General features: G+C 44.5%; 6 protein-coding genes and 1 long non-coding RNA gene across 14 annotated transcripts; 6 read left to right on the top strand and 1 right to left on the bottom strand.

The window, feature by feature from the left end:
• Positions 1–95435: 95435 nt before the first annotated feature.
• Atp2b4 (ATPase plasma membrane Ca2+ transporting 4) lies at positions 95436–187998 on the top strand. 2 transcript variants are annotated; one of them, XM_071600161.1, is made up of 22 exons: positions 95436–95843; positions 139621–140281; positions 152409–152606; positions 153309–153566; positions 154122–154247; positions 154703–154828; positions 155946–155981; positions 157545–157706; positions 160170–160384; positions 160683–160925; positions 161540–161781; positions 163237–163468; positions 164629–164808; positions 165514–165601; positions 166432–166538; positions 170167–170358; positions 170887–171100; positions 171506–171717; positions 172745–172852; positions 174817–174993; positions 178507–178611; positions 183516–187998. In XM_071600161.1, the coding sequence occupies exons 2-22, from the start codon at positions 140089–140091 to the stop codon at positions 183822–183824; spliced, it is 3723 nt and encodes a 1240-aa protein (XP_071456262.1). In that variant the 5' UTR covers positions 95436–95843; positions 139621–140088; the 3' UTR covers positions 183825–187998. The 2 variants fall into 2 exon arrangements, with proteins under 2 accessions (XP_071456262.1, XP_071456261.1); XM_071600160.1 differs by lacking the exon at positions 178507–178611.
• Positions 187999–200039: 12041 nt separating this feature from the next.
• Positions 200040–203947, bottom strand: LOC114100781 (uncharacterized). Of its 2 annotated transcripts, none has more exons than XR_011703991.1 (3): positions 203570–203947; positions 202522–202903; positions 200040–200198 (listed from the first exon to the last, which is right to left on the bottom strand). It is a non-coding gene; the product is annotated as an uncharacterized lncRNA (long non-coding RNA). The 2 variants fall into 2 exon arrangements; XR_003584139.3 differs by having other exon boundaries at positions 202774–202903.
• An 86-nt stretch (positions 203948–204033) lies between these two features.
• Lax1 (lymphocyte transmembrane adaptor 1) lies at positions 204034–214512 on the top strand. 6 transcript variants are annotated; one of them, XM_027945587.3, is made up of 6 exons: positions 204034–204201; positions 204524–204705; positions 208068–208177; positions 208565–208675; positions 209201–209280; positions 212372–214512. In XM_027945587.3, the coding sequence occupies exons 2-6, from the start codon at positions 204563–204565 to the stop codon at positions 213164–213166; spliced, it is 1239 nt and encodes a 412-aa protein (XP_027801388.2). In that variant the 5' UTR covers positions 204034–204201; positions 204524–204562; the 3' UTR covers positions 213167–214512. The 6 variants fall into 6 exon arrangements, with proteins under 6 accessions (XP_027801388.2, XP_027801389.1, XP_027801391.1 ...); XM_027945588.2 differs by having other exon boundaries at positions 204034–204705; positions 208034–208177; XM_027945590.3 differs by lacking the exon at positions 204524–204705 and having other exon boundaries at positions 208068–208675.
• A 21310-nt stretch (positions 214513–235822) lies between these two features.
• On the top strand, positions 235823–240861 carry Zbed6 (zinc finger BED-type containing 6). Its single transcript, XM_071600157.1, has one exon. The coding sequence runs from the start codon at positions 237513–237515 to the stop codon at positions 240450–240452; it is 2940 nt and encodes a 979-aa protein (XP_071456258.1). The 5' UTR covers positions 235823–237512; the 3' UTR covers positions 240453–240861.
• Positions 240862–241801: 940 nt separating this feature from the next.
• LOC139701414 (uncharacterized) lies at positions 241802–242338 on the top strand. The gene has a single exon (XM_071600158.1). It carries the CDS (start codon positions 242233–242235, stop codon positions 242329–242331), a length of 99 nt encoding a protein of 32 aa, XP_071456259.1. The 5' UTR covers positions 241802–242232; the 3' UTR covers positions 242332–242338.
• A 7471-nt stretch (positions 242339–249809) lies between these two features.
• On the top strand, positions 249810–273762 carry Zc3h11a (zinc finger CCCH-type containing 11A). The gene is made up of 16 exons (XM_027945572.2): positions 249810–249893; positions 251664–251783; positions 256503–256626; positions 257961–258164; positions 258294–258410; positions 258624–258704; positions 259843–259953; positions 260958–261020; positions 262080–262178; positions 263027–263095; positions 267658–268161; positions 268484–268563; positions 269863–270193; positions 270496–270662; positions 271321–271388; positions 271760–273762. Exons 1-16 carry the CDS (start codon positions 249840–249842, stop codon positions 272016–272018), a joined length of 2451 nt encoding a protein of 816 aa, XP_027801373.2. The 5' UTR covers positions 249810–249839; the 3' UTR covers positions 272019–273762.
• Positions 273763–279799: 6037 nt separating this feature from the next.
• Positions 279800–285341, top strand: Snrpe (small nuclear ribonucleoprotein polypeptide E). The gene is made up of 5 exons (XM_027945638.2): positions 279800–279936; positions 280423–280449; positions 281447–281509; positions 282374–282452; positions 285094–285341. The coding sequence occupies exons 1-5, from the start codon at positions 279883–279885 to the stop codon at positions 285147–285149; spliced, it is 279 nt and encodes a 92-aa protein (XP_027801439.1). The 5' UTR covers positions 279800–279882; the 3' UTR covers positions 285150–285341.
• Positions 285342–287653: the final 2312 nt, after the last annotated feature.

Genomic DNA, 287653 nt, shown 5'->3' with positions numbered 1-287653 from the left:
TCCACACACGATGCTTCTTTCCTACCATGGGGTCCGGGAACTGCCCACTCATGTCTTCACTGGAACGTGGAAGGAGAGGCACAAGTACCGTCACCACCAAGAAAGTCCACACCACCCTACTCCCAGGGCGAGGGCTGGGGCCTGATGGTGTTTTCCCAGTAACTTCTCTGAGGGCCTGCGAACACGCAGGGAAGGAGGAGGTTGCTGAGAAGCAGGAGCAACCCAAACGCAGCAGGCAGCCTCAGTACCCATGTCTCGGAGGTTACAGGGGATCTGCTAATGCTCCGCCAAGGAGATCCTCTACTTCACATGGAGCCTGAGTCTCAGTTTTCTGAGGAGAAATCCATCCAACAAGAGATTTCCAGCGATTCAGACCCTCCAGAGACCTTCCTTGATTCTTTGAACAGTTCTAAGTGTCAAGCACAGGGATGTCATAAATGCAAGCAAGTTCTCCTCCCAGCACAACAGAGTAAACAAACAATAACAGATAAACAATATATTTCAGATAAGGACCCATGCTAGAAGGGACCGTGGCAGAGACGTGCAACCTTCCCAATGGGAAAGGAGCAACCAGCAAAATGTGATCTCCAGGCAACGGGAACAGAAGGTGCAAAGCCCGAGCAGAAACAAGTGCTGCAAGTTTGAGAAAGCAAAAGGAGCCCCCCGCCCCCGCCTCCCGTGAGTAGCCAGAATGGGGTTGGGGTGGGTCAGCGAGGCAGGGGGGCCCTGAATCTGAAGGTCCCGTAGGATTTTATGGTAAGTGCAGTGGATCCTTCTTGGGAAAACTCAAATGATCTCAGCCCCCTCTCTCCCAGTTAGTCATGCTAAAAACACAGGCAAGAGGGATGGGAGCATGATTCACAAACCGGAGGGTGACAGTGACCAGAGCGAATATAACCTAAATTTAAGGAGGAAGAATCTGTTGCTTGGCTACCAGGCCTGGGGATGGTAATGGGTAGAAATGGGAAGCTGACGTGGAGAAGGGAGAGACCCCAGGGTGTGGGGAAGGCGAGACCAGGAAGCCCTCCTGGGTTCCTGGACGGAGAGTTTCGGCAGCTTCCAGGAGGCGCAGGACTTTGACAGGAGGGTGGCAGGAGTGTTTTTAAGGGAGTCCAGTCTGGTCATTTGCCCTGGGTCACAGTCTCAAAAAGATTCCGGCAGGGGCTTGGCTGCATCTCGGAGCTTCAGAGTCATGTCAGTCCCCTTCGGACAGGTACAAGCAGGAAGGCTTTGCCTAAAAATGAGGGCTACAGGGGAAGCAGAGGAGGCCCCGACGGCTCTACTCTGTGGGGTCTGGACCTCCTTGGACGGGTCACGGCCCTGCTCCAACAGGAACCTGCTGAGTGGTCTCAGGCAAATCCTTCCTCCTCTTTCTGTCCTGTGGCCAGAGTGGATTGGATTCCATCATCTGGAAGGGTCAGGCCCAGGAGTCCTCATGTGCTTTGGCTTTCTTAATGGGGAGAATATTCAGGAACCCGGGGAGATGGGCTTAGAGATCAGCTCTTGACCCCAGAAGTGGGCCCCAGAAGCCAGCCCCCCCCTAGACCACCTCCCAGAGATCAGGGCTGCAGGGCCTAACCACCAGCAGCCAGCCCTACTCTCCTTAGCAGTGAGGGAGAAAGGAAGGCCCCCCTCCTGCTTCCCGTGCACCAAAAAAATAAAAAGCTTCCCAGCAGAACAGCAGATCCACCAAGCAGCCAAGCTTTGCTTCCGCCACATTAGAAATCAGCAAGCAGCGGAGTCTGCTCTCCTCCCCCACCGCCTCTCTCTCCTCTCTCTTTTCTTCCCCCTCCTCTCCTCGCTTACTCTGGCCTCCCGCCACCTATCAGAGTCAAGGCCACCTCCTGGGAAGCCCAGAGGGTTTCTCATCAAATCAGCATTTGTCATAAGGAAAACAGGTTTATTTTCCTCATTTTGAGAAGGTGTCAGCGGTGGCGGTGGCTGTGGCGTGTGGCAACAGCAGCAATGCAAAGGGTGCTTTGTAGATTCAAAGCTTCCCCCCTGCGGCGGAATCTGACACTCTCTTCCTTTTACCTCTCAAGCTGCTCCTCTGGCCTCTCTCTCCCACCATCCTCTTAACCCTGACCTATGAGCCTTTGCTTACAGACCTGTCCACTCCTAGTTCTTCCTTCCTTCACTTCATTACCCTCATTCAGTAATTGAGAGTCCTTCCTTTTGTGTGCCAGGAACAAGAGGTGCTGAGGATATGAGACGCAGGGGGAGAGGGGTGTGCATGGATACATGAATAAACCATTAAAATACAAAGCAGTCACCGTGGCGACAGAGGTGTGCACACACACACACAGCCTTGCTGTGACACCAAAGGGAACAGTCAGTCCACGTGGGTGTAGAGATCAAGGTAAATGTCCCAAAGGCAGGGATGCTGGAGCAGGGATCCCAGGCCATTAGGAGCTGCTGGGATCCAGGGTTGGTGGGTGGGTGTCACTCCAGGCCAGGGGCTGCAGAATCAAAGGACCTTAGCACAGAGGAGTAAGAGCGGGTGGCAGGAGCAAAGGCAGAGCCCCTGCAGTTTTCCTGATGTTGGGGATTGGGATGGGAAGAATCAAGTGGGCATTTGGGAAGTTCCGGGAAAGCTGGTTTTAATGAAGACAAGCCTGCAGTCATTGGTTAGAAGGTTGATGCAATGGAATTTGAAGACATAAGATATGAGTTCTGGGTGAGGAAAACGGTAGCAAGGTTGGATGAGAGAAAGTGTAGGAGGCACAGAAAGAACCATTAGGGGAAGAACTTGCAATGGTTTCACAGATGTGGGACTCTTCAGCAGAGGAACCAGCTGGCTCCCAGGGAGGGTGTGAGAGGGCTTCCTGAGCACCCCCTGCATAGAGGCCAGGCAGAGGGCACTGCTTGGGAGGAACAGGGACAGGCCTAGGGGAAGCCACAGGGGCATGCAAGCAGAAGAGAAACTGAAGAGAGAGCCGCAGCAGAAGAGACCAGCCTGGCACCATAGGAAATGCCTGTAATCTCAGCAACCTGGGAGGGAGACTGAGGCAGGAGGATCACATGTTTGAGGCCAGCTTTGGCAACTTAGCAAGACCCTATCCAAAAAGAAAAAAAAAAAGGCTGGGGACATAACTTAGTGGTAGAGCTTCCCTGGGTTCAATTCCTAGTACCAAAGAGAGAGAGAGACAGACAGACAGACACACAGACTAGTCACCCACAAAGAAGGAAGGAGTTGGGGCAACCCTCACTCAGAGGAGGATTTTGCAAACTGTCTTTTGAAGTGGAATGACGCTCCTCTTGGTGACTGTGCGTGTGCAGTCTGGGCTCACTGCTGCCTTCATAGACTGAGGACGGCCTCACTCGCTCACCTCCTGGATCTTCCTGGATGTGAACTGCTCTTCATTTTGCCACTCGTCATCAACACAGAGACCTTTCTATCCTGGTACCCACTAGGTATAAGTGGCCATCCAACCCTCTAGCTGGGCTGTAGCCCACGGAAAAAGCCTTTGTGCTCAGAAGATTCCCAATCTAACGCAGAGGGTGTGTGCAAAATCCCCACCCATTGAAAAGCAACAAACAAGTAACACCGACACAGGAACACACCTGCCATGAAGCAAGCACAGGCTAAAGGAGAGAAGGGAAGCCTGGGAAAGGGAGCAGAGACACCCTCTCAGGCATCCGCTCTGGCTCCCGAGTGCCAAGACCCATTGGGATGCGATGCCCGTAATTCAGAGCCCATCAATCCTGCAGGGCCTGGTGCTCTGACCCCTTTGAAAACCTCTCTCTTCTCTGACAGCTGAGCCCTTCTCCTTGGAGGCCCGGGGCGGGGAGGTTTCTCTGTAGATGTGCTCTGGGGCTCTGCAGCCAGCATGATGGATGAGAAGGCAAGAGCAGCTCAGGGCAGCTAAGGCCAGAGGGGCCGAGAAGGGAGAGAAATACGATGGCAAAGCAATTCAGAACAAGAGGGACACTGGGGGCCGGCTGGGGGCAGGGGAGCTGGATCCCTCTCTGTCATTTCCGTTTGCCTGTCTCTCTCTCTCTCTCTAACTAGGAACTCAGTTCTGTGACTCAAGTGACACAGAGAGGTTGAGGCAGCAGAGAGGGGAAGGTGAACCAGATGTTCACAGGATCGTCTCTTCCTTCTCTTCAGGGCCATGGGTTTGGGGTGAAGTGAAGAGTTGCTTACCCGCAGCCACCCCTCTTCTCTGCCCCAGTGCCCCAATGCCCCAGAAACAGGCTGCGGCCTGGCTGTCTTGGCATAGATACAGGATCCATTCAACCTGGTTCTCACGGGTATAGGACACAGACACCGAGGACAGCAGCTAGCAGAGGGAAAGGGACATTTCCCGGGATGCAATCCAATCCAGACTCCAAACCAGGGACCGAGGTAGAACAGAACTGCAGCCGCTCTCCCCAGGAGCCGAGCTCTGCAATTTCGACTGCTTGGCAGGCTTGGCAGTCCGGAGGTGTGACGGGCAAGCCTCAGCCTACTCTGCCCCAGCCCCTGAATTCCATTTGTCCAGACCTTCCATGTGCTCACAAGACAACAGGGAAGCTGACAGAGTATTACTGTCCTCCCACTCACTCCCCGTCAGCTGCTGGGGTGGGGGAAGAAAGAAAGAGAAAGCCATGGCAGCCCCCCCCCACCTTGCTAAGCTGCTAATGTGACAGGATGCTGGGCATAGGGGAGGGGCGCCGGGGCTGGGGAAGCTGGTGTTGTTGGTCTCTCCTACCTAAAATATTGAGAATGGCTTCCTTATTGGTTGGGTCTCCAAACTGTCTCTCTTTCTGGAAGTGAATATGGAACCGTCAGGATTACAAAGCGTCTCAGGGCTGGTTTTGTGTACACCCTTTCTTTCATGCTGGACCTCGGTTAATACACATCTTACACCTTCTCTCCCCCTATGTAGAAAAGCTGGGTCTTGGTTGGGTCTCCGAACTGCCTCTCTTTCTGGAAGTGAATATGGATACAAAGCATCTCAGGGCTGGGAACCCCACTTCCTGTGGTTCCCTTACTCCTAGATATGGGGGTTATATTGACAAATCAAACATGTGATCCATGTTGATACTCTGGAGCCAGAGTTGTGGGTAATTACATTGCAATCCTTCCCAAAATATGGCCTGGGTTGTTAACTCCTGCAGATGAAGCCGGGTTTGAATCTTAATCCTGCCACTAGGTAGGTTATTCTTGTTTTTTACCTTCATCTGGAAAATGGGGGTACTACCCTGTCTCAGGCTGATTAACTTCAGTAATGTGCATACACATGGTGCTCATTATTTTGCACACAGAGCCCAACAAACAGAAGCTGTTGTTGTGCTATAAGAGAAGTGCGACATGCCTTAAGCTCTCCCTCTTGGAACCCTTTTGGGACCCAGCCAGCAGTCATGGTTATCAAGATGTGGGACTACTCCAGGACCCTGGTATTCTTTGGACAGTTCCTGGAATGTGGGTCCCAGTCCTTCTCCTGGAGTCGCCCTCCTTCCTGAGAGTTCCTTCTCAGGAGACCTCTACCCTCCCTTGGGTGCCATCAGAACAGCCCAATGGTGCAGGTGGGGGAAGGGCAATGGACAAAGATCCTTTGTACTGAAATCCCAATGGGCAAGGGCAGGGACCTAGGCAGCCCGCCTCTCTGATGCATTTCCAAGTTTCACTTAATGCTCATTATCATAACCAAGATCACAATGCTGGCTCCCTTCACATCTGTGGTATCAGCTTGCAGTGACTCATTGCCAAGTCTCAGGGCGTATTAGGAACCACCACGTGGATCCAGATGCGTCACTCCTTGGGGCTGGGAAGCAAGGACTGAAGCCTGAGGCCTTCAGAGAGCTGCAGCCCCAGCAACATCAGACCCCCCAGGTGCCCAACAACTCCCAGTCCTGTTCCATCCCTAACCCCCAGATGCCACAACTAGATAGGTCAAAAATTTGCTGGGAAAAGGAAAGAAAACAAAGGAGAGGGGTTATGGAATGGCCACTGGGTGCCACCCAGGAAGTGGGTGCTGGACCCCAATGTCTGGGACCATGCACCCAGAGATTTGATCACACCTTCACTCAGGTACCATCTCCACTGCACAGAGGAGACACATCTGCAGCTCAGAAGGGTGCAATTCTCTTCATGATAACATCCCACTCATCCTCAGGGTTCCAGTCCTACCCACTAATCTGCTGCTCCCAGACAGGAGTGTGTCCTCACCATGAGGGGTATTGCAAGGGAGTGGGGGACAGAGGACAGGGGCAAACCCAGGATGAAACAAGGCTGGTCAGAGGGGCAGAGACAGTCACCACACACAGGATGGGGGTGGGGTCAGGGTGCCTGGGCTGGGAACAGTAGGCACCAGAGGCCCTGGAGTATCAGCTGGGCCCAGAGTATGTTTGTTCTTCTCTGAAAGGTCACAGAGGAGCTGGTGTTTTGAGGGGAAAAGGGGCAGAGAAAGAGGCACAGACTGATGGGGGGTTTTTTTTGTTTGTTTTTTTTGTTTTCTTTACAAAGCGTCAGTTCCAATGCCAAAGACCCAGCCCTAGGGATGAGACCCAGTGGGGAAGACCAGACAGAGGCTGGGGCGGCTGCCCTGACAGAAGCCACAGGGGTTGCGGGTCATTCTGTTGGAGGCTCAGGAGCCAGTCTGCCAACAGAATTTCAGGAATGTGAGCAATGCCCACCAATGCATGAAGAGGGAGGCCAGGGAGATGAGGAGGAGAGCCAGGAGCCCTCTGCAAACCATGGGGAGAAAGGGACCCACTGCCAGGGTGTGCTAATGTGTAGGGTCCCCAGGGAGCACTTATATCTACTTCTTCCATCCAATCTCCTCTTGGAAAGTAGAGGCCCCGGTGTCTAGAGAGCACTAGAGCACCAGCTACGAGATGTCCAAGACGTTTGCTTGTACAGATACTTGGCCACAAGATAATAATATCCTGTACCCAGGATATTATGTCCTGGCCCCTCTGGCACCAAAAAGCAGGTGGGGCCCCAGCTGGACCTAGAATTTACCAGTTTCAACCACAAAGGCCTGCAGTCATTTTTAACTTCTAAAATGTGACCCGTTTCTTATTTTCAGTAGAACTGAAAAATATTCATATTATATGCCCATTTATTTGTGGCTCTATGAAATCCATTTTCATAATATTTAATATTTTTGATTTATTGAATCGTCACTTGAATTTTATTGGCTGCTCTTCCCCACTCTGCACTAGCTGCAAAGGCTTCATGTGGCCGTGGCTTGCACAAACTCAGCCAGGAGTGACCACAGCATCCTGGGCAGTGAGTGGGAGGAGGCTCAGCACCAACCAGGACTGAGAGTGCCTCTTGGGCAGCAATGGACAAGGGCTCCAGCCAGCTAGAGTGGCCTTACCCTCCGCACACCAATGGGAAGGACATCTAGAGGGCATACGGGAAGCCAGAGCTGGGGCCACAGGACTTTCACCCAGTTCTAGAGCCCATGCAGGCGGCTTTCCAGGCTCATGTGTGATGAGTCTTGAGTTCATCCAGGGTCCCCAAAGCTGGTCCCCAGAACAGAGTTAAGCATTGCAGTCCGGACATTCCCATACCTCTGGAAGATTCTCCCCAAACAATCTATGAAATGGAGTTTATCTCACCTGTGAAAGTGTGAAGACCCAGGCGAACCCCAGCTGTGCTCTATCCTAGCCAAGTGACCTTGGGCAAATCACCTCGATTCTCTGAGTTTCTGTTTCTATAAGACAGGCTTCCTGACGTGCCTTTGGAAAGGTTAACATGAGGACTCAAGACGATGACATAGGTAAAGCTCCTAAGGCAATGCCTGAACCCTAGGAAGGGTTCAACAGACATGAATTCACTCTCCTCCTCACGCCAAGCCCCAGGAAAATGGCCAGGGTGTCGTGGCCACAACCCAGCCAGGTAATCCCACCTCACTTTCCACTGCCCCTGGCCCGGCTCCACAGAGACTCAAGCATGCTCAGTTCACACCAGCTGGCAGAGCCTGGGGTGAGGACACTGGGTGAGTGAGGAAGAGAAGCCTCCCTGGTGGGGGGAGTAGTGTTCACAGTAAGAGCCAGCCCCAGCCACACCCCAGCCAGAAACAGCTGCCTGGGGCAGAGGGAAGCCCTGGGGAGGCCATCCCCTCTCCATGCCCACTTCCCTGCCCCCAGACAGAGGCAGGATGTTGTCTGGATTAAGTGCTCCATATGACTCTGGGACCCTGGGGACCCCGCCTGCTTGCCTGCAAAGGTCCCCAATGGCCTGCTCTGCACCTGTCCTGGGGCCCTCTGAGGCTTGTGTTACCAACAATAGTTTCAAATCCCTGATTAAAATGCTGCAGCAGGGAGAATCAATAACCATTGGCAGCTGAGCCTCTAATAAGTATAATAATCGCCATTAATGGAAAGAGTGGGGGAGTGAGTGGGGCTGGTAATATAGTGATTATATTAATCTGCCCCATCGAGAGCTCTGTCTGCCTGCTCTTGGCACGCCGTGGCCTGGAGCCCATCAGGAGGCACAGGGGCTGCCAGCCAAAGCAGCCAGCAGGGCTTCACCCGGCTCCAGACTCTGCACCTCCGCAGCCCCCACGCTCCCTTCTCCAACCAGCATGGATGGGAGGAGGCGAGGGAAATCTTAGCAGGGAAGAGGGGGAAAGCCAGAGGAGGGGAGCGCTCCAGGCTCCAGGCGCCTGAGGAGCTGGAGTCTGGTATTCAGGCTTCAAGGGTTTCTCGCTTATTGAATGTCACTGAGTAGCAGCTTGCATAGGTTTAGGTGTGCGAGGAGTGACATCCAGGCATTTTGCAGCTGGAAACTCATTAAGCTGTCATAGCAACCCACAAGGTAGATGTTATTATTATTATCCTCACTTCACAGGTAAGAAACTGAGTCACAGTTGGTTAAATGATTCACCCAAGGTATCTATGCCTTAAGTTCAAGATTTTGGACTTGAACTAGGTGGCCCATCTTTACTGTCTGTGCACTGATCTCCTCTGTTTTGCTCCTCTCCTAAGCTGCTTCTGTAACCCCTAAACCTGGACACGGTAGATACTCAATAAACAGGATTGTCTGGAGCCATGAACTATCTCTGGTTTTGACTTTTTTAAAAAGTTTTCAGCACTAAGGACTGAACCCAGGGCAGCTCTGCCACTGAGCTGCATCCCCTGCCCTTTTTATTTTTAATTTTGAGACAGGGTCTTGTTAATCTGCCCAGGCTGCCTTCAAATTTGCAATCCTTCTGCCTCAGCCTCCCAAGTCACTGGGATTATAGGCATGTGCCACCATGCCCAGATGGTCCCACTTGCATTTATGACAAGCACAACTCCCACTTCTTGTATTTGAGCCCCATCCCAGTCTGAGTATACTTTAAAACATCTTTCTAGCAAGAATTAGTAAGCATGGAAGTGGTCCAGGCCTGCAGAAGAACACTCCTTTTCCCTTTCCCCCCAATTTGACTTGGTCTTGAACACAGACCATGCCTTTTTTGTGGCTACAGGGATGGGACACCAGCTGAGAACATCCCCCGCCCCCCTGCCAGGGCTTCTCTGGTGCTGCACTTGGCTGACCATTCCATAGGTCTTATCCCCTCTCAAAAGCCTAAAAGCAAGAGAGCTGGTTTGCTCTGCCACCACCTTCCAGAAAGTTTTCTTGGAGATGGGGACAATCCTGAGAGAGGAGTTCATTAGAAGTGGCCATGCCCACACCATCCTCCTGGGACCCAACCATCTCTCCATTAGAGAAACCCAACCTCAACCCACAAAATCATAGCACATGAGGTATCAGTCTGTTATCTCAGAGGGTTAATGGATTCCCCAAGAACTGTAAGCCTCTAGCTCAGGTCAATATTGAGAGCAATTCTGTCCAGGGCTCTCTTTTTTGTCCCACCTTGTATTCTATACCTAGCACAGTGTCCAATGCATATATATTGTTTCATTGTACAAATAAACAAACTAATGTATGTTCCTCTTGGTCTCATTCACCATCTCATATTCCAGACTCCAGACAAGTTCTATTAAAGTAAATTGGTTTTTAGAAAAAGGGACATTTTAGTGTCTTTTTAGTGTCTTTAGTACTTTTCTTTCTTTCTTTCTTTTTTGCAGTGCTGGAGACTCAAGGCCTTAGGGTTTGCTAGGCAAGCATACTACTACCTAGCTACACTAGCTCAATGAATAATTTTTAAAATTATATAAAATATACATAATATAAAATTTACCATTTTAACAAAATTGGGTATAGTTTAGTAGCATTAAGTACCTTTATGTGATTTTATAACCATCTCCACAACTCACTTCTAGAACTCTTCTTATCTTGCAAAACTGGAACTCTATACCCATTAACTCTGTACCCAGATAACTATCCATTCTCCTGACTCTGACAAACACTGTTCTACTTTATGTCTCTTCTCTAGCTTACCTCAAAAGTTTGGGGAGGTGGCTCTCTCATAATTCAGTTAACTATCATTTTAGGTTTTATTATAGATTGTTTCCAATCTTTCCTTATTATCAGTAATGCACCAATTTTTTTTTTTTGCTTTGAACTCCTAAACTCAAGTGATCCTCCTGCCTCAGCCTCCTGAAGAGCTGGGCCTACAGCTGCCTGTCACCACCCCCAGTTTATCAAATGCATTTATGCAAAAGTTTTTGTGTATGTAGGATTAGTTCCTTGGGATTGATTGTCAGAATCAAGAATCACTGGACTAGGAATGTGGATCAAGGTAGAGTGCTTGCCTGAATTCAGTGCCCAAAGCCCTGAATTCAAACCCTAGCACCTCAAAAAAAATTTACTAGGGAAAAAATAACTTAAGCATTTTTAGGCTTGTGATACATATTGTCAGTTAGCCAAATGATGTTAGCAATTTGTATATTATGTCTAAAACATTATGTTGGGAATGTATAAAGATGTCCATATCACTGTGTACTTACCCCACAAAATTTTTAAAGTGCATCATTAATTGTGAAGCATAAATCTATATGTTAGACTAAAAATATGTTGTAGCAACTGGAGTTTGGTGGAAAGAGTGCTAAACTTGGAGTTGGGTATATTTTCAGAAGGTGAGTATAGGGCAGAATGTGCCCTGAACTGGAAGGAGAACATATAGCTGCTACCCAGCACCTACCACTCCCCAGAACCTCTTTCTTATTCTTTTTCTTTTTTTTTTAAAGCAATTTTTTTGTGTGTGTGTGGATTTTTATTTTTATTTTCTTTCCTTTTGATTTTGGTAGCAGGGATTGAACTCAGGGGCACTCCAACCACTGAGCCACATACACAGTCCTTTTTTGTATTTTAAATTTTATTTAGAAACAGGGTCTCACTGAGTTGCCTAGTGCCTCGCTTTTGCTGAAACTGGCTTTGACCTCCTCATCCTCCTGCCTCAGCCTCCCAAGCTTCTGGGATTACAGGCGTGCATCACTACACATAGCTTAAAGCATTTTTTGAAACAGTGATTTATTTTTTATTTCTTGCAGTACTGGGGATCAAACCCAGGGCTTCATGCATGCTAGGCAAGTGCTTGAGCACTGAGCTACATCTTTAGCCCTTTTTAAATTTTTGAGACAAGATTTCTTTTAAGTTGCTCAAGTTGGCCTTCAATTTATGATCCTCCTGCCTTGACTTCAAGAATAGAGATTATAGGCCTGTGCCACTATGCACCCAGCTGGAAGTGATTTTTAAAATGTTCGGCCAATAAAAAATACCATGGCAGTTTCTATTGTGTAGGTATATTATACCAGGACATACCATATTTTCTTTTCTTTCTTTCTTTCTTCTTTTTTTTTTTTTTTTTTTTTTGTGTGTGTGTGTGGTACTGGGGATTGAACCCAGGGGCTATCCTGAACTACAGCCTCAGCCTTCCTTTGTTTGTTTTGAGACAGGGTCTCAAAGTTGCCCAGGCTGACTTTGAACTTTGTGATCCTCCTGCTTCAGGCTCCAAGTCACTGGGATTGCGGGTATGTGCCATCACACTTGGTTATGCCATGTTTTATTTATTGATTCATCTGCTGATGAGCATCTGGGCTGTTTCTATAATTTAGCTATTGTGAAGCACCACGATAAACGTGGGTACACAGGTATCTCCAAAGCATGCTGACTCTGATTGCTTCAGATTTATGCCCAATAGTGGCACATACCATGTGGCACAGGACCATATGGTAGTTTTATTTTTTATTTTTGTTTCTCTGGTTTTGGAGATGGGAATCAGGGGTGGTTTACCACTGAGCTACATCCCCAGCCTTTTAGATTGTTTTGAGACAGGGTCTCAGTAAGTTGGGGGGTGGGCATTGAACTCAGGGGGACTCAACCGCAGAGCCACATCCCCAGCCCTATTTTGTATTTTATTTAGAGACAGGGTCTCACTGAGTTGCTTAGTGCTTCACTTTTGCTGAGACTGGCTTTGAACTCTCAATCCTCTTGCCTCACCCTCCCTAGCTGCTGGGATTACAGGTATGTGCCATTGTGCCCAGCCCTTAGCTTTTTTATTTTGAGAAAAAGTCTTGCTAAGTTGCCCAGACTAGCCTCAAACTTGCAATCCTCCTGCCTCAGCCTTCCAAGTTATTGGGATTGCAGGTGTGGCCCACCACGATCAGCCTATTTTTAGTTTTTTGGAGCAGCTTCCATAGTTTTCCACAGTAGCTGTACTAATTAACATTCCTTCCAACAGTATATAAAGGTTCCCCTGCCCCTTACCTTGACCAGCATTTGTTATTTTTTTTGTTTTGTTTTGTTTTCTTAGCAATAGCCTTTCTACATGGGATGAGATGGAATGTCAATCTAGTTTTTTAATTCCATATTTTTAATTGGTGCATTACAATTACACATAATGGGATTTATTATTACATATTTGTATATGCACATGCTATAGTAATAATATAATTTGGTCAATATCATTTCACATTAATGCAGTTTTGATTTGCATTGCTCTGATGGCTAAAGATATTCTCATATTTATTGGCCATTTGTATTTCTTTTGAGATTTGGCTGTTCAACTCATTTGCCTATTTATTGTTTGGATTACTTGTTCTTTTAATATCAAATTTTTGAGTTCTTTATGTATTCTGGATATTAACCCTCTGTCCAATGAGTAGCTGGCAAAGATTTTTCTCCCGATCTGTAGGCTGTCTCTTCATTCTCTTGATGGTTTTCTTTGCTGTGCAGAAACTTTTTAAGTTGTGGTAATCCCATTTGTTAATTCCTGCTATTGTTTTCTGAACCATTTGAATTCCTGTTCAGGAAATCATTGCCTATACCTATATCTTGAAGCAACCCTCCCCCGTGTTTTCCTCTAGTAGTTTCAAAGTGTCGGGTCCTCTAGGTGTCCCTCTTACGTGCTTTAGTGGACTCACCTGCCACAGCCCTTCTCACACCATATTGTAATTATTCGGTTTCCTGGCAGGTGTCTGAAGATCACAGACTGTGTTTTTATCTCTGCATACACTTACTGTCCCACCCCTGGCACACAATAGGTCTCAGTGTCTTGTGAATGAACGCATTCTCTGCCATCCACCCTGGAATCCATGCCCAGGAATTTCCAGCACAGGTGATAGAGGCTGTGTGGGAAGCAGCAAGCGAGGTCAGAGCCCTGGATCCTCCTTTTAGGGCTAACTCTGTAACCCCCGGGGCCAATCTACGGTTTTCCACTTTATACCTTCACCTTGAGACCCATGGACCTTCCATAAGGCACAGAGAGCGCCCAGGAGGGAGGCTCTGTGGAGGCAGGAGCTTCAGGCTGGTGAGAGGGCAGTAATTAAATTTCTCTGCTAACAAGCTCATCCCGGAACAGCCTCCCCTCCAGACTGGTCTTCTGGGAACACAGACCTGGCTGTTTTCTTTCTCTGCTGCTGGAGCCAGTGCCTGACTTGCTGATGGAAAGTTCAGGAGGCCCAGGAAGCTGCCGGCAGTTGGGAGGAAAGAGAGCAGTTGTTGGGGTGATTACAGCCCAGGACAGGTGGTTCTTAGGAGACACTGGGGAAGCCTCTGGACAAGGGTGGAGGATTCCAGCCTCCCCTTAGAAATGGGCCATTCTCCTGCCACACCCAGTACGCTGAACACTGCCAGGAACCCTAGCAGAGCAGGCACCCTCAAACAGGTGTACAGGGACTTACTGCTTGATACTCTAGTTGGCATATATGGGAAAATCAGAACTCCTTGGGCATTCCTCACTATCACGCTGTCTCATATTCAATTCCAGGTTATACGGGGATGTGGGGCAGTAGAGGAAGGCACTGCAATCTTTTGAAGGCTGGGGACCTCCTGAATATCTTACTCCAGCCCTGGCAAATTCCAAGGAGACTCTGAGGAGGGCACCCTGGCTTTTGGGGAACCCATCAAGGAAGACTTCCTAAAGAGTGAAGAATGCAGCCGAGGTGGGTCCCTAGAGGTCAGGTGCCTGGTGAGGCTTAGTTTACATCTCTCACTTGGCCTGGATGGTGTCTTTTGAACTCCCTCATGGAACTCGATGTCCAGGCCCAGGGGCAGCTGGGGGCAGGGCGGTTGCCCTTTGGCCAGCCACAGCCTTGTGGGCTGATGGCGACAGTCCTGTTCTTGTGAGGCACTTCTCCCACTTGCCGACATTTCATCTTTGGAGAGGGAAGTGACCAGAGTGGGTGAGGGAGGAGGCCCTGGGGGAAGTGGGTGCTGGGAGGACCTTGCCGGCCCCCCGCTGCCCTGGCAGGATCAGTCTTTCACAACAGAGTATTTAAGGATAAGGATGAAAAATTAAAAAGCAAAAAAACAAAACCAGCAGGCCAATTCCTCTTAAGAAACTTCTTTGAAAGGAAAAAGAGAAAATCAATATTTAATTCAGGCCGCATTGATTTGCAATTTAGGTACCACACTCAGCAGTAGATCTCATCCAGATCGCTCCCTGAGAGACTATGGAGTCCCGGGCATTGGGTACCAAGAGCCTCAGGGGCAGCGGTGATGGGGAAGGGAACTGGGGGAGGCTGCCTCAGGCCAGCCTTCCCCTCTGTGCCCTTCCCAGACCCAGGACCTCCCCTCCCTGGGGACTTGGGGAGACTTCAGCAGGGTCGGGAAGGATGTGAGGAGAACCTAAGTGGGCCCTTCCTGGCCTCTGAGTGGGACAGCGTCTAGATCCTCCCAGAAAGAGCTGTCTGTACTTCACACACACACACACACACACACACACACACCCCATAGCTTACATACACCACACACACACACACCACACTTACCACATGCACATAACTCTCATATACCACTCACATACACACCAAATGTCTCACACTCACACACATACCACACACATTCACAACATACACATCACTTCCACCACACCACACGTACACCCTTCATCAAAACAAACCAAAAAAAAAAAAAAACCACTTTAATTTTTCAGAGAAACTAAATGAAGTATCTAGGGATTAAAAAAAATCATAATATCTATAATTCAGTCTAAAATACTTCAGGGAAAAACAAAGAAGACAAGAAGAAGAAAACCAAAAAACCCTAGAAGAGAAACCTCAAAACTTCACTGACATTCCTTCCTCTTTTTATTCCTCAGGCCTTCTAGCTAATTTAATCTTCTAAAGTCTAGCCTAAATCCATGTTACTGCAAACAAAGAATGTTCCGTTCCATTCCAACATTTCCTAGCATGGACATTGGCTGCTCATCCCCGACCCCCTCCTCAATCCCCCCAACACAAGAGCAAGGCAGGGACTCTAGGCTCACAGGAAACTTGCACAAACAGTACGGGTGGTGGTGTGATCACTGTCAGCCACTCAGCAAATGCAGCCGCACAGCTGCCCTGCTGAGCTGTGCAGGGAGGAGGGACTGGAAAAGGAGAATATCTGAAAATATGGATTCAGCTCCTCAGCCTTCCCTGCCAGCATGCAGACTAGGTGGGGCAATGAACCTACAGCACCCAGGATCAGGGCGCTCCAAGGCAGCTGTGAGTGACATAAGTCCAACGATCGGGTCAATGATTTTTAAAAACCTATTAATTAATCAAAATTTCAAAAACACACAAAATTCTCTTCTAGCCCTTCAGAGCTTATGACAATTTTCAGTGCTCTTTTGCATTTATTACCTTCCATGGTTCTTGTTTGACATCTCTATCTTGAAATGGTTATGGGTGGAATAATTTGTCCCCGTTTTACAGATGAGGACGTTGAGGGAAGCTGTATCAATGGGCAGCATAAAGAACCTCGTGGCAGTGCTGGGACCAAGACCCAAGCCAGTCCCTATACCACTGCTCTTTCAGAGGGCGTGCCAGTTGAGAGGACCGGAGCATATACCACAGTGCCCGATTCCTCACCCTCTGGGCCACCCACTCCAGCCTCCCTCCTCTTGGAGGAAGCCAATGCCCACCTGGTCTACCCTTCTCAGGACTGCTCTGGAAGGCCCCAGAGATCTTTGCCTCTGAGCTCCTCCTTCATGCAAAGATAGGGTAGGTGCTTTTGTATGGGGATATATGGATTCCGAAGGCTAGCTTCCCAGTCTGGCTTCAGGGAAGGGACATTCAGGTGGCACTTCTACTGTGAAGTCCCAGGACCCCTCTTAGTCCCCTAGATTTTTCTCAGCCCTCCTTTCTGGCCTCTGGAATGTGCAGGAGACTCAGTCGGCCTGCTCGCTCCCTGAAAAGCTGCCACCACTGGTACATCCCTTAGGATCCTCCTCTTTCTGTGTGGTAGGAGGCTGTCTCCCCAGTTCCTGTCTCCTCGCTGCCCCAAACTATGCAGACAATTTTCCTTATTGAAAATTTACTGCTTGTCACTCGGGAGTGGATGGGAGATGGCAAATTATCAAGCACATGGAAAGGACAAAGCTTCCCAAGTTTGCAAGCGTTAGTCTAATCCTGGCCTAGTCTCCGCCTCGCCTACCTAATGCTCTTTTCTGAGATGGTGAGAAAATATAGGGTGGTCCATTGGCTTCCACCCTCTCATTGGATTCACCCAAGTGGGCTCCAGGACCCCTCTCACCTTTGACCATTCCCACGTGAACCTCGGTCACATGGATGTCTTCCCTCCTCCTGTCCCCACTTCTAAGGCAGAAGGGTTTCTGTCCTCTGGGTGACATCAGTTCATGAGCTCTCTGTCCTAACCCCAAACAATGCTTTCTCAGCATTTCCATACTGGCTGTGTGAGTTTGGCCAAGTTCCTCACCTCTCTAAACCCCAAGTTCTTTATGAGTAAAAGGAGACCCAAAATACTTCCTTCCCAGGGTTGAGAGGATGCATTTGAAAGTGCCTTACACATTACAGAGGCCAATAATATTGTGAGCTACTTATTGTAGCTAAAGTTTAAATAAAGATCAATACCTCTCATTAATAGCTAAAATTTATTAAGTGCCAACTAAGTGCTGGTCACTATATTTAGTACTTTAAATGCATTATTTCCAATACTTGCAAAAAATCAGTAAGGAAGCCATTGACCCCATTTGTAAATAAGTTGTCTAAAGCATTCAGCTAAGTGGTAGAACTTTGATCTAGATCTATCTGCTTGCACAGTTTATATATTTTTTCCTACCCCAATTTATTTTATAAATAAACCCCTCTACCATGCACATGCTTCTGCGGCTCAATTTATCACATTGTATTTGTAATTTACTTGTTTATAGGTTTTCTCCTCAGAGACCATAGGTTTTCTCCTCGGAGAATGACAGAGACTGTACATCTTGGTCATTTTGTGTGTGTGTATGTGGCCTCAGCTCCTGCCTCCATTTACTGACCATGTAAACATGGCCGCTCACCTGGTCACATTTCCTCCCCACCTCTTCAGAGGCCCGGTGTGGGCATGGGGAACAAAGCTCCAAGCCCTCTGCAGTTCTCCACCTCTGGGCTCTAAATCCAGGAGCTGTCCCCGGAAGCCTGCCTCTTTCCAATGTTCCCAGAGCTCATTCATATTTATAATGGGAGAAACTGCTGAGAAGAGATATTTATTTTGTTCATTAAACTGGCGTCTTGGTAAATTTATAGCAGAAAATGAATAGTTTGTTTCCTCCCGTGCATTCACAGTCTGAGAGTTGTATCGATGGTGCCTTCTAGACTGGCAGAGGAGAGAGCAAAGAGATGTGGGTCGTCACCAGCCAGAGTTACCCCACAGAGATGGGGATGCACAGCAGTCCCCCGTGCAAAGGAAGCTGATGCCCACAGGGATTTGGGAGGCTCAATAAATGATGACGCTCCTCTTTCTCCTCTTTTCTCTATCCATAGCTGGAAAAGAAAAAGTGAGTCCTAGGGATTACAGAGATGGAAATCTTCAACAAAATATTTAGTGTGCTTATTAATATCTCCTTCCTCTGGTATCAAGTTTATCTCTTTTGAAGAATCACCCCAAATTATCAAAAACTTGGACATGCACGAAAAAGATTGGTTCTTGTTTCCTCCATGTTTTTTAATGAAAAACTACGTAACAGGCCACCAGGGTGTCTTTCCTTCTCTAGGAGAGAGGAGTATATGCTTCACTTCACATTGCCCACGTATTAGGGCCCAGAACATTCGTTGATATTACATGTTAATTTGCACTTTCTTGTCTGATAGAAATGCAAATGATTTCTGTATGGTAGAAAAGATAATTGCAAATGCTACAGTTTTATTGCACTGTAGGATATTAACTGGATGTTGCATCTAATTTAATAAAATTATTTCTGCATTCCTTTCTTGGTTAGCTATATAAATCTCTGTTTATTAAATGCTCTTAAGAACCAGCTTTAACATACTGCTGGTTCCTTTGTTAATGAGTTCAACACATCTTTGACACATGTTCACTCTATAGTTTTATGAAAGCAATTTTGTTGTTGTAGTTTTGTTTGTTGTTTGTGCTACTGGGGATTGACTCTTGGCACATGTTAGGCAAGTGCTTTACCATTGCGCTTGAAGTAATGTTTTCAACTTCTTTGAAAAGTATGGTTTGAGCCAGGCATTGTGGCCCATGCCTGTAATCCTAGCTACTTGGGAGGCTGAGACAGGAGGTTCACAGAGTTGAAGTCCTGGACAATTTTGTGAGATCCTGTCTAAAAATTAAAATCAAAAGGGCGAGGTGTGTATCTCAGTGGTAGAATGTTTGCCTAGCATGTTCAAGGCCTTGGATTTAATCGCCAGAACCACTAAAAAAAAGTCATGAAGCTGGGCAGAGTGGCATACACCTGTAATTCATATTGCCCTAATACATGGGCAATATGAAGTGAAGCGTATACTCCTCTCTCCTAGAACAGAAGAGACATCTTGGCATCCTGATACATAGTTGTTCATTAAAAAACATGGAGGAGACAAGCAGCCATCTTTTTTGTACCTGTCCAAGTTTTTGATAATTTGGGGTGATTCTTCAAAAGGGATAAACTTGATACCAGAGGAAGGAGATATTAATAAGCACAATGAGGCAGGAAGATTGAAACTTGGAGACCAGCCTCAGCAACTTAGCAAGACCCTGTGTCAAAAAAAAAAAAGGGGGGGCTGTGGATGTGTTCAATCCCCAATGCTGGGGGAAAAAAGAAAGAAAGAAAGGAGGGAGGGAAGGAAGGAAGGAAAAGAAAAGAAAAAAAGAGAGAGAATTGTAATTTGACCCACCTCCATCCCCAAACTCTGCTAAGCTGACCAACCACAGCAGGAGCAGCCGAGCCTGCAGATGGCAAGGTGAGACCCAGCAGGGGCTCACCACAAATACTCAGCTCCTTCTTGCACATCACTAATCAATGAAGTCACTCATTCCTTCCTCCTCAGGTAGAGAGAGAGGGGGCCCAGGCAAGACACCAGAAGTGTTACCCTAGACAAGTCTTTTCTCGTGGAAACAGAATGAGTAGAGAATGTATCCCCACCTATCACAGCTCAGCAGGAGAAGCAATGACAAGCTCAGAGGGCACCGGTCACTTGACTAGTGGCCAATGGAGGAAGATGGGCCATGTACCTTTTCTGGAGAGGTCACTAGGACCACAACTCCAAGGATACAGCCAATGTCCACCAGGGCTTCAATAGCTTAGAAGGTGAGCCTTCTGTAACCCAGGGCTGGGCAGGCCCGGGGCACTAGGAGCACCTGGAGGTTCGGGAAGGGAAATGGATTCTCTGTGCATCCTTGATCCTGACCATCCTAACTGCATCCTTCCCTGTGGCCTTGATTGGGTTATTCTTGGGTCCTGGAAACTCTAAACATGATCTGGATTGCTGGAGAATTAGCACAGCCGCATCTCAGATGACTGTGATCTTTAATTCAGGACAAGAAGGCGGCTGCATCTCAGCATTAATCAGGGAAGGGGAAGAAAAGAACATTAATTTAGGTTCTTTCATGCGCTAGATACTGGGTAGATGCTTTTGTATATTTTATATGCTGCAATCCTCATGACAACCCCACGAGTAAGAATTTATTATCTGCTAGATGACATGAAACTAAAGTCTAGAAAAGCTAAGTGACTTATGCAAAGACACAGAGCTAATTGATAGAGAGATGGGTTCAGAATTTCTATAAGCACCACCAAAGCCTGTGTTTCTAACACCACACTACTTCACTCCAGTGAGGAATGTATTACCTCTCCCCCCAGAGGACTGATGGTGCAGCCCCAGGCCTATCCATGGGGTAACTTCAGCAAGCCTGACCTTGTTTCTCTCGCCTCAGGATTCCTACCTCTGATATCTCCTGCCACTTTCACGATGAACATGGAAAAAGTCAAATGTGGTCCCAGGAGCCCGATCAATTCCCCATTACTGTTTCTGATCAAGTTGACTTTGCTTCTTGTCCTAAAAGTTCCTCTTAAAAGCTTGCTTCAGTCACAGATTTAATGATTGGGAGCAGGCAGATGTCAGATTACCATTTGAGAAACTGCAAATGAGGCTGTATCACCTCTTTGATGGCCAAAGGGTCTTAGGTGATAACTCCCTACTCTCTCTTCTCTTGGCTCACTGGACCAAACCTGATGAAAAACCTCTTCTAGACCATTCTATCCACCAAGGCCCAGCAAATGTTATCATTCCTACACAAGAGCCTGAGAATCCTGTTCCAGTCATGGCAATGATATACAAGAAGAGTCTCCCCCCACCTCTTTCAACCCTTATCCAGGAAGAACAAGCAATAGGGGCTGAGACAGGGAGACTGAGCAGAGGGAGGTTAGCATAGAAAGACCATGCAGCCAGCTGAGTGGCTGTCACTCAAGCTGGAACCTTCCGTTATTGCTGGGACTCAATAGTTGAATTGCTACATGGCCACAGAGTTTGTCAGCGTAACATGATCCAAAAAGATTTATTACTTAAGAGTGATCAGAAAGTCCCAAGAGTGAGTGAATATTTGTGCTGGAGCAGAGGAAAAAAGTTTCCCAAGTGAATAAATTTCAGAGGCAAGTGGGAGGCAAAATAAAGGCATTTCGTGATGACAGTCCTGGAGTCCCATGACGACGACATCCAAGTCCTGCTTCACATGCGCTAAATGCGATCTGTGTTCTGTTCCCTATAAAGACTCTCGCAGCCCACTCTCTCTCCATCGCAGGGTTCCAGCCCTCCTGCAGAGACAGCCCTTTCCTTCTGCACAGAGGTTTGGCAGCCAGGTGGGTCCTTTTCGTTCCTGTGCTCCAAGCCCCCAGCATGGTCCCTGGTACAGAATGAGCCTGTCTGGGTTGACCTCCCACGCAATTCATGTGTTGAACTTCTAAACCAGAGCACCTACGAATGGGTCTATATTTGGAAATTGGGTCTTTCAAGAGAAAATTAGTTAAATGAAGTCATTAGAGTAGGTCCTAAGCCAAAATGAATGGTGTCCTTACCAGAAGAAGAGACACACACACGCAGAGGGATGGCCACCTGAAGACACAGGAAGCAGATGGTCATCGACAAGCCAATGAGACAACCCTTAGAAGGAATCGGCCCTGCCAACAACTTGATTTTGAACTTCAGCATCCAGAACTATGACAAAATGAATGTCTATTGTTTCAGCCACCCAAACTTTTATGATACTTTTTTATAGCAACCCTAACAAACTAATATAGAGCCCTCTATTAATATTTGGTCTGTTACTTTTGAGTAATACAAACCTTAAATACTGTCTTTTAATGTCTTCCTAATATGTCATCATATGGCTATTTCATATTTTATTAAACCATCTCCTTTTGTTAAACTTAAGATTGCTTTCAGATTTTCCCTACTATAAAGAATGCTTCTGTGAACATCATCTAGAGATTTGGGTGCTCTGTTGAATTATTTCCTCAGCATAAATTTTCATAAGCAGAATTACTTATCAAAGGGAGCTGGTGGGTAGCTCAGCAGTAGAATGCCTGCTTAGCATGCGTAGGGTCCCCAGCACCAAAAGAAAAGAAAGAAAGAAGTACTTGTCAAAGGCATGAACATGAGCTGGGCATGGTGGTGCAGGTCTTTAATCCCAGATATGTGGGCTGAGGCAGGAGGACTGCAAGTTTGAGGCCAGCCTCAGCAACTTAGTGAGATTCAGTCTCAAAATAAATAGAAAGGGCTGGGGACGTAGCTCAGTGGTAGAGCACTTACTTAGCATATGCAAGACCTCGGGTTCATTCCCCAATATTTAAAAAAAAAATTATGAACATGTTTCAGGCTCTCCAGGACCTTACCCATCTGGAACATTATCCACACTGAGCGAGTCTCCCCATTTCCTGAAAGCCTTCCCACCCTGGGACTTACCAACTTTACATCACTGAATTCTGAGCCAGGGATGCTGCTTCTTTCCACCCCATAGCTTTCCATCCCTATGGCTTCTCTGCTTCAGGGATCCTCCCATCCCTATGACCAACACCAACTGCCTGCTGAGGTTCTCCTGCGTGCACTTCTAAATTCTGATGAAATCCTCTTTCTCCAGGAAACTCGCCCCCGTTTGTCTTGTGTGGCTCCCATCTTTCCTATCCTTTGTCTTTTCCTCACCCACTAATCTCTAGAATGAGTAAATCCTCTAGTTGTTAAGCAATTGTGTGCTTTAGAACTGTAATGGAGGACGAGAGGCCTGAAGAGGAAGATTCTGGAATTCCTGCCGCTAAGAGCACCTTAGGCTCAAATGCTGACAAAAGGAAGAGTTGTGTCTAAGCTGGTCACTGCAGAGGGAGATAGCATGCTAAGGTGCCCAGGGTGCAGGGGGAAGAGGCAGGTCCTTACGACCAGAGTCCAGGGTGCCACTAAAGACCAATCTCCCTGGGAGCCCTGCCAGTCAAGCAGGGGCCAGACAGCTAAGGGTTGGTGCTGCACTAAAGGTTGGTGCTGTACTGTCTTTCTCACTAGAAAGACAGAACAACAGAAGGATTTCAAGCAAGTGAGTGAGCTGATCAGATTTGGATTTTTGTAGAACATTAGCCATGTGGGGGATGAATTAGCAAGGGAAGATAATAGGAGCAAAAATGTCTATTAGGAGGCCATTTGTATTTCCCCAGTGGAGAGATGTCAAGGGTCTGAACTGGGATCCTCAGCCTTGTGTATATTTGTGTTGTCTCCTCAATGAGCCTGGCTAGCAGGACTCCTGGGGCCTGGGACTGTTTTCTCTCTCCTACGTTTTCTTACTGTGCAATTAAAAGCTGTGAGCACCAGGCACAGTGGTACACACCTATAATCCTAGTGACTCAGGAGGCTGAGCTGGGAGGCTGAGCCAGAAGGATTGCAAGTTCAAAGCCAGCCTCAGCAACTTAGTGAGACCCAAAGCAACTCATTGAGTTGCTTTGGCTGGGGATGTGGCTCAATGGTTAAACCCCTGGGTTCAATCCCTGCCCACCACCTGCCACACACACCCACAAAGCTTGTGAGTGTGCAGATGCCTTTCCAAAGCATTGGGTTGAGGGCAAGGAATGCCTACCTAAGAACAAGAGTCCTCTGCCTTCAGGAAGCTTCCAGTCTTATGCATGAGGTCTAGAAACCATCATTCAGAGGGAACCTTCAAGATTATCTAATCAAACTTTCTCATTTTACAAGTGGGAAAATTGAGTGTTGGAAGAGAAAGTGATGAAAGACCAGAATCCAGATCCCCTGGCTCCTGGGCAAGAGCAGGAGTCACCTCTCAGCGTTTTCCTCATAGCAGGACTTGTGGTCCCTACTCTTGGGAAGCTTCTAGCCAGGCAGTCAAGGTCCCTCATACAACTAGTTGCAAGGGCAGAGTGTGAGGCACAGGTGCAGACCAAGTTTCAGTCCCCAGGTGCAGACAAACAGCACCAACTGAAGAGAGCGTGTGAACGTGATTGAACACCTGCTATGAGCCAAGCTTTGCAGTTGTGACTTCACCAAAGATGTCCATGATCTTCACCATTCATGAATGGGTCCATAGAGTCATTCACTCCCACATAAAAAACTGCAGCTCAGGCAGTAAGAGTCAGAGCCCTGACTTGAACCAGTCATGGCTGCCTCTGCTAAGGGAGCACAGGGTCTGGAGTGAAGGCGCTTGGGGTGGTGACAGGAGATATGCACATGATGTGGCAGTAGGAAGATGGAACTGGGGATTCATATCATGTCTCTATCCCTACTACATTGTAGCCAGGGGACTCTTGCAAATTCCTGACTTCGTCTCAGCTTCAACTTTCTGTAAGATGAGGTTAAATCCACCATGCCTTACAGGGTAGTTAAGAGAAGCTCAAATAAGAGAACTGTGGGAAATCTGTGAACCAGAAAGTTCTACATCAGTCTTACGGTTGGGTCTAGAATGTGCCGAAGGATTGGTCCCCAATGCAGTGATGTTCAAAGGTGGGATTTTAGGAAGTGATTGAATCGTGAGGGCTCTGACCACATCAGTGGATTAATCCATTGAGGGACTCAAAATTTAAATGGACTATTCAATCCCCAACACCAAAGGAAAAAAAAAAATAGATGAACGTGCATGGATAGGCCAATCTTTTGATTCAAGGTAAGGCTTTTGGGGTTTGCTGATTGAATTCCAAGGTGATTTTCTTGCATGAACCATGCTAGCTTAAAGATTATCAAACAGATACATACATAGAAATTCTTTGAGATATTTATGACTTTGCTTCCTGTATTTCACCGTTGTCTCCCCCTCACTTAATTTCATGGAAAATTTTGAAGGACTCGCTTTCCAAAGATTTCAACCCAGTTATATTAGTTAAGGAAACAGTATCTGCTCTAACAATCAAACCTAAAAACATGTAATGGTTCAAGAACAACAGAAATTTCTAATTCAAAAAGTAACAATAAATGTTGGTGAGGATGCGGGGGGTCGGGGAAGGTTCACTCATACATTGCTGGTGAGACTGTAAATTGGCATAACCACTCTGGAAAGCAGTATGGAGATTCCTCAGGAAAACTGAAATAGAACCATCATTTGACCCAGCTATCTCACTCCTTGGTTTATACCCAAAGGACTTAAAATCAGCATACTACAGTGATGCAGCCACATCAATTCTTATAGCAGCACAATTCACAATAGCCAAGCTATGGAACCAACATAGATGCCCTTCAACAGATGAATGGATAAAGAAAATGTGGTATATATACACACACATGTTATATATTACTCAGCCATAAAGAAGAATGAAATTATGGTATTTGCTAGTAAATGAATGGAACTGGAGGCTATCATACTAAGTGAATAAACCAATCCCCCCAAAACAAAGAATGTTCTCTCTGATATGCAGATGGTGACTCACAATGGCGGGCAGGGAATGGAGGTTCACCAGATTGGACAGGGGGAAATGGGGGGAAGAGGGAGGATGGGAATAGGAAAGACAATAGAATGAATCAGACATTACTTTCCTATGTTCATATATGAATACATGACCAGTGTAACTCCACATCATGTACAACCACATGGGAAGTTACACTCAGTGTATGTATGATATGTCAAAATTCATTCTATTGTCATGTATATCTAAAAAAGACCAAAAAAACCCTCTCAACATAATTATAACAACAACAAAAGAAGCTTCTTGTTCATTAAAGGCCAAAACAGTTGCTCCTAACTGGTGAGTGGCTCTTCTCCAAGAGTGATTCGAGGGTGCAGGTCCGTCATTGTTGGGTCTACAGTCTTCCACGTGTGGATTCTGGGGTCCAGCTTTTGGATCCATCAAGTGAGAAGTGCAGACGAAGGGAGGATGAAGGCACACCATTACTTAACCTGGAAATGAGGCATACTGCTTCTGCTCACACTCCCTTGGTGAGAAGTAGAAGCAAGGGCCCATCCAATGCAAAGCATTCTGGGAACTGTAGTCCAGCTTTACACCCCCAACCTAGAGATGGATTTGTGAGGACAGACCCTGTCTCTCCCATGTTCACTCTCATAGAAAACAACTCCCTTTGTCTACGCACTCATATTTCATTGGTTTATTGTGATATTGAGCAACTCTGATTCATACGATGTGTGACTAAGTTATATGACTGTAATAATAAGAATATTTGCCAGTAAATGGTTGGAGTTGGAGAGTATCATGCTAAGTGAAATAAGCCAATCCCACAAAACCAAAGGCCGAATGTTTTCTCTAATATTCAGATGCAAATTCACAATAAGGTGGGGGGCCCTAGGGAAGAATAGCATTACCTTAGATTAGGTAGGTAGAGGGAAGTGATGGGAGGGGAGGGGAGGGGATGTGGAGATAGGAAAGATAGTAGAATGAAACAGATATTATTACTGTATGTATTTATGTGACTACATGACCAATATGATTCTGCAACATGTACACTCAGAAAAATGAGAAATTATATCCCATCTATGTATGATATATCAAAGTGCATAAATGCGTTCTAATGTCATGTATAACTAATTAAAACAAATTCAAAACTTTTTTAAAAAAGAATATTTTATCAGGTGTGGTGGCGCATGCCTATAATCCCAGCTACTCAGGATGCTGAGACAGGAGGATGGCAAGTAGGAGGCCAGCCTGGGCAATTTAGCAGACTATGTCTCAAAAAAAAAAAAAAGAGGATTGGGATATAAATCAGTGTAGAGACCCCCTGGGCCCAATGCCCTTTACCCCCCCACCCACACAAAAAAAGGAACATTCCAAGGTCCAGTAACAAAAGCAGCTCGGTAACCACAGCAGTCAATGAGGCAGAAGTGTGCAGGCATCCTCAAGAGTGGGCAGCCTTGAGCGTTTTGTGTGCCACAGACATCACTCTGGCATTCTGTACAGGATATCAGTTAATTGGATGAGTGAGTTGATTTAGTCAAGGTCTATTAAGAGACTTTCCCCCTCATAGAGTTGTTAAGGCTATTAACAAGGAAATCCATAGAAGGTGTTTCTGATCACTTGTATTAGTATCAATAGTCAACCTTGGCCAGGTGTGGTGAGGCATATCTGCAATCCTGTGGCTTAGGAGGCTGAGGCAGGAGGATCATGAGTTCAAAGCCAGCTTTAGCAACTCAGCAACTCAGCAAGACCCTATCTCTAAATATAATGCAAAAAGGGCTGAGGATGTGGCTTGGTGGTTAAGCAACCCTGGGTTCAATCTCTGGTACCAAAAAAATAAAGTCAACCTCAGGACTATGGACAGTCCTCTTTGAATAATTCTTTGTTGTGGCGAGTGTCTTGTATATATTAGGGTGTTCAGCAGCATCCCTTGTCCAAAACCTGCTGAATGTCAGCAATGTGTCCTTAGCTGTGACAACCCAAATAATCCCAGACAGGACCAGATGTGTCCTGGAATAAAACCATCCAGGGTTGTGATCCACTGCTTTGTATTGTCCCAGACACTTACTGGAAATTTATATCTGGGGTCTCTTTCCTCTGCACCCACCACCTCCGTACCTTCTATCTTGGTAATTTGACCATGACTCCATAACATCAATAACATGTGGACTCAAAAGCAGGAATGGAAAGTTAATAGTATATTGAATTCTCAAGCCATTTTAATTTTAGTTTAATTTTAGTTTTTTTTAATTTTTAATTTTCTAATTGCTCATATATAGGTGCTAAAAAATAAGATTGCCCTCTGGAGTTAAAATAGTCAAACTCAGACACAGTAAATGTGGAAATAAACTGAGATGTTTTCTGGGAAGTGTGACTGAAGAGTTTGGAAATGCCCTAGACTCCTGTAAAAGTAAACTGGGTACAATTTCAGAAAGATATCATTGTGATTTGGTGAAAGTAAATGTAATCAATTGCACCTTGTTTAAAGAAAGACTGTTGAACAGAAACAAGAAATGACCAAGCTTTGTTTTGGTTTTTCGTTTCTATAAACTGCTAAAGGAAATACCTGGACACCAGTAACAGAGCCCTCACTGTGACAACAAAAACTATATGTTGTACCCATACATTACTTTATGGTTGTACATCTGTAAGTTTTTCTGTAAGACGAATTCCTAGAAATGGAAATAAAAGACAATACATACTACATACACATTGCCTTCCAAAAACTTGGTGCTAATTTGTATTTCCATTCCCATCAAGGGTATATGCATGTGCCCACTGTGTATGCACCACATTTTCTTTATTGCTTCATCAGTTAATGGATACGTAGGTTGATTCCATATTGTGGCTATTGTGAAAAGTACTGCAACAAATATGGGCATTTCTTCGGCCTACAGATTTCTTTTCCTTTGGATCTATATCCAGTAGTAGGATTACTGGATCCTAATTCCATACTGTTTTTTTTTTTTTTACCATCTTAATCTGCATTTTATTTTATTTTATTTTTTATTGGTTGTTCAAAACATTACAAAGCTCTTGACATATCATATTTCATACCATACTGTTTTAATTTGGAACTTTATAGTATATTTTGAGATCTTCAGTCAATAGTCTTCTCTTTAACTATTTCTTAGTTATTCTTGTACATTTTCTCCTCCAAACTCTTGAGCCTGACATTGCCTTTCACATTGTAAATAAATAATTTGATGCTCTGCTTCCAGAGTGTAGCAGTTCACTTCTGCCTGGTGTCTAGAACCTGTTGGAGAAGTAATGCCATGTTCGTCTGAGCTGAACACAGAGGCATGTTCTTCCAGGTGGGCTGCCTGTCAATTCTGTTCTAAGGAATTCTATTGGTTAGCAGAAATAACCTGCTAGTTGTTTAGAAGTGGTAGCTGATTAGTCTGGGGTGATCACTTCTGCAAGTTACCTGTTGCTTAGCAGCAACCAAAGTTACACCCAATTTACTTTTTTTTTTTTTATTTCTACTTTGGGAGCAAAGAAAATGTGCTGAGCTTCCTCTCCTGTGTTTGCTTTTAAGTTTGACACCCAAAATTCTCTACATACTTGTTTTAGTCAAAAAGGATGCATTTTACAATGGCATGCATTTGACATTTGTTTTCGGGTGTGTGATAGGGAGCTCTCTGGGGGATTCAGGTTCCCCATTTCTCAGTTATGAACATTACCTTGAGCCACAAAAAGGGCATGGCAAAGCATTCAACAGTTGCAATTTGGCAGGATAAATTAATAATGTATTGATATGGCTCTGCACAGTTCAGAGCTGGCAGAGCAGAAAGGATGTTCCAAAAAAGAATTAACTGCATAATTGCCCTATGTGCTTTCAACCGGGCAACCTAGACAGGAGCCTGTCCCTTCCTTGCTATCCTCTATGCAAGGCTGCAGAACAGAACCTGGGCTTTTGAAGCCATATGTCACCTCAAAGAATGGACCTCAGTGAACCAGAACATATCTAGATTATAACAGGCTTAGGGGGACTCAGTACTAAAGACTATTGGCTACCTGTTACCTTAGTCAACTTTCTATCACTGTGACAAGATACCTGAATCAAAAGCAAACACAACTTGAAGAAAGACAAATTTATTTTGGTTCACAGTTTCAGAGGTTTCAGTTTGTGGGTGGTTGACACCATTGTTTTGGGTTTGAGATAAAGTAGAATATCATGGAGGTAGGAGCATGTTGTGGAGGAGCTTCTAACCTTAAGACAGTCAGGAAGCAGAAGAGAGAGAGGAGAAGATGTCAGGGACAAGAAATACCTTTCCAGGGTATGCCCCCCATGACCTACTTCCTCCAGCCAGGCCCACCTCCTACTCTTTCCACCATGACTTCCCAACAATGCTATCAAATTATGAATTCCTTAGTGGATTAATCCATAGCTGATGTCAGAGCCCTCAAGATCCAATTGCTGCCTGAAGGCCCCACCTCTGAACACTGTTGCACTGGGGACCAAGCCATTAACACATGTGCCTTTGGGGGACATTCCAGATCTAAACCATAACATCTGTCCTGGAAGGAGGGACTCTACACCCCCATTCCACCTCAGCATGAATCCGTATGCTACCTCATCTCCACAGCCCTTTCCATATGTTGTGCCAGTCTACCGAGTTCAAACTCTCTTCGTTGTACTATTTGATATCTCAGGACAATGAAACACTCTAAATGTGGCCCAATGAATGACACAGGTGTGCTGTGTCTCGTGCTTGTATGGCATCGTACTATGCAGGTATTAGGGTTTCAAATTTGCAGTGGAAGCATTTGGGAAGTGCTGTAGTAAGGAATCATCTGATTGCAAGAAATAAAATTCATTTGAGCATGCTTTAGCAAAAGAGAGGGATATATTGAAAGATTATAGAGGTGTTTGTGCAAAGTCAAGAAGAGGAAATACACCTGCGCTCAGGAAAAAATGGGAATTTGGCAACTTTTTCTGCCTCTTTCCCAGTCCTACTTCCCAACAGAACTTTGCTATTTTATGGCTGCCTCAGACCAGAATTTACATCATTTCCTGGTTCCAAACAGTTTAGGGGCTGTGAGCTTCCCCATTTCACAGTCCTGAAAGGGAGACAATTTAATCAACCCAGCATGAGTCCATGTGTGGTCCTCAATGAAATGCAGAGGGTCATGGAGTTCACAGCCCACCGGTGTCTGATTAGAGCTAGTAAAAGACACAAAAGGGGTTGAGTCAGCCTGGGCAGGGCGTAAAAATGGCCACACATCTGCCATGAAGTTCCAGAACATGCAAGGCTGAGGGCCCCCTCTTGCTCCTCAGTGGACTCAAGGTCAAAGACCCCCTTATGGAACCTGTTTGGAGAGCCACTTGTCTTCCTGAGGGACTCCTCCATGAATGTCCAAGAGACGCATCTGGTTTTTAATACTCCAGTCCTTCTAGTTGTCTCAGTGATGAGTGGGAAGGAGACAGTGACAGTCATCTTAGAAGCCCAATGCTGGAGACAGGGTAAGGATTGATTTTGGCTGTGGTGACTTGATGGCATCAGCACAGGAGTATTAACAAGTTGAATATTTCCATTTGGGAGACTTTGTGGTGATTCCTTTGGGTCTCTCCCATTTCTCCTCTTTCTGTGGAATGTTCCCTAACACAGTCAATATTCATTGTGGGAGGGGCGGAAAAATGCCTGGATCCTTTGCAAAAGAATCTCTGCAGTAAAGGGGGTAGGTAACTCCAGGGTCCAAGTTCACCGGAAAATAGAGTAGGAACTACAGAGTCATTCATCATGGAGAAGAATCCATTCCCCCAGGGAGGTGTGTGGTCCCAGATCCTGGCACCACAATCAGCTGAGGAGCTTATCAAAATGCATTTTCCTAGGAGGGCATGGTGGTGCACACCTGTAATCCAGGGACTCAGGAGGCTGAGGCAGGAGGTTCACAAGTTCAAGGCCAGCCTGGGTGATTTAGAGAGAACCTGTATATATATATATATATATATATATATATATATATATATATATATGCATATTTCATCTATTTGTTTGTTTACCTGATTGTTTGTTTATTCCGGGTTTGGTTGCAGATCTACACAATGAGTCACTGGGATGGGGAGAGTGTTTGCATGCTAACTATCCGCCCTTCCTCCCGGCCCATTGAGACTGTTACACACTAATGTTTGGGAACCACTGTCCTAAAATATGAAACTTAAGGTCCTTGTAATGTGCCCCCTCACACCTTTTCAGGTGTGTCATAACCATCTGAGAATGTATGAAAGCAATGTACCTCTTGTGGCCACAAATGTCCCCTTGGAGGCGGCGCATACAACCTCAGGGGCTTTATTGATGCCCTAAAGATCTTCTTCAAAACCAGACTAAGACCTCTGTGCCAGACTCCAAAATGACTTGTGGGAAGTGACAAGGGTGATATGAGCAGTGTAGGGAAGTGGGTCAGGGAAGGGAGCCCCTCATTTGGATTCTGAAGTCAGAAGGTTTTGATTTCCACCCTGATTCAGCCACTTACCAGTCAGGTGACATCAGTCAAGTTACTTATCTCACTAGGATTCAGTTGCTTCATCTTTCAAATGAAAATAATAACATCTAATAGGATTGAAAAGAATTTTAAATGAGATAATGTATTTGAAGCACTTAGCATAACAATTTTCATACAGTTCATGATAAAGAAGTGATATTGGAGGGTTGTGGATGTGGCTCAGTGGTGGAGCACCTGCCTAGCGTGAAGGAGGCCCTGGGCTCAATCTCCAGCACTGCAAAAAAAAAAAAAAAAAAAGTGATATTGATTTTATTTTGTAGGTCAATAAGTCACAGGGGCTAGGGATATAGCTCAGTTGGTAGAGTGCTTGCTTACCATGCACAAGGCCCTGGGCCCAATCCCCAGTGCGAGCACACACACACACACACACACCCAAAAAAGTTAGAAAATCATTGGATTGTCCTCCCAGGGAACAAAAATAAGAAAACATACTTAACTCCCTAGGTGTTCCCAGAAAGAATATGCTCATGGAAATGAGATAGCATTTCCGCAAGCCACACTGTTGGGTCCATCCATTATATGAACAAATTTTTCATTCACTCTAGAGAGAGGCTGTCTCACCATTGTTACAAAAATCAACATGCAAATGTGATGAGCATAAAAGAAACAAAGCCAGTGGACTAAGAAATGTGAGAACAGGACCAAAAACCAGAGCACATACAGGAAAGAACCTAAAGCCTCCGAAATTGTAGAGCAGAAGGGTCCTGCGTACATTCCACAAGCCCATTATTAACAGAACCCCTCAGCCGCCTTCTTTTCTGCATCTCTTTACATTTGCCCAAGATAATATTCACTTTGATGTTGCAAAGCCTTAGTTTGCTTTTTGTGTTTCCTCTCTCCATAATTGAATGTTAGGCCGTCCTTTTGTGCTGGCAAATTGGTCTGACAAAAAGAGCATTATAAATTGTGAAAATACAAACAAATTCTCCAGGCTCCAAAATTCTCCTTCGATTCAAATGAGTTGACATGAATAATTTCGGGGTGATGCAGCTCCTCCAATGCGGAGGGACATAGGAGTTCATTCTTGCACTGGCAGAACTGGCTCCCTGCACAGTTCGGGATACAGGGCCACTGCTCTCCAGGGACTGAAGGCCCTTGCTGGCCCCCTTCCCTCCAGACTGGCGGGCACTCTAGCTGAAAGCTGAGTCCTCTTTCCCCCTTTCCTAAAAGTTCATGGGAGGGAAGAGCTGTCATGCTTCCACGTGCCCCACCTCTGGTGTAACCCAAGACTTGAACCTCTGGCAGTTATAGTCCAGGCCCTTCTTAGTCCTCAATCAGGATAATTGGAGGTTCGCTGCTCAGAGCCCAGGCAGGACATGCAGATAACAACATGGATGCCTGAGCCTTGACTTCCCAGATGTCCAAGGTACTTCCCAGCTGCCCCCGGAGTCCAGCCTTGCCAGGACCCTTCCCTGCGCTCCCCTGCTGCGGTCAGGAGCTCTCCTGTCCTGGGCTAGGAGACCCAACTGCACCTGTTCCTGATGCATTTTCCTCTGTCTAGGAAGGAATCAAAGCAACTGCAGCAGGCAAGGAGGCTACCTTCCAAAGTCAAGTTGTTTCAGCAACCATAATCTTTATCATGACGTCTCTGTTGCCCTCCACCCTGGGCAAATGCACACAATCCAGGTACAACATTACCCCCCTTTCAAGCCAGCTGTGGGTGGGAAATGTTCTAGGTTGCAGGATTTTTCAGTGAGCTGGTGAAAAATATTCCTAATGTTTGTTGAGTTTCTGTCAAGAAATGAAATCAGAGCTAGAGGTTGGGGCTCCATGGCAGAGTACTTGCCTAGTATGTGTGAGGCACTGTGTTCAGTTCTCAGCACCACATAGAAATAAGTAAAATAAAGGTGCATTGACAACTAAAAAAAATATTTTTAAAGAAATGAAATCATTTGAATGTGTTTTACATGACTGATCTCCAATCCTACAGAGCCATTTATTATTATTTTTTAATACATGATTGAGCTCCTACTCTATGCCAGTGGCTTGGTTAGTTGCTGGGGAGACCAAAATCATTAAGACACTACTCCTGCTCACAGCTTGGGAAGAAAGGAATGTATCAGCTGTGCTAATACGATGGAGTAAAGGTTGCAATTTGTATTGATTTGATTTCAACCCTTGAGCAAAAAAGAACTTAATAGTTCATGGAATCTATGAACACATAATAAAAAACATGGCAAAGCCAGACAGGCCTCAAGAATAACTAGAATTGGAAAGGAGGGGAAGGGGCCTGGGGGTAGGAAAGACAGTAGAATGAATAGGATATTAGTACCCTATGTGCATATATGATTACATGACCAGTGCGATTTTCCATCATGTACAACTAGAAGAGTGAGAAATTGTACTCCATTTACACATGATGTATCAGAATGCATTCCATTGTCATGTATAACTAATTAAACTAATTAGAACAAATTAAAATTATATAAAATTAAAATTATAACAACAAAATATATATATGTATATATATGTATCAAGCAGTGTTTAGAAGATTAGCACTCATATTGAAATAAATTAAAGCAATTCTCAATATAATAAAATATTTCCTCAAAAAAAAGGGATAAATAGAATTGGGGATTTGAACTCTATCATAATGGTCTCCCTCTCTTCTCTCTGCTTCTGCATTTGACTCATTCTCCTTTCACTAAAGACTTGTCCTGTCCATGTATTGGAAATCCAGGCTGCCCCCAGTTCCCCAGGCTCAGTGTTTCAAACTCCAAACCTGCAAGCACTTAATTCTTCACTGCCTGTTTGAAAAAGACCCTAGGGAGCTGCCCTGGTTGGCGCACCTTTCATCAGGTACCTACTCGTGGGCTAATCATCTAGTAAATAATTTACCTCTTTCAAAAAAGCCATTTATTTAGGTTGGGGTAAAGGGATAGCAGAATAAGGAGGGTGAGTGCCTTAGGTCACCTCCAAGAGAAGGGACAACATTTCCTTCCCTGGATAGGGTTACCAGACACAATGCAGGACGTGCTATGATTCTATGGGACACACTCACCAAAAATGATTCATTCGTGTTTATCTGGAAATCAAATGTAAATGGGGTGTTCTGCATATTTTTTTCCAAACTAAATCTGACAACCCCATTCCTGAGGCACTAGGGAGAAGGCAAACAGGGCTGGTTCCTGGATAGATGGAGAGTGGTGCTGCTCTGTGGCGGGAGAGGGGCTACATCTTCCGGTTAGGTTCTATTACCAGTTAGATCTGAAATGTGCTCCAAAGACCCATGTGTTGATGGTTTGATCTCCAAGGCCAATGTTGAAGAGGTGGCTTTGGGAAATTATTGGATCATGAGGTTCTGACCTCATCGGTGAATTGATCCATTGGTAGATTAATAATTTGATGACATTAGTGGGAGGGGCCTAGTTGAAGGAAGTAGTAGGTCACTGAGGGGCAGGCCCTGGGAAGGTATTTCTTGTGCCCCACCTTTCCTCTCCCGCTCCCACTCCCTCCCTCCCTCCCTCCCTCTCTCCTGGCTGCCATGAGCTGAGCAACTTCCCTCCACCATGCCCTTCTGCCATGATGGTCTGCTGTTCTACCTCACCTCAGGCCCAAAGCAACGGAGCCTGTGACCATGGAACTGAAACTTCTAAAACTACGAGCCAAAAGAAATCTTTTCCTCCTTTAAGTTGTTTTTCGCAGGTGTTTTGGTCAGAGCAATGGCAAACTGACTAGATTCTTTAGGCTAACTTAAGCAACAATGGAGACTTTACTAGAAGGCCACCCCTGTACATAACCCCAGGGACAACATGCAAATGGTACCCTTGATGATGGGCATTGTGGCTGCTCTGATTCTTGGGACCATCCCAAAGTGAAAAGAAGATTCAGTTAACTATGCCAGGGGAGGACTGGACTCGCGTCACACCCTTCCCACAAGTGACATGCAGTTTCTTGTCTCATTGCTTCCAGAATGTACTGAGAAACTGATGTGACTCCATTTTTTGAAAATAAATAAATAACAGCAGCGTCTACCTCAAGGCCTTGTCCTGGGAAAAACCCACAGAGCACTCCTAAGCACGTACCCACCCTGCTGAGTTGTTTGTCTGTAAATAACAGGAGAGGTCTGAGGCGCCAGGTGTCCCTGACTCAGTTAGACTAGGTGAGGACCCATAGCAACCCCCTAGCAACCTCCAATCAGCATGAAACAGGGAAGATACCTGGGATGCCAGATGATCCCCAAGTAGTTTATGGTGGTTGATAACATGTTGGGAAACCATGTAGTTTAGCACGTACACCCCTCGTGGCCTAAACCAATCAGTTCAAACAAATCCTTCTCTTGTACTAACCAATCACCCCTGCCCAACTTGTTCCCGCCAGTGAATGTGCTAATCAATGTTAAGAGTTGTTGTTTGATTTTCCTGTGGTATGGAATGATTTGCTGTGTGATGTTGTGACGCATGGAGTATCCCCCCAAAACCTATAAAATCTCACTGAACGAAGGACCAGGACTCACTCCCTAGGACCGCTACGTTGGGAACGGTTGTGAGTCCAGGCTCGAGCTTGCAATAAAGACTCTTGTGTGATTGCCTTGGATTTGGTTCCTGGAGGTCTATTGGGGTCCCACAAATCTGGTATAACAGTACATTGATGGGAAGCTGAGGCAGGAGGATCACAGGTTCAAAGTTAGCCTGGCAAACTTAGCAAGATTGTCTCAAAATTAAAATTTAATAAGGGCTGGGGATGTAGTTCAGTGGTAGAGAACTTGCCTAGCATGTATGAGGCCCTGGGATCAATGTCCTTTACAGAAAAAAAAAAAATGTATATTGAAATACAAGATAGAGTGATAGCATTTGAGGGATAACCTGGAACTTGCCTCTATTTTGTTAATTCAAAATCCAGACTTGTGATAACTCATATGTCAAGATAGGTCAATCCCAGTTGCTAGCTAGCATGTGGCCACCATATTCCCTTCCCTGAAAGGAAAGAAAGATGTCACGAGGAGGAAAAGGCAGAAGGGTGTTCACGGAGGCAAGACCAGCAGATGTCTGTCCTGATGGCATCTGTGCCTTCTGTCCACAGGAGGAGTTGGCACTCGGTTACCCTTGCCCGGTGTTGCTGCAGATCACGGAGGAGAGCTGCCCAGCTGGTGGCTGACCAATCACCAAGCACTTCCCCGGGCTGGTGGTTCTCCATGGTGATGTCATGACAACGGGGCCAACCACCGCTAGGTGCGAGGGGGAAGAAAGAGACTTGTTGCTAATAATGCTCAAAACACTTTCGGAGAAATCCACCTTTCAAAGAGGAGGTCAGAGCAAATCCAAGACTATGTTTGTCCTCAGCAATGTCACCGTGACTTCCTGGCACTGCTGCACATCCCTGTGTGGGAAGGGAGGGCAGGGGTCGAGCTGATGCACAGACGGTTGCCAACAACCCACCACCTCAGCCACCAGGGCACAGTTGCCACTCTTACCCTGCAGGAATTATCGTACCCCTTTCCCGTCCTGTGGACTCGAGGCAGAGAGGGCTCTGTCCTAATCTGAGGAGGGCCATTGGTGTGAGTCCTTCATGTGTGCACCTGTCACCTGGGATGTAGCAGAGACAAAGAGAGTCTTGAGGGCAGGCACATGACCTTGGCCCCAACACCAGACCTGGCCTTGTTTGAGGTAGGCAAGGAGTGGTGCTTGGAGGGCCAGGGCAGCTGTGCTGCTCACCCACACCTGGGATTATGGCAAAGATCAAATTCAATGACACAGATAAACCATTCAGAATAGTAACTGGCGCAGGGTAAGATCTCTGTGACTGTTGGTTGGGTCATTTGTTCAGTTAAGATACGCATTTGGGTTCTAGGAGGGGTGGTGCACACCTGTAATCCCAGCTACTCAGGAGGCTGAGGCAGGAGGATCACAAGTTGAAGGCCAGCCAGGGCAATTTAGTGACAACCTGTTTCACAACTTTAAAAAAATGCTGGGGATGTAGCTCAGTGGTAGAGCACTTGCTTAGCATGTGTGAGGCCCTGGGTTTAATCCCCAGTACCACATTTTGTTGTTGTACCAAAGGTCATCATAATAATGGCTTAACTAAGAGACAGGTGTATTATCTCTCAGTAATGGTCCTAATATAAGCAGCAATCAGATTCATCCTATATATCTTGGTCACTTTGCCACCTTCAATATGTGGCTTCCATCTTAAGGTCTAAGATGATTGCTCCAGCTCCTGCCATCACATCCACTGTCTAGTCAGTGAGAAGGAGGAGAGGGGAAGTGGAGTGTATGCCTTTCCCCTTCGAGTACTCCCCAGAAGTGGTACACGGTACACATGCCTTCCACTCATCAACTTCCAATTCCATTGGCTAAAACGTCATCACAAGGCCACAGCTAGTTGTACAGGAAATTGAAAACTATAGTCCTAAACTGAGGAGTCTGGTGTCTCCCTGAGATTCTGAGGTTTGGGGTCAGTGACTAAAGGAAGAAGACATGCATGGAGTTGGGGGCTGTAGCCATCTGTGTTGTTTTCCCGCATGCAGTGCCCGGGGCAGAGGAGCTCGGGAACACCCACGCTCTTCCTGGCTGGAGGGTCAACCTGCCCTTCTTCCCTCCAGCCTCCTCCTCTGGTCCCCAGTTCAGCTGACTGCCTGCCGTCCAGTCCCCTTTCTGTCCACCCACACCCCACGGGCACCTTCTAGGCCAGTCCCTCGGCCCTGCCACACCTCTAGGGAACCCGCGTTCTCAAAATGGGAGCCCAGACTTTGCTCTGGTGGTGTGGCAACCGCGCTCTGGAAAAGGTCAGCCTCTTCCAGTTCCTGGAAGGCCAGACCCCAGAGCTAGCCCCGCAGGCCCCTCGGAGACACCGGATCCTCTTCAGAGCTGCACAGCCTCTTCCCTCCCTCAACCCAGGGGGCAGGACAGACAGAGAAGGGGGAGCCGCGGGCTTGGCCCCAGCATCTTCCATGAGGCAGTGGACCCGACAGAACAAGTTGCTTCCCTCCGCCCTTCTTTCCTGGCCTGGCCCGACTGGGACAGTGGCCGTGTCACCTCCACACAGTCCCTTCCATAACCACGCCCCCTCCCTGCCCTCTCTCACCACCCTCTAATAAAGCTCCCCATTCCCTGGCAGGCCCACACGGGCTGAAGAAGACTGCCTCCCACATTTCTGGCCAGGGCCGGCCAGGACCGGGTGACCCCCTCCCCGGCCATGCCTTCCTAATAACCCTCAGATAAAGGAAGGCTAACGAATAACCCTGTTCTGCTCCGATGAGCCGCCCCTTCTTTTTCCAGTCACAAGGGCAGGCTGAGGCCAAATTTTCCATCTGGGGAGAAAGGCAGGGGGGAGGAAATGGGGATGGGGGTAGGGAGGTGGCCCCACAGGCCAGAATGTCTCCCGCCTTCTTTGGTTTGAATTAGTGGGTGCCTTAAGCAAGAGCAGATGCATCCGGGTTCCCTGAGCAGGGCTCACCGAAGCCGGGCAGGAAGACAGGCAGCAAGGAGAACCCATGGCTTCTTAATGGGAAGCAGAGCTGAGAGGGGGAAAAATGAGGATTGCAGAGGAATGAAACCCCAGCAAGGCAGCAGACCAGCTGGAGGCTGCCCTGGGGACCTCCCATGTGGTTCCCGCCCACCCCCGCCTAGGTCCCCGTCCTGTTGGTCCCAGGGTTGCACATTCATGCACACACACAGCCCTCTTGCTGCCCAGCTGCCCACTGGATTAGTGAGAGTCCTGAAGGCCAAGGTCAGCAGCAGGAGACCAGACAGGATGGGGTCAACTCAGCTCCAACCAACTCGGGGACGGAATAGGGATCCCCCAGCCTGCAAAGGCTCTGCATGTATTTGTGTAAGTTATGCATCGACACAGACTCGTTGCCTATATTTAGTTGTAATGAAATAACTTTATCCTCCTTAAAACCGAGACGGGGACTATTTTAAGGTAGCCAAAGGTTGCTTCTTCATGTATCATGCATGCAAAGCTGCATGGAGAATTACACAGGCACACAGGATCTTCCAACCACATGGCATCCCGGAGAAGATCCCCTTTCCCTGGGCCACCACTGGTGGAGTTTCTTACTTCCTAAAGTGGGGAAGTGGGACCTTTCCCCACTCTACAAAGTGAGGCACTAGGGCTCAGCCCCTAGTCATTAATTAGTCTATTTGCCATTACGAGGAGCACCGCCCCCAGTCTAGGGAGGAAGAAAAGCAATCAGGGAAATGAATGAGCATCAAGTTTAGTCCGTAAGAAATGGAGTCTGTCCTCTTCTCTGTTGGTTCCTTTGTGTGGAGCCTTCCTGACGTCTGCAGGTGGGGGCTACTGGGCACCAGGCACTGTGCTGGGGGCAAGGGTGGGCAACATGAGGGACACCTCACTCTGGGTCTCAAAGTTCTTAAACCAGATGCTTAAAGTGAACGTGTGGGTGCTGTGGGAAGACAGAGGAGGAGCCCTTGGCCCAAGGAGTCGGGGTGGGAGCGCCAGTGAATGTTTCCAGAAAAAAAGAAGCCAACACGCAGTCTTAAAGGATGAGTAAGAGTTGGGGGGTGGGGGAGGCAGCCCAGGCAGAGGGAACCACATGAGCTCCCCCCAGCACCCCCCTGCGGAGGCTTGAAATAGCAGAGCAGAAAGAAGCCATGGCCCATCCGGGCAGGGCCGGCAGCCAGGAGAGCCTTGGGTGTCAGCCAAGGGCTCGCCTGTTACCCGGTAGGCAGTTTTAAGGTGGAGAGAGGTTTGGTCACCTTGAACATGAGGGTTCCTGGCTGTTCTGGGTGGGGCTGGCAGGCTGGAGGGAGGCTAGTGAAGAGGCTGTTGCCAACACCCAGAAAGGCAGCGAGGGTCCGCGCAAGGGTCCCATCAGTGAGGGTAAGGAGGAAGGGGCGAGTCTCAGAAAAATCTAGAAGTTGCCAGGCGCCGAGGTGCACACCTGTAATCCCAGTGACTAGGGAGGCCGAGGCAGACACAAGTTTGAGGTCAGTCTAGGCAATTTAGTGAGATCCTGTTTCAAGATAAAAAATGAAAGGGTTGTGGGTGTCGCTCCGTGGTAGAGCACTTGCCTAACACGTGTGAGGCCCTGGATTCAAGTCCCAGAAACTAATAAAAAAAAAAAAAATCTAGAAGGTGAGTTGTAGGACTTGGTGAGTGGGTGGATAGGGATGGAAACCCTAATAGAGGAGGAAAGAGGGACAAGGAGGAGTCCAGGCCACCTGGGACAGACACTGTTTTACTTTTGGAAAGATCTGAAAGCCAGGGACGTTGGGGGCGGCAGGGTAAGAGAAAGACAAAATCAATCTTGTTTTCTTCCTTTCTTCCTTCCTTCTTTCTTTCCTCCCTCCCTCTCTTTCTTGTCTTAATGGCCAAACAGAGCAGTTAGGTGACCCCCCTGGCTGAGAAGCTCTCCAGACTGGAGACTTGTAGCTCCAACTGCTTTCAAACTCAGGCAACATCCCGCAGCCTCTTGAGAGTTTAATTCAATTCAACAAATGCTTATTGAACAGCTACTGCACACGGGAAAAGGGAAGAGAGGCGCTCTAACAATTACTGAGTACTTAAATTGTATTAGCAAAGTGTTAAGTGCATTTACATGTAATCTCATCTCCAGTCACAGTCGCCTGGGCCCTGAGAGGACAAGTCATTTACCTCCAGGCACCTCAGAGTTCAAGTAATTTGTCCAAGTTTAGGTGCTAAGTAAAGGGTAAGACCAGAATGCAAACCCAGAAGTAGTAGAGCTCTCTCTCCAAGACACATTATTTTGCAATGAACCCAGGAGGTTGTGACTGATACACAAACTATTTTAAGTAAAAAAAAAAAGGAATGCATTGGCGTATTTAACTAAAAAGTCCATGAGTCAGCCGGCTCCCAGCACAGTCAGATTCAAGAACTCAAATGATGCTGTCAATTCTCACACTTGCTCATGCATGAGTAAACCCATCTCTCTCCCCTCCGTGTTATCTTCACTCCTATATAAGGCAGCACAGCTTGGTAGTTTGGGAGTCCCATAGCCTGGGTTCAAATCCTGGCTCCACCACACATTTAGGTGGGTGATTTTAGATGAATTGCTTAACTTCTCAGAGCCCCTGTCTCCTTACCTGTAAAATGACTATAATAACTCAAGTAAGTGAGATCATCTACACAACCTTGTTGGAACAGAATCTGGCACCAAGTCAGCACCCCAACATGTCCACTGTGATTCTCTCCCTCTCTGCTTCTTTTGAGTTGGATCTCAACTATTGAGTTGAGCTTCTTCCATGTGACCCAGAGACACGGCCACGAGCAACTCTGATTTGCATCCTTCTTACAGCTTCCAGTCTCAGAGGAAGAAGCCTTCCTTGGCTGGTAGACATGGCAAACCCGAAGCAGCCTCTGCTTGTTCTGCTTAGGTTGTGTCCCATCCCTGCAGCCATCGCTGAGGCCAACGGATGACGTAGCCTCCTTAGCCAGCCTCATCCACTGCCCCACTCGGTGGAGGTGGAAGCGGGCCACCATGATTCATAGCCACACTTGGATCATGCAGAAGTAAAAGAAGGAGGATTCCTTAGAAGATGAGAAGACGGGATGCTGCGAAGATGGAATAACATATGTCCACTGTTCTGAGCTTGCTGTTATGAAAGGCTGTGATAGGAAGTGAGGGCAGCACAGCCTCCCAGGAAAACTTCCATCGAAGTAGGGAAAATGAGGCAGGGTCCGCCATGACACCCATAGAAGTCAGACTACAACAAATACCCAAAAAGAAGGAATAGTTAGAATCTCTGGTTTTCAAAAAAAAAAAAAGAAGAAGAAGAAGAAGAAGGGATCACATCGGGCTGGCGAATCAGTACAAGTTCTATGAAGGAGGTGGTGTTGGAGCTGGACTGTGAAGGACGGGTGGAGATCCCGGTGCTGACTCATGGAGATGATGCCCATTCACACCAGCACGCAGGTTGGGGAAGGGGAACCCCGAGTTTGACATCACGGGGTACAAGAAGTCATCTTGTGAATGTGTGTCAGGAAGCCAAGCCACAGCCACAGAGAAAAGCAGGCTGAGGTCAAGAACTGTTAGATCAGCAGACTAGAGAAGAAACAGCTCTACACAGATATTGAATTACCAAGATTGAGAGCAGGGTGTGCACCGTGTGGAAGAGGACCGTGAGTCAGACGCTGAGGTCACTTTGAACTCTAGAGTTGTGAGCATCATCATCCAGGATGGAAGAAGCAGGATAAGCAGGTGGCCAGATGGCAAAGATTTTTAAGAAGAGTCTTAATTCTTGATTCCCCAAAACCGTCCAGAAACTTTGACATGACTCATGGGAACTCCAGTTCATCTAAACTAGGAGAAATTGGCTTTCTGGAAGTAGTTTTATGTCTGTGACAAATATGCAACCATTAATTAATTTATGCACTCATGCATTGAACATTTGTTCAGTATTATCCTGAGCTCTGAGGATACAAATAATAATAAGATTTGGTCCCCCACTCAAGGAACTCATTGTCTGGTATGAGCTAATTCTCTGTTCAGATCCGATAGTTATGAGCTGTGTCAATCAGCTTTCTGTTACTATGATAAAGTACCTGAGATAATTAACTTTTGCAGAAAAAAGATTTATTTTGTCCCCTTCAAGGTCACACACACCCAGTGACTCAACTTCCTTCCCTACCTCCTAAAAATTTCACAGTTCCCTATAGCTCCACAGCCTGGGAACCAAGCCTTCCACACATGCATGGTCTTTTGAGGGATATTGGAGATCCAAGCGGCAGCAGTTTCACACTGTATCCCAATTGTCTGTCACAGGCCTGGCTCCTCCTGGTCATTCCAAACAATAAACATGAGTTGCCTGATTAATGGTATCTCTATCTCTATTTTCAGCCTCCACTTGGATTGAGAGACTTTAATAAAATAATTCAATTTCAATTTTAAGTTCTATTTTGAGAAAACTCTGGATTGTCATGGCAGGAAGCAAGGAGGAAGCCGAGCTTTCTTCCTGACAGAAGCAGCAACGGCCATTGGAAAAGTGCCTATAAAGAGCTGGTTCTGTCAGAAGAAAGGTGGAGAGAGGAAAGGAAAGGTCTATCCGAGATAAAGGTCATACAAGGAGGGAGTCCAGAGGCCCTGTGGGGTGGGGGAGCAGAGAAGGGGGCGTGGCCCTGGAAGGGGACTAGAGGAGGGTTGGTGCCTAAGGTGGGATGAGAGGTACGTGGGGGCTGCAGGTCAGCAGCAGATGTGGGGGAGCGGGAAAGGGAAAGGCTGGCCAGACCTCTACAGCAGCACACGTGGGAGGCTGAAGACCACCAAGAGGTCTTGGACCCTCTGTCCATCTAGTGCCGCTCCCTGGGAATTGGGATGGCCTGTAGCTATGTTGGCCAATAGGATGAGGCAGAAGTGATGCCCAGCCAGTTCCAGACCTGTCCCTTCAGGGGACCGCAGCTTCCTCCGGGATCTCCTGGCGTTCTGAGCATCTATCGTCAATCCTGATCACCTGTAATCCTACCCAGCCCCTCAGCATGGAGCTCCCAGCATCCCTCAGAGCCCAAACAGGTTAGCACAGACCCCGTCATGGGTGTCCTCTGCCCCTGCCTCTTTCTCACTTCCTGGAGCTGATGACCTTTGCTGCCAGGGCAGGTTCTACTTCCCAAACCTCTCCCAGCAGGGGTTATTTTGCATCCTGATTGGAAACCCAGCCAGTCTGCACTTGTTCTGTATCCCATTTAATTGTCTCGGGGTAATCTGAGTCCTCTACCACTAACCCCTGACTAGGTATCTCCAGGCAGGAAACGTCAGTCCCCTGGGTAGGTCCATGTTTCTGAGGTGACCACGGGCCATGGGCTTGCCCTATCCTCTGTTGTCCAACCTGGATGTTCAGATGAGTCGTGCATTCTGGAATTCCCGTGGTTGCTCCCATTGCTCCTGAAGACCCTTGATCTTCCTTTGGCCATTCTCTTCTCTTCCTCCTTTTGACTGACATTCTGGATTGCCCCCACCACCATAAAAAGCCCTGATTCCCCTGTGGGGCCCTGTGTCTTCAATACTGAACCTTCTGGATATGGGTCAAGCCAAATGGAGTTCAGGGGAGAATAAAAGAGGGAGTCAAAGGGAAAGAATGGAGGCTCACCCAGCTGTGTGCCCAGCCTTGTCTCCCCTTCCATCTTTCTTTCTTCTCCTGGAAGGCCAGGCTGACCCAGAAGGCCTCTCAAATGGAGGATGGAGGTATAACATTGGCTCATCACCCTCCTGAGTTCAGGCTAGGAGTAAGAGGACACCAAACCCTCCCATTGTGCCTAGAGGGGAACTGAGGCTCAAGAGAACTTCACTCTAAGATCATAGAAGTAGTTTACATGGCATCAGATCTCCCATCTCCTGATCCAACTTATCCCTGCCCCCCATGGTACTGGGGAAGGAACCCATGCTAGGGGTTCATACCATACCACTGAGCTACACCTCAGCTCCTTATTTTATTTTGAGCCAGGGTCTCTCTAAGTTACCCAAACTTAGAGAGACTTTGATCCCCCTGCCTCAGTTTTCCAAGTAGCTGTGCCCACCCCCATGCTGGCTATGCACAGACCTTAAACAACTATCATTGAGTAAGCAAAGAAACAGTGAGACTTAGAGCACAGGAACAATAATGTAAAATAAGAACACACACACACACACTCATGAAATGACATCATGAATCTTTTTCCAAGAATACACATGCATCTCCATCCACATAGGAAAGACAGACTAGAAGAAAGTGAGTAGCTTCGATGAAGAACCAACCTGGGTACAAGTGGAGGATGGGATGAACCTCATCACATAAACAAAACACAGACCTCAGCAGACCAGTGACAAGGAATGGACATGTCTCTGTACATCCAAGGGGTAGAAATAAAGTCTTTAAGAGAAGAAAGGGGTCCTTCCCTCTTTGGACAGGGTGGGGCAGGGAGCTCTGGAGATGGCCCCACCCCACCTGATGACCACCACATTACTCCTCACCAACCCTACATCTCCAGCATCTATCAGTTCCCCATTCCAGTGACTCAGCCTGACTCCCACCCCACCACATGGGTGCCCAGCACAGTCGCTGGGTACCCCCTCTTCTTCATCAGCAAACCTACTCACTGCCCCAACACAAGGGGTCCTGCTCCCCACCTTCTCGTTTCTCCTATTTTCACCTTACAACTCCAGGGTTCCTCAGCTAGCTCTTCGCCAAGGGAGCTTCCTGCAGGGAATGTATGTATGTATGTATGTAATGATTTTAAGATGAAGCAAATCCGAGTTCAGATCCAGCCTCCAGCAACTTGCTGTGTGACCTTGAGCATAGGACCTTTCTGAGCTCCATTTTCCCAGTGAAATTAATCATTTCCGTTACTTCCCAATGTGTGGTAAGGAGTAAATAATGCATAAAATTCATAGTACAGAGCCTTGCAGCAAACAACGGTAGTTTGTTGTGGTGTTGGTTTGGATGTGAGGTATTCCCCAAAAGCTCACATGTGAGACAATGCAAGGTTTGGAGGAGAAGTGATTGGGTCATAGCCATAACTTAATCAGTGAGCTAATCCCTGACAGGATTAACTGAGCCTTAACTGGAGACAGGTGGGTGTGGCTGGAGGAAGCATTCATTGGAGGCATGGCTAAGGGGTATATATTTTGTATCTGGAGAGTGGAGTCTTTCTCTCTGCTTTCTGAGCATCTTGTGAGCTGCTTCCCTCAGCCACACACTCTTCCTCCATGATGTTCAGCCTCACCTTGAGCCGCGAGGAATGGGGTCTTCTGTCTATGGATTAAGACCTCTGAAATCATAAACCCCCAAATAAACTTTTCTTCCTCTACAATTGTTCTGGTTGGGTCCTTTTAATTGCAGCAGCAAAAAAAGGCTGACTAAAACAATTGTGTTAAGGTGAAATTCCTAATTTTTTTTTTTTAGAGGTACTGAGAGTAAAGCCCAGAGCCTCATGCATCCTAGGCAAGCACTCTACCACTGAGCGACAGGCCCAGCCCCTAGATGAGATTCATGGCTCTGGAAAGGACACAGAGGATCTGGGGCCTGGATCCTTATTCCAGTGAAGGTACTGGTCTGTGGCAACCCCACAACCCCTCACTCTTGGCTCTCTGTTCCTCAGGACTTACACACCCTGGGGCTCTGCCTGGGCAGAACCAGCTTTTACCACCAGACTCCTAAACTCTATATCCTAGTTCTATAAATTAAGACAGGAATGAGAGCAGCTCAACCCTCAAACTATGGTATCTCCTGCCCCTTCCACTGCTTGCTGCCCTCATGTTTGAAAGAAGAAAACCTGGCCCCTTTCCCCCTGAACCTGCCAAAAGGAGACGGACTCAGCGGGGATCCTTACTCTGTCTTCTCCCCTCTGCAGCCCATTCGTGGTGGGAGTTGGAGGTGATTTATCAAGGTGATTGCTGGCTCCCGCATGTTAGGGTGACTGATGGCCCTGCCACCTGAAGCTTGTCTTGCCCGTATCCTCTTTCACTAAAGAGTAATTGTGCAGAGTTGGTGGTGGATGGGGATGGCTAAGAGCTGTGAGGCAAGGAAAAGAGAGTCACAGCTCAGCTTGTCACCAGCCCTGGGGCAGGAGGGGCAGAGGGAGAGACCCAAACTGAGAGCTGAGATGGCTTATAGGGAAAATGCCAAATCTGTGCATCTTGGTGGGTCACTTCATCCCCGACTTTCTGAACGCCCCTGACATGCCTTCTCTGGGCAAAAACGCCCCCTCCCAAATCAGGGCGGGATGATGAATGCGAGCTGAGTGGTGGGAGAACAGCAGATAGGAAGAGCTGTTACACACAACCTCAAGGACACACCAAGAGGAAGGACGGGAGCCGCTGCAAGATGGATTAAGGTAGGCTCAACGGAGGCACCACTCCAACTAACAGAGAGTAGTTTGGGGTGTGATTTATTTCCCAAGGAAATATTTCAGCCATCTGCCTCTCTCTGGGGTAGAGGACCATCCCCGCTCATCCCTGGGGAATGGGGTTCAATCATATTTTGTTTTGCAACTTTCTAGGAAACTCAGGATAGGCAGGAGGTGGAAGAAGTGGGTCAGAACATCAGGTTCTGATGTGTCCTCTGAACATCCTGCCCCTGTGTGACTAGTGGTCCAACTTGAGGAGGTCTTCTTGTCCCCTCTGGAACTCCAGTGTGAGGATGGAATGAAGGAATATAGTGGGTTAAACAGTGTCTCCCCAAATATCCATTCCCAACAAGAACCTCAGGCTGGGACTTTATTTGAAATAAGGCCTTTGCAGGTATCATCCAATCTCTCAAGAAGAAATCATCCTGTATTTGGGAGCAGGGCCTAAGTCCAATGACTGCTATACTTTTAAGAAGAGGAGATGACACCTGGAGATGTCATTTGAAGATGGAAAGAGTGGGAATAGGTGTGTCTACAAGTCAAGGTATTCCATGGGTTGTGAGCAGCCACCAGAAGCTGGGAGAAAAGTGTGGAACTGATTCTCCCTCTGAGCCTCCAGAAGGAACCCAACCTGCCAACATCTTGATTTCTGACTTCTGTTCTTCAGAACTGCAAGAGAACACATTTCTGTTATTGTAAACTCCATATTTGTGGTAAATTGTTACATCTGCCCTAGGAAAATAGTAAAAATGGGAGCTGGGCAGAAAGGCTCCAGAGATACCCAGTCTCCTTGGCTTCAAAATGCCCTAACAGTGTCACCTAGTTTAATGGCCCACACTTGTCTCCAGAGCCTCCAGCAAAGTCTTCAGAAATTAGAGATCCCATTACTTCACATCCCCACCCACGGCTCCCTCAGGCTCAGCCCAGGCAACGCAAACCCCAACGTGGACTGCCCCTCCGCCCACCCAGTGGGACTGGCACCTCCTCTCTTACCACCGAATCTAATCATAGCTTCTCCTCCTCCTCCTTCCCCTCTTCCTCCTTCTTCTTCTTCCCCTCCTCCAGCTGCTCCTCTTTCTCCTGCTCCTCCTCCTCTTTCTCCTCCTGCTCCTCCTGCACCTCCTGCTCCTCCTGCTCCTCCTTCTTCCTCCTCCTCCCTCTGCCGACATCTTCTGCCCTCACTTTTCTGGGCCTTCCCAGGTGGCCTTCTCAGAGGCTCCCCTACCTGATGAAGCCCAGACAGTGGGGGTTCACCATGGACCCCCTCGCCTGCTCACTTCCCGCCAGGGCTGCCAGACACAGAAAACACCCAGGGGCCTCCTTGGCCTAGGGAAGCAGGCAACTGATGAGTGCCACAGTGAGGAGGTCAAACCAGTGGAAACCAAGGTGTTGGCTCTCCAAATAAGGACCTCAGCGAATCCCCCCAAAACATGGCACCCCGATTGAGAAGTTACCCTTGTATCCATTGTCCCCATTTCCTCTTAACTTATCTGAGGAAAGTCCCCTTTCTTTAAATGGGAAATATACGCTTATGTAATATTTGGGGGAAAAATTCCAGAGTCGACAAAGGGAACATAGGTAGAACAAATCAAGAATTAAACAAGAGAAACAAGCCTGGGTACCCTGGTCCTTCTCCCTCCCTCCTGGCTCTTCCCTCTGGCTGGATATTTTACCTTCTCCGTAATCAGTTCTTAGCATCTTACGTTTATCACATTCTCAAAGCTGCCTAGTCCCCCCTTGGAGTTGGCTGGGGGTGGGGCAACTTCAGGACTCAGTGGTCTCTGTTCCCTCGGGTAGGCTGCCTGGGGAGCTCAGAGCCAGAAGGTAGGGGTGGACAGCTGCCCCCCTTCCCCAGGAGTGGGCTGGGGCAGGAGATGGTGAGTCGGTGATGGACCTTTGGAGGGAGCTGAGGGTGACAGAGCCTCTTGGGGAGGTGGAGGTGGGGGTCATGGCCAGGTAGAAGAAGAGCTCTCAGGCAGACTTGCTGATGGAGAGGAGATAGACGAAGACTCCCCTGAGTCGTTCTCTGCACCTCCAGGCAGTCGATGGGGTGGAGACAGGGGGACCATTCCCTGGACCCTCCAGAAGCAAAAAGCCAATGGATCTGGAGAAACATCCTGGGGGGTACGGGCCGGGCAGGACTGGAGAGAGAGAGGGTTGGACTCGGAAAGCTAAGAGATCATGATCATGGCTACCATCGGTTACTCTGCAAATTTCCCGCTCCATTGTCCCTTTCCACACCCCATCGCTTGTCAGACTGTGTCCCAGTATTTGAGAATGTGGCCACCAGAAGCGTGACTGTCTCCCTCCCGCCCACAGCTGGTCAGAGCCTAAGCCAGACAAGAAAATCTGGCCTTTTCACTCCCAGCCTGCGCCCCTTCCTCCACCCGAGCCTCCAGACTGGCTCCTCAGGGGAGCCTGGGAAAGTGTATGGCCCAGGGGACCTGCAGTGCCTCTGGCTCCTCTCCTGTCTTCAGGCTGCTCCCTAAATACATCCAACTTCCGGTCAAGGACGGGCCTCTGTGAGAACTCAGCGGGGTCCCTTCCTTGGTGTCTGGTTCATGCCAAGAACAGGCCCTGTGGCCGCCACTGAAGTGTAACGGCAGCACCAGGGCAGCATCAGGGTGGCTTTGTTTTTAAAATGTCCACAGAACGTCTCCAGAACCCCCCTGATGCTCAGGTAAAGGAATCCTGGCGACAGGTGAGAGGGGCCAGGGGACAGGACCAATGAACTCCCCCAGGCCGACGTTCAGGAAAGGGCCCAGGCTCTCCAGAACGGAGCCCTGAGAGCAGGCGCTGTGAGCACTTCCCCTGAGGAGGGGATCTTGCAGTGGGGGCGGCAGTTTCACTAATTACTAATAAATGTCTTTTGTTCTTAATGAACAGTCTGTCTTCCGCCTCCAAATCAGTTCAGACTCCAGCTTTCTAGGAATGGAAATGTCCCAAGGTTCAGTGACTGGGGGGAAGGGGAGGCACCCACCCCTCGATTCCCTGCCAGCCCAGGCACAGAACCTGGGAGCCTCTGGTTTTCCTTGGGGGATGCTGTGGGGAGAGGGGTCCTTAAAGCTCCAGGATAAGGAAGTAAGGGAGATGAGGGGTGGAGGGAGACAAGTCACCCCAGTTAGAAAGGAGAGCAAGGGGAGCCAGATTCCTGTGGGAAGCAGGTTCTAGAGCCGATCTCTTCCCCTCTGCCGGGTGTCCCACGTCCTTCCCGGTGGGCCAGGGAAGAGAGCGCTAGGACTGGATCAACACTGTATCCAGAGCTATTTTGAGGGGTAGAGAGGGGGACGGATGGAGCTGGGTGGTGGAGACCAATCACTCCCTCTCTCTGGTTCCCACCCTTCCCTCCCCCACCAGTGTTTTGAGGTTGCCAAGGAAACGGCACAGCCTATCTGCATCTTCTGTTTCTGTTCCTGTCAACACCAGAAAACTTCGTAAGGCCAAATCAGTGGGAGCGCTGTCAGAGCCCAAGTCAGCGGGCAAGGAGAGGCCACTCAGTCTTGAAGCCTCCTGCATGGACGCCTTCCCACACAGCTGTACACGCACACGTGTGTGCACACGCAAGCTCTTACCACCCCCCACACACCCACGGCGCCAATTACCCAGCCCAGCCAAGCAGGAGGAGAGAAAATGAAAAACAAATAAGGGGAAAATCCACCCTTCCCCCCAACACATCCACACCACACCGCCCTGTCCTCTGAGCCCTGCCTGCCTGGCTGGGGAGCCCACAGGGGCCACCACGCCCTGTATCTCAGAGAAGGGAGCACTAACGAGGCAGGCTGTCCTGGGGTGAGTCCTAGGGAGCCGGAGGAGAACATCAAGAGAGAATGTGGAGCAATGATCAGAAGCTCCGAGGCGGAGTCACAGGGTGTATGAGACCTTGAGCAGGTCACCAAATACCCTGCTCAGTGTCACCAAGAGCAAGCTGCTCCGTGGCGTAGTGAGTTCAAGCAGACGCTGGTGCCCATCGGAGGGGGCTCTTGTAAAGGAGACTCCATCTCTGAGTGGGAGCTTAGGCCAAACAACCTTGTGGTTCCACTGGCAAGAAGATTCCAGAGTCTGTGGTCCACAGTCTTGTATCCAATGAGTCCTGAGCACATGGTGGCCTAGGCTTGGGACAGAGGCCACTCCTTCTTTCCATACACTGACATCATCCATGCAGCCAACCCTTCCACTGTTCAGCCACGCAACCCTTAAGGACGTTGAAGAGTACATGTCTCAGGAAGCACCCAAGGGAAGATGTCTGGATGGAAGCGGACAACCAACATGAGAGGGATCCTGTCGAGAAGGCCAATTTCTGGTTGAAATGAGGAGTTGATGGGCAGTAGCTCTCCCAGTCAGGGACAAGGGAAGCTGGATACAGGGAACTCCCCCAGTCACATGGCAGAGAACTCCCCCAGTCATATCCACAATACCCACCCACCCTGGCCCCCAGAGCAGACACTTGGTGCTCAAGGACTCTAGACCAGGCCACATTGCCATGAATGATCACCTACTGTCTCTTCCTTTTCCGTTAGCCTCTGGAGCTTCCAAGCCCCAATGACCTTATGGAGACATCAGATTGGCTGAGCTCATGTTCCAGGACCTACCCTCACTCTGTGCATGGTGCCTTGGGTACGGAGAGCAGGGAGACAAAGACCCTGGCCTTGTGTGTGCAGCAAATGTAGAAGGTAGGATCCTCCCTCCACCAGGACTCCTGGGATCAGGTGCACCCCGAGATAGGAAGGCTGATTCTATACTGGGCAATCAAAAACATGACAGATGGCTGGGCATAGTGGCACACACCTGTAATCCAAGCAGCTTGGGAGACCAAGGCAGGAGGATCACAAGTTTGAGGCCAGCCTGGACAACTTTGCAAGATCCTGTCTCAAAATAAAATTAAAAAGGCTAGGAATGTAGCTCAGTGATAGAACTCTTTCCTAGCACGTGTGAGGCCCTGGGTTCAATCCCCAGCACCATAAAAATCATGACAGATGTCCTCTCATCTGCTTCATCAATTTCCATTCATTCCTCAAATGTCACCTCTGTAAAACCTTCTCCCTACCTAGTTATGCTGTGTTCCTGCGGCAATTGATATGTTTTGGCCTCTGCCAAGGACTTATTTTATTAAAACTGCTTTCAGATTTGTCTTCCTCACTACACCGTGAGATTCCCTGGGTCTTAGAGTGAGTACACTCATCTGTGACCCCTTGTCTGGATCCTCAGTCCCCACTCCAGTGAGTGACATCAGGAGGAGATTCAGAAGAGTGTGAGTGAATGATGGAGTGACTATGTCTATACCCGAGATTCCTTGTATGATATAAGCTCAGCTATAAAATGTCAAATGTGGGCTGGGTGTACTGCGGGGTGTCCTTTCTACGGGGAAGGGGTAGTACTGAGAATTAAAAAGTGACACTTAGTGGGTTCTGATGTTTACAAGTAGTAGAAAGAAAAGCTGTTAGCCTAAGTGACCCCCTTCTGTAAAGGGCTGGGAAGGTACATCTTCCAAAAGACTCTCCAGAGAGGCGAGTGGGGTGTGTACCCCGCTAGCACTGTGAGGCCTGAGTAGCTGTAAATCTGAAATTGTGTGGGTTGAGATGAAAACGCTTTACAGTCATTAGGCCCCATTGTGAAGGTAATTATGCAAAGTCCTGCTGCAGACACCTGGGCCAGGAGTGGGCTGGAACTGCCCTGAGTGCCCCCCACTCTCCAGGGGAGAAGAGTGGGAGAGAAGCATCTGGAAGGGAACGGGAGGAGGGTAAGGGCTGCTTAAAATAAAAGGGAAGAAGCAGAAGAATTAAGGGGAAAACAGGGGGCCAGGCTGGCGATGGGGACAGAGCAGAGGAAGGTGGAGCAGGGGCTGGACCCAAGGAGCCAAGGGCTGGAACGGAAATCCTGATGGAGAAGTAGAAAGTGTGAGACGAAGCTTGCTGCCACCAGAGGATGAAGGCAGGCAGGGGCAGATGAACAGATGTGACTCATCAAACATTTATTACACACCTACTATATGCCAGGCACTGTGCAAAGGCACACGGACATAAAAGTATATGACGATATAAAGACATGTAAACCCCTGCCTTCTCGGGCATATGGAAGGGCAGACATACACAAAAAACTGAGCAGGTAGAAATTGTTTAGTAGATGTATAAATAAACATAAGAAAAACAATGCAATGAGAACATAATGAAGGGGCCCCTCTCCTAGTCTGGAGGAAGTGTCCACTGGGTTGAAGGAGGGGTTGGCTTTGGGAAGAAAGAGGAAAGGGGTCCTAGCCGAGCAAACAGCATGCGCCAACACGTAGAGGCCTGGACCTTTTCACCTCCTTTCCTCGGGATCATCTCTCCAGCTGGATGAATCCCCCACTCCATGCTTCTGCCCACCACCATTGCACCTGGAATTAATTGTGGAATGGGACATAGGCAGACATGGACATGAGGTGAGCTGGAGAGGCAGGGAGCCACCTGTCCCAAACTAAGAAGTCTGGACTTCAATGGCCAAGTGACGGGGAGTCATTGACTGGTTCTCGGGGAATGATGTGATAAGATTCACATTTGAGGATTGTCACGTTGACTATTGTGTGAGAGATAAATGTATGTGGAGGAAGGCTGTCGTCAGGGAGACCAATTAGGAGTGGATTGTCATTGTCAAAGTGAAAGATGTGTGTCATTACCCGAGATGCAGGACCCAGAAAGAAGACAACAGTCAGCACGAGGGAGGAAAGTTGATGACATGTTTGACATCCTTCGAGTGCAGAATGTAGACTACTTGAGGGCACGTGTCTCGCAGGCATTGGAATCCAGGCATCTGACACTAAGGGAAGAGACCGACAGCTGAAGTCGCGGATCTGGGCTTCATCAACATTTGGATCATAGTTTCAGTAAAGGAAAGTGGACTAGCCCGCCCCAGAATAAAGAGTACAAAACCAAGCAGTGGCCCTGGGCTGGAACTCCGGGGAACTCCAGGGCTTCAGGGGTGCTAAAAAGCAGGGCACTAGCCAAGTCTGTGGCACAACCAGTAATCCCAGCGACTCCAGAGGCTGAAGCAGGAGGATCACAAGTTCAAGGCTGGCCTGGGCAATTTAGTGAAACCCTGTCTCAAAGTAAAAATTTAATAAGGGCTGGAGCCGTAGTTCAGTGGTAGAGCACTTGCTTCGCGTGCACCTCTGTATGGAACTGTGTTGTTGTTTTTTTTCCTTAATAATATGAGTTGTTAATATTCACTGAGTAGGCGCCTCCTCCAGGCTAGGAGAGGGGCCCCTGTATTGTGTTCTCATTGCATTATTTGTCTTATGTATATTTATACATCTGCCAAATAATTTCTACCTTCTCAGTTTTTTGTGTATGTCTGCCCCTCTGTGTGCCCTGGAAGGCAGGGGTTCGCATGTCTTTATATAGCTCTACAATTCTAACAGGCATACACTAGAAAATGAAAATGCCCCCTTCTTTCTATCCATTTCCAAAGTCCACCTCTCAACAATACCTGTACCATTTTAGTGGTCTCGTTTGTTTTCTTTCAGATTCATTTTTACTTATTTTTGTTGTTAATATAAACAGAATTATGCCAGATGCAGTGATACACACCTGTAATCCTAGCTATTTGAGAGGCTGAGGCAGGAGGATTGCAAGTTTGAGACCAGCCTGAGCAACATGACTTTGCCTCAAAATAAAAAATAAAAGAAGGACTGGGGATGTAGCTCAGTGGTAAAGCTCTGCTGAATTCAATCCCCAGTGTATCTCTCTCTCTCTCTCTCTCTCTCTCTCACACACACACACACACACACACAGACACACACACACATACCACACACACACACTTACATGCTGTTCTGCAACTTAAAAATAAATCACAGGCATTTTGTCATGACAATATTTATTTCACCTTCATTTTTCAACATTGCCTGATACTGTATCATATGGATACAAGAGAACTAATTGTTAATTATGAAGTTTAAAAATTTAAAGCACAGAGAATAAAATAGCGTACAGCCATTTATCCATTTCCCTTTTAAAATAAAAGCTAACAATTTGACATACATGTTTCATATTCTTTTTTAGACTTCAGTGGATTGCCTTTCTTTACTTATTTTTTTGGTGATGCTGGAGATTGAACCCAGGGCCTTGTGCATGCTAGGCAAGCACTCTACCAACTGAGCTATGTCCCCAGCCCCCTACTGCCTTGTATGACATATTAAAAAGCCCCACAGTGGCTCCAAGTTTCTTAAAAATGCAAACCAACAGCATCACATCCTTTCTTTAACCCTTTCAGGCGCTCCTTTTGCCTCCTGAGTCACTACAAGATCTTTAGCATGGCATTCCCAGGTTCCCTGGACCTGGCCTGTCCCCTCTCGTTTTCCCTCCTACTTTGCCAGGCCATTCAGATTCCAGCCTTTTCACATCCTTTCCTAGAGATCATCTCTCAGCTGGATTAATCCCCCCACTCCACGCTTCTGCCCACCACCATTGCACCTGGAAAAGACTCAGTCATCTTTAGGACCCCAGGCAAGAGTCAGTTGGATGCCTTCCTGACCCGCCCCTCCCTCCCCAAGCAAGGTTGGCCTCTCCCCATCTCGGGGCACCCGTTGTGGCCCCTACCCATCTCTATCACGGACCTCTTGTGTCTCCTCTGTTGATCTGCCAACCACCCAACCCTGCATGTCAGTCCCTTGAGGACAAGATCCAGGCCTTATTCTTTACCAGCTCCCCAGTGTCCAGCACCATGGCTGGTACACTCAACAAATGCTCTTTAAATCACCTTGTGGCTTCTAGAATCCCTGGTGGCAGAGCAAAGTGTTAAGTGACCTCAGCCCAGTGGTTTTCTAGAGGTCTCCATTAACAAGGGTGCCCAGGACCACTCCAGATCTCCAGGGTCGCTGCCTACAGGAGCCCTGCCCTGCTTTTCCCTGTGTCCTAACAGAGCTGAGCAGCCTGGGTCTCCTGCCCCTTCCCTGGTTCTCCGCCCACATCGCCAGCCAGATCCTCGTCCGCCGAGTCAGCAGGGAGCACTCAGAGGAGCTCATTACTTAATGGTCAAGGGCCCAGACTCTGTCTCCCCAAAGAGCCCCTGCAGGCTGTCTGGAGCCCAGCCCCTACTCCTGTAAATGGAAAGCGCTTCGCACTCATTCCCAAGATGAATCATTTTGTTTTAATCGCCCGTCCTTTTGCTGGCACCGCACTGCCACGGCTGCCGCTCTGCCTTCTGGCCGTCTGTTGGCAGGATGCCCTCCCAGGCCCTGTTAATTACCAAGAAGGGAGGTGCAGGAAGGAGACAGAGGGAGCCCCCCAAGAAGAAGCAGGGCAATGGGCCGCCATGGGCCAAAGCAAATGACAATGACCCAACTGTCCTCCTTGAGCCCTAGCAAAAATCCTAAACAGGCAGAGAGCAGCTCCCAGCTTACCGCCCTGTTGGGGGGTCCTCTGGATAACATGGAGAGCGCATGTGATAGAAGCCCGCTCCAGCCCACTCCAGCCCCGAGGGAGAGCTTCCCAACTTGGGTCCCTCTGAGCTGGACTAGCTGGGTTACCTGCAGACTCTGCAGCAGGATTGATATTGACTAGGAAAACTGTGGGACTCAGAAGTAATTCCTTGAATTTTGGGTACAAAATTAAAAAGAATCAACATGTAGCTTCTAACCTGTGTTCCTTCTGGGGGACAATCCTGGGACACCATGTCAACAGCCATGTGTTCTTCCTGTCTATAGAAGAGTTGATCCTACAGATCCATGAAGGGGAGCCCACCTGCTACTGGCCAAAGGGAGAGCTGCCTGTCCAGTCTCTGGCCTCTGCCCAAGGTGCTGGCACTGGGCCCCAAGAGTTATTCCCTGCCAAAGCCAAGGGCCATGGCTACCAGAAGCCCAGGAGTGTGCTCCCAATGCTACAGCAAAATGGACTTAACCTTGTTCAAGTACTGACCTTGCTGGAAAGGGCAGCAGGAAGACTGACCCTGGAGAAGACCGACCAGCTTACTAACAGGGAGGCACAGTGCCCCAGACCAGGAGGAAGATTCTGCAGGAATTTTCCTGCCCAGGATCTTGGACTGCAGAGGTTCAATGTGCTTCCCAAATCATGACCTGGGCAGAGCGGATTCAGGAACTATGGCCAATGTTTCTAGTAGGGACAGAACCTGTAGGAGGGAGGTTTCACTACACCCCAGCCCAGGCATCTCTACAAACTTTGTGGAGTGGAGGAGAAAGTTTTGTGACAACCCCCATTGAGTGTCAGACATTCCTCGGTGCCTTCCACCTCCTCTCTCACCTCGCCTGTCACAAGCCTTTCAGCCCCTGCCACGACCCCTACTTCCCCCTTCTTGGGACTGCATCTGTGTACTCTGAGATGACAGCCTATGATGACCATGTTTGGAATTTGCTAAAAAGAACCCTCTCTCAATCCTTCCCGGCTGCACCAGGTTTTCCACTTTAGCCGGCTGAGCCTGCAGGGAGGCCAGAACCCCAAAGAAGCTAAGTGACAAAAGCCAGGACCCTCACCTCCCCATCGAATTCCCACATGGCTACGGCTACCAAGGAGCAAGGGCAAGGGCAGAGGGATTCAAACTTCCTAGGAAAGGATGTCTCTCCAGGGGAAGAAAGGAGGAGACTCATTCAACAAATATCGGAATGCCTACTATGCGGTAGGCACAGCTGTGTACAAAACAGGCCTAGATCAGAACTGGCCAAGGTTTGAGAAACAGCTCCTGAGCTCCAGGGAAAAAGTGAGTGAGGGGGCTGGGGTTGTGACTCGGTGCTGGAGCACTTGCCTAGCACATGTGAGGCACTGAGTTCGAACTTCGCCACCACATAAAAATAAGTAAATAAAATAAAGGAATTCCTCCTGCTCCTCCTCCTCCAAGCCTGTTCCCCAGGTCTCCAACTAACTGACTCTGCTCACTCCTGATTTAGTGTATGAGTCAATGCTGGGACAGGAGACCTGATGACCCATTCCCTTGATACTGGGGCTCCCAGAGAGCAGTTTCTTGGGGACAGAAACTCATAGGGAATACCACCCTGTGTTTCAAAGACTCAGATGGAGGCACTGAGTTCGACGTGGTATAGATGGAGGAGCGGTAAACAGGGAGACGCTGTGGGAGGCAAGGAGTTAACCTCAAACTAGGTTAAATTGCGCAAGATAATGTATATGAAAGCTTGGAGCAGAAAGTCTGATATATGTCGTACTCCATAAATATTAATCTTCCTTCCTTCCTTCCTTGTCTCCACTGGACAATACCACCAATTCAAACGCCTTATTAATCATTTATAGCATTGCTGATAGTAATAAGATTCATAAAAATTCAGATGGTAGGAGCTTTGCTCTGCTCATCTGGCTTCCATTCAAAGAGCTACTGTGTTTCCACTGGGAAAGGGGAGGCAACATCCCTTGGAATTTTCTCACTCCCATTTAGCCTTTTTATTTCAGATCATCCCACTGCTTTGGTGTCCTTGGGAAGTGCAGGCATCTCGTGTCTTGTCTGCTGGGAACATGGCTGAGATCAGAGATGAGCAAGGTGGTCATGCCTGGCTCCCTAATTCTCACTTTCTTCTGGCTGCAGTTCTAAGAGCCCCACTTGACTTCCGACAAGATGCCAAGGACCTCTCCCTGAGCTGGTCCTGGGTCCTGGGGTTGCTCTCAGGCCCTGTACTCGGCTGCCTCCCTCTCTCCCCCTTTTCTGCTCTTCATTTGCTGCTAATGGTTCTCTCCCCCATGAATTCGTCGCACCCACAGATACATGCATTTATTTAGATTAAGCCTTTATGTATTGCCATCAATTTTAAGATACCGACAACAGTAAATTTAAACTCTAATGTGATGTAACAATAGTTACAACTTGCAAAACACCTCTGCTTACTGAAGGAATTGTGAGCACTTACCACCAAGCTTCTTTCTGTGCGGGAAACAGTTGCCCTGATCCCAGGAAAAGTAAGAAAAACATATATATATATATTTTTTTAATGAGGGAGTATGTAAAAAAGATGGTGAGAAGATGGTGGGGAGGGAATTGTTCTTACATGAATGAGTGGCAGAAAAGAGTTCAGCATTTTGAAATTTAGGGCTGGGGATGTAGCTCAGTGGTAGAGTTCTTGCCTAGCATGTGCGAGGTCCTGGGTTCCATCCCCAGAACTGCAAAAGCATTTTGAATTAGAGACCTGAGACATACATCACTTAACAATGAGGATAGGTTCTGATAAATGCATCTTTGGGTGATGTCCTCATTGTAGGTCTATGACAGAGTGTATTTACACAAAGCTAAATGGTACAGGTCAATCACTTGACATGGCCTCTTTTGATACAATCAAGAGATCAAGGCCAAATGTGGTGATATGCATATAATCCCAGCTAGTTGGGAGGCTGAGGCAGGAGGATCGGATCGCAAGTTTGAGGCCACCCTCTGCAACTTAGCAAGACTCAAATGTTTAAAAAGGCTAGTGTGGTGAGTCAGTGGTAGAGCACTTGCCTGGGTTCATTCCCAGGTACCACCAAAAAAAAGAGAGGGGGGCGGTGTGCAGTAAACACAGATGTATGAAGCTGCTACCAGCATAAGGCAGCATACTGTTGTTTTACAGGGGGAAAAAAATATTCTTTATAAGTAGAAAGAGTACACTCTAAAATAACAATAAAAAGTACTGCATAGTAACTACATAAAAGAAAATCGTCACTCGTCATTATCAACTATTACGTATTATTCACTGTACATAATTGTATGTGCTGTACTTTTACATGCCTGGAAGTGCCGCAGGTGTGACCACGCCGGCATTGTTACCAATGCGAGCCCTGCGTTGTGCCATGATGTCACGAGGCAATCAGAATCTTTCAGCCTCTTGTTGGCCAAAATGTCACGTTGTATAGTAAATGCGTTCTTTCCATTCTTAAAAACCACCAGCGCTGCCCCCAGTGAGCCGGGTGGGAGGGTGGACACAGGACAAGAAGTGAAAAGGACACACACCTGACAGTGCCAGCATCACCCAGGGACTGGCTTGGTACAGAAGACCTGGTTGCAGAACCTCCCCCCGCATGGCCCGCTGCACCTTCCAGGCCCCTGCCTGTCCCTGTCCCCTTCCCTGCACCACCCCCCATTCTCCTCAGCACAATTGACCTGTCCCCTTTCTGGGCCCCCTTCTCTAAAGCCTGAGGACTATCCCCCTCAGGAGCTGCAGCCTGGCCACCAGTCCTGCCAACCCTCTTTGTCCTGCTCCCCAAGGTCTTTTCATTTCTTTCTGCTTTGCGAGTCCCCGTTCCTCTCCACACCAGGCCCCCCCATCTAGCATCTGTTCGCCCTGCCAGCCTGCTGCTCCAGACAGCTGCCTTGCGGTATGATCTCACTGGGTCTCCACAGGATGTGACCTGTCTTCCTAAGGCTCCACAGAAGCCCATCACCCTGCAGCCCCCAGCCCAGCTCTCCCTGCCTGCCACCCGGCCTGGCTCCCACCTCTCCTCTCAGTCTGTTTCTTCATCTCCCTCAGGGCATTTGGAAATGGGCTTCAGTCAGGGCCGAGGCTTTCTCTCCTGCGTGCATGTAGCCCGTTGTCTGACCTGTCTCACTACCCAGCCAGGCTGAATTATTCATTAGCAGGAGCCAGAGAACTGCATAAAACCACCAGCAAGGGTCTGTTGAGCTGTTTCGGTATCCCTTATGGAGGCCTTGAGCGATTTTTCCAATTTACTAAGATCTCACCAAACAGGATGGGGGCAGGGATGTGGGCAAGCTGGGGATCAGAGATAAAAGGGCTGTGCATTTGAATCATGACCTTGCCACTCCCAGATTTCAGGGTCTAGCTACATGCTTGATTTACCAGGGGTTCCCTATTCTGATAGAGGGAAAACATGGAGATTCTGTCCTCTGGTTTCTCTGACTTCTGCAGATAGATACATCTTCATAGAGTGCCTTGGGGGTGTCTTTGGAGGATTATGGAGGAAGAAGTTGTGTGAAGATTTTGTTCTACGTTCGTTTCTCACCTTCCTGTTATGTTAGCCCAGGGACTCACAGCAAGAAGGTGGTTTCCTAAACGGGGCGCGGTGGCTTGCGACCATAATCCCAGTGGCTCCCAGTGGCTCCGGAGGCTGAGTTCAAAGCCAGCCTCAGCAATTTAGTGAGACGCTAAACAACTCAGTGAGACCCTGTCTCTAATAAAATACAAAATAGGGCTGGGGATGATGTGGCTCAATGGTTGAGGGCCCCTGAGTTCAATCCTGGGTACCTCCCCCCTCAAAAAAAGAAGGTGGTTTCCTAATCAGCTGAAAACACATACAGCCTGTTTTCTGAATGTGAGACAGACACAGGGTCCCTTGAGTTGTGGGGTGGTCCGTGCTAGAGAGATGCCTCATCTGCTGTCAGAAAATTTCCAATGTAAAAGGGCAGATGGGTACTGAGAAGGGCACAGTCACAAAACAGTAATAACCCAAGTTCCCAGAAATAGCAAATGTACATCTTCTTCCATGGAGGATGCACAGGAGAGTGACAGAGGGGAGTGCCCAGCCCTGCTGTGCTGGCTGACACTGCTCCTGGGCCACCAGCTCCCACCCTGTCTGGTGTAATAGCTAAGAATCCACAGAGTTCCCTGGGCCACAGTCCTCCTCCCCCAAGGAAACAGAAGGAAAATCCCATGACGGCAGCTTCAAGTCTCTGGTCTTGGGCCACATGCATGCAGAACTGAGGGCTACCAGGAAGACCAGGTAGCTGCCTTCCCATCGGGTTACATCAATCCTTCCTGGAGAGACAGGGGATGAAGCAGCCACTATGGCTGGGGTGCTACATGTTTGCCCAGCTTGCTCGAGGGGCTGACCAGCCACCCCATTCTACAGTGCTTAAGCTCCATCCTGATCTACCAGCCTCAGGAGGGAAGGTGGGAAGGTACAAACCTAGCATTTCCCATTTTAGTTAGCCACTAAGCTTCTCTGGAAAAGGAAAATTTCAGGAGAAAGTTGAGGAAACTTTGGCTATAAGGAATTCCCTGCTGTGTCATAACTCTATCTACACACCCGGCACAAAAGGAGCTCTTTAAAAATGTATGTTGCAGCCAGGCATGGTGGTGCACGCCTGTTACTCCGTGATTCAGAAGGCTGGCAGGAGGATCCCAAGTTCAAGGCCAGCCTGGGCAATTTAGCAAGACCCAAACTCAAAATATAAAGGGCTGGGGAGGTAGCTAGGTGGCAGAGCACCCCTAGATTCAATCCCCAGTACCCTCCCCCCAGAAAAAGCATGTTGCACAATCATTGGTGAATCCATCCCTAAATAACCATGCGTCTCGTCTCTCTTTTCTTCCTTTCCTGCAGTCCCAGCTGTCATCAACCTAGTCAGCAAGGAAAGGGGCCTTTCTCCAGATGGGCTCTGGGCCTGGAGCTCTCTGCAGCCAATTCACAACATTACAGAGCAAAAGGAGGCAGTGGGGCCCAGCTCAGGTTCCAGCCCGAGCTCAGCAGGAGGGCTGATGGGGCTCAGCCATCAAAGAGAAAGTCTGAGAATGACCAAAATAGGCTGTTAATAAAAACACTAGGGGAGCGGCCCAGAGACTTTTGTCTCTCTCTGTCTCTCTGTCTCTGTCTCTGTCTCTCTCACTTACACACACACACACACACACACACACACACACTCTTCCATTTACACAGATTTACAAAAACATGTATTTCAGATACACACTCATAGAAATGCACACTTTAAGAATCGATGTACCCCGCACCACCTCACACATACTCAGTATTCATGGGGAACTGGTTCCAGGACCCCTCTTCACACTAAAATCCGTGGATATGCTGAGGGTGTAGTTTAGAGGTAGAGTGCTTGTCTAGCATAGGCCCCGGATTTGATCCCCAGCATCACAAAAATAAAAATAAACAAACAACAGCAAACCAATTTCAGTCTGGGGGTGTGGATCACTTGTAGAGTGTTTGCCTAGCAAGAGTGAGGTCCTGGGCCCTGGGTTTGATCCCTAGCATGTTAAAAAAAAAAAAAAGTCTCACAAATGCTGGGGGTGGGGAGGTGGTGGCACATGACCAGCTACTAGGGAGGCTGAGGCCAGAGACTCTTTTGAGCCCACAAGTTTGAGACCAACCTAGGCAACACAATGAGTTTCCGACTCAAAAACAAAAGCAAAACAAAGTCCATGGGTGCTCAATCCCCTATAAAAAATGATGAAGTATTTCCTCTTGTATACTTTAAATCAAGTCTGGATTATTTATAATACCTAATACAATGATAGTGCTATGTAAATAGTTGTTATACTTTATTATTTAAGGAATGATGATAAGGAAAAAAGTCTGTGAGTGTTCAGTACAGAGTAAGTATTTTCCATCCTCTGTTGGTTGAGTTCAAGGATTCAGGAGCAGTGGATACAAAGGGAGAACTATTACAGAAAGTCCTATGAAGACCCATACCTGACCTTGCCCTCCTCTCTGGCAGGGTGGGCTTTTCTCAGAAAACAGTCCAGCCTGGATCCAGGGCTAGGGAATAGCTGCCACCATTTGCATCTTTCCCAGGAAAGAAGTGGCACAGCAGCCCAGGCCTCTGCCCATCCCACTGATAGTCTAATACCCCTGGATTCAGCCCAGTGGCTCTGAGAGGCAGGTCTCCCTCTTCCCCTCCAGCCAATCTTGCTTCATTCTGATGGCTTTTGTCTCCAGTCTGTCTCAGGAACTAAATCTTTGGTTCCTGAAGACAACACAATCCACCCTCCTACCCTGAGAGGAGCCAGCGAACTCTTCTCTCTCTGGGTACCTTCCCAGCACCTCTTTTTCTAGCCCTTACCCCATACACACTTCATGTAAGAAGTCTTCTCTGATTCAATCTGCTTTGTTCTAAATGGTTTGACTTGCCAGGCTCAGTCATGCACGCCTATGATCCCAGTTACTCAGGAGACTGAGGCAAGAGGATCCAAGTGTGCAGTAATCTGGATGACCTAGTGCGACTACATCTAAAAAAAAAAAAAAAATGTAAAAGGAGTGGGAATGTAGGTCAGAGGTAGAGCACTTGCCTGGCCTGTGCACAGCGCTGGATCCAATCACCAGTACTGCAAAAAAATAAATAATGAATGGTATAGCTCCTCAGCACTCAGTAAGAAAATTGTTTTCCATTTATTGCAGGTTGTCTGTGTAATGTCAGGTCTGACTCATGCAAGTACGGCCTCCCTTATGAGAAGTAAGCTTCCTAATCCTCCAAACAATTCCCCTCTCTCTGGTGTCTTGCAGACCTTGTCCTCCTTGAGGACTCAGGGGATGCAGTCCCCTGGTATGACAAAATTTCCCAGATTTCAAGGCTGTTGGCTGGTAAGGACCCTGATGTAGACCAGGAACCTCAGGAAGGAGGATTCATGACAAGGGGCTGGAGCCATTTGGATTCTGGGAGTTAAGAGACTTTCCCAGAATTGACTGTCTAATTAGTAGCAGGGTCTGAGTAGAGATCAGCTCCCCATCTGCCTTCAAAGGTGGGAGATGCTCTCACTCATTCTCACGAACTCTCTAAAGGAGTCATCCTGTGCTGGTGACAGAGCCCAAAGGTGCAAAGCACACTCCAATGGAGCCCTTAGAGGCCAGGTGTCTGAAAGGAGAGGAAAAGAGGGAAAGAAGGGAAGGGATGGAATGGGTGCTGATGGAAAGTGTGTCTGTGAAGGGAAACGCTGACCCCAAAAGGTGTAATTCAGTGGCAGAGCACTTGCTTAGCAAGTGTGAGGCCCTAGGTCCCATTAAAAGCCAAGAATAGTGGCGTATACCTCTAACCCCAGTGACTGAGGAGGCTGAGGATCATGGGTTTGAGGCCAGTCTGGGCAACTTAGTGAGACCTTGTTTTAAGAGAAAAATTACACATACACAAAAAAGAGAAAAATTACATAGGGTTGGGGATATAGCTCAATGGTAAAGCACCCCTGGGTTTAATCCCCAGTATCAAGGAAAAAAAATTGATTCCCCCCTCCAAAAAAATGGAAGAAAGAAAGAAAGAAAAGAAATGGAAAAGAAAATTAAAAGACAAGAAAGAAGATATGACAGAATCAGAAACCTAGAAACCAAGTGATGGACTAAGAATAAAACTCCTCCATCTCTGGCTGAGGTTGTAGCTCAGTGGTTGAGCACTTGCCTCGCATGCCTGAGGCACTGGGTTTGATCCTCAGCACCACATTAAAAAAATAAATAAAATAAAGATATTGTATCCACCTAAAAAAAAAAAAAAAAAAACTCCTCCGTTTCTGTATCCACTAGGAGCTTCTATTGTGAATGTCTTTTTCTGGATCAGGGAACTCTAGAGAGGTGAGTGACATCTCCCTGGTGACACAGCTAATACGTGGCAAAGCTGGTGCTCTTTGATCATGCTTCTTCACATGTTCTCCAAATGCAAATAATGCTCTCTCCTGGACTGATTTTACCCCAGCATTTCAGCAAGTATTAATTAAGTACTTGCTATGTGCCTAGCACCACCACAGGGAAGCCTCTGTCCCCACAGTGTTTACAGGTGGCTGGGCTGGCTGGTGTTCCTCTGATGTTTGATGACTTCTTCTTGAGTCTCTGGGCCTACAATGGAAATACCCATCCCTTGATTCCTTTTTTTTTTTTTTTTTTTTAATGGTGCTGGAGATTGAGGGCCTTGTGCTTGCAAGACAAGCACTCTACCAACTGAGCTATATCCCCAGCCCGGAAATACCCTTCCTTGCTCCAAGGTCAGTCTAAGTTAATGAAGGCAGCTGGGAGTTTCAATCTTGATCTTCCTCCCTCTCTCCCTCCCTCCCTTCCTCAGGGTCTTGCTATGTTACCTCGGCTGGACTCAGTCTATCCTCCTACCTCAGCCTCCTGAGTAACTTGGATTGCAAGGGTCCACCACAGCACCTGGAAACTCAGTCTCTTCCTTGATCACCGAATCTGAATGCATCCATCCAACGAGGAACATTTTCTTATAAAAATTCTTAGTCTGCTCTAAGTCTCAAGTCCTTCATAAGGATGTTTAGGGATAAAGAAGAAAATGAGGATAGTGGCAAGGTTGTCCAGAGTTGGCTTCTCTTCCAAAGACCCACGTTTCCCCGCATCTCTTCTTTCACCTGTTTCTCACCCAGGGAGGTCATAAAGTGGAGTGAAGAGGGCAGAGGCACAGGAATCACTGGAGGGGAGCAGGGGCATTGAGGGAGTCTTAAAGAATGCTACAAGGGCTGCTTCCCAGAACCCAGGCCAGACATTGTCCCTCCTCACTCTGTCAGGACATTTCAGCTGAACTAAGAAAAAAAAAAATACCTTTCTCCTGACCAAGTTGGAGGAAGGGTGGACAGCAGGATGGGGATTGGCCTGCTGGGGCCTTGGAGATCCCTCTGTAGAGCTTCAGACACTGACTCAAGCAGCTCCAGCTTCCATCAGATTCTGAAATCTGGCCCAGAGGCTGGGAGAAGGTTCCTGTGACCTCTCAAGGTCACTAGATAAAACTGTATCATGAACTATTCGGCCATACAAGGAAATAACTAAGAATACCCCAGTGACAGCCTGTGCAGCCCCCTTAGCTCAAGGACACCACCTCTAAACCCCTGGAGACTGCTGGCTCTCCCTCATGGCATGTTCCTCTTCTCCCCCAGCAGACCACAGCTCTGGGTGCTCTCCATCTAGGATTCCTGACCCTCTTCCTGCCAGTCTTTGACACCCCCAAGCTCCCTCCCATCAGCCCTCTGTTCGTGCAGGGCTGCCTGACAGGGCTCCCCCTCCGGCCCAGCTTCACCCACTCTCTGCCCGGATGGCTGAGCAGACAATCAATATTTATGTGAATGCACCAGGCCTGGCTCCCCAGGAGGCCCAGTGCTTAAAGGCAGCCAGTCACCATTCCCACTGGGACAGGTTTAATGCAGACACAAAGCCCATGAAGAGATAAGCCAGGCCCAGATTCCTGGCATCTTGGGCCAGGCCAAGGTCAACAAGAGCCAGGAGCAGGCCACATGCTGAGACTGGAGTGGCCAGGCCCTCATGCCTGTCATGACTGGTGTGAGCCTTGACTTACTGTGGCAGGTCCTATTGTCCCTGCCCAAGGTTTACAGCTCCCATTTACCCTGGGGTTTGGCCAGGCAAAATCCGAGGGTGAAGCAAGGAGAGAAGAGTAAGCGGTTTATTCACCCCCGAGGGGCAACGCAGCTACAGAGCTGCCTGGCTGAGGGAGTTTCAGGGAGAGACCCGCTTACCCTCCACGCTCCCGTCCGTCCCCTCCTGTCCAGCTCTTCATGCGTCGCTCTCTTGGACGGACACCCTGCTCTCCAGCATTCCACAGGGCTTGCCCCACCGCAGGATGGACTCCTGGTTCTGGTCCTGCTGGCCTGGCTTCATCCTTATGGGAAGCCTCCCTGGCTCTGACTACCGGCCCCCCTTGTTCCCTCACTTAGCACAAACCACCTGGCCCAATGGTAATTTGTGACAATACAGCCTCGTGTGCTATGAATTATCTTCCTGCCATACTACAGCTTCTGTAGAGCAGGAACTGTGGCTAATCCATCCTGGCCCTCTTTGTCAGCCATGTTCACAAGTAGCTCCATGAGTCTGTTGAATGACTAAATGATCTCTGCTCTCTGCCTGAGAGTTTCTCAAGGATGGGGTCTTATCTTTTCTTGGATTCTCCCAACAGAACCAATAAAGGGATCCCCATTCCTTAATTCTTGAGTGAGTGGAAAAACCCACATCCCCTGTAAAAACTTCTGCAGCTGCCCACTCAGTCTCCCCTTCTCCACCCACTGCCCATCTCCCACTTCTAGGGCCCCCAAATAGCAGAAGCAGCACCCACCATACTCTCACCACATTTTTGTGAAACTCCTGGCAGATTTTGTTTTGATTTGAAGGAACTGGTCGGAGGGTTTATTTACCCATTATCAATCTCCACAATGTTTGTATCTGTCCTAATTGGAGCAGGGGTTGTAGCTCCGTGACAGAGCACTTGCCTAGCATGCATGTGGTCCTGGGTTCATTACCCAGCACCACAAAGAGAAATAAATAAATAAGAAATCCTAAGATGAAAAAAAACAAAACAAAAAAACCAAGCTTTATGCAGCTTTCCTGATTCCACGCTACACAGGCCTTTAGCCGTAGAGCTGATCTTGCCTGGTGGAGCTCCACTCTGCAGATGAGGCTTACAGAACTGGAGTAATGGATCTGGGGCTACCAGTTCAGATATGCGTCTTCTGACTCTGTTCTACACATCACCCTGCCATCGCTCCGGCCGCTCTCCCCCTGATGTGGAGAGAGATCACAAACCACAATCTCCAGGAAAGATCTCTCTGCCTTTGTGTCGAGTATGAAGGTCTTTGAAGACAACTGGAAGGTTTATGTAAGAGAGGAAAAAGCTGGGCATGGTGGTGCACGCCCATAAACCCAGCAGCTTGGGAGGCTGAGGCAGGAGGACCGAGAGTTCAAAGCCAGCCTCAGCAAAAAACAACTCAATGAGGCCCTGTCTCTAAAAAAATATATATAAAATAGGGCCGGGGAAGTGGTTCAGCGTTCAAGGGCCCCTGAGTTCAATCCCTGGTACAGGAAGGAAGGAAGGGAGGGAGGGAGGGAGGGAGGGAGGAAGGAAGGAAGGAAGGAAGGAAGGAAGGAAGGAAGGAAGGAAGGAAGGAAGGCGGGCTTCAAGTCCATGCAGGCATGCAGGGACGGGGTGCCCGTGAGGTTTCATGGTAATTTCTGATGAAAGCCAACCTCACCCAGGTACGAGAGCTGCTGCCCCGAGCCAGACCTTCCTGCCTGATAAGCTCCGTGTATCTTCCTGCCAGCACCTGTAGCAACTCAGACCTAAGACCACAGATTGTTGAGTATCACAGATCTGCTCACAGAGGTCCTGAGGCCTTTGGGAATAGGTCAAGCTTTTTTTTTTTTTTACTCTTCACCAGTGCCCAGGTTCTCCTTCCCTTGGTTATTTCCAATCTCTATTTATGTATTCATTTATTTTGTTCTTGTTTTTTCCAGGGTTCACAATGGTTACAGATGCCACATTCCAGGACGCTCTGCTAAGCACATGTCGTCGCATGTCTTTCTCACTAAAAGGACTCAGACTCAGAGAAGGTCAGCAAGTCATTCCTCTTCCATGAGGAAGAGGAATTTCTGTTTACAAATGAGTAATGACTGGGACCCAAAATGGTTAAGTAACTTATCCAAAGATTTGTACTGAGTGGGCATGTAGCACGCAGCTCCAAACCCAGCTCTTTCTAAAGCCAATCCTGATAACCTCTCCACGACACTGCTTCCCGTGAACTGTTACCTCCACCTCCTTATTTTTTTTTCAGTTGTAGTTGGACACAATACCTTTATTTTATTTTTATTTATTTTTACATGGTGCTGAGGATCGAACCCAGACCTCGCACGTGCTAGGCGAGCGCTACCGCTGAGCCACAACCCCAGCCCATCCACCTTCCTGCTCTTTAAGATTGTACCTCATCTAGGTCAGGAAATTTTTTATTTCATCTTTTATTCTTATTTTTTGTCATGCTAGGGATCCAACCGAGGGCCTTGCACACACTAGGCAAAGCACTCTACCACTGAGCTATAGCCCCAGCCCCAGGAAATTTCTTGTTAGTTTAACATCTGTATTTATAATAGGTCACATATTTAAATAATTGAAACTTGTAAGTTTTAAAAGAATATCCATGAGCTGGACGAAGTAGTGCACATCTGCAATCCCAGCAGCTCTGGAGGCTGAGGCAGGAGGATCATGAGTTCAAAGCCAGTCTCAGCAATTTTAGCAAGGCGCTAAGCAACTCAGTGAGACCCTGTCTCCAAATAAATACAAAATAGGGCTGGGAATGTGGGTCAGTGGCCGAGTGCTCCTGAGTTCAGCCTCCAGCACCCCCACAAAAAAAGAGTATCCCATGAAGTCTTCCTCCCACTCTTGATGCCCCATAACTGTAGTTGCCCTTCCAGAAGAAACCAATGTTTTCAGTTTCCTTTACATCCTTCCATACATAACGTCCTGCAAGATAGTAATTATGTATAAATATTCCTCTACCCTTTTTACACAGTATATTAAACACATCACTCTATGCTTACATTTTTTACTAAACAACGTGTTCTGAGGATTATTCCACAACCAGACATAAGGTATTCTTCAATCTTCCTGATGACTAGCAAGAATGCCATTGCTATCAATTCAGTTAAACAGAGCCCAAGATGGACATTTGGGGTCATTGCCAATCTCTCTTTGTGCGTGTGTGTTTGGGGCTTGCTGGAGACTGAACCTTGAGAATGCTAAGCATGTACTCTGTCACTGAGCTGTATCTGCAGCCCCACTTTTCTCCCCCGCCCCACTTTCCTCTATGTAATGCTAGAGATTGTACTCAGGACTTCGCGCACATGCTAAGCAAGCGCTCTGCCACTGAGCTACATCCCAGTCCTTTTCATCTTTTAAGACTGGGTCTTGCTAAATTGCTGGGGCTGGACTCAAACTTGCGACTTGCGATCAGCCACCTGAGTAGCTGGGATGGTAGTTTTCTTCTATTGCTATACTGCCCAATTGATGCCTCTTTAGCCATCTGCCAATAAACCAGCTGTGTGTCTGTGTGTCTGTGTCTTGCCCACCAGATACTAACTCCAGAAGAGCCTGTTTCCTGCATTTCCGGAGCACCCTCACCCCCACGCACCCTAGGTCCTGGCACACATTAGTTCCCAGGTAAAGGTCTGAATCGAAATGAGCTCTGGAAAGTATCTCTCCCAGCTCATCCTCCCAGACTCTTGGAGAGACAAAGGTCACCTCAGCCAGCAGGCTGAAGGGACAGCCAGCCTCCCTCTCTTCCTCCCCGAGGTTTGGTAATCAGGAAAGGTTTTTGCCTGTGCCATATTTAAAGCCCCAGCTTCTGCATACCCTCATCTCCCCACAGCCACCCACACACCCGGCGCCTGGTATAAAACATTCAGATATTCCACCTCTGGGGAGGGAGGGGGTGGAGAATATTCCCTGGCCCCTCTCCATTCCCCTCCCTCGCGTGTCCCCGGTTTGGACCACATACCACCAGGAGATCATCGCTAGGGACCGTTGCCCAGAGAGCGGAGGGAGGTGGGAGGAAATCATTTTGATTTCTCTCTGGGAGCATAAATGCTTTTTTAATTGCTGTCAAAGGCAGCTCCTTGGGAATGTATTATTGATAGCAATTGAAATGAAAGAGAAGAAGAAAGCGGGCTCTCTCCTCTGCTGGCTGGACCACCCCCTCCCGGCCCTGCCTCCCACACCCCTCCCTCCGGCAGCCCCCAGGCGTAGATCTCCCCCTCTTGGCTGGGGAAGTCTTTCTCTCCCATCTCCCCTTCTCCATTCCTCCCTTCTCACCTGCCCACTCTTTTCTTCTCCCCATGCTGTGTCCCTGCCTCCCTCGGTCCCTCGGTCCCTCAGTGTCTCCCTGCCTGCCTTGCAGGAGCTCTGAAGCCCTCACTTCCGGCTTTTCCTGCTGTCCACCTCCCCTCTGGCTTGGCCTTGCCTTGCTCTTTATCTTCAGTCTCTGCCACTTAGCCACTGCCCCCCATCCTCCCTGCCCCCGTCCTTCCCTTCCAACTCCTCTTCCCACCTCACTCTCTCCCTGTTCTGCTTGTGTTCTTTTTCTTGCAATCTTGGACTCTTACTCCTTCTCCAACCAGCACAGAGGCTGGGCTAGCCATAGGGTGTTTCCCAACCCCTCAAACCTGGGAGATGGACATTTTTATTTCCATCCTCCTCTTGTACTCAGGCCTCCACTCATTCCCCCAAAGTCCTAGGCTTTAATCTTTGAAATATGCCAATTGCTCAGGGGACTCTCCATCTCTCCTGGGGGTCTGACTGGGGCCACACTGTCAGAGCCCAGATGAGGACTCAGATGTAGAAAATCCCCAGGCCCCTTCCGTCTTTTCTTCCAGGATTCCTGATTTCCACACCCCAGCACCATGGGTCTGAGATGGACCTCTTTCTTTACTTTGGCACAGGGGTGGCATGGGGGAGGGGAGGGTCCCCTCCAGTTCTCCTGCAGATCCTCCTGTGCCTTTAAGAAAGCCCTGAGCCTTCAGGCACCACCAGCTCTTCCCTACCCCTCCCCAGCAAGCTGCCCCCCTCCCAGGAGCTCCTACAGAATGGCTGCTCTTCCCATGGGGGACAGGAGCTGTTCTGCTCTTGTGTAGCCTGGGAGAAGGTGACAAGGCTCATTTATCTCCTCCTGTTCTCACTGGTGGCTCCCTTTTCTTCTTTCCTTGCCATTTCTCCCTCCCAGAGCCTATGGGTTTGCAGGGAGAGGAGAGAGGGTTCTAGCCTCCTGCTTCCCATCCTTTCCCGGGTCTCAACAGGCCTGCCCTGTGCCTCTACCTACACATGTTTCCTGGGCTGCCACTCAGGACAGCTAGCAGCTCACCAGCCCTTTCTCTCTTCCTCAAACCCACCCTTCACCCCACACAGCCAGGAGCCCTGATCACAGCCTTACTCTACCTCCCAGAGGGGCCAGAAAGGTAGCCTCAACAATGGCGCCCTGAAAAGAAATCTAGCCACATATGACGTTTGCTTGCCTTTAGTTTTTAGACTGAAAATGCAGTCCCTGAGCTCCTGTTTCTCCTCCCCTGAGCTGGGACTTCAGAGCACCCCCTCCCCTCCCATTCAGTGGGCTCAGGGTGCCAGCCAAGTCCAGTTCAACCCAGCCGAGTCTGACCCTCTGGAAGGTTCCACCTCCGTGCTCTAACCTGCCCTGTCACTCCAGGGCCTTGGGAGGGAGGTGTTTGGGAGCTCTGGGAGCAGATTTCTGTCAAGTACCTCTGAGGCCTGTCACTAGCTGTACACAGTCCCTTTCTCTGGCCAGAGCTTTCTCAGTCTCAGCTCCCTGAAGGGCCCACTCCACCACCACCAACACCACCTTTGTTACCACCACCACCCTGTATGGAAAGCTCCCCCTGCCCCTGGGCTGTAGGCAAACTGGCTGGGACCCTGGGCTGCACAGGTTGGCTAATGCCAGGCCTGAGCCCCTAATGGAGATGTGGGAGGCAGGCAGGGGTCATGCTGTCTCTGTTCTAATAATGCTTTGCGGCAGATAAACCATTACCGAGGGCTTTCAACTGGCCCGGCCAGATGGGGTCTAGCCTGGGGCTACTTCTGTCACTCTCCACTTCCCCCACCAAGCTAGCACCTGCTGCAGCAGGCTGCTGAGCGTCACTTCTATTCCCAGCCACCCCTGAGTGCTCTCTCCACCCTCCTCCCTTCCCCTGCAATTCTTTTCTGCATCTCATATTTTCTCCCCATTTCAACTTCTTTTCTGGCTCTGCCTTTTTTTCTCTCTCCTCTTCACATCATCATTTTCTCCTTCCTCCCTGTCCCCCTCTTTCCAATTCTCCTCCAGGCTTCCTCCCTCGGCTTTGTCCCCCCCCCATCCACACCACCTTCCCTCCTGCCACTATATTTAGCACAGAGCTGGGGTTTTAGAAAGGCGCCCGACGCTGGAGCTGGCGTCTGGTCTTGAAGGGTCTGTGAGCGCTTCCATAAGAGGCTCCTCTGCAGTGAGTTTATAGCGGAGCTGTTTTCTCTCCCTGCAGGCTGTAGCCCTGCACTGAGTGCAGGAAGAAAAGGGACCTCCAAGTACATTGGAGAGTTCTCCCCCAGAAGTGAGCAAGCTCTTCAAGGGGAAAAGGAACTGCAGGTTAATTCTGAGGGTAGATCAGGGCCTGGTGACCAGGAGGGCACAGCAGGTTAGGACCTGCCATGGGTTAGGATCTTCAGGAGCCTGTGGACCGACCTCCCTAGCAAGTGGTTGTTCTCATAATTCTTTTTTTTTTTTTTTTTTTTTTAGTAGTACTGGGGATTAAGCCCACCACTGAGCTACATCTTTTTATTTGCTAAATTGATGAGGATCTTGCTAAATTACTGAGACTGGCCTAAAATTTGCCATCCTCCTGCCTCAGCCTCCTGAGTTGCTAGGATTACAGGTCTGAGCTACCATTCCTGGCTTTGTTTTTTTGTTTGTTTTTTGTTTTTGTTTTTGTTTTTTGTATTGGGGATGAACTCAGCAGTGCTTTGCCACTGAGCCACATTCCTAGCCCTTTTTATTTTTTATTTTGAGATAGGGTCTTGCTAAGTTGCTCAGGCTGGCCACAAACCTGTGATCCCCCTGCCTCATCTTCCCTGGTAGATGGGATTAAGGTGTAGACCATTGCAGTCTGCTTGTTCTCATGATTCTTAATGTGACCTGGGAAAACTGAAAAACCCCTTTCCTTCAAGTATCTCACTAGCCTGCTGTGGTCTCTGTGATCTCTACCACTATTGCTGCTTCCCCCGCAACTACTGGGGACTGAACAAGCAAGCCCTCTACCATTGTGCTGATGAGCTACACCCCCTCCTTTTTTTTTAATGACAGGGTCCTGTTAAGTTACCCAGGCTGGCCTGGAACTTGTGATCCTTCTGCCTCAACCTCCAGAATTGCTGGGATTCCCGGTGTGCACCACTGCACCTGGCTTCATAGACATTTCTTTATATTAAACCAATGCCTTGACAAGACAGCCACTAAAAATCACATCCAATATTTGAGGGACACTTTACAGTTAAGTAAATAGTTTGGATACATCATTGCTTTTGGTCCATGGCTATGATGTCACGACAGAGAATCAGAACAACAATGCTGAGGATATCCTAATTAGTAGCCGTAAATCTTGAACTTGAACGTGGAGGTTTCATCTCTGTTGTGCTCTCTTCACTGCAGTGAAGGAAACTGGCCATTCTGGTAGGCCATCAGTGCTGAGGAACTGCAGGGGAAGGTCAGGAGACCTGACTGGAATCCTGGTTCTATTACTTGGTGCCACATTACCTTGGATGAGACACTTCACTCCCAGTCCCACGGAGGACTGTTGTGAGGCAAAGGGCACAAGAATCTACATGCTCAATACTAGATGCTCATTAAAGGGAAATAGTACCACTGGAATGCTCACATAGACCCCCAGGTCCCTAAAGATATGGGGACATGGGAAAAATTTCAAAGGAGAGTGTAACAAGGGTCTAGAGAAGTGTGGGGCAAAGTGTGGGTGGAATGGGCAACAGAGCTGGCTAGCATATCCTGGTTACATGGGGCAGTGGGAGGTGGGGCCTCAAATATCAGCTACTGTGTGGTCCTGGGAGCCCAGAACCTTAGGTTGTATATACACCATGTGCACCTGTCCACTCGATTACTGCTGAGGGTTTGAGACTGGTTAGGAGTGGGGGAATCTACACAATCTCCATTTTATAGAGATGGAAACCAAGATTTATAATGGGGAAGTAATCTGCCCAAGGTCATAGCTAATTACTTCATTCATTCCTTAATTTACCCCTTTACCAAATAGTTAGTGATAGTACATACTGATGCTGTTTTGCACTGTACATACTCAGTAATGAAGTGAGAACTGGAGTTCAACATACAGACCACAGTGCAACCTTAGGGCCAGAATGGGTGACAAGTGGGAACTGAACCTGGGCAAGGAATGAGGACATAGCCCCATATGGACCATTTCCCATCTTTTGGCCTTATCTCACCCCTCCCAGTGGCTTGAGAGAGCCATATTTGGATATTTCTCTGAAAGGTAGGCAAAGTAAAGAGACCTTGAACAAGCACTGTTCTTGGCCCTGGGGGCCCTTCTAGGCCTTTACCTTTCTAGGGCCCAACCACAAAACCATATCTACCACTGCAATGGAAGAAGCCTCCAGCAAGAACAACTTGAGGTTTCCTGGGACCTAGAATCCAAGTCAACTGCAGGACTCCGGAGATATTAATTGAGCTAAGGGACAGATGGGAAGAGACTTTCCCTTCCATTCACCTCCCTTCAATAACTTAGGACAAAGGAAGTTACTTCCCAGTTTCTCTTTCAACACTACACTGATAATCTTCGTCCTGAGATGGGAACATCATCTACAGCATGAGGCAATGTGAATGGGTTACAGGATGGGAGGAACAGAGAGGGTAACTTCAGAAGTTGTAAATAGGACCATGGAGTGGGGAGGGTGTTGCCTGAGTGGGTGGTAATTTCTCTGAATTTTATCCCATCCACCCACTCACTCACCCACCCACCTGTCTATCTATCCATCCATCCATCCATGCATGCATGCATTCATCCATCCACCCACCTGTCCATCCACCCATTCAATCATCCACTCACTCATCCACCCACCCACCATTCTATCCTATCTAATTGACTGGGCATCTAAAAGATAAATGCTGATGCTCAAGTTTTATTTCTCTTGCTTCTTTTTCTTTACAAGACTCACAGGTAAGAAATGAGGAGATTTGTTCTACAGTTCACTTCTCCCACCCATCTGCCTCTAGGAAAAACCATGCTAACTTCCCCAGGAGATAAACCAACTCCCCCCCACAGCTATGCCTGCTGTGAACATCCTTCGCTGCCCAGAAGCTTTGAGTATGTTTAGGTGGAAGCCCCCCAGCATCATCTATTCGTTCATCTGGGCTCTCCCCTGAGCCCTTCTGTTTCTTCCCATTGTTGTTCTATTTTCCATTTGCTTTCTTATTCTCAAAGCCTCCTGGAAAGAGCTTGGAGTCAGAAAACCTCCTTTTGAATTCTAGTCCTATTACTCAGTTGAATGACCATAGCTTCAAATTTTCTGGGCCTCAGTTTCTTCTTCTGTAAAATGAATAGAAAATAACCAGTTGCTGTGAGCAACAAATGATAATAATGGATGGGAAGCAGTTTTGTAAACTGTAAACTGCCCTTCTCGTGTAAAGCTTATCATTAATTCCCCGTGTTTCTCTGACACCAAAGAGAGATGAGCCGGGGAAATCAGTGGGACTCCAGGTCAAAGTTGGGGACTCATGCACTGAATCCCAACTCTGCCCTCTGGCTCTCCAGGCAACCGTGGGAAAGAAGCCATGTAAACTCTGAGCCTTGGTTTCCTCATCAGGAAAGGGGTTGTCATTATACCTGGCCACCTGCACCAGCCAAGGAGAGAAGCTGCTCATAAACCTGGATTGCTCATTCTCTTTCAGAGACGCTTCTGAACTCACCACTGCCAATTACTGTTTATTGAGGACACTCGATGATGCGGTATCCTGGGCTGGGTTAATCAGAACTTCCAAAGGCCTAGGCCTTGCCCCCAACAAAAGCAGACAACCTATCCCAGCCCTGCTAGGGAGAAGAGCAAAGCGCTCTCTCACCACACCTCGACCACTCTGCTCTTGTCTGTAGAAATGACAGCTGGACCTCATTCCTGACATAGGCCACCAACACTCGGAAGACCATAGAGGACCAGAAAGGGCTTCCTTGGCATGTCTGGGTCCATTCCGTGGCCAAGAGCTGCTGATTTCTGCTTCCCAAAGCTTCTTGCCACTGTCTCTCCTTCTTGCTCCTGCAGTGGAGTGGAGAGTCTGCAGCTGACATTGTTGCAGTAATCTCCTGACAGGTACCCAAAGCTTGGGCCTCCCTTTTCTTCCACTCACTCCACTCCCTGCTATGAGATTGAGCTTCCTAAAACACTCACACTTTCACTGAGTTCCTGTTGCCCCAAAGATACAGTTCAAAACAGCAACTTTGGAACCAAGCTGATCCGATGTGAACCCCAGCTTTGCCCTTGATGGACACGTTGCTTCAACCTCTCTGAACAACCGTTTTCTTCACTGCAAAATAAGGCCCAAAGTACTGATATTGTATTACTGTGATTCAACTTTAAAATACAGGTAAGGTACTGTGCCTAGCTCAGAGGAGTTCTTCAGTATGTCTCAGCTCTTTCTCTTTCCCTTGATATTACTTCCCCTCCACCATCTCCCTCACCTAGGGGCACTGTGTGAGCTTAATTGTAGATCACTGTGGGATCAATGCTGGCAACCAATAACATCACATTGATAAGGGCCAGGAAGGCACTGAGAAAAAGGTTAAAAACAAAAAACAGGGAGGGTGGATTTGGGATGGAGGTTCAGGCTCCTGACACATCAGGCTTAAAGGCTCAAACCAAAAGGAAAGATGAAGTCTGCCCCAGCACAGAAGAGTGAGAGCCCTGGAAAGACAGACAGCTCGCCCTGTGGCCCTGTGAGGAGAACCCTGATTCCTCCTGCATAAGAAAGGCTTTTTGGATAACAGAGCAGATCACTTAAATGACCTTGGCTCAGCCTCTGGGGAACCCACCTTCTTTCAAAGATACTATAAATTCACTCTTGGGTCCCTGCTCCCGCTGCCAGGAGCCAGAGGCAGCCCGAGGACACAGGGGCAGCGGGTGTGGGGTGTGGCAGGAGATCGCAGCAGCCAGGACAACAACAACAAGATGACTTCATTTACTGAGATATCAAAACCCACAATGTCTGCAAACCACAACTTCTGCCAAGAAAGAGTGTGAGTCACCAGGACGCACAGGAAAGAGGGGCCGATGGGGCGGGTGGGTGGGATGGGGTGGGCAGCACGGCCCCAGGAGAAGAGCAAATACTTGACAACGCAGACATAGCTCTGGGGTCTTCAGCTGTCTGTTTCCTATCTTTAAAAACAGGGAATAGGGCTGGGGTTGTGGCCCAGTGGGAGAGTGCTTGCCTAGCACATGGGCCGCACCAAGTTCAATCCTCAGCACCACATAAATAAATAAATAAAGGTGTTGTATCCATCTACAACTTGGGGGGGGGGGGGAAACAGAGAATAATAAGAATGTTTGCTTCATAAGTTTCTTTTTTTCCCTTTTTGTTTGTTGTTGCTGTTATCTTTGGTTTTTTCAGTGCTGGGCTCCCCATGCATGCAGTCAAGGGCTCTCTTTTCCACTGAGTCACACCCCCAAACCCACAGAGTCATTTTAAGGGTTAAATGAGTTAATCTGCATAAAGGACTTCAGCAATAAATGTTACTTACTATTTTGACAACCAAGTTTTTTTATTTTTTCCCCAAGATAGATAAATAAGTGTCCTTCTCTCTCCTCATCTTCTGCTGCCCCTGATAGGAAATTTTAGATTCATTTTTTGGGGAGAGGAGGATACTGGGGATTGAACCAACCCAGGGTACTCTACCACTAAGCTACATCGTTTAATTTTTTGTTTGTTTTTGTTTCCATGGTACTGGGGTTGAACCCAGGGATGCTCTACCACTGAGCTGCATCCTTTAGCACTTTTTATTTTTTTATTTTGACACACACTCTCACTAAATTACTGAGGTCAGCCTTGAACTTGCAATCCTCTGCTTTGGCCTCCCGAAGTCACTGAGATTACAGGCCTGTTCACCTTCAGTTTTGATGTTCTTGGGGGATTCATCACCGGAAGCTCAGGCCTCCCTGTCGCGATTCCAGTCATTCCTTGGGAGGCCAGACCAACATGTCCAGATCCTTGAAACCCTCAGGGCCTAAGTCAACTCCCAATTTTATTGACAAACCCAGTGCTCCGTCATCTCACCAGCACCATCTCATCGGCACTTCCTTTCTGATCCCCTCAACAACAAATCACAGACCATTCTGGGATGTTCTTGTGTCATTCACGTCTTATTTTATTATGTTGTTGGTTAATTATTTGGGGCGTAATTTTGTACTCAATTACAGTACAGCCTTTTCATAACTCTTCCTACAGCTACTACAAAGTAAGACACATACTTGAAGCTAGGGCAATTTATATTTTCAGTGAATGAAGGAACTTAGCCTAGAGCATTAGGCTAATGAGATCAGGCCTTATGAGTCCAGGCTGTAGATGGCTCTCAGGGTACAGGCCACCTGTGCTGTTTTGTGCCCGTGGCATGAGAGGAGCATTGTGAGGGAGTCTCCTGCCAGCACAGCCAGAATGAGGGTTAGGGGGCCAGTTGCCCCTTCTTCCTCCACCTATAGGAATACTTCCATGACACTGATTTAGTTCAAGGTGGTTGGTGTCTGTCTTGAGGAAAGGTGGGATCAGAGACAACAGTTGCCCTATTGGGGCTGGGGCAGGCAAACATCAGGTGGGCTGGGAATAGAGGCCAAGAGAATACAGTGCCTTCATGCTAATGTGAAGGGTGGAGGTGCTGGGAATCAGAGAATGGGGCACAGCCGGGGCCATCCATGGGGCCCAGCAGTATGGAGTCCATGGGGGTAGGGAGTGGTCATTGGGAGAGCAGTTCAAATGCAGAAGAGCTCAGCCTTGAAAGGCACCTGTGACCTTGGCCACAACCAAGTTAGGTCTCCCAAAGAGGAGGATGGAGCCTGGCAGGATGGCTGCCTTGCTGTTCCTGGGTTGGGACATTCTTCAGCTTCTTTCCTTCAAGTATTTTTGCTGGTTAGAATGTTCCTCGTCACATTTAAGTTCAGAATCTCTAGATGAATGGGTTGGAGGGGAAGGGAGGGGGCATGGAGTAATTAATGATGGTGGAATGTGATGATCATTACTATCCAAAGTACATGTATGAAGACACAAATTGGTGTGAATATACTTCATATACAACCAGAGATATGAAAAATTGTGCTCTATATGTGTAGTAAGAATTGTAATGTATTCTGCTGTCATATATAAATAAAAAATTTACATAAAAAATTTAAAAATAAAATATGCCACAATTTTTTTGGGGGGAAAAAAAAGAATCTCTAGATGAAGAAAAGATGACCAGAGGTGAACAAACACAGTGGAGGTAATTCACACAAGTCCTGCTTCTCTCAATGGAAAAAAGCTCAGTATCTTGGAGTTTTGAGGCAAAAAAAAAAAGTTACTTCAATCTCAAGAATCAGAAGGCAAGGCTGGCCAGCTCTTGAGGAAGATATACATACTGTTGCCTGTGGGCCCATGCCATTGACCACCTGCTACTTCCCTGGCCCAATCTTAATCACCTAACAAACTTAGAGCTGCTCCTGGGGTGAAATGCAGCCTGGGGCCACCCAAACCAGGCTCCTAAAGCATCTTCCTTTGCTTCTGGGCTCCCCCAAGGCGTCACCTGCACTATATCAGGACAATAAAATCTGCAGGTGTGCTCCATTGTTCACACACCCTCACATGCTAGTCCTTATGAATTCAGGTTGTCCCAGTGAAGTTAAAAAAAAAAAAAAAAAGGTCAAGATGTGACAGCTGTGCAGAGAAAGAGAAAGCTACCTGTTCCCTGGGGCTAGTGAGAAGGGGTGGCGGCGTTGTTGTTTGTGTAATAAATATGAGCCTTGGATCCAATATTAGTCTGTATTTTTTTTTAACTACAAATGAAAATAAACCTAACTTTAACTGGTTTGAGCAAAATCTATGTGTATATTATGTCTGGCTGCATAAAGAACTCACTGGATGACAGTCGAGGTGGTGCATGCCTATAATTCCAGTGGCTCAGGAGTCTGAAGCAGGAAGATCAAAGTTCAAAGTAAGCTCAGCAACTTAGCAAAGCCCTGAACAACTTAGAGGAACCCTGCCCCAAAATAAGGTATAAAAAAAATGGTCTGAGGATGTGGCTCAGGGGTTAAGCATCCCTGAGAATGGGGCACAGCCAGGGCCATCCATGGGGCCCAGCAGTATGGAATCCATACTGCTAGTATAATAAAACAAACAAACAAAAAGAACTCATAGGATATGACCAAGATTGGTCTCTCTCCAATTCATAGCTGGACTTTCCTCTATGTTGATTCCACTCTCAGGCAGGAAATGGTGAGATGGCCCCAGAAACTCCAGTTGTATACCCTGCTAGCTTCAATCTTGCCAGTAGGAGTTGAGTCCCTTTGCCTGGTTTGGGTTACACACCCATTCCTGGAGCAGAGGAGGAGTCAACTGCTTCAAAGGTGTAAATTTTTAGCAAGAGGGAGCAGTGGTTTCTCAAAAAACAAAAACAAAATCAGAGGGATGTTTCCAGAATCAGACAAGATGACCAATGATCACTATGGATCCTATCTTGAATCAGCAGCATCCAGTCAACCACTAAAGTATGTATCAGGGTTAGGTGAATCATTTCAAAAGATGGATGAGATTAGCTTGGTGGTGCATGCCTGCAATCCCAGCTACTCTGGAGGCTGAGGCAGGAGGATAACAAGTTCAAGAGCAGCCTGGGCAACATGGGGAGACCCTATCTCAAAAATAAAATTTTTTAAAGACTGGGATGTAGCTCAGGGATAGAGCTCTTTCCTAACATGCACAAGGCCCTGGGTTCCATTCCCAGTACTGCAAATAAATAAATAAACAAATGATAAACAGATAGATGACTTGAGGAACTTCTGACAAACACCTGGATCTCCAAGAACCAGGGCTCAGTTTTTTGCCCCTCTGCTCCCGACCTTAAAAGAAGGCACACGGTCAGTACACTAGACTTTCCCAAGACATTTAGGAAATGTGTGAGTTCAAGAAAAATGAAGAGTGTTTAGAAAAACAAACTTCCTCTCTCCTGGGTGTCCAAAAGAATACTACTCAGAAAATCCTAGTTTTCATAATTCAGGAGATCTGATGACTTGGGATTAAGATACTTGTAATGAAAGTAGAAATAATTTTGGTGCTCAGATGGAGGACATTTTGCTTCCAGTGTGACAAAAGAAGATGAAGTCACCCAGACTGGGATGGAAGGAATGGGAAATCAGAAAAGGGGATTGGAGAGGTGGCTGCAGAAGCTGGTGTGTGCAGAAGCCCCTGCCTACCCATCACAGATGCCAGAGATGCCAGACCTCTCAGTTCGTGGGGACTGAGTACACATCAAGCGGCCAGATCTAGCAATAAATTATTTTGTGAAGTTTAAACAGCTGTCACTAACATTGGCACACAGCTGTGATCCCAGTGACTCAGGAGGCTGAGGCAGGAGGATGGCAAGTTCAAAGCCAGCCTCAGCAACTTAGCAAGACCCTAAACAACTTTGAGAGACCCTGTCTTAAAATAAAAAATAAAAAGGACTGGAGATGTAACTCAGTGGTAAAGTGCCTCTGGGATCCATCACCAGTACAAAACAAAACCCCAACAAAAAATAAACCTTAAACAGCAGACAAGACATTAAGTACAAGACAGGACAAGTGGAGGCAAGAATGGAAGGTAGGAATGGAGGAAAGTCAGGGGTCAGACATCTATGGAGCCTGGGAACAGAGTGTTTAGAAGAGGACACATGGGTTTTAAAGCAAGGAAACTAGGTTTGAAACCGAGTAGTATTACATACCTGCTGAATGACCTTGAATAAGTTATCTCACCTCCATGACCTTCAATCTCCTCATCTGTAAAATGAAGATAGTGGTACCCTTTGACACGGGGTTCAAATACAATAGCACAACTAAAACCTTTAGCATGACACCCAGCATTTTGGAAGTATATGATCAATGGTGGAATAGACGCAAGACTTCCCATCTCAAAGGTTTATGAGCATTTTAATGTTTGCTTTGCCACGGGCAGACTTTTGAGTGAAGTGAAGGAGAAAGAGGGTCAGTTCCTAGAGAGAGTTGTTGAACCTATTTGAACCACTTCTTTGCTTGGTGTCTGTGGCTTCCAATAGAGTCAGGAATCCACAGCCCTGTCCCCAGACCTGGCAGAACCCAAAGTCAGCCTAAACTTTGGCAGATGGCATGTTCTTCATTTTTTAAATCAATCCCTCCCTTCCTTCCTTCCTTCCTTCCTTCCTTCCTTCCTTCCTTCCTTCCTTCCTTTCTTTCTTTTGCAGTACTCTGCATGGAAGCCAGGGCTTGGTGCATGCTAGATAAGTTGTCTGCCACTAAGTTACATCCTCAGCCATTTATTTATTTATTTATTTATTTATTTATTTATTTAGCATAAAATAATAGGATATATTCAAGTGAGAAGAGGCAGAACTCCTGGGAGGTAAGTGGGGACCCGACAGGGGTTGCCCATGTTGCTCTTTCTTTTTGGGGGGGTTCTAGGGATTGAACCCAGGGGCACTTAACCATTGAGCCACATCCCCCTTTTTCTAACATTTTATTTAGAGAAAGGGTCTCACTGAGTTGCTTAGCACCTCACTTTTGTTGAGGCTGGCTTTAAACTTGCAGTCCTCCTGTCTCAGCCTCCCAAGTTGTTAGGATTATAGGCATGCACCACTGCTCCAATCAACATGTTGCTCCTTCTTAAAGACCTCTAGGAAACAGATCTCTTGGCCTGCTTGCCTCTAGAATTCCTTAACATAATTAGAATGCCTTTTCTTTTCTCTTTCTTTTTTTCCTTTCTTCCCCCCCCCCCCCATTGAGAATTGAACCCAGGGGTGAATTTACAGGAGAATTTACAACAGGGTCTGGCTAAGTTCCTGGGGCTGGCCTTGAACTTCTGATCCTCTTGCATCAGCCTTCTGAGTAGCTGGGATTACAGGTCCCCCAGTCAAGATGTTTTTTCTTATAACTAAACCCTAACCTTCTGACATCTATAGCAATTTATATTCATTCATGTATCATTGTTTATTCTTTCATAGTTGCTGAAATAATTATTGGGCACCTGTTATGCCAGGTAAAATTCCAGCTACTGAAGTTACCGAAATGAGTAAAATGTCTTTGCCCTCAAGGAGCCTGGAGTCTTGTGGGAGTGAAGCAGATCAACAGAGGCTCATCATAGTACACAGTGAGCGCCTTGACAGAGGGGGTTCTGAACTCTCAGGAAACCCTGAGGAACACCTAATCTGGGTTTGGGACAGGGACGTCTTCTCAGGGGAGGTAGCACTTGAGTTGGGTCTTATGGGATTGCTGAACAAGAAGATCTGAGCCACAGTTATTTTGTGTCTACTACTCCTTATCCTTTATTGTGCAAGAAGCTTTTGGTTGGTTTGATTATCCCAGGGAGAGGGTTATCACATTAACTGCCCTGGAGTAATTACCAAGCAGAAGTTACATATTCAGTTACAGTGGGGGACACTTGTAAGCCCAGCAATTTGTGAGACTGAGGCAGGAGGATCAAAAATTCAAGGCTGCTCAGAGATATTCTGTCTCAAAATTTAAAAATTTTGATGGTGCACGTTTATAATCCCAGCAACTCAGGGGGCTGAGGCGAGAGGATCACAAGTTCAAAGCCAGCCTGTCTCTTTGTCGAGACCCTGTCTCAAAACAAACAAACAACAACAACAACAACAAAAAACGGGAGATGTAGCTCAGTGGTGGTGTGCTTCTGGGTTCAATCCCCAGTGCAAAAAAAAATTCAGCTCTAGTGCCTGGGATTATAGCTTGCTACTATGACCTCTTGTGGTGAATGGTTCCTGAAGCAGGTGGTCCAGTCAGGATGGACTATAGGGGTTGTTGCAACCTCTGTGTTCGACACAAAGTGCAGGAGTAGAAGCCTGGACCCACTGGAAAAGAGTGTGTCCACACAAGCCGATTGAGTCACCTTTTCCAGAAATCTTTCTTGTTCCAGAATCAGGTACCTTTCAAGTAATGGCAAGGACATTCCTGCCTGGGAGGGGAAAAAACAGATGACTTGGAGGTCCCCTCTTGTCAGAGGAGCCCAAAGTTGCAGAATCTTGCTCTGTGTTTCTAACTTACCCTAACACTCTTGGCTCAAGGTGCCGTCCTTAGCCTTTCCCTCAAATGAATTAGCCAGGTTTCACACACCATAGGAGGGGTGGCCCCCCGCATCCCACCCCTGCCCCATGCTCCAGACCCACAGAGACCTAGAGAAGCTGAGTAGTTTGCAAAAAGTCACTCAGCAAACCAGAAATAGAACATTGCCTGTGGCCATTTACGGTTCCTCCGATAAGCCGCCTTTCTCCACAGGACACAGGTAGGGTTGGCTTTTCTTGCCTACAACAAACTTTCTCCTCATTCTCAACCACCAGACTTCAGAAGAAACCAAGAAGGTGGATGAAGTCATGCTGGAGGGACCTCTCAGAGCAACCCTGCTCACCTCCACACTCTGGCTCTCTCTCACCTCCACCTTTAGTTCCAGTAGGTGAAGGTGCTTCTGAGGTAGAAATCTAGGCCACAGATGTCAGTGTGGAATGGATGCCAGGGGAGATCCAGTAAAACTCTCGTAATGTCACATACCTCAGTTCTTGTCCTTTTTGGTTTGTTTCTGGTGGGGAATTCGCAGTAAAGGACAGAGAGCAGACCCTCGGAAGAATTTGCCTCTTCTAATAGGAGCCCAGGTGTCTCCCTCTCAGAGGGATCCCCATTCAATGAGCAACTTGCAGTTGTGCTTGGAGGCAAGGGTATGGATTGGGTGACTTCCCAAGAGCACAGGGTGCTTCCTTCTGCAGCGGTTAGGGGAGACCTAGAGAAGGAGGGAGCAGGGTGGGGCAGATAGTTGTTGGGTAGTGAGATAGATATATATATATATATATATATATATATATATATATATATATATATATATATATAACGGCTTGCTGTGGCTCTTCTCAAAACTCATATGTTGAAACCCAATCCCTAATGTAATAATATCAAGAGGTGGGGATTTTAGTGTCCTGATACAAAAAGGAACTCCAGCGGAGGGTGTACTCAGTGGTAGAGTGCTTGTCTAGCATGTGCAAGACCCTGGAATTCCCTGTGATAGGCACAGCTTTCCTCAGACACCAAATCAGCTGCACCTTGATTGTAGACTTCCCAGGCTCCAGAATTGTAAGAAAGAAATTTCTGTGTGTAAATTACCCAAGCTGGGTTTTGTTATAGCAACTCAAGTGGATGAAGACATCAATCTTCCATTCTTTTTTTTTTTTTTTTTTTTTTGGCATTGGGGATTGAATCCAGGGGTGCTTAACAGTCACAACCTTTTGAGAAAGGATTTTGCTACAGTGCTTAGGGGCTTCACTAAGTTTCTGATGCTGACTTTGAACTTGCCATCTTCCTGCCTCAGCCTCCCCAGTAGCTGGTATTATGGACATGCACCATCACATCTGGCCCCATTCACTTTTTAGGCGGTGCTCCATTAGCCAGCCCTCCCGCTCCCATCCCTCCCACTTTCCAGGTTAAATGTGGAGCATGGTTATCTTCTTCCCTCCTCCTTCTCTATTGGCTGGCAGCCTTTGCAGTAGGCACATACATTTCCCTCTCTCCTCAGTTTCTGCCTTCTGGGAACTGTGTCACTGAGATGAGTGGACAGCCTAGACAGACATCTTAATGTTCACCTTTCGGTCTCTCTCCTTCCCCTCTGGTTTAGGATGCCCATTTTCCCATGCCCGTTCTTTCATTCAAATAACACAGAGGGAGCTGGTTGCCCTGGCGCATGCCTGTAATCAATCCCAGCAAAGGCAGGAAGATCTCAAGTTCCAGGCCAGCAGGGGCAATGGAGCAAGGCCCTGTCTCAAAGTAAAACAATAAAATGGGTTGGAGATGCAGCTCAGTAGCAGAGTGCTTGCCCAGCAGATCTGAAGCCCTGCATTCACTCCCTGGTACTACAGAGAAAGAGAACAGAACCAAACAGAACAGAACCAGAGGGGCAGGAGCTCTGTTTCTGGAATGAAGACACTATTAACCCTGACCCCCACGCCCACCTGCTACCCCTCCCAACCAGGGCTACTCTTCCCAGAAATCCTTTGGTTTCCCTGATACCACTTAGGTCCATGGATCCTGATGCCTGAAGACTTGACATGCATGTGGAGGGCAAGAAAGCTTGTCAGCCTAAGAAGTGTAGCGGGCCGGGCAGGAAGAGTGCTGGACCAGCAGCCAGAGGACTTTGATTATATTTCTGCCTCTCTCTCTCTCTCTCTCTCTCTCTCTCTCTCTCTCTCTCTCTCTCTCTCTCTCTTTCTTTCTTCTTTTCTTTTCGTTTCAGTAGTGGGGATTAAATCCAGGAACATTCTGCCTCTGAACTACGTCCTCGGCACCTTTTTTTTTTTTTAAAGACAGGGTCATGCTAAATTGCCCCAGGCTGGCCTTGAACTTGAGATCTTCCCTCTTCAGCCTGCTGAGTGGCTGGGATTCCAGGCTTACCTCATTGTGCCCTGTAACACACGAGGGTTTTCAAACTCTCCGGAACAGGGGCAAGTGAGATGGGACAGGCATGGGAGCCGTGAAGATTCTTCCACTAGGTTTCCTTTGATCTTCATTTGAAACTTAATGAGCACTTAGGGCATTGCTGACACTCTAATTAGGATTAAAAAAATTAAATTTAAAAATCATCACTTATTCCCTTCCCTCCACACTCCCTTCCTCAGCTCTACTGAGCACAACCATTAACCAAAAAACTATTTTTAAACGGCACTAATTTGCTGTACCCTGAAACAAATGAGAGACAAATATTTTGTTAGAAAAACAAATCATGAACCAAACTTGAGTTAAAAAAACAAAACAAAACAATAACCTAGTTAATGAGTTCAAAGTGAAATTAAAACCAAACCACCGCAGCTTCCAAAACAACTGAAGCAGAATGAAATTTCAACAGTAAAATATGCTCCCAAGGAAATCGACCTGCTTCTGTGTATCATCAAAAGCCCTGAACCAAAAGATACTTCTGATTTTCCCATATGAAATTTTGCACTCCTCCTTTGACAGGATGCACCAGCTATCTTGGACGTGCATGTCACAGATGCGAAGACAAAAGACCGTCCCTTCCCTCCAGGAGTGCACAGCTCCATGCGCAGGTTTCTTCTGTGAAAACCTTCTCCCACTCCCCAGCTCGAGACTCTTCCAACCCTCCTCCATCAGGACGTGGGCCTGAGATCCAAGAGCAAATGGAACTCTTGGCACCCCCAGTAAACCTCGTTATTGCTAGAATCAGAGCATGAAACCAACCATGGAACAAAGAAAAAAATCCAACAAAATTGAGCCACAAAGATCTCTGTGGTGACAGTGACTAGGTGGTCCTCTGAGACCAGCTCCTCAAGCCAGCAGAGAAAGTATCCTTTGATTAATTCCTCAGCCCGCTCTCACACATTCGGACATACTTTCTAATGATCTCCATAAAGCTTGTCCCCTCCATTCCTCTCCACAGGAACCCCAGGAAGTGGAAAAAATGAAATCATTGCCTGTAGTGTAGATGACCACCCACACTCCACAAGGGGTGAGCTGGAAGCCAGGCCTCCTGTGGAGGGCCCAGCAAGGTTCCTGCATGGGAGAAGTGGCCCAGCTTGCTGCGGCCATGGCCGCTGATGCAGCTGCTGGATTTGCTTCTCTCATGAGGACAGCTAGAACTATCCATCCTCATCCTTCTTGGACCCTTGCTGCTGAAGGGTCTTCCAGGAGAAGAGTGCTCCCTCCCTGGCCCCTGGTTCCTCCTAAATCAATCAGTCTTCCTCAAGGGACTTCACAATTAGCTTTTTTTTTTTTTTTGAACTGTAGATTGAACACAAATACGCTTTAGCACAGAGCTACATCCCAGCCCTTTATTTTTAAAGTTCTCACTAAGTTGCTGAGGTCCTCACTAAATTGATGAGACTGGCCTCAAACTCGTAATTCTCCTGCCTAAGTCTCTTGAGTCACTGGGATTATAGGCATGCGCCACTGAGCCTAGAATTTGTTGTTTTGATTGTCTTGGAGGATGTCTTGGAGGGGTTTTCTGGCTGCGTTCCCATTACAGGCTTTCCTTATCTCCTGGTATCAGAGCCCACGCCTGGTACCACTGCCTAACATTCTTGTCCATGGTCCTTGAGTTAGAGCTCACTGTTGTCCTTAGGCAGGGCTTCCTAAACCTAAAGCTTCATTTAAACTTCCTAAACTCTGTCTTCTTCAGACCTGTTTCTTTCCCATCAGAACCCTTGCCCTGGCTGTGTATGATAAGGACACAGAGCATGGGAGTAGAGATTACTTGATTAAATGCCTCTGTCTATTCTGCCTTCAGCTATCACCCCATGTTCTGCAGGAAGATTGAAAGAAAAACACTGGGAAGAATTTTCAAAGTTTAGCTGGAGTCCCACCAACTCTCAGAAGCCTTCTTCAAACTTTCTCTGAGTTTTTTATCTGGATCCAAGTTTTAGACTTAGTCACGCTTTGGTCTTTTGTTACCTAGTTTTTGTTTTTGTGATATTGGGGATCAAAGTTGAGCATGTTAGGCAAGTGCTGTACCACGAGCTGTACCCCCATCCCTGTTATCTGTTTTCCATGTGTCTCCACCACTAGATCAGAGGCTTCTGGAAGGCAGGGACTATGTTATATATGTCAAAAATAAAAACAAATTTAATTTAAAGATCTTGCTTGGCTTTATCTTACAATTCTAGAATCAGGCAACATCATTTCAATCTATAAAATAGAATAAGCATTTCAATAAACCGTGTGAAAGAGTTTGTAGGTTTTTTGTGGTACTAGGGATTAATGTCAAGGGTGCTATTTCGCAAAGCTACATACCCAGCCCTTTGTATTTTTTTTATTTTGAGACAGAGTTTCACTAAATTATTGAGGCTAGACTTGAATTTACAATCCTCCTGCCTCAGCCTCCCCAGTCACTGGGATTATAGGCATGTGCCACCTTACCCAGCTAGGAGTTTGATTTTATATGCAGAGAAAGGCTGAAAAAACTGAATTGAAGAAAAAAAAAAAAAGCACTTGGTCATTCCGAAGCTACTTTCCTTGTAATTCAGATAGGAGGCACACACCTATAATCCCAGCAATGTCGGATGTTAAAGCAAGAGGATTGAAAGTTTGAGCCCAGCGGGGTGATTTAGAGAGACTTTGTCTCAAAATTTAAAAAGAAAAAGAAGAAGAAGAAGAAGAAGAAGAAGCAGCTGCCGCCGCCGCCACCACCAGGTGCAGTGGCTCACACCTGTAAACCCAGACACTGGGGAGGCTGAGGCAGGAGAACTGCAAGCTCAAGGCCAGCCTCATCAACTTAATATAAAATTAAAAAAAAATAAAATAAAATTTTAAGATGGCCAGGGATGTAGCTCAGTGGTAGAGCATTTCTGGGTTTAATCTCCAGTACTGGGGAGAAAAAAGAAGGAGGAATTGCAGATGTAGCTCAGTGGTAAAGTGCCCCTAGGTTCAATCCCCAGCCCTAAGAAGAAAAAAAAGTATATTATTATTATTTTGGGTGTGTGTGGAGGTACCAGAGATTGAACTCAGGGGCACTCAACAACTGAGCCACCTCCCCAGCCCTATTTTGTATTTTATTTAGAGACAGGGTCTCACTGAGTGGCTTAGGGCCTCGCTGTTGCTGAGGCTGGCTTTGAACTTGCAATCCTCCTGCCTCAGCTTCCCAAACTGCTGGGATTACAGGCGTGTACCACCAGGCCCAGAAACAGTAACTATATTCTATGCTATATTCTAACTCTATATTCTGTGTGAGTTCATGATATGAACTTCCTTACCTCCATTAAACTATGCGTTTATTATCTCTACACCTCATCTGGGCCTGGTGGATATTGGAACAGTGAACATTCAATGAATACTGAATTGAGTAGCAGGTATTCAGTAATACTTACTAAATGAATAAATGCACAGAAATGAGTATATCTAAATGGAGGTACCCGTTCAAAGGGTTTCTATATTACTTTCCACATTAGAATTCTACATTACTTAGTACAAATGACCAAAAGACCCAGTTTCATCTAGCATACACATGCGCGTTGAGTCACGTAACTCATCTGCAGGAAAGGCGAGGATATGAGGTACGGTTGACTCAAAGGCTGCCAACACTCACTCTTCAGCTTTCTTCTCTGCCTCTCTCTTCATGTGACCTTCACTTTTCTACTGGCAGCTTCTTCCACATGGTAGGAAACAGCCCTGACACTTCCAGAACCTCACAACTTAGCTGCCTTCACTGCTGGAACTGAGCCTTTTTCCTTGATCTTGGTTTCAAAAATCCCAGGAAAGGGTGCAATTGGCTCAGCTTGGGTCAGTTGGGGATGGGACCTTTAATAAAAATGGCCATCCCCTTCTTTACCTTGGGGAGGGAGAACATTTTATATTAGCTGTGAGACTCGGGGCGTGAGAAAGACGTTTGCTGTTCTGGACAAGGCGAAACAGCGGCTATCCAAATAGGGAGTGTGCAGTCCCCATTCAAAGGAGATGGAGAAATATGGTGAGGGGGTGAGGAGAACCCAAGGTGGAGCTCTCAGGAAGCAAAGGAACACCTGAGGGCCAGGCATGGTGGCGCACACCTGTAATTCCGGAGGCTCCGGAGGCTGATTCAGGAAGATTGGAAGTTCAAAGCCAGCCTCAGCCACTTAGTGAGTTGCTGTCTCTAAATAAAAATACAAAAAAGGGGCTGGGGATGTGGCTCAGTGGTTGAGTGCCCCTGGGTTCACTTCCCCATACCAAAAAACAACAAACAAAAAACACCTGAAGAGAGCAGTGCACACTGCATTCTCTTCAACGGAGAGCTGAGCACATCCTCACCATGAACTTCCAGGGGCAGTGCCCTCCCTCTTGCCCCAGAGGGGCAAGTCAACTTTCCCAGATCTAGTGGTTATTTTTATGGATAGATTTATTTTTACCCATTCTAGACCTCAAACATGCTGCTGGAAGAAAACAAGGCACTGAGGGCTTCTAGGTTTCCAGAAAACACAGGTTGCAGTGTCTCATTCACCTACAGAGATGAGGCTGTTGTCCCCTATGGGGTCATGATGGCCCACTTCTTGCAACCCTCCCTCCTGTCTACAGGGAGCTAGGGTTGTGGGTCCCAGCCATCAAGCATCCAACCAGGCAACGGGGAGCACTGCTCTGAAAGAAGGGAGGACTCAGCCCTGGCCTTCTCATGAATCCCAGCCAGTCAAGGGTGGGACAGCCACAGAGCCTCTTTCCACAGCACCTCTTGGGGAGCTCCTGTTTCCCTTGAACCTGGGGAGTTTGAGGAGAGGATCTTGTTTTTCAAATAATAATCAGCTATGGACGGGCATCATTTCCCAGCCCCCACAGGCTAGACAGCCAAAGTAGACTTTTTTCCTTTAATGGGACCACACATCTGGCCTAAATTGTTATTCCCTCAGGACAAGTTTACTGATCGGTTAGGCAGTGCCTCCACACACAGCCACTGCAGACAAGCTTAAAATATACTTTAATATATTTAAAAAGCCATCTCAGAGACTGGCTTTCTCATGATAAAGATGCAACTGACACTCATTGGGTGCTAAAATGTCAAGCTGTTGCCATCCAGCAGGGAGCCTGACAAGCCATTAAATCTGAAGCTCTGTTCAGCTGTTCCTCTCCTTTCTGATCCACATCTTCCCCAACAATTGCTTTGGGCTGCAAAAGTTGACATTTTGGTAGGACCTTCCAAAATCTAACAAGGTACCTTCTCCATCTTCAAAAAAAAAAAAAAAAATGCCCTGGGGAGGTGAAAGGGACCAGAGGAGTGTTGGGGGTAGAAAGCAAAACAGAACAAATGTCACCTTTGGTATCCTCTAAGTGCCTTGAGGGCAAGATCTTCAATTCCAGAAAGAAGGGACTCCTTGAGAACAATCCACAGATGTTTTCCATAGAGGGTGACCCTGAAATCTCCCCTCACCCATGAAAACTGCCTTCAACTGGACTGTGTTGGGGATCAGAGGCACAGGCACAGGCAGGGGCTTATTTTGGATTTGATTCCCAAGATAGATGTGACAGGCAATATCCACACCACATTGAAGAACTCTGAGTTCTGAATCCAGCACAACTAAAATAGTTTCTTTTTTTAATATTTATTTTTTAGTTTTCGGTGGACACAACATCTTTATTTTATTTTTATGTGGTGCTGAGGATCGAACCCAGTGCCCCGCGCATGCCAGGCGAGCACACTACCGCTTGAGCCACATCCCCAGTCCCCCAAAATAGTTTCTTCACTGTTGTCTGTTTAACTTTCCCTCACTCAGAAATAGGATGTGGGTGAGTTGTTGAGACACAGTAGGTAAGAAAATAAAGAGGAAAGAAACGACCTAAACCATAGGAAACTGGGAAGGATGCTGTGTCCTATTCACAGTTGCTTCTCCATGTGGCCACTTGGCTCTGCATCCTGGGACAGGGAAGGAAGCAGGCTGGGAGGACAGGTGTGGTGTGAGATGTTGAGTTAGGATGGTAAGATCAAAGAGGCCTTTTTCAAAGTCCTGTTAAAAACGTTGGGAAGTTGTGGCAGGTCACCTTCTTCATAGCACAGTTTATAACTACAACCTCTGAGATGATGTTAACCCACCTTCCATAAGCATATAAATATGAGTGAGTGTGCTTGCTGAAGTAGGTGTGGGAATGTATCAGTCAATGAAGAAATGTTGTGCGAGCCAGCTGATGGTACATGTTTGTACTTGAAAGCCATAAGATTCTATGCAAAATCTATGGGTGGCACTGTTGCACAATGCTGGTGGCTGCGTAGGTGTGTGGGGGGGTGTGATTAACAGTTTATAGGCCATGTATAAGTGTGCATGGATGTCTGCGTGTGTGCAAATTAAATTAGAAATGTGTGCCACACCATGTGATATGAGGACAGCAAAATATATGGGCTTTGGAATCTGTCTAACTCGACCTTGAATCTGGTTCTTGTCCTTAACCACAGGTGTAACCTTGGGCGAGTCACTCAATCCTCAATTTCCTATGAAATTAGGATAATAATAAGTACCTTTCAAGATTGCCGTGAGGATTGGAAATGATACTGTAGCTACAAAGGTTTGGGTGCATAGCCCCCATACAGGAGAACTCAAAAGCAGGCCAGCCATTCTATGCACTAGGGTGCCTTGGTGGCAACAGGGGCAAGAGCGAGCAAAATGTGACCTGTGTGCGAAATGTGGGCGAGGAGGCGGGTAAGTGTGAGAGCATCCAAAGCAATTCCTTCGCCTACGTCAAAGAGCTCCCTAGTCTGGCAGGGGTGGAAGGCTGGGCGGGGATGGTATAAGCGATCACAGATACCTTGGGTTTCTTGGTCCTGGGTATAAATGAGTAAGAGGTTGAGAGGCCGGTAAGAGCTGCAGGAAGCCAAGGGCCTGCAAACGCTTCCTTTATTTCCCCTCCACGTAGCAACGGTTGAATACCGCCACCCACATCCACTCCCCACCTCCTCACCCCACCCCACCCTACTCCGCGCTCCTTTCAACAAGTGAGAGCAAGCGCAGGAGGAAACCCCAAGAGAGAAGAGGATTCCTCCCCGTCCCCTTCCCATTCCCCCTTAACACAACCCAGGAAGCAGCCGCAGCGCGGAACCACCAGGCCACCTTAACAGGCGGGTAATGGTCTGGCCGGGCGCCAAGCCCCACCTCCGCTCCGCTCCCGCTCCTCCCCTTTCTCCTCCTGCACTGCTCCGAGAGAGCCCGGGAGCCCGAGACTGGCCCGAGGTGGCTGGAGCTGTTGCCATGACAAGCATTTTCTTAAGAAAGCTCCGCTGTTGAGACCATCCAAAGCTGGGGGTGGGGAGGGGGCAGGAACTTCCTGGGGAACCATCCCTCCGAAGACGGCAAGATCAGAGACGCCCGCCCAGCTCCCTGCACCCATTTTCTTCCAAGAAGGTCCCTCTCATTGGAAGGGCTTGGGGAGGAGACCCAGCCCACTCCTCGGCCGTAGCTGGAAAGGCAAGAGCGCGAGGCCAGCATCTGGAGCTTGGTTGCCACTTTGGGGAGGCCGGTGGGTGGTCACCCCGCCCAACCCGTCCATGGAAACCCGGAGAGAGAGTCCCGCTTGGAGAAACCTGAGTCTTTGCTAGAAAGAGAGGTAGGCTTGCGGAGAATGAATCGACTCGCGATTTGCAAACTTTGTTTCTTTCCTCCCGATGGCTTCTAAAACTCCCTGGATTTCTTCTTCTTCCTAGTATATTTCACGCGGCTGGGTTTGGAGGTTTTTATGTGTGTGTTTGTGTGTGTGTGTGTGCGCGCGCGTGTGCACAGATTTGTCAAATACTGTATTCCTTTCTTATTCTCAGTTCTTAAGAACCATATAAGCAAACAAGTGATTTCTTTTTCTTTTCCTAGTTCTTATCATTCCTGGGGCGGTGTGTGGGGGGGGAGCTACAGAAAAATGAGGTACTGTCTTTTTCACACCCAAATTGAGCTCTTGGATAAAGCATTTGTTCCTCCCCATCCGTTCCTGTCCTCCCCCTCCCCCTTGGCTTGGGAATGAGACGCAGAATGGAAAACTATTGCAAAAATATTTTCCGCGTCTGTTCCCTTTCTCGAAAGCCCCAGAGAGAGAGAGAGAGAGAGAGAGAGAGAGAGAGCCGAGTAAGATATCTTCAACCGGAAGGAGGGGCTGCTAGGGGAGGGGGCACACTGGGGGGATGGGTGGAGGTAGGCTAGGAGAGGTTTTGGGGAGGGGGAGACCTGGGAGTGCACACATTCAGTTTTCTTGGCTTTGCAGAGAAACCTCAGCAGTTTCTCTCTGCCGCTTGCAAAACATCCTCAGACTTTCACGTCTATAATTAGCTGTGGAAAAAGCTGGGAGTTCCCTCGCACCGCTGTTGTTTGAGTGTGTGTAAGCGTCCAGAACCAACTGTATGAGTGTCTCTGAGGGCACCGCCCCACACATCTCTGTTCTCAAAGGGGAGGAAGGAGAAAGGGGGCGAGTTGAAAAGTTTTCAGTTTCAAGGCTGGAGACTGGGGAGCTGGTTGACAGTGGGCAATCAGTATGCGCAAGAGGGTCCCTGGGCAGCTTGCTGAAGAGCTAGAAATTAAGGCTGGGATTGTCCTTTTGCTCCCTCTCCTCTCACACACACTCACATACTTGGCTTCACTGTTGGTGGAGGAGGCCGGCTGGCATCCTTCCCCAGGGCAAGACCAGCCTCACACTCTTCTATCTGTATGAGTGTGCCCATTGCTCTCTTCCAGCTGGGTGCAGAGGGCACGGGAGAGGGCCAGCACATCCTGGGAGAGGAGTGGGCACTCCAGGGCCAGAGGCACCTCCCTCTTGGGCATTCCTGCCCGACTTACAATAACTTGCAGACATGATGCTGGCGCCTGCTGGCCTGGTAGGGGGAATGTCAGATGAAGAAATAGGCGGGCACTCAACTGTCGCTGTGGGCAGGGGAAAGGACAGTGGAGAGGGAGGGAAAATGAAATCCCATTTTGCAGTGCAGCTGCTGCCTCTTTGGGGTGATATGTCTGACCAAGAGTCTTCAGATCCTCCCTATCCATCCTTGAGAACACCCTCCTGCCCCCCAGCTGCCCCTGTTTCTGACTTTTCCCATTTGGAGGCCTCTTGCAGCCCCCTCAGCTCTGGGTCGTCATTACTTGGAAAGAAGGGAGGAGACCAGGGTCATTCTAGGCTGGGAAGGGAGATGCAGCAAGGCCTAGGGGTAAGGAGGGATTGGGTGGGGAGGGCTAAGGAGGAGGACTGCAGGATGCAGCTGTTTCTTGGCCAGGCTGTTGGTGAACTGGGTTACCCTCCTTGGCGGGGGTGGGGGGTGGGATGAGAGGGTGGCTGAGGAGCAGGCTCTGGAATGAGAGGTATGGTGGCAGCTGGGAAAGAGTGCCCTGGGAAGTGGGTCCTAGATCTGCAGCTGCCCCAGGGAGAACTGGGGAAGAAGCAAGCAGAAGATTTGGAGGGAAACCTACAAAGGGTCCAGGGAAGCAACAGGAATCAGTTTTCGTTTTGAGGTGTTTGGTGATTGATCCGACTGCACCCCAAGACAAGACAGTTCTACTCTACCTATATTCTGATCCAGAGAGAATGTGGCCTTCCCCAGTGGGCAGGGGCCCCAAGACAGAACCAGGGCCCTTGTTTTGTAGGAAGGGTGTAGGGAGGAAACCTTTTTTTTTGCTTCTCCTGGGGAGCCCCAATCCTGCCTGCCACCATCTTGCTGAGGTGCAACTCTGAAATCGCGCCCCTCCCATCGTGGGAGCCCATAATCCCACCATTCCTGCAGGGCTCTTCCTATTTTCAGTTCCCTGCCTAGTGGGTAGATTCTGGTAGATTTGGGGAGGGCTTTGCCATGAGAAGCACGTCCCCATTTAGCGCGCACCAGGGGCTCCTGCTCCCGGGGTCCTGAGCCCTCGGTCACCGGCAGCGTGGAAATGTGCTCCCGCAGCTCCGGCCTCCCTCCAGGGGGCTACGGGGCAGGATGGGTACTGCAGCAAACCCGAGGCTCCCTCCCTTCTCAGCTGCTTCCGCGGCCCCGCCCGATTGTCCGCCTCTCCCGCAGCTCGGCTCCACCCTCCCGGCTCTGCCCTAGTCTGTGTACTGGGTGCAGAATTTGCATTTAGAGCTGAGGAGCAGAAGCTTCCTGCCTCCAGGGTGCTGCGGAGCCTCAGTCCCTTCCCCCTTTATTTACCACCTCTCTGCCCCTGGATTCAAGGTCAAGTTGAAGGAACACAACTTGCTTGCCCATCGGACTCCCAGTACCTAGCACAGTACCTAAGGCACTTGGTTAAGGCTTGAAGGGGCAGTTTGGAGGAGCCTGGGAATCAGTCGCTGGGGGCGAGGCAGGAGAGGGTGGGATGCCCTCTGGCTTTCAATTACCCCTCTGCACAAGGGAAGCCCGCTCCCCACAGTTACGGTGGGAGTGAGTGGCACAGTGAAATTCGTCAGATTGCTGTGGTCTTTGATGTCAGAAGAGAACTAAAATGGGAGGTGCAAGTTAAGGGGCAGAAGTAGAGCAGTTAGGATTTTCCCAAGGTGTGAGTACTGGAAATGGTGTGTGGGGAGTGAAGGTCGCCTAATATTCTTCCCTATTCTCACTTTTCTGGTCCTGAGAGTAAGGGGAACTGGGACTGCTCAACCCAGCACTGCCCCAGCTCCCCAGCTCTGCCACCTGTCAGCAATTCAAACCTTCCCCAACACACTCCCACAGGCTTCCATTTTTTTTTAATTTTTATTTTTTGTAGTGTAGGGATCAAACCCAGGGCCTCCCACAATGCTAAGGCAAGGGCTTTACCTCTGAGCTCTGTCTCTGGCCTTTTTACATTTTCTTTTCTTTTTCTTCATTATTTTTTTCTTCGTTTGAGACAAGAACTTGATAAATTGCCTAGCAACTCGATAAGCTGCCCATGATGGCCTTGAACTTGCCATCCTCCTGCTGCCACAATCTCCCTTTTCTCTTTCTCCAATGCTCTTGGCTTTGGATCTAGAACCCATATTAAGGGTTAGTACTACCTATCTAGAGTAGAACATTCCAGATCCATTAAGCTCTGGAGGGAAATGAGGAATATGTTCATCCTTAGTCCTTAGGACTTAAGAATCATGCAGCAAAATTCCTCATCCTGGCCTGGACTTTCCCCAGAGGAATTCTTCTGGCCATCTGCATTCTTTTCCCCCTAGGGTTCCCTCAGACCAGCCTCCCCATCCACCCCAGTGCCCTGGTCCTTGAAGGGCTTTAATTCCTATCATCCCCAGTTGCTATTGTGGGGGAGGAGGCAGTTCAAGAAAGGTAAAATCTCTGGGTCCAGTCTAAGTGGGCTTTCTCCACTCATTTACCTTTTTTTTTTAAAAATGAAAATATATACATATATATGATTGACATATAAAAATTATATTTATAGGTACCATGTGAAATTTAATACATGTACACATCATAATGTTCAAACCAGGATGAACATAACTCTCATTTATTTTCATTTCTTTGTAGTGAAAACATTGAATCTCATTTCTCCTCTTTCACTGTAAATTCATACCTGTTGGTCCATTTATCCTCATCTCACGCCCTACTCTTTCCACCCTTTGGTAACTATAAGACGAACTTTTTTCAGGTTCCAGATATGAGTGAGATCATATGGTACTTGTTTTACTGTGTTGGCTTATTTCACTTGACAAAATGACTTCCAGTTCCTTCCTGATTGTTGCAAATGACAGAATTTCATTCTTTTTAAAGGCTGGATAGTATTCCACTGTGTATGCATACCAGTATTATCCACTCATCAGCTGATGAACTCTGCGATTGTTGCCACATCTTGGCTATTGTGAATAGTGCTACAATAGACATGTGAGTGCAGATGTTTCTTTGACATACTGACTTCATTTCCTTTGGATGTATACCCACTGGTATATGCTCTATTTTTAAGTTTGTGCATGGGTACTTGGCATTGAACCTGAGATCTTACTCATACCAGGCAAGCTTTCTACCGCTGAACTACAGCCCAGCCCTATTTTTAAATTTTTGAGGAACCTCCGTATCATTTTTCCATAATGGTTTTATCATTTCCCCTTTTCTATAGGTCACAGGAATGGAGCAGGCCCTGTGGAATGTTCTGTATTCTGCTTCCTCTCCCAACACCTCTCTCTCTTTGTCTCCTCTTTCCTCTTTCCCTTGTGCAAGCCATTCTTGTTCCACTGACTTATTTCCTCTGCATATGTTAAAACAGAAAGGACAGGCTCTACTTCTGCCTCCACCTTAAGCCAGTCCTGGTTCAATCCACATGAACTTGGAGGAGGGAAGCCACCAGGACCTGGCTAGAGCCGGAGCCAAGGGCTGAGGGGGCCAGGGAAGGGGCTGTTGGTAGGCAGTGGGTGTGTGTGTGATGGGGCTGGGAAAAGAGTCTGAGTACCTCTCGCATTGAGGGATGGGGTCCCCTCCTCTGTTGTGTCTCCTCCTCTTCCTGCTCTAGTTCCTCCCTGGCTCAAGTTTTCAGCCTCATTACTTCTGCATACTAGTTTCCCAAGTTTTATGCACATATCTCTGAGATGCTTTGGGGAAGATGAATGGATATGAGATCAGTGAGAACACCTTCTTCTTGCCTTCTTGCCATCATATAAGGTGGGCAAAGGGGGTTTGCTGTGTTGTTTTTATTGGTAGATTAAGGACTTTCACTAGGTTCAAGGAAACTCAACCCAGGACACCTCATACCGCAGTCTAATGCAAAATCAAGTGCTAGGAGTGCAAACCAGTGTAAGCTCTGTAGACAAGAAGATAGCAGTATCTAACAAAATGATATACACATTTACCCAACAGTCCTACTTCTAGGAATTTACCCCAAAGATACACAGTCACAGATAGAAAAAGATGAATGCATGTGGTGACATCCCCCCTCCCCACCAGTGATTGAACCCAAGGGCACTTAACCACTGAGCCACATCCCCAGCACTTTTTAAATATTTAGAGACAGGGTCTCACTGAGTTGCTTAGGGCCTCACTTATTTGCTGAGGCTGGCTTTGAACTCACTGCCTCAGCCTCCTGAGCCACTGTGATTACAGGCATGCACTTCCATACCCAGGATTAAGACGTATTTGCAATAAGAAATCATGGGACGCTATCCAAATGCCCATTTTTGAGGAATTTGTTGAATGAACAGTGGTGCAGCCAACAAAGTGAGGAGGATCCCTGTGAACTGATGTGACATAATTTCTAGGATATGTAATTAAACAAAAAGAGCAAAGTGCAGAAGAGTGTATATAGTAAGCCTCTTTTGGGGTGTGAAAGCTAGAGCAATGAGACACACAGAAGAAAGATAAACTGGAAATCAATTAAAATGGTTTCCTATGGGGGTGAATGGGAATGGAGTAGAGGAGACAGGGATGGAGTGGGAGTTTTCTATTATACTTGGTCAAACAGTTTTGATTAAAATATTTACATGGTTCAAAAAATAAATTAGATCCAAAAGAAAAAAATAAATCATAAAGAATGACTATCCAAAAAACAAATTTTGAAGGACAGAATGAATTTAAGTAATTTTTAATCTTAATGTTCTGGTTATGTTCTTAGTGGAATATATATTATTCTAAGGATTAGAAAAACTGCAAAGAACTTTACTTTGTAGGTATGTTATTGGTCATGGTATTGGTGTCATAAATTGGAAAATTATGAGGGTTTTGTTGGTATTGGTGTTTTTTCTTTATTTTTATTTTTAAAAAAACTTTTTTAGTTGTAGATGTCTTTATTTTATTGTGGTGCTAAGGATTGAACCCAGTGCCTCTCATGGCAAGCACTCTACCATTGAGCTACTGTTGCAGCCCTTGTTGTTGGTTTTTATTTGTTTGTTAAGGCAGGGTCTCACTCTCTTGCCCAGGCTGACCTTGAACTCCTGAGCTCAAGTGATCCTCCTGCCTCAGCCTCCCAAGCGCTGACATCCTGTAGGCATGAGCCAACATGCCCAGGTGGAAACTTTTTTGTTTATTGTAGAATAGATCAAATAAGTAACTACGTTGAAAGTTAGGCTTCTGGAAATCAGGGTCTTACTGTGGAAGAAGAGAGGTGTGTGTGTGGAATGGGGAAAGGAGAGGAAAAACTCCAAGGTTCTTTGCCTTCATGTGTCCATCTACCAAAATGATCTAGAAGCAATGGTATACCTAGTACCTGGGTTTTTATTTCTAAGTACCCCTTCCCCCTAAAAGAAACCAGTGCTGGGCTGGGGATGTAGCTCAGTGGTAGAGCGCCTTCCTACCACTGCTTCTTGGAAAAATGCCTGATTCCAAGTCTAAGATTGCAATAGCACAGGGAACCATGTTGTGCTAGAAAGCTAGAGCCTACCCGTGTCCGAGGACACAGGAGACAGCTTAATGGGGCTCCCTCCAGGCAAATGTGGGACTCACTGAGCATCAGAAAAGATAAGGATGTAGCTTGTAACACATTGAATAAAAAAGATAACATGAGTTTGGTCTGAGAATTAACACAGGGCAGGGAGGACACGGGCATGGTGGCCCACACGCCTGTAATCCCAGGGACTCAGGAGGCTGAGGTAGGAGTATCACCAGTTCAAGGCCAACTTGGGCAACTTACTGAGACCCTGTCTCAAAATAAAATAAAAAGGGCTGGAGATGTGGCTCAGTGGTAGAGGGCCCCTGGGTTCAAACCCCAGTACCACACGACACACACACACACACACACACACACACACACACACACCAGAGCTTCACGGGGCAGGGGGAGCAGGGAGGGAAAACTTAACAGAAATGCCAGCTAATCAAATGTAGAAGTAATGACAGAGCTTTTAAAAGTTTAATCTAATTTTTTGGGCTGGAGTTGTGGCTCAGTGGTTGAGCGCTTGCTTGCCTAGCACACGTGAGACACTAGGTTTGATTCTCGCCGCACATAAAAATTAATAAAATAAAGACATTGTGTCCAACTACAGCTAAAAATATTTCTAAAAAAATTGATTTTTAATTGGCAAACAATTGCACATATTTATGGAGTATGCGATGTGATATTTTGATATATGTATACATTATAGAATGATTAAATCAAGATAATTAACATGTCCATCACCTCACATATTTGTCGTTTGTATGTGGTGCAGGAACATTTAAAATCTGCTGTTGCCATTTTGAAATATGTCTTACGTTATTATTAGCTCTTGTTACCATGCTTTGTAATAGATCTCAAGAACTATTCCTTCTAACTGAAACTTTATGGCCATCTTCTCCCTATTTCTCCTGCCCCTGTCAGAACTTTAAAATTGACCAGTTTTCTTTCTCTCTCTCTCTTTTTTTTTTTTTTTTTTTTTGGTACTGGGGCCCTCACCACCGAGCCACATCCTCAGCCCTATTTTCATTTTATTTAGAGGCAGGGTCTCACTGAGTTGCTTAGCGCCTCACTGTTGCTGAGGCTGGCTTTGAACTCGTGATTCTCCTGTCTCAGTCTCCTGAGCTGCTGAGATTACAGGAGTGCGCCACTGCACCCAGCTAAATTGACTAGTTTTCAGCCTCCGGTATAATAACTGATTCAGCGTAGGCTCACTAATGCATGATAAAAGTACTGGGTAGAGGTTGGTCATTTTTGGAGGCAGGTACTGAAGATTGAACCCAGGGCACTTTACCACTGAGCTACATCCCTAGCCCTTTTTGTTTTTATTCAGAGACAGGGTTTCTCTAAATTGTTGAGGACCTAAGTTGCTGAGGCTGGCCTTAAATTTGTAATCCTCTTGCCTCAGCCTCCCGAATCACTGGGATTACAGGTATGCATCACCACAGCCAGCATCCTAGATTTTTGTGGTTTTTTTTGGGGGGGGGTTACTTTTTACAAAAGGGGAAAATTCTATATTACAACAAAGAGACCCAGTATTTTCTACCTTAACCAGGTGGAACCACCTGACAGTAGAGCCTCCTTAAATCTTATAGTAAGAAGCTCAACCATACTGTCTATGTTCTTGTCTGAAATGTTTATCCTGAAGTTAATTATGAAGAGACAAAAGAGAAATCTAGAATGTGAGCCATTCTAAATATCAGCAATTCTTCAAAAAAAAAAAAAAAAAAGGAATGTCATAAAAATTGTGTGTTACAGGGGCAGGGTGAGAGGTGGAAACTAATCTAGATTAAAAGAAACTAAAGAACTGGGCATAGTGGTGCAGGACTATAATCCCAGTGACTCAGGAGATTGAGGCGGGAGGATCGCCGAGTTTAAGGCCAGACTCAGAAATTTAGCAAGGACCTGACTAAAAATAAAAAGGGTTGGGGATGTAGCTCAGTGATTGAAAGCCCCTGGGTTCAATCCCCAGTTCCAAACAAAACAAAACCCAAAGAGACATTCTAGCCAAAAGTAATGCATAAACTTTAATTAGATCCTGGGGTTGGGGGGGGGATATTGCAAAAGGCATCCTGGGACAGTCAGGATTTTGTGAGTGAGTATGTATGCACCACCATAGCCAGTGTGTGTGTGTGTGTGTGTGTGTGTGTTACTGGGAGATGGAACTCAGGGCTTCATGCATGCCAGGCAAGTGCTGTATGACTTAGCTATATCCCCAGCCCAGAAAATTTTTAATATAATAACTAAATGGTATGTAATTATTTAGTTTTTTAGGTATGACAACAGGAACATGGTTTTGTAGGGGAATATCCTTATTTCTAGAGATCATTTAGGAACAAAGTATCTGCAAGTTATTTTAAAAATGGTCCAGAAAAAATGTTAGTAGCTGGGCGTAATGGTGCATGCCCTTAATCCCAGTAACTAATTCCAAGTTCTAGGACAGCCTGGGAAACTCAGCAAGACCCTGTCTCAAAATAAAAATAAAAAGGTTTTGGTTTGTAGCTCGGTGGTAGAGCACCCCTGGATTCAATCCCTGGTACTGTAAAAAAACAAATAATTAAAAAAGGTATATGTATAAATACATGTTTACCAAGAGAGAGGGCAGTGGTAGCCAATGGTGAATCTAAGTGAAGAGTCTGTAGTTGTTTATTTTACCTTTTTTTTTTCCCAACATTTCGGGTTTGACATTTGTCACATACTAAGATAGGGAGAGAAGGCCTAGATTTCTGGCTCCTCTCACCTATCTCCAGACCCTCAACCAGCAGGAACATCTGTCATAAGCTCTGAGCTGCTAAGAGTCCTCTCAGAGCACACAGAGGAATCTTTCTGAGATGGTGGTGGCCCATAGGGTGTCTTCCCTTCCTTCTTCCTGCCCCATGCAGGAAGAGTGGGCCAGCTGGGCTGGGACAGTGCATGACGGGCATTTACCCACTGTGCTATGGATGAGGAAGCCTAGGGACTGAGGCCTTCCAGAATCATCCACCTACCTTTTGAGGAGTAACAGGAGAAATGCACTAGCAGCCCAGAAGTAGTTAATGACCAGTCTTTTGTGTCCCTCTGGAATTCTTTGAGTCTAAAGAAACCTGGTGGTCCCTGCCTGGACCCTTCCTGCCTGGGTTAAGCAAGGCCTCTGAGGTCCCCCTTTGGCATACCTAGCTGCACTGTCAGTGACCCAGAGGTCCTGGCTCTGGAGAGAGCTCAGGTTTCCCAGGGCTGCTCTACCTCTTTCTCTCTCTCCTCTCATCCCCCCTCACCCCCCGACCCTTCTCCTCTCTCTCTGGAAACCTTGGGCTGGGCCTGGCATGACTTAGGACTCTTCACACAGGAGAGGGCTATTGATCCTTCAGTCAGTTGTCAGGGAACCTAATAGATCAGAATCCATGAAGTTGGAAAAAGAGTGGACAGGGAGAGCAAAGGTCTAGGAGGAGATTTTGTGGCTTTTGCCTGACGAATGACCCTGATTGAGGCAGGTGATATCTCTGGGCCTTCATCTCTCTCACTGTACCATGAAACCAAGTTTTTGGCATATAACCATTTCTCTCTGATCAAGACCCTCTTTCTATTGAAAACAAAAGTGTAAGATGCCCAAATCTTTCATCATAGAGTCTAGTACCATGTAACAACCCAGCAAATTTCAGTCTTCTATCCGATATGACCAAAAGAGACCAAAATGGATCTGTCTTTGGACAGAGGTTTTAGGTTCCCTTACCTTCCCCTGCGTGGAACTTCCCTTAAGAAGTACGTACTCAGTACCTTCCAGGGCTATGGTTCTGCTATATCCTAAGCCAGAAACTTAAAAAAAAAAAAAAAAAATGGCTAGAGGTTGAAGTCCAGAACTTTTAGGGAGTTTACTGTCTTCTAGGGAACATGACCCTTCAAGGAGTTATTAGATTGAGCCATATGAAATTGCCAGAGTGCAACCACTTTTGACCTACAAAAGGCAATTTCATATGGTTCAACCTGATGTTAATGGTATTAGACATTGAGAATCAGGGACTGCAGTCAACTCTGTGAGCTGGGGAGGCTAGGTTTTTATCTGAACGGTGGGTTGGGTTAAGAGAAATTCAGTAAAGCTGCCAACTGGTAGGCCAGCTTGCTCTCCTTCCTCTCCATTCAGACTTTGGGTCCTGGGGGTGGACATATTGGGAAGCCCTGTCCAGACTCCCATTGACATTCTCATGTAAGCCTTCCTGAAGCTGGCCAGGGTGGCTGCCCCTGGGTAGAGAGGACTGTTCCTGTCCTGAATGCACCATCCATCTATTCGGGACTGTTCCTGTCCTGAATGCCTAGTTTCACATCTCGGCAGCTGAGGATGGAGGAAATTTTAAGGAAACAGGAAACACCCAACCCATTCTTCCTCCTGTCTAGTGTTAGACAAGAATAGGAACGCATGCTTGGCACAGGGACACATGACCAAGTGATGGTGGGGAGCTCCTGAAGGAATGAATGGCTGGGAGTGGAAGAGGTGTTCCTGGAGGGGGGGGGGTATCAGAATTTGGCAGGTTTTAACTGGAAATGATTCTTGGAGGAGGTGATCAAATACAAAACAGGATTTGAAGGAGAAAGGATGGCTGAGATAGTGGAGTGGGGGGAGACGGGGAGGAAGGGGTGTGCTGCTGCAGCCTGACTGCCTGAAGACAGGGTAGGGAATCAGCTGCCCTGGCAGGTGAGGAGGCTGTCTGCTCCCACCCGCTGGACCGCCTCCAGCCTTGTCTGAGCCAGCGCTGGTGTCGCGGGCGGGATGGCATCTGGCCGCAGCAGTGGTTTGCTGCCTGCCTGCTTTCCTGGCGCCCATGGACCATTAGGATGATTTTTGATGTTTCCTCCCTGCCGTCTGCACGACAGCCTTCCTCGTGGGGAGCACGGGTAGGACATCTGTTGGGATGCGAGGACAGGCTCAGCTGGCATCCCAACTTCTGGGAGCTTGCTGACCTTGTATGGGGAGGCGGGTCACCAGGCTTTGTCTGGGGGCAGCTCATCTGATTAAGCCACACAGCATGTGAGGTGGACAGAGTTGATGAACTGTTCCAATTTCCTTCTTTCACGAGTGAGAAAACAGAAACCTAGAGACTTGCCCAGGACACTTGCCCTAGTTTGAGGCAAAGCTGAGGCTACAGCCCAGTTCCCTCACTCCATATCTGACAGGGTGTTCCGCCCCATCAGAGCATCATCCTTCCCCATGCAACAGGGAGAACCATTCCTGACCCTAGAGATGATGTTCCAGATGCAGTGAGGTTGGGTGGCTAGGAGGGCTTGGGAAGAAGGATGCTAGAGCCCATGGAGCTACTGTGCTGTGGTTGCTGATGTTACAATCAAGGTCATTAGCACTAAAGAAAATGCAAAGGAGAAGCACTCTTGGCACCGCCCTTGTCCCAGGGTAGCTCCTAATGGAGCTGGGTTTCTCCTTTCCACAGCTCCTCCGGACCTATGCGCACCATACGCACCCACGCGCACACACACATGGGCCTGGAGCTGGGAAATGCAGGGTAATTGCAAGGGGAAGCTGAAGTCCTGGGAATGGGTAGGCAGAGCCTTCCCCTTGCCTGGGACTCCCTGGCCCTGCCCTTTCCTCAGGGTGTGGCTCCTCTGAAGGGAAGGTCAGAGGAAGTGCCGTGGGGGAGGGAAGCACTCCAATCTCCGTTTATTCCTTGGCATGGATTACACCAGGTTGGCCGCTGTGCTCTGATTTGGGGTCTGAGTCAACAAGGCAGAGCCGCTCTATGGTGACAACACAGGTCGATTTTATTGCCAACGACAATCTGTCATTCATTTGCTTGTTCATCTATTCATTTATTCATTCAACCAACATGAAGTGAGTACAGACCATATGGCAGCCACTATGTTAGGGGGTGAGGAGAAGCCGTATCCAGGAGACAGGGAGGAGTTAAGAATCCCTGACCTTCACCTCGGAGAAGCTTTTCCTGAGCTGGGGACCCACACCTGACTATGGCAGTGTTGCAAGAAATTTCCCTGTTTCCCTGGAGAGCACTTTTGACCCCTGACTTCAGGAAGGTAAGGCACGTCTGAGCTGGGAAGGGGCGTCCGACCCCATTGCTAGGCAGCCCTGAGTTGCCGATGAGTGGGCCAGGGTGTGGTGTTGAGGCGGATGTTTATCTGCCTGGTAGATGCAGTCCTCGGGTTGGCACCCAGCGCTACCTGACTCTACAAGCCCCGCACATGCACATCTGGAGCCTCTGACTCTAATGGGGCAGAGACATCACATCGCCGGGATCCAGATGGTACCCAGGAAAAAAAACATGAACTTGCAGGGAAACCCTCAGTTTCTCTTCCAACCCTTGCTTCCCACTTCAGCCCCTCCCAGAGGCAGTGTGATACTGGGTCTGTTTTTCTTTCCGTAAATTGTGTATAACGCCATCTTTCCTTATGTGCCCTGTCGTGTTGTGACAGACAGATGAGACGCTGTAGGTGAAAGCATCAACACTGAAGTGCTAGATATGTGTGCAGCTTGTCCCCACTGTTTCTATCCCCTGTCTCCTCTGCCCAACCCCTCGACCACTCTACAGAGCACCCTTCTCTGTTGACTGTTCACTCTAGATCCTGCTCTGGCCCTGTCCTCCTTCCCTGCCTAGATCAAGACCTAAAACATTTGTTGCATCTCACTTGGTGATCATAACAGTAGAGGTGATAATCTGAGGCCAGTGTTCGTTAGTTATATGCTTGGTGTTAAATTTGGATGATCTTATTTAATATTTCTAGCCAGCAAAGGGGCCAGTACTAGTAGTCTTCATTTTATAGAATAATCAAGATTTTCATAGAAACAAGAGGCCAAGAAGCAACCCTGGTCTAGCCTATTTGTGGATTTCCTCTTTCCATTGCTCGGTGACTAGTGACAAGAATATGAAGAGATTCGACAGCTTTTATTGAATGTCGACTTAATGCCAACTGCTTTCAAATTATGTCACAACAACCTCCTTCTGAGACAGGTACAGGATTTGTCTTAGGAACCAGCTGGTAAGAATAGAAGCTTACTCAAAATAGCAGGAGTCACAAGTATGAGAGGGCTTTATAAGAAGGCTATAGGGACACTGGGTGCCGAGGTACACACCTATAATCCCAGCAACTGGGGAGGCTGAGGCAGAAGGATCGCAAATCCGGCCAGCCTCAGCAATTTACTGAGAAGCTGTCTCAAAAAATTTGAAAGGACAGAGGGTGTAGCTCAGTCAGAAAGCTCTTCTGGGTTCAATCCCTAGCACCAAAAACAAACAAACAAACAAAAGGCTGCAAGGAAATTTTGTAGCACTTAGGCAATGAGGAATATAGCCCTCCGTGAGCTATGCCTTCTCCCAGGGGCTCAGCACACCCCTTTCAAAGACAGGGCCCTTGTGCCTACATTCACAGAACCCAAGCCACAAGCTTCTGCCATCTGTGTGGCCTTTCTGCCTAATTCTCCAAAGTAAATTAACTCCGTCTCTCAGTCCGAATATCAAGAGATGCTGATTCCAGCTTAGAATTGCCATCCACCCAGCTCCTGTTATCTGGGTAGAGCCCAGTCAGACATGGCCACCCAGACCTCTCTGTTCCCCAGGGCCATGGTGGGCAGGTATTTCTAGATGGTAAATGCCTTGACCTTAGATGGATTCAAATTCATCTTTGCTCATCAGCACACCAATCTCTCTCTAGGACAAAGGTTACCCTAGTTGAAGCTGCTAAATAAGAGGACACATGAGTTGTTCCAGAATCTGTGGGTTCTAGTAGGTTTAGAAACTAATATCAGAAATTTTCAAACCCTGCTCTGTGCTAGGCATTTTATGTTCATTTTGTCTTTAATCCTGATATACTGCTGTTAACACGATACTATGTAATGGTCCCCATTTTACAGATACGAAAACTAGTACTCACTGGCCATCATGGTACCCACCTATAATTCCAGCATCTCTGGAGGCTGAGGTAGGAGGATCACAAGTTTGAGGCCAGTCTCAACAATTTAGCAAGGCACTGTCTCAAAAAATAAAAAGGGCTGGGGATGCTTCTCAGTGGCAGAGTATACCTGGGTTTCATCACTAATATTGCAAAAAATGAAACAACAACAAAAACCTATCGAGTTAAACCAGGCACTATGGTGTGAGCCTTTAATCCTGCTACTTGAGAGGCTAAAGTAATAAGATCACAAATTCAATTATAATCTGGGCAATTAATAAGACCCTGTCTTAAAATTAAATGAAAAAGAGGTACAGAGGTAGCTCAGTGGTAGAGTGCTTGCATACATATGTGAGACCATAGGTTCAATCCCCAATACCACACACACACAAAAAAAAAAAAAAAAAAATTGTTGAGTGGATTTTGCTTTAGTGACTTCTGCACTTAGAGCTCCCCAAAGTCAAAGAGAAAAGGATTGTTCACTAGGCCTTGGAAAATGGCCCATTGAAATCAGTGGGGTAACCCTCTGGCTGTGCTTCTGGTCTCTAAACCCCAAAGGCTACTTAAATGGAGAATGGTAGGAACCATCCCTCAAAGTGGAAAAGTCTAAAGGAAAGTATGACCCTCCATCCCTGTTTCCTGTTTTGTACATCGACCCAGAACACTTGGCCTTGTAAGGGAAGCAGGTGAAGGGAGATTTCCCTAACACTGGAAAATTTACTGGGGCTAGGAAATAGCTTAGGGAGGTCCTATATTGATAGAAAAAAGAATGCTAATTTCCACTGGCTTTTCAGCCCCAAGGGTCAGAGTTTACCAGATCCTGAATCCTCTTCAGTGCCTTTCTCTACAGCAATTCCCTGTGTCCCAAATCGCCCAGCTGGCCTTCTCAATCGCAGCAGCTAGAGTTACATAAGAGCACAAGTACAGGGAGTCGGGGGCAAGGGTTCAAGCTGTGTGACCATGGGCAAATTAAAGAGTGATACCTGTCCTGAGAGTATCATAGCCTCATCAAATTCTGGTTTTTCCTCGCCTGTCCCACAGTGTCTCCCTTCTCCATCAATCTTGGCATCAGCCTGCCCACCTGCTTCCTGCTTCATCTCTCGGCTCAGTGCATTTATAAAATGGCCATAACCCATTGTTCCCCAGTAACTGAAAGGCTGAGGGGCCCCAGCCTCCTGCAATTCGCACTGGAGACTCCATTATTCCCATGTGACAGGTTACCCACTTGGTGCCACCTTTAGGGTTTTGCTTGATATTCAAGCAAGTAGAGACCTGGCAAAATCAGGTGCAGTGGAGAAATACCACCATCTCACATTGTTTGCTCCTGCCCTGCGTTTCTCTCCCAGGAGTGGGTGCTGTAAGAGCTGTTGCTGGGAAATTTCTTGATGGATGGAGTCGGACAAGGTGACAATACACTCTTTACTTTCGAAGAAGCCATGATGGCCCAAGGGAGCCATCACTGTGTGCTTCCAGCTACCGCTGGAGTTGAGCTTACTACTGGATAAATGGGAAGGAAAGTACCACACTGGAACCTCCCTTGCTTCCTCTGGTACATCCACAGACACTAGCTCCATGATGTTGCAGCTTGGCCAAGACAATACAGGAATCTTTTTTTGCCTTTGCTGTGCTGGAAGGGGCTTTGGTGTTGGGCTCTATGTTGCTCTTATTTCCTGTGGATCACACACTCCAGACTTCTTGGAGTGGGGGACATTCTACAGTCCTTGCCCAGTTTTTCAGGCACAGCATCCAGCATTGGGAGATGCTTTCACAGGAAGTGACGTACAAAGATGTGAATATTAGTTGAGAGTTCATGTGAACAGGCTATAGCAGCATGGTTGCTGAGATGCAGCATTTCCCCCAAGCCCACTCAGCAGCCTGTGAGTTACTTGAAAGTAGGAGCAGTGCCTTAGTCATATCTGTGTACCCCGTGTTTAACACTATCTTCAGCTTATAGCATGATGATCAGCTAAGGATGGATGGATGGGTAGATGGATGGATGGATAGATGGATAGATGATTAAAAAGTAGAATATTTTCTTTTAAATTGAGTAAAGTTTAGCCACTTTCTTCCCAGGGTCCCCATCCCTATTCAATACCTCATCAACTCATGAGCCTGAATATTTGCAAATGACAGGCAGGGTGGTCTATAGAAACAAGTTCTAGACTGAGAGTTGGAAGACCTGGAATATGAGCTATTTAAATTGCTCTATCATCTTTGGGAACTCACTGAACTTCTTTGCATTTCAGTTTATTCATGTATAAAATGAATAGTTTGGGTTAAATGCACTTCAAGGACATTTCAACTCTAAAATTCTCTGCTTCCTCCTACCCAAACAACCGTGCAGGTTAATTATAGTTGGTTACCAAAATTTAAAAGTAAGAAGGTTTCACATTGAAATCCAGATTTCTTGCTTCTTTCCCAAAATCAGAAGCCCTGACGATATCAGCCTACCTTTTTTCCATGGCAACGGTCAGCAGGAGCTAAGTAACTGCTGTCCCATTCAAATAGGCATGGAATTTCTCCTGTGCCACAGTCCCCTCTACTGTGGCTTAGTGCGCAGTCCATTTCATTTATTTTTGGTGTTTGCCTGGTCACTGTGGCATTTGATTGTGCAGATCTAGAATGGGGAAAATAAAATTTTGAAGGGCAGAGTTTAGAGTACCTGGGAGCAGTTCACAGCCCAGGAACCAGTTCTCTTGCTTAACAGGGAGAGTCTTCCTGGGAAGCTGGTGGGCTAGGGCAAGAAATGGCAGTCAGTGAGTGACCTGGGAGACTTTGCTTTGGGACTTGGCCTCCCAGAATTATTGAACTCTTGTCTGAGGAAACTCTGCCTTCAGCTCTCCCCTTTCTCAGACCCATGATAGGCACTTGGGAGGTCCCCTGTGGCTTCTCTGTGTAACTTTTTGTGGTTGCTTCTCCACAATGGAGAGGAGGGCTTGGGCTCCATTGGAGAACCTTGGCCGTGGCAGTAATCTCTTTCTTTCTGGTATCTAACCTCCTCATAGGTCTTTGGCACAAAACAGGCCAGGCTGCTGAAAGGTCAAACTGCTTCCAATCAACGTGATGAGATCCAGGATCTCAGCTACCCTGGGATCAGTGAAGCGCACATTCCCCTGTTAATTTGCTCGGCTTCTCCTCTGCACCTGTTTCTGTAAACAGTTGCTTTTCAGAGCTTCCTGCGCTGGCCCGGTTTAAGCCAGGGCTGTTTCTCACTGAGCTCCTTATCATCCCGTCTGCACCCATCTGCACCCTCTGCACCAAGGCTCCTGATACCCTAAGCAGCTAGAATATCCCCTGCCGACCCCACCCAAAGAGTCTTCTCTTCCTATTTTCTGGACTGTGAGCTTTTCTTGCACTTGTTGCTGTGGAGTGTGGTCACTTGTTCTGTGGTCTGATCCAATGAGTTTTGTGGGGTTTGTTTGTTTCTTAACAGATCATCCAGAGCTGGGGATCTAGCTCAATGGTAGAGTGAGCATTTAGCATGCACAGGGCCGCAGGTTCAGTCCCCAGCACTGAAAGAATGAAACAAAATCAAACCAAAAAACCACCATCTGTGTTTTCTTTCATCAACTGTGCATTTCTCATTTCTTGTGATCATTGCACCTTATTTGACATCCTGCCCCTCTAGTATTTCTCCCTTTTCATCTGAACATGGACACATCTAAACCCCACTTTCCTTGATAGTTATATTTGTTCCAGTTACTTTCAGAGACACTACATTTCCAGGAGGGTTTTTGTTATTTTCTAAGTATCCTTTAATGCAAATGGTGAATTTTTAGCAAAGTGGTTCTTTGTTTTTTTAAGGATATTACTTTTCCCCTGAGTATAAAAGTAATACATAAAAATATCCAACATTTACTGAGCACTTACTATATATCAGCCGCCAGATGCTAAAATCACACGACCTCATTTCCTCCTCCCGACAACCCTATATGGAAGGTGTCATTCCCGTCCTCCCTTTCAAAAAAAGAAACCAAGACTCAGAGAGATAAAATACTTCACCCAAGTTCCCACGGCTAGTAACAGGGAATGTGGAATTCAAACCATGACTTTCAGACTCTGGAGTCTGAGCTTTGTACTGCTCCGACCCGGGATCATCCTAGAGAGTCTGAGAAATTCAGAAATGCTATCAGCCCAGAGATAAAACTGTTACTATTTGAGTGTATTTTCATTTATTCTTTTAGATGTGTGAGAAAATATGTGTGGGGTATGTGTGTGTGTGTGTGTGTGTGTGTGTTAAGAAACAGGGTCTAGCTGTGTTGCACAGGCTGGCCATGAACTCCTGGGCTCAACCAGTCCTCCTGCCTCAGTCTCCCAACAAACTGGGACTACAGGCACATGCCACCATGCCTGCTTAGTGTGTGTGTGTGTGTGTGTGTGTGTGTGTGTGTGTGTGTTTGGTACTAGAGCTCAAACCCATGACTTTGCACATCCTACGTCATGCAAACACTCTACCACTGAGCTACATCACAGCACTTTTAATTTTTTGTTTTGAGGTAGAGACTGGCCAAATTGCCCAGTCTGGCAAAGTTGCCTGGGCTGGCCTCAAACCTGTGATCCTCCTGCCTCAGCCTCCCAAGTAACTGAGCTTATAAGAGTACACCACTGTCCCCTGCAGTATGTGCGTTTTTGGAACAAACGTGGGAACACATTGAATATGCAGCTATTGATTTCATCTTTTCCCTACCCAATGCTTTGTTATGAGCATTTGCCAATATTATAAGGAATCGGTCAGGAGCATGATCCAGTGGATCCAACAATAGAAGAAACTAGAGGCAAAAAGGTCAGTGTGGCTTAAGAAGGGAAATAATGATGCGAATGCCTGCAGCTTATGCTTGAAAGCTGGCGTCTGGAGCCAGCCTGGGCGGGTACAGAGGTGTGGGCCTGGGATGGCAGATCAGAGAGGCAGGAAGGCTTAGAACTCTTGGGTTGCCTTTGGGAAGTTTTTTCCACCCTCCTTATTTCAGGATCCCACATGAAGGTGTGAGAAGGTGAGTAGGCCAGCTTGTGTTTGAAGTGCAAATTAAAAGCCCAAAGTGGCTTTTCCATAGGCCCAGCTCAAGGCCAGGCTTTTTGGAAGAAGATGTGGCAAACCCTAAATAAAGCTCCCCATAAACCTGCAAGTGGCATTGTTCATTACTGATAGAGAGGTCAGCTCCTCCTGATGGGTTTGGAGTCTCACACTGGCCTTGGAGAGAACAATGAGGCTTTCCTCTTTAACCTTTACATGTAAATGTATAAAGACAGGCTAAGTGTAGTTCATCTGCAGCAAAGTTTAAAGAAAAGAAACTTAAAAAAATATTCAACAATACAGCAGGGAGGAACAGAGAGAAAAGAGTTAGGGAGATTGGGAGGCTGACAGCAGCCTTAATGACTAGCAAATGTAGGCCTGAGGGTGGACAGTCAGACAGAGACCTGTGCTTGCAGTACCTACTTTATACCCCAGCAGTTAGCATGCTTCGGAATAACAAACTGGGGTGCCAACTCTTGGAGGGAGATTGTGCCACCTGGCTGCTATAAATTCAAGAGTGGCAAAGAGTCCTGGTGTCCTCTAAGAGTGATACAGGCTTGTTCTAGCGATGTTGGTACATGTTCAATACAGGAGCAAGGGTTGGGACATGAATTCTTGGGTCCATCCATAAACTGGCACCACCTTGCTATCTGCTCCCTGGCCCATAAAGAGGTTTACTCCTCCACTTCCCTCCTTCCAGAGCATTGGGGGGAGGGGTTGCGGAGGAAGGAGTACCAGGGATTGAACCCAGGGGTGCTTAACCACTGAGCACATCCCCAGCCCTGTTTGTTTGTTTGTTTGGAGACAGGGTCTCACTGAGTTGCTTAGGGCTTTGCTAAGTTGCTGAGGCTGACTTTCAACTCACCATCCTCCTGTCTCAGCCTCTCAAGCCAATGAGATTATAGATATGTGCCATCCTGCCCAACTTTCCTGAGCATTTTAGGGAGATAGTTGAAAATGGAGGGAGATGCTTTCTGTTTCCATCATGAACATAGAGAATTTTTCATTATTACATGGTTAACCCAGAATGTCCTGCAACAGGAATGGGGTGTTATTGGATTTAACTGCTAAATCTCTTAACTGCTAAGTTTCAGCCTTTTCACTAGCCTTAAAATACAAATAATTCTGAATACCTTACAGAATTATCACAAGAATCACATGAGATAATGTGTGTGAAAATGCTTTGTACACCATAGAGTGCCTGCAAATACCATTTATGAAGCTTGTTGAGTGGAGAAGCCTCTCCTGGCCTTGCCTGTTCCCCTGAGGTTTAAAATGCTGTTTCTCCAGGTCTTATACAGTTTCTCCCCTCTTTCTTGAATAGAGGGGGTTCTCTCTACACTGGAGATGGGTAAGTCCTAGCAAGTCTCACCTTGGGTGAGAAATCTGGGAATCTCAGAGCACTAAAAAGAGTACCTTAATTGAGTTACACTCTTAACAATGCTACTAGCTAGCAATGTGACCTTGAGCAAGTCACTTAACTTTTGAGCCTCATTTGTCATCTGCTTCTAATCACAAAGAATTGTTAATGGTATTCCAGGGGACCATTCGGAATCCAAACAGAAATTCTCTGTTAAGTTGAAAGGGCTGTATTTTACAGACCAGAAAATTTTGTGTATAGATTAGAAAAACAGGCCAAGGAAATTGGTGGTCCCTTCACCAGGTAGATCACACTCTGCCCTGGGGCTCAGGTTCCCCATATACTCAGAGGGATGCTCTCCAGTTTGCCTCCCCTCCTCCTGAGTGAGGACTCCAGAGCCCACTCCCTCGCACACACTGTGAGGTCCTGTTTTGAAGGTGTCACCTTCATCCCCCTTCCACCGGATGCAGTCTTCGAGGCTCACATCCCAGAATCACTCCATTTATACTTTTACTTATTTCGACACAGGGTCTTTGTATACTGTTCAGGCTGGCCTTGAACTCGCAGTCCTCTTGCCTCAGTCTCCGGAGTAGCTGGGATTACAGGCGCGCGCGCCACCGTGCCCGGCGTCACTCCAGTTATTTGCCCCTGTCCTCTGACATCATGCACCCCTTGATTAATCAACGCTTAGTAAGCATGCATGCTGCGCGAAGTATGGCGCCAGGCCCTGTCCCAGGGGTCCTGGCAGCCAGGGACTCTCCCGAGGAAACTGCTGAGAAGTCGCTGAGCCACTGCAATCCCGGGGGCCAGGTGAAGGGCGGGGCAGGAAGTGGAAGGGTTCCCGGGTGCCCTCCTCAGGGCGTGGTGCAGTGGGATGCGGGAGAACGAGGGTCGCGGGGAGAGGGGACGGCTAAGCTGGCAGGGCCCCAGTGAGTCACTGGTCCTCTTGGTGAGCGATCGTTGCTGCTAGGGTGGAGCCAGCCGCCTTATTTTGGGCATCAGGGCTGAGCCAGGCCTCAGGGGCTTAGGCATTTGTTCCCCTGCAGCTCCCAGGCTGGGGCCGGGAGCCGGCTGCAGTGAGCGCCGGGGGATGAGTCGGCCCAGGGCGAGGGCAGGGAGCAGCAGGTCTGGACCCAGCCCGCCCCGGGCGAGGGCGGCCAGGCTAGCGGAAGGCGAGGCTGCAGCACAACGCAGCTGCCCCGGGGCTGGCAGGCTAAATCCCCGCGCAGGGCAACTCCCAGTCTCCTGCCGCTGTCCCTGGCCTCCCGAGCCCGAAGCAGCCGGGCCTGCCTGGGTGGGGTGGTCTCCTTTTAGCACCCAGGAAGTCTCGGAAGGAAGGAATCTGGTTTTTGCCCCAGGCTGTTTTATTTAGGATCCCAGGAGATGAGCAGTTAGGCTTGTAACCCCTGTTGCTAACTTGTAGCCTCCATCCGTTGTGAAATGCAATGAGTGTCCGCTGTCCAGCCCCACCCAGAGCGCGAGATCAGGCCAACCCCAACCTCCCCGCCCTCTTCTGTGCTCCCGCGTGGCTCGGGTCCCTAGAGGACTGCAGCAGATCAGCCCTCAGCCCTGCCTGCCTTTACTCGCTCCTCTCTCCCATACCACGCCCAAGTCAGAATTTCTAAGTTCATTGGTATTTTCTTATTAGGCTAATGTTCAAATGCAGTGTACTAACGATTTGCTCAACAGCAATTTCAGATGGTGGAATTGACAACAGAGGTTCATATTTTTTAAAAGAGTCTTGCTAGCTTTTGGTGGTTTGGGTCATGTAAGTTAAACTTTTTTTGCAGGTGGAAATAGTGGAATCTACTTTTCCATTCTAATTCTTCTATTTTTATCTTTTCTCTGTTTTTCTAGCTTTATACCTATCCCTCAGGTGCACAAAACTGGGTGAATCAAAATTTGTGGTTCATAATGCATTTTCCTTATTGGCTTATGTTCCTCTTTTGCAAATTATTTGTATAGGTTTTTACTGTTTTTCAGTAACCTGATGGATATGCTTGAACCCACCACCCAAGATAAAAGTGAGATCATTACCTTTAACTTTCCTTCACCATGCACCCTTCTTATCCCTGATCTCCCCATCACGCATCCCAACCACTATCCTAAATTTTTAATGCACCATTCCCATATGTATGCTTAAAGAAATATTGTTTAGTTATGTTTTACATGTTTTACTTTATTATATATATTTTTATCATAAGGATTGAACCCAGGGGTGCTTTACCACTGACCCACACCTGCAATTCTTTTTATTTTTTGAGACTGGGTCTTACTAAGTTGCTGAGGCTGGCTAACTTGTAATCCTCTTGCCCGAGCCTTCTGAGTAGTGTGGATAACAGGCATGCACCACCACGCCCTAGCAGCAAACTTTTTCTGTCAAGGGCCAAGAATAAATATTCTAGGGTTTGTGGCCATATGATCTCTGTCATAACTGCTCAGCTGTGCTATTGTAGTGTGAAAGCAGCCATAAAAGACATGTAAATGATGAGTGAGGCTATGTCAATAAAACTTCATTTACAAAGACAGGCAGCAGACTGGGATTGGCCCATGTGTTATAATTTGCCAATTCCTGGATTCTGGAATTGAGTGAAAAAATCCAAACAGACATTTGACTAATGCTCTGGAAGGAGATAATAGAATAGGAATATGACAATATCTGAAGAAGCAATATTCAAGAATTGATGAAATACAATCATTCTATCTGCAAGATCTAATTTATCCCAAGTAATAAATAAAATTCACCCATAATGAAACTGCAAAACACCAAAGATAAATAAGTAAATCCAAAAGGTAGGTTGCCTTCAAGAGAGGACAATTAGATTGATAAGTCATTTTCTTAATATCAACAATAAAAAGCCAGAAGATAGTGAAAAATGTCTTTAAAGTGCTGATAAAATAACTGCTAATACAGAATTCTAGCATCAGTGAATGTGGGCAAAATAAAACCCTTTAGAGCAAAATAGACCCCCTGCCTCAATTAAAGAAAGTCCTAAAGGAAATAGCTCAATAGTTCAGTGCTGAAGAAAAAGGTCTAAAGTTCAAGGAGTGATGAGCAAATAAAGTGGCAAACAGAACTAAATCTAAATATTGTTAAGAAAATTAACGTAACAATATCTGATATATAGGAATAAAAATGAAGCTATAATCAAATTCCTTGGTAAGGTGAATTTTAGAGTTTAAGTATCTGAGGTTCTTGCATGGTTTGGGGAGGAAGTTGAAAGTATTATCAGAAGTTTAAGTAAATATACATGTTAAGATTTCTAGATTAAAAAAACAAATAGTTGTAATGTAACTTCCAAGCTAGTAGAGAGGAAGAAGAGGAAAGAAAGAAAATGAAGACAATATAATATGTGGCAGTAAAAAAAAAAAAAAAAAAAACCTACTTCCATTTCTTGAATAGCTGCTGTGTTAGTCACTCTGAATCATTAATCTCTGTAATTTCACATAATCTATTTAAGAGTGCCAGGTGCCACGCAGGCATTAAAAAGGATAGCTTCTATTATTACTGGAAATCTACCTAAAACAAAGTCTCAGACTTAAATGAGCACTTATATTTATTTAGGAATGAATGAAATGGGCATGAATACTGATTCCAATCTAAACTTTGCAAACTGGGTCTCTGAGCAAGGGCATGGTAGAAAGAAGAGCGGCAGGATAAATGTAAAACTCTCCTCTTCTGGCCAGGAACTCTGTGGTTGTGAGCAGAGTACAGTATGACGCTCTGTCCCTTAGCAGGCCCTCAGTGGCTCTAGACCCGACAGGTGTAATTGGCTAATTGATTGAATCCCGTGACAACCACAGTAGTTATATTTGGTTGCTCATCATGTGCCAGCATTGTATGCTTTTACATGGGTTATTTAATTATCTCAAAATCCTTGTGAGCTATGTACTATTATTACCCCCATTTCATCAGTACCAAAATTGAGGAGCAGAGACATTCACTTTCCCAAGGATCTCGGGTGGGGGCCAAGCCATCCACAGGGTCTGTGCTCTTGACCACTGTGCTATATACTGTATGGGGGTGACCAATCTCAAGGAAGAGAGGACTCCTGCCTGGAAAACACCTTAAAAGCAATAATTATGGAAAATACAGCCTTTGCCAGACTTAGGTTCTGGCTCTGCTTCTTTCTCTGTGACCCTAGACAAAGTATGTAACCAGTTTTCTTCTCCTTTGTAAAATGGGTACAGTAGTACCCCTTCCTGCAGGTTGTTGGTGTGTGTGTTGGGTGGTGTCCAGCGAGATAAGGTTGAAGGTATTCAGAAAACCTGGAAACTTTGCCTCTCCGTCTTGGGTCAGGAAGGCCTTAGCTGTACCTGTTCTCATCAGGTGTCTGACCTCTCAGCTGAAGTTGGGGTGACTTTTGGAGGGGAGTATGTGAAAGCTAACTTTTTTTCTCAAGCTCCCTAGAGAGGTGATTTGTCACCCTCTGCCAGTCACCCTCAACACCTTTGTATCCTCCACTGTACGTACTCCTGCACACACGGGCGCACACACACACACACATCTTGCATGCTGTTCACAAAGCTGGGTCTGTTTCCCCTCCCTATGGCCACACCACTCATCTCCCAGGTCATCCTGTTGCGTTGTTTAATGCTGTACCAGGGCCCTGCTGGGCTCCCACCCCTGGGCATGTCAGAGGCCACTGCCTGTTGTAACTGACCTCTGTTCCCCTGGCCTCTGCCTCCATTACCACAACAGTCCTGAGCTCTAGGGGACTGAGGGGACAGCCCTGAGCTTAGTTCTGCTCTTCCCTCTCCACCCTTCTCACCTGTATGTGCCAACATTTCTCTTGCATTTGCTGTCCTCAAAATGTTTTATTGTGATAAAATATACAAAATATAAAGTTTATTCTTTTAATCCCACCCCCCCCTTTCTTAATGTGTTACTGGTGATTGAACCCAGGGATGCTTTACCACTGAGCTACATCCCCAGCCCTTTTTTTACTTTTTATCTCACTCTACCTCCTGAGTAACTTGTTACTATTTTAAAATGTACTGTTCAGTGACATTGATGTACATTTACACTGTGTGCAACCCAAACAAAAACTCTGTACCCATTGCCAATATCCCCTCCCCCCATTCTCCTCTGTCCAGTTGGGCTTGAGTCGGGGGCTCCCAGAGCTGGCTGCTTCCACATTTCCAGTCCTGCTTTTGGTGGCACCCCTTGTCAAACTGGATTCAATTCTGGTTTTCTTCCTCATATTTCTTAGGGTCTTGTGGCCCAAGGGAATAATCCAGGTTGATAGGTACAGCTGTCTAGACCCTGGTAACCTCCTGTCTACGCCCTGTTTCTGTGCATTTGTCTATTCTAGGTACTGCATGTACATGGAGTCTGCAGCACATGTCCTTCGGTCTGCCTTGTTTCACTCAGCATTATGTCTTAAAGGTTCATCTGTGTGTAGCATGTGTCAAAGTTTCCTTCCCTGAGTGGTTTTTCCACTGTATGGAGGTACAGGGCACTTCCTTTACCCATTGCTCTGCTGATGGAGGTTCTTCTCTCTTGAATCGGGCTTTTTTGGAGCATATCTTGGCTGTCACATGGGGAGAACAGCCTATTCTTTCCTTGAAGTGGACACAGATGGGACCACACACCCAGATGGTGGGGGGCAGGCATGGGGGTGCTGTTTGTAAACCCTGCACCCACACCTCTTCCAGGTGTCACCTTCAGGAAGTTTCTTCTCAGCAGGTACTTACTGTGCAAGACTCCGACCTTAACCCAGAAGCACTACTTGGAGAGAAGGGATTATGTGGGGACACATCCTTGACTTTTCCCATCTTCCCTGGGAAAGAACCTATTGTGACACCCCAGGATCCTGTTTTCTAAAGGAGTCTAGAGGCTCTAGAGCAGCTTTTTATTTTTTCCTCCTTTTAATGTTTTTGGAATTTTGTTTGTTTTTATTTATTTACGTTTCTTCTCCTTATCAGTCTTTGCCATTTCAGGTCTCCTGCTGGGCTTCAGCACCATTTCTTAATATGGGTGTGTCTTCTGTTCTTTATTTAGACTCTCCTGGGCTGGGAATTCCCTAAGGGAAAGACTCTCCCATTCCTTTCTCTGACTCTTCCTCCACCTTTTATGATCCTCCTTTCTCTGGTCTCTCCCTCTTACACCCCCTCAGTGCCCCAGGAACTATACAACCTCTACCTAGACCACAGTCTGTACCCTCAAGGTGTCCAGGGCCAATAAGGATGACACACACAGACATCACACACACATTCAGCGTGTCTCACAGTCACCTCTGGGAGGAAATAGAAGAAACCTATATTAATCCTCTGAGGTCATCAGGACAGGAATCCCCAGCTGCGGTGTCCTGGTTTGGGCCTGAATGTCCAAGAAGTCTGCCTGTTTGTTCTCTTAGTACAGTTTGTCTCCTTTTTTGTTTGTCTGAGACAGGGTCTCACTAAGTTGCTGAGGCTGGCCTTGAACTTACAATCCTCTTTCCTCAGCCTCCCAAGCCTCTGAGATTACAGGTATGCACCACCTGCCCTGCTCCATTTTCTTATTGGACCTGGAGCTTGTAGGAGACCTGTGTTTTCCTGTGGTTTCATGGCACAAACTGGGTGAGTCACTTCACCTTTAAGAGTATGTGTTATAAAACTTGTAAAAGGAATAATATCATCAGTCTCAACTATCTAAAGGGATTATCACAAAGTCAAAATGTCCTAATCCTTTGAAAACTGGGAAGCAGTATCCCAATATGAGTTCTTGCCACAACCTTCTTTACTCTTCCAGATTGTTGTCCACCTATCTGCGCAGTCTTGTTTACGCCACTTAACAAGGAACCCCAGGCAGACAGATTGTGCAGCTACAGCTGCAAGCTTGAGATCTAGAGTGGTCTGTGATTGGGGAGTGCCAATGCCTTCCTAATTCCAGAGCCCAGGACCAGACCCCGGACTGGGAAGCATAGAAGCCAGGTGGCCAGAGGCACTGGGAGGGGCCGAAGCAATTTCCTTCCATCACCCAAAAACTTCCAATTGCAGCTCATCTTCATCCAATAACTTCCTTTGCACAGGAAGGAAGTCTTAATTCTCAGCCTCTGGGTGCAGTAGATTACCTGTTGATTGCCATTTTTCAGATGAAGAAACTAAGGCTTAAGAAGAATAGATGGGGAGGGACTGTCATGGGAGAGCCTGTGAGCTATGAGGGCCCAGAGCTCCACCAAGCACGGGTGGCTGGCTTCTTTGACATTTTTAGCCCCACTTCTGTTTTATCTCTGGTCAAACTGGATCCACTTCTGATTTTATTCCTTATGTTTCTTAGGTCTGGTGATCCCAGGAAATGTACTGGGTTGATAGATGCAGCTTCTATCCCATAAGGCATGTTTATAAAGATTCTATTTATAATTTTTTTTTTTTTTTTTTTTTTTTGGTACTGGGGATTGAACCCAGGGATGCTCTACCACTGAGCTATATTTTCTGTCTTTTTTTACGTTATTTTGAGATGGGTCTTGCTAAGTTGCTGAGGCTGGCTTCAAACTTGTGATCTTTCTGCCTCTTTCTCCTGAGTCACTGGGAGTACAGGCATGTCCCAGCAGTAAAACTCAGGATAAATTTCACCTCCCAACCATTTCCTTACCTGGTACCCATGTTCAGGGCATAGCCTACACAACTATATATAGCGGCTCTGGAAAGACCTAGAAAGTCTCCTTTGCTCAAGCTATAGGGCTGAGCCCACTTTGTGGAGGTACATTCTGTGAGTGAACTCTGCTGCAGTAGCTTGATGGCCACAAACTGACCTGCAGTGTAGACACCAGAGGCATTGGATATACATACACATGAATGGGTAAGGGAGCTGTTTCTATCCTTCATTTGACACCTGAGAGTCTGGATCGTGGATTCTGTGAGTTGTTTGATATAGTTGGTGAGGAAAGCAGGGATTTGCTCTCTGAAAAGGCCAGGAACTTATTAGTACACTTAGTGGTGAATTGTGGTGAAGTCTGACCTACCTCCTGGCTTGTGGTCAGCAGACCCAGGTTTTCTGTGCCTTGAAATGTGCAGCCCACAATGGTGCCCTAATTGTTGCTTTGGGGGGTAGCAGAGTCTTGAGTGACTGTCTCCTTGCCACTTCTCTAGGGGGACCCAAACTGGCTCCTGCTGAGGAGGAAGGGTCCAAGGGGTTTCTCATAAACTGTGGAGAGAGCCCATGAGTCTAAAAGGGAATTCCTTGGCCAGGGGGCCACATTCAAGTGACAGTTGCTGGGAGGACATGGTAGCATGTTGGTACCCCATTCTGCCTACCTGGATCCTTGGGAACAAGAGTTGTTAAATGTCCTGACCAACCAGGGGACCTGGGAAGACAGTACTGATGCCGATGTAGGGGTGGGCAGTGGGGCAGACCCCCGTTCTGGGAACAGTACCTCTACCCATCATCGCTGGGCACATTGATTCACCTGACTTCTTGCAGATAGAACTCTGAGATTTGAGCAAAGCAGCTCAGTTTTGGCCTCTTTCCTTGCCTCTGGGTTGTTGGTAGACAGTCGATGCAGAAGAGTGTGCTCCTCTTCCTGTGAACTTCCTGGAGGAATCTCGTCCATGAATGGGGCCTTATTCTCTCACCAAGGGGCCTCCTCACCCAGTGCTCCCAGGAAGAATGGCGACTGTCAAAGCTGTCCACGTTCTTTCCCCTGCTCTGCAACCTTCTCCTCATTTTGCCATATCCCCCCTCCTTTCCTGGCTCTGGAAACTATTCCCATAGGAAGGAAAACACGGTTCCCATCTACCTCCTTTAGGGCAAAACCTCTGTTTGTCCTCTTGGAAACCATGGCAACCTGGCCTAAGAAGCCACTTGTACCATCTTAGAAGTTAGTGTTCCAGAGCCTTGAATTCAATCTTGTGACTCTCCAGCACTCCCCCCACACACACCCCCAGGCAAGGGGCACAGGAGCCTCTGATTTTTCAGATCTGCTAGTCCTTTTATGAATAGGTTGGCAATGGGAGCAACTTCTTTGAAGGGTCAGGGCGCGGTGCACGCAGCGTTTGCTGGGAACTTGGAAGAGGCTCTGGAGTGTAGTCTCTGCTGATTTGGGGGCTCCTTTCCTCTTCCCCTTCTCACCGTTATGCAGAGGACCTGGGCTGGGAGTGGCTACCGTCAACTCTTTTTTCTTTCTTCTCCCAACGTGTTTGTCCTTCTTGCTCTGGTGCTACCTTTTAAAGGCCCAACTTGGGGAATGCAGGGAGCTGAGATGATTAACTGCAGGAGCCCAGTGGAAGAATTCCACAGCCTTAGACGGCAAAGTTTCTGCCTGCCTGCCAGGGCCTGGAGGAAGGAGGGGAGAGCAGGCTGCTGTCCTCAGCTTCTCTTTGGACCCAGCAGCTCAGAGAGAGAGAGATTCAGCAACTGAATCCCTAAGGGCAGGCAGGGTCCCCTCCCTACGCGGTAAAGGGTTGTTCTCTGGTGATGGAGATCTTGCTAATTTAGAACAGCTGGCCAGGGTGTGCGAGGCTGGGAAAACAGAAAGCTCCCTCAAGCTAACTTGAATAGTGTGAGATGCCTTCGGAAATTGCTCGCTTCTTGCCCCTCTGAGAATCCCTCTGTAGGGTGGGGAGAACTAGAAGAGACACCTTGTCACCAGAGAGTTGGATTTGATCCATGTGTCTATTCCCTACCCAACTTCTTTTTTTTTGGTCCCAGGGATTGAACCCAGGGGTGCTTAACCACTGAGCCACAACCCCAGCTCCGCTGCCTTTTAAAAATTTTAAAATTTTGAGACAGAGTCTCGCTAAGTTGCTGAGGCTGCCCTTGAGCTTGCGATCCTCCTGCCTCAGCCTCCCAAATTACTAGGATTACAGGTGTGCACCACGCCCAGCTCCCTACCCGAGTTCTGGAGGCTTGGGTGGAACACAGATGGGACAGTGGAGCCATTTGAAGTTTGTAGTTGGATCCGATCAGTTTATCCTCTCCAAAGCTTGAACTTTCAGCTTCCTTGGGAGATTTAAAAGGAGTGCCTTTTCCACCTGTCAGTCTCCCAGCCCCTTCCTCCATCAGACTGCTCCTCTGATTTTGCTAGACTGGGAGCTTGGATGAGCATTCTGAAACCTGACTTTTGTTTTTAATTCATAGGAATATTTTTATATTCCCCCCCCCTTCCCTCTCTTAAAATTTCTTCTAAATCCTTGGTTGGTTGGTTTCTTTTTTTGTTTGTTTGTTTGTTTGTTTGTTTTTTAATTCAGCTTCAAGCATAGTTAGGTGCTGCATAAATATTTGACTTAGCCCATCAGGCTCCAGAGAGATTTCAGAGAATGCAGTGTGGTCACAGGGTCCTGCCCTATGTGTCTCTGGACCATCATCCATGCCTCCAGTGACACAGTTGGCCCTGTGTTGGTGCTGGCTCTGGTGATCTCACAAGTCCCTGACTTGCTTCTCAGCACATCCTGCTTCTTCCACCATTTGAGCCAAGGTGGACTCAGACAGGGATGATTGAAATTATAACTTATCCAGGTAAGGGGGGGGGGGGCTCCATCCAATTAGACTGTCCCCGGACATGTGGAAAGAGAGAATGAGAATGAATGAAATGTTATAATAGATTGTGGGTGTACCTAGGTATGAAAGAATAAAGAGAGGCTTGAGAATGAGGTATAGAGAGAGAAAAATGAGGAGGTAGAACGGGTGGTATTTTTCCCATGATTCCCAACAACTTCGTGCTTCAGAAATAAAGTAATCTGGAAAACCTCCCCACCACCACTACCCCACTGTTCTCTAGGTTTTCCTTGGAGGTTTCAGGATGCTGTTTAAAATGCTGTTTGGGGCCCAGTGTGGTAGTGCATACCTGTAATCCCAGCAGCTCAGGAGGCTGAGGCAGGAGAATTGCAAGTTCAAAGCCAGCCTCAGCAATTTAGCAAGACCCTAAGCAACTCAGCAAGACCCTGTCTCTAAATAAAACATAAAAAGGGCTGGGGATGTGGCTCAGTGGTTAAGTGCCCCCATGTTCAAACCCTGGTACAAAGAAAAAAAAAATCGTTGTGGGGGAGTTTGGAATGGAATGGGTTCTGTTTTCCCCTCCCTTTCACTCTGGGAGAGTGAAGGATCCCAGCAGTGACGGTTCACACCCCCACCCACTGCCCCCACATACCCACACCAAAACCTTGGGACTCTGTGCTGGAGAACAAGACAGAGGGGCATCCAGTTCTTTCGCTCAGGGCGGGCTTGGAGGAGAAATGCTGAAGGCGCAGTGCCTGGGACTTACTATAACTGATTGTCTCTGGTGACTGGGTCCCTCTCTGGGACTTCCATGCTTCTCCTTTCCTTGGAGCGAGGAGGATGGTTCATTCATTAATTCCACATGGTAAGCCAGGCCCTGGGCAGAGGTTGGGTTTCATAGGCGATACAGCCTGTCTGCTCATTCAGAAGAAAAATACACAGTACCCTCCACTCTCTCTCCCCTGAGAGACTTCCATCAACAGTGACCAGCTGGGGCTGAGTCACCTCCTGGGCCTGCCTTTTGTCTCCTGCAACAATGGACTTGGTGTCCGTCACCATGGATCTGAGTTCTTTTTGAATAGATGTTCTTCATCGCTCATGATTTTGGGAAGCTTGGTCTGCCTTGGGATTCTGAGATGTGTCTGTATCTCTGTTGGCTTTTTTATGTATTTCCAAGTATTAGCCTCAACTCAGCTGGAGTTGAAGCCCTTAGACCTAGGAGAGACGCACTGATTATCTGGAACATTAGTTTGTAGTTGGTGTCTTTCTACCAGCCTTCTCCCGAGTGCCCAAGACAATCTCCCCTCTGTCCCCTCTGCATCCTTTACTTGCCTCCTCCCTTCTCCTCCCCTGCCCTACAGGAACTGGGGTGCTGATGACAGTTGGTTTGACAGGCTTCGAAATGATGCCTGCTCTGCTCTTTTGACCTCAAGATGCTGCCAAGACTGATATCTGTCCCCACGTTCTGATTTTTCCAACAAGACTTTATCAGCTAACTGGGGCTGTCAGTTAGGGCTCTGACCTCTCCTGGGGCAGCACAAGGGTGTTTCCCCCATGGAATCATCTGGAATCATTGGCATCCTTCCCCTTCTTCTGCCCTCTCTCCTCCCCGGGGTTGTTCTCTGTATCCTTTCTAAGCCATGGTGGCATCTTGGAGGACTTCAGTTATGAGATGGAGGAATTGGAACACTCTGTGGGATCTGCTCTTTTTGAACACTACCCTAACTTTATTTTGATCTGGTTAATATGCCCATCAGAAGTGGGATGTTTCTTTCTCCTAAAAAATATATATACCAATCAGGAAGGAGCTAGAATAATGCGGGGAAAGAGGGATGATTAAATTGTGCAGCATCTTTTGAATTTTAAACAGCTATTTCTGGAAAGGTGACTCTTATACCCCATGAAGCCCTTAGCAACCTACAGCATATTTGTCGAAGTCAGGATACATTTTCAGCTTGGTTATGAGTATGTTACACCTATGTTAGTGACTTCCATTCCCTTGCCCCTCTTGAGCTGCCTATGACTGTTTTTCTTACTGGTTGTTTTGTTTTTGGTTGGGAGAGTGGACAAGGCCGAGGGCCATAGTGTCCCATCCAGTGATGGAGATCAACTGATCTCTGACCACTCCCTAACTCCTCTGCCAAAAGCCATTCCCACATGTCTGGTGCCATGGAGACATGCATGTCTAAGGAGGATTCAGCCTTGCTTTGAATCATCTTTCAGCATCTGAACCTTGAAATGCGCTCCTTGGTGCTGGCTAGGGATCCTTACCATCCTGGCTGCCATCTTAAATGTGTTATCAGGGATATCCCTTCACCACAAAGCTCCCTGAGGAATGAGAATGAGGTGGAAATTCTCTGTGCAAGTGGAGGGATGTGTCCCTTCAGGGGCACCTAGAGGTTGTTCCTTGCAAACCTCCAGAGGTGCACCTGGCTCTGCTGGTAACGCTGCTGCCCAGGGGAGTGGGGAGTGGAGGGGGTGGAGCCTGAGCTTCTTCTCACAGCCCTGGAGGGGTCTTTAGTATCTGCATGCTGAGGTGGGGCCCTGGCTGGGACAGAGGGACCCCAGGTATGCTGCTGGCTGGAGGAAGAAGACAAAGGGGACATTATCCCTGTGGTCCCTAGAAGTAGGAGAAAGGTGACAAGAACCTGGGTTGGGGCCTTTCTCCTTGACAAGCCAGGGGCATAGGCAGGGCTTCAGTTCCCACGCCACCAGCCATGTTTGAGGCCACCCGTTCTCTTCTCTGAAGGAGCTCGCCCTGCGCCCCTCTTCTTCCCCTTCCTGGCTCAAGACATAAGCTCTGTTTCCTGGCTACTCTTTTCAGTCCTGAGAAAGTCCTGGTGGCTCCCCCTCCCTCCTTTTTAAAAGCTGTTTTAGGGGGCTGGGAAAGGAAAACTTTAAAAGTGAAATAATAAAAACAGACCTCTCTGCCATCACAGGCACATAAATAGCTGCACCGTAGCCAGGCTGCACACTCACTTTGCCATAGCAACCCAAGACGAGTGTTTATAGCAGCCTGTCAGCCGGCCTGGAAAACAGCAGCTGCTGCGCTCTGCCCGCCGCCCGGGCGGCCGCTTGGCCTGGGAGCAGTGGGCAGGCTCCCTGGGAGGTGTTGTGGAGGCGGTGGGCCTGGCCTTTCTGCTGGGCCCCTGGGGTTGGCAGAGAAGTGGCAGCCTGGAGTCCAGATGTGGCGGGGGCAGGGACACCGGGGAGGGAAGTGAGCAGGGCTCCTTGTTGGGCCTGCACCTGGGTGTTGTTTCCACCCATCCTGTGGAGACGGGAAACAGGAGGAGGATGGACTGAGCTCCCACCTGAACCTAGAGGGAACTGGCAGCCCTCTGCGCCTCACAGGGGACCTTGTTTTAAGTTTCTGAATAAACCTGGGCTTCGCTGCTTTCATGCGTGTTGTGTGACGTCCTCTAGAGTTGGTTTTCTCAAGGTCTAAAAGGAGGTGGGCTTTCCTTGAGAAGCTCAAGGTTCTCCTGAGTCTAAGCTGCCCTGGGGTTTAAGAAACAGAGGTCAGTCCCATCCCAGGACTGCAGGAGAAGAGAAGAGGACAGAAGTGACAAGGCCTTCCTACACCTTCTCCTGTCAGCTGGAGTGAGGGTAGCGCTCTGACCCCTAATTTGGATTCTCAGAGCAATGTGACCTGGCGGTCTTGGAGATTCTATGAGGTTGGAAATTCATAGATGGTGGAAATGATTCAGAATCTCTGCAGTATTCTGTTCTCAAAGTGTGGGCCCCAGACCAGTGGCATCGGCTCTCCATGGTAAGGAACTAGGTAGAAATGTGCATCCCCAGGCCCTGGCCCAACCCTCCTCAACCAGAAACCAGAGGGGCCAGCAATAGGTTTTTACCAGACCACTCCTTCTCCAAAGCCTGCACAAGCCAGCACAGGGCCCAGTCCATGCTCCAAGGTGATCAGATCAGCCCACCCTCTAAAGCCCTGAGCCCAGGCTTAGAGGATCCAGTCTACGTCACATGTGACAAGGAAGAGTGAAGTGGGGCAGAGAGACAACAGGTTATTAGGGAGTGCCCAAGCTCTCTTTCTTAACAAATGCTGTCGTTTTACTTGCTCATTTGCCTGTGACTTTCAGGAAATAGCTGGACTGAGAAAACACTGAAATCATCAAAGGAGTGGGGGGAGCTCTCTGGGCCCTGTGAGTTGAGACTGTCATGGAGTGGTGAGGGTTAAAGGGAGTGTTGGCCAGGCATGAGGGCCACTGTGTGATACCCTGAGGAGTGCTGGGTCAAGCTCGGGAAAGTGGGAAAGTTGTGTTGTTTGCTCTTCAGTTAAGCCCCTGGGAACAGAAGAACTGTCCACAGCTTGCCCTTTGGGTAGGAGAGATGTGTCCTCCTCAGTCTGAGGCCTGGCAGCTTTCCCTTTGCCCTTGGGGACTCCCCCAGAGCCTGAGGTCTGGGAGCAGCCAGGTCCTGCTCCCTGGAGCCAAGGGAGATTGACCCTCCTCTCCCTCTCCATGAGCATGACATGATTCTGCTGAAATTTGTTTCTAAAAATAACCCCGGATCCAATCCAGCTGCTAAAAAGCCCCTTTGTTCCCTTGGAACCAAAAAGTGGAAAAGCCACAGCAGCCCCAAGAAAGGCAATCGATGTTGTCCAAGAGAGAAGACATGCTGAATACTCGCATCCCTGCCCAGGGTCTGGTGTCTGTCTGTGGCCTAGTGGCTTCCTGTCCCGGTTCTTAGAGGGGAGAAGCAGATACTCTGGCAAATGCCGATCCTGGGAATTTCCCACCATCCAGTGGGAGGGGTGGGGGCAGTTGCCCGCTCCCCTGTATTAAACATTCTGGATGGCAATGTCACCCCCACTTGAAACCCACTTTGGTCCTCTTTAAACCAGCAGAAGGATGTGGTCAGCGTTGCTTTCATCGTCTACGTTTTTTTGAGCTTGAGCTTGCTGTGATCACACCCACACACACTAAGCCACAGGAGGACACAGAAGTGACCTGGGCCAATGTGACCCAGATTATTTGAAAGACAGTATCTTCACCATGGCTCTGGACCCAAGCGACTGCCATTTCTTTTTCTTTTCTTTTCTTTTTCTTTCTTCCTCAGTACTGGGGATCAAACCCAAGGCCTCACATGTGCTAGGCAAGTGCTCTATCACTGAACTACAACCTAAGGCTCCCTTTCTCATCTTGATAATATTGATGCTGTTTTAGAATGGAGCTAGGGGTGACACTGACCTCTCAGGCACATTCCTGCTTCCTCCCATACACTGTTTCCCTGCCTACACTCTGGAGCTTCCTGTCTTCATCTGGGTGCATCCTGGGGTCTCTGACCAGGGCTGGAGATGAGATAGCCATGTGATCAGAATCAGACCACCAACTATGGGTCAGCTCTCAGTATCACTGTTTAGGAAAACCTTGTCATGTCTATGAACTATCTTCTCCTTGCATCTGGCCAGAATTAATAAGTTTTGCCAACATTGTCACAGTGTTGTCATATCCTAGACAATGCAGCCACTCCAAGATTGAGAGGCCTTAGCATCGTGGTGTGTTTTATTTTTATAATTTTGGACCTCAAGTGCAAAGGCCTGAGTCAGTTGTGGCCCACTATTTTCAGAGGTCCATCTAGGTGTGACCCCTCTCTTGCTCACTCTTTTCCCATATCCTATTTCTATTTCTTCTCTGCCCATGAAGAGCAGCATTCTAATGTGCTAAACTTTCTTTTTGTTTAAATTCGACCCTTAAAATGTATAGTACTGCTTTAGATGCAGGTATTTTAAATTTTTGTAAAACTGTGAAATCTTTTTCCTTCCACCAATCACTGTGTTTTTAAGATCAGCAGTATTTTCATGTGTACATCTAATCTGTGTTCCTACTTGTTGGATAATGTTCCATATTACCTAGTATGTCTTACCTGTCCATCACTGGGAGAATGGATCTCAAGTTGCTTCCAAGTCTGCCTTCACAGATAATGAATCAGTGAACATCCTTACACAGGCTGCCTTCACGGCCTAGAGGAGAATTCCTTTGGGAGATGCACCTAGCAGTAGATGACCGGATCCACGGATGAATAAACTGAGTTTAACTAAGAAATATGTGGGTTCTCTGGGAAGGCGGGATGGATTCTGGATTCCTGAGATCTTGGGGGTCAAAGATTGACTCATTTTCTCCCAACAGTTACTTTGATTCTAGGGCTGCATGTCTACAGCAATTGAAGAAGATGCTTTCAGAGTAGACTTGGGGAGAGGAAGACGGTGTAGGGCAGCCTAGTGCACACGCCTCCTAACCGGGAAGCAGTGATCTAGGGAAGGGAGCATCCACCAGAAGGCTTGGTTCTAGGGGCTAGCTGGGTGTTGACATCAAGTTCCTGGGCCAGGCCACAGAGTGCCATCCTGTGGTCAGTGCAGAGGCCTGGTCCTGGGGCCTCAGCCCTCACTTGGCTTCCTGGCATGGGTGTGGCTTTTGGATGCTGATGATAAGTCGTGCCACCCACCACCTGATCATGAGCCAGCACACTCTGCTTCTGACTTTCTTCCCATGCCTCCAAAGGAGGGCATGTGTTCTGTCTGGTCAGTTCTGCAAAGCAACAGGCATTAGAGCAGAAATTAGGGCAGGGCGGGCACAGGCAGGGAAGAAAGAGGTGAGGGCCATAGTGAGGGTGGCAGCCAGACCTGTGTGACAGGCACTGACCAGGGTGGGCTGGAATCTGAGTCATGGAAATAAAGGGCCTGTAATGAGGAGGGGCACGGAACAGCCTCTGGGTGGGCTTCCTAGCTTCAGAGGAAAGGGCTGGCCTGGGGTGTTTAGGCTGCTGCCATCTCACCAGTTTTCCTGGCAGGGAACCTCCCTTTTGGAAGCAGAGGAGAGCCCGAGAGAAGGATAAAAGTTTAAAAAACTCCAGGTGATGCTCAGGAATTATCCCTGAGCTGGATCTCTCTGTGCCTCTCCCAGATCATAAGGAATCACAGGATCAGGAGCGTGACATGAGGGCTGGGTTGTGGCCCAGTGGTAGAGCACTCACCTAGAACGTGAGGGACCCTGGTTCGATCCTCATAACCACATAAAAATAATAAGTGAAATAAAGGAATTGTGTCCAACAAAACTAAAAAAATAAATATTAAAAAAAAAAAAGAACGTAACATGATAATATGGAGGAAGTCCCCAGCCCCACCCCTGGGCTCTTCCCAGGTGGGAATCATGTATCCTTGGAGCTGTGCCAGTCTAGATCCCAGTGCATTCTGGTTCAGGGTCCTGGTGAGCAAAGGATGAGGGAGGAGTATCTGGGAGTGTGTCTGTCCCTGATAAGCTGTGGGTCTATCTGTATACCTGCCCATAAGAGGTAGGTGTTTCCTAATCTATTTCAGAGCCTTTTAGTGGTCCTGAACAAGGGACTGATGGGTTATATGGGTCTTCTCATCAAGGTTTAGGAAGTAAATGCATAGCTTTTTTTTTCTCCAACATTTTCTTAGAGCATGTGTCTTATACTTGAGGCAGGCTGACTTTGGATTCAGACCAGGGTGCAAAGTCTGGCTCTCTGAATCTATATATCCCTGCAATGAAGGAAAGCCCATCCTTTTTATAGGATTATCAGTGAGGATTCAGTGACATAGTATATGTAAAATGATAAAGCTACTGTGTACGGACCAACCCCTACATATCAGGCACTTTTCCCAACATTATGTGTAATTGTAATGTACCAATTTTTAAAAGAGGGAAAAAAATTAAAATAAGTTACTTATAAAAAATTACTATAAAATGCTTATATTGGGGCTGGGGTTGTAGCTTAATGGTAGAGCGTTTGCCTCGCATCGTGAGGCCCTGGGTTCAATCCTCAGCACCACATAAAAATACACAAATAAAAATAAAGATATTATGTCCATCTACAATAAAAAAAATTTTTAAAAAATGCTTATATTAATACACATTTAACTTCTCACTGATTTTCACATACAATGTATCCTGTGGCACCTGGCACATTGTAAGTGCTCAAGAAATATTTGTCCCCTCCCTTCCCACCTCTCCCCACCACCACCCTGTTCCTACCTCCCCTGGGATGAGGGAGACCCTGGGACAGGAAGACTGCAGACGCTGCCCCAGAGCAGCTTCCGTGGATGAGGTCCTCAGGTGGGACCAGCCTGCTTCCTCCCCTCAGGGCCTCCCTCCTTCACTCTTCATGTCCTGCCTGGCAGATGCTGACACTCTGCCAGGTGTGCTCCAAATGCTACCAACTCTCCCTGAGCAGAGGCTCTGGGTCCAGAGAAGAGGACGGGCAGGGCAGGGCACACCAGTCTGCCCCACTGAGCAGCGCAGGCCCCTCCCTCACAGCCGGAGGCCAGAGTCAACTGGAGGCCAGTTCTGTCTGCACTGCACCAGCCTGAAGGCCTGGCCCACCACTTCTCTCTCCCACCATGCTTAGCTTCCTGCGCCTCACCAGATTCCCCTCCCTTCTGGGAGGGAGGCTCAGGGGTGGGCTCCTTCTATCTTCCCACACAGTGTACTCTCTAACCCACACAGGGCTACCTCCTTCCCCTCATAGGCGGGGAATGTATCTCTTCTTTAGCACCCTGGGAAAGCTTCTAAGACTGAGGGATTCTCTGGACCAAATTGGAGGAAATTAGAGTGTCTGGCCGTTGTGGATGGTTGGGGGCTTTAGGGAAGCAGATTGCTGTCTCTGGCAGCTCCTTGTTTCCAGAACTTGCTAGTGAGCCTCTGCAGGTTGGCTTGTCAGGAAGTGTGAGGTCCTGTGAAGCTCTGTGGGTATGGAGGCCAGAGGGGGCCTTTTTTGCCCTGTTCCTTGGGATATGATATAGTGAACTCTGAAAGGGACAGAGTTAAAGAAAAGGTGAATCTTTCCTGAAGATGGAACTAGTATTCCCTGTCCCTAGAGATGCCTGCATTTTAAAGGGCCTGAGAGAGTTCGCATAGGAGAGAGTATCTTGTCATCCCCTAGGTTTGCAAAATGCCAGAATTGGGGAATGAGGACATACCTTACCCAAAATGCCCCCAAGGCAAATGACTAATCCTGACCTGACCAGAGGTAGTGACTCCCAGGCTAAAGTGGCGTGAGCACTGCCAGATTATTCTTTGGCAATTGCCTAATAAGGTTAGGGGCCAGGCAAGCTCAGCAGTTGCAAAGAGCTCATTTTCTAGAGAGCTCACAGAGAAGCACGGCCACCCTGACGTGTTGCCTAATTACAACAGAACTTCTATAGAGCTCCCACCTCAAACCTGGGGGCCCAACCACACACTTTGTGCCCACATCTGGATATTTGATCTACTGTTTGTGTCTCTAGATCAACCTGGAGCATACAAACCTCGTTATTTTCCACAGTTTTGTTTTTGTTTTGGTTTGGTTTTTGATACTGGGACTTGAACTCAGGGGCACTCTACCAGTGAGCTTTTTATTTTTTATTTTGAGACAGGGTCTTGCTAACTTGCCTGGGCTGGCCTCCAACTTACGGTCCTCCTGCCTAAGCCTTCAGAGTCCATGGGATTACAGGCAGGCACCACTGTGCCTACCTCACATGTGTTCTTTAGCCTGGTGTATTCTAAACTTATGTGCCCTTTTCCATTGGTGGCCTGTGTGAGTAGAAAAATCTCTCCCCTTTGGTATCCTGAGGAGAGGTTCAAAGTAAGGAATTCACCCTTCTTGTTTTCCAGAGACTCAGGACACATGTGCTAATGGTTATAACCCAGCTAATGGCTATTGTTAAAGAGTCTGCCTTGGAATTTTCCATTCTTTTGAGTGTGGGAGGGGGGTTCCTGGCAAGAACAGATGACAGGCCACATGGATCTTATTGCCCTTCTGCTTTCTAATATAACAGAAGTTCATTCGCGTCAAATTAAACTTTCTCCCATCGCTTGAGTGCCCTATACTGGACACTGGGCGTCTTTCCAAGATTTTGAAGCACTAATTTTTGATCAGTAATCCCATTTATTACTTTTTTAAGATGATGTGAAGAGGTAGGACTGATTCTCCTTTCAATTAAAAATAGGAGGAACTAGTCTTAAGAAGGCTAAGTGATTTGCCCAGAGGATGACTGAGGAGAAGATGGTAAATCTAGTTCTGAATCTGCTACTGGTCATCCAGCAACAGCAACAAAATGTGAACTGAATGCCCAATCTGTGCGGGTTCTCTCCCAGGAACTAGGGACAATGCAGTGAATAAGACAGGTAGAAGTGTCTGTCTTCATGAAGCAAACGCAGTAGCACGTGGAGGTAAAAATCTTCTGTTTCCCAGTTTTTCTATCAGCATTGTACCCGACTTCCTCTGGAAAGGTTAAGGAGTTCTGGTTAAGGATCAAGATGGGTTTCTGGCTGCACAAGCCCCTCCCACTCCTTCCAGCCTTGGAGGAGAAGCTAAATAGGAAGAGAAAACCCTGTAGTACAACCGTCCTCACTTATTGGCAGGGACTATATTCTCAGATACTCAATGGAGGCCTGAAACTTCAGAGAGTACAGGACCCTATATATAACATGGTTTTTTTTCATAAACATACATATCTTTATAAATTAGACACAATAAAAAATTAACAACAATAATAAAATAGAACAATTATAACAGCATACTGCATTAAAGGTATGTGAATGTGGCCTCTCCCCACCCAGTCTCTCTCAAAGTGACTTACTATACTGTATTCACCCTTCTTTCCACTAGGCTTTGGATGAGGAGGGAGTACTGTCTGCCTGATTCAGCCTGAATAAAGGGTAGATGACCTGCTGCCTCAGATTTTTTCAGACCTTGTTCCCCAGGATGCCCTGATGACATTTAAAAAGAAAAGAGAGTGTGATATTAAAACAAACAGACAACTGCTTGCTTAACTCTTTGTAAGGCAGAGCAGTCTTAAAATCTATGCTAGGAGGGGTTACAGGGGCATCTTGCAGGGGTGGGGGCAATAACCTCCATCCCAGAGGAACCTGTGGGGAACAGCATTGGTTGGAATCAACAGGGATTTTGGCCACATGTGATTTTTTTAAAAAATATTTTTTAGTTGTGAATGGATCTTTTATTTCATTTATTTATTTATATGCAATGCTAAGGAGGGAACCCAGGGCCTCACACATGCCAGGCAAAAATGCTCTACCACTGAGCCACAACTGCAGCCCTGCCACATGTGATTTTGAAGAAAGTAATTTATAAAAGAATCAAATGCTTATCAGATGGTTCTTATGCTTCTTCTTTCAACTTGTAGTAGTGAGGATGTCATCTGTTTATAAGATAGGCTGAACAGAAATCCTCACTACCTCTTGGCAACTAAATTCGAGTCGGTGGAGACTTTTAAATCAGGACCAGGCTTCACGTATTCCGGTGCTGCATTCAGGAAGAGACCCTGAGAGGCTCCATGTTTGAATGGCTGATGTGAGGCAATGGCTTCAGCATGGCACGTAGCCAGCCCCTGCCTGAAGCTGAGCACAGGGCTCAGGTCAAACTTCTTCCTACCTTCAGCCTTCAGTACCCTCACTTGCACATACTTTCTCCCCACACCTTAATCAGTTGGGTGAGGGGTAACACTTGTCTTCTTGGTGGGGAAATGCCACCTTCCTCAGATATATTTACTGTGCTGACTTGAGGCCCTCTGGTGCTCTGTCACATGCAGGTGAGCTTGTCCCTCCCAGTGACCTTGCTGGGGCCCCATGCTCTAGCAGAGCTGATAGCTGTCTTATCCCTCCCACACTGGAAAAACCCTACATTCACAGCCTTCAAATTTACTATCTTTCCTTCTCAGAGGTTCTTCTGTCCCCTTTATTAAAAAAAAAAAAAAAAAAAATCCACCCTGTATTGAAAACTGCCAGTGTTACTCTCTCCTTCCCCACAAAAGCCTCTTGGAGGAGAGATGAGGCTTAGCCCCAAGAACCAAACTTGCTGCCTGACTTATTAATAACTGCCATCGGCTGCCTAATTTCCATAAAGCTGAAGACTGAGTATTGAAAGAGTTCTTAAAGGATTTGGGTATCTTCTATCAAGTTGTCTTCCTGGTTGGCAAATGTCTGCCTTGGGAGTGGGGAAGGGCATGGGGTGTGGCAGAGGGTAGCAGACCGGCAAGCCACCCTCCAGACCACTTGGGCCTGATCTCCTTTTTCTGACCTCTTCTCACCTCTTAAGTTTCTAAAGAATCCTGTAGTGGGTCCCTCAAATAGGGAAAGCATTAGAGTCATTAGAGGTCATAACCTTTTATTTCCAAGTCTTTAAACTTGTAGGGTTTGTATGGCTTGGCTTAGGGGACTGAGACCTACAGGCTGGGGTGTATCTGACATAACTTCTCTACAAGCTTACAAGCTGCTGGGCCCTTCCAAGAAACAGGGCCTCCCCTGAAGCAGTTCCATCTGTTCAGGCCTCAGCTATCAGTTCAGCTCAGACCTTCACTGTCACCTAAACCCTGTGCTAGAGTGGGTACAGTCTGCCCTCGCAGATACTGGATCCTCTTGGCTGTTCTAATTGTTTCTTTTTTGTCTATCTTGCCTCTATTCCAGAGATCCAGCTGTCATCGGTATCCAGGGAGCCCTCCTCTTCCTCCTCCTGCTGACACTCTACCATCGCAGTTGCCGGTTGTTGCTAAGGTTGCCTCCATGGTAACACGTATATCCTGTTTACACCTTCATCTGGGCAAGTCAGTCTAAACTAGGAACCTACCTACTCTGGACAACCACTTCCATCACCACCCAGGGGACACCAATCATCGTGACACAAGGTCCCCCTTCTACTCAGTTCCCCCATCCTCTTCCTCCTTTCACTGCCAGGCTTCATACAAAAGAAAGGATCTTGGTTTGGGGTTGCTACCCTGAAGCTTACTGCACAAGATATAGTCAATCTCTATTCTCACTGGGCCCCCAGAGAAGCAAGAAGCAGGAAGAAGTGGGGACAAGAAGGCAGGAGGCACTGATTGGTTGAAGGGAAACTCCTCATCTTCTCTGGTTGAAGGGCTGGTAACCGCAAGCAAAATGACGAACCCATTAGAACATAACTTGCCGTCCAACTCAATAGCCGAAAGTCATGAAGGGGACTTTGGCTGCACATTAATGGAATTGAGGAAGCTCATGGAGCTGCGTTCGACTGATGGACTGAACGAGATCAATGTCCACTATGGAGGTGTACAGAATATCTGCAATAGACTGAAAACCTCCCCTGTGGAAGGTAAAGGCCATTTCAGGGGTGGTGGAATTGGAGAAAGTAGCTAATGTCTCACAAAATTGTTTTCCAGCTTCTAGAGAAGGTACATTTCTGGAGACCCCATTGGTATATTTTTGTCTGTGGGAAAAGTGTGGCATCTGAAGCTCTAAAAGGAGGTGAGGCCATGAAGAGCCATTATTTTTTTCCCAAAAAATGATATTTAGGGACTGTGGCATTCTCTGAAAACATTTTTTCCTCATTTTTCTATATCAGTATACAGAAAGGAGGATATTTATCTTATAAATGTTTATGGTATAAATGCTTTTATCAGCTAATAATTATCTAGTCCTTTATTCTATATCAGTCTGATTTTGAAAGAGTTCCAAGATAATCCTTCCTCCACTGATCTTCAAGTGTAAAGGGGAAAGGGCACAAAAAAGCGAATAGTCCATCTACACATTGGGCACTTTGTTGTACACAGAAATGGGATGGCATATTAAAGGTATCCATATTTTTGAATCACCCACTCTTTTCTGTCAGGGAATTATAAATGATTTTTTCCAACCCTGCTTGATACACTAATAATATAATTCTTCTTTATTCTTAAAAGAGAATGAAAAAAATGTAGCTTCATGCATGCCTAGCTCTGCCCAAGTGCCTAGTGCACCATGGTGTTATGAAATTTTGCCTCATCAAAATGTAAAGAACAAAAGGGAACTTGCTTTCTCACTTTGGCTGGGTTGCAGCATCTTTGTAGCAAATTCTTTGTGGGCCCTGTGTGTCAGGCAGTCCATGATTGAGGAACATGAGCTGGAGCAAAGATCCTACCCTTTAGAGGCCTTCAGCCTCTTGTGGTCTCCTATTTCTGAGCTCTCCTCAGAGGTCACATCGTATTTCTGGTGAATTCGAAGAAGAGGTTTTGACTCCTAGCCATCATTGTATTGCAAGTTAGTCACTTGGACTCTAGACTCTGTGTGTGTGGGGGAGTGGGTGCGTGGGTGGGTGCACGCATGCGTGCATGCAAGCTCAGTCTGGGAATGGACTCCAGAGTCTCCTTGTGCATACTAAGCAAGTGCTGTACCACTGAGCTACACCCCCATTGTGACTCTAGACTTTGTGATAAAAAAGAGGCAGAGATTTTTACATAGATATGTGCATATTGCCCATCTCTTGTTTTCTTTGTAAACTAAGAGTGCTTCCCTGCGTGTTCTCTTACTTTTAGAATTCCGTTTCCTATCTCATAAGCTTTGAGTTCAAGTATTAGTTCTACCATTTGAATAGCACAGAACAGTTTACTTAGCCTCCCTGAATCAAACAGATAATACCTAGCCCACCGAGTTTTGGGGATTAAATAATATAATGTATGTATAAGTCCAAATTTATAATAGGTGTTCAATAAATTAGTTGTCTCAGATTAAAACAGAGCCATGTGTCTGGAGGTATTTGCTAGAATATGAGTACCTCTGAAGTGCAATTATCATAGCTGATGAGGTTACTACATGTGTAACTGCAACTTCTTTCTATTTCCTCCACTCACTTTAGGATCACAGAAAGACACCTGGCTTTCATGTGGCTCAGTCTCCGCCTTTTTGCTGGTATCTAATGACTGCCCTTTGGGCACTGCCGGGCTCTTATCAGCTGAATTTCTTTATTTGGTAACTTTTGCTACAGTATTGACCTTAATGAAAGTCTGTACCTAATTATGTTCTCACTGAGATTAGGCAGTGTTTTTACAAACACCCATCAGAATTTAAGCAGGATCTTTCTTTTTCCCTTTCGTAGGCTGTTCTGGTCAGTTGTTTCTCTTACAAAATGGAACTTAGGGTCCAAATAAGCAAATAACCAGACTTTTCTCCAATTTTCCACTTTTCCAAATACTTTCCTAGAGCTGCAACTATTTACTATCCGGTTCTCAGAAAGCTTCCATCCCAAAGGCCAACATATGTTGTACTTTTCTCACAGCATTGGATATCAAATGTTATAAACATAGTTAATGCTTTTGGATTCCTCACCAGTTCCCATTTCAGTCCTATAGCTAAAAGCCACCCCTTCTGGTGGCTGGTGCCTCTCTTGCTATAGACTCTAGTGGTGCCAACTTCTCAGGTCTCCTACCACTGACACAGTTGTCCACTTCCTTGCTCCTGCTTCCTTAGATCACAAATATGTGTCCTGATTTGTTTTCATGTAAGATTTACCATAGGGTTTATTCTACAGCTAAGAAGGCAGGGTATTGGGAACAACCTTTCCATTAGTAATTTTTTAGCCCCTAATTTCAACAGTGACCCCCTGGGATGGGAGACAAAGGATTAGGAACAAAGGACACAGAACAGCTAAGGCACAGGAAACTCTACCCAGGCAAGAGTGATATTGAGCTATTTAGTTGAGCAGGCAGAGAAAAGAATATCAGTATCTGGGTATGCGTCCCCCTTCATCTGATGCTATTAAAAGCCAGCTTATTCACAGAAGACCACACTCAGGTGCCTGACAGCCTAGCATAATTTTGTTACCTATGGGAGATCCTATAGACTAGTAATAGGAAAAAAGAGATTACCTGTGCTTGAATTCTGGTTGGAAACCAATGTAAAGTAAATCTGGAATGATTGGAGCTGGGGGCTAGGATGAATACATGTGGTTCTAGCTACTCAGAATGCAGGGGCAGGAAGATAATTTCAAATTCACAAGTTCAAATCCAGTCTAGGCAACATATAGTGAGACCCCCATCTCAAAAAAAAAAAAAAAAAAAGAGGCGGGGGAGCCTGAGTGCGAGGCACATACCTGCAATCCCAGCAGCTCCGGAGGCTGAGGCGGATTGGTTCATAGAGTATGGCCCTTTTTTTTTTTTTGGAATGATTGCATATTTAATATAGACTGACAGTTATTTTTTTGTAAATTTTTTTTTTTACTATAGCTACTAAGAGGCCCTATAAAACTTGAAATTTCTAACATTTCTGACACTAACATAGTTTTATTAGGCTATATTTACACAATTCTAAAGGCACGTGGGACTTAATTTTAATATTCTCTCTCCTGGCTAAAGTTCTTACTGCCAGGTGATGGAACGGTTTACATTCTCTGGCTCATAGTCTATTAATGTTCTGCCCTCTCATGCTAAAGCAGCAACACAGAGACTCTCAGAAGCATGCAAAATTTTAAATTTTGTTTTGCATTTTAATGATTGGTAAAGTGTGCAATGGTGACCAGATGCTCATGTTAGTACTATGCATGGGCTAGTTGAAGTAGGCATTGCCCCAGTGGCCTAGAGTTGAGTAGACTCAGGAAGACATGGAGGTGCTCAGGCGTCTCAGCCTTCAACAGTAACCAGAAGCAAGGCTGAAAGTGTGAGCAGAAAGAAGAAATTTTAGGGAAGCAAGAAGAGGTAGAGGAGACTTGACAGAAGACATAAGCCTAAATCTAAGTGACTAAAGATTTCAGTCTTTTATTGTTGTTGTTGTTGGTACTGGGGACCTAAACCCAGGGGTGCTTTACCACTGAGCTACATCCCCAGGCCTTTTTTATTTTTTATTTTGAGACAGGGTCTCACTGAGTTGTGGAGGGTATAGCTAAGTTACCAAGGCTGGCCTTGATCTTGCAAGCCTCCTATCTCATCCTCCTGAGTGGGATTACTAGTGTGCCCGACTGATCCCAACTGAGATTTCAGTCTTTGTGGATATGTATAAATAAAAGCTAAGATATAGGCCTAGGCTTCAACTCCTAAGTAACCTATGCTGTCTTTGGTTTATCAGAAGGAAATATCTGAGCATTTTGCACCAATAGAATACTGTTCAGTGGCAGAGTGCTTGCCTCCTACATGTGAGGCACTGGGTTCAATCCTCAGCACCACATAAAAATAAATAAAACAAAATAAAGATATTGTGTCCATATATAACTCTCTTTCTCTCTCTCTCTCTCTCTCTCTCTCTCTCTCTCTATATATATATATATATATATATATATATATATATATATTTTTTTTTTTTTTTTTTTTTTTAAGAAACCTGTTTGCTTGTTTCTTTACAGAGTCAAATGTTCATCCCCTTCCTGTTATTGTCTCTTCATCCTTCCCCGCCCCTTTGCCACCCCAGCCTCTCCAAGCCCCAAATATCTGAGTAGTTCAGTTGACTTAGGCCAGAAGATAGGCACTTATCTTCTGCATGGTCCCCAGGGACATGTTCTTTCTTCCCCTTGAACTTTACCATGTTGGTCCTCAGCTTTGCTACCTGATTTAGGAGGAAGAATGATATTTTCTGAAGAGGAGCAATACCAGCAGTTATGGGGAGGGTCTGGGCCTAGAACAGAAAGAGCAGAGAAGGGCAGTCTTGAATAAGTAGTAAATAGAGTAGATCACTAACGGTGGGGCTTCTTTCATAAGGCTAAAGACGATTCAATTTCTGTTGAATTTGGATGTAGAATATTGGTAGGGGGGTGGGATGTAGCTCAAGGGCAAAGCATTTGCCTCATATCCTCAGGGTTCGATCCCCAGTTCCAAAAAAATATAAGACGAAACAAAAGAATATTGGTAGGACTTTCTATTTTGCATTCCCTTCATACCCTTCTAACGTCTGTTCTCTAAAGTGTGATAACAGTCCTCTGATCCCCTTTCAAGACCGTACAACAAGTATTTAATGCCCACTTGGTGCTGGGGCACAATGGCGAACGTGACAAGTATAGTCCCTCCTTCCACAGAGCTTAGAGAAATTGCACACAAATGAGAGCAATTCCAGAAATATCAGCATAGTGCTACATTGGGGAAGAATAGGGTGTTATGGGAACACAGTATGAAAACCTACACCAAAGGGACTTTGCAGAGAGGAAAGGGCTTTAGAAGCTAGAGATAAAACCCCTGTATCATCTAGGAGTTTCCTAGGGAAACTCCAGCCATGCTCTATGGTAATTGTACCAGTTCCTGAATGTTCCTGGCTCATGATGCATCGTTGCCTTTCATAATTACTGAGTATCTGCTGGTATACTTTGGGGACCTGAGATTCTTTGGGGAGTAGATGGCAGAAGAGGAGAGAATCTGTTTTAAGACAGCCCAAATTACGATTTTTGTTTGTTTACTTCAGGTTTAGAATAACTAAAATATCTCCTTCCACCTTAAGATCTCTGGGACTTTACTGTGTTCCTATTACTATGCCTTTTGAGGGCTGTGGCATGTTTTACTAAGAACTGTCTGTGCTGCCACTACCTGGGACATATTCAACTGGGTTCTTCTTCAGCATGGCAGACTGAAATTTCTTTTTCTTCCTTTGTTTTTCTTCTTTTGCTGGCACTAGGAGTGGAATGTAGAACCTCCTGTGTGTTAGGCAAGTGCTCTACCACTGAACTACATCCCATCCCACTCCTGAAGTTTCTAATAATGTTGTCAGCATAACAGGGAAAAAAATCAGACACATCCCCCCAATAAACATTCACCTACAATATGTCTGTATTACTAGTAGTACTTCTGACTCTGAAAAGCTCTGATATTTCCCCCATACTCCAACAGATGCATGTGTGCCCCCATTCAGAGACCACTGTTTTAAGGGACCATTAGTGCTGGGGGAAGTGAGCGCCAAGTAAGTGAATGTAGAATGGAAGAGATGGGGGAGGAGGAACATAACTGTCTTCTTTGATTTTCTTCCCTTTCTTTAAAGCTTATCACTAAGAAGTTGGCAGTGTGGCAGTCGTCTACCTTCATGCCCTCTGCATGGTAGCCATCTCCTTGAGCTCTTCCCTGCTTGTCCTAAAGGTGCCAAACCTCTTAATAGCAACTCACCTGGGCGTGACTGCAGAGATGGCATTCTGTGGACCACTCTGTCCACTACACTTTGGGCACATATGTTAGCACTAGTTTTAAGATGTGAGAAAGTCTCACCATGAGAATATCTTGGAGGGCGGGTAAGAGGTGGAGGTGGGCAGCCAGCTCCAACAGCTCGGAAGGGGCCATCTCCATTGTCGTGTTAAATAGTAGAGGCAAGGCCAATAGCTTCATCAAGAAATTCTTAGTTCTTGATGAAGGGGTCAGAAAGATTTTTATTTTTTATTCTAATTTTTTTAATTTTTAAAATTTGTTCTAAAAAAACTAAAAAAATTGTTCTAATTAGTTTTATGTGATGGTAGCATGCATTTTGATACAGTGTACAAAATGAAGCACAACTTCTCATTCCTCTGGCTCTACATGGTGCAGATTTTTGTTTTATTTTTATATTTCATGTGAGACAGGGTTTTACTAAGTTACCTAGGCTGGCCTTGAACTTGCCATCCTCCTGCCTTAGTCTTCCAAGTGCTAGGATTATAGACATGTGTCACCTGGCTCAAAAAGATTTTTGTATGACTTGGGGAAGTGACATCATCAGCCAGATGGTAGATGAATGGGGAAGACAAAAGAGCAAAGTGCCCTCCTTCTGTCCCTCCTCCCCACAGGGAATTCCCTAGTGCACTCTGGGAATTCCCTGTCTGATTTAAGTGCCTAGGACTGAATGAGGTCGGGGCAGCTGCTGGGCCTTTTCTCCCCAGCCCAACCCTGAGCTCCATGAATTCTCCACCTTAGCTGGCACAATGCTGCCAGGCAGGGGCATCCACGTGGGACAGTGTGGCCAAGTCTTCTCCCCCGACCAGGCCCGGAAACCTTGATGCTACATCCTTCAGCAGCTCAGCAGCAGCTCCTGCAAATTTTTTGAGTTTGGCTTGATTTCATTTCATTTTTATTTATTTCTCTATTTTGCAGTACCGAGGATCAAATCCAGGGCCTACACCTGCTAGGCAAGCACCTTACTAGTGAGCTATATATCCCAGCCCTGGTTTGATTTTTTTTTTTTTTTAACTTTCTTGTTGCCTTGAACCATCCCTGGGGTGGGAGAGAGATGGCATTCCCTCTTTGGCTGAGACAGATATTACGTCTACTCTTAAAAATGAGCCTTTCACTCTTTTTATTTAGCTCCGAGGTGTGAGTACTGGGAATGTGATACTGGATGGCAGGAAGCACATGCATGCGGTACAAGAGAAGGTGACAGAGCAGAGGGCTGGCGACAGCACTTAGGGAGCTCTCTCTTCCCTGTGCCAGAGCTGGAGGGTTTTGTTTGTTTGTTTGTTCATAAAAGGCTAGAGCGGTTGGGTGAAGGGAGACTTGCCCTGAAGAAGAGCTCCTATACAGCCAGGCAGGCCAGGCTTTGGGACCAGAATGAGGAAAGGAGAGAGCATTGTTTTCTAGTCCATCATCCTCTGCTCTGACCTTGAGTCGACTGCTTTATCTGAAGGGCCGAGAGTTCAGCAGATAGAGAATGTGCCAATGTGCGACATGGGTGTGTTGAGCTGGAGATGCTCAGTAGGGAAAGTGCCCCGCAACCCTTGGATGAGTGGTTTGGATTTGCAGCAGGAGCTGGCTCCATCCTGCAGGCCTTCTGATCCCAAGCCTCCCTTCCCCTTAGTCCAGGGTTTTAAGGTAGGACTTGAAAGGTTCCCCTCTCACTCATGCTGGGGATGAAACCCAGAGCCTCACACATACCAGGCAAGCTGCCTACTAATGAGCTACCTCCCCAGCCCTTAAAAGGTATGCTGATATCTGTACTAAAAGAGCACTGCCTGCACACGAACCACATCTTTGTACTATCTGTGTGGGAGAGGCTTCTGCTGCCTCCTTGGCAAGGTATCATAACTCAGACAGCTGGGAAGTCCCTTATGATGTCTGACCTAGCCCCACCCTTTCTGGGGCTGAGCCGGTTCTGATAAAGGGTACTCTACCTCCAACGTCCTTGGTGTCTAAGGGAAGCTCACCCGAACCCTTCCCTGGGCTGGGCTCCCCGTATCTTCCCTGACCCTGGGCGCTGCACAGACTCACAGCAGATGCAAATGTTCCCCTGCTGCTGGCTCATCCTGACCAGCTTGGGCAGGGGCCTAGCAACTCCCAGCCTGGGGTGGGGGTGATGACTTCACAGCTTAACATTCTCTTTGCCTCTCCCAATTCATGTGCACAGTCTGGTTCTCAGAGCCAAAGGCACTCCCCAGTTGGGTGGGGCTTTCTCTCTTATGTGCTTAAGAACAAAGTTTCCTCTCATTTTCCTGATGAATTTCTTGGGGAAACCCTTTCCTGTGTTTCCAGCATCCACTCCCTGCCAAGTCTTCCTTCCCCTTTCCAGGAGGCTGTGTGAATATTTGAGAAGCCACTGCAGAGAGCAGGGCCCAAAACATTTTTTCTGGGCTGGACAAGTATTTGTGCAAAATTAAACTGCTGAGATCAGGGCCTGAAAGCCTCTCTGGGGCTGAAAGAATTGGAATGGAAAACCCAAAATTGGGGATTGGCTGAGCTCCCGGCCCCACATGGCTTTCCCCGAGCAGCGCCACATGTCAGAGAGGATTCCCAAGGCTATGACTGCTTACAGCCCCAAGCTACCCTGCCCTGCCCTGCTGCAGAGCATGCTGGGAACTAGGACAGCCACTTGACTTCTTAAAGTAGCTGTTATACGAGATCTTGGTGACTTCCAAGTGGAAAAGAGAAATGAGTGGAAAATGGCAAAAAAGAAGCAAGTATGTGATTTTGAGGGTGTCCAGGGAAGAGCAGGCCTGACCTTGTATGGCTTCCATTGTCCTTCTTCATTGCCTGGATCCAAAAAAGGCCCTAAGGAGCCTTCTTTGAGCACAGAGTTTATAGGTTAGACTTGGATGGGCCAGATATCATCACCCTGATGACAGGAAATGGAGGACTAACTATCCCAACTGTAGACCATGGGAGCCACGCCAGCTTGCTCAGAGGTGGAGAAGAAAGTAGCGCGTCAGCCTGCTCCCCCCAGTGTAGGAAGTAGGGTGGCCTGTTCGCTGGGACCAAAGAGCATTCCCAGGAGGCAGAAACTTCAGTGCTAAAACCTGGCAAGCCCCAACAAAGTGGGGCTAGTTGGTGACATCTTACCCCTCTGGATACAGGTTAACATCCAGCTGCCTCCTATGGGGGTATAGAGTGCCACTTAGTAATTCAAGGAGTCCCATAACCTCTCCAGGCCTTGGTTTATTTATATATAAAATGGGTTCATAGTAGCTGCTTCTTGGGATTGTGATATTTTCATGGAAAGACACAGATGTGCCTAATGAAGCTTCCAGCATATAGTAGTCATTTAAATGTTAGCAATCTTATTCATTACTCATTCATTCAGTTCATCTGACAAATTTGTATGTGTACATTGTGCCAGGCAGGCTATGGACCAGACGATCAAAAGCATAAATCCTACCCTTGTACAGGGGGACAGGTAAACACTCAGTGAATTAATCATACCCACATTAGGTGAGAAGACTGGGATGGGAAAAATTTAGCAGGGTAAGGGGGGTTGGGAGTGCTGCGGCAGAGAAGTTTCCATTCTAAATGCAGTCAGCTAGGTCAGTGTCTCCTGAGGCAATAGCAGTTCAGGGACTTGCAGGAGGTGAAGAAGTGAGCTCTACCCCAGGAAGAGGGCAAAGCAGAAGTCTGAAGTCCAAGCCTGTCTGAGACACTCAGAGAACAGAAGGAAGGCTGGCTGGGCTGGGCTCGAATTTGGTGAACATGGGGAAAAGCAGGGAGAGAGTGTGGTGGCTCATAAAGGACATTAGAGGCCATCATAATAAGGTTTTTGTGCTCAGTTTCACTCCAAGCAAAAGCCATTGGATTCTGAGCAGATAAATGGCATGTACTGCCTTAGGGTCTTAAAAAAAATCTTCTGGCCACTGTGTAGAGAACAGGAGAGCAGGGTGGAGCTGGGAGACACAGAAGACACCTGCAGTACCTCAGGCAAGAGTTGCTGGCGGGAGACCAGCATGATGGCAGTTGAAAATGGGAAGGGATTGGGCTTTGGATATAATTTGAAGGCAGAGCTGGTAGGATTTCCTAATTAAAAGGGTATAGAAGATGAGAGAGAGACAGGGCAGGAGTCAAGGATGATCATAAGGTATTAGTGTGAGAGCTGAGAGGGCAATAGCCCTGCCCCCTACATGCTCAGACCAGTGCTACTGGAATGCCCCTTATGATATTTAACATCTGCTGTCCTGCTTTACCCTCATAATGGTCTACTAGCCCTTGTTGAAGGAGGGAAGGCATCTTCTCCTTCTGCATTTGAATACTACTTCTTTGAGGAATATCCCAAATTATCAGAACTCTTATTTGGCCCTCCAGCCCAGTAGTCCCAAGTTGTCACAACCCTGCTATCTCTAGTTCCTGGGAGAAAGAACCACTGAGGCGCTGCCCACTGGCCACTCTGCCCTGCCTGCCTGGTCACCCAGATGGTCTACTAGAACGCACCTTCTGCGGCCCCTTGCTTTCCTTTCCTACCAGGAACCTGATTTCTCAGGGTGGAGGAGGCATGAGCATCTGGCAAACAGCTTAACTTGCCCCTCAGCTTGAGGCCAGGTGAGGTACTTGGGCGCTGGGCAGCAGGAGCCCTGGATCACAGCTTGGGACACCAGGTTCCTAGCCAGAAACCTATTCTCTCTCCTAATACTAGCAAGGGCAAGTGGCTTCCACATCCTCAGTGCTGACTACACAAGTATGGACCACAGCGGTCCCCCACCCCCACTTCATCGCCAGCAGGCCCCTGCTCCCCAGCCCAGACTCATGAGTATCTTAAGAGCAACTGCTGGTGGTTTTGTTCTGGATGGGAAGTGGAGGCATCTCAGACCCTGCAAGCAATGCTCCCTTGTGTACCTGAGTTCCCATTTTTACAATCTTTTCCAGTAGAAGAGCCTTTCATGTTGACCGAGTATAAAGACATCATCTGGCATTGCTGGCTCCATTTTGTTCTTGCAGCTCCTTCCAACAAAGTATCTCCTTCCCCTGGGTCCCCACAGCTGTTAACCATTTTTTCAAGACAAAGGTTGCCCCACCCTGCCTGTGGGGATCCCATCAAACCTGCAGCCAACAGCTTCCAGTGCCAGAGCCAGGACTAATCTGCTGCAGTGTGTAAACAACTCTATGAATGCCAACTGGCATTAACCACCACATCGGGATTCCACCCCTGCCTTAAAGAGTAACCTTTCTGGGGTCCAGGAGAGGGGCCTAAATTCTCAAGAAGGCACTTAAAATAACTGCCTATCTCTTTTCCCTAGAATGTGTGCCTAGTGTGTGTGTGTGGTATGTGCATTGTCACGTGGTTATGTGTATTGTGTGTCTGCAGTATGTTTGTATCTGTTGTATGTGGTGTGTGCGCATGCAGGTGTGTCAGCATACATGTGTGTTGGTAGGGAGGATGCTGGGAATGCTGTAGTATCTGAAAACTTTGTGGCCTTGCCTTTCTTGTTTTCTTTCTATTCAACCTGAATATCAGTAGTACTTCTATTAGTACCTACAAGTACTTAGCTCTTGGTAAAATAGTAGTACCTCTTAGTGGTATGTGTAAGAGAGACAGAGACACAGAAATGCAGGGGCATGTGTGCTTAAAGGGTATGACTATAAGTTACAGTCAAAACCTCTGCTCTGATGATCTGCAGTCCCTGGAACTTGGAATCAGGACACATGGGTGGGCTCTGCCTCTGTCTTGAGGTGACCTTAAGCAGGTAACTAGTTCTCGTTGGCCTTTATTGTGAGCCAATGGGTGGAAGCTGATGCTATGCAAGTTGTCACCGGCATTCCCATGTCAATATGAGAGAAAGTTCTGTGGGCATCACAAGGAACATGTTAATGTTCATGTTCTAAGAGCTGGAGCCTGCAGCATGCTCCATGAAGAGGAGGTGAAGTTCTGCATCTAGGTTAGCTTACCCTGGTTACTAAGAGAAGCCAGCAGCCCCTGTCCTGCAGCCAACTTGTCATACTTTGCCCATTTTTAAACTAAAAGCTCCATACCTGCCAAGTCCTGGGTAAATTGGGATGGTTGGTCACCCTAGCTGGGTCTTATGTTTGGGTGGATCGGGAAGCGAGGGGCCCTTTTTTAAAAGAGGGCTTTTAGCCAGGTGTGCTGGCACACCTTGTCATCCCAGCCGCTTGGGAGGCTGAGGCAGGAGGATCACGAGTTCAAAGCCAGCCTCAGCAACTTAGCAAGGCCTTAAGTAACTCAGTGAGACCCTGTCTCTAAATATACAAAAAAGGACTGTTACTCAGTGGTTAAGTGCCCCTGGGTTCAATCCCTAGTCCAAAAAAAAAAGAAAGAAAGAAAAAGGCTTTTAACAGCCTTGTTTCCATTCTTTTGTTCTCATTCTTGATCCACCCCTGTCTCCTTTTCAGGTCTCTCCGGGAACCCTGCAGATCTGGAGAAACGTAGAATCGTGTTTGGACAGAATTTAATCCCCCCCAAAAAGCCCAAGACCTTCTTAGAATTAGTGTGGGAAGCCCTTCAAGATGTCACACTCATCATCCTGGAGATTGCAGCCATTATCTCCCTGGTCCTGTCCTTTTATCGCCCCCCTGGTGAACAAAATGAACGTGAGTGTCTAAACAGCTCAGCATGACTGGGATCCGGTTCTTTCCACTACCACCAAAGCATGCTTAGTAGTGACTGACAAGGTCCAGCATCAGCCCCCACTCCCCACCATCCAGTGGGCTCTCCACAGGAAACCAGCTGGCAGCTAGTAAGCTACTCCTTGAACCCATTCTGACTCCAGGGTTTCCCTCCTTCTCCCGTCCCTTCAAATCCTTATTCAGAATGCCATGGTTCCAATGCCCTTACCCAACCCAACAAAGCCCTGCTTCTCCAAGTGTGCCCACCTCTTTTCTGGCATCAGGGGAACTAGCAGGAAGAGCCTGACCCCACTGGGAATCTTAAGTTCTTGACATGTGACTTGGTTTGACATATTTTGTTGGTCATTTGCTTCTTTTGCATTAACACCAATAGATATGGTGGTGGTGAGACAACACTCAATCCTGCTAACTTCTGATTTCCTCAGAAGATAGCTTTTCTGCCTGGGTTTTATTTTATTTATTTGTTTGTTTGTTTATTGGTGGTGCTAGGGATTGAACCCAGGGCCTTGGGTATGCTTGGCAAGTGCTCTGCCACATCCCTAGCCCCAGTGGGTTTATTTTCTATTTTTCTCTTTTCCTCACTGTTCATTTTGTGGAGGCCTTGGTAGTGTTACCCTCATTTCAACAAAAGCTCTCAGTAACTATTTCTCTCCCTTTCCTGGCTAGTGTGTGGCGAATCCGTAAGTAGCCCAGATGACGAAGGGGAGGCAGAAGCTGGCTGGATCGAGGGGGCAGCCATTCTGTTCTCGGTGATCATCGTGGTGTTAGTGACAGCTTTTAATGATTGGAGCAAGGAGAAACAGTTCCGGGGACTGCAGAGCCGCATTGAACAGGAGCAAAAATTCTCCATTATCCGGAATGGTCAGCTCATTCAGCTCCCTGTGGCCGAGATTGTGGTGGGTGACATCGCCCAAATCAAATACGGTGAGAGCTCCATGTTTTCTAGACCTGGGTCACCCCAATGTTTGAGGTGTAGGTCCTTTGGAAAAAGGGGGCTGGGAATGGTAAAAACCCTAAAAGATAAGCTCCCATATTATATTAATGTCTAAATTAGAATTTAAGGAAATCGTGGAAAGGAATTTGAAAGAAAGCAATGGAAAATATTCTCCCAAAAGACTGTCAGATTTGTACCCTATGTGCCTGAAGATCAAAAGTATATTGTTTGAATTATAATACCTGGAAGGGAAAAGGAATCTTGTCCAAAGCTCTACAGAGCTGAAGTTATCTTTCTTTTTATTTTTTGTGGTGCTGGGGATGGAACCCAGGACCTTGTGTGTGCTCAGCATAGGCTCTTCCTCTGAGTCACACCCCAGCCCTCGAGTTGTCTTTTAGAGGCTCCCCAGGTCCTACCTGGGCCATTGCCCTATAAGTGGGGCCTGTGGGAGCAGCCCTGAGGGGCATGGCGGAGTTAGAGGTCCCCACGCTCTTCCAGGATCTTACCTGCTCTCCTTCACTGTCCCTTTCCCCTTTGTGCATCAGGTGATCTGCTGCCTGCAGACGGAATCCTGATCCAGGGAAATGATCTGAAGATTGATGAGAGCTCTCTGACAGGGGAATCAGACCATGTCAGGAAGTCCCTGGAAAAAGACCCCATGTTGCTGGCAGGTATAGTCTCCAGCTGCCCAAGTTTCCATTCTGCCTCCCCAGGAGAGCCAGGCGATGAGTTCCAGGACTGCTCTCTCTTCCAGCTCTGTCCCATCTCCTTCCCTTGGGTTCAGCTGGGGCAGTAGCATATTGGTGGGTTGCATACAAGGATGTCAGGCAAGCTGAAAGAGACTTTCTGTGAAATAGATGCTGGAGTGATCTTGGAGGGGCACTGGTCATTGGGAGGGGGATGAAGAGAGGGCTAACTCTAAAAAAGATACACCTTCCTTCTTACCCTTACTTCACTTGGTCAGTTCTAAATGTGCCTAGCTCTTCGCTTTTTCTTACTATCTGCTAAGTGTATCCTTATCCATGGGGGTAGGGAAGTACTTGTTTTTTAAAGTTTCTGTTTCACACCAATTCATGGCTAGGAATAAAAAGCAACACTCCTTCCCATCTTCTCCTTTCCCATATAGGGACCCATGTGATGGAAGGTTCTGGCAGGATGGTGGTGACTGCTGTGGGGATCAACTCCCAGACAGGAATCATTTTTACCCTCTTAGGGGTACATGAAGATGAAGAGGAGGTGAAAAAGAAGAAAGGTGAGGGACACTTGGGCATTTACAGTGAGATTCTCTTTCTTCTTATCCCCGTGAGTGAGCTAGAAGCAAGGGCTCAGATCTGGATGGAAAGCCTGGTTGGGAGAACCTGACGGAATGAAGAGGGCAGATATCCAAACTCCATGCCAAGATGTAAATGTGAACCGTGGCTCTTGGGGAGCTCTGATGAAAACCAGACCCTGCTCTAGGCTCCCGAATCGGGCTTCTTTGAGGCCTCGATTCCTGTGTCTTTGGAAGGTTGTAAAGGGTTGAATTAAACCTGCCCAAAATGAGCCAGCAGGTGAGATAACCTGTACTCCATGTACTCCTCCTCCCCTACTTTCTTCCTCAAAGAAGGGGAAGCTGCTAAGAGGAAACTGACCTGAAGAATAAAATTGATTTCTGCTGAAACTACAGGCTCTTGGTGGAAGAGACACAGCTAGAAGAGTGGGACAGAGGTGATGCCAGCCCAGTCTTTGCCATTCCCTTACTTGCTCCTCCTAATCAGGGATAATAGGAGAAAGAGGAAAAGATACTAAAACAAAATCTAGACCTTTCCCTGAGCATTCCTTCATCCCTTTGGGAAGAGAAGGATTTCTGCTACTTGACAGGAGGATCATCTTGGGCTATTTAGTAGAGGGCAGTTTATGAGCAGGAAGCAACACATTCTCTGGGCACTAGACTACTCATTTCCTCAGCCGTCTGCGGGTGAATAAGGAGGAAGCTTGAACTGACATGAAGACACCTTGCAGGGCCTTTGCCATTGGGCAGAAACAGTTCCCACCTCTTACTCCCTAACCCCCACCCCATTTTTCCAAGAGATCTGACTCCAGCCAGAGCACCCTCCCTCTCAGTGGCAGCCATGCTCCAAGAGAGAGCAGCTCAGGTGTGAACGTGTGTCACCTGCATGAGTGCTCTGCTCACATCCCAAGGATTCAGTAGACCTCTGGGAGGAATGAGAGCAGAGACGTGAGCTCCCTTTACATTTATTTGCTTTCCCTGCAACCCGCTCCTTCGTGTGGCCCTTCTGGGCTCAGAGCAGGACAGACAAATTGGATATCTGATCTCTTAATAGTCACTTTGGGTCTCCACCCCACTTTTTTCTTTCTTGTTTAAACAGGTAAAAAACAAGGAGTCCCTGAAAATCGCAACAAAGGTAACCTCTCTACCCATTCATATACCATCTCTACCTGTCCTCGCTCAAATCAGACTTTTCCAGGCCATCTGCCTTCTCCCCTCTCCTCTTCATCATCTGTTACCTGCTGCTCTGGCCCAGATGTTGAGGAAGGTGCAGAGATGGGGTGGGCCCAAGGCCCCAGTCCCAGTCTGAGATGGGACAGCAGCACCCTCTGCTGTTAGCTCACGGAACCTCATGTCATGGTTTCTCTTGGTTGTGGGATTGAGCTGCTCTTCCCAGGGTGTTGAACTCTGCTTCACTGCCCTGGCCAGCCAGATTTAAATGCCATCAGTTCCCGGATCTGGGGTTCAAATGGTGGGGGGCGTTGAGGTGGGAAGTCCCTGCACCCTCCTCTTCTGGCTTTGTCATCGTTGTCCTCTTCTGGTCTGAATTCCTCCTCTGCTGGTCTTCTCAGAGGTCCTTGGAGAGAGCCCTTTCTCTCAGCCTCTTTCCCCACCTCTTTCTTGTTCTCTCCACGGTCTGTTTTGTTCCTCCTGGTCTGGTGTGCGTTTCTCTTGGTGGCTGTGTTTACATCTCTTGTCTCTGTCTTGTTTGTGAGTCTGACAGCAGAGACTATCTCAGGAAAGGCCTCCTAAGCCAAAGACTGAGCTCTGTGGGGCTGAAGCTGGACGGATGCTAGGAGCCAGCAAGAACTGCTTTCTTGAGACAGCTCCTAGAGAATTTTTTTTCCTTTGTAAACATTATCATAGTAGTCTTTATAAAGTAAGTCGACATGTTGGAGAACCAAGGCTGAGCAAAACTAATTCTTTAATTTTAGGTCTCTGCTCTTCTTTTAAAAGCACAATGGATTTATATGTCTGTCTTTATTCCTGCTTCCTCTTATTCCAGGGGGTCCCGTTATACCAGCTTCTTCCCTCTCCCCCAAAAGACTTAACCCCAGGTTCTACTCTGCTTCTCCCACTCCCTACCTTTTCAGGCATGGGAGAAGGGGGATTTTCTTCCTGTCCTTCAACTTATTTAAGAAGGATCTGGGAAATACCTTGGGTCTTGAGTCTGTGTTTCTTCCCGGGGGGAGGGGTGGGGTGGGAGGATACACACACACACACACACACACACAGAGAGAGAGAAAGAGAGAAATGAACCTTTTAACAGAGCAAGTTAGAACTTCATGCTCTAGTCTTTCCCTTCAGCCCCTTTCTGCAGTAAACAGTGATTTTAAGAACTGCATTCCAGGAAGGATGGTTATTGGTAATAGCGTTTAGTGGCATGATTAATCTCCTTGCTAGAATAAACCTGGCTTGAGGATCTGAGGTGATGCCAGGAAGCTGCCACTGAAGAGGAAATCCAGGCCCTAAAAGCACCCCCTGTTTCATTTCCAGTTGTTAAGCTACCATTGTAAAGGCCCTAATAGAGCACTGAAGGCAAATTCCGTGTCTGGCATGGGGTGAGAGTGGTCAGAATTGACGTCAGGGACCCAAGGTATATTCCTGGAAGAAAACTGAAGGGTTCTCGTTTCTACCTGTCTGCCACTCCGTGCTGTCACCTTGCCCTCTCACTTGACTCTTTGTGTGTGCACCCTAGCAAAGACCCAAGATGGAGTGGCCTTGGAAATCCAACCACTCAACAGCCAGGATGGGGCCGACAATGAGGAGAAAGAGAAGAAGGTAGTCAAGGTGCCCAAGAAGGAAAAGTCAGTGCTGCAGGGCAAGCTGACGCGGTTGGCTGTTCACATCGGGAAAGCCGGTGAGTCTGGTGGAGCCTGCCTCTCGCAACTTACCAGTGCCCCTCCGGCCGCTCTGCTCGCTCACTGCCTGAATCCCAACCAGGACTGGCAGAAAGAAGCTGAAACTTCAGAGTGGCTAATGGAGTCCAGCTGGCTGTGTCCCTATCTTTGCCACAATTTGGCCACTGCCTAGGCTTTTTCAGAGAGAAATGTTTTCCTGTGTGTCAGGGTTAACAGCCCTAAGGTCTCTTTCATCCAAACAAATGGGAAGTGCAGAGCACATTACCACAACAGGGACATTGACTTTAGCCAGGAAGAAGGCTCCAATAACTGGCCTGTCTCTGGTTTTGGTTTATAAATTCCTTCAGGATAGAGGAGGCTGCCGTTTGCTAGAGGCAGTTCCAATGCATATTGATAGCACGTGGCCCAGCACAGAGCAGTGAATAAAAAGTAAAGACTGGAGGGGCAAAGAAGACACTGGTTAGAGAGGCTCTTTCTCCAGAGCAGGCCCACCAAGTGTGCTCCTGGGCCACCTGCGTGCCTGTGTCTTCTCCATCACTACCTGGGCACACTCTACCACCTTCTTTCAGAGGTAGGGGATGGGTGGGAAGAGGGAGCAAAAGGAAGATCGCTCCCAAATGGAATGTCCCCCAAGTGTGATCTATCCCACTGTGTAATCTCTGAGCCCACCCTTCTGTTTGCCGCCATCCTAATCTATGTGTATATGGTTCACCAGGGGTTCTTGCTGAAGTGTAGATTTGGTTCAGCAGGTCTGCAGTGCAGCCTGAGATTTTGCATTTCTAACAAGTCCTCCAGCAGGACAGCACTGCTAATCCATGAAGCATGCATTCATTGGGTAGCAAAGATCTCTGCCGCCCACTTAAATGGCTCTTTCCATTTAAATTAATTAAAATAAAATAGAGTGAGAAATTCAGTTCCTCCATCACATTAGCCACATTTTAAATGATCAATAGCCCCAGGTGGCCAGTGTTTACCTTATCAGACAGCACAAATTGAGGACATTTTTAAGCACTGCTAAAATATTTTTAAGCACTCTATGGGAGTGAGTTGGCCCAGCCTATTCATTCCAGTCTAGTACCCAGCTAATTTTAATTACCTTGAAATCTCTTGCATATAAACTCTACATGGATGAGATGAATTGAAGATGCAGAAGCAAGTTATTGAGCCTGATACATGGGTTTGAAACACTGAACAGACATTGCCTAACCCTGTTGTTCTCCCCATCCCTGCCTTATTCTTCTTTTGGAATATGAACTACCTGAAAATTGGCCACTAGTTTCCTCTGTTTTTGTATTTCACATATTGAGCCGGGCCAGGACTGGGGTGGGCAAGAGAGGAACTTAATTTTATACCATATGTGAGTATCTTTCGAATTTTCTACTACAAGCGCCTTGCTTCCTCTCCCTACGCATGCCCTAATCAAGTGAAGTACAAATGAATGTGCTTCCGTTGCTATCTTCATCCTCTAGGCTCACACTGAGGTCCCTCAGGCAAAGCCAAGGCCAAAACCAGAGCATGGTTTCAAACAGAGCTTTAGTGCTAAACACTGCAACAAACAGGTACATACATGCCCAGATATTGATCCTTTCAGCCCTCAGGGTAGCCAATGGGTTCTTTTTGGGGGGGCGGGGTGAATTTTTTTAACTCTTGAATAGATTTTTCCATTTACCTCAAGGTGAATGAAGTAAGATGTCCTAGGTGGCTTGGGTCTTTCTTGATTTTAGCACTGAAGGTCCCATATCCCAGGAAATTGTTTGGTCTCAGGCAAACCAGGATGATTGGGTCACCCTTCCATTGTGCCATTCCAGAAACCTCTTGGTGTCTTACTTTTCCCATCTTAAAAAAGAGTGATAATCGTAACCTGTCTTATGGGGTTATTGTAAGGTAGTTGTAAAGGGCTTGCCTGGCTAACAGTAGGGGCTATGTAAATTCTGGCTATTATTATCATCTTCTGTGTATGCTGTGATAGGAGAAGGGTTGAGAGGACCACTTCCTAGGGTTAGCCACATAAGTGATGTGCTAGCATCTCTGATGGAGTTGTGAATTTTCTGATATTCATGGCTAGTAGGGGAGAAGTCAAAATCTATAAATTGCTAATGAATGGACAAACACAGTCACTACATTATGAATTGTGGGATAGAGTCATAGAATGCTGTTTTGGAAAGCAGACCAACCCCCTTATTTATGAATGAGGAGTTTGAGCCAAGACATAGGGCCCAAGAGGTCAACGACTAGTCTAAAGCCATGAGTCTAGTTAGTGACATGCTGAGAAGAAAGCATGTGTCTTTGGAACCACTGTCTTTCCCTCTCACCACAGTGTTCAAGCAACAGAGAGTGAGGAGAAGATTTTAATATGACTTCCTGAAGACCGTGGTTTTAAAAGTTAGTAGAAAGGCTACAGTTCATGCTAATCCATTACAGTGTCTCCAAGCCTGTGTTCATGCACTCGTTTCCCCGGACAGGCCTGTTCATGTCTGCTCTCACGGTCATCATCCTGATTCTGTATTTTGTGATTGACAACTTTGTGATACATCGAAGACCATGGCTACCTGAGTGTACCCCTATCTACATCCAGTACTTTGTCAAATTCTTCATCATCGGTATCACTGTACTGGTGGTAGCTGTGCCAGAGGGGCTGCCACTAGCTGTCACCATCTCACTGGCCTACTCTGTGAAGGTGAGACTGAAACAATACTGTGTCTTCTTTGGGGACAGACATGGGAAGGGAGGTTACCATGTACCTTTGATGAAAGCTTAGAAAGCGCATTCTATCCTCTACAAACTTTGGGTGGCCTCACAAACGCAGTACATAGCACTGTGGGAGAGCCAAATCAGTGAGTTACATCAGCATTTAAATAAATCAGTAGAATCTCAAGAGAGTAGAACTAGAAAGTGAAATGTGAAGAGAGAAGTTAGCTAGGCCATGAAATTTGACCCAGTGGGTCCTCGCAAGCCTTTTCTCTTTTTCTTTGTAGAAAATGATGAAAGATAATAACCTGGTACGGCACTTGGATGCCTGTGAGACGATGGGCAACGCCACAGCCATTTGCTCTGATAAGACAGGCACGTTGACCATGAACCGCATGACAGTGGTGCAAGCCTATATTGGAGGCACTCATTACCATCAGATCCCAAGCCCTGACATCTTCCTGCCCAGGGTCCTGGACCTCATTGTCAATGGCATTTCTATCAACAGTGCTTATACCTCCAAGATTCTGGTGAGCTCTCCATTTGCCTGGTCATTTAGAATGGGTGATTAGAGGGAACATTAATTTTCCCAGGGACAAATCCCCTTACTTATTTTACCTGTATTGCCATCCTTCATCCCATTTTTCACTCCTGATTAGACATGTTTGGGGTGAGTCTAGAGAATAATCCACAGAAGGAGATGGAGGGTTGAGTGTAAGGACCTGTGGGGATCTCTGGCCACTAAATGCTCTTCACTTACCACGTAACAGCAGTGTCTCTAAGGAGGGAACCCCTACTCACAGCAGACTAGGGCTTATCAGGAGTGAATTACCCACTTTCCAGAAACCAAAAGACGGTATTAGAATAAGACCCATATAGGGTGATGCCTGCACTGCCACTGGAGCAAACTGTCATATTCCTAAAAACCTTGATGGTTCTGGGATCAAGGTCACTACTGACCACTGTCTGCTGACCCTTGCAAAAAAAAAAAAAAAAAAAAAAAGTCAGCCTCTGCCACAGGCTCTGAAGATATCTGAAATTTTTGTAAGGGAGTTCATACCTTTCTAAGTTCCCTCTCTGGTCAAAGTATCTTATTCATCAGCCCCATGTCTTTTTTTTTTTTTTTTTTTTTTTTTGTCCTCAGCCTCCAGAGAAGGAGGGAGGCCTGGCACGGCAGGTGGGCAACAAGACCGAATGTGCTCTGCTGGGCTTTGTCACTGATCTGAAGCAGGATTACCAGGCAGTACGCAGTGAGCTGCCCGAGGAGAAGCTCTACAAGGTGTACACCTTCAACTCGGTGCGCAAGTCCATGAGCACGGTCATCAGGAAGCCAGGTGGTGGCTTCCGCATGTTCAGCAAGGGCGCTTCAGAGATCATCTTGCGCAAGTGAGCACCCTTCAGCCCTCTTCCCTTCAAGACCCCCCCCCCCAGGAAGGTCTGGGCAACATGCCCCACACTGAACACATCTGAGTAAGCGAGCCCCCAGTCAAGAGGCGGGTACAAACATCACCCCTAATTTACAGATGAGGACACAGAAGTTCAGGGAAGTTCTGAACTTTTTCCTCAGGCCAAGCATTGTTTTTAAATACTTCAGGTGACTCCTTTTATTTAATCACAACTCAGTGAGGTGGGTACAAACATCACCCCTAATTTACAGATGAGGACACAGAAGTTCAGGGAAGTTACACAACTTGCTCGAGGAGATACCACTGATAGTGGTACAGCCAGGATTCAGACCTGGTGCCACAGTCTGGCTGGGCACAAAATCACGAGCCACCACACAGCTTGTAGATTCAAACAGCAACTCTTTATTCCCAAACTCACACCAGCCGTCTACAATCACGTTCTGGGGAAATCCACGTTCTCTGCCCAAATCCACCCCCACTGGGCTTCTGTCTCCCAAAAAATACTGTCTGAATCCCGTGAGAACTCAAGGGGAAACTCAGGCAGCAGGATACGCCCTATTCCCAGCAGGAATAACCTTAAACCTGGAATGCCCTAAACCCGGATTATCCTAAACCCGGAACACCCTAAACCCGGATTATCCTAAACCTGGAACACCCTAAACCCGGATCCGCCCTGGTCCTTGAGCAAGGTCACCTTAGATGCAGTGTCACTGCAAAATGTCCTATTTCCACGAGTCCTTCCACTAAGCAACATGGGGTACGCTGGCAAGGAAATTGTCATACCTACTTGGCTAATGGCTCCCAGCAACCTGGACCACCTGAACTTCCGTTTCCTGATCTGAAAACGGTTCATCCTCAGAGTGCCACCCATCTTACTGTGGTTGAATGATTCAATGTACATAAAGCAAATACTAGCAATGTTGGTTCTGTTTCCTTTTCTTTTCCATCCTTAATTCTAATTACAGGGAGGTTGCATAATTAAAAAGTGGCTATGCTCCCCATGGGTAAAAGTTGACCCAGTTTGGGTCGAGGGCCAACAGGGCTGAAATAACTAGTGCTTCAATTTGGCTTTAGCCACCTTCTTTTAATCAATGCATTCTTCTTTAGCACCAACCCCATGCATTATTCTAGATTGAGAAAGTTTCTCTGCTTTTAAGAAGTTCAAAAGAGCAGGTGATCCACAAGTCACTAAGCCTTGGGTAAGAATGAATGGCATGGAAAAATCACACTCCCACTCACCCATGCCTTACTCAATCCACAGGCCACCCCACCTTGGAAAGAGGGACTCAGCTACCCAGCTAGAGATAAAGGAGATACTGGACCGAGGAATGATGTCTTTTAGAATAATGCAGAGTTGCCAGAATGTCTGCAAAAGATTATAGAAGCAGACCCGGTGGGAAGGGAGAGGCTGCTTTCTGACCATGTGCTTCCCTAGGTGTAATCGGATCCTGGACAAGAAAGGGGAAGCAATGCCATTCAAGAATAAGGACCGAGATGATATGATACGCAATGTCATTGAGCCTATGGCCTGTGAGGGACTCCGGACTATCTGCATAGCTTACCGGGATTTTGATGGTGAAGAGCCCTCATGGGACAATGAGAATGAAATTGTCACTGAGCTGACCTGTATCGCAGTGTTGGGCATCGAGGACCCTGTGCGCCCAGAGGTAAGACTTTGTGTTGGAGAAAGAGCAAGAAAACATAACTGACAGTCTCCTAATGGCTTCTGGGCCCAAGTACAGGCCCAGTGTGTCCTAATGAGAAGACACAGAAAGTAGATACTAATTCTTTGTCTAGTTATGACCTCAGGCAAGTTGCCTAATTGCTTCTCACTTTTAGACCTAGATGTTCCTGTGCCTGCTACTTCCCACAACTGCTATAGTGTGCAAATCAGCAGAAAGTGGTCTGGCATGTTGCCCAGACCTTCCTGGGGGAGGGTCTTGAAGGGAAGAGGGCAGAAAGGTGCTCACTTGTGCAAGATAATCTGTTCAGTGCTGTTCAAGTGGTAAAAAAGCGAAGGTTTTGTTGGCCTTATTATTTAGTACTTATTATTTAATCAGGCCTAGCGTGGTGGCGCATGCCTGTAATCCCAGCGGCTCAGGAGGCTAAGGCAGGAGGATCTAAAGTTCAAAGCCAGCCTCAGCAACTTAGTGAGACCCTGTCTCAAAATAAAATATAAAAAGGGCTGAGGATGTGACTCAGTGGTTAAGCGCCCTGGGTTCAATCCTTAGTACCAAATAAAGAGAGAGAAAGAGAATGGTCAGGAGGCAGAATTAACTGGGACACCAAATTTGTCTTTAGCAGCCTTGTTTCAACCAGCACCTTCTTTTCAAACAGTTCCTAGGTGCTGAATGCTATTCTAACACAAAAGGGGATTGAAAACATCTCTGCTTCAGAGAAGTGCAGACAGATGGACTGGTGATTGTCAAGGCCAAGCCTGGCAAGGGTGTCCTGCATTTGGAAGATGACAAAGAACTGATATGGAGCCAAAGCCAGGCCAGTGGAGAGTGGTCAGCTAGGGAGGAAAGCAGTGGCCACATCTCCAAATACTGTCCATATCCTGTCAAGGAGTCTGGATTGTAGGTGGAGAGCAAGCATTGGCTTCAGAGGAAAATTTCCCTTTGAACTCATGGGACAGTTGATGAAATATCTTATGACTATTGTGAGTTGGACAGAAATGGGGCAGGACCAAGTGATTCAAAAATGGCCAACCAAATGTAGCCCATGCCCCATGGCACAGCCTCTCTGTTGAAGGGACAGCTGAATAAGCAGTTTACTAGGTGTTCCATTCCCGCATCCACCTTTCCTTGTTCTTTGCTCTCCACAGGTACCGCAAGCTATTGCCAAATGCAAAAGAGCTGGCATTACTGTCAGAATGGTGACAGGTGACAATATCAACACAGCCCGAGCTATCGCCACCAAATGTGGCATTCTGACACCTGGAGAGGACTTCTTGTGTTTAGAAGGCAAAGAATTCAACAGACTCATTCGCAATGAGAAGGGCGAGGTAAGTCCTGGGTGACAGGAACCAGGGCCTCCCTTGTCAAGGAAAAGGCTGATGTTGTCATGAGGCACCTGGGACACATGGGAGAAGTGGCTGTTTCTAGACTGAAATCTATTTACAGCCAAGCAGCTCTTTCCACCAAAGCTGCTCAGATGGTAATGTGTGGAGCTTCTTCTCATTATCTTCATTCACAAGTTATCTTTGGAGTCAGTGTCACCGACTTTTCATTTTTCTCCATTTTTTTCAGTCATGGGATGATTTTGTACTGATTTTCCCCTACTCACCCCTCCCACATCACTGCCCTGTGGTCACTGGTGACATAGGTTTGTAAGAGAATGTGGTCTGAATGTGGAGCAGAAAAAATCTTCCTGGTCTACCCAGAGATCAAACCTAAGACCTCGGAAGTACCACTTGAGCCACCTGACTGAGCAGCTGACCCTGCACCTCCTGTCAAGGGTCTAAGAAATAAGGATTGGCTCCCAGGTGGGAAATGGGAGGCAACTAAGACAAGCAGGGCCTGAGTGGTTACCACCAGTGAATCCTCCCTTGGAGACCGAGTTGATGGTTTCATCTTCACATGGGGCAGGATAAGGATGATGGGGCTATGGAATCCCAACTCCCCTGGAAGCTCAGATTATGTGAAAAAGTAGGCTTTTCCTGCATGGCTGATCTGCGCATGACTGATCTGGGTGTGTCTGGTGTTGGCAGGTAGAACAAGAAAAGCTAGACAAGATCTGGCCTAAGCTTCGGGTGCTGGCGCGGTCTTCCCCCACTGACAAGCACACGCTGGTGAAAGGTGAGGTTGGCTCCTAAGTGGGTGCCCATGATAGATGAAGACAGGCTGGGGCCAGGACAGGTAAGAGCCATCAGCCAAAGCAACCCACCTGTTCTGAATAGGGACTCCCAGGAAAACACTTGGGTTAATGGAGAGAACATTCTGTTTGGCAAACCTCTGAGCCCTGGTATGACATGTAATAAAATTAGGTTTTTGAAACATTACATGTCTTGTGTGCCAGTAGTACTGAGCTAGTCATGGAGGGTAAAGCCATTCTTGGTTTTTTGGGTTTGGTACTAGAGATTTCACTCAGGGGTGCTTAACCACTGAGCCACATCCCATCCCTTCTTTATATTTTACTAGAGACAGGGTCTCACTGAGTTGCTTAGTGCCTCACTAAGTTGCTGAGGCTGGCTTTGAACTTGCGATCCTCCTACCTCAGCCTCCTGAGCTGCTGGGATTACAGGTATGCGCCACTGTGCCCAGCAAGCTATTCTTATGTTGTCAATAAGGAAGTTGGATGCTGAAAAGACAAGTAACTTACCCCATGGCCCTGCTGGTAGGTACCAGTTGTGTGACACCCAGGCCTCTGCATTCGGATTCATCCGGTGCTTTTTTTCACTACCTTAGGGCACTAGATGAGGACTAACTTTCCTAGCTCAGAGTGCTCCCCCTGAAACAATCATGCCCTTCAGGGGTTGCTGCAGACCTCTAGCATGGGGAAGAGGGAAGGAAAGAAGGGAATAGGAGGGGAAGGGTGACCCATAAAGCACCTTTCATGGGGAACAGTGCTTGTCAAATAACCCCAGATGACCCACATGTATTGACTGTAGTATATGTATTTTTCCCAGGTATCATTGATAGCACTGTTGGGGATCAGCGGCAGGTGGTGGCTGTCACTGGTGATGGCACAAATGATGGCCCAGCTCTAAAGAAAGCAGATGTTGGTTTTGCCATGGTAAGTTCAGCAGTGTCTTCCCATTTGCAAGCCATCTCCACCATCAGGAAGCCAGGACAGGCTTCTGGTTGCCTCCTGCTTCCTGTGCCTTCACATTCCACTGTGTGCTCTTTCCTCTAACTCCATCTCTCTTATCTACCTGGCCAGTAATAATATGTGTAATGGGGGACCCATCAAGTATAAAAAATAGATGACAGGCAAGGAAATCATGAAGTACCTTATCAAGGAAAACAAGACCAACTTAAACTTGACCATGAACACGATGATGTTGTCTAGCCAGGTGAATTACAGCAAACTCACGTTCCTTAAGGAATGTGTACTATGTGGCAAGCATTGTTTGGTACTCTGCTTTTGGTACTCTGAAGCCCAGGGGCATCAGAATTAGGGCTGAGGGTGTAGCTCAGAGATACAGTACTTGTCTTATCACTACATGCGGCTGTGGGTTCTATACAAGTTGGACACATATTCCAAAGTTGAACATCTTGGTTCAGTAGGGTCTTGGGTGGGTACTAGAAATGTTTGGTGTTTTGTTTTGGAGGTTTTTGTTTGTCTGTTTTTTAGCAAGCACACCTGCTGATTCTGATATTCAGAGAGTTTTTGAATTCCCCAGACAGCAAAATACACGCTCACACTCAAGTCGCTAATGGCTGTGAACCTCCCATATAAATTGAGTCGTTAGAGGGTTTTTTTGTTGGTTGGTTGGATGGGCGGGTGGGGTTTTTGTTTGTTTGTTGAGACAGAGTTTAAATTGCTCAGGCTTTCAACCTCCCAAGTAGCTGGACTACAGGTGTGTGCCCCTGCACCCAGCTCTGTTGATGCTTTCCAAGCAGTGGATGGAAACTCAAGAAATATCTGTAGGGGTCTTTCTTTTAAAAAACAAACTTTTAATTCAAGGAAACTTTAAGAATATGCAAAAGTAGGGAGAATCATATAGTAAATCCCCACGTGCCTATCACATAACTTCAACAATTACTGACATTTAGCCAGTGTTTCACTGACACCTCCCATACTACTGCCACCAGCAACTTTCCCCACCTCCAGCTGAATTATTTTGAAGTAAATCCAAGATGTGCCTCATTTCATCCATAAAAATTTTAGCACATATCTCTAAATGATAAGTATCAATAAAACATATCTAAAAATTTATCATACCGAATTCTACCACAGAGCTACATCCCCAGGCCTTTTAATTGTTTTGTTTGTTTGTTTTGTTTTGTTTTGATATTTTGAGACAGGATTTCACTAAGTTGCCCAGGCTGGCCTCAAATTTGTGATCCTCCTGCCTTGACCTCCAGAGTCTCTGGGATTACAGGCGTGGCCACCGTACCCCACCATTGTGTATATTTCTTATCCTAGATCTGGAATCACCTATTTCTCTAAGGAGTTCTGACTCACTTTAGTAGGAAATGGTAGTTAGAGAACGCAATCAGAACTCAAGAGTGCTTCTTTCTACTGAGTACATTGTTTCTAGGTCTTCTCAGTAGACAAAACTAAGAGATAGGCTTTTATTTCTCATTTTTGTTTGTGTTTGTTTTAAAAATAAAACACTTTGTGAATTTTTACTGATATTTCTCATCCAAATTTAGAACTATAGAATCCTAACTTTCTCATTTTATCTAACTTCTCTGATTTAATATTTATAGCTCTAAAACTATAAATTTTTATTCTTAATGGTATTAACATAATTATTTTAATATATATAATAGTTTTAAAACAATGATATTAACAATAATACAATTAATTTTTAAAAAAGTTAAATATGTTTCTTGTAGTTCTTTTTATCTGTAGGTATAGCCTACTAGGAGGCTACTATCAAATTCATAAAAAAGTATGGCTTTTATTTGGGAATTTAAAATAAATTATTTAAAAGTCATTTGCAACGTTTTTCTTTTGTGCAGTTGTGATGCCAATAGGCTGCAGCAGTTCATTTATATCACATTGCTTTCCATTTTAGATATTACCTTTTTTTTTAGTTGCACAATACCTTTATTTTATTTATTTATTTTTATGTAGTGCTGAGGATCAAACTCAGTGCCTCACACATGCCAGGCAGGTGCTTTACCACTGAGCCACAACCCCAGCCCCTAGAGATTACTTTTTAAATTTAATTTTGTTTTTGATTTGTATAAAGTAGTTTCACTATTCTAAAGTAAAATATGTGAAGCAAGGTATATTTATATAAATCTGGCTTCTGTCCCATTGCCTTTACCCTGTCAATTGCCTCTTAATTCATCAGGTAACTTTTTTCTTACATTTTTAGTTTATTCTTGTTTGTTTCTTCAGAATATAATCAAACATACATTGTATTTACATCCCATCCCCTCAGATAAGTGACCATACTATATATTCTGTTCTACCTTGCTTTTTGCAATTAACAGTGTAAGTTGGAGATTATCCCATAATTCTAAGGATTACTCTTGGTACTGATTTATCCTTATAGTGCACTCTACTGTGTGGGGATACTAGGGAACTCTGATGGAGAACTGAGTCATTTAGTCTATCATTTGTTGCCATCTAGATAGGAAATAATAATACCAGGTAATGAGAACAAATAGTGTACTGCTCACACACCAAAGTAAAGGATGAGCTCCTCTGTAGGCTGTGGTACTGGCGAGATGTGTGATAGCTCTGTGGTCTTGGGGTGTTAGGGGTTGTGTCTCAAGGCAGTTAAGGTTTAATGAATGGCACCTTGATGACAGAATTTAAATAGATGGAAAAAGAGGATGTTTCAGGCTTAGAGAAATGGTGAGAGTAGAAGTCTACATTCAAGAAGTGAATAAGAGACTCAGGGGATTGTGAATGAATCAATAGGTTTTGAGCTGAAAGATTACATAAAAGCAGGTTATTAAATGAGGTCGGTGCACTTATTAGGGGCTGGCCTGTTGAGGTTCACTGCTCCATGAGAAGCAAGCCTCCAACCACTGACATGTGTATTGGGAAACCTTTCATGGTTCTCCAGTAAGATGATTTTGAACAAGAACAGAACATCTGAACTGTACTGTCAGGCTGCTCGTCCTAGAACAAAATGTAAGGTTTCGTAACAGTATGGGGGAAACACAGATTTAAATCAGATACCAGCAGTGGTAAAAGAAGTCTAAGCCAGGAGCGGTGGCACACACCTGTAATCCCCCAGCTCGGGAGGCTAAGGCAGGAGAATCACAAGTTCAAAGCCAGCCTCAGCAACTTAGCGAGACCCTGTTTCTAAATATATTTTTTTAAAGGGGATGGGATGTGACTCAGTGGTTGAGTGCCCCTGGGTTCAATCTTCAGTACCAAAAAAAGAGATGTTTAAGAACTTAGAGGTAAAACAGATAGATAGGACTTGTTCTTTTCCTTCTAATTAGCTTCCAAGGAAGGGAGAGTCAGAGGGGAGGAAGGCTTATCAAAGATGACTGTCATCCCCAACCTGCATACAGGAGTCCTGTAGTGGCATCAGACACCAGCCCTCTTCTGGATATTGACAGGGAATCTTTGTCGCTTTGTTTTCTTGTGTGTGTCTAGTGTGCCCTCTGGTGTCCATTCCTAGTTCCAAGGCTTCTTTAAGGTCAGGAAGCAGATTCTGGGTGCAAAGAGCAGGTGAGCTCTGCTCTACCCACTTCTCCACTGATGCTTTCCCATCTTGCCTCAGGGCATTGCAGGCACAGATGTAGCAAAGGAGGCATCAGATATCATCCTGACAGATGACAACTTCACCAGCATCGTGAAGGCAGTGATGTGGGGACGAAACGTCTATGACAGCATCTCCAAGTTCCTGCAGTTCCAGCTCACCGTCAACGTGGTGGCTGTGATCGTCGCCTTCACTGGAGCCTGTATCACCCAGGTGGGGGGCATGGGATAGAAGCAGGGGCTGAGGAACATGGGGCAGTGGGTACAGTGTATCTACAGAAAATAAGGACAATTGATATCGGGGCAGGAATCAGCTAGGTCCACTGTCTCCATCTATGTATGTGGAACGATAATGACCTACCTTCCATTATTTAGCACCTTGAGTCAGCCACTGTGATATGCATATTATCTCGATTCTTCAAAAGCAAGCTTGTAACAGTATTCACCCCATTTTACAGGTGAAGAACTGGAGGCTTAAAGAGGTTAAATAACTGGGGCTGGGGATGTAGCTCAGATGGTAGAGTGCTTGCCTCTCATGCACAAGGCCCTTGGTTCAATCCCCAGCACCGCAAAAAAAGAGAGAGAGAGAGGTTAAATAAATTTCTCAAGATCACTCAACTAATAGGTGGCCAGATTCATATTCTAGACGGATATCAGAAGCTAGGCCATCTCAAGGGAAAGAGTGAGCGAGCGAGGTTTGGTTTCTAAGGAAATCTAAGAAGACTGATTCTTTTCCCATCAGGATTCTCCACTGAAAGCTGTACAGATGTTGTGGGTTAATCTAATCATGGACACTTTTGCTTCACTGGCCCTGGCAACAGAGCCTCCTACGGATTCTCTATTAAGGCGACGCCCCTATGGCCGAAATAAGCCTCTGATCTCACGTACTATGATGAAGAACATCTTGGGCCATGCAGTCTACCAGCTCACTGTCATCTTTATCCTGGTCTTTGCTGGTGAGCCACAGGTGGCGGGGAGCAGTGGTTGGGGTGCTAGGTGGACATGGGGGCTAAGACAGGCCTGAGGAGAGATGGTAGTGTTGGAGCAGGTGGAGTATAGTCTAGGCATAATAGCTTGGTCTACTATCTCTTGGGTACTTCTGCTACATAACTTCAGTGCAGAGTCTCTCTACCATGCTGTAGTACAAGAAAGCAAATATCAATGGAGCAAACCAAGAGATACTGTCAGATATGCTGAGACCAGGGCTAAGATATCTGATTAATAAAGTATTGATAACTAATGTAACTTGGCGTAACTGGTAGCCATGGGCCACCAGCGTGGCCACACCAACATGCTCTGACTCAGTGTGAACTCTCACTGAGATCACAGCTCTCCCCACATTCTTGCTCTCTCCCCACCAGGAGAGAAATTCTTTGACATTGACAGTGGGAGGAAGGCACCTCTACATTCACCACCCAGCCAGCACTATACCATCATCTTCAACACCTTTGTGCTGATGCAGCTCTTCAATGAAATCAATTCCCGAAAAATCCACGGAGAGAGGAATGTCTTTGCAGGCATCTACCGCAACCTCATCTTCTGCTCTGTAGTCTTGGGCACATTTGTCATCCAGGTGAGATTCTCTCTGGAGTTGGGGTAGGAGGTCTGGGAAGATGAAGGGCGGAATTCCCTAAGCCTCCAGGAAAAGTGGTAGCAGGGACTGAGGCTGTGCGTGAACACATGGGGTTCCCAACTGGCTTCCATTTGCACCTAGTTCTAGAATCAGAGCCCAGTGTGTCGGGTGCTCCATTTAGGGCAGCATGTTGATTAGAGATAAAACAAGACTTGTAGAAGTCTTTCATGACCTTTCTAAATATACAGAAATTTCACAAAGTGACCAAGTCAATGGAGTTTGTCCTTTAGCCCCTTTCTATGCTCCTGCCAGCACGGGTGCATGCATGTGTAGCGCGGGCTCCCTCCCTGTCCCTGCCCTTTGTTCTGAAGGGGCTCATGGTGAAAATGCTGCACAATATACAGAGGAAGAGAAGCAGTGACTGGCATGTATGTAGTTGACATCAAAAGCCTGACTTGGGCTCCACTGCAGGAACAGGAGTCAAGGCATGGCTGTCCTGGTAGAATAAAGACCAGGCCCCTTCTTTCTTGCCTAGCCAGAGGTACACTCAAACATCTGAGAACACAAGGGACTATAAGCAGGCCGTGCTCCAGAACCCCCTGCCTCGTCCCTTCCTAACCACCTCAGCTCTAGCCTGGACACTACTTCCCTCTGTAGACCCCAGTACCTCCTGTATTATCCCCACCTTCAATTCCTCCTCTCCATTGCTGGGCCTTTTCTTTATCACCTACTGGCCATAGTCACAAGAGGTCTCCAGCTGTCCCCACTCTGCCAGATCTTATATTGATCCTCATCATCACAGTCATAGGAGATGTTTGTGTCTCTCCAGAAGACCTCTCTGTAAAGACTTGATATCTATTTCCCTTTCTCCCTTTTTAGATTTCTTCTTTCCTATTCTCCAGCAAGAAAATCAGAATCTGATTTTCACCCTGGGCAGAGGGGTGACATGGTTTCAGTGACCATGGTAGAGGGCTGTCCACCTGTTAGTCACCTCCCTGATAATGGGCTGCCTCTTTCTCTGTTCTAGATTTTCATTGTGGAATTTGGGGGTAAGCCCTTCAGTTGCACAAGCCTTAGCCTGTCCCAGTGGTTGTGGTGTCTCTTCATCGGGATTGGAGAACTTCTGTGGGGCCAGGTGAGTACAGGCACACAATCCTGTGCATCCACACAGTCTGCAGACTTCCTCTCCTCTACGCGAGGTGGAACAAGCAACTGTGGAGACTCTGTTCTTGCCTTCGTTTTCTCCTCCCTACTTAAGTTTATTCCATCTCATAGGATCCTAAGGTGGAAAGATCACTGCCCATCACCTGAGAGCTTCTAGGTCTCTTCTTTAACCAGGCCTCGAGGCCAAAAAAGCCCTAGCTTCTCTGGGACAGGAGTGGAACTTTGCTTAAAAAAAAATGAAGGATCTCAGAAGAGTTTACAAATGTCTCTATCGTAATGAAGCAGCAGTCTGTTCATGGCCACTGTACTGACATAATCCAGGGCTCCCCAGCTTCTTCTCACCAGGGCTTTATCTGCATTGAATGCCTGACTCTCGCCTGACATATGTTCAAATTTCTAAGATCTCTAGAGAAGCAGTGTAGCATTTGGTTCAGAGCATGGACACTAGGAATGACAGGGTTTGAATCCCAGGCTCCCCTTTTCACAAGCTTAATCACCTTAAGCAAATTACAGAAAAGATTTAGAACAATGTCTGATACCTTTACAAGTACTAAGTGAATGTTAATATTAATTATAATAATATCATCAAGACTGATAAGAATTTTATTCCATCCCTAATACCATCTTCAGCTCTGGCCTGGAATGTACTTCTCTACAGACCCCAAGACTCTGCTGATAATCCCTTTGTGCTCAGCCACCTGGATAATAGAGGTCGTGCCCTACCTGGCCATAAAGAGCCAGGTGCTTGTTTCTTTCACACCTCCTAGATTCCTAATACCTAACCCACCTCCCTCCACCTTGCTCTATTTACCAGAGTAGTTTTGCTCTTGAGTGAAGCTTGGTTGTGTTACCAGCTATTTGGAACTCCTTCAAGTCTGGCCTTTATGTGACTATATGGCCTTGATGCCAGATAACAGCCTTCCTTCAGTATCATAGCAGCTTCTGCCAGCATCCAAAAGCAGAACTTCAACCTTCTTCCCATTTCAAGCCATTTGGCTCCCATTGGACTGCCCAGTCCCTCTGTCCCATTTGAGCCCTGTCTGTCCCTCATCTGGTCTGTAAAGAACTGACTAACACGCATTGAGCTCACTAAGCGATTTATCTTTTATTGCAAGTCTAACCTACTGAAGTTCATGCCTTCTGATAATACTCACGTGTCTCTGTCTTTCCTCTTTCTTTCTTTCCTCCACCCCCCAAGTATCAGGGATTGAATCCAGGGGCACTCTACCACTCAGCTACATCCCCAGACCTTTTTATTTTTTATTTTGAGACAAGGTGCTGCTAAGTTTCTGAAGCTGGCCTTGAACTTGTGATACTCTTGCCTCAACAGCCTGGGTATCTGGGAATATAGGCATGGCCCATTGTGCCCAATCCATGTGTCCCTTCTTTCGTGGTCTATCCCACCCACTTCCTTATCCCAACTACCTTTTCACTATCATAACAATGGAGCTACTTTTTATGTGTGACTAGGGAGGGGCTCTTTCCTTCTAATTCCTTTCTCTACTCCTCTGCACACACATGCAGTGATGCCATCTTCTCTCCTGATTTGTTTCCCCCAGGTCCAGGTCTCTGCCCTTCCCATGATGTTCCATGCCTTATAGTTCTATTTTTCTTAAAAGACAGATGGTGAAATAAAAAGGAAGAACTGAGACAGGAAAAAGTCTATGACGAAGCAAGTTATAGAATATGTTACCTGGTTACCAGAATATAAGTTTTCTTTTGTATGTCCACAAACAGAAAACCTTCCTAAGAGCTTGACAGCTGTGGGCACATGGTGAACGCTTGCCTGAACAGATCGGTGCTCCCCGCACTGCTCTCCTGGTGAGCAGGGTGATAGAGCAGAGTAACCTACCCAAGGGCCTGACCTGGGTAAGTTGACTGACAGCTCTTCTCCCCCTGATTCTGCTGTCTCCCTTGTGCTGTGCCCATCCTCAGATCATCTCTGCAATACCTACCAAATCTCTGAAGTTCCTAAAGGAGGCTGGACATGGGACTACCAAAGAGGAGATCACCAAGGATGCCGAAGGACTGGATGAGATTGACCATGCAGAGATGGAGCTGCGCCGAGGCCAGATCCTCTGGTTCCGAGGCTTGAACCGTATCCAGACTCAGGTACTCTACTAATGGCCTGTCCTCACCATGGGAGAAGAAACCTCTCTATCTTGGGAGGCGTTGAGGGGGGCAGCAATTCTTTGTGGCCAGCATTTCTCCCCTTCCTAAGGCTCACTACCAAAGGGTAGCCCTACCTTCCTAGCTTTAGGACCAAGAGGGGCAGAAGTACCTGCATGGGCTCCTCTGAGAGGAGAGTAGTCAATGGACCCCGACCAGAGGACCCTAATAACAGTCCTTCAGCTGTAGATTGGCTGTAAAGCCCGCTGCAGGCTCTGTTGCCAAGGCAGGCTTTCTGCACAAGGTCTCTTCAAACACTAGCCCTGGCCCCAGAATAGGAAATCAGCTGTGCCTGCCCTCCCAGGAAGGAGTGGGAGAGCATCCCTGTGCCCGTGCTCAGCAGTCACTTAATGTGACATCCTTGGGTTGCTGTCATGGTAATAGATGTTCTCCAGAGGGGTCTTTGTAAGAGACTCACCCTTTTATATCTTTCCCATTTGAAATTTAAGACCATGGTGGGGAATCTGATGGTTGCATGGGTATGAACAACAATACTCTCCATGCCCAAGTATCTTTTACAAGATTCAGACTTGCGTCTCAAAAAGGAAGATGCTATTGTTTCTTCAAACCATTTCCCTTCTTGTAATTTCTGAAATGGGATAGTAGCTGCTCCCACTGCTCCTATAGTGCCCCGCCTATGCCCCACAGTAACTTTTTTCCTCTCTCCATGAGTCAATTATAATTACCTCCCAGGTGAGTGGGCTGGTTTAAGCATTGATAATTCTCTTGCCCTGCTCCCACCTCACACATCATTTTCTGTTTTATTCCCAAGATTCCCCATCTCAGGAAATTATCAATCCAAAATTTTAAGGGTACTCACCAGAGTACAGGCCTATTTCTCTTCTGATTGGCTGGAGATCCCCAACCTGTTTAACTCAAAAGTTGGCCTTGCAGATGACTGAGAAAACTCCCCAGCAACCCCATCTCCTCAATACATAGGCAAGATAGGTAAAATGGATATTCTCAACTACATACCTGGTAAGAACTCGTTTTCCATAGCCAGACTCAGCTACGTTGCTAGTGGCCTGCCCGCACCATGGGCAAGACAGCTGGAAAGGTAGAAGAGAACTAGATAGCAGAATCCTGGGGTTCCTTTCCATTTTCTTGAGTTCCTCCTCTCAGGAAGGGAAATTGCAGTGGGATCTGCACAAACTACCTCATGGTGTCCAGCGTTCCCACAGCCCCCACGCCACCCTCTGGGCTGCTGACTCCATCTAGTGTCCACAGAACCTGGCACCTTGGCTCCCGTCTCTGAAACGCCCAGTGCTTTCCTTTGGGTCTGCTCTTTTCAAAATAACCTCTTTGCTTTTCTTCCCTTTAGGATCACCTGCCTCCTCTTCCACTATGTGATTTTTTTTTTCCTAGCCAGGATTCCCTCATTCCAGTATCTTCTCGCTCCTCGCCAGTCTTTCTCCTGGAGGCTGAAAGTCATGGGTCTTCCTTCCTCCACTGCCTGTTCCCATCCCCTTGGCCACGCCCCTCTCTGTTTGGTCTCCCTGCCTACATAGCTTTAGGTTTACTACCTGTTCCTGGTGCATCATGAGGCAGTTGACCAAAATGGCATTAAAACCTAAACTTAAGCCCAAAGGCAGCTTATAGAAGATGCCAGGATAACTGTACCATTCCAGAGTCACCTGGCTCTCAGCTAATGTACATCCTGGTTCTGTAGCAGCCTCTACTGGCTACTCTTCAGCCTCACCAGAGTTCTAACAAAATCCCCCCGCCATGTCCGTTTGTGGAACCGTATTGTCATTCCCATAGTGACCCTTGGGGTGGCGGGAAAAGCTGAGCTATTGCTCAGACCTGAATGGAATTTTCTCTTTTCCCGATTCTAGGCTGTTCTTTCCCTCTCCTTTACCCTTTAGTTTGTTAAAAGCAGTAGAAAGCATAAATTTGAGGGATTTGAGGGCTAGAAATTTGGAAAGATAAAGCTGGAATGCAATTTCAAGGCAAAGTTGGCATGGAAGCAGGTGTCTTTACAGTTTACCCCTCAAATGTAAACCCTTTCCTCCTATAGATTTAAGCCCCTGGAATTGGAAACTATAATGTGAGGAAGGGGTGATGTTTTAGCACAAACTTTTATCTGAATCTAGAAACTAACCCTAAACATTGCATGGCTTCTTTGGAAGCTTTGCAGGTAAGAACAACCAGCTGGGCATGGTGGCATGCACCTGTAATTCCAGCAACTCAGGAGGCAGAGACAGGAGGATCGCAAATTCAAGGCCAACCTGGGCAATTTAGTGGGGCCCTCAGGACTTAGTGAGAACCTGTCTCAAAGGAAAAATGGGCTTGGGATGTGGCTCAGTGGCATCCCGCACCCAAAAATAAAATAAAACAGATAAGAACAGCCGTGAGTCACAAGATACCTGCTTTCCCATTTTCTGGGGAAAAGAAGTCAGAGTGACCAGATCAGCTCCTTTCCTACTCTCCTGGGGGATTGATCCTTGGAATTAGCCATGTGGGTATCTCTAAGAAGATTCCATCAGATCTATGAAGGATAAAGGAATCCTTTTAATTCATTCCTTGTTACTTAGAGGTCAGGGATAAGGATGGTAGATTTGATGGAGGCCCCAGATCAAGGCAATTATTGGAGAATAAATGACACTAATTGCCTGTGTTTCTGAGGAGCAGCACAGTGAAAATCAGAGACTGCCTGGGTAGGCCTGGAGCTGCAGCCCCTCACCACCCCACCCAGCAGCTCCTCCTGCTAAGCTCATCAGCATTTCTGCCAGATGTTTCAGGATCTCCAGTGCATTGATTTGGCTTAGTGGCATTCTCTCTAATGGGTCTGGCCACTGATTCCTAAGCTCCCTATCAGCCCGAGAAGGAGTATCTTACTTAGGATAGGCACCCAGAAGAGAATGAGCCAAGCAGCTCACAGCCCAGTGGCCTTTCCATCATGGCCACCTATGTATGAGTTACTATACTCCCTGTTTTTCTTTAAACAACAAATTAATGCTCCTGGAAAATTTGCAAAAAAATCGGTAGTTGGTTAATAGGTTTAGAGGTTCCTAAGCCTTGAAATTCAGTAGTATGCACTTTGCCTTCAGTATCTCAAGTTGCATGTCTTATTTTTAAGAGTAAAGGCCAAAACCATGAATTAGCTACTAGACTCTGTACAGCTGATAAGAGTGGTAGGTTAGGAGAAGAACCTTGGACATCTGTACATCTAAAATGTCCACCATAGGCTAAAAAGGAAGAGAAAACTGGATTGTGACTGGGTGTGTGAACTCAATGGCAAATAGTTCCTTAAACAAAGTGTGGTATGCAATTAATGTTTTCCCCCCTTTCCTCGCCATGGCTTTGTGGGTGAAGAAATCTCCTGCTTTCCATCTCCTATCCCCTTTTCCCAGCTGTTTCCATCCCCCTGTCCCCTGCCCTTCGTGACCCTACCTTCCTCTTTCTTCCCCTCTCTCTAACTGGAGCAAAGCTGTCTCACTCTTTGATTCTTTGCAGATCGAAGTAATTAACACATTCCAGACGGGAGCCTCTTTTAAGGGAGTCCTAAAGCGGCAGAGCATGGGTCAAGCGCTTGATGTAAAACTTCCTAGCTCAACCTATGTAGCAGTTGCACCAATCAAAACTTCCCCCACCACTTCTGTTGCTGCTGCTGTATCATCTCCTACTATGGGCAGTGAGTGATAGTCTATTATGATGCATGATTTGCTAAAATGACCACAAAAGAGCACGTGGCATCCACTTTAACCAACCATGGTTATCAGCCCTCTGTATGTTATTTTGCACATAATGTTTTGAGAACCCTTTTTCAATCAACCTTTCAATTAAAGAAAAGGGAAGAAAAGGCAAAAAAAAAAAAAAAAAAAACCCTACTCTAAAACTAGGCTGTGGGCCCTTTTATTTTATTATTTTTTTAGTGTTGGAAAACTGTTAAACCTTAACGATTTTAAAGACAATACTCCTGTTTTCTGATCATTTCTCTATATTGCTTTATTCTTTTTTTCCTTGAGTTTTTGTGATTTGCTTTCTCTTAGGGTTTTTTTTTTTCCTTGTGTGTGTGTGTGTGTGTGTGTGTGTGTTTGTTGCTTTGATTGGATATGTCGTTATTGTCCCTGTCCTCTCCTCCTGCTCCTTTGGATCTAAACTCTACCCTCTAAGCTTAGATGTGAGGTTAGGTTAAATGAAAACCCAGGAACTCTCTTTAGTTAGAGGAAGGCTTGGTACTAAACCTAAAGAAAGGTAAGCAAATAGCTACTGTGCCCATGGGTTTACCAGGGACCTGTGCTTAATTAAGCCAGTATTGAACTTGATCAATAATAATAGTCCTTATGGCTAACATTGCATTGTTAGCTGGTAAAATTAGCATAAAAGCTATAAGGATACGAAGAAAGGAAGGTAGTTCAGTTCAAATGCAGAAAGTTGAGCATCTTTGTTATCTTATTTTCCAGGGGATTTAAACCAAACTCAGATTTAAGAATCAATTGATTCACACAGATTTTGAATAAGAGAAATATATGAAAAGTTCAAAGTGACATTTTTTTCTTCACTTAGAGAAAAATTTGTAGAAGTTTTTGAACAGCATCCCTTTTTGTTTCTTCTTTAGTTTAATTGTTCTGCCAATAGTCAGCCCTCTGTATGTTATTTTGCACATAATGTTTTGAGAACCCTTTTTCAATCAACCTTTCAATTAAAATGCTGTCAACACTCAGCCTCGGACCTGGGTTCTCGTTGGTAGATTATAGGACTTTTGCTATGCCTTTCCCAAATGGAAGGCAGAGAGGAGAAAGGAGGCAGCAAGTAAGGAAACCGGTGGGGAAGGAGTTCCACCCCATTAAATATACTGTGGATTTGCCTGAGTGCTGGGTCTGTCCCTTCCTCCCTCACTCTGAACCCCAGTTTTAGGACATGAGGAACAGACAGAGCAGTTGTATTGCCCATGGTTCACATGACTATGAGCTGAGCAGACTAATGAGATTTATATGTGTATTTTCTTTTTAGCCAAGTATAAATGTTCTTGGTGAGGTATGGGGGTGGGAGGCCATATTTTGTTAGGTCTAACAGTAGGCAAGAAAATACTAAAAAAAACTTTCTCACCAGTATCCAAGAACCTCTCTTCTATTCCTTCCATGTTCCATGTTTCTTACTTAATTCCTTTTTTCTTCTAGTTTTGCCATTTTCTTCTAACCATCTTCTGTCCTTGTTTTAATCATCCCTCACTGGTAGGAACAGTTAATGGCAGATGTCCCTGTGATTTGATGGTGCAAGGAGACTAATTAGAAGGCAGAGCCCATTAGGCTCTTGCAGAGGAGCTAGTAGAAGGTATGCACCAAGCCCTCAAAGGCTAGGAGATCAGAAGAGAGACAGGCCACACCTTCTCTTTCTCCAGCTGTGCCTTCTTACGTGAGGTCCTAGAGGTTATAGTCATACATTTTAAAACCCTCTTCCCCATTCCAGATCTCCAAATGAATTTGACCATTTATCCAACCTTTGTGAGCTAGATCTCATAGGATTTCTCTCTGTTGGGAGTCCCTAATCCTTCTCTTCCCCTGGTTTCTGAAAAGGGAGGAAGCAGAAACCCACAGAATTCCAGCTGAGGAAATGGGTCTTCCCCTGACCACTCACTGAGCTCTACAGAGTCATCTTTACACTTGTACCCAATCTAAAGTCCAGCTTGGTTGGAGCTCTTGAGTCATCTGGGACTTGTCCTTCAATTAGCCCTAAAGAGGCTTCCGAGAGATTTTTCAGAAATGATGTCCAGGGAGGGAAGGGTCCATTGGCTGAGTGAAGAATGTGCAGGGCTTTCACCATACTCATTTCACCAGTCCTGCCTTGTCCCCACCACTGCTCCCATACCAAGCACCATGCTCCAGGAAGGGAAGATGCCAACCTTGGGGTGGATTGGTGGTGATATATGTGTGATGGTTCATCAGCATGTGTTCTCTGAGCCAGTGTTGGCACTGAGGAGCAGTGTGCTGCAGCCCTACCACCCAGCTCTTCACCCACTGGGCCAGGTGGCGCCCCCCCCTACTCCTCTTCACTTGAGCTTCCCTTACAGGTAGATGGTTCCCCTTTAGACCCCAGAAGTCCTGCAGTCTTGCTGGATGACTGTTCCTTGCCCCCCCAAAAAGAATGAGGTTTCCTTATTTTTTACACCTACACATCCCCAAATCACTTTTATCTCCCTCATTTGTTTACCTATAACAGTGTTATTAATGGTCACCCCAACAAGTGGGAAGAAAAGCCAGCAAACAGGGCTCTAGACCCACACTCCAAACTTGATCTTTCAAAATCTGTTTTTATAATGGATTTCATTTGTAATTACTTCAGTGAAGTATTCAATTGCTTTTTAAAAATAGAAGAAGAAAGTTTTTAAAAATCCCTGATGTAGAAGATAATGAAATTGTGGCATAAAGGTACCTGCCCTACTGTAGGACTTGTTAGAAATTTTGAGATCTCAAAAGTAGACCAAAAATGTGGACCGAGTTATCCCTCCTACAGAGGCGGGAATGCTTCGGACTGATCCATTGGCCAGTGAATCTGTACTAGAGCCATAGGAGAAGCACTGAATTTGGGCTCACTTAGCCCAAGTTGCCTCACTCTGTGTAGCTCACTGAAAACTTGAGACCTTCTGAAGCTTATATGGAGCCCCCATTCCACCTGATCTCCCTAGATCTGGAGTATAGGCAATGTGACAGGTGGATTACCATCAGAGGGCCAATAGGTATCATAGAAGGATGGAAAAGTGGTTCCTTGCTCTTGTTCCGCATGGTGAGTGTGTGTCCAGGTTCCTTGGTTCTTCCTGGTGGCTGAGGTGTTGAGCTGATACAGTGAGTGGCAAGGAGTCCTTTGCCTTCCAAGCTCTGAGCACCCTCAGCCCTGAGCGGGTCTACAAGCTGCAGAGGAAACCAGCAGAGACCCATGGCGAGGCTTCCTTATGAAGTATTTTTGAAGGTTCGATTCAATGATAGGAAGTACGAGGACAGGAAATACAACCAGTTTATTTGGCTAACGCATCGTATGCTACGCGGCCCGCATTCTTGCCTCTTCTCGAGGAATATGTTTTTTTGCTTAAACAGCAGAGGAATGAAAGAGGTGCCCTACCCCAATATCCGCCACTCTTTCTTGTCCTCCCCATCTTAATGACTTCTCCTGTGTTACTCCCATATCTTTTCTGAGGGAAGAACTTTTGGATGAGGCTAGGATTGACCACCTCCCCCAAAACTTAAATTGTCCTACAATTTCTTACCTTTCCCCTGGCCTCCCTCTGCCATCTCTCTGGAATCCGACCACTTCCCCATCCCAATTCTACCAACCTGGATTCTAAGCCACACCTCAGAGAAATCTATAGTTCAGAAAAGCACCCACCAAAAGAGCGGGTACCTGTGGAGAAGGAAAAGCTATTCACAGGGACCAGTTATGATCAATATTTTCCCCCTTAAATTTGAATTGCCTGCATTCCTTCCTTTACATGCTGTAGAACAAGGACTGATGTGGGCTCCTTCATTTCCCTAAAACTGCAAATTATTTCCTTGCCGCCATCCTCTTCATCCCCCCCATCAGAAAGGCCACTTGTTCATGGCTCACCTCCTGGATCAGGTTTCTCTCCTAGACCCGTGTTTTCCCTTCCCCATGTAACATCATGCTCCTCTTTGCAATCTGGAAATAGCTGGAGAAAGCAGCATGATCGGGCACCATTGCTGTGGATCAGAGACTGGAAATGCATTTGAGTTGTGAGGGCCAGGTCTCCTCTCAGTAGGCAGAGGGAAGGCGTCTTTTGCCCCCTTATGTTATCCACATCTTCTAGGAGAGGGAATGAAGGATTTCAGGGGAGGGGACACAGTGGAGGTTGTGGAATGTAAATATGTGCATGTCTTCTGACTGACAGGCAGATTATTAAGTTGGAGAGCTTTAATTTCCTGCATGCTGCTGAATGAAGATTGGTTTGTCTGCCTGGCTGCACAATATCCATGATCACTTGTCACCCAGTGTGTATTATATGCAGATTGGTATATGTTGGCTCTTTGAGGGTTTTAAACGGATAACTGAACTTCAGTGTGTAATTTTTCCATTCCACGTTCACAAACTGTTTGGCCTCAACACAGAAATCCACAGTGTGAATCATCTTTTAAGTTTGGCTGTTAATTTGTGCCTAGTTTCAACATCCTTACCCTCTAGCCAAAAGAACTAATGATGAATCTTTTTGTTTTCTGTTTCATTTTAAGAATGGATTGTTTGGGAATGCTAACTTTGCTTTGGATTTTCGACTTTTTTAAATGCAACTTTTGAAACATCATCGTTGTTTACCGTCACTCACCCCACCCTAGTGCTTGAAATTTGAGCCACATGACACTTCTAGTGCCCCATGATCTCTTCCATGTTTGGTTTTGATTGTTGAGCAGTCATGTTTTATAGTTTGGGTTTTGTTTCCTCAAACCACTCATTCCTTGTTCTGTGGGCCAGTTCTCACCACCTATCTTCTCATCCTCCTTTTCCTTCCCCTGGTATAGATCAAAGTGGTCAGAGCGTTCCATAGTTCTATAAGCATCCAGAAACTCGGGAACCAAGAATCCATCCACAACTTCATGACCCACCCTGAATTTGCCATAGATGAGGATTTGCCGCAAACACCATTCCTGGATGAGCAAGAGGACAAAAGCCTTGAACATGTTCCTACGACTGGGACTGGGGTGCTTCTGTTGGATGGTGAGGTCACTCCATACGCCAACCAGAACAACAACGCGGTGGAGAGCAGCCAAGTGCAAGTTGTCGCCTCCCATTCGGACAGCCCTCTCCAAAGCCTGGAGACATCAGTTTGAACTTGTTTTCTCTGACTCCCATCCCTGCTTTCCCTATCTCCTTTTTCATCCATCTCATCTATAAGGTGATGATGAGACTGTTCACTGTCATGTCAGCCACTCCCAAGTGTGTGAGAACCCCCACCCAACCATGAAGAAGCAAGAGCACAGACCTGCAAGGATTCCAACTTAACCTTGAGCTGGGGTTGGTAGCAGGATTTAGTCAAGTGCCAGGCAGGTAATGGTAGAATCTATTCTTTGGGTGTATCAGTTGGCCGTATCTAAAGAAGTCACAACAGTCCTCCTGACATCACCCCAGCCCAGATTCTCCTGTGTTCACACACATGTCACCATTTCCTGACTTCAGGATTTTTTTATCCTGAGTGTCTGCCATTTATAAGTCAAGTTGAGAGAGTGATGATCCACAAATGTGTTGAGGCAGGAATGGAATGTAAAAAATCAGCCGGAGAGTGATTATTTTTAAAATAATTTTGCCCATTTTGAGTACTTAGACCTGAAGGCCTCCGGCTCTTTCTGCCCTCCCAAGGTTCTTTTGGTCTTTTGTAACCCTCATCTTCTTTCCTTTTCTCTCTCTCTCTCTCTCTCTCTCTCTCTCTCTCTCAAGTTTGTTAAAATTAAGAGAATGGAAAGGATGTGGATGAGTAGAGTCCACTTTGACCATTCTCCCTTCAAGCCCCAATTGAACACTCAAGTTCTAGAGGCAGACAGATTTCTTTGCTAAAAGGGTCAAGATCCGGTAAGACTGTTTCCCTCTCTCTGCCAGGTTAGCTTCTACTTCTGAACTGCCTTCTTGTCAGGTAGCTGTGGTTTTTAAGTGCCAGGAAGGTCAGCCTTGACCATAAAGCTTGCATGTATGACATACAGTTTTACCATAGGCCAGAGCTTCCTCCTGTTCCTAAAGTGGCAGCAAAAGAATGAAGTGGGCATGGGCCTGCCTCCTGGAGGGACTTGGGTTTTGAAGACCAGAAGCATACAGGCCTAGGAGAAGGTAGACCATCCCAGCAAACAGTTATGGGGTCTTCCTCGAGGTGACCACTGCTTTCAAAGCCATCTGCCAAAACTCTTCCGGGGCAGGACCCAGTTGTTGGGGAAGTGAGTATTGAGAGGCCTTGGGAAAGGCTGCAGAGCCACTCTGGCAGGATCTGAGGAAACTTCCCTGTAGGCATCCAAGACCTTGAGCTTAGGTTCCTGGGGACCAGCTTCCACATTCTCTCAGTCTTCTCTTTCTGCGCTTGCTATGCCCACAACTTGCTCAGTCTCAGCCTTTTGCACATATTCCAGTTTCGCAGACACATATCCAAAGGGAGAGGCCCCTATGTATTGTGCTGACTTAAAGGAGCAAAAGACCCACCCCGGCCTCCTCTCCTCCCCTCTCCCACATGCCCCCCTCAAGCCCCTCCCCAGCAACACACTCCCGCTGCTGCCCAGGAAAGCCCTGTGCCTTTTTGCCCTGAATACTGCCCAAAGCATCCCCTGCCCACCTGCCTCTCAGGAGTTGGGGACTTTGCTAGGAGACTTTTCAAAGTGTTCCTTACTGGGACAAGGTGGAGCCGAATTTGCAGGAGCTCCATTTTTATCCCTGCTGTTGACCTAAGCTCTTCTGTGCAGGTGGAGCTAATTCATATCCCCCATTCCCACTCCCCTTAGATAAATGAAGCCCCCCCACACCCTTTAGAGTGAGAGCAGTAAGGAGAGGGCTCCCTAGCCTCTTGGGAACTGCCAAATTTCCATTTGGGAGAGGAAGGTGATCTGCACCTGTCCACTCCAGCGTTTTCTTCTTGATCCCTCCTCCCTCACCCCTTTCACCTGAGCTGTCCGAGGTAGGAAGAGTAGAGAAACAATACCCACTACACCTCCCCATTACTACACGATCCATCCTTGTAGGAAATAGGGGTTACATGCTTCAGCTATCTTCTCTCTGTCTTAAATGCTCATGGGGGGAAAACAGCTCACCCAAGGTGTTAGGTGTTCACATATATATTTATTAAGTACATTGGAAGATTTAATTCTGTCAAGTCTTTTATTACCTCAGATCATTTTGAAAAGCAAGCCAATAACAAGCTTTGGAGGCCATGTTACCATTCCTGCTCCCAAAAGACTCACGGTGCCTGAGGGCTTGTGTCTACTTTTTTAAAGTCAACAGTTTTTTTTGGTGTGTGTTCTAGTTTCCATAGTAAGAGAGAAAATATAGAAATATTATGCAAAAAAATATAGTTTTCTTTAGATCAGAAACTGATATTTTTGAGTCAGCCATATGTATTTTGTTTAAAGGATTTAAATAAAGTGCCGTCATGTAACCCTGTGGAAGGAAGTGCATAACCAGCTGTTCGACATGACAGGTGACTAGTATATTTGTTATTGGTTTAAAAACCAATACATCGTACTTCCTTTCTCCAAACAGCCATCTTTATACTTAGGGGGGAATAAAACTTGTTGGGTTCTAGACTTTTTTAATATAAATTTTGTTGATACGGAATTGAGTAAGTTTAAGTGTTTATGTGCATATGTTTTTTATATATAAGTTTTTTCTATTCAGTTTCAGTGATCCAACTGGCAGTGAGTAAATATGGCATAAGTTAATAATGCTTTTCCCCAAAATGGTGCTTTGGATTTGAAAAGGGTCTGATGGGGAGAAGGAGAAATGATCATCCTAGATTCCTCTCTTGATAAACCTAGAAAAACTGGTAGTGAACTGAGGATAGTAAGGGAAGCAGCCAGGAAGAAGGGATGCAGCTGTCAGGAAATGAGCGAGCACTCCACTCCCTGCCCGCCCGCCCCAGTGCAGACGTATGACCAGGCTTGTTCGGAACTAGTGTTTGGGATCAGGACCCCTCTGTTGGATTTGTGTTTGTCCAAGAATAAGCTGGCAGAGTGGCACCAAAGACATTGGTCTCTCCTGGTCTACGGGAACATTCTGATTTGGAGTTTGCATTTTTTTATGGTTCTTCCACTTTGTCTCCCCCCTGGAGTTTTCCCTTAGTGAGTTTTCATGCACGGATCTGATTTGTGACTCCTTTCTTCCTCTATAAAGATTTTGTGCAATATATTAGAAGGGAGACAGAGCTCCAAATGGAAAACACAGTGACTGGTTCCAACCCTGGGTGACAGTCTCAGGTCTAGGTCCTTCCCACAGATGTCCTCTGTCCTCTGAAATGACTCTTCTATCCCTAAAGGTGTTAAGAAAGAGACCACCTAGAAGTCCCTCTGGGCACTTGTGGATTCTTTGGGGTTGGGTTTCTTCTTCCCTTCAAACTTCCAAGGGGAGAGTTTGCACAGACAAATCTGAGTGATTACCTCACTGCCAAAAACCCAGAGGGGCATGGCAAACTCGAATGTGCCAGAAAACCTCTTCCTGCATCCCTTTCCTTTCTTCCCCACATCCCTTGCCTTACAACTGAAGCCGCCCGTGGTACCACCCCAATGTACACACTGCTCACCTTTCATATCACACTGCATTGGGGGTGGTGGGCGCTTATAAATGCCTGCTGTTCTTAAGCCATTCTAGCCTCTTCCTCAGAATAGACCAGACTCCCTTACATTCGGCTCAGTGCCAGAACTTCTGCAGTCAGGCCTGCTGTCCCCTTTCCTCTTGATTAGGAGAGATGGAGCGAGATGAGCTCCCATGGCTGAATCGGCCTTTGGCTCATGCTTTCTCCCCAGATGTATATATGCCATATGTAAATATGCCATATATATGTGCCAACAAATCTATGTTGTTCCTTTCAAATCAGCACGCAGATAGGACTTTTGAGTTTCTTCTTCTTCTTTTCAGTAACTAGTATAACTAGCACTGGTATTTTTGTACAAAAAAAGAAAACAACTAAAGGTTGACTATTGTGGTCTGCATGACAAACAAATGTTGATATCAAAGCAATGTGTATCCTAGTGTGTGTGGCCATAACTTACAGTTCAGCTTAACAGTGCACCCAACCTGTATTTGCATTTTGATATTATTTAAGCTCTATGTACAATGTTTTGCATGTATTTATATGGTTCTTAGGGAAAAAAATGCTATAAACTGGCAAATCTGAAATTCAAATGTGTTGTTCCACTGAGACGGGAAGAAGAGGAGTTTTAAAAGGGATAATTTTTTGGAATCAATAAAGCTTTTTTGCTGATGAGCAGAAACCAATACTGCCATGCACTGAGAATAAAAACCCGTGCCCACTTGTAACTGTGCCATCCTCAATGTGTCTCCACTTTTGGGTCATGCCACTAGATACTGGTGAAGCTGAGAAGGGTACTGCCGCCACCACCCCATCAGAACAAGCACAGACCCGTCTTGTTCTGGCCTGCTGCCCTCCAGAGGGCTCACTGCCCTGGTTGCCAGTCTCAGGACCTTGGAGCACAAGCTCTGTTCCACCCACTGAGTAAAAGTGGTGAGAGTCCACACATGGGGAGCAGGGAATCCGGAGCTCTAGAAGGGATGAGCAAGAGGCAGAGCTGGCAACCTCTCTTCCCCTCTTTCTTAATGAACTGCTTTTGGGCATTTTCCTTATTGGCTGCTTTTCCCTCTGAGTTTCTCCTCCACCCACCTCTTCTCCCACAGGTTTTTGTTTTGTTTTGTTTTGTTTATGGTTCCATTCATTGAATCTTCAGCACGACTGATATCAGACCCCACTTTCAGGTCCAAACAGCTTCCTGGCAGGTCATTTACCTTCTGAGTTTTCATATCTCAGATAACTCCTTCTTGCAGCTCTCATCCAGGTGCACAAATAAGTTCTGTTCTCTTTTAAAACACCACAGGTTAAAAAATAATAAAGGATCTTGTCTGCTCCCCAAGTTCCTTTATGGAAAGTGTGAGCTGAAGAATAGCTCCAACTCCCCTGGGACTTTTCACGGGCTGATGCTGAAGAAGGAACCAGCCTTCATTGGAAAAGACACTGCAGCCCTGCATCTTATCCCCACTTTTCTTGCCACAGGCATGGACCTACACCCACTTAGTTTCTTAAAAATAGAGGCTCAGAGGGCTGGGGGTAGAGTGCTTGCCTAGCGTGCTCAAGGTCCTGAGTTCAATTCCCCAAACTACAAAAAATGAAAGAGACTGGTATTTTATTAATTAATATAAAATAAATTTAGCCAGGCTTCGCGGCACAGGCCTGTAGTATCCCAGCTACTTGGGAGGCTGAGGCAGTAGAATGACATGTTCAAGGCCAACCTGGGCAACTTAGTGAAACCCTGTCTTAAAATAAAAAGGTCAGGGGATGGAATCATAAAAGAGTCACAAACCTGAAGTCTTTTTCCTTATGTTAAATTCCTTCCAAAATACTCTTGCTAGAAAAGACACCACACATATGCGCATGCACCTGTAGAGTCCTTTCGAAAGCTCAGCCCTTTATTTCCCTTCTTGTACTCTCATCTTGTCTTTGTTGAGCCTTAGATTTGCGCCCCTCTTCTATGCCACATAGAGAATCTTAAAAGTCCAACCTCCTAACCCCAATATGTGGTAAGGAATAGTGAAGAATGAACCTCTACTGTGTCATTCTGGCTGTGACCTCGTATCCTAAGACGCTGGTTCAATGGCGTATAAAGGCCCGCTCAGCTCCTTGGGTCAGGTGACTATGGAAGAGAACATGCTCTTCTCTTCTGTCTTTTTCCCTACCCCCAGTTCTAGAAAATAATTGTTTTGCCCTCCATCTTAGTAATGGTTTGTGAGCTCTACTTTCTCCATTACCATATACTCTCCCTGTGGTCACTGATTGGTTTGAAGTTCTCTGCCAGTCGCGCCTGGTTCCCTCCGAAACGTACATGTGACCAGACAACTCCCTGGCTTACTCTGTGTCAGATCCAAAGAAGATAACTCAGTGGGTCATCAGGGAGGTGGCTTCCAGCCTCTGACCTATATCTATTAGGGCACAGCCTTCTTGTCACTGACAGGATGAGAATGGCGTGTCTTTCACCAGCAAATAATTTTGGAACTCTGTCATAAATAAAACATGTAAACATGTTACTCTGTGTGGTGTCATTAACATCCAGTTGCCTCCAACATGGACCTAGAACACAAGAGGTAACAACCTTCTAGATTCATAGACCACAAAGCTTTTGCCTTGAAGAGTAGTGGATTCGGAGTTCTGTATCCTGATGTGCAGCCAGCCATAAGCAAGTCTTTACTTCTCTAAAACTTTTTTCAAATAATACCTCCCTAGCCAGCACCACATCGCTGTCCTTAGAAATCACATATATGGAAGAGAAGGCTCTCTGGAGGACCTCTTACTGCCATGTCCTAAGAGGAGGGTGTCAAATCAAAATACCATTTCATTACTTACAGTAAAAATCTCAAAGGCCCACATATTTGAAAAGTCATATTGTTGTAGGGACAAATGAGGCAAGGCACCAAAGATAGCAGGAAACAGTTTTATTTGGCTGCAGCCAGGTTCAGAGGGCACAGCTTTTGCTGTAATCAATTAATCCCCTGTACCCCGAGTTCAGGGAGTTTCAGAGTTTTATACCCAGCATGTAAGGGGAAGGGCTCAGAAGTTTACAGTCTGCAGAAGTCCACATAAAAGCAGCTTTTTCTTTCACTGTTTTGGGCAAGTTAACCCTTCAAGGACAACACCTGAAAGGGGGAGAGCTTCTTCTCCCCTCTCTTTCCTCCCCCTGCCAGCTGTTACCATGGAGCCCAATTGTAACTTATCTTAAAAATGTAGACAACTCTGTGAAGCCAAGCTCAAGGCCAGAGGCCTTGTTTGCACATTTCTTCAAAGTACTATACTGGATGCGTTTGTGAAAAACTAGTAAGGGGGTGTCCAGCACCTGGAATGCTGATACCTTCCCAGCCAGTGGCCAAGTAAAACAGGGCGACGCAAAAATAGGAAGTTTATCTACATTGGACTCTTTTGCAGAGACTCTTGCTGACAGTCCTAAAATCAGTCTGGATGAAGATTTCTGGAGAGGCCCAGTTAAGACTTTTCAGTGGAGAAAGCGGGTACCACTTCAATATGACAACCAGAAATCTAACTTCTGCTCATGAAGCCTAAGTAAGGCAAATGCTTGAACTGTCTGAATGGCTGGTGCCGCCACACTTACAGGGATGTATCCATCTCTACTCCAGAAGAATGTTCAAGCTGGAGTGCCACTTGGTAATTTGACACAAAGTCTCTCTCCAAGTTGCTTAAAGCCTCTTCGGGGGCCACATAAATCATTTCCTTTTAATACACCTTTTTCCAACACAGCACAATTGTTTAGGTTAAGGTGTGTGTGTGTGCGCGCGCGGGCTTTAACTGGGGTTGATCCCAGGGGTACTGTACTTCTGAGCTACGTCCCCAGCCCTTTTTACTTTTTATTTTGAGACACAGTGTCACTAAATTGCCCAGACTGACCAAGTAGCTGGGATTATAGGCATGCACCAGTCCACCTGGATAGGTTAAGATTTCTTGCTATGCTTAGACATAGGAGTAATACATTGGAAGACTGATTAGTGTTTTAAAACTCCAGATCTTCATGTCTTAGCCTGTTTGATTTTTGTGTTTGTTGCAGTGCTGGGGATGGAACCCAGGCCTCAGTTATGTAGCATAACTGAGTGCGTATTGAACCCTGCAGGCCTCACACATGCTACGCTACATCCCTAGCCCATTAGGGCTATTTAAAGATAGCATAGCCAGGCACGGTGGCACAGGCCTGCAATCCCAGCAGTTCAGGAGGCTAAGCCAGGAGAATCCTGAGTTCAAAGCCAGCCTCAGCAAACGTGAGATGCTAAGCAACTCAGTGAGAGCCTGTCTCTAAATAAAATATAAAATTGGGCTGGGGGTGTGGCTCAGTGGTCAAGCGCCCCTGAGTTCAATCCCCAATACTCCCTCCCCCACAATAAGCTTAAAGTTACTATATATGAAAACTTATTTGAAAGAGGAAGTAGGGTTGGGGAGGGAAGATGGAAGAAATTATCAATTGCCTTCAGCCATGCCTAAGAAGAGAAGACACACATCAGGGGTCATCCAAAACCTCTCATTTGAGGCAGGAATTCCTGCATCTTCCCTGTCAAACCTTTGAACTGAGATGCTGCTGACCAGGTAGGAAAGGGTTTGGATATATTTCTGCTCACCCTTTGATAAAGGAAGTGAAACAGTAAAATCAGAGAGAGGAAGTAAGGGTCTGATAGTTGGCAGAGAGCAAAGCAGGAGGCAAATGCCGTGATCTCAGCCCACCTCTTCCCTGGTACGATATTCCATCTCTATAAGACCATCAAACTATGTGAGTGATTTTCAGATTACACTGTGAAGATGAGAAAAAGACTCTTTAGAGACAATCCAGGTTTAACCAAAATAGCACTTCTTGGAAATCGTTCTTGACTGGGCATAGTGGCACACACCTATAATCCCAGCAGCTCTGGTGGCTGAGGCCAGCAGGAGGACTGCAAATTCAAAGCCAGCCTCAGCAACTTAGCAAAGCTTTAAGCAACTTGGAGAGAGACACTGTGTCAAATTTTTTAATTTTTTTAAAAAGAGCTGGGTATGTGGTTAAGCACTCCTGGGTTCAATTCCTGGCACAAAAAAAAAAAAAAATCTGGTTTGGAATTTGTTGGAATGGTTAGGAAATCCAAAAAATTTGCCATTCCATTGGCAAAATCAAAGAGGAGAAACAAGACATATCGTGTGGGGTAAGGGGGAAAGAACCTGGCTTGGCACAATCTTGACTCCTGCTAGTTTACTATGTGACCTTGGGGTCGGTCCAACTCCAAAACTTTCCATTCTTGCTCTAGCATCTAATTGTGGTTAATGCCACTGGGGAATGTCTAGATGGAATTTCTCTTTCATTGCTTTATCTCCCTGAGAATGTAGCATAACTGCGTATTGAACCTGGCTGCATGCAGGGACATGTGTGGACAGACTTCACTGCAGGCAGAGCCCCTGGTATTTGCAACAAAGGCAAATTGCTCCATAACTTGAAGTGCAAGAAATATGCTTCTTTCTCCATGGAACACAGCACTAAAGCAGTTTGCAGTCACCTAGATCTGAGATTTCTCTTGGTCATTTGTATGCTCTGGTCTCCTCCCCCATAGATATTAGTCTGCTCATTGAGTTAACAAGTAAAATATTTACTGTGCCAGACACTGTTGTATTTACTAAGGATAAACAAAGCAAAGTCCCTGACTTCTTTTAATTTAATCTCATGGAGAAGAGATAAAATCAGTAAATACAGAACATGTCAAGTGTTGATAAAGACTAGGGATAAAAGTAAGGTAGGTTAAGGGGAGTGGAGAGCGCAAGGTATGAGAATAAAAGAAAGTCAGGAAGATCTCACTGAGAAAGAGACATTTGTGAAGACATTTGGGGGAGGTAAGAGAGTGAGGCATAGGGCATGGTAGGTGCAAAAGTCCTGAGACAGGAAAATTGGATTGGTTTGAGGACATGCAAGGAGTCCAGGGGGGTAAACTAAAAACAATAAATTCTGAAACTGTAGGCCATTATAAGTTTGGCTTTTATGAAACAAACTCACTAGAGGGTTTTAACCAAGGACTACAATGACCTAGCTTACAGTTCTACAGGGTCGTGCTGCTAGTCATGTGACTGCAATCTGGGGGAAATGGAAAGACCATGGCAGCATCAGCTGGGAAAATAAGGGGGAAGTAGGCGCGTGCGTGTGTGTGTGTGGTGTGTGTGTGTGTGTGTGTGTGTGTGGTGCTGGGGATTGAACCCAAGGCCTCATGCATGCAAGGCAAGCACTCTACCAACTGAGTTATATCCCCAGTGCCCCCAAGCCCTGTTTTGCTCAAATGAAACAAAAGGAAATGCTGGTTCAAAAAAAAGAAAGAAAACAAAAATGAAATGAAAATATGTTGCTTGCCACACTAACGTGTTGGGACACTCTGGTTAATGGGACAATATCGTAGTTAGTGAGTGAGGTATTTTACTCAAACCTTCAGGACATGAAGAAAAGCACCTGGCCCCGTGCCTTCCTTCCCTGGCCTCTGTTCCCATTGCCATGTGTGTTTGCTGTCTGGTCCCCAGGCAGGACCTCTGCTCTCCTCGCCTCCACAGAGACTCCCTGTGGCTGCCACCCGCTTCCTGATGTAACTGCCCACACTGCTCCCTCTGCTGAGGGATTCCCTCCTCCCTGCCAGGGCCTGGGGTCAGCAAACCTGTGCTCCTGTGCATGGAGGAGGGACGGGTGGCCAGTCCGCTCACAGCTCTGAGACAAGGGGAAGTCTCGGGACAGGTGGCAAACATTTGCTTCTCTGGACGCACCTCACAGCTATTACTGCTCTGGGGCACTCTGGCTGGTGGGTCTCCAGGGACATGGGGGAGGCTGCCAAACAGAGAACCCCAGAGGGCCAGGGAGACAGAGGCAGCCCTGCCACTGGGCACCAGGCTTAAGGAAAGAGTTTTCTTGTCTGTTAGCAATACCAACCCACCTCCTCCACCTGAGCTAAGGCTAAGAGGGGGCACGAAAATTCCCCTAGTCGGGTCACATTCCTCACTTCCAAGTCTCCTCAAGGGGCTCTGGGAGAGGCAGGGTGGGGATTGGGGGGTACAGGGAGCAGAGATGTGAGAGTAAAGTTCTTTCCTCACCCTGCTCTTCAAATCTTCAACTTAAAAGGAAGGAATTTGCTGCCTTTGTTCTCTGTTTCAGACTTGTCTGGACTGGAGAGGCCTCAGGGACATGGGCAAAGAAGTGCAGGGTAGGGTGGGGTTTCCTCCGTGAAGGGCTCTCAGTTATCCTCTCTGGTTGTCCCAGCACCCAAACTTTCAAACACAAAACCTACTGGGTTGTCTTTTACACAAGGCCATTGGGGCCTTTATATATATATATATATTTTTGGGGGGGTGGGGGAGTGCAGAAATACAACAGCTGCTACTAACACTTCTGTAGGCAAAGGAGACCAAACACAGGGTCACTATGAGGGCAGGGCAGTGCAAGGGTGGCTTTTTTCCTCTGGATGATGAGTTCACAGCAGGGAAAAGACTGGCCACTCATCCTCATATCGAATAAAATCGACTTCATGACTAAGTTAATCAAAAGAGATAAGGAAGGACATTATATACTGTTGAAAGGAACCATTCACCAACAAGACATAACAATTAACAATGTTTATGCACAAATAAGGGTGCTGCAACGTTCATAAAACAAACTCTCCTCAAGTTCAAGAATCAAATAGACCACAACACAATAATTATGGGTGCCTTCAACACACCTCTCTCACCATTGGACAGATCCTCCAAACAAAAGTTGAATAAAGAAACTATAGAACTCAATATCACAATCAATAACCTAGACTTAACCGACATATATAGAATATATCAACCATCATCAAGTGGATATACTTTTTTCTCAGTAGCACATGGATCCTTCTCAAAAATAGACCATATATTATGCCATAGGGCAACCCTCAGTAAATATAAAGGGGTGGAAATAATACCATGCATTTTATCTGATCATAATGGAATGAAACTGGAAATCAATGATAAAAGAAGGAAGGAAAAATCCTACATCACATGGAAAATGAACAATATGTTACTGAATGATCAATGGGTTACAGAAGACATAAAGGAGGAAATCAAAAAATTCTTAGAGATAAATGAAAATACAGACACAACATATCGGAATCTATGGGACACAATGAAAGCAGTTTTAAGAGGAAAATTCATCGCCTGGAGATCATTCCTCAAAAACAGAAAAAAACAACAAATAAATGAGCTCACACTTCATCTCAAAGCCCTAGAAAAGGAAGAGCAAAACAACAGCAAATATAGCAGAAGGCAAGAAATAATTAAAATCAGAGCGGAAATCAACGAAATTGAAACAAAAGAAACTATTGAAAAAATTGACAAAACTAAAAGTTGGTTTTTCGAAAAAATAAATAAGATCCACAGACCCTTAGCCATGCTAACGAAGAGAAGAAGAGAGAGAACTCAAATTACTAACATACGGGATGAAAAAGGAAACATCACAACAGATGCTACAGAAATACAGAAGACAATTAGAAATTATTTTGAAACCTTATATTCCAATAAAATAGAAGATAGTGAAGACATCGATAAATTTCTTAAGTCATATGATTTGCCCAGACTGAGTCAGGAGGATACGCACAATTTGAACAGACCAATATCAATGGATGAAATAGAGGAAGCAATTAAAAGACTACCAACCAAGAAAAGCCCAGGACTGGATGGGTATACAGCGGAGTTTTACAAAACCTTTAAAGAAGAATTAATACCAATACTTTTCAAGTTATTTCAGGAAATAGAAAAAGAGGGAGCTCTTCCAAATTCATTCTATGAGGCCAACATCACCCTGATTCCAAAACCAGACAAAGACACCTCAAAGAAAGAGAACTACAGACCAATATCTCTAATGAACCTAGATGCAAAAATCCTCAATAAAATTCTGGCAAATTAGTTACAAAAACACATCAAAAAAATTGTGCACCATGATTAAGTAGGATTCATCCCTGGGATGCAAGGATGGTTCAATATACAGAAATCAATAAATGTTATTCACCACATCAATAGACTTAAAGATAAGAACCATATGATCATCTTGATAGACGCAGAAAAAGCATTCAACAAAGTACAGCATCCCTTTATGTTCAAAACATTAGAAAAACTAGGGATAACAGGAACTTACCTCAACATTGTAAAAGCTATCTATGCTAAGCCTCAGGCTAGCATCATTCTGAATGGAGAAAAATTGAAGGCATTCCCTCTAAAATCTGGAACAAGACAGGAATGCCCTCTATCACCACTTCTATTCAATATAGTTCTCGAAACACTGGCCAGAGCAATTAGACAGATGAAAGAAATTAAAGGCATAAAAATAGGAAAAGAAGAACTTAAATCATCACTATTTGCTGACGACATGATTCTATACCTAGAAGACCCAAAAGGGTCTACAAAAAAACTACTAGAACTAATAAATGAATTCAGCAAAGTGGCAGGATATAAAATCAACACGCATAAATCAAAGGCATTTCTGTATATCAGCGACAAAACTTCCGAAACAGAAATGAGGAAAAACACTCCATTCACAATATCCTCAAAAAAAAATAAAATACTTGGGAATCAACCTAACAAAAGAGGTGAAAGATTTATACAATGAAAACTACAGAACCCTAAAGAGAGAAATAGAAGAAGATCTTAGAAGATGGAAAAATATACCCTGTTCATGGATAGGCAGAACTAACATCATCAAAATGGCGATATTACCAAAAGTTCTCTATAGGTTTAATGCAATGCCAATCAAAATCCCAATGGCATTTCTTGTTGAAATAGATAAAGCAATCATGAAATTTATATGGAAAAATAAAAGACCCAGAATAGCAAAAGCAACTCTAAGCAGGAAGTGTGAATCAGGCGGTATAGCGATACCAGATTTCAAACTATACTACAGAGCAATAGTAACAAAAACAGCATGGTACTGGTACCAAAACAGGCGGGTGGACCAATGGTACAGAATAGAGGACACAGAGACTAATCCACAAAGTTACAACTATCTTATATTTGATAAAGGGGCTAAAAGCACGCAATGGAGGAAGGATAGCATCTTCAACAAATGGTGCTGGGAAAACTGGAAATCCATATGCAACAAAATGAAACTGAATCCCCTTCTCTCACCATGCACAAAAGTTAACTCAAAATGGATCAAGGAGCTTGATATCAAATCAGAGACTCTGCGTCTGATAGAAGAAAAAGTTGGCTCCGATCTACATATTGTGGGGTCGGGCTCCAAATTCCTTAATAGGACACCCATAGCACAACAAGAATAAACAAATGGGACTTACTTAAACTAAAAAGTTTTTTCTCAGCAAGAGAAACAATAAGAGAGGTAAATAGGGAGCCTACATCCTGGGAACAAATTTTTACTCCTCACACTTCAGATAAAGCCCTAATATCCAGAGTATACAAAGAACTCAAAAAATTAAACAATAAGAAAACAAATAACCCAATCAACAAATGGTCCAAGGACCTGAACAGACACTTCTCAGAGGAGGACATACAATCAATCAACAAGTACATGAAAAAATGCTCACCATCTCTAGCAGTCAGAGAAATGCAAATCAAAACCACCCTAAGATACCATCTCACTCCAGTAAGATTGGCAGTCATTATGAAGTCAAACAACAAGTGCTGGCGAGGATGTGGGGAAAAGGGTACACTTGTACATTGCTGGTGGGGCTGCAAATTGGTGCGGCCAATTTGGAAAGCAGTATGGAGATTCCTTGGAAAGCTGGGAATGGAACCACCATTTGACCTAGCTATTCCCCTTCTTGGACTATTCCCTAAAGACCTTAAAGGAGCATGCTACAGGGACACTGCTACATCGATGTTCATAGCAGCACAGTTCACAATAGCAAGACTGTGGAACCAACCTAGATGCCCTTCAATAGACGAATGGATAAAAAAAATGTGGCATTTATACACAATGGAGTATTACTCTGCATTAAAAAATGACAAAATCATAGAATTTACAGGGAAATGGATGGCATTAGAGCAGATTATGCTAAGTGAAGCTAGCCAATCCCTAAAAAACAAATGCCAAATGTCTTCTTTGATATAAGGAGAGTAACTAAGAACAGTGTAGGGACGAAGAACAGGAGAAGAAGATTAACATTTAACAGGGATGAGAGGTGGGAGGGAAAGGGAGAGAGAAGGAAAATTGCATGGTAATGGAAGGAGACCCTCAGGGTTATACAGTGGAGGAGGTAGAGAGAGAGGAGGGGAGGGGAGGGGAGAGGTGGGGAGGGGGGAGGGTGGAGGATGGGAAAGGCAGTGGAGCACAACAGACACTAGTATGGCAATTTGTAAATCAATGGATGTGTAACTGATGTGATTCTGCAATCTGTGTATGGGGTGAAGGTGGGAGTTCATAACCCACTTGAATCAAAGTGTGGAATATGATATGTCAAGAAATTTGTAATGTTTTGAACAACCCACAATAAAAAATTTAAAAAAAAAAATGTGGCATTTGTACACAATGGAGTATTACTCTGCACTAAAAAATGACAAAATCATGGAATTTGCAGGGAAATGGATGGCACTAGAGCAGATTATGCTAAGTGAAGCTAGCCAATCCCTTAAAAACAAATGCCAAATGTCATCTTTGATATAAGGAGAGCACTAAGAACAGAATAGGGGGGAAGAGCATGAGAAGAAGATCACCATTAAACAGGGATGAGAGGTGGGAGGGAAAGAGAGAGAGAAGGGAAATTGCAGGGTAAAGGAAGGAGACCCTCATTGTAATACAAAATTACATATAAGAGGAAGTGAGGAGAAAGGGGAAAAAAAACAAGAGAGAGAAATGAATTACAGTAGATGGGGTAGAGAGAGAAGATGGGAGGGGAGGGGAGGGGAGGGGGGATAGTAGAGGATAGGAAAGGCAGCAGAATACAACAGATACTAGTATGGCAGTATGTAAAAAGTAGATGTGTAACTGATGTGAATCAGCAATATGTATACGGGGTAAAAATGGGAGTTCATAATCTGCTTGAATCAAATGTATGAAATATGAAATGTCAAGAGCTTTGTAATGTTTTGGACAACTAATAATAAAAAAAGCCCCCCCCCCCCAAAAAAAGGGCACTGATTTTGTCCTTACTATCTCACTCCATTACACATTCAGGTCACAATTTCACAGCAAGAGAACTTCTCAGAGGGCCCAGTCAGGCACTGTGCTAGGGGACAGAGAGGCACCCTGCCCTGGAGGCTTCAGAGGCTACCTAGGGAGACAGACATGAGATCCAGGACTCTCCCTCCACAAGATGAGCAATACTGTCCCAAAATTGAGTGCACAGTGGTGGCCTGCGAACCATATTTTTCTCTTAATAATTTTTAAATAGAAATGATGTTTGATCTTTATAATCGTTTAAGTAGTAAAAATCTGAAGAACAAAGTAATAAAAGACCTCAAGACCTAAACCCAGAAAGGACCAGAGTAAAGTTTTAAAGTGCAACTTGATTGGAATTTTACAAGAGAAAAAGAAACTGCTGATAAAATAAAGGAATTTGTGCGGGGTGGAGGATAAAAAAAAGAAAAAAGAATAGAAGTAAAATCACAAGAGTAAACAAGGGGAACAAAGAGAAGGGAGGAGAAATGGGAGAGGGAAAGTCAGTCAGTGAGTGAATCTGACCTGACTTTCCTATGTTCATATATGAATGTACCACAGTGAATCTCACCATCATGTTCATCACAAGACTCTAATTTTTAAAAAACTGCATATACATATATATATTATATAATAGATGTATATATGTTACATATATATATTATTTTTTACAGACACAGACTGAGAGTTAAGGATACACTTTAAAAAAACTTTTCTTGAAATCAACTATATGGGGGCTAGGGATGTGGCTCAAGCGGTAGCGCGCTCGCCTGGCATGTGTGCGGCCCGGGTTCGATCCTCAGCACCACATACAAACAAAGATGTTGTGTCCGCCGAAAACTAAAAAATAAAAATAAAAATAAATTAAAAAAAAAATAAATCAACTATATGTTGTTTATAATGATTAGGTTGTTGGATATATTTTACTAAGTGGATTTTCACTTTATTGTCATTATTTTCATTAAACTTAAAAATTCTTAATTAAAAAAAAAAAGATTATTTCCTGGGACAGTAATGAATGACAGTGAGATAGAGACTTTTCGTAGCCTTAGAACTACAAGAAGAGATTTCAACAGCATAATATTAATGAGAATATTTCTGGCCAACCCTCTTCTGCTTAAATTTCCTTGATTTCGTCATTATTTTCCAAACCTAGTTCTCTAGATTTCTTGGATTCAGTAGGCTAGTTATAAATTTCCCCTTTTAAAGAAAATACCCAGATCAAGTTCTATTGTTTGCAACAAGGACTGTTGAATATACTGGGCACAGTAGCACACGCCTGTAATCCCAGCAGCTCGGGGGCGCTGAGGCAGGAGGATTGCAAGTTCAAAGCCAGCCTCAGCAATTTAACAAGGCCCCAAGCAACCTCAGTGAGACCCTGTCTCTAAATAAAATACTAAAAAGAGCTGGGGATGTGGCTCAGTGGTTAAGCACCCTGGGTTTAATCACTGGTAGCAAAAAAAAAAAAAGATCGTTGAATAGTACAACATACAAAATATATACCACAAGGTCTTGTAGAGGCACATCAAGGATTTTCCTTTCCTCCTTCCTCTCTTTCCTAGTTACATTATAAGTCCTTTAGAGGTTTCTTTCTCTTCATTAGCACCCTCTAAAAGGCTATTTAGCATGATACCTTGTACAAACAAGGCATTCAATGCCCCTTGTCTGAACTACACAATTAGTAAAATGGAATTCATTGCTGGTTTCTCAAAGTTTCTACACCTTACAAAAATATAAAAAGGGCCTAGCAAGCAAATTGAAAATAGAGTTGGTGATATAGTTCTGGCCAACTTCTTTGGTTACAATCATTTATATGCTTAGATAATAGGAAGAATCACATATGTTTATTTTTACCAAATAAACAGCTTTTAAATTTCTTAATGGGGGGGGGGGGTTGGTTGTGAAAAGGCCCAGAGGACCAAGGGACAATAAGTCAGGTGTACATCGAATGCAGGACACTGCCAGCCATGTAGCTAAACCCAGCGCCCGGTGCCTGCAGTGGGAGATGTCCCAGAATTATGTGTTTAAAGGAGAAAGCAAAGGTAGGCAGGGGAAGCATCAAGGAGAGGGGCCAGGAAGGGACGCCAATGGGAGAAGGGATGACAATGAGAGCAGTTCATTAAGCCTATAAGTATGAGCTAATGAGACCGATGTCATAATAATAATACAATAGCCCTCATTTAATAAGATCTCATATATGCTAAGTCTTAAGCCAAGCATTCTTCATCATAGGTCCAATTAATCTTCACAACAGCATTACATAAGAATTATTATTATTATTATTATTATTATTATTATTATTATTATTATTACAGTCATTTTATATCCAAGAAAAAACCTAGAAAGAGTAGATGACCTGCCAAGATTCACCAGTTGGCAATTAAGAATCTGAACCCAGATGGACACTGTTCAAGTCGTGCTTCTGTCCTCCCTAAGAGGACAGGTTCTTGTGTTAGCAACATGATTACAATAGCACACAGTCCCCAAGCCCCATAAGAGGGCTTTGCTCCCTGCTGGGTATGGTGGTGCAAGCCTGTAATCCCAGAGGCTCAGGAGGCTGAGGCAGGAAGATTAGAAGTTCAAAGCCAGCCTCAACAATTTAGCAAGGCCCTAAAGCAATTTAGCAAGACCCTATCTCAAAATAAAATATTTTTTTTAAAAGGCCTGGGGATGTGACTCAGTTATTAAGTGCCCCTGGGTTCGTTCATTTAATTCCCTGTACCAAAAAAAAAAAAGGAACTAACCTTTCTTCTTTATAGTCACATAACATGCAAAACCTAAAATCATTAGAAGTGGCTACAAAGAAACACTAGAACATCCGGGTTTAAAACACACGCTTTCCCAAAGAGTGAGTGTTCTTCGACTGTTTTGATTAATCTTCTAGACACCTGTTTGGGGGTTTGTTTGTTTTTGTTTTGCTTTTGTACTGGGAATTGAACCCAGGGGGTGCTTTAGCACCAAGCTACCTCCCAGGCCCTTTTCATTTTTTATTTTAAGACTTTGTTTTAACGCATTGACTAGACAGATAATTTGTGCCATGGGGACAGACAGGAGGGCAGGATGATGGAGGGACAACAGCCTCAGCGTAGGACCCCTCTGAGGAGGTTGTTCCCCCAGGGGTGGGGCAGAAGAGAATGGCAGGGCCAGAAGGAAGCTTACTTACCTGCAGCAGGTGGGGCAGGTAAAGGAAGTGAGGCCCTGGAACTATGACACACAGGGGCAGGCGCTTTGAACATTTTGTTTTTCTTGTTTACACAGTAGTCAGGGCTCTGCGATTTGTTCCATCTGCCCTTTCCTTATCACCTTCCAGTTCCTGGTTCACGTACTATCCCTCATTGGTTACAATGGCTCAGGCTGCTGGCGCCAGCCACTGACCACCAGTGCAATAGATCTTGTGAGAAGTCCCAGTTCTTACCCAGACCTGATCCAAAGGAGATGTGAGGCAGAGACCCGGGTTCCTGACAGGCACGGTGGCACACGCCTGTATCCCAGCAGCTCAGGAGGCTAAGTCCATTTCAAGACCTGCCTCAGTAACTTAGCAAGACCTGTCTCAAAATAAAAAGTAAAAAGGGCTGGGGATGTAGCACAGTGGTAAAGCGCCCCTGGGATCAATGCCCAGTACAAAAAAAAAAAAAGGAAGAAGGAAAGAGAGAGAGACCCAGAACCAGCTAGAACCAGCCGTGGCCAAGTCATCTCTGTTTCCTTCCAGGTCAGGCTCCTGGGAGGGAAGGCTGTGGCCGAGTGCCCTGGAGAGCCTGGCTGTCAGTCATGTCCCCGCCCTGGACAGCCTGGAGCATGGAAGGGCAGGTTGTCTTACGGAAGCAGAGGACCCTGATGACCCCTGGGAGGGGACAGGAGAGAGGCGTGGTAACCGTCCGTCTGGGGATCTGCCTGCTTAGGGAAAGCGGGGCCAGACAGGCTCTTCACATCCTCACAGCTGTCTCAGAGGCCCCCTTCTCACTGGGATTCCTTCCTAAGATGCAGCACTTTTGGAGATGAGAAGGTTCTCCCTTTGAACAATCTCCAAAGCTTGGGACCCTTCAGGTAGATCCTGGAGGGGAACCATCTGTCCTCAGAGATGGGCCTGGGACCGGTCTGCAGAAGAGCCCTGCTAGCAGGAGGTAGTCAGCAGCCAGGTGCCTCTGACACAGGCCTTGAGGGAGCAGGGGTGGAAGAAATGACCTCCTGTGGCCCTGACAACCCAGACTCACCTCTGTTTGGGGGGGTAGCACCCAGAGCAGAGATTGTCAAAGCATGAAACACAGACCAGAGCTGTCAACATCACCTGGAAAGCTATTTTTAAAGCCTGTTCCTCTGTACCTTTCACCCCCACACACGGAAGCAGGTGCCAGAGACACACACTTCTCTCTAAAAGCACCTCCCAGTACTCTCTCTCCACGAAAAAGCACCATGACCCCGGAGGCTTATAAAACTCTAAGTGTCTCAGAACCCAGGGTGGACAATCTCATCCCCAACTCTCCTCCCCATTTCTAATCACATGCAAGCCTGCCCAGGGAACGGTGGGCTGAGGACGGTTTCCTTCTGTCTTATGAAGATCAGCAGCATTTCCTGTGCCCTGTGCCTCATTAGCACGTCGGTGATGTTGCTTCCTGTGGCTGACTCTGTGTTTCCATCTGGCAAAGTGGTTTGCTGTTTTTGCTCTGAGGTTCTGGCGGGTGGAGGATGACGCGTTTCTCACGGAGCCTTTCCTGGGCCTCTTGGCAGTTCCTCCCTCGGAGCCCCTCATGTTTGTACCAGAAGGCAGGGGCCGGACGTTCTTCCTGAGTGGCCTCACGCTGGGAACACCAGCGCCGGGATGAGAGCTCACCTCCACCTGCCCCAGGTAGAACCAAACCTGTTGTTTTTGTAGGTTGAATCTACTCAGCCTGGCATTTCAGGGAGTCTTTTTGGGGGGAAAGAAAGTTCTAGAATAGAAGATTGGAAACTTAAGAAAGAAAATCCAGAGACTTTTTTTTTTTTTTAATGGCAAAGAATTTTGATGAATAAAGACTTAGGAAGAGGAAAGCTTGAGAGTAAATTTGTGTATTGGGGAACGTTTGGAGGACACAGAGATTAGGATTTCTGTCATTTTTATATTTTCTAAAAATACACGGAGTGGTTAGATTCAAAACACGAACCAGTTCGCCTCTTCTCCTGGGAGTCAGCAATTTAGGACTAGGAGCAGACATGCTGGCTAGCTTGTTATGACTGAGGAAAGGCACAGGCTTCGAGCCAGAGAGCACCTCAGAGGCTCTCCCAGGATGGATGTCACCAACTCAACCCTACGGGATAGCAAGAGTACCTTGCAGCCCAGCACTCCACGAGTGATTCTCGGCAGCCAGGAAAGGTGAGTGATCTGGGGTGGTGAACTCCATTTTCCCCTGCTTTAGTCAGAAGCCTTGTCCACTCCAAGGATCCTTTAACCCAGCAGTGCTGTTGCTCCTCACGATCAGGCTCAGGTCCACTAAGAACACCAAGCTTAAGCTCAGCAACATTTGCTCGGAGTTGGGGGAAGGAAAAAAAGGAGATGTTGGGGGTGAAGAAAAATTGTTGGTTGGATTTCCTGGCCTGGTTGGATCTTTCTTCTCTCTGAGACCCTGATCTCTGTCCCCAATCTATAGAAACAAAAGGCCCATTGTCCCAAGGATGTGTTTTTAGATCCTACAACCTAACCACACATAGAAAATGTAATAATGGATGTAATAGAGATGTGTCTTTAGAGTATAAAAACTCACAGAACTAACTGCAGTTGTAAATTCATTGCTAATGCTTTCAGTCCCATACAAACAAAAATAAAAGGTCCATCAGGAGTTGAAACTTTAGCAACTCTGATAGATATAAATTTCAGTGCTATGATAAAAATAAAAACCCAGGATCATAAATTTTAAAATTGCTTAGATTGGGGAAACAAATATTATTATCAGAACCAAAACCTGTCTCTTACAGGTGAACATGGGCCTTGATGAGGAATGAATTTATAAAAGTTGTCATAAGGCTGAAGCACTCCTCCAAAACGACTTCTTTTTTAATTTAGTTTTTATTTTTTAATCAACAAATACAAATTGTGTCTATTTATTGTGTACAACATGTTGATCTAAAATATGTATTCATTGTGGGATGGCTAAATCGAGCTAAATGGAGGCCCTATTTCACATACTGTTTCTTTTTGTGTATCTGTGATAATACTTGAAACCCACTCAAAGTAATGTTCAAGGGTACAATACATTATTTTTAACAATGCCATGTTATATGATAGAGCTCTTGAACTTATTCCTTCAATCTAAATGAAATTTTGTATCCTTTGATCAACATCTCCACAGCCCCTGCTTCTATGAGTCCAACTTTTTTAGATTCCACATATAAGTGAGATCTTTCTGTGTCTGACTTATTCCACTTAACCTAATAACCTTCTGGTTCATCCACATAGTCACAAAGATTTTCTCCCTTTCTAAGACTGAGTAGTAGCCATGGTGTATATATATATCACATTCCCTTTCTCCATTCATCTGCTGATGTGCACTTAGATTGATTCCAAATCTTGGCTATTGGGATAATGCTGCAGTGAACGTGGGATTGTGGACACCTCTCAATAAACGTGGGAGTGCAGCTGTACTGACTTCATTTACTTTGGGTCTATACCCAGTAATGGGATTGGTGAATCATGGGGTCGCTCTCTTTTTAATTTTTTGAAGAACTTTCATACTGTTTTCCATAATGGCGGTACTACCCTCAAAACGTTTTCTATTCATTTGTTTATCATTTCACTCACTCCTTCACTTAATAAATATTCATCAGGCTCCTGCTCGGTACTAGGCACTGTTGAAGGCACCAGGTGACCAGGACAGACAAGTCCATGACCTCCTGAAGCTTAGAGTGTCAGATGAAAACCAGATAAACAAGTGAATGTTTAATATAATCTCAACCTGTCGTAAATGCTTTGAAGGACAAAATAGAACAGAGTAAGGAGATTTCAAGTAAAAGTGTGGCCAGGAAAGACTGAGGAGTTCACATGTCAGAAGAGACTTGAGTGAAGTGAGGGACTAAGCCATGCAGAGAGCTGGGAGAGGGAGAGAGAGATCTGAGACAGTCCTCTGCCTTGCATAGGAAGGAACAGCAAGGAGCCCTGGAGGTCAAGATCAGAGGAAAGGTAGTAGGATCAGAGGGTAGGCAGAGGCAAGATTATATGGAGCCATAAAATCCTTACTGGGCAGGGACTGTAGCCTTTCTTCCAAGGGTGACAGGAAGCCACGGAGGGCTACAAGCAGAGAAGGAACCCAGTCTGCCTTATTGTTTGCAATGATCATGCCGGCTCCTGTGGGGAAGATGGATGTGGGCCAAGAGGAAAACCAGAGCAGCCATTAGGAAGGTTATTGCAAAGTTCCATGTGGAACTCATGCTGGCTGGGACCAGGGTGGAGGCAGGAGAGGAATAAGAGGTAACTGGGTTTGGGGTAGAGGCCCATGCCCAGGGTAAAGCAGACAGAATGTGCTGGTTAACTAGAAGGAGGGCATAAAGAAAACGATCAGTCAAGGATGGCACCAAGGAGCCAGACACAGTGGCACACGCCTGTAATCCCAGTGGCTCAGGAAGCTGAGGTAGGAGGATTGTGAGTTCAAAGTCAGCCTCAGCAATGGTGAGGCCCTAAGCAACTCAATGAGACCTTGTCTTTAAATAAAATACAAAATGGAAATGTGGCTCAGTGGTTAAGTGCCCCTGTATTAAAAAAAAAAAAAAAGTCACCAAGGTTTCTGACCATGCCAGTAGATGAGAAATACCAAAGGAGGAGGAGCAAGTAGCTAGCACTGTGATGGGGGTCGGGGACAGGAGCGTGGGGCAGGGGAAGAAAAGAAAGGTGGAGGACAGAAACCTTTCCTGGTAGTAATCTGGTTTCTAATGTTCGGGGGTGGCAGTTCAGTTACTGATTCCTGCTGTAACCTCCACTGGCTGCTTCCTGTTTCAGTAGGTACAGCCGCCTGGGGTTGCACTCATCTGAATGCATTTCAACACCCAAGCAAACAGAGGGTGACTCGGGCCCTGCCAGGGAATTGCAAGGTAGCACAGAACTCGCATTGGATCAATTCTACACAACAGTCGGGTGTTGCCTGGAGACCAGCTCCACAGTTGGGGGTTACTCAAGTTCATACAAGTTGGACTCTGTCACAGAGCCACTCCCTAATTGTGAGTTGGGTAATCTTCTCCTCCAAGCAAGCCAGGAATCCCAGGAGTGGGAATGAGGAGAAACAGGGGCAGAGGGATTTGATTTTGCAAGTTTGGAGGACAGTGTGACAGAGCTGAAAGAGCAAGATCTTTGAACCCTAGCAGACCTAGACTCACGTTGCACCTCTGTGCCTTCCTACCTATGTAATCGCGGACAAGGTACCTTTCCTGAGTCTAAATCTCAGGATCCTTGGCCCCAAAGCAAGATAGGGTTGTTTTAAAGACTAAATAAGTTGCACATGCAAACCTCTAGCACTTGGTAGGCATTCTAAAGGGATGGTTCTCGTCTGCCATGTCCAAGTTCCCTCTCCTTGTAGTCGCTATTCAGAGATGACCCTCTCTTCTGCCCCTTGGTGTATTCCACCTCGGCTTTCCTTGCTTGGGCTCTTGTTCCAAATCTTTGAGCTCTAACTCCTGAAGGAAACATTTTCTCCACCCACCTCCCCACCATCCCACAGCCAGCCGGAGCATGGCACTTGGTTTTCCTCCTAGAGATAACGACAAGAGCAGCATCATCTTTTCTGGGTTAGTGGGACTCCTGGCTGTCCTCCTGCTCATCACAGTGGCCTGCATCCTGTGGAACTGGAACAAACGGAAGAAGCGTGAGTCCTTGTATATCCTGAGTTGAGACATAGTAGGGCTAATCCTCCAGCCTGGCATGGCACTGAGGAGTCCTCTGCCCTTACCTGGCACACTGGTCCTCAATTGCAGTGCACTGGGATCAGAAGAACGTGGCTCAAGTGCCCCTGCAGCCAGTTTCACCCTCGTCCTGCCTCTGTCCATGAGTCCCCTATTCCTTTAGTTCAAACGGCACTGGAGGACAGTGTGGCAGAATTTCAAATGGAAATTCTGGCTCAAGTCTAAAAAGATAATTGATTTTATGCTACCAGGTAGGGGCGGGGAACATTTCCAGGGAGCATCTTGTCCCCAAGAGTCCTCACAGTTGACCCGTGCCATGATCCCCATCTCTCTCACTGCTTGCTTTGCAGGGCGGGTTCCTTACCTCCCAGTGACTGCCATGCCCTCATTGACTCTGCCTCGACCCAGACCACGAGCCAAAAATATTTATGATCTCTTGCCTCAGCGGCAAGAAGAGCTGGGTAAGTTTTTCCTTCTGATCTGTGCAGTCCTGATATCTGAACTTCAGCTCCCAGAATGCAACTCTCTCCACCTGGAAGCAACTTGCTCCAAGCTTCCAGAGAGCGCTTCAGAGAGCACTGAGAAGAAGGAGCTAGGTAGACTGTAAGCTGCACCTCCAGGGGAGGCCGGGAGAGCTCTAAAAAGGAAGCAAGGATCATCCTGGCTTGGGGTTTGGGCTTTTCTTGACATTAAGGCAGCAGATGAGAGCCGCATGTGTCCAGGTGTGGGGAGGACCTGCCTAGGGAGACCCTGGAGCCAGGATCTCAGGTAGCGATGGGGGAGTGCTCTGCAGGAGCTTCCAAGGAGGCCTCCAAGTCTCAGAGCACAGAAGCCTGGCAGGTTGGATCCTGTCATCACAGAACACCAGGCTCCGTCTGGAAATACCAGGTCCCACACAAACCCAGCTCAGCCACCACGCAGGGATAGTTTGGGCTGAAGCACACAGAAGACTGACTATCTTCAGGTTTCATTCTCTGTCATTTCAGGGAGACATCAGCCAAGGAATATCCGCATGTTCAGTGCCGAGAGCCTCCTGTCCAGAAATTCCGACAGCCCGGAGCATATGGTAAGAGTCAAGTGAAGGATTGGGGTGTAGCTCAGTGACAAGGCACCTGCTGAGCATGTGGGAAGCCCTGATTTTATCCCCAGCACTGGGGAAAAAAAAAAGAGTCAAGTGAAAAAGACAAGCCCCCGGAGAGAATGACAGGTCTCTGGCCGAAGAACTGAAGGGAATGAGTCGTAGGTCTCGGATCTGGTTTCACGACAAACAGCATGTCCTCTGGCCCTCACCTTGCAGGCCTATTAATAAATTGAGATGACCAGCTGCAGACCTCCCTACTGCCCAAGGAGAAAAATTAAGAAAGACAGGAGCAAGTGCTTGGGGTTTTAAGAAAGGCAAAAGTATTCAAGTACATAATGTGGAACTGAAATTGACTATTTTAACAAAAATGTGATAATGTGCTTATCCAAATGAGAGTCAGAGGTGGGTGTCATTTTGAGTACTGATGACGCTGTTGATACTCAAGACACTTAAAACCCAGCTCTGGGAGTTACTTCTAGGGTTTGTGTCAAATTGTCTCCATGATCCTCAACGCAAAAATCTCCATAAATCATTCATTCAGCCCTGAAGCCCTTGTTGAAAGTGTTTGATCAAATGAAGGAGTCTTGGTCCATTTGGGGTAAATTTTTTTTTAATTTAATTTTTTTTTTTAGTTGTAGATGGAAAGAATGCCTTTATTTTATTTATTTTTTCATTTGGTGCTGAGGATCGAACCCAGTGCCTCACGCATGTGAGGCAAGAGTTCTGCCACTGAGCTACAGCCCCAGCCCCATTTAGGGTAACTTCTAATGGATAGAAGTTTATTTGTTTTGCCCTTCTGGAGACTGCAAAGTCCAAAATCAAGGGACTGCATCTGGTGAGGGCCTTCTTGCTTGTTATAACATGATGAGGGAAAGAAAAGAGAGAGAAGGGGGAAGTATTCATCCTTTTATCAGGAACCTGCTTCTGTGATAACTAACTAGTGATAACTAACTGCCACGACAACAGCATTAATCACCTCTTAAAGGTCCCACCTCTCAATACTGTTGCAACAGGGATTAAGACTTCCACATATGGGCAGGGAGCCCTGGCCCCCCCACCTGTAATCCCAGTGGCTTGGGAAGCTGAGGCAGGAAGATCACATGTTCAAAACCAGCCCCAGGAAAAATGAAGCACTAAGCAACTCAGTGAAACCCTGTCTCTAAATAAAATACAAAATAGGGCTGGGGATGTGACTCTGTGGTCGAGTGCCCCTGACTTCAATCTCCAGTACCAAAAAAAAAAAACAATTGCTTTAACACTTGGACTTGGGTAGACCATTCAGATCACCATGGGGATAGCCTCTGGGGTTACGAGCGGAGTGTTAGGATTTACAGAGGTAGTACTGTGTGTTTTATAATCTGGCTTTGAAGGTGGCTCCTGAGGATGATTTCAACAACAGTTTGGTGACAGTGGGGCTACTTTGAATGTCAGGGTCCTGATTTTTGTACACATGTTATTTGCTTGTTCAAAAACCAGTCCCTCTGGTTTCGTGGTCCTCCTTGGGCAAGTGCAGCGAGACTGCTGATGGACAATCTGTTGTCACAAGCCTGTCATCATCCAGTTTCCCAGAAGTTTAGGTTCCTTTACTATGCAGCCACCCCACGTCACCACTTTTGCTTCCTCTTCCTCCTCCCACTCACTGGCCTCTACTCCTGCCTATAACTTCCTGGGTAGCGAGTCTGAGTGGCTGAGAAAGGGCAGAGCAGAGGAAACTCCCTGCCAAAGCCATTCAAAGACCTGGGTAGTCCCTGAGGACATTTTGCAGTTAGAGCTTAGGTCCCAGACTTTTTTTTTTTTCTTTTTGTATTAGGGATTGAACCCAAGGGGGCTTTACCACTGAGCTCCATCCTCTGTCACTTAATTTTTAATTTTTTTTTTTTATTTTGAGGCAGGATCTTACTAAATGGTCCTCCTTGGGCAAGTGCAGCGAGACTGCTGATGGACAATCTGTTGTCACTCGGCCCGTCATCATCCAGTTTCCCAAAAATTTAGGTTCCTTTACTATGCAGCCACCCCACGTCACCACTTTTGCTTCCTCTTCCTCTAAATTGCTTAAATTTTGCTATCCCCATGGTGATCTGAATGGTCTCCCCAAGTCCCTGTGCTGAAGTTTTTTTTGTTTTTTTGTTTTTGGTACTGGAGATTGAACTCAGGGGCACTCGACCACAGAGTCACATCCCAGGCCCTATTTTGTATTTTATTTAGAGACAGGGTCTCACTGAGTTGCTTAATGCTTCACTAATTGCTAAATTCCTCTAATTCTTCCACTAAATTGCTGGACCCGCCTCAGCCTCCTGAGTCTCTGGGATTACAGGCGTGTGCCACCAGGCTGTGTGACTCAAACTGTCTTAGGCCCACAAATATGTTTGGTTTGTACTCTGTAGTGTTTGAAGAACACGCTGAATGAGTTACCGACATGTGAATATTGAAGGCATTACAGATCGAAAAATCCAGATATCCAACTTTTCTTGAAAATTCAGAAATTCTGGAAACATCAGACCAGGATCCCTAAATGGCAATGAGCAGCTGGAGCTGTGCACCAGTGTCCCTTTAAAAATAATAGCAAGCATTTCTTGGTGTCGTCGGTGTGCTATTCTAAGCACCTTATATGTACTGATCCTTTTATCTCTCACAAAGACCTTTATGAAGTTGATACAATGATGATCCTCATTTGACAAATTAGAGAATAAAGGCAGAGAGATAAGGTGAAGAGATTGGACTCACTCAGGACCAATCTGAGCCTTTGCCTTTAGTCCCTGTGCCATATTGCTTCTCAGTGTGATCTGGGGACGCAGGCTCTCTCTAGTTTATGACACTTCCTCCCCACGCCCCACTGAACCCCCACGCTGTGGCCAAAAGCCAGTTGCAGCCTGTCATCCCATTTACATGATTGCGCCTCTTAAACTCAGTCCACGTCATTCATACCTGTCTGACAGCTAGAGCCTTGTGGTCTGAGACCCCACATAGAGGACTGAATGAAGGAACCAGGTGGCACTAGTAAGTGGTGCACAGGGAAGAAGAGAGACATTGTCCACATTTCTGCTTCCATCCTGTCACTTTCTCTTCTTCTTCACAGCCCTCCCAAGCAGAGAGCACCCTCCAGATGCACACAGCCCATATCCACACCATGGGATATGCAGTTGGTGTCTACGACAATGCAACGGTGCCCCAGGTGTGCAGGAACGTCACTCCCTCGACACACTACGTCAATGTCAGAGCTTCCAGGGATGTCTCGAGCACTTCTTCAGAGGATTCAAATGATTATGTCAATGTCCCCACAGCAGAAGAGATGGCTGAGACTCTAACTCCTAACAACAGCCTGCCTGAAAGTCTCCTTGTTCTTTCAAGCGCCCAGCAGTCGGACTTAACTGAGAAAAGACACAAGGGCTGTGGGGATGCCAGTGACTGTACCAGCTTTTGGGCTCCAGGAACTAAGGACAGCGATCCACTCAGCGATGGGGAGGATTCTTCTCAGACCTCAAATGACTATGTCAACATGACAGGTTTGGATCTCGAGGACATCCAAGAGGAGTTGCCCTGGGTGGCTTTTCAATGCTGCAGAGATTATGAGAATGTCCCACCAGCAGATCCCAAGGGAAGCCAGCAGCAAACTGAAGAAGAAGTGACATCTTCAAACACAGACCATGAAGAGGGAAAGACAGATGGCCCGGGGACTGACATCCATCCTCTCACAAGGAATTCCCTATCTTCAGGGCACTGTGTATCCCCACTGAGTGAGGACTGTCAGATGAAACATGAAGAAGAAATGTCACACGAAGACACTCATGACTATGAGAATGTGCTACCTGCCAAGTTAGGAGGCAGAGACAGGGAGCAGGGGCCTGGTGCTCAGCTCCCTCCTGATGAATGAATACCCCGTTGCCCAGCTGGAAAGCCACACAAAGTGGTCTATCCTGTTGGCTCCTCAGCCGCTGAAGAGTCTCTAGTGAAGACCCTTGACCACCCTCGAACGTCAGTGGATTCCCTTGGTTAGATTAGCCAGAGGCTGAAAGGAACAAGAAGCTCAAAGGCTGCCCGAAGGCAAAGGTTTGGGAAATCCAGGAAGGAATGCTTCTCCAGCAAAGTGCTGTTGTCTCTCAGGCCAGCCTAAGAATGTCTGCTGGAGCTGCCCTTCCCGACTGTTGGGAAATAGAAGAAGAGAGTACTTAGCACCCAGAGGAAGAGGGCTAATCACCTGCACCAATACCAGCAGGTGGCAAGGGTGTAGATTATTTTGTGATCCAGGCAGAGACCTAAGGAAAGGAGAAGTTGTTTTAAAAAGTATAGACAACAAAATGCTGGTGAGGATGCAAAACAACGGGAATTCTCATTGTCACCAATGGGATGGCAAAGCATAGCAGCTATTTTGAAAAACTGTATGGCGGTTTCTTATAAGGATCTAAATATGGGAGGCAGCCATTTCACTACCAGAAACTGACACAAGTCAACTGGAATCTTACACTCACACAACAACCTACACAAGACTGTTAAATAGCAGTTTCATTAATAATTGCCCAAAAAACTAGAAATAATCCAGATGTGCTTCCACAGAAGAATGGATAAACCAATTGTGGATATTCAATCCATGAGTGGCTATGAGCCTGTCCATACTCAGCAGGAAAAAGGAATGAACCATTGGTTCAAATAACAACATGCTCTTAAATGCATTTTGCTAAGTGAAAGAGGCTTAGACTTAAAGAGTTACATATTTGTAAGACATTCAGAAAAAGGCAAAGAAATAGGAATGGAAAATATGTCAGTGTGAAGAAAGGAGGCGCTCACTATGAGGACCTGCACAAGGGAATCTTTGAGTGACAGACTGTTCTACATGGTACTTTGGTGGCGGGTTTATAACTGTATACATTTATCAAAACACAAAGAAGCACATACCATGAAGAGGGACTTTTATTTATGTGAATATAAAAAAGATAATCAGGCTATCCTGAAAACTCAGAATATGACAAACAAATCTAGTTGTATAACAAATGTATAACATAGCCTCATTGAAGGGAGTGAGGGATTAAAAAAAAAACTAAACTTAAACTTGGAAAGCAATGTTTTGGCTTAAAATTTATAAGATTAAAATAAGAAAGAACTGTATACAAACAGTGCAGTATTGTTGGCAAATTGTCTTGCACAGATACGGGGTTGGCAATTCTGAAACTACTTTGTATACTAGGGTTGTACAGATAAATAAATCTACTGTTGATAAAGAAAGAGAGGTTTCTCACTGGCCCAGAAAGAAATGACAATGAGGTAGGGAAAGCTAGGAGGGACCCTGTGAGGTTGCATGAGAGTTGGCAATACAGCTTGAACGCTTGTTTATTTTAATAGGTATACAAAGAAATAAATATGTATACATAAGCGTATACAAACATATGCTTCCTAGTATTGTCCATTAAGAGGACCAAGAAGTAATGACACCCCAGCAGCAATGACCACACTCAGCACCCAGATCCTAGTTTCAAAATGCTATTCTCCAACAAAAGGAACCCAAGTTCCTTGGAGAAATGGCTAGTTCTAGGGCTGAGATGGAGAAAATGCAGAATGAGCTTACGTATCTTACAGAAAAGGAGCGGAAGAGAGAGAGAGAGAGGGAAGAGATGACCACATGTCAAAAAAAAAATGCACCTGGCAGGCATATTGGTAGCACATGCCTAAAATCCCAGAGACTCTGGAGGATTGCAAGTTCCAGGCCAGCCTGGGCAACTTAACAAGACCCTATCTCAAATAAAAAGGGTTGGGTGTATAGCTCAGTGATGGGGTACCCCTTGGTACAATCCTCATTACCAAGGGGGGAAAAAACCAAAAGATCCAACTAAAAGAGCTCCCAAAGACAAAGCGAGAACAATTTGAGCAAGAAAAATAAAAAAATTATAATACTGACTGAGTTCAATCCCTGGTACCCTCCCCACCAAAAAACACTGACTAATAATCCAAAGAACAAAATACATATCCATGAATGCATGACAAGGTGGAATAAATAAATTGGAGGAAAGGGATACGTTTTCTTTACAGGTGAGTTCTAAATAATATATGTAGAATGAAGGAAATAGAAAAATCTCCATTAAGATACCACAAAATGATTGCTACAGGCAAATCTACTGATGAATACAAAAATTAGTGAAAAATACTTTAAGGAGAAAAAAGAAAGTTGCACATTCTCAAGAAATATTCCTCGGGGGATAGTAGAGGATAGGAAAGGCAGCAGAATACAATAGACACTAGTATGGCAATATGTAAATCAATGGATGTGTAACTGATGTGATTCTGCAATCTGTATACGGGGTAAAAATGGGAGTTCATAACCCACTTGAATCAAAGTGTGAAATATGATATATCAAGAACTATGTAATGTTTTGAACAACCAACAATAAAAATTAAAAAAAAAAAAAAGAAATATTCCTCAATGCCAGGGGTGGTGGCATACATTTGCTATTCCTGTGGGTCAGGAGGCTGAGGCAGGAAGATCATGAGTTCAAAGCCAGCCTCAGCAACTTAGTGAGGCCCTAAGCAACTCAGCAAGAACCTTCTCTAAATAAAGTACAAAAAAAGGTGGGGGGGCTGAAGTTGTAGCTCAGTGGTAGAGCGCTTGCCTAGCATGAGTGAGGCACTGGGTTCGATCCTCAGTACCACATAAAAATAAATAAAGACATTGTGTCCATATACAACTGAAAAAAGGCTAGGGATGTGGCTTGAATGGTTGAGTGCCCCTGGGTTCAATCTCTGGTACCAAAAACAAAACAAAAAAATATATATTCCTCAAATTACTGTTTGTTTGTTTTTAATGTGGTGCTGAGAATCAAACCCAGGGCCTCACTAATGCTAGGCAAGCACTTTACCACTGAGCTACAACCCCAACCCTTACTGTAGTTAGTCTTCTTTGCTGGCTCTTCTTCACTCGACTTCCTGTGTTGGAGCCCATAGGTAGGACTGAAGACACCATCTCCATCTCTCTTTTTTTTTTTTTCCCTGTGGTGCTGGGGAGTGAACCCAAGACCTTGTGCCTGAGAGGCAATCACTCTACCAACTGAGCTATATCCCCAGCCCCCAGCATCTCCATCTTTAAAGAGAACGCATGGTGTGCTAAAAACTTGTCTGGGTCCTAGATATATAACCATGAATAAGACAGAAAACAACTCTGTCCTCAAGAGAACACAATCGAGTGGGCAGGCAGATAAGAACAAATAGGGTAAATAATTAACACACTGGGACAAGAGCTGTAGTGCTCCGAGGGAAATGAAACGAACAGGATCATGAGGTAGGGACAATGGGGAAGACCTGTTAGAATGGACAGAAAGGGCCTCTGAGTGGCCCATGCCATGAGTGAGGCCTGAAAAGGAGCTGGCCAGGTGAACTACTAGGGAAGAACATTCCAGAAGGAGCCACAACTACAAAAGCTCAGAGGCAGCAAGGGTCTCAGTGTGTTCAAAGAACTGAAAGAAGGCCATTGTGGCTGCCGTGTGACGAATGATGGGAGAATGTACAGACAATATACTGACTGCAATTTTTAAAGCAAAAATCAGATCTTGCTTAAAACCCTTAAATGGCTTCCTGCTGCAACTAGAATAAAACCCTGCCCAGTTTTCTGTGGCTCACAGAACATGCTTGACCTGGTGCTGCCTCCATCCTCCTTTCCCAGCAAAACACACACAACACACATAAACACACACACACACATACACACACACACACCAGTATTTTTGACACAGTAGGTCTGAGGTTGGCTCTGAGTTTGCACTTCTAACAAGATTCCAAGCATTGCTAAACACTACTTGCTGGACTAATAAGAAGTTGCAGTCTTTTCTGGGGTTACTTTCTTCTCTTGTTTTTGGGAATCTCCATGATAACAGTATGTCCATGATTAGCCCTGGTTACTGCTTATACTTTGGTGGCCTGAGCTTTACCCTAAAATTCCTAGTCCTTAATAGCCTTTCAGATAACACTCTAACCAAGTCACTTATGCCTTCTGGCCTCTTCCCCAGCCATGGGCAACCAGACACCTGCTGGCATTACTTACAATATATGGAATATATGGAAACATATATTCACTGCTCAATAGAGCTGGAAACCTGTCACAGAATTAGTGGGTTTTTTTTTTAGTACTGGGGATTGAACCAGGGGGGCTTATAACTACTAATCCACATCTCCAGCCCTTTTTATTTTTTATTTTGAGGCAAGATCTTACTAAATTGCTTAAGGCCTCGATAAGTTGCTGAGGCTGGCTTTGAACTTGGGATCCTCCTGCTTCGCCTCCTGAACTGCTGGAATTAACAGGCATGCACCACTGCGCCCAGTTAGTATCAATTTTTTACCTCAAACCCCAGAAGTCCTGAAGGAATAAAACTACTTTACTGACTACTAAAGGCCTTAGTTTGGGCCTCTGTAGACATTGACACTTGTGAAATGAGAGAGAACACACTCAATCTTCATTCAGCCCAGTCAGGCTGTCCCATGTAAAGCAGTCTGGTCTCCATGTGGTAGAGCACAGTCACTTCATACACATACACTCTAGAGTTGCCACCTTCTGCCTCCATCTCAACTCCACCCTCAGGACGCACTATGCACTGTAAAAGGGCCTCCTTCTTAGGCCTTTGAAGGGAGTCTCATTCAGTGATCCCAAAAGCCATTTATCCCATTGGGAACCAGCTTGTCTTCCTGAAATCAAACTCTGGCTGAGTATTCCCAATCCAACAGACAGAGCTTTCTTCCCCACTCCCTGCCCCCCAGTACTGGGAATTTAACCCAGGGGTGCTCTACTACTGAGCTACTTCCCCAGCACTTTTCTAAAATTTGGAGACGAGGTCTCTCTGAGTTGCCCAGGCTGGTCTCAAACTGGAGATCTTTCTGTCTCAGCCTCCTAAATAGCTAAGAGTACAGGCCTGTGACACCATGCACTGCTCAGACATATTATTATAGTCTTAAATCTTAGTGGGGTTAGAGTTCCTGCTCCCTCTGTTTGGGGGGATGAGTCAGTTTCTGAATAAACCTGTGGCTATAGAAAGATAGAAGGGATTCCACTAAAATCTACCAACTGCACAGCTGCAATCCCAGAGGCTTTGGAGGCTGAGGCAGGAGAATCAAAAGTTCAAAGCCAACCCCAGCAATTTAGTGAGGCCCGAAGCAATTTAGGGAGACCCTGTCTCAAAATAAAAAATAAAAAGGGCTGGGATTGGGGCTCAGTGGCTAAGTGCCCCTGGGTTCAATCCCAGGTACCTAAAATAAACTTTAATAAATTAATTAATTTAATTTAACCAACTGAGCCCCACAAGCAAATAGATGTGTTAGGGACTGCTAACTGCTAAACTCTTCAGCAGTAGGTCAAGATCCTATCCAAACAAAAACGTCCTTCTGGGCCTCTGAAATACCTGGAAGGTGTTTATACTTAGTGAAACCTTGTCTCAAAAAAATAAAAGGCTGGGATGTAGCTCAGTGGTAGAATACACCTGGTTCAGTCCCCAGCATGAGGATGGGGCGTGTTAACATGCCACAGTATAAATGACAGCCATTGTTGACAGTTTCTGCCTTAGAAATGTTATGCCAGATTCGTGGGACCCCAATAGACCTCCAGGAGCCGAATCTGATGCAATCACACAAGAGTCTTTAGTGCAAGCTCAAGCCTGGACTCACAACCGTTTCCGACGCAGCGGTCCCAGGGAGTGAGTCCTGGTCCTTTGTTCAGTGAGATTTTATAGGTTTTGGGGGGATACTCTATGGGTCACAACATCACACAGCAAATCATTCCATACCGCGGGAAAGTCAAACAACAACTCTTAACATTGATTAGCACATTCACTGTCGGGAACAAGTTGGGTAGGGGTGATTGGTCAGTACAAGAGGGGGATTCGTTTGAACTGATTGGTTTAGGCCACGAGGGGTGTACGTGCTAAACTACATGGCTTCCCAACATGTTAGCAACCACCATAAACTACTGGGGGGGTCATCTGGCATCCCAGGTATTTTCCCTGTCTCATGCTGATTGGATGTTGCTAGGGGGTTGCTATGGGTCCTCACCTAGCCTAACTGAGTCAGGGACACCTGGCGCCTCAGACCTCTCCTGTTATTTACAGACAAACAACTCAGCAGGTGCTTAGGAGTGCTCTGTGGGTTTTTCCAAGGATAAGGGTCACACCCCCTTCCTTAGGACAGGCCTTGAGGTAGAAGCTGCTGTTATTTATTTTTAAAAATGGAGTCACATGAGTTTCTCAGAAACTCATCCTTCTCCCTAAATCAGTTTTCCTTTCAGGCTTTCCTTACTCATTCCAGGGCCAACAGCCCTACTCTTCACACCCAAATTTTCCCCAACTGCTGACTATCTGATATTAAGTGATACTTAGGGGAGGTCATTGTTTTGGTCTGGGCTCTGGTACTAGGCCCCAATAGACTAGATGGATCCAGAAGAGAGTCACTTGTCTAGATGCCATGTCATCAAACTGAACTGAGAAACAGGCCAGTTTTTGAAATAACAACCAACCCAACAGCCCAGTCAACCTGAGAGGGCATGATAAGAAAGTCCCCTGTGCTTTAACCCTGTAAGAAAAGTTAACTCAAAAATTGTTACTAGAGTCCTCGGCCAGAGGCCTGACTATGGGGATACCAACAAATCAGGTCCAGCCTCTCACTCCAAAAAGCAAATGGAAATGGTAATGGTAAAGAGCAAGAAAGGAGCTTTAAACTGTGTAGCCAACCAGGACGACAAGGGTACCCACATCTGTAGCCTTGTCTTTGAGGAACTGACAAGAACTTTGAGGTTTTATAAAAAAAAAAGGGAATGAGGACAAAGGTTGGGGGTTGCATAGCTAGAGGATTTGTACTGTGGCAAAACAGGTGATCTTGGTCAGGCATGGTCTGGTCCATCGTTATCTCAGCGTTTCTCAACAGGGGACTTGTCTGTGATAAGAAAATATCTATTTTCCTGGGGGATAATTTGATGCATCACAAGATTTTATTGATCAAAGCTGTTGTTCCTGGAATCCAAGGTGACTCAGAGCAAAGGAAGCAGATGCAAAATGGAGACAGACAGACACACAAGTTTTTTATCCTGCTTTTAGTGACCCATTAGACATTGCAGGCCTAAGGGAAGAGTCTAAGTTCCTGTTATAATGCTCCCTCTACCCCTGTCTTTGGTCCATTCCTCAATCTTCCCCCCCCCCCCCCCAATACTGGGAATTGAACTCAGGGCCCTTGATAGGCACTGAGCTATATCCTCAGTCCATTTTTTTAAATTAATTAATTAATTTAGAGATTGCTCACACTGTCCTCCAACTTATGGTCCTCCACCTCCTCCTCCAGAGTCTCTGGAATCACAGATGTGTGCCACAGTGCCTGGCTCATTCCGTAGTCCTAAACGAATTAGGGTATCTGCCAATTTGGTTTTGCAATTCTGGCTCAGTGGTAATGTTGCTGAAAGCTCAGTCCTTGTCCCCAGTGCCAATCCATTAAAAACAAAGGAGAAACACAAGGGACTCCTGTCCCAAAAGCTGTGATTCTGACCATCCGCAGGAACAGGGGGCTTTTATAGAAGTGATTCAGAGAAAATGAGATTAGGGAGGAGAGATCAGGAATAAGTTTAGGGAAAAGAAGATTGGGAAAAAGAAAAAACAAACATGTAAGTTTCAAAGCCACAAGGGATATAGTCAAAACGTCAAGTGAACCCCTGTTACAATTCCCCACTGTCAATTTCTACATTCCATTTCTATGGAAAGTGGGTGACGACATCTCCAAGCTACTTTCTGCAAAGGGGGCAAAGTTGGGAGAAGTAACCCAAAGTCCTTGTTCTTCATCAGGTGAGGCATGGACAGTGAAGGGCATTCAGCATCAGAACAGTCCAGAGGTCCACAGTGGCAGATGGCAGGTGACCGGACAAGGCATACATAGGGCAGGGATCATACTAAGACAATGATAAAGATAACAAAGCATTACTTTTTTTGTAAACAATGAGCACAAAACAATTAGTATTTCGGCCAGTCTACAAAAACCATGAGGTCTGTAATTCATAATCTTATCAGTGAAAAACAGATCAAATTCATGTAAAAGGTTAGTAAGATTTGTAGGTCTATGAAATCCTGAGTAGATAATTTTATCAATTTTTTGGGTTTGATCTCTGGGTCAGGCTGAGGGTGTCCAAATTGTGGAGGAGGCACTTGAGAGGGGAGTCAGCCAGCAGGGAGGAGTCACCCCCCATGGGGCTATGAGGAAGGGTATGATATGTTGACTGGAGAGGCATCCCACTCGAGCCAAATATCAGAAGGAGACCTCAGGCCAAGGATTTGGTTGTCACACCAGGCTTTTCAGAATGAGATGGGGAAGCAGGAGACCCAAGCTGGAGGAGGGGAGGGGCTTGCCAGTTCTCAAGCCTATTGGAAGGGGAGGACTCCAAGAGGACCACTGCGACTGTGAAGGTCTGGGTGGGGTGTATTCCTCCCCACGAGACACCACAGGGGCTGCTGGACAATCAATGGTCTGCTCCCTATTATGGTGCCTCGGCGGGTTTAGGAGTCCAGAGAGGGGGCTCACCAATTCTTAGGCCAATGGTGGATGCAAAGGAGACGATTGAGAAGACGGGCACAGGTTGGTCTCTGCTCAGGTGGTGATCTCTGGCAGGATGGTGGTCCTGCTTAAAGGCAGGGGAGCCCCATCCGAGTCACAGCACCAATGAAAGGTGAGTGACTCATCCGAGATGGAAATTCAACCAAGAGATTGTATTGGGGGGCCGCCCGAAGGGGAAGAAAAGGAGAGAAAGAGAGCAGCAGGGTGTCCCGCAGGGATGGGTCAAGAGAACTTGACTTTGGAGCCCTTCGGCTTGGCACCCTTCAGAGAGGAGGGGGAGGAATAAGGGATTACGTGATGTTCTGGGGAAAATAAAACCAAAAGGCAAGATCTCCCACACACCCAACATTTACAAGAAAATCAATCTTTTGATCACAACTTTAAATAAGCTGAAATCTAGCCTATTTTGGAGTCATTCTAACATGGAATAAGGTGGGAGGCAGAGCCTTATCTCAGGTAAGGTGAGGCTCTTCATAGCACAACATTATACCTGAAACTTGAATCAAAGACAGGTGAAGAGAGATTTTAACTTTGTTTTTGTGAAAAAAAGTGACAGAATGTTTCCATGTTTTCACATATCACCTTTAAACAGATCAGGCTTTCCTTAATACTTTCCAAAAATACTTTTAAATTCCAATTCCAGTGTGAAAAGTAGCAAAATTGTGTATATAACTTATTGACAACAGGTTATTTAATCCAGCTAAAAAAACATCAAATACATGAATAAATGCCAACTGAATGTTATTTCCATGCAAAACTGAGACTTCTGCTATACCTAATTTTGTTTTGGAGAACACCAACTTGGCAAAGTGCTCTCCAAAGCTTTACATTTAACTAAGTTTAACTTTATTTTTTTAAAGCTAGCAATCTAGCTTTTTTAAAATATCTTTGTTTTATTTATTTATTTATTTATTTATTTGGTGCTGAGGATTGAACCCAGTGCCTCATGCATGTGAGGCAAGCACTCAACCACTGAGCTACAACCCCAGCCCCAAATAAGTTTAACTTTTAAAGTACAATTTAGAATCCAGAGTGTATGGTAACAATAATCACAGGTCTGAATGGGTTAACAAAAATCAAAGGATAGACTTAAATCTCTTATACATTTAGGAAACAGTGTTAATGAGCAGAAATTGGCTTAGTCAAAGCAAACAAATATAAGACAGGTCTTCAAATGACAGTGTGGCCCTTCTATGTCAGATACAATATATAAAAGAGAGCACTTATTTGATTATCTTTCCAGTAACCTTACATAAACTTCCATTTTATAAACTTTTACGTAACACTTAGCCAAGACTTAGATAATTCTCAGATGCCTATGTGTACCTAGTCACAAATATGCTGGGTATCAACTATATTGTTATAACTTAAATAACAGTTGTTTGTTTAATCAGTTACAAAGCAATCATTTAAAACAGGTTCAAACCCCAATTCCTTTAAGACTTAGTTTCCTCAAGTAATAAAACTGAAAAAATACACAAAAATTATCCATAGATAAGAGTAAATTAATGTTTCAAACTTTGCTTCATATCAGTACATTAAAGTTCAAAGAACTTTGTGCTAATTATAGCCAATTTAATCAAACACAAGCTTTTTGAGATCTACCTTCTACAAACCTTCTGTAACTTAATCATTCACAACTACTTTACATCCTTAGTTTTGCCCACTTTCATCTTGGACTTTAGCCCAAGAATATTACTTTACCAGACAGAATACTTTTTCATCCAGAAATATCTTTTTCCAGACTAAAATATATTTCCATATCTATAACTTTCTTTTACCTTTTCTAGCTTCAGACTATTTCTTAAATTCATATTCTGAAATAGACTTTATGAATGTTTTCTGTGAATTTAATTTACACAACAAATTCCATCCCAGGAGAGGGTTGGACAATTCAGCATGTACACAAACTGTGCCTTAACTTTTTTCTCCCAGGTTGCATTTAAGGGGTTGGAACACAGGATACTTTTGAGCCTGACTTGTCTCTATTGCCATTATCACAATGCCACGAACTTTAAATGAGTTCCCCACTGTCAATTGTACCCAGAGTCTCTTTGGGGTCTTTTTCTTATACTAGGCATATTGATATGCAACAGAGGAGGCCCTTTCCATCCTTTTCTTTAGGCTTCCTTGAAGATCCCTTTTCAGAGGCTGCCTACAAAACACAGGTTGGTTTTAGTTTCTGTCTTTTTCTTTTCCGGGTGCAGTTATTTATTCTGCCTGTTCCCCCGGGCATCTAGTTTAATGGGATACTATTATAGCAAGAATTGCTTTGCCCCAGTAATGAATATCCCCTGGCCAAATGGGGTGTCCTGTCAGATCTTAAAAGGGTAGACTATTCTTGTCCCCAGGTCATAAACTGACATTTTTTGTGGCCAACAGCCTCCACACTCCCCCTAGCCCAGGGGCAAAAGGGGCTGAAAGGCAGGGCAGAGGCCACATTTTTCTTGGCCATTTTTCTACAGCCCAGGCAGAGAGCTTTTCTGGGATTTTTCCCTCCAGTTTAGGACTGGTGTCCTTGACCCACAGAGAGGTATCTGCAGCTGCCTGGGCCAGGCTGAGAGACAGTACTGGGAGTGCCAGCACTGGTTTTAAAAGATTTACGTTTTTAAACCCTTTGTTCTGGTGTCCTGCTATCCTCGCACACCAGAGGCAGTGTCTTTTGGCACCTTCAACTTAGTTCCTGACAGTTCAGACCTCTTAGCAGGCAACTGCATAAATCCTTATACATACAGAATCTCTTTCACACACTTTATCCCTGACAGGCCAACTTCAACTTCAAGATTTCATAATAATCCAGAAAAACCATTCAAAGGCCAGATTGTGTTACAGTAAACCATCTTTCTCTCAGACAGGCTTATCCATATGGGTGGCCCATGCAGCCAAGATCTCTCTGCTCAAGAGGCTACCTGTAAGATCCATGCAGCATGGCCTTAAAGATCATGCAGCATGATCTTAAAGATCAGTCATATATATATATATATATATATATATATATATATATATATATATATATATATATGTATTATGTGTGTATGTATACACACACACACACACACACACAAGAGGATCACTGAAACCAGGCCTGACAGATGGGAATCTTTAAAACAGACAGACCTGCATGTACAAATTCTTCCACTTACCTTTCACAGACCAATTATAATTGCAAGATTGTACAATAATCTAGAAAGCTACTTAAAAGTCAGATTGTTATAGTAAAACATTATTTTAGACTTTTAGGTGGCCCTTTCTTCAACTCGTTTTACCCCTGACAGGCCAATTCCAATTGCAAAATTGTACAAAAAGAAACACAGAGAGACAACCAGAGAGAAGCCCTAAAACCACGGCCAATAGATGGGAACCTTTAGATTGACCAGCCAAGATCTTTCCCAAGACACTCCCTACCTATGGAATCAATGCGTACCGGCCATGTCTTCTTACAAGGGGCAGCAACACATTCGAACAAAACAGACAACCAGAGGGAATTCCCATGCCATGGCTAATAGGTAGGAGCCTTTAAAACCGACAGGCCAGATAGGGAAATATCCCAAATTCCCAACTCTCGCTTAACCATGACTTCTACACCAACGGTGCCACAGATGTCCCCACAGAGGGACCAGATGTTCCCACAAAGGTGAACCAGAAGTGTAGAATCAAGAGTCCTGATATGCACAATGGGGGAGCTTATCTAATGACCAAAGTCGTGACTTTTCTGAGTTCAGTTTCCTTTTTCTCAAAGTGGACCAACTGATGGAGCAACTTGTGCAGTTCAGGAAGAGAAGGCTGGAGTTCCCCAAAGCAAAAAGAGCTTCACCAGCTGCTGGGATGGTCCCTAAATCCCTCCCTTTACTCATAGGAAGAGCTCCTCTGGTTCCGTCTGAGGCAAACTCACACCATATCCCAATTTCTTCAGCAATAGGATTTCAACAAACTCTCAGCACTATGAATCCTCAGCATGAAAATGGGATTCCTTGGGAAGCCAGGCCTGCCAAAGAAAGTTGGAACAGGCACTGCTCTCGTATCCCATCTGGGTCACCAAATTTGTTGCTGAAAGCTTGGTCCTTGTCCCCAATGCCAGTCCATTAAGAAGGACACGGTTTTGAGAAAAAGGAAAAAGAAGGTTTATTGCTTTGCTAGCAAAGGAGAAACACAGGCACTCCTGTCCCAAAAGCTGTGATTCTGCCCATCTGTAGGAACAGGGGCTTTTATAGGAGTGATTCAGAGAAAATGAGATTAGAGAGGAGAGATCAGGAAGGAAAAGTTTAGGGAAAAGAAGATTGGGAATGTTGGGAAAAGTATAAACGGCAGCCATACCCCAGAGAAAAAACCCCAACATGGCGCCTAAGCACCTCTTCTTCCTACCTTCTTCTTTTCTGCAGTGGCGGGAAAAGTTCCCGCCCGTGTGAACTCTCCCGCCGGCGCCAATTTCAAATCTCGCTGGCGGGGAACCTTAGCCCCAATGAGAACTAATTCCTGGGCTCCGGAGCTGATATCTGAAAGAACTTGCCAATAAACGGGTTGCCTGCCATTTATCTAAGCCCTACCATCTCCCCCTTAGTTCTATATAAGCACACTGCTTTTTGCAATAAAATTGGAATTCTCCCGGCGAAGTGTCTTTGCGTGGGGAATTCTTTCAGGGAAAAAGAAAAAAACATGTATGTTTCAAAGCCAAAACATCAAGTAAATAGTCAAAACATCAAGTGAATCCCTGTTACAGTAAAACAGTCTTTAAATAATGGCTTAAGCACCTAAGTGAAAAGAGTCAGATACTTAAGTCTAAAAGTAGAAGTACCATTATAAATTGTAAACAAAATTTAAGAGGGAGCCAAAGTCAGAAGATATCTGACCAAATAAATTGTGTAGAGGTGCTCTCTCCTTTTGGGGGATTGAATCCAGGGGTACTCAGCCAGCCCTTTTTCTTCCTTTCTCTTTTTTTCTTTATTATTATTGTTATTGTTGTTGTTATACTTTATTTAGAGACAGGATCTCACAAAGTTGCTTAGGGCCTAGCTAAATTGCTAAGGCTGGCTTTGAACTCAGAATTCTCCTGCCTCAGGCTCCCAAGCCACTGGGATTATAGGTGTGCACCACCATGTCTGGCTCTCTCTCCTTCTCCTTTTAAATAGCTCCATGAGTATGAACTTCTTTGAAAAAAAGAATGGGAGGAGGGGGTCATTTTCTTATTTTTATCTAAATAAAGTGTTCTTGCCTAAACTATGAATTTCACCTTCATGCATGGGTGCCTAGGGGAAGAACTTCAGTCTCAGGCAATAACACAAAAGAACCCTTTTTCTACAACAATCTCAGCTTTACTTACTTTTGGTAGGAGTGACACAAGTTCACACCTTGAATTCCATTTAAAAGAACCACTATCTTTCCTTGTAATTATCCGTGTATGACTTTGACTTTTCTTGACTCTTATGTTAGTACATTTGTCTTTGTTTATACTTCCTTGCTTATGTTCAAGACAGAGTAGACAGTCCCTATGTTGTCCTACTGTTAAGGTCAATCAAATTCCTTCAGAGGTAACTTTTAGGATCTTGTGAGGACCCTCTTGTCTCATTCAGGCATTTCCCTCTGCAAGTTGTGTCATCTGCTGGGATGGTCAGGGTCTCACTGACCACATTTGGAAGCTTTGGGGACATTCTGTTTTCCAGTGACCCTCCTCCTTGCAGAGTGTACACCAGTTGGCTTCTAATCTCTAGGGTTCATGTTCCCCCTGATCAGAATATTGGGTGACTCACCAGAGCTACCAGACCCTTTTAGAGGATCCTGCCATCCCCTGAGTCCTGGCTGAATTTGGAGGATAAGGGCCAAAATATTGGCTGTCCTCTTAGCCCTTTAATCCTCCTTGGTTTTGGCCTGCAAATCTTGGTCACTGAACATCCAGAAGGCCAGTTCCTTCAATTTTGAAGTGGGAGTAATTGGTTCTAATTTTCACTTTTGTAATTTTATAGTTACTCCTTCTATTGAATTGGGGACAACTTAGTATGGGGGGGGGGGGGTCAGTGTCATATCTTATCTGTCCTGTAAGTGATGGCTATCATCTCCAAACACTGCTCAGATTGTTCGGTTACACATTGTGTTTCTGCAAAAATGCTAACAGGCAACAGTTATAAAGTTTTAAGATACAAAATAATTTCTTGTGGTACTAGGAATTGAATCCAGGGGTACTCTACCACTGAGCCCTTTTTATTTTTTATTTTGAGACAAGTTCTCTCTAATTTGCTCAGGCAAACTTGTGATCCTCCTTCCTCAGCCTCCTGAGTCACTGGGATTACAGATGTGTACTACTGCACCCACTACAAAACAAAATGAACAAGAGCAAAGCAAATCCAGTTTTGTGTAGTAGTTCTGAACCAAGAAACAACCTTCTTTAGAGAAGAATCAAAACTGTGAATGAGGAAAAAAATCTTAGAACAGCTATGGTTAGAATTTTGAAGAATGTTTAGTAATTGACAAAACTATTTATTTTCATTGTATGAAGCATTTTAGGATAACTATTATGATTGATTGTATTATAATAGGACCATCAGGCTTTCCTAATTATCTCTTCATAAGTTCAAATTCCCATCCTAGTGCAAGGTAGAACATAATTCTATACACACACACACACACACACACACACACACCAAAAAAAAAAAAAACTTATGATAACTGGTTATTTTTATCCATTTATAAATTTATTTATTTATTTATATGTTTATTTATTCATTTATTTTGATTCTGGGGATTGAATTCAGGAGCACTTAACCACTGAGCCACATCCACAGTCCTTTTTAAAAAAATATTTTTAGTTGTAAATGGACAAAATGCCCTTATCTATTTATCTTAATGTGATGATGAAGCTTGAACCCAATGCCTCACAGGTGATAGGTACATGTGCTCTATCACTGAGCTATAACCCCAGTCCCCCAGCCCTTTTTTATATTTTATTTAGAGACAGGGTCTTGCTGAATTTCTTAAGGGCTCCCTAAATTGCTGAGGTTGGCTTTGAACTCTCAATCCTCCTGCCTCAGCTTTCTGAGCTGCTGGGATTACAGGCATGTGCCACCATGCCCAACACAATTATAAAATATTAAGTGACATAGATTTCCTATCTAGATTTGCTATTTTTATGTCTTCCTTTCTTGTCTTAAAACTAAATGAAATGTTTCATGTGTGAAGATACGAATTGGTGTGAATACATTTTGTATACAACCAGAGATATGAAAACTTGTGCTCTATATGTGTAATAAGAACTGCAATGCATTCCACTGTCATACATAAATAAAAAAGAAGATAAATAGCAAGCTACAAACATGGAAAACTATTTTAAAAAACAAATATCCAATAAAAAATAGTGAGATACAGAGAGAGAGAGAGAGAGTCTGATTCATAGTGGGGTAGGGAGGGGGAGCGTGGGAGGAATAGACAAACTCTAGATAGGTCAGGGTGGGAGGGGAAAGAAGTGGGTATGGGGTTAGAAATGATGGTGGAATGTGATGGACATTATTATCCAAAGTACAAGTATAAAGATATGAATTGGTGTGAATATACTTTGTATATAACCAGAAAATAAATAAATAAATAAATGTTTTATGATTAAAGTAGAAGTAGTTTTCTAAGTTTCTTGTTTACAGATGTACACCTTAAGTGACCAATGCCCAATTCTTTTAATTACCAGAGTAGCACCGCTTAGAATGCAAAGTGTTGAGAACATCCAATTATCGTTACTTAAAGATGAGAATCATGATACAATTAGGAGTATACAAAGATAAGCTTTTAAAAGATTGTTACTACTAACAATTTTAGTTTGGAGGACAGTGGCTTGATAAAGTGTACCAGGGGATGGAACTCAGGGGCACTCAACCACTGAGCCACTTCCTCAGCCCTATTTTGTATTTTATTAGAGAAAGGGTCTCACTGAGTTGCTTAGTTCCTCACTGTTGCTGAGGCTGGATTTGAATTTGTGATCCTCCTATCTCAGCCTCCTAAGACCCTGGGATTACAGGCATATGCCACCATACTGGGCATAATTTAGCTTTTACTTTTGAAGTGAAATTCTGAATATATGACTCAGAAGGATAACTATAATCATGTTACTCTGCCCTTAACAGGTCTACATAGATTAATAGTACCTATAAAAAATCAAAGACTAGCAGCTGGGGCAGCTGAGGCAGGAGAATCTCGAGTTCAAAGCCAGCTTCAGCAAAAGTGAGGAGTTACACAACTCAGTGAGACCCTGCCTCTAAATAAAATACAAAAAAGGGCTGAGGATGTGGCTCAGTGAATTGAGTGCCCCTGAGTTCAATTCCCCCAAACAAAAAAATAAAAACAAAAGACAAGTTTAGACCTCTTATGGAAATAGTGTTAATGACCACAGATCAGACTACCTAGCCAGGCATGGTGGTACATGCATGTAATCTCAGTGACTGGGGAGGCTGAAGCAGGAAGATCACAAGTTTGAGGCCAGCCTGGGGAACTTAGACCCTTTCTCAAAAAATAAAAAGTGCTAGCGAAGTAGCCCAGTAGCATCCCTGGGTTCAATCCCCAGTTCCATTAAAAACCAAAACCCAAACCAAAAGAACATACAATGAAAAGTATCTTTCTACCTTAGATATCCAGTCCTATTCTCCTCAGTTAGTCATTGTTGATAAATTTTTCTAGAAAAAAAAATTGGGGATGGTGGGTGAAGGGAAAGCGAGGAATGAGAGATGGGTAAGGAGAAATGGAAGACGGAGACCATACAGAGATGCACACGAGCTGACAAATAAAGGCCATCTCTCTATAAGAGAGAGAGGCAAAACAGGCTTGGGTTCTGGGACTTTTATGTGAGAGGCTCAGGGTGTGTCCTAACATGGGCAGTTAGGGGTTGGGTTGGTATGAGGGAGTGGTGATCCTTTCTCAGAAATGCCCTTGGACCAGAAAGGGGAACTTTTTCCTTTAAATAACAGCTGTCACTTAAGATGGCCATCCAGATGCTAAGCAAGGACCTTATACTCATCTTGTCAGAATCAGTGGGGATAAAAAAGAAAAATGTAGATTTAAGAGATATTTTGGAGGTAAAGTCAGGGGCTGGGGATGTATTTCAGTGGCAGAGTCCTTGCCTAGTACATGCAAGGCCCTGGGATCAATCCTCAGGACCAAAAGAAAAAAGAAACCAGGAGGTAATAAAGTCAAAGGGCATTATAGTGATTGGATAAAGTCTTGATTAATGTAACCAGGTAGATGGTGGGTGGTGCCATTCGCTAAGACAGAGGCTTTAGGAAGTGATGTTGGGGACCAGATCAGGTGATGATTTCAGTTTTTCCATGTGCTGTACTTAAAAGTGCCTCTGAAGCATCCAACTGGAGAATCCTGTAGGCAGTTGAACAGAGATCTGGTTCCGAGATAAGATCTGAGTCACCACATATAATTAATTCATAGTTGAAACCATGGAAATGGATGAGACAACTCAGGGAAAGAATGCAGAGAGAAAAGATGAGGATTGAAGAGGACTGAATCCGGGGCAACACCAACAATTAAGTGAAGCATAGAGAAAGAGGAACTTGCCAAGGAATACAGATAGGCAACCAAAGAGTTTGGAAAGAAACCAAGATAGAATGTTGTCCTTTAAACCAAGGGAGGGGGGAGCTGAAAGAAAGAGAAAATGGCCCAACAGGTCAAATGACTGTGATGTTTTGGAGTCAAACAGATCTGGTTTGAAATCTGACTTTGTCACTTACCAGTCAGTAATGACACCTGGGATAAATCACTGGGACTTTACAAGCATTTGTAAAAAGGGATTATCTGAGCTTCTATCTTACAGAGTTATTGCAAGGATTAAACTGAATAGTATACACAAAGTTGTTAACAGTGCCTAACACAGAATAAACTATCAATAAGTTATGTCTAATAATAATGAGAAAATAAACCCTGAAAAGTATTTATTTAACTTACAACAATGGACCCCACCAAATGAATTTCAAAAAAGTCACGGAGACATTAAATCCAGATGAAATAGATTTAAGAGTATGTTAGAGGTGGGAAAATGGCCAAGGAAATTGGCCAGAAAGATAAATTCAGAAATTAGGTATGCCAGAGGAAAACAAGGAATTGAGCATACTTTTAAATAGAGGGGGAGTCATGTATTGTTATCAGGTTTTCAGGAATAAATAGAGAGGGACAAATTAAGGATAAAATAGAAAAGGGCCAAGCTTGGTGGTACATGCCTAGAATTCCTGCTATTCTGGAGTCTGAGTCAGAAAGATCACAAGTTCTAGGCCAGCCTGGACAACTTTGTGAGACCTTAAAATAAAAAATAAAGATAAAAAGGGCTGGGCCAGGCACAGTGGCACACACCTGTAATTCCCAGCAACTCCAGAGTCTGAGACAGGAGGATTGCAAATTCAAAGCCAGCCTCAGCAAAAGCAAAGCAACTCAGTGAGATTATGTCTCTAAGTAAAAATGTAAAATAGGGTTGGGGATGTGGCTCAGTTGTTGAGTGGCCCTGAGTTCAATCCCGAGTACCCCCCACCAAAATGAATAAATAAATAAATAAAAGGGCTAGAGATGTTGCTCAGTATGTTCAAGGCCCAGTATTTAAAAAAAGAAGAAAAAATAGAGGAGGGGAGATGGATAACAGACTTTGTTGACTCTATTGTGAGTCCTGCCCAACATCACCACTAGTTCAGCCTTCTTATCGTACTGGGGATTGAACCCCAAAGCCTCACACATGCTAGGCAAACAGTTTACCACTGAGCTACATCCTGAACACTAAATAGTCTATTTATTTATTTGTTTCTTTATTGGAACTGGGGATTTAGCCCGGGGTGCTTTATCACTGGGCTATATCCCCCAGACCTTTTTATTTTTTATTTTGAGATAGGGTCTCACTAAGTCACTGAGGCTTTGCTGAAACTGATCTTGAACTTGAGATTCTCCTGTCTCATCCTCCTGTGTTGCAGGGATCACAGGTGTACGCCACTGTGCCTGGCCTAAATATTCTCTTTTGAACATAATTTAGTCTCAATAATTTTGCATTCTTTTTCTAGAAAACTTTGCTCTCAAAGCAAAAACTTATTGAACATCCTACATGGTTTTGTAATTATTTATGAAAGAGATCTGGAAACTGAAATTCATTTGTAGTTTGAGGTGCTTTTTAAGCATGGGCAATCTGGCATTGTGTGCATGGTCTAGACACTTTACCCACTTGTAACATCCAAAGGGCAAGCCCACACTCACCTCTGAGAATCTTGTGTGTATGTACTGGGGGCTTAGGGGAGATCCCCATATGGATTCTCCCTCAACATAGGGTTTCCCCAACTAGTTCTTCCTCTTCTCAACAGCCTCAGGTTTTTAACTTTTGCCCTTTTCAATGTCCCCATTACCCTATTTTTTTCTTCCCCACATTGGGAGAGACTAATAGAAACTGAAATATGAAATATGGTTATTTCCACTGGTAAGGGACTGATGGAACAAACTGTAAAAACAGCCTTATAGTGAGTGGGATGGGAGTTGTTAAAAAAAAAAAAAAGTGGTAATAGTTGGTATGGTGGTGCATGCCTCTAATCCCAGCAACTGGGGAGTATGAGGGAAAAGAATTGAAAATTCAAGGCCAGCCTCAGCAACTTAGCAAAGTCCTAGGTGACTTAGCAAGACCCTGTTTCAAAATAAAAAATAAAATAAAATAAAAAGGGCTGGGGATATGACTCAGTGCTTAAGCACACCTGGGTTCAATCCCTAGTACCAAAAAAAAAAAAAAAAAGTAAGCCTCTAAGCCTATAAGTACTGATGACTGTTAAAAGATATTCAAGATATATTATGAAGTGGAAATAAGCAAATTGTAAAACCCTATGCATAGTTTGATGCCTGTTTTTATTGTTACAATACACATTTCTTTTCTTTTTGTAGTGCTGGGGATTGAACCCAGGGCCTTAGGCATAGCCAGGTAAGCACATTACCACTGAGCTACAATGCCCATCCCTACACTTAATTCATTCTAAGATGCACATCCTTTTCAATTTAGCATCTCTGATCAATGACCTGTAAGAACTTTTTTGGTGGGTGGGGTGGGATGGTGCTGGGGATTGAACCCAGGGCCTTGTGTTTGTGAGGCAGGCACTCTACCAACCAAGCTATATCCCCAGCCCAACCTGTAAGAATTTAATGAGCAGAGTTTTGTGTGTTTGTGTTTTTTTCTCTTGGAGGCTCACAAAAGAAGAATGCATCTTATGATATAATTTGATGAAATATGTTGTATCTATAAACTATATATAGCATGCCATTCAGGCCAGGACAGCAGCTTGGGAAGGCCTCGGCTATAAAATCTGCAAATTCTTTGGAAAGCCATCTGTGAAATTACAAAGAACCCTAGGTGTTGTGGGGACAGACAACAGACAGAAATTGGTTACCAGGAACCTGCTTGTTAGGTCTTGTTGACATGGTAATCAGAGTGAAATCTGTCTTGAACCGGTCTCAAGAGTTTTGTATGTAAGGCAAGGACTGGCAAATTCTAATGTTGTGGCTTCTCAACTTTGAAAGAAGGTAAAAGTCAAAGTATAAGGAAACTCAGGACTCCTCTGACTAATGGATCCCTTAGATTGCCATTTGCGGCTTGGTTGGGACTCCCACAGGACTAGCATAAAAAGAAATAAAAGGTGCCTGGAGTCTCCATCAGCTTTACCATCAAGTGTATCCTTTCGCAGTAGCAGAATGTATCGTCACCCAAGTAAAGTTTAGGTAAAATGTTGCTTCAGAAGCAAGTTCTGCTGATCTACGAACCCAGAGAGATCTCTAGCTCTTATTACATCCATGTAATATATTTAAATATATTTGCATTTAAAAAGTTAGGAAAGATGTATGTAAAATCAATGAGATTAAATTTCCCAGGAATGAGATTAATTCAGATTTTAATTTTCTATTCTACATATTTCTGTGATTCTTTTTTTTTTTTTTAAGATCAAAACATTCAAATGGAAAATACAGGATGTTTGTAATGAAATGGAGCAGCAATTGCTCATGTTTTCCTTTTCATTCCCCTAACCCTCATGAACTTACTAATAAGCCTGATACACAACTTTGTTTTAAGAAACACACACACACACACACACACAAAAAAAAAAAAAAAAAAAAAAAACCAAACAAACAAAAACCCTCCAAAGCCCAATTTCACTTCTGCAAATTGAAAGTAAATGCACAAGCCAGACATGGGAACACGCGCCTGTAATGCCAGGACCCAGGAGGCTGAAGCAGGGCTACAAGTTCAAGGCCAGCCTCAGCAATTTAGTGAGGGTCTAAGCAACCTAGCGAGACCCTGTCTTCACATTTAAATAATAGTAATAATAATAATAATTTTAAAAAGCACAAGTCCTTCAACATTCAGCATTCAGGACTCTTCCTCTTTGGGGGGAAGGTGTGTGTGTGTGCTGGGGATTGAACTCAGGGGCATTCAACCACTGAGCCACCAAATCCTTCAACAATACGTGGGAAAAGTTTATTTCTAAATTAAATTTATACACGGTTTGAATGATATATTCATTAGGCAAATTTGGGTAAGAGGAAAATGAGAACGCTTATGGTCTGGTGGACATTTCTTTCAGTTTTCCCGATTATCTGATATGAACTTAAAAAACAACAAAGCTTTATGAAAGACGGTTTTAGGGGCCCGGAAACTTTCAGAACCAGCCCTTGCCAAGGCTACCCCTTGGCCCAGCACCTCCCCTCTCACGTGACCCTGTGACCCGGGGAAGCCATCTTAGGCATCGCCTCATAGAGCAAACTACAACTCCCAGAATCCCCGCGCTCTGCGTCGTGCTGGCACTTTTACTGGCCGGGTCTTAGAGCTGAGCTGTAGCCGGGCGCCATCTTTGACGCTGGCAGTCTCGGGTTTCTGCTGGTTCTGCTGCTGTGAGGACGGCGGGCGGCCGCGGCTAAGAAAGAAGAAAGACGTGGCAGCAGGCGGGAGTCGGAGATAGTGTCATCGGTTCGGTAAAGTTTCTGTTCTCTGGTAACTAGACCCGTTTCTTGATTCCCGGGTGGCTTGGAGCCAGGGAGGTGGGGGAGAGGGCGAGGGGAGTGGCAGCGGCCTCCCCTCGCCCCCGGGTCGCGGCCTAGCCCGGGAAGTTAGAGCGGGGTTCTGCAGCGCCGCGGTAACGACCACCCCCTCCCGGCCGCGGCCCTTGTCGGTGTAGGCTGGGAGCCAGGCTCCCGCTCACTTTTCCCATCCTCCCCACCCCCACCCCCACCCCCACCCCACTGCGCCCCACCCCCACGGCGCCTGCTCCCTTCCCAACCACCCTTCTTCCCCTCCCCCACATCCGGTGCTCGCGAATCTGGGAGCTTCCCCGAGAGCCGACTGTTCCCGACCCCCGGAGAGCGAACTGACACTAGATTGCTTTCTTCGGGGCAACAGTTTCTCCAGTTTAGCGGACGCTCACTGCCTAAAGCAGACCAGGTGCCAGGACCTGAGTTGACCTACTCTCATTCCTCTCCGGGGTCTTACTACTTTGGAGATTTTCTCAAACTCCACATTCAAAGCCATTGACCTTATTCCGGGATCTTACACCCATTCCCCACCCCAGTTACACTCCCTTCCCCAGCCCCGAGCATCGGAGTCGAGAGCTACAGGGACACTTCCGTTCTCCTTGTAGGATTGGTGGAACCGTAATGAAGAACACCCCCTAAACTCCCATAATTGGTGCGGATTCCTATGGGGAAGGCCCATATTGTTGACATCTTCCAGGCTTTGATTCTGGACCTTGAGAAGGAGGTGGAACTAGTAATAGAGATGCTTTTTAGGGTAAAAGTGTGTAGGTATTGGGGAAAGGGGAGGGATCCGTGGAAAAGGAATGAAAGTAGTTTAAAGCCCATATTTCAGTTTTTACTGTTCATATAGAGTCCAACTTGTGAGTTACTTATTTACAACCTGTAATGCTGCTTCAGTCTGAAAACATTAACGCTTGGTATAAACGGCAAATTGAAAATGCAACTTGTTTTCCTGTTTTAAAATTTTATTTCCAAAGGATCTTTTCCAGCTATCTGCATTTTAAAAAAATGTACTACTTATAGTCAGAAGTGAAAGGGCCCAACTACATTTCCTGTTAATGACCAGTATGTGGAGTCTCATTTAGCTTTCCAGAATTGATTTTTGGGGGTTGTATTGACAAATCACAGTCCTAAACTATGAATGTTGAATGATGCACTATGTTTTTGTTTAAATTAAATTTCCTGAAAGTTTCAGAACTAAGGAAAAATCGTTGCTATCATGAGACATCTTAAAATATTAACAATTGAAGACATTTCAAGCAGGTATAGTTCTTGGTGAAGCAGGAAGAGCATGAACCTGGTGTTTGAAAGACCTGGCTTTTAGCTGGTACTAAACAGTTCAACTCTATGACTGTCGGAGAGTGGGCCTCAGGTTTTTTTTTTTTTTTTTAAATAATGTAAGGACACTGGACTTTGAATTCAGAACTCAAAAAGTTGAAAGGGATCTTAAAGCCCTCTATGAAAGAGTTTGGGAATGTTCTTCACTGCTGTAATTTTTCCTCCAAAAATAACCTGGCTTCGAATTCATTGGTCCAAAGGGAATTTGACTCCCTGTAGAAATTGGAGAAAAGGTAATGCAAGGAGAGAGGAACAGCTGTATTTCTGCTTGATTAATAAACACACTGACAAATTCTGGTACGAATTTTGGAGACATAAAGAGAATGAGTGTATGTACTTTAAGTGCACCAGTTTCTTCCCTCTCTCCTCGTAGAAGATGCAGAACTTTTAATGGTGCTGGGATTCTGGGATGTGTTTCCATTAATTCTAATGCAGCTGAAGAAGATGTGGTAGAAGGAAAGATGGTGGCAGAAGGAGTGGATAAAGAGGCAAAATTGCCTGCTAAAAAGAAAAGAAAGAAGGGTTTGCGAATTAAAGGGAAAAGGCGCCGAAAAAAGTTGATCCTTGCCAAGAAATTTACTAAGGATTTGGGATCTGGAAGGCCTGTTGCAGATGCTCCTGCTTTGTTAGCCCCCACTGCCTCTGAACAGGATGAAGAAAGTCTTTTCGAGAGCAATATAGAAAAACAGATCTATCTACCTAGTACAAGAGCTAAGACCTCCATTGTGTGGCATTTCTTTCATGTTGATCCCCAGTATACCTGGCGGGCTATTTGTAACCTCTGTGAAAAAAGTGTTAGCAGAGGTAAACCAGGCAGTCATCTTGGTACATCTACTCTTCAGCGACATTTGCAGGCAAGGCATTCACCTCACTGGACCAGGGCCAACAAATTTGGAGTCACTAGTGGGGAGGAGGACTTTAGCTTGGATGTATCTTTATCTCCCTCTTCTCCTGGAAGCAATGGAAGCTTTGATTATATTCCTGCTGATTCATTAGATGATAATAGAATGGGTAAGAAACGTGATAAATCAGCATCTGATGCCCTAAGGGCAGAAAGAGGGAGATTTCTCATCAAAAGTAACATTGTCAAGCATGCCTTAATTCCTGGAACCAGAGCCAAGACATCTGCAGTTTGGAACTTTTTTTACACTGACCCTCAGCACATCTCAAGAGCTGTGTGTAATATATGTAAAAGAAGTGTGAGCCGGGGTAGGCCCGGTTCCCACTTAGGAACTTCAACACTTCAACGACACCTGCAGGCCACACATCCCATCCATTGGGCGGTTGCCAACAAAGACAGTGGTGCTCTTGGAAATGGATTAGATGAGACTGAGACTGAGAGCAGTGATCTTTTGAATGATACGCATGGAGAGAAGTCCACAGGCAGCCAAGATTTAACAGCTGAGGATCTTAGTGACTCTGATTCAGATGAACCTCCTGTGTTAGAGGTTGAAAATAGATCTGAGAGTCCTATTCCTGTTGTAGAACAAGACAGTCTCATGCATGAACAAGAGAGAGAAACAACATATTGTGAAAATCCAGCCTCAAGTCAAATAAGTCAGGCAATTATTCAAATGATTGTGGAGGATATGCATCCTTACAACTACTTCTCAACTCCAGCTTTTCAGAGGTTCCTGCAGATAGTGGCTCCTGACTATAGATTGCCATCAGAAACTTACTTTTTCACTAAGGTTGTACCTCAGTTATATGACTGTGTCAGAGAAAAGATTTTCTTAACTTTAGAGAATGTCCAAAGTCAAAAGATCCACCTGACTGTTGACATATGGACCCATGACCCATCTACTGACTATTTCATTGTGACTGTACACTGGGTCTCTTTGGAAACTGACTCTTCTTCCAATAATGGCAGGATCCCCAATTTTAGAAAGTGGGCTGTGCTTTGTGTTACTGGTTTGGCCAAAGACTGTTTGATAACAAACATTTTACAAGAATTAAATGACCAGATTGGTCTGTGGCTTTCTCCCAATTTCCTTATCCCTAGCTTCATTGTTTCTGATAATTCCTCTAATGTGGTACATGCAATCAAAGATGGTGGTTTTACTCATGTGCCCTGCTTCCTGCATTGTTTAAATATAGTCATTCAGGACTTCTTCTGTGAGCACAAAAGCATCGAGAATATGTTAGTGGCTGCTAGGAAAACTTGTCATCATTTTAGTCATTCAGTCAAGGCCCGTCAGATACTGCAAGAATTCCAAAATGATCACCAGCTTCCATGGAAGAATTTGAAGCAGGATGAAACTGGCCATTGGATTTCTACCTTTTATATGTTAAAGTGGCTTTTGGAGCACTGCTACTCAGTTCACCATAGTCTTGGTAGAGCCAGTGGAGTTGTGCTCACATCTCTTCAGTGGACTCTAATGACATATGTTTGTGATATTCTTAAACCATTTGAGGAAGCCACTCAGAAAGTGAGTGTAAAGACCACAGGATTGAATCAGGTGCTACCCCTAATCCATCATCTACTCCTTTCCCTTCAGAAACTCAGAGAAGATTTTCAAGTCAGAGGTATTACTCAGGCCCTCAATCTGGTGGATAGTTTATCTCTGAAACTTGAAACTGATACCCTACTAAGTGCCATGCTCAAATCCAAACCTTGTATCTTGGCTACTTTGTTAGATCCTTGCTTTAAGAACAGTTTGGAAGACTTTTTTCCTCAAGGTGCTGATTTAGAAATTTATAAACAGATTCTTGCAGAAGAGGTTTGTAATTATATGGAATCTTCACCAGAAACCTGTCAAATTGCAGCTTCAGAAGCATCTGGTCCCTTAGTTACAGTAGGAGTTGATTCATATACCTCATCTATAAAAGAAGGCACCTCCAATTCAGGTTCCATGGATATCCCAGCCACAGACACTGTTGCCATTGGAAGCAAAGGCTTCATGTTTCCTTCTGCAATAGCTGTAGTGGATGAGTACTTCAAAGAGAAGTATTCAGAACTCTCAGGAGGTGATGATCCTTTGATTTATTGGCAAAGGAAACTGAGCATATGGCCAGCTTTGACCCAAGTTGCTATTCAGTATCTAAGTTGCCCCATGTGTAGTTGGCAATCTGAATGTATCTTTACTTCAAATAGCCACTTCCATCCAAAGCAGATCATGAGCCTGGACTTTGACAATATAGAACAGCTGATGTTTCTGAAAATGAACTTGAAAAATGTTAACTATGATTATTCTGCATTGGTTCTAAGCCAGGATCCCCAGAATAAGGTTGTTCAAAGCAATGAAAAAGAAATATTGTCTTGATTTCTTTTTCCTTTCTCCATTTAAAATGGGCAACTTTTTTGCTATTTTATTGTATCCTTACTGCTATAGTTATTATATAGTCATACTAATCATTCTTTCAAAAACACCCGAGCATGGTGACTCACTCCTGTAATCCCAGCTACTTGGGAGGCTGAGGCGGGAGAATTGCTTAAGCCCACAAGTTCGAGACCAGCCTGGGCAATAGAGCCAGACCCCTATCTCTAAAAACAAGCAGCCACAAAACTGAACCTGGGGAAACCCGAAAACAAAAAGGGCTGGAAATTCCTCAGAGACAATATAATGTTGATAAAATGAAGGTTAACTCGAAAGATTTCACAGTTGTAAACTTAATGTTACACCTTGGAAATTTTGAAAATGTTTATATCATTTGAGAAAGAAAAGATATTTTTTAATTAAAAAAATATAGTGCAGCATTGAAAGGCCTTAGGCTATTTCTGACTGGTAGATTGAACTAGTAATTAAAATAAAAATTTCCTCCAGCATGAGAGGTTTGATTACTCTGAAACCAATGAATTGAGAAAAACAATAACATACTAAATTGGTACTCCTTCCCTCTCCCCATTTTTCTATATCTTTTAAAACCCTGATGTTCAGTTACAATTTGGCAAAAAAAAAGAAAAATTTGTTTTCTATTTGGAAATTTCTAATTGCCTCCTCATACTGGTCAGCTTTATAATTTCAAATTATTGGGCATGATAGAATTACCCTTTATGTTTAGGATTGAATCTGTATAAAAGGGAAAGAGAGGAAACAATTAGGAAAATAGTTATTTTTAGTCTTTGAATTGTCTTTTTAACCTTATATATAGGATAAAACTATAAAATAAAGATTATATAGGTGCTTTTGCATAATTTATGGGTTAATAATAGTAAAAAGTTTGCAAAACTGGAAACTGTTGAACAGGATTGGATTATAAGCCCTGTGAGCATACTTAAACAAAACCAGTTTGCCTTTCCTGAAGAATGTTTTTTTTAATTTTTGGTGATCTTTTGAAAAACATACTTAATGATCCATAATATTAATATTAACTAACTGAAGTTGTTTTGGCCACTGTATATTCTTAACTAAAAATAAGCAGTCAGCATTTTCATGTGTTCGGAATCATTGGTGAAATAAGTGATTAATCCCAGTGATTCTTTAAAAAGTCCCTTTCCACTCTGGAAGTATGTTTCTGTATTTGAGTGGGAAGCCAGAAAATGATGACTTTTAGTAAAAGTCTATTAGAAGTTTCAGACTGAATAACTAATGTAAGATCCCAATTTTTCCTTTTTTTCATTTTAGATTTGGGGATATTCCCTGCCCAAAAAAATCCTGGAAAATTGACTAGTATTAAGTGTGAGTAAAAGGTGTCCACTTTTTTTTAAGTTTTGATTTTAGTTTTGTCTTGGATAGTATTTGGCAAGATTTAGCCTAGAAATTATGTAGTATTTATTATGTGAGAATCAAAATTGCTTTGTTACTGGGCTGGTTTCAAAAATTTAGAAAACTCATTTCTGTACATCAAAAAAATTTTTTTTTATTCTTAAATGGTAAATGTACCATTGTGAAATGAAATTTCAACTCCAAAATATACCCTTTTACTAACTGGAGTAAATGGATAATTATAGTCTTTAAAAGCCATAGCCATCAGTAGTAAAGAATTTGGTTCTAGGCTGCATAAGCAAGCCCTTACAGGGCTGGTGTTAATATAAAAGAAGGAAAAAAAAGTCTTCCCTTGGATAAAAAAAAGCTTTCTGTGTTTTGACAGTGCCAGTTCAGAATGGCTATAATGCTGCTCTGCCTTCTACAGCTTGCTGCACCACTCTGTAGTTACTCTATAACTATACGTTTCTATCTTTTTTGGTTAAACACTCCTTGATGATGATATAGATACATCATTTTATACACCTTGATATATGTATAAGGGTTTCCCTTCATCTTTATTTTTGTGGGCTGGGCAAAATTTAGTGTAACATTAGCTTCGTGCTACTTGGGTATGTAAGTTCACTATTTTTATAATGTACTCAAATCTACAGTCTTTTATAGTGTATTTTTAAAAAGGAAACTTACCCAGATGTTTTATTTCTACACATTTGTGTGTGTGTGTGTGTTTGTATGTATGTGTATAAGCCAGTTAGTATATGTGTATATTATATACATAAAACACTATATATTTTTACATACAAGTATGCTTTTATTATACAGATAATAAAGATGGGGGAAGGTTTCTGTTTTTTTCTTAATAGGTGAAGAAATCTTGAAGACCAGAAATTGGATCTTATTGAATTTTGGTGTTTTTTTCTTTTCCTTTTTTCTTTTTTTTCCCTTTTTTTTTTTTCTTTTTCTTTTTTTTTTTTTCCTTTTTAAATTATATTGTTCGGCTATGGAAGATGGATTTTTTAAAAAAATCTTTGAATTTCAAGTTCATCTTTTAAATGAACTTTTTTGTTCTTTTTTTTTCTTTTTGAGGAGATAACTAATGCTAGCTGTCTCCAGGCTGGCAAAGGTTATTTGAATGGACTTAATCTTCCAGTAGTTGGGAGATGTTTTAAAAACACATCCTGTGTTTCAATTGTGGCTGAGAGGTTTCCTTGGCAATGTGAGGAAGAAAATTCTTTCTGCCTCATTATTATTAATTCATGGATTGAGTGTTGGTTCGACCTACAGGCGTAATAGATTGGAACTCAGTGAAGACACAGACGTTCCTGTTGAGAGCAACCAGCTAATGTAAGTGGGGGAAATGGGTCTTTTCTCATTAAAGGAGTAAAAACTTTTGTAATTTAAGGCAAAATTTTCCTGGACTAGTAAGAAATTAAAAGGCTAATGTCCAGTCATTTTTTTTCTTGTAATTATTCACAAACTTTTAGTTTTTGAATAGAAACGTTTGTTCTTTCTTTTGTTTTGTTTTTGATAGTGCACATTGTGAAAAGGTAAAAACAATACAGCTAAGGTGAAATCCTCCCCTAATTCCATTTCCTTGAAGGAAAACATTTAATAGTTTATCACAACATGGTTCCTTGCCCATACACATTACTCTGCCTCATCTTTTTAATGACTATGTAGTGTTCCATTGTCCATTGTAACTCAGTGTTATCCCTCATTGGTAAACATTTGGGGTTTTACAAACAAAAATATCCCTGTGTCTAATAGTAGCCTTATGCACCCATCTACATGAACTTGTTTCCCTAGAACAAGTTCTTAGATGCAAATTTATGGAATTATTATATTTTATATAATAATTATCATAATAATTTGTATATAATTTTTATAAGAGGTTGTAGAAGTTTACTGAACAATTAAGGAGGTCTTAATTTGCAAAAGTTATAGATGTGTATCTTTTATAAAGATAGTAATCTTTGGCCATATTGCTGATAGATCTTTTGCTATATAAATGTTTTCCAGTTTTATCGATATTATTGTTATAGTTTTTATCATTGGTGCCTTAGGAAAGGGTTTTTTTTTTTTTCCACTCTGAGCTTAAAAAAATTTTTTTTTCTGAGTGTCTAGTGAATATGTATTTTATTTTAAAAATGCTGAGGATTGTAGTTATATGACATTGCCACTGTTACGAAGTTCTTTTTTTTTTTTTTTTCCAAATAGCTGGCCATGTTTCTTGTTAATCTCAAATGCCGCTTATTTTTACAAATCACATTATAATTTAGGGGTGCTCTTGAATTCTATTGAACTGTATTTCATTTGCCAACATTACATGTAAATATTGTTGTATTTTCCATTTGTAATATCAGGCAGAGGGAGGCTCTTCCATTTCTTTTTAAAGTATCTTTTTTTCCCCTCACTTATACTTCTAGGTGATTTTATAATCTGTCAATTCCAATAATAAAGTCTCATTGGGATTTGGCATGAATTACATTCAATGTATGCATTTTGAAGTTACTTCTTAAATTTATCCGTTATCCAGATCATCTGTGCCTTAGTCATTTCATAGTTTCGGGGGTTTGTTTTTGATTCCATGTGACTTTTGCATACTCTTCATTTTTTTTCTACATATTTTATGGTTTTATTGTGAATGACGACGCTCGTGTCTGAATGATTGTTGCTGACATTAAGCAGATTTACTGCTTTTTGTATATTTATATTATTATTTTTATTGTTTTTAAATTATTAAATTTACTAGTTTGCAAACATATAATTTGCAGATTTTTTTATTATGATGATTTTTGGTCTCATCCTTCCTTGTATTTTTTCTTTACTGTACATACTAGAACCTCTGGAACAGGTTTTTTGGTTTTGCTTTGTTTTGTTTGGGGGGGGGGTAGGTTGGGGGGGTAATGGGGACTGACTGACCCCAGGGTTGCTACATCCCTAGCCCTTTTATTTTTATTTTGAGACAGGGTCTCGCTAAGTTGCCCAGGCTGGCTTCAAACTTGTGATCCTTCTGCCTCAGCCTTCCGAGTTGCTGGGATTATAGGAATGTGTCCTACTCTGGAAGAGTTTTGAATGATAGTGGCAACAGTTGAGTATCTTTGCATCTGTCTTCAGTGAGTTCACCCGTAGTACTTTACCATCTGTGCATGCTGCCAGTTTGATGATTATATGCATTTATGCTAAGGCAGTTCCTTTTTTATTTTTTTAAAACCAGGAGTAGATGTTGCATTTTAACTCCCTTGCTTTTTTCAGGGGGATACCAGGGTTTGAACCCAGGGGCCATTTACCGCTGAGTTATATCCCCAGTCCTTTTTATTTTTTATTTTAGGACAGGGTCTTGTTAAATTGCCCAGGCCGGCTTAAACTTGATCCTCCTGCCTCAGCCTCTCTCACCTCTAAGATTATATAGGCATGCACCACTATGCCCAGCTTAGCTTGCCCTTTTTTTTTTAGCCATTATTGTCTTTTTTAAAAAAATACCATTTTGAACTCCTTTTTTTTTTTTCTCTCTCTTTTAACCATTTATTTCTTTTTCATTTTTTTAGAAGATAGACACAATTCATTTGTTTGTTATGTGGTCCAACCCAATGCCTCCACACATGATAGGCAAGTGCTTTACCACTGAGCTGCAGCCCCAGCCCTCCCTCCCTCCTTTTTTGTACTGCACATTGAACCCAGAGATGCTTTACCACTAAATGAATTCCCAGCCCCCTTTTTTTAATTTTTTCTTTTTAGACAGGATCTCATTAAGTTGTCCAGGCTAACCTTAAACTTGCAGTCCTCCTGCCTCAGCCTTCTGAGTAGCTGGGATCACAGGTGTGTACCTCTGTGTCTGGCCATTTTATTTCTTTTGAAATCTTGCTTAGAGTACCACAGGGGTTGGTTTTTTTTTGTTTTTGTTTTTTTTTTAATGCCCTTTATTAATGTAATGAATTGCTTAATGTTAGACCATTCTTAGTTCTGAAATCAGCCTATTAGAAGAGTGTATTACTCTTTTAATACATTGCTGGTTTAACTGGCTAATGCTTTATTGGGATTTTTATTTGTATCATAGATCAGATGTCTGAAGTAGTTGTTTTAAAACTTTTTTTAAAAGAGTGAATAGTACTTATTTTTCAGGGGGGTACCAGGGTTTGAACCCAGTGGCCATTTACCGCTGAGTTATATCCCCAGTCCTTTTTATTTTTTATAAAAATAATATGGTTTGTTCTTTTGCACTTTTATTGAGTTCTTTTTTCTGAGTAATTCTTCCTAAGTTATAGTACTTGCTTGGATGATTTTTTTCCAAAAATGGAAAAAGTACATAAAGAGTATACTTGGATTTTGTTTTTTGTTTATTTTTGGTACTGGGGATTGAACTCTGGTGCTTTACCACTGAGCAACATCTGCAGTCCTTTTTATTTTTTTAATTTGAAACAGCGTCTTTCTAAGTTGCTCAAAGTTCTTCTAATGTGCCCAGGCTGTCTTCAAACTTGTGATCCTTCTGCCTTGGCCTCCTTAACTGATGGGGTTAAAGGTATGCACCACCATGGCTGGGAAGGGCATACTTTTTGAGACTTTCCATGTGTAAAAACTTGAGCTGTTCATGAAATATAGTTTGAAAGGCTAAATCTAAGGTCATAATATCCTTTAGATCTGGTTGCGTAGTATTGTCTTTTGGAATTTAGAATTTCAGATGCGAAGTGTAATAATGTTAAGTCTCTTGTTCTTTGCTTTGTTAGTCTGCTTTTTCCTGGAAGTTTACATGACTTTGTCTTTACTGTTGGAATTAAAATTTTTAACCATGTCTATGTAGAGTAGAATAATCTTAAAAGTTTAGTAGGGCATATCATAAGCCTCTTTTTAAAGGCTCAAGTTCATCCAGTTTAGAGAAGTTTTCTGGGATTTTTTCCTCTTATTGTGCTACCAATTTCATTTCTTTTTTTAGAATTTCTGTTGTCTAGAAATTGAATTTCCTAAAATTCCATGTTGTATACCTTTTCTCTCGTTGACATCTTTTCCATTTTTGCTTTGGATTCTCAGAGATGTTCTGCCAGTGATCTCTTAAAATTCAATTGTGTTTTTCATTGATTTTTATTCTGTTATTCTGTTCCCTCCATTAAACTATCTTTGAGGTGAGAAGATAGAAATTTGAGTTTTCTAAGGTTTCTCTTCCTTTCAACCCTTCCCTGCCCACCCTGGTACTGATTAAACCCAGGGGTGCTTTACCACCAAGCTACACCCCAATCTCTTTTAGATAGGATCTTGCTAAATTGCCCAGGTGGCCTCAATCTTATGATCCTCCTGCTTTGGCCTCCCAAGTCACTGGGATTATAGGCATGCATCACCATGCCTGGCTAAATTGCCATTTTCTTTTTTTAATATTTTTTAAAATATTGATGGACCTTTATTTTATTCATTTATTTATATGTGGTGCTGAGGATCGAACCCAGTGCCTAACACATGCTAGGCAAGTGCTCTACTGCTGAGCCACAACTCTAACCCCCAAATTGCCATTTTTTAAAATAGCAATTATGTTCATATTTTTTTCCTAATGAAAGTTATAGAAGTCCAGTAATGTGAAACATACATAGAGGATCCTTTCTGTTGAAACATTAGTAAGGAAGTGCCTATCTACTCAAGATTCAATCTCCCCACATTCTGCTTAACTTTGAGGGAGCTTTGCAGACCTAAATTTGCAATTCAAACTATTTTACCCCTTAATGAAAATTTACCTTTTACCCCTTAATGAAAAATAATACACACACACACACATACACACATGTATATGTACACACATGTGCACACGTACAAATTTTGTATGTGTATATTTATATATGTGGTGGTGCGAATTGAACTCTTTGTCACTGAGCTATTCCAGCCCTTTTTAAAAATTTGAGACAGGGTCTTGCCAAGTTGCCTGTCTTGCAAAGATTTTCTCCCAACCTATGGTTTACCTTTTCATCCTCTTATCAGTTCTTTCATAGAACAGATGTTTATTTTTTTTTGAGACAGGGTCTTACTAAATTGCTTAGGGCCTCACTAAATTCCTTGAGGCTGGCTTTGAACGTCTGATCCTCCTGCCTCAGCCCCTGGATACTAGGATTACAGGTCTTCATCATTTTGCTTGATTCTCCCCATCCCCATATGAGTAAGCTGAGTATTTTCCAAATCTTTAAGCTCTGCTTCTTTTTTGTTTAATAGTTCCTTGATAATCTCTTCTTCTTGCACATTCCTGTCAACAGTAAGGCAAAAACATGCTGTTCCTCCACAGTTTGCTTAGACATCTCAGGTAAATATCCACAGTCTTTGTTTACAAGTTCTACCTTCCACCCAACAGAACACAGTTCCACCAAGTTCTCTACCATTTTGTAACAATCATCTTTCCTCAAGTTTCTGATAACTTGCTCCTATTTCCAACTGAGACCTCACCAGAAGTACCTTTAAACATAATTCTTTTTAGCTGTAATTTCTAGGTTTCTTCTGTGAAGCGCTTCAGAACTCTTCCAGCCTCTACTTATGACTGTATTCCAAAGCTGCATCCCCATTTCTAGGGATATTTTTATATCAGAGTTAACTATTTGGTACCAAACTCTGTTAGGCTGCACATTGTTGTATTGTGGATGTACTATAATTTTTTTAAACAGACTCTGGTTTTTGAACATTAGAAACAAGATGGTGATGTATTTTCTTGGGTATTATTACCTTGAATATTTGTTGAATATTCTTATCTTAGGATAAATTTTAGGAATTGAATAATTGGGTCAAAGGGTTTATGCAGTTTAAAACTTTTGGTACATGGTTAGTTACAGACTCTTCTCCTAACCTAGGTTGTTGACTTGAAGGTTGGTTTTCATCATGGCATAGTAGTCTTGGATTAGGAATTATTAGTGGGAGATAAGATTCAGTTCGTTTTGATTTCAAGTGGTAGATCAATGTTTATGAAACCTGATCTTCTGGTGTATGGATATAAAGAAAACCCTTCCATATTCTCATGTATGCTTTTATATATTTGCTGTAGAGAGAGTGAGAGAGAGAGGTCGTAATGGACATAATACCTTTATTTTATTTATTTTTTATATGATGATGAGGATTAAACCCAGTGCCTCACACATGCTAGGCAAGCGCTCTACAACTGAGCCACAACCACAGCCCTATATTGGATTTTATAGAAGCTTTCTTGGACACTTTAGTGTGGGGACCAGGGTATGGCAGGGGCTTGAGGCTAGAATGTTCATTGTTTTGTGGAATTACTGTTTTATGGGAATAGTCTTGAAGACTTCTTTTGCTCCTTACTTACAGTGTGCAGCTCTTTAGCCACCTTCAGTATATAAGCTAACTCAGATGTTTTCAAAGGTAATTCTTTCACCAATTATTACAGCTAATATTTTCCCACCTAGTTACAATGGTATACTTTTGAAATAAAACAAATGGTTATGAAGCTATCTGAACTTTTTCATTTAGATGAAAAAAAACCTAGTGCTAGAAATGTAGATTTAGAATGTATCTTGTGTAAAGTAACCTAGATCCCATGAATCTATGTAGATCATATATTTAGTTACAATACTTATATAAATTTTATTCTGAAATTTAAAAAAAATACAAAAAATAAATTTATTCTGAAGCAGTAATAAACAGGCACCCTATGAGAATACAAAAGAAAAAAAGGACATGGTTATCTTTAATAAAATTTTAACGTTGTAGATGGGAATGTACAATGTTCTCAGTCATTATGTTTACAAGGCTCTGTTGAGACATGTGTATGTTAATATAATTAGTTAAAATTTGGTTTTAACAAAGTAATCTCAGGGTGATTTGGTGGAGAATATTGCAGGAATTTACCTGAAATGTTTTAATTCATTGTCTCCTTATTTTAGGATTGTGTTTTAAAGCCGATTTCTGTGATTGAGTTGTCATTTGGAAGATCAAACCCATTTCAAAAGGATTTGGCGCTGGTCCTCGCCTTGAGGAAGCAGTGGCTTACTTCAAGAAGCCATTTTCTGGGCTAAGAATTTACCCAGCATGTCTAATCAAGGAGAAGACTGCTATTTTTTTTTCTATTCTACATGTACCAAAGTAAGTATTAATATTACTGAATCAGTTTTATTTATAGTTTCTTTAATAAATGAGGGTTTTTCATGCATCCTAAATTGCTTTTGTTTTGTTTTGCTCAACTGTTTATCTGCTGTCAGTTTTATAGTAAAGAAGAATTTTATTTTTTCTTCTGCATTTTATATATAACTAATTTTTCCATATTCTAAAAAATATGAAATGACCAATGGCACAGTCATCAGTGTTCTCTTATCTGTAATTAATCTATTCAGAGTGTCTTTGGAACTGTGGGCACTTTGATCCATGGCTTATTCTGTTTGATTTTATGTATTTTGTATTAAGTGAGTGGGTGGTTGTATTGACTTCTCCCAGATTTCTTGTGGCTAAGAATATAAAGCTATCTTTTTTTTTAATATTTATTTTTTTAGGTGTAGATGGACACAACACAATGCCTTTATTTTTGTATGGTGCTGAGGATTGAAGCCCGGGTCCTGCCCGTGCTAGGCGAGCACTTTACCGCTGAGCCACAATCCCAGCCATAAAGCTATCTTTCTAAATATGCTTTTGTAGCATTTTTGCTTTGTCTTAGTCCAAATTTCCTATTTTTCTGCTTGATTCTTCTGTATCTCTATTTAGATAGGTACTACTTTCAGTTACTTCTTTATGACATTCTGTGCATTTGTATGGGGTTTTTTTGTTGTTATTTTTTTGGTTTTTGGTACTGGAAATTGAACCCAGGGTTGCTTAACTACTAAGCCACATCCCCCACCCTTAAAAAAAAAAAAAAAATATATATATATATATATATATATATATATTTTTTTTTTTTTTTTTTTTGCGGGTGGACAAATACCTTTATTTTGTTTATTTTTATGTGGTGCTGAGGATTGAACCCAGTGCCCCAAGTGCTCTATCACTGAGCCACAACCCCAGCCTCCCCAACCCCACCATCCGTTTTTTATGTTTTATTTTGAAATAGGGCCTCACTAAGTGCTTAGGGCCTCATGAAGTTGCTAAGGTTGATCTTGAACTTGAAATCCTCCTGCCTCAGCCTCCTGAGTCACTGGGATTATGGGAGTATGCCACCATGCCCAACACATTAATGTGTTATAGTAACTTTTTCTTGAATCATCTTGATGTTGTATTTAAAATGGTAAGTTTTAGGATTGGGAGTATAGTTCTGTGGCAGAGTGCTTGTTTCCTGATGCATAAGATCCTAGGTCCAATCCCTAACTGGGAGTTGGGGGAGGACCTCCACAAAATAATAAGTTTTAAGCAAAGTTCTGATAATGTAATCTATTTTACAAACAGCAATTTGCACACTTGCATTTTGTTTCAGCTAAGGTATGAAGAGAAGCTTAAATTATATTAGTTTGATTACACCCTTTTTTTTGGTGTTGGGGATTGAAACCCAGGGCATTGTGCATGTAAGGCAATTACTCTACTAACTGAGCCCTAGATTGTTATACTTAAGTCCTTATCTGTTAACTTTGTAATTTGCTCTCAAAAGCTGGAATTACACAAGTTAGGATGTGTGGAATGCTTTTGAAGATGAACTGTAAGATATTTTATTGAGTACATAACAACTTCTGTCGTTTTCAACCCTGTCTTTCAGCTTGTGTTTCGCAGGTTGTCAGGTCAGATGAAGGATACTGTCAAGAAGTAGATTATAGTCATCCCATTTCAGTTATTTTCTACCATACCTGTCTTCCTTACTAATTTATGTTTGTCTAGATTCTAGACTCTTTACCTAGGATGCCTATTTCAGTTACACATGTTCTTTTTTATTAACAGGGTGACAGCTGCCCATTCCGTCACTGTGAAGCTGCACTAGGAAATGAAACTGTTTGCACATTATGGCAGGAAGGGCGCTGTTTTCGACAGGTGTGCAGGTTTCGACACATGGAAATTGATGTAAGCTTTTGATTTGTATTACCATAATGTTCCAGTGAAATTTCTGACATTAATGCTCACTTTTTTTTTTTTTTTTAATTTCTTTTTTTTCATTAATGCTCACTTAACAATTAAATGTTTGCTCCTTTTTTGGCGGCCGGGGTGGAGGGGTACTGGGTATTGAACTCAGGGTCACTCAACTACTGAGCCACATCCCCAACCTTGTTTTGTATTTTAGAGACAGGATCTCATTGAGTTGCTTAACACCTCAGTTTTGCTGAGGCTGGTTTTGAACTTGCAGTCCTCCTGCCTCAGCCTCCCAAACTGCTGGGCTTACAGGTGTGCACCACCTCTCCTGGCCAATAACTAAATGTTACAGAGCATGAATCAGTATGATTTTTCTGGAAGGCAGTTGCTAATATATTTATCTCTATTTTTTTGGTAACAGGGCATTGTACTCATGGCCTTATACTTTCTAGAAAAACATTCTACCACTGAGCTACATCCAAAGATCTTTTTAAAATTTTATTTTGAGACAGCGTCTTGCTAAACTGTTCAGCCTAGCCTCAAACTTTCAATCCTCCTGGCTCAGCCTCCCAAATAGCTGGCATTATAGGCCTGTGCTACAGTGCCCAGCTGTATTCCTTATTTCCAAACAATTACAATTACAAACTCAGGAAAATTGGAAGTACAGTATAAATTCGGCAGTCAATTACTGACATTCTTGATCATTTCCAGATACTTTAAATATTTCCTTAGAAAAGGAAACAGGAAGCTATCAATGTTAGAAAATTAACATTGATATGTTACCTCTGTTTAACCCTCAGATCCCATGCAGGTTTTGCGAGTTATCCCAGTAATATCCTTTATGGTCGGAGCAAGTCCAGATTCAAGTGTTGCCTGTAGCTGTCATGATGCTTTAGTCTTATTCAGTCAAGAGCAGTTGCTTAGTCTTGCCTTGCCTTTTATTGGTCTTGACACTTTTGGTAGTTATTGGTCACTTATTTTGTTGAATGTTCCTTGACTGGGGTTTGTTTGTATTTTCTCATTACTAAATTAAGATAGTGTATCTTTAACAGAAGTATCACAAAAGTAGTATTTTCACTGCAAATCATCAGGTGGTGTTCAATTTTACTTTTCCCATTAGTGGTGTTTTAATTTGGATCACCTGATTAAAATGATATCTGCCAGATTGTTCTTCTCAAGAAAAAAGGTTTTTAAGTTTAGAAGTATTTTGTCGGGAGATACTTTGAGACCCTATAAATATCCTGTTTCTCATCAAAAGAAATTTTTTTTCCAGGTATTTATTTATATTAGTGTGAACTCATGGTTTCATTTTATTCAATGTGTTGTACTCTGTTACTATTGTTGTTTATTTTTAATGCTCACTTTGACCCGAACGGGGCCTGTAGGAGCCCTTCAAGCTGACTTTAATATACTTTTCATCATTCATCATTCTTTAGAACCCTTTTACTTTTTGTCTTATTTTCTGGGTTATCCTGTAATTTTCCTCCTTAAGCCCTAGAATCAGCCATTTCTCCATGATGTACTGGTTTCTTTTAGTGAAGAATGGTGTATAGAAACTAAGTTTAGGGCTATTCTTGGAGTATCATTGCTTCCAGCTTCTCTTAGTGGACAGAGCTCCGGAATATAAAAGTATATATGCAGATGGACATGTACATAATTAATTGTTACTTTGTGCTTATTAAAAACATGAGTTCACATAGATGCTTCTAATTCCTTAATATCATAGGGTTTAGTTTAGGCTTCTCTCATTAACTCTTCAAAAGTGAGAAATGTGGTTCCCATTGTTCTTAACGCTTTAACTTATTTGATCAGTCCCTTAGTAAATCAATATTTTGTCACAACGTCTTCCATCCTTTCAGGCTATGACGCCACACATGAGGCTGCCCCTCTACAGGGAAACTTTTCTCATCTTGGGTTTTTTTTTTTTTTTTTTGTACCGGAGATTGAACTCAGGGACATTCAACCACTGAGCTATATCCCCAGCCCTATTTTGTATTTCATTTAGAGACAGGGTCTCACTGAGTTGCTTAGTGCCTTGCCTTTGCTCAGGCTGGCTTTGAACTCATGATCCTCCTGCCTTAGTTTCCCAAGCTGCTGGGATTACAGGCATGCACCACCACACCCGGATCATCTTGTTTTGACTGTAGCATACAATGGCTGGCACCCTCTATTACTCCATGGTGGGGAAACCTTTCCTTACCCAGCTCAAACCCCAGTATTCTACTCTGGACTTCAATCTCCCCAGTAGATGCTCTTTTCACTCCTTTGGGCTCTAATACTTTATAGTAGGCCACCCTCCCATGTGATATGCTCCTTTCCTACTTTGTACCAATTTCTCTCAGGAAGACCCAACCTTACTCAACCAATTGGATCTTTGATGCCCGTTGCATTCTGCCTACATGAGTGTAGCCTCTTCATCCTACGTGGGGATCATCTGTGCACAGAACCCTTGCTCATCACTCAGACTCCAACACTGGTCAGGCCATCCTCCCATGTAGTGTCCTCTTAACCCATTGTAAGTTCCAATATCGTACTTAGGCCCCAGCATCCTGCTCTGGGCCACCATCCATTTTCTTTCCCCAGATGAGTGCCCGGTTCCCTCATGCCCATGTAATGACTTTGGACCAACATGTTAAGGTGGGATGAGGAAAGAAAAAAGAGAGACTAAATATGCAAATTGTATGCCTGTGGTCATATAACTACTTCATTTTGCTTCTAGATTTTATTTCTGAACTCCATTCTAAGCTCCCTTCCTTGCAGATAGCCAGAGGACTCACTAAATAAATTCAGAAAAATCCTACTGTATAACTTTTGCAAAGTCATGTGTAACATTGCTCCTGCAGAGTAAATAGGCACAACTCCTATGGAGAATTATATCAGGATCTCTGTGAACAATTCTCTACAGTATTCTCCCAGCTGTGATTTATTACAACAGTAAAGTAAGGATACACTGTTGGATCATAAGAGAAAGAGAGTCTGGCTGAAACAACATGCAGGCTTGTTTGTTTTTTTGTGGTGGTATTGGGAATTGAACCCGGTGATCTTGCATGCTAGGCAAGCTCTCTACCATTGAGCCTATATGTGGATCCCTTTTTATTTTATTTTTTGAAATATGCTAAATGCCTAGGCTGACCTTGAACTTACAATCCTCCTGTGTAGCTAGGATTCCAGGCATGTGCTGCCATGCCCAGCTAGCATGCAGGTTTGTTTCTGCTTACTCCCTCCCCTGGGAGTTGCACAGAATATACTCTTTCCTCTGCAATGAAATGTAGCAACTCGTGATATTTTTGCCCAGAAAGGTCCATTAGAGACTTGCTGTCCCAGGTTTTTCTTAGGGATGGCCAATAGGGTATTAGGCGCTTGTTTTCTAACATGTACCAAAATTCTAGACTCAGGAAGGAGCATTATTCACCATAAACCATATTATTTGCACAGACAGTTTAAGCACAGTTTGAGCCTCTTCTCTCCCCCCATTATCAGTTAACTGGGGGCATTCTAAGGGCCGGATTTTCAGATGCCAGCCAAAGACCAACCATGCATACAGGCCTTTCTAGGGAGAATAGTCTCAGACCTGTTAAAATTTCTATACAGACTTAGTTGGCTGCATCTCTGAGAACTAGATTATGTGTTGATTGGTTGATGAAGATGTGACCAGAGAATCATAGGAAACTGACCCTGTATTTCCCTTAGAAGCATTGGTTTAGTGTTCACTAATTCAGTGTCCCCAGTGACTTCATAGAACATAGCTATTTAAATAATTCATGAGAATCAACAGTCTATCCTTGGACCCTGTGAAATTAAACTATTACAAATGATGTTGCTTTGAACATTCCCCACATTGGTGCTGGGCCTTATGCATGCTAGGCAGATAGTCTGTCACTGAGTTACACCCCAACCCTGCAGATATTCTTCTCCCCCAGTTCTCTTTTATAACAGTGAGGTGGCTTGGAAGAATACATACCATCCTTAGTAAGTTATATGTGCCTGCCTTTGAGAAATCAAGAATGAAAAATTTTCTAAGAACCTTGAAATTACATCTTCAAATAATAATTGCAGTTCATTGACTTGATTCTGTGTACTAGGTGCTTCACATACATTATTTCATTTAATCTTCATTTAAAAAAATAAAACATTATTTAGCTACTATCACATTCCCATTTTATAGCTAAGAAAAGTGAAGTTGAGATTATTATTTAGCTACTATCACATTCCCATTTTATAGCTAAGGAAAGTGAAGTTGAGAGGCATTAAATTGTTCCAGGTCACATGGCTAACATTAACATAATAGAGATGAAAACCCTGTTATCTTTGATTTTATATTCTTAGGTACTTACTATATTATCCTACTTCTTTAGAGATTTCAGGATGAGGGCAAGAAGGAAACATTAGCAGATAAACTGTACTCCTGTTCCTTCCATCTCACTACTATGTCTAAACTATGTCACTTTCAGCAACCTCTCTACTTTTTGCTAAAAATCATTTCTCATGCCTCAGATTTTTTTAAAAAATAATTTTATTTTATTTATTTATTTGTGGTGCTGAGGATTGAATCCAGCACCTTGCACGTGCTAGGCCTGCTGAGCCACAATCCCAGCCCCTCACGTCTCAGATTTTTATACCTTGTGTTAACTTTGTCCAGAAAACAAATTACTGGATTAATACAGGATTCCCTTTGTTCTTTATTTGAAAACAATGTGTCTTTGTCTCTTACAGAAAAAACGCAGTGAAATTCCTTGTTATTGGGAAAATCAACCAATGGGATGTCAAAAACTGAACTGCGCTTTCCATCACAATAGAGGACGTTATGTTGATGGCCTGTTTCTACCTCCAAGCAAAAGTGAGATGAGTTTTTAGTTTTAAAAGAATATATATTATTAAATGAATGCCTACTATACACACTACACAAAGTACTTTTTATACATTGCCTTCTTTCAGTCTAGTGAGAAAATAGTATTATTTCCACTTTGCAGATGAGGAAACTGAACCTTATTAAGGTTAGATTATTTGTACATAGTCATAGAACCAAATGTTTCTTGGCATGCCAGATTAGATTCCTGTAGCTTGCTTTAGTTCTCATTCTCTTACCAGATCCATAGAGGGGTCATATAGATTCTCAAAAGAAACTTCATTCCACAGGGGATGGCAAGTCTGGTCTTCAGTCTATTTTGTAAAACATTTATAGAATGCAGCCTTGTCCATTCAGTTACATATTTTGTTTGGCCGGTTTTATGCTACCCCTGCAGAGTTGAATAGTTGAGACAGCAACCGTATGGCCCACAAGGCCTAGAAGAATTGGGCTCTTTATAGAAAAAGTTTGCCAACCATGCCCTAAACTATCAGCTATAATAAAATATATATTCTCCAGAAATCTGGCATTTCTTTCCAAAGTCCCCTTTAAAGTAATTTCCTTCTGGAATTATTGCCCATTAAAAAGGCACATCCATGACTGGGGGTATAGCTCAGTGGTTGAGCACTTGCCTGGCATGCACTAAGTCCTGGGGTTCAGTGTTCAATAATGCATGCATAAATAAATAAATAAATAGCCACATTTGCTATGTGATTAAAATTTTATGGCTACATCTTTTCATGTCTAATTAGGTGCAAAAAATAGGATCAGTCTTTTCTACACCCCCCCCCCCTTTTTGATGGTGGTGGTGGTACTAGAGATTGAACCCAAGAGCACTCTACTACTGAGTTACATCTACAGCCCTTATTTGAGACAGGGTCTCTCAAGCTTGCCCAAGTGACCTCAAACTTTCTAGCACTTGCCTCAGCCTCACACGTAGCTGGAATTACAGGCATGCACCACTGTACCCTGTTAGAACCTTAATTTTAAAATTAAATGGATAGAATTTGCAAACCACTGCTATACATCCAGTCTTTTGATTTATGAGTTTCCACTGTGTTTCAATATAGTGAAGAATTATTGGCTAAAACTCCATTTTTTTTCATCCCTGCACGTTCAAAACCTAAATGGGAAAATTAGGTTAAAAAGTCTTGGGGCTGGAGTTGTGGCTCAGTGGTAGAGTGCTCGCCTAGCATGCACGAGGCACTGGGTTCTATCCTCAGCACCACATAAATGTAAAATAAAGATATTTTTTTAAAAAAGTCTTAGGGAAATATGTATCAAACTTATCATAATTTTTAATTTGACTGGTTTTGTATATTTAGCTGTATTGCCCACTGTGTCTGAATCATCAGAAGAAGAAGTGAAGACGAGCCAGCTCACAGTTCAGCAGAACAAATTGTCCGTCCAGTCTAATCCCTCCCCTCAGCTGCGGAGTGTTATGAAAGTAGAAAGTTCTGAAAACGTCCCTAGCCCCACACATCCACCAGTTGTAATCAATGCTGCAGATGATGATGAAGATGATGATGGTAGGTTTTAGGTTTTTCTTTAATAAAGGCAAATAAGCAGCCAGAGTCATGTATTAAATTGTACAGAATGAGAGTTAATGCTCTAAGTCTGATTTAAATCATAAATTTGTCCTCATTGTTGACGTACAGACCAGTTTTCTGAGGAGGGTGATGAAACTAAAACACCTACCCTGCAACCAACTCCTGAAGTTCATAATGGATTACGAGTAACTTCTGCTCGAAAACCTGGGGTCACTTTAAAGCAAGGTAAGAAGAGGCTTTGTTGTTGATAAATCTTTTAGCACTGTTGAAATATGTCCAGACTATTGTGATTACTTTTGAAATTCAGTTCAGTTATGGGTCTCTCTATTTTCTCCCCCATACTATATAAACATATTTTCTCCTAGTCATTCATTAAAGAAATATTTTAATGTCTTCCATGCTCTAGTTCTTCATGTGATTTACATTTTGGTTTTTCAGGGGAATGTTTGAATTTCGGAATAAAAACTCTTGAGGAAATTAAATCAAAGAAAATGAAAGAAAAATCTAAGAAGCAAGGTGGTAAGTCACAAAAGTGTGGGCACAGTTTGGTTTTACAAGTATGTTACCTCTTTTTGAAGCAACAGCAAAAATGAGCAAATAGATTTTGAGTCATGTGGCTTGTTTTAAGTATAACAGACTTATTTGCAGCAGTGTCTCAATGCTAACTGTTCAGAGCTAGACAAATGTAGTAACCTAAAAAAACCTGTGTATCTTGGCAAGCATAGCTCTAAAGAATACCATATAAGAACCATATTATTTATAAGTTGAGAGGGAAAAAATGGACCATCTTAAGAGAGCAAACATGCTGATCGCAGTCCTGTATTGCCAGCTCTTTGGGAGGTTGAGGCAGGAGGATTGCAAGTTTGAGGCCAGTCTTAGCAACCTAGCAAGACTGTATATGAAAGTGAAAAATTAGAAGAGCTGGTGCAGTCCCGTAATCCCAGTGATTTGGGAGACTGAAACAGGAGCAGGACAGCCTCTACGATTTGGTGAGGCCCTAAGCAATTTAGTGAGACCCTGTCTCAAAATGACAAATAAAAATGGCTATGGATATAGCTCAGTGGTAGGGCACCCCTGAGTTCAATCCCCATGTCACCCAAAAAAAGACGGCAAAAATTTCATTTTGTGATAGAAGAGTGTTTCCTTGAGAGTTGCTGGGTTTTCTTCTGGAGCTTCTCTCAATCTGGTGAATATATATTTCCAACCCTAAAAGTTTTAGATAAGATGTGAAATGTATATAGAGAAAAAGATGGTTGGTTCTAAAAACTATCATATTAAAGCTTATTCTATGAGAACCTTGAGTTGTGTTTAATGATTTTAGATGGAAAGGTTAAACTGATATACCTGATGGTTGATATACTTCTGAGATTAACTTTAGAATACTTGTAGCCTTACCAGTAAATAAAAGTAGGTTGAGTGCCTCATAGATTTGAGTTATATAAATTTATTTTATATTTTATTTTCACATTGTATCCAAGCCTTTCCCTAACATTACGCCATTTCACTGGGCAGACAGGTACAGAAAAGTGATTGATTTGTATCATATAGCAGTCAGTATTGAACTTAACTAGTCATAAAGACAATTTTTTTTTTTTTTTACTTATGATATCTTTATTTTCCACAAATTGTTTGCCATTCTTTGACCTTCCTTATTTAGAAGGTTCTGCAGGAGTTTCCAGTCTTTTACTCCAACCTCAGCCTATTCCAGGTCCCGAAAAAGAGAATGTTCGGACTGTGGTGAGGACAGTAACTCTGTCAAACAAACAAGGTAAGGTATAGGTAGATCTGAGAGTTATTGGCCTTTTACTTTAATGCAGTCATTGGGAATGAAGAATCTTTAGGAATTTTTTTACCTTTTATGGATTTGCATGAAGACTTTAGTGTATTGATCAGATATAAGGATAAAAAGAAGTACATTTGGCTCTACCATTTAAAAGGTAGAAATACTTAATTAAGCCATCCTCACATTTATTTATATTTAATTTATACACTTACTGTTTATATTCATTCAGCTAATTTATTGACTTCTTATTGTGGGTAAATAATTGTAATAAATGCTTTGAGTTACAAAAAACACAAGTCTTTTCACTCAACAGTTTAAAATCTAGTAAGGAATAAATTGCAGTATAATAGGTACACTTAAATTTATGCCAAATAACCAAAAATTAGAGGAAAGAAATCTTACATGGTGGGGTGATAAAAGAAGGCTATATAATATAGCTTATCAAAGTGCCAAAGCAAAAGTAAAGCTTGGGATGGGCATGGTGGTGCACACCTGCAATCCCAGCAACGGGAGGCTGAGGCAGGAGGATAACTTGTGATCCAACCTCAGCAACTTAGTGAGACCCTGTCTCAAAATAAAAAATTTAAAAAGGGGGAGGTGCTGGGAATGTGGCTTAGTGGTTAAACATCCCTAGGTTCAAACCCTGATTAAAAAAAAAAAAAAAAGTAAAAAGCTTGGACTCTGTAACCAATTGGAACATAATTTGTATTATACTTGGTTGCTGTTAATAATTAAAACTGTGCTGTTGGCTTTTATTTGGGCTGTGCATTTGACTGCTTAAAATTATTAAAATTGGTTTTTTTGTTGTTGTTGTTATTGTTCAATGTGATAGATTTCCTTAAGACTTGAGACCTGATTTTCAGGACAATTCTGGGGCGGGGTGATAATATACTTTGTACATGTCAGAATATACTTTGTACCCATTATTAGTAGTTATTAAGTACTGAAAACTTGGCTAGTAGTAGAGAATTCTATTTTTGGCATTTCAGGAGAAGAACCCTTGGTTAGATTGAGTCTTACTGAGAGACTGGGAAAACGAAAATTTTCAATGGGTAAGATGAATCTTGTGCATATCTTTTGTTTTTTGTTTGCGTGTTCATAAGCATGATAATAGAACTTCTCTAAACTCATATCCTATTGAAATTGATTTGCTGGGCCCCCTGTGTTCTTAGCTAAAAGCACTTACAAAATTTCCTCATTTTTTTATGTGTGTATTATACCTTTTATTAAACTCAGAATTTAAAGTGTTAAAATTTAATTAGATTGTTGGCCTTGACCAACTTTGTAGAAAGTATTAGGTTTAAAAAACAGTGATGAATACAACATTACTTTATATCTATTATAATGCACCATCATTATCTATTATAATGCATCATCATTCCCAGGTACCAACAAAAAGTAGAAACCTTGTCTCCATTCTGTTTTCTTCCATACTCTTCTCACTGCCCTGTCTTCAAAACTGTTCTGAACTTAGTAGCATTTCAAGTTTTCAGTCAGAAAGTGTGATTTTGATTGACTCAGTTATGCAGATATCACCCTAAGTAATTTAAAAAAAAAAAAAAAAAAACTTTTTGAGTGATTATATCAAGCCTTATGAATGAAATATGATATTTGATGTGGATTTGTTAAGTGTACACTTTCAACTATTCCTCAGCACCATGAGGAAACTAGGCATTAATACTGGCACTTAATAAATGCCAGCAAATATTTTATGCATTCAGCATAAACTTAGTAAGGCTTAAATAACTTTCCTAAGGTCATATTCAGGTGAATTTATTATGGATTTAGCATTTGGCCAGCTAAGATTTTTTTGTGATGGTTTTTCACATTCCTGGTTCTAAATTTCAGCCTCACCAGGGCTTGTGGTTCTTCATAGGATCAGTACATTGTGTGATCAAGTATGTTAGTTACTCAGTAAATATTCTTTTATGCATTTCAGGTTTTTGTCCCTTACCTTTTCTTTCTGGGACTTTTATTCTTTCTCCAACATAGAGTTTTGGGAAGCTAGTGAACAAACATACCATGCAAATGGAGAAAACTTGTCAGAAGTAGTCATCATTGTCTCTTTTTGCTTGCATTTTTTGACCTCCACAAGTTCCCCCTATTTGTAGGTGGTGACAGTGATCCCCCATTAAAGCGGAGCCTTGCACAGAGGCTAGGGAAGAAAGTTGAAGCTCCAGAAACCAACTTTGAGAAAACACCAAAAAAAGGTAGGTACCTCTGTTTTAATACATGGGGTGTGTGTGTTGGTGTGCGTGTGTATACATGTGTAATTACCCTTGTTATAATGTTAACAGCTGTGGTTCTTCATCCTTTTGTTCATATAAATTATTATTTTTTTAGTACATGCGAGGTGCTGGGTTCAATCCTCAGCACTACATAAAAATAAATAAATAAATAACGATATTGTGTTCAAATACAACTAAAGTGTATGTGTGTGTGTATATATATATATATATATATATATTTTTTTTTTTTTTTTTTTTTTTTAAGAAATTTATTTGCATTTGCTTCTAACTTCTTTGGGGGGCTTTCTTAAGAACTCAAAGCAAGTGGAAGTTACTGTGTTTTTTGTTTTGGTACTGAGGATTGAAACCAGCGGCACTTTACCACTGAGCTACATCCCTAGCCCTTTTTATTTTTGATATTTGGTCTTGCTAACTTCCTTAGGACTTCACTAAGTTGCTGAGGCTGGTCTCAAACTTAGGATCCTCCAACTTAGGATCCTCCTGCCTCAGCCTTCCAAGTCGCTGGGATTACAGGCGTGTATTCCCATGCCTGGTACCAAAACATTTAGAAAGTGTACAGTAACAGAATTATTTCCCTGAATTCAGTAGTTTTTGCTTTTGAGGTATAAAGAAATTTTTTTGAAATTTTACAAAATGCTCTAGGGAATTCAGGGTTTATATAAGTCTGCTCTATGGAGAAGAAAAATTTTAAGACCTTGAGTTTTTTTAATTGCATTAGAACTATAGCTTAATTCATGAACTTTGAAAAAATATTTGAATATAAAAAGTCTCTGTTCAACTTTTGAGTTTGAAATTTTGTCTTTTTGTAGTGCAAGTTTCCAAATCTTTGAAGGAGCGACTAGGCATGTCAGCTGGTTCAAATAATGAGGAAGCCACAGGTACATAAATAGACTCATAAGATGATTATGATGTGCATGATTGTATGGCATAGTAAGTACATGCCATAGAAAATAACTGGAAAAAAGTGGCTAGAAATGTGGCTCAGAGATAAAGTGTTTGCTTAGCATGTGTTAGATCCTGGGTTTGACTGACCGTAGAACTGGGAGGAGGGAAGGATCCCCCACTAAAAATACAACATCAAAATGTTAATACTGATTTTATCTGTACCTTGAGGTTGTAGGTAATTTTAATTTTTTCTCTTATATTCTTTCTATACAATAATATTTTTAAAAATTGTGTGACATAACTACATAAGATTTGTGTATACATGTACAATTTAAAGTATAATGAAATGAACATTCATGCACTCAACCATCCAGCTTTCTTGGATGTAGTGCTGGGAATCAAAATTAGGGCCTCATAAATGCTGGCCAAGTGCTGTACCACTGAATTACACCTCCCACTCTCCAGTATTTGTTTTTGGTTTTGGGGTTTTTGTTTTGTTTTGTTTACAAATTGCAAGATTTATATGTGTGATACTTTTTGTGTAAGTTTAACATCAGTATTTATGAATGATGATAGTCTATATTTTTTCTTTTCATTCCATTATCAGATTTGAATATTAATGTTATACTAGCATCATAAAAAGAGTCTGACATTGGACATTATTCTTTTTTGGATAACCTAAATTCATTCAGCAGAAATCTTTAGGATTTTTTTTTTTTTCTCTTCCTGCCTAATACATTGCAACTTCACTGAAGTGGACCTAAATACATCCTTTTTGTTCGTTCTGAACAGTATTCATTGAGCTCATTGCATCTAAGAACTTGTTTTTTTAATTCTAGAAAACATTCTTCTGATTTCTTTTGAGTATGACCTCTGCATCTTTGTTTTTGGTTTTCATATGAAAGATGTTGGAACTGGGCACAGTGACACACACCTATAATCCCAGTGGCTCAGGAGGCTGGGATGGGAGGATCACCAGTTCAGAGCCAGCCTCAGCAATTTATCAAGACCCCAAACAACTTAGTGAGACCCTGTCTCTAAATAAAAAATAAAATGGGCTGTGGATGTGGCACAGTGGTTAAGCACCCCTGGGTACCAAAAAATAAAAAAAGATGTTAGAACTTTGTTCATATGCTTCCCATGTCTCTTGATCTTGTCTTTATACTTTCCATCCCTTTGTTTTTCCTCTCACCCTCTATGAACTTTGTTTGGCTTTATTGTATTGTAGATCAGGATTAACAAAATATTTTTTCTGTAAAGTGTCATGTAGTAAATATTTTAGGCTTTGTGTTGGGTTATCTCAGTGGTAAGTGCTTTCTTAGCATGTGTGAGGCCCTGAGTTTAATCTCCAGCACTGCAAAAAAACGAAACAAAAATAATTTAAGTTTTGTGGTCCACTGTTCCACGCCATTGTAGTACGAAAGTAGCCATATGTAATGTGTAAATGAATGAGTGTGGATTTGTTCTGACAAACTTAATTTACAAAATTAGGAGGTGGTCAGATTTGGCCTCCAGCATATAGTTTGCCTGCCTTGTTCTAAATGGCTGATTTGGGACCAGCCTCATCTAATTTTCAGTATTTAGACTTTTGTTCTCTCATTTTTCCTTTTTTCACAGTCTAATTTCAAGTTGCTGTAGGGTTTCTGATTTGAATCTAGGATTTTGTTTTTTGGGTGCTGGGTATGGAACCCAGGACTTCATGTATACTGGGCAAGTATTCTACTGAATGACATCCCCAACCCTGAATCTGTTTTTAACATTTGTATGAATGTATTGTTTTGGCTTCATGCTAAGTTTATTTTATTTTTGATGATGTTTTTCTGTAGTTAAAAGGCTGGGCTAAGTTTCTTCTGTGTTCTAAAGGCGATTTTCCAGAGTAATCCTCTCTTCTGCGTGGGAGGCTTGATTTATGTCTGGTCAAGTAGAGGAGGTATACTAAAACACCCACCTATACGGATTGCAGGCCGGAAAGCTGGGGATCTTATTGTGGCAATTGCCACAATAAGACTTTTTTTTTTTTTTTTTTTTGCAGTACTAGGGAATTGAACCCAGGTGTCCTGCTCTACCACTAAGCTTCATCCCCTGGCCTTTTTTTTTTTTTTTGAGACAGGGTCTCTCTCAAGTTGCTAAGGCTGGCCTAGACTTGTGATCCTCCTGCCTTAGCCTCCCTAGTTGCTGGGATTATAGGCATGCAAAGATTTTTTTCACTTTCAGAGAAACATTTTTCCTTTTCTTGCTTTTCTCTTCCCAACTCTGCTTTTCCGTTTCATACTTGTAAAAGTCTATAATTTTCATGCCTTACTTCTCTCCAACCTTGATATCTTCATATCTTGAGTAGATTCCTCTTTTCTTCTTCTTGTCTTTTCCACTGGTGCAAGGGATTGAATCCAGGGCAAGTACTCTTTCACTGGCCCAGACTTTCCTTCTTTAAAAGGAGTAATTCGGGCTGGGTTCAATTCCCAGCACACGGCCCTGGGTTCAATCCCCAGCACCATACACACACAAAAAAAGTAAAAGGAATAATTCTCAGGAAGAGGTCATAACTGACTGAGCTATTCTATTGGCAGTTCTAAAATTGATTAATTAATTTCTCTTTGTTTTTTTCCTTTTCTCTGTTTCTTTTTTCTGGTGGTAGAATCTAGGGCCTTACTCAGGCTAGGCAAGTGCTCTACCACTGAACTACATTCCTAGCCCCAGTCCTTCAATTTCTACCTTAATAGTTATCTCTGAGCCCACTGTTGCTTCTTCTCCCATCCCACCTCTATGCTGGGGATTGAACCCATGGCCTTTGCATGATAGGCAGGTACTTTGCCACTGAGCTACATCCCATCTCAGCACCCCACTTTTGATTTTCATACTAATTAAACCAAATTTCACAGTTTATTTTGGTTCTGTTGGGAAGAACAGGACTCACCTCTGCATTAACTCTTCTTTTTCCATTTTTCTTTGAATTCAGATATCTGCTTTCTGTCTTAAATTCTTCAAGATTTATACTCTACCATTGGCATCCTTTCTTATTAGTAGAGATTTATTCTAATTTTAACTTCTATCATTTCAGTGAAATTTTGGTAGGAAAGGGAAACGGGTCTCCATGTCACATTCATGTTGTTAGTGGTAATTCCAAGATAGATCTGCCATCTTGAAATGGAAGAATTTATAACTGTAATATAAAAAGCTAAAGAGAGCTGGGCATGGTAGCATATTCTTATAATCCCTGCTACTTGAGGCAGGGGGATTGCAAATTCAAGGCCAGCCTGGGCAACCTAGCGAGATCCTATCTCAAAAGGGGTTGGGGATATAGCTCAGTGGTAGAGTGCTCCTGGGTTCAGTCCATAGTACCCAAAACAAAAGGCCCTAAACACATAATTCAGAAGCACTTTTGTGAAATTTATTTTTTAGTTTTAAACAGATGTAGAATGATTGCTATATCATTAAAACTAACTTCTTCAGGGCTATTTCTCCCTCTGAAGATGACTCACATTTTTGCTTGAGTGTATTCCTTGCTTTACCCCTAAAGGTTCTCACTCTCATGTTAGCCCACATTCTTCCTTGAATGTGCCTCTGCTTTCTTAAATAACCCTCTGTCTATGCCTTTGGTGGGTAGTGTGGGGAGAAGCTCTTGGATAGCGTGCCAATTTATAAGTGTTTCTCATTATTCTCATCTTGTCACCTATGTGACTTCCTTTTTATCCTTAAAGAATATCCTTAAAATATCCCTTCTTTTTGTGGCTAGGGTTGTGGCTTAGTGGTGGAGTGCTCACTTAGCATATGTGAGGCCCTGGTTTTGAGCCTCAGCACCACATAAAAATAAATAAATAAAATAAAGGTATTAAAATATCACTTCTTCTGAAGTTGCCCTCAACTAGCCCCTGGACAGCAGTTGACATTCTTGTTGTGTGCAGTTACCATTAGCATACTTTGTTTTTGCTGGATTAATTATTGGTCTGTCAAACTCAAAACTACACTAGGGCAGAGGTTATATTTTGCTTTCTTATCTAGTACAGTGTCCAGTACAGGTTTATATCTTTGAATAGAAGAATTATTGCTTTTTTATTGATAAGATTTATAGTAACACATTTCTTCAACTAGTAAATAGTTTTCAGGTTCTTTGGGGATTAGCTTCTTAGTAGAAATACAAATCAGAAATTTTTAACCTCCTTAGTTTTCTTTGAGGGCTACTGCCTGAAATATACAGTAATCTGAATTTGTATTGGGGGGGGGGTAGGGGGTACTGCTCATTAAAACCACAGGCACTCCTTTGCTGAGCCAAATCCCCATCCCTTTAAATTTTTTATTTTAAGAGATGGTCTGAAGTTGGTGAGGCTGGCTTTGAACTTGTGATCCCCCTTCTTCAGCCTCCTGAGTTTCTGGGATAAGAGGAGTGCTCCACTACTGGCCACTAATTTAAAATTGAGAGTGAAACTAATGTTATACTCTTGATCCTTTTAATTGCCTAACCTAAATGATACCTTTCTGTTGAACTGTCTTAATCCTAGAGTAAAGAAATCTTAAGAGATACATTCGAAGTATAATGACATGATTTTTTCTAAAACAGAGAGAGTTAATAAAGCTGGTGAAATCCATGTGAAGACATTAGAAGAAATTCTCCTTGAAAGAGCCAGTCAAAAACGTGGAGAATTGCAAACTAAACTCAAGACAGAAGTACCTTCAAAAGCTGATGATTCTATTTCAGGAACAAGAAGCTCCTCCACCATCCGAATCAAAACCTTCTCTGAGGTCCTGGCTGAAAAAAAACATCGGCAGCAGGAAACAGAGAGACAAAAAAGCAAAAAGGATGCCACTTGCATCAAGCTAAAGACTGATAGTGAAGTTAAAAAAGCAGTGGTTTTGCCACCCATAGTTATCAGCAAAGGACAATCAGAGGAACCTGCAGGTAGAACAAAGTCTATGCAGGAGGTACACATTAAGACTCTAGAAGAAATTAAACTGGAGAAGGCACTAAGGGTGCAGCAGAACACCGAGAGCAGCACCAGCTCCCAGCCTCACCCTGAGCCTGCCCCAGGGTCAAGGCGGCTACTTCGAATCACCAAAAGAACAGGTGTGTAGTGCCACTTCCCCAAATACTATTCCAGAAAAAACAGTGTGCCCCTGGGATCTTCATAGAAGTTCTTTGAAAACTTTGTTCAGATAACTTTGAAAAGCACTGGATTCAAAGAATCTAAGCTATTTGTTTATAGTTGGACTGTGTAGACCTTCAATACTTTAATGTGCATTTTGAGAATTTATAAGACCAGTGGGTTTTTTATCTCGTTTTCTTTATCATATTTTATCATTATTCCCATTAACAAAAGTTTAACTTCAACTTTCACAAAGTTGCAGCCAAAATGGTAGACCTGATGATGTCTTTAATGTGAATATAGGTATGAAAGAAGAGAAGAAACTTGAGGAAGGAAGTGAAGTTGCTTCTCAGACCAGTGCTATAGGAGCTGAGGCTAATGAGGTGAGTAAATTTAAGATTGTTTTGCAGTTGTTTTTTTTTTTTATGGTGAAGGCTAGATGAATGGTAAAATGTTTTAGTTTCAGATTATAATTAATGTCTGTTTAACATTTCACCGAAACTTCAGGTATGCTTTTAATTTTCTCTGCACATTTCCTATAGTTTTCTGTATGTCAATGTTCTTTGCCCTTATAAATTTTTTTGTTGTTGTTGTTGGCCATTAATATTTTTTAAACTGAGGTTTTTCTCTTGCTTTTGAGAATAATGCTACACATTGTACAGATCTTGAGGAACTTTTCTTTCTTTCTTCTTTTTTTTTTTTCTTGATACTGGGGATTGAACATGGGTGCTTAACCACTGAACCACATCCCCACCCTTTTTATATTTTATTTAGACACAGGTTCTCACTGAGTTGCTACGTGTCTCAGTAAGTTGCTGAGGCTGGCTTTGAACTTGTGATCCTCCTGACTCTGTCTCCCAAGCTGCTGGGATTACAGGTGTGTGCCACCATGCCCAGCTGAGAAACTTTTCTTTTTTAAAAGAAAGAACAAGCCAGGTGCAGTAGCTTGTGCCTGTGGTCCCAGCTACTCAGCAGGCTGAGGCAGAAGGATCACTTGAGCTCAAGAGTTGGAAGCCAGCCTGGACACATAGTGAGGCCCATCTCATAAAAAGAGAAAAAGGAATTAACAAATCCTATAATTGTCCGACCCAGATGTAACCACCATTAAATTTTTCAGGGATTTCCTTTAAGTTTTTTGTTTTATATATATATATGTGTGTGTGTGTGTGTGTGTGTGTGTGTGTGTGTATGAGTTTATTAATGTTTAATTCATGTTTAGAACATGATGTAGAATTCTACTGTCATTTTGCAGACTCGCTTTACCATATTAGTGAATTTTTAAGATATTTATATTTATTGACTACATAAAAATATTCTGCTATGCATATAATCTTTCTGGGCGCTTAGATTTTGTTTTATAAAGTAATATTTTTGTGCTTAGGTCTTTTGTAAAGGTGATTATTTAGTAGGCATTAGTATTTGACTTGGGGTCATGGTTGTCTAGCCTATATAATGTGGGGTTTTTTTTGTTTGTTTGTTTGTTTTTACTGTTGCATACATCTTCAGTTTTAACCTTTCATCTTTAGCAGCATGTTCCCTATGTAATATCAAAGAGTTTTCTCTAGGTTCTATATCATGCTACAATCTGCTTAATTTACATTTTAACTCAATACTTTATAAATAACAAGCTTAGATTATTAAAGGTACTAAATTTTAATTCCGTCATTTAAATTTGTTCATAGGCTCCAGATGAAACTATGGGAATTGATATCACTAAAATTCCAGTTAAGAAATGTGAGACCATGAGAGAGAAACACATGCAGAAACAGCAGGAGCGGGGAGGTTCACAAAAGGAAAAATCAGTTTTGACGCCCCTCCGGGGAGATTCAGCCTCTTGCAATACCCAAGGGGTGGAAAAACCAGTGCTCACTGCCATGTCAGGCCTCACACGGCAGCTAACCAAGCGGCTTCCCACAAAGTCATCCCAGAAGGTGGAGGTAGAAACTTCAGGGATTGGAGACTCCATATTGAATGTGAAATGTGCAGCACAGACTTTGGAAAAAAGGGGTAAAGGTGAGTGTTTTCTATAGTATGTCTTGCTTTAGGACATCAAAATTACCAAGTTTGAACTTTGTCCAAAACTTTATGGTACATCTTTTCTCTGGTTTTGAAGAATAGAATAATAACAGATTCAAAAGCCAGTAAAAGGGGTTGAGAATGTATATCTACATAATAAACACATGTAGTGGATCATTTTCAGTGTGGATTTATATATTTTCTTGTTACTCCTAGTACTCAAGGAATTTTGTTACTTTATTCTGAATTACTTTTATGTAAAAAGATTTTTCTAGCTATTAATATTTTCTCTCTTATAGCTAAACCCAAAGTAAATGTGAAGCCATCTGTGGTTAAAGTTGTTTCGTCTCCCAAATTGGCCCCAAAACGCAAGGCAGTGGAGGTGCACCCTTCTGTCATTGCAGCTGTGAAGCCACTCAGTTCTAGTAGTGTCCTGCAAGAAAGCCCAGCCAAAAAAGCAGCTGTGGTAAGTAGAAGTTCCACCTTAGCGGTAGGTACTATATACTATGTGGTAGAAAAAACAAACTCCCCATTGTGTTCTGCCTATATCTATGTTTAACACTTCCTGCCATTTCCTGAGCATTTAGGTTGTTTAGGTTGTTACTCTATTTTAAATTTAAAGTTTTTGTGATATTTACAGATATTTGTGAAATATGGGAGGACAGGATTTTTAAAAGCCAGTTTTCAGGTGGCAAGATATATGGTTTCCTTGTACACTCAACCTTTGGATTATTGATTCTTGAATTCCCAAGTTTACATAATGATAACTGTTAGACTGGGGCTGAACCTCAGTAGTAGAGCACTTACCTAGCTTGTTCAAGGCCCTAGGTGCCATTTCTAGCACCATGAAAAAAAGAAGGATGGCCACATGAGGTGGCGCACACCTGAAATCCTAGCTACTGGAGAGACTGAAGCCCAAGGATCCCAAGTGTGAGGTCAGCTTGGGCAATTTAGCAAAACCTTGTTTCAAAATAAACAGCAATGGGTAGAGCACTTGATGAACATGTGTGAGGCCCTGGGTTCAGTCCCCAGTATTGCAAATAAATAATAGAAGAATGATAGTTATGAATATGCTCAAATATAAAAACCTGTCTTTTCCACTGAATTACTTTACTCTTTTGTAGGCTGTTGTCCCACTCCTCTCTGAGGACAAACCAATCACCATGCCTGAGACAGAAAAACCTAGAGACAGGTAATTCTTCTTAACCAAACTCTAGGCCACTGTTGTTTCTACTCTATCAAGAATGATACGGATAAGTAACTAAGTTTTTACAGTTTAGCCCCATCTGAACAAATCTGAACTTCAAGTTAACTGCAGGAAAGCATGAAATTTGGGATTGCTGTTCTCCATTGGTGCCTCGTTATCTAGAAGATGTTTTTCATACCTGGCTAAATTATACTCAGAATTATGAAAATGTTTGGTTCCAAAACAATGAAATCATTTATTCTTTGTGTCCTCAGAAATAATTTTTTGCTAACTCTGTATTCCTGAGACCTGTGTGTGAGCTAACCAATGAAAACTGGCACAATTAGTTCTGATAATCCCTTCTATTTTTCTTACAGTTTTGTGCTGCCTCCAACCCAGTCCTCTTCAGATTCCTTACCCCCAGAAGTATCTGGCCCTTCCTCATCCCAAATGGTCACGAAAACTCGCCGGCTCAGCTCTGCCTCAACAGGAAAGCCCCCACTCTCTGTGGAGGATGATTTTGAGAAACTAATATGGGAAATTTCAGGAGGCAAATTAGAAGCCGAGATTGACCTGGATCCTGGGAAAGATGAAGATGACCTTCTGCTTGAGCTCTCAGAAATGATTGACAGCTGAAGGTGGTAGTGAGAACACTTAAAAAAAAAAAAAAAAAAAAAAACTCACCAAAAAACTGGACTTAGTTTCATCTATTGTATCTATTTTAACATTTACCTGAAGTGATCATTTCTTTAGTCTCAAATTTGCCCCAAATCAGAAGTATACCTCTGAATTATCTGTAATGTGTCCTGGATTCTTTGGGGTCAGATTTTTCCAGTCCCTTGATAACCATTTTTTCCCCCCACATCATTTAGCATCCTTGAGAAAAAAGTTATTTAATACTCTTTTCTCCACAAAAAAAGAGACTGAGGGAGATCCAAATGAAAAGGGTACAAGAGAACCTAGTGACTCCTTGAGGTGTTTGTCAGTTTTGGCTGTTTTCCTTTTTGTTGTATTCTTTCTTTTATGTATTGTCTTAATGTACTTAATATTATCTAAGTTTGGACGAAGACAGCTGCTACCATTGTGGACCAAATTTCATGCTACCACTAAACAAAAAACCCCACTCACTCTGTGTTATATTGTATGTCTTTTTAAAGGTATTTGGAGATACAACTAAGCTTTAAAGAGGGCTGAGCAGCTCAAGAAACCTGAAATACGGACATAACTCTTTGGACCTGATTTTGATGCTTCAGCTGCTCTGTAAGCCTCTGAAGAGCAATAGCTAACTTATTATTACTGTAATTTTTTTAAAGGCTTTAAAGTGCCTCAGGGGTCCTCTGAAACTAATTTTCTACTTGGGATTCCCTGGATTCTTTATAAGAGATGGTAACATGATTAGAGGAATTCTTTTTTAGTATGAAAGTTGTCCCTTCTTCAGTACTTGCCTCCTGTTGGCATTGAATTATCACAGGGACAAAAATTGGTTAATTTTTTATTTCTAACTCTCCTAGCAAGCTCCTCTTGCCCAATATTTATTTGGTGCCCTTTATGCACCACAGGATTAAAAAAAACGAACTCATTCAAGCTGCCAATATTTGTCTACGGACCGTAGCAGTACACTTGAATTGTACTGTAGCAGGGATATTGAGATGCTCTGGGGGTGTATTGTATGCCTTCCAGTTTTCTTCATTTCTGAATTGAATTTTTCTTTTCTTGATGTTGGTCTCCTTCATATCACCTCAAGGTTTAGACTTGTGAAGGAACAAGAATGATGAGGATGAGAGTCTTGAAAGGAGACATATTGTACATAATCTGAAGGAGGAGAAAAGAAGGACTTGTCCATTTTGATACTTTGCTGTAGGTGGCCAGTTTTGTTTCTCAAAGGGAAATCTGAACCACCTGTCACGTTGGCTCCTAAGGAACTGCTGTTGTAAGCGGCTCATCAAGAGTTGAACTTCATATAGCCTTGTTTGGGAATATGGAAAAGGAAGAAAGCCACAGGACTGCCCATTCAGTCTTGGGAAGATCTGGATGATTCTGCACAAGCAAAAATGACTTGAAACTTATGTATAGACACACCTCTACCAATCCATCTTCAGCTGACTGAATGTTGTATGATAGCCCTTCTCCAAAGCAGGGGTGGAATGTTCCTGTTTCACCAGATTTTATAAACTCATTTCATTTTTGGAATCAGCTGATTCCAGATCCTTTTTGTATATATAACCTTTATTCTTTTTCTTTTTTAAAAAATAATTTTGTTTCATATTTAAAGCCCTTGTATTAGTCGATGATTCATGTTCAGCATTATTTGAACCATTTGCCATTATAGAAAGAGAAATACTTATTTGTGTTTTAAATAAAACTGGTGTAGGAAAGTCTTGACGTGAGTTAAGTAGTCTTACATCACTTCACCTAGCTCTGCCTTGATCAGAGGCCCCCAGTCAGAGTGTTACTGACCCTTTGTATAAGTGCTTCAGTTTCTGTTTGGCTTTAGAAATCATGCAAGAACAGATCGCCAGACTTACCCTTAAATGTGCTATTTTAGTTGTATGTTTTAGGTAAGAATGCATATAATTATATGTAAGGATTCTTTCTGACACTGACAATTGGTCCTTTTGTAATTTAAGTGCTGCCGTTTTTTTAAAAGAAGGGAGGGTTTAAAAATGATCTTAGATTCAGTGATTTAGAATTTTCAAGCATGAAGGTGAAACATAAATTTAATTCAGGAAATTCCAGGTTTTTTCAATTTGTGTACCATTTTTTTAATCATTATGAGAATACATATAAATTTGTTAATGAGCAGAGAATATAGATTTTTCCTAGTAGTAGCATAAATTTATAGTCCTGGGCTGGGGATGTAGCCCAATAGTTAAGAGTGCTTACCTTATAAATGTGAGGTCCTGAGTCCAGTGCCCAACATTGAAAAAAAATTATCCTAACCAGTTGAGTAACAGTAACAAAAAAGCAAAACAGATTGCATATATAATTTTAAGTGACAACAGTTTTCAGTTTTAACAGAAATGGGCCCAAATGTTGTAGTTTGGCCTTATCCAGAAATATAGTTTTATAATTATGTATATATATCAAGATGAACAATCCATAAAGTTCTGACCTTAACCCTAAATCCCAAATGGATGGTCAAAACAGTACCCAACCAGCCTTTGGAGCTACCACAGAGATAGGACTGATTTAAAATTTCACAAAGCTTGATTTATTTTGATCCAAGTTCTATGATCCTTTTCTAAAATTATTGCTGCATTTTGTCCAAATATTCTGTAGTTTAAAATGTTTGAATTTGGCAGTTTAGCAACAGCACATGCATGATCTCCATTTGTAACTTAATAGGTGATACTTTTTTAAACATTATTTATTATTCACCTTGAATTAATGTACCCATTTTTGACACAAAATCCTACATGTACCACTTAAAAAGATCATTGCTTTATTCCCCCACTGTAGTTTCAGGGTCAGTATGTTCAGATTTAAATGCAAGAAAGTAGGATTCTTAGGTTCCACTAGGTTTATTTTAATCTGATTTTAGGAAGCTAATTACTTAATAATTATTATCTTTGAAAGTTCCCACACCCCCAGCCATCTGGCTACATTCATAATTAAGTCTTTAAACTGCAATTTGTTTTTGTTTTGCTTAGGACCTTGCTAAATTGCTGAGGCTGACTTTGAACTTGCAGTCCTCCTGTCTCAGCCTCCTTAATATGCAAAATGATGTTAAGTGGCATGAGCACAAAAAAATAGTTGATCTCAACCATTTACTTATTGTACAATAAGATGGCAAAAGCTAAGCAATGATTAAATAATAGCAATCTAGGATTTAATTTTTATATTTAAGAACAATTTAGGACTCAAATTACAGAATGGGCCTGTTAATAAACTATTTAAATTTGGTTGGATTTAACAGCAAAAATGTTGAAGAGTCAGCCTTGCAGAAAGCAAAAAGCAGGAAAGACTCCTGTTTGTTGAGTGTTGGAAAGCAGGTGGATTAAGAACATTCAAACGGGGCATGGTGACAAATACCTGTAATCTCAGCAATTTGGGAGGCCTTGGCAATCTAGTGGGACCACATGTCAAAAAATAAAAAGGGCTGGCGATGTAGCTCAGTGGTAGAGTGGTTCAGGCCCCAGTACCACAACAAAAGAACTCAAAGCTAACAAAGGAGCTGGGCACAGTGGCTCTGGAAGCTTGAGTCGGGAGGATCGTGAGTTCAAAGCTAGCCTTAACAAAAGTGAGGTGCTAAGCATCTCAGACCCTGTCTATAAATAAAATACAAAATAGGGCTGGGGGTGTGGCTCAGTGGTCAGGTGGCCCTGAGTATAATCCCTGGTACCCCTACCTCCCTCGACCCTGCCCCCCAAAAAAAAGTAGCAAAGAAGGAAGTTTCAAAGGAAAAGAAGCAAAATGGAAGGAAAACTTACCTGATAGCTACATATGGTTTGAGTTGGGAGCTCAAGGAGGGCAGATTAAGTTTAGAAAAGCTACCAAGAGGAAATGATAAATATTCTGGTATTAATTGCCAAAAATATGTAGGACTCTCTCACCCTTTAATGGGCTCAAATTAGAAAGTTCTGAACTCAAACCATCATTAAGCACTACTGGTCATTAGGGGTAAAAGGGTATAAGCCCCAAATCCCTGCTGTCAAAGTAGAAGTACTTAGGAAATAATTTTAAAAGTAACCTAAGTAGCCAGCACAGTAGTGCAACCTGTAATCCCAGCAGGGCCCTGAGGCAGGAGAACTGCAATTTCAAGACCAGCAATTAGAGACCCTGTCTCAAAAAGGGTTGATGGTGTAGCTCAGTGGTAGAGCACTCCTGGGCTCAATCCTCAGTACTGCAAAAAAAAAAAAAAAAAAAAAAAAAGACGAGCAAAGTAGGCATTGATATTAAGTGGATAATGCTATAGAAAAAATACATTCCAGATTGGTCAGGATAGAGCTGAAGTTTGATTAATTTAAGAGATGATTTGAACAGTATCCAACTGAGCAGGGAGGTCTTTAAAGTAACCTCTGGCCATCCCTTAGTGTTCTTAGAGGCCCTGCTTTGTCTCATTTTTGTTCAGTTGGTTTCCAGTTATTCCTGGGCAAGGTATAAACTGATTTTTTTTTTAAAAAAGATATATTTAAACTACAAAGTGAAGTCACTCTGCTTCATAAATCCTCCACTGCCTTCCCTTTCCCTGCAAAATCAAGTTTCTCAGCATAGCATGTAAGACCTTGGCTTAGAGCCTCTTCTGCCATTCACCAAGCTCTTCTACCTCCAGGCTTCAATTTACACACACACACACTGCCCACTCCTCTGTCTCCAGTTCCCTGCCTTTGGATAATGCTGGCTCTCTTCTCTCTAAAGCCTCTCCTTTTATTTTGGCTAACTTCTACAAACCCTATGTTCCCCGGGCTCTCTCACAATACCCTTCTCTATCCAAACTCTGGTTTGGTGTCCATCCACCAGGCATATACTCGGTGTTTATCCCCTTGTTTTAAAATTGTCTAGCTGTACATCTTATTTACATTCTCAGTACCCAATAAAGGCCTGGCCCATAGGAAGGTACATTAGTCTACTCTGACTGCCATAGCAAAATGCCACAGACAGTGGCTCAACCAAGAGAAGTTTATTTCTCTAGTTCTCCAGGCTACAAGCCCCAGATCGAGGCAGTGACAGGTTGGGTTTCCAGTGAGGCCCCCCTTCTCTTCCTCCTCCTTTTTCTCCACCTTCTCATCTTCACAGAACATTCTCCTGTATTCGGTTGGGGGAGAGAGACTCCTATGACTCTTCCTATTATGAGAACACCAGGCAGATTGGATGAGAGGTCCTACCTATCTGACCTCCAAAATCCCTGTCTCTAAATACAAACACATTCTGAAGTATTGGAAGTTAGAACTTCAAGAGATGAGTTTTGGGGATACAATTCCTCCCATAACAAAAGACATTTAACAAATATTTGCTGAATGAATAAAAAAGTTCTTGGCTTATTTCAACGGATGCTGATTTTTTTTTTTTTTTTTTAAGATAGTTTCACTAAATTTCCAAGGCTGATCTTCTGATCCTCCTATCTCAGTCTCCCTAGTCAGGATGCTGATCTTTGCAAGGCTGCCCTTTGCCTCTTCCCAACTCTACTCTTTATTGTACTTCTAGTCAGTCACAGCTATTCAGCAAATTGTGAAGTTTCTGGCTGAGATGGAAGGAATTTCAAACTCAGCAGAAGTTCTCAAGTATTTGGCAAGGTTGGAGTTACTTTTTAAGGGGTATGTCTCTTTGGGCCAGGGTTTCTTAAGCCTATTTCCCACATACTTTGTGTCACAAAAATCTCTCAAGTTTTACATGAACATTATTAGAATTTAAAAAAGGAAACAAATGTTTCATAGTAGTATCCACTATCAAACATATTTAGTCAATTAGTGATATACCCATTACACAAATTTCAATTTTTTTGAAGTATATGAGGGTATACAAAATCTTCCTTCCTACTTGTTCCCTAGCTACTCAGTTCTCCAAAGCTAAGCTTACAGTGACCTGGGTTTTCTAAACATACCAGGCATATATCAGCAAATGAAATTCATACAGTATTATGTATTAATAAACACAATATTCTGGACCTTGCTTTATTTATTCAGGAAAATTTCATCATTTAGAAGTATAGAGAGTATTATAATGAATTTCATATAGTCACCTAGTTCCAACAATTACAAATTCATGGCCAATCCTTACCAACTATTTACCCCATATTCTGAGCCCTAAGGCTGAGTCTGGGCTGAGGCAAGCAAGAAGCTTGCACACCATTTAAGGAGGTGTACATGTAAGTGTAGTCTCTTAAACTCTGCTAAAGTTTAGGCTTTCCTTATCTAAGATTTAGCCCTATTGGCTCCATTGGATTATTTTGAAATAAATCTCTAGCATGTTTGCTTGATTTTTTTCTCTCAATGTATATTAGATATTGTTTCAATGTATACTCATATTGTTTCATATTAGAAAAGAAGATATACAGAGAGCTTCTTCAATCTTGACTATACTTGAATAATTTTATACTCTTATGATATACAATAATTTGGCTAATCTTTATTGATAGACATTTAGGTTGTTTCCTATCTTGATATTTTAAACAAATGCTGCAATGATTACATTATTAACATATAAGTTTATCTGGAAAATGAGTATAAGTAGAGTTTAATAATTAACATTAGCACCACTTTTTTTATTTTTGCCAGTCTAATTGGAAAGAAATGGTCATCTCAGTGGAGTTTAGTTTGGATTTCTCTTATGAGTCAAATTGGATAAACATGAAATTTCATGTTTAAAGATCGTTTGTTTGTATTTCCTTTGTTATGAATAGATTGTTTACATCCATGGACAATTTCAATTTTGTAACTTTGTGCCAGATTAAAAATAGCTTCAAGTTCTTTAACATAACTCACAACAAGGGGTGGGCTCTATTTTTCCAGCTCTTGAATCTGCCCTGGGGTGTTTCAGGCCTGTCTTTTAACAATACTGGTAGTAGCCAAGTGTGGTGGTGCATGCCCATAATCTCAATGACACAGGAGAATCACAAGTTCGAGGCCAACCTCAGCAATTTAGCAAGACTCTCAGCAACTAGGGAGACCTTGTCTCAAAAACTAATTTTAAAAAAAGGAGCTGGTATGTAGCTCAGTGGTAAAGCATCCCTGGGTTCGATTCTGAGTACCAAAAAAGAAAAGAAAAGCTAGTCCTGGTAGCTTCAGCCTTGATTTAAGTCCTGAGCCCCCACATGTAAGAAAGCACACTACCCTGCTAAAGAGACAACAGAGAAAGGGCCTCAGCTAAGGCCAGTCTTCCAAAGACATGTGCCTGAGGTAGGTTTTCAGGAGCAGAAGAATCACCCTAAGAACCTGTTGGAATTGAGCCCAGCAAGCGGATTTCAGCGCCTTTACGCTCTTTAGTCGCGACCCTAACAACAACTCCTCACAGAAGCGAAGAGACCCATCGGTTATCCGCAGCAAACCACCCAGACCGCTGGTGGCCCAGCCACCTGGGGTTTGTTTTGGCTTCTTGCCGCCCTGCCCTTTCTCCAACAATAGTGCCGTCAAGCCTGCATTCTATTGAAACAGGCTCAGAAATAGCGGTAAATTAGCACATTTTACTGAGATGGAAAATTGCACGATTTCGCCTCTTAAAGCACATTCAGAACAGAGAGAACCGAAAGCGCAGGCGCCGGGCCGGGCTTTCCTCCTCCCCGCGGCCGCCAAACCACAGAAGCCCCGTCGGTGCCTCCTCCCGCTTCCCTCCAGGTGGCGCTGTAGGATCGACCCAGGTTCCAAGGCAACTCGCCTAGGTTTGACCTCCTCCGGATGCTACGAAGCACAGAGAAGAGCGACTTCAGAGCTAGAGAGACATTTTCCAGGAGCCGCCCAGGTACGTCACCAGAAGATCCTCGTTCACTTCCACTTCCGGTTCTCAATTCCGGAAGTTGCTCTCTGAGGTAACGTGCTGGTTCGTGTGGTCTTTGTGAGATTCCACCATGGCGTACCGTGGCCAGGGCCAGAAGGTCCAGAAGGTGATGGTGCAGCCCATCGTATCCTATGCAGTTGGTCAGGATTAGGAGTTTGGGGCCGGAAAACGGGCGCGAAGGCGCAGGCGGGAAGCAGGCCTAAGGGAGCGGAGTGCGGGCGCACATCCCATGAGCCCTCGGGGCGACGGAGCCGGGAGAAAGCGCGGGTAGTTGAAGAACCGGTGCGGGCGGGTGGGTTCGGGCCGCCCCTGCGGGAGAAGTGCCGGAATGGCGGGGAGAGAGGAGGGGAGACAACGTTAGGTGGATACGGAGTGAAAGCGGGAGTTCATGGTCTAGGGTAGGAGGAAGGTGTCAGCAGCCAGAGATTCTGGGAGGATGATTCCGCCCACCGCCACCCCCCCAGCGAAGGCCCAGTTTGGCCCTTCTTGCAGTAGGCACCAGAGCTCGCCTTCAGAAACCAAAGTTGGGATGAGGGTTGGGTCGATCCTCAGTTTCAGGGAGCAGAGCCTGTGCTGTTGATGGATTTCGTCCTTAACTGCTGTGGTGCAGAACCTCATCTTCAGATACTTGCAAAACGTAAGTCGTTAATTGTCTTGTAACTACTGTTTTAATAAAAGTTGATTTCATTTTGCTATTTGCGTCAACTTTCCTGATCGTTGGGTTCTGGAGTTTAAAAAACACATGAGATGTAAAAGTCATTGAGGGGAAAGTTTAGAGAAAAAGCGCTAATGTAATAAGGTGGTGGGTATGTGTTGCAGCACCTAGCGTGCAAAGAATGGTGTCATTACTTTGCAGGATCAAAATTACTAAACTTTATGTATTTGCAGACGTGACCTTAGTAGTTGGACATTGGTACTTTTGTTGGTAGTGATTATAGGCTAAAACATTGGAAACTTTCTCACTTCCTTCTTCAGGAAGAAACAGTGAAAGCCACACTGGCTCACCTTTAACCAGGTCATAAGGTGCTATGTTTAGTATATATGAAAAAACTTAAGACACTTTTTTTAAAAAGGAAAGGGAATGGAGCAGATGCAGAGCAGTTAATGGCAGCTGCTTGTGGGGGGAGGAATTTTAAGCAACCTAAAGACTTAGAATGAGACAACACAATTGAAGAACAGATTAAGCCATTACAATTTTTAATCTCCAGAAGTGAGAGTTCCTCCCCTGGTTGTTATGTGTGTACTATGAAAAACTGAGAAACTAGAAAAACTCCTATTTTTTACCTGGGTTTTGCTAAAGCAGATAAGAAAAGAAACCTTGATCAATAAAAATTACTGTTTTGTGCTATACTGTCTCCAAATTTCACTCTTTTGAGACAGTGCAGTTAGAAATATTATTAAGCCCCAGGATAAAGGAAATTACTAGCTTGAACAGTCCCCATGTAGAAATTATTAAATGAAAGTGTTTTTTAGCAAGTAAACCAGTCTTGGTTACCAAATCCTACGTATGGACTAATTAAAATTCTTGGCTTGCATTCATTAAAAAATGTTTAGGAGTCATTTCTTTATTGTTTGATCAAAGTATTTAGTTTGTTTACTGTTTAAAAACATTCTTGTGTTTATGATTATTTCAGAGATCCCGGATTCAGGTGTGGCTCTATGAGCAAGTGAATATGCGGATAGAGGGCTGTATTATTGTGAGTACCATTGGGGTTCTTCTCAGAGCAGTTTATTGATAGAAAAAGATTTATAGAAAATGACCACCAGAGCAGTATACAAAAAGTCAAAGACCCAAACCAAGGAAAGTTTTTCAAGGCACATTATTTATATTTTTCTCCTTGTTCTCATTTATAAGAGTTGGATAGTTAGAGAGAAATTTTAACTTTAAAAAATAATTTAAACAACGATATTAGTATTAAAGGAAGAGACAAAAGAAACGATTTGGGGACGTGGTTAATGGAATACTTTGATTTCAGGTTAGGCAATATATGAATAGAAATGGTGGTGTTAGTTAAATAAGACTTCAGGTTAGCAATGTTTTTGTTTGTTTTGTTTTTCTGGTGGTGCTGGGAATCAAACCCAGGACCTTGTGTATGCTCAGCACTTGCTCTACCACTGAGCTACATCCCCAGTCCCAGTAATGTTTTAAAGAAAAATAAAATTGGCTGGAAATACTGTGTTTCATTATCAGAGATTCAATCAGTAATTTCCCCTTCCTTTACCATTTGAAAAACAAGCATGCTAGTTTGCAGTAATAGTTTCTGATTGAGAAAGTAATGAAAATAAAAGGTAATTCATATACATAACTAACATACTCTATGCTGGCATGTCATAAAAGATAAGGATAATGACGTATCTAGTGAAATTCTTAATCCAAAAGATTGAAGGAGCAATTTGGGCCACAGTTAGATTTTGTTATTTAATAAGAGGCTTCAGATGTTTGAGCTAAAAGATCAGTGGAGGGAGTTAATTGGCATTTTTGTTTCTGGGTAGATAATGTTCTTTTTGAATGGTTTGAATAATTTACTTAAAAATGACTGTCAGTTGACTTATTTTCCCAGGGTTTTGATGAATACATGAACCTTGTATTAGATGATGCAGAAGAGATTCATTCTAAAACAAAGTCAAGAAAACAGCTGGGTAAGAATATAGTTCATACAGAAATGTTTATTTCACTCACAAAATTGAGTGACCTGCAGCTCAATTTATTTTTAAATTTGGTTTGCATTTGAGAAGTTATCTTTGGAAAGAAGCACGCTTTTGGAATCATTTTCCAATTGCTTCTTATCCTGTTTTATTTCTGCTTCTCTTTGTCCACCCACACGGCTTTGGCAGAGGTCACCAAAGACAAATGTTATTAAGTCTAATGATTATTGTTAGTGTTCATGTTATTTAACTCTGTACAAAACTTGGCACTGTTGGCCATTGCCTCCCTAACACACTTTGTTCCCTTGGCTCTGGGATACCATACTCAGGTGTTCATTTTTCATCTCTGTTATTCCTTTTCAGACTTTTGTATATTCACTCTGCAACTATCTCCTTCCCCTCCAGGTTGTTCTCCAGTTTTCAGTCCTCTTTTAAAAATACTTGTCTGAGCCAGGCATGGTCATGCATTCCTGTAATCTCAGTGACTCAGAGGCTTGAGGCAGCAGGATCACAAGTTCAAGGCTAGCCTCAGCAACTTAGCAAGGCTCTGTCTCACAAAATAAAAAGGGCTAGGAATGTGGCTCTGTGGTTAAGTGCCCCTGGGTTCAATCCCTAGTACCAAAAACAAAAGCCTACCAACATTTCTTCATTGACTCTTTTTTGTGTGTGTGTGTGTGGTGCTGGGGATCAAACCCAGGGCCTTGTGCATGTGAGACAAGCACTTTACTAACTGAGCTATATCCCCAGCCCTTTTTCTTTGACTTTTTGTGGCTGTTAGGATAAAACAAATATTTTTCACAGATTCTGTGTGGTCCTTTGTGATTTGTCCTTATCTCCTCCTACTTATAATACACTGTGCTGTTTTTTTTTTTTCCCTTTTGTCCCACTCTTAAGAAAAATTTTCTCACTGGCTTCATACCTGCTATACAAGTGCTCTACCACTAAACTACATCCCAACCCCTATCCCCCCCATAAACAATTGTATGTGCTCCTTTTGCCCCCCTGCCCCCCCCCCCCCCCCCCCCGCCAAATACTGGGGATGAAACTCAGAGATGTTCTACCACTGAACTACAACTCTAGCCCTTTTAGTTTTTTATTTTGAGATAGGGTCTCATGGTCTCACTAAGTTGTCAAGGCTGACTTTGAATTAGTAATCCTTTTACCTCCAGAGTCACTGATATTATAGGAGAGCACTACCACACCCAGCTTCCTGTGACTTTAGAACTTAGATCAAATAATGATTTCTCTAAGAAGCCCAGGGTTTGATTGTGTTTTGCTTGGGATGGGGAAGATGGGGTATGATGTGCCTTCTGAGTTTGTTGTAAAACATTAGTGGGATTGTTTTACTATTGCCTTTGCCATTAGACCATGTACTCCATAAGTGCGTATGTCTGTCTGTTTTGTTCCCTAATAAGCCCTAGTAAGTAACTCAATGAGTGGCACATAGCAATGCAAAAATATTTGAACAATTTCTTACCTAGGAGGCTTTAGGATTCATGGTTTCATCAAGAGACACCTAATCATTTCTTTTTTTTTTCTTTCCTTTATTTTTATATGGTGCTGAGTATTAAACCCAGTGCCTCAAGCATGCTAGGCGAGAGCTCTACCTCTGAGCCACAATCCCAACCCATACACTGAATCATTTCTGTTAACCTCCTGTTAACTTGATCTTTATTGAGGTATTTTATTTGTTCAGTGCTCATTGTGCTCACTAGTATAAAAATCACGATTTCTGTTTTTCCCAGACCTGGAGAATTCTCTTGAAACCATAGTAGGTATGTGGAAAGTAGAATCTTAGAAGTGATAGGATATTTTGCTGTGCTTCTTTCTGCTTAAGCTATTTTTATAAAAGACAAAATAAAATTGTCTTGCCAGAAAGCAAACCAGTGTTATTTGGGTCAAATTACTTATAAGTTATTTGCCAGCTGTTGAATTCCCATGATAGTATCCACTCTACATAATAGATTAATCACCTGTAGAATCCTGGGAAATGAAAATAATAATAATAATGAAAATAATAGTCACTATTGGAGTTGATCAGCTTTTCTCAGACTGTTTTACCAGTGAGCACCAGTGCTCCTAAAGATGCTAGTAGATATTTCTCAGGAAAAAAAAAGTGCTCTCATCTCAAATAAATTTAAGAAATGTGGGTAAAACCTAAATAAGTTTGTTTATTGCAAGATGAAGTCATTAGTATACTAAGTTCTTTTTAAAAGCTGCTTTTTTAGGTGGGGGTGTGCACCCAGGCAAGCGTTGTGCTGTACTACATCCCCAGTTCTAAGAATGAGATTATAATATGCTGCATTTTTCAAACTTGGCTTATAATTCATTTCCAAACTTACACAAACTCAGTACTGGGAAATGTTTGCTTAGGCATGTTCAATTGACTTAGTCTATAGAAACAGTACTTTTTGAAAACAAACACCAACCTTCATTAGATAATAGTTGAAAAGGTATGTATGCCCTAATGGAGCTGGAAAGCCTTTCAATATGTGAAGACTTGAAAGTGTTCACATATCTTTATAAGGGAGAGTATTTTCAAAATATTGTTTAAAAACTAGATACAAAATTCTGAGGCTAAAGATAATTACTTATGTCTTAGTATAACTATTAATAGCTCTTTCTGTCATTGCAGGTCGGATCATGCTAAAAGGAGATAATATTACTCTGCTACAAAGTGTCTCCAACTAGAAATGATCAATGAAGTGAGAAATTACAGAGAAAGCAACAATTTTTTTTTTTTTTAATTTAGCTGCCCTTTGCCTGGAATATAGTTCTAAAGCATTAGTTCACATTGTTTTGATGACCTATGTTATTACCAGATGAAAATAAATGCTGTGGAACTCTTTTTATTAAAAAAAAATTACATTTGTTTCTTCTTAATTCAGTGTTTGTAAAGACCTTTTACACAGTGCCATTATTAGCTGTTGGTATTTATTTTAAAGTTTCTAAATGGTTAGGAGTTGCTCTGGGCATTTGCTTTTTTCAGAGCATGAACCTATTTATTCTTAGTATTCTATCTGACAGGCAGTGTTCCAATATTGGGTGGCAGAGAAAGTGAAGGTTTACAAAAATAAACCGGTATTGCACTAACCTATGTCTAAATCAATTCTGTAGAGTGTTTGCCTAACTTGCAAGATTTAGGGCCTCACTAAATTGCTGAGGCTGTCCTCCAATTTGTGATCTTCCTGCCTTAGCTTCCCTAGTCACCAGGATTACAGATGTTTGCCACCATGCCCACCTAATAATAAAATGTCCTTAAAGTACATTAAAAATAAACCCTGTGGGCTGCAGTTGTGGCTCAGTGGTAGAGCAGTTACTAGTATGCATGAGGCACTGAGTTCGATCCCCAGCACCATATTAAAAAAAAAAAAACTAAATGAAAAAAACTGGGGGGGTTATTTTTAAAAAATAAAAATAAACCATGTTAAGCTGAGGTTGGTGGTGCATACCTGTAACCCCAACAGTCCCAGAGGCTGATGCAAGTGGGTTGCAAGTTTGATGCATGACAATTTGGTGAGACCCTGACTCAAAAATTAAATAGTATATTGAAGAAACACCTTTCTAGTATCACTAAGGATATTGGTTTCTCTCCCAGTGGTTATGTATTATCTAATTCTTACCTGGACAGATTCTCTCTGTAGCTAAGGGTGATAGAATTCTGTTAAATAGTTGCTGAACATCTGCTATTATCTAGGCAAAACTTGAGTGAATACAGTGAAACAGACAAACGGGTAGTTTAATACCATGTCCTAAGTACTATTTAAATAGGATCTTTTCGGGTTTTTGTTTTGTTTAAAAGCAAGATCTGCCTGCTTCAAACTCCCACGTCTGGGATTACAGGTATATTCTACCATCCTAAACTTTTAAATTGGATCTTATTTGAAAAAGGCCTATATTATTTTCCAGTGCTGGATATGGAACCCAGGGTTTCACACATGGTAGGCAAGCACTCTTATCACTGAGTTACAGTTCCAACCCCAAGGCCTATCTTAAATTCTGCTAAAGGTGGTAAAAGAGAACCAACCAGCTTCTGCTTTTCTATATGCCTGTAAGCTAGATAGAGACTTCTCATTAAACTGAATGAAAATCTTTTGAGGTAGAGATTTGCAGATGAATAGATAGAAGTCATTCTAGATGCAGTCCTCTCTGACCATACTTTTTGGTTATATTTTGAGTAAAGGGCTGCTTTAGCTCTTAACATTTTGAATTTTAAGTCTGTTAGTATCTAGGGTTTAATTTTAAGCATGCAAAGAAACTATTGGGCAGTAGAGGGAGTTGTAGTCCTAAAACTGCTTCAGCCCTGCTGGTGAAAAGATGGAAGCTTTTTCAAGAGTAAGACCTCCCTGTAGCTTTCTTGGCACCAGAATAGCTGGGAAGGAGGATGAAAGCTGGAACAGTATAATCCCTAAGAAAACCTGCTGGCTGCTTTTTCCATTTCCCTGGGCGGCCTTTCTGACCTGGCTGCTCTGTGTAAGCAGAGCCGTGCCTGCTGTGGCTTAGTCTGAATGGATCAAGACATGGAAGCTTCTATTTTTGACAGCAAAAATGATGATAGTGAGAAATAAGGTACAGGGAACTCTTACAATTGAGCTCTGTATTTAGAAATCTCTGCTTGCTTTCCTGCTCTACTGGAGCCTGTGGTGTTTGCTTTTTAAGTTGTACTTTTCCATAATCTGTAGATTCTTTCTTCCAACCAGAATTTGTATTGCAGGGGGTGTTGCTCTCTGCTTCATTAAGATTACTAAAATATGCTACTGGGAAACTGTTCTTGTCGGCAGCCCTTAGTATGTGAGCAATTATTTTTCTGGAATGGCTGTAGGTTTCTGAGGGGGTCTCTAACCACCCACTAACTCTCTTGTAATGTTCTTGAAAAGGGAGTGGGAGGAGTGAGAATCAGGCTGTAAAAGAAAAGTAAGTGCTGATGTGGGCCTGATGTTGTGTTAGCAGGTAGAGAAAAGGAAAAGCTTGAAAATCCTAGGACTTTGTATGGATGTCAGCTCTTGCCATGGCACACTTGTCAGCAGTTTCAGGATTAGGAAAAGGAATTATCTGATTTAGATGAAGGTATTATGGGCCATGAAGTGTCTCACATTACCTTGAAGACACAGGAGTTTTTCCTTTACTAATTTTTCCTTCTAAAACCATAACCACCTACTTGTAGGATTTTATGAGGAGATGCTTGGTAAAACCTT

This window comes from Marmota flaviventris, chromosome 12, assembly GCF_047511675.1.
Source record: "Marmota flaviventris isolate mMarFla1 chromosome 12, mMarFla1.hap1, whole genome shotgun sequence".
NCBI lineage: Eukaryota > Metazoa > Chordata > Mammalia > Rodentia > Sciuridae > Marmota > Marmota flaviventris.
Note: the sequence above shows the minus strand (reverse complement) of the source record. Positions and strands in the feature narration are given on the sequence as shown.

Bases quoted from the DNA above. Each gene is read 5' to 3' on its own strand.
- Atp2b4 (XM_071600161.1), top strand. From the start codon at position 140,089: ATGACGAACCCATTAGAACATAACTTGCCGTCCAACTCAATAGCCGAA. The intron at 163,469-164,628 runs GTAAGACTTTGT...TGCTCTCCACAG, and splicing joins AGGACCCTGTGCGCCCAGAG to GTACCGCAAGCTATTGCCAA. The intron at 171,101-171,505 runs GTGAGCCACAGG...TCTCCCCACCAG, and splicing joins CTTTATCCTGGTCTTTGCTG to GAGAGAAATTCTTTGACATT.
- Lax1 (XM_027945587.3), top strand. From the start codon at position 204,563: ATGACTGAGGAAAGGCACAGGCTTCGAGCCAGAGAGCACCTCAGAGGC. The intron at 208,178-208,564 runs GTGAGTCCTTGT...CTTGCTTTGCAG, and splicing joins CTGGAACAAACGGAAGAAGC to GGCGGGTTCCTTACCTCCCA. The intron at 209,281-212,371 runs GTAAGAGTCAAG...TCTTCTTCACAG, and splicing joins CCGACAGCCCGGAGCATATG to CCCTCCCAAGCAGAGAGCAC.
- Zbed6 (XM_071600157.1), top strand. From the start codon at position 237,513: ATGAGTGTATGTACTTTAAGTGCACCAGTTTCTTCCCTCTCTCCTCGT.
- LOC139701414 (XM_071600158.1), top strand. From the start codon at position 242,233: ATGGCTATAATGCTGCTCTGCCTTCTACAGCTTGCTGCACCACTCTGT.
- Zc3h11a (XM_027945572.2), top strand. From the start codon at position 249,840: ATGTCTAATCAAGGAGAAGACTGCTATTTTTTTTTCTATTCTACATGT. The intron at 249,894-251,663 runs GTAAGTATTAAT...TTTTATTAACAG, and splicing joins TCTATTCTACATGTACCAAA to GGTGACAGCTGCCCATTCCG. The intron at 268,564-269,862 runs GTGAGTAAATTT...ATTTGTTCATAG, and splicing joins TAGGAGCTGAGGCTAATGAG to GCTCCAGATGAAACTATGGG.
- Snrpe (XM_027945638.2), top strand. From the start codon at position 279,883: ATGGCGTACCGTGGCCAGGGCCAGAAGGTCCAGAAGGTGATGGTGCAG. The intron at 280,450-281,446 runs GTAAGTCGTTAA...TGATTATTTCAG, and splicing joins TCTTCAGATACTTGCAAAAC to AGATCCCGGATTCAGGTGTG. The intron at 282,453-285,093 runs GTAAGAATATAG...CTGTCATTGCAG, and splicing joins AAAGTCAAGAAAACAGCTGG to GTCGGATCATGCTAAAAGGA.